The 278,015-nt window shown below is 38.8% G+C and overlaps 6 protein-coding genes and 1 long non-coding RNA gene across 25 annotated transcripts in view; 3 read left to right on the top strand and 4 right to left on the bottom strand.

Annotated features, from left to right (window-relative positions):
- Positions 1-9,366, bottom strand: part of OSGIN1 (oxidative stress induced growth inhibitor 1) — an 11,178-nt gene extending 1,812 nt beyond the window's left edge. The window contains exons 1-6 of one of the 4 annotated variants that reach the window (XM_021535240.3): positions 8,779-9,366; positions 4,633-4,738; positions 2,125-2,261; positions 1,611-1,802; positions 1,200-1,291; positions 1-545 (exon numbers count right to left, since the gene is read on the bottom strand). The exon at positions 1-545 is cut by the window's left edge and continues 1,812 nt beyond it. In XM_021535240.3, coding sequence (XP_021390915.3) covers positions 1-545; positions 1,200-1,291; positions 1,611-1,802; positions 2,125-2,261; positions 4,633-4,717 — 1,051 coding nt within the window. In that variant the 5' untranslated portion in view covers positions 4,718-4,738; positions 8,779-9,366. The remainder of the gene's footprint in view (positions 546-1,199; positions 1,292-1,610; positions 1,803-2,124; positions 2,262-4,632; positions 4,739-8,778) is intronic. The other 3 variants (XM_085589663.1, XM_021535241.3, XM_021535239.3) reach the window with 3 other exon arrangements.
- Positions 9,367-35,380: 26,014 nt separating this feature from the next.
- Positions 35,381-70,379, bottom strand: LOC146766429 (uncharacterized). Of its 2 annotated transcripts, XR_014957910.1 has the most exons (3): positions 70,241-70,379; positions 68,309-68,357; positions 35,381-66,021 (listed from the first exon to the last, which is right to left on the bottom strand). It is a non-coding gene; the product is annotated as an uncharacterized LOC146766429 (long non-coding RNA). The 2 variants fall into 2 exon arrangements; XR_014957909.1 differs by having other exon boundaries at positions 68,309-70,379.
- On the top strand, positions 44,936-58,682 carry LOC110473027 (receptor-interacting serine/threonine-protein kinase 2-like). 4 transcript variants are annotated; one of them, XM_085589648.1, is made up of 13 exons: positions 44,936-45,069; positions 47,218-47,383; positions 47,706-47,859; positions 48,076-48,231; positions 48,372-48,520; positions 50,242-50,291; positions 51,379-51,540; positions 51,885-51,970; positions 53,403-53,471; positions 53,759-53,921; positions 54,854-54,937; positions 56,259-56,559; positions 56,689-58,682. In XM_085589648.1, exons 1-13 carry the CDS (start codon positions 44,988-44,990, stop codon positions 56,720-56,722), a joined length of 1,656 nt encoding a protein of 551 aa, XP_085445774.1. In that variant the 5' UTR covers positions 44,936-44,987; the 3' UTR covers positions 56,723-58,682. The 4 variants fall into 4 exon arrangements, with proteins under 4 accessions (XP_085445774.1, XP_077642463.2, XP_085445771.1 ...); XM_077786337.2 differs by having other exon boundaries at positions 54,785-54,937; positions 56,896-58,682; XM_085589645.1 differs by having other exon boundaries at positions 54,785-54,937.
- Positions 70,380-70,476: 97 nt separating the features above from the next.
- SLC7A6 (solute carrier family 7 member 6) lies at positions 70,477-98,030 on the top strand. Of its 4 annotated transcripts, none has more exons than XM_085589655.1 (10): positions 70,477-70,650; positions 76,378-76,941; positions 80,721-80,846; positions 82,582-82,726; positions 85,215-85,338; positions 93,111-93,214; positions 94,244-94,340; positions 95,009-95,158; positions 95,849-96,032; positions 97,197-98,030. In XM_085589655.1, the coding sequence occupies exons 2-10, from the start codon at positions 76,419-76,421 to the stop codon at positions 97,289-97,291; spliced, it is 1,548 nt and encodes a 515-aa protein (XP_085445781.1). In that variant the 5' UTR covers positions 70,477-70,650; positions 76,378-76,418; the 3' UTR covers positions 97,292-98,030. The 4 variants fall into 4 exon arrangements, with proteins under 4 accessions (XP_085445781.1, XP_021390920.2, XP_085445780.1 ...); XM_021535245.4 differs by lacking the exon at positions 70,477-70,650 and adding an exon at positions 70,772-70,837; XM_021535243.4 differs by lacking the exon at positions 70,477-70,650 and adding an exon at positions 70,782-70,829.
- On the bottom strand, positions 97,056-102,770 carry SLC7A6OS (solute carrier family 7 member 6 opposite strand). Of its 2 annotated transcripts, none has more exons than XM_021535246.4 (5): positions 102,620-102,770; positions 101,552-101,917; positions 101,024-101,221; positions 100,034-100,157; positions 97,056-99,580 (listed from the first exon to the last, which is right to left on the bottom strand). In XM_021535246.4, the coding sequence occupies exons 1-5, from the start codon at positions 102,761-102,763 to the stop codon at positions 99,459-99,461; spliced, it is 954 nt and encodes a 317-aa protein (XP_021390921.3). In that variant the 5' UTR covers positions 102,764-102,770; the 3' UTR covers positions 97,056-99,458. The 2 variants fall into 2 exon arrangements, with proteins under 2 accessions (XP_021390921.3, XP_085445802.1); XM_085589676.1 differs by having other exon boundaries at positions 101,024-101,218.
- Positions 102,771-102,776: 6 nt separating this feature from the next.
- PRMT7 (protein arginine methyltransferase 7) lies at positions 102,777-119,510 on the top strand. 6 transcript variants are annotated; one of them, XM_085589641.1, is made up of 19 exons: positions 102,847-102,916; positions 103,404-103,578; positions 104,350-104,386; positions 105,191-105,290; positions 105,678-105,827; positions 106,368-106,476; positions 107,177-107,289; positions 108,463-108,704; positions 108,862-109,039; positions 110,125-110,252; positions 111,058-111,217; positions 111,631-111,714; positions 112,722-112,769; positions 113,612-113,701; positions 114,312-114,473; positions 116,795-116,869; positions 117,274-117,434; positions 118,645-118,741; positions 119,301-119,510. In XM_085589641.1, exons 5-19 carry the CDS (start codon positions 105,783-105,785, stop codon positions 119,454-119,456), a joined length of 1,848 nt encoding a protein of 615 aa, XP_085445767.1. In that variant the 5' UTR covers positions 102,847-102,916; positions 103,404-103,578; positions 104,350-104,386; positions 105,191-105,290; positions 105,678-105,782; the 3' UTR covers positions 119,457-119,510. The 6 variants fall into 6 exon arrangements, with proteins under 6 accessions (XP_021390923.3, XP_085445767.1, XP_031361675.3 ...); XM_021535248.4 differs by lacking the exon at positions 105,191-105,290 and having other exon boundaries at positions 102,777-102,916; XM_031505815.3 differs by lacking the exon at positions 105,191-105,290 and having other exon boundaries at positions 102,881-103,193.
- Positions 119,511-131,603: 12,093 nt separating this feature from the next.
- On the bottom strand, positions 131,604-233,862 carry SMPD3 (sphingomyelin phosphodiesterase 3). Of its 3 annotated transcripts, none has more exons than XM_021535247.3 (8): positions 233,641-233,862; positions 165,762-167,384; positions 153,927-154,002; positions 147,499-147,654; positions 143,341-143,430; positions 142,472-142,535; positions 136,963-137,125; positions 131,604-136,131 (listed from the first exon to the last, which is right to left on the bottom strand). In XM_021535247.3, the coding sequence occupies exons 2-8, from the start codon at positions 167,091-167,093 to the stop codon at positions 136,030-136,032; spliced, it is 1,983 nt and encodes a 660-aa protein (XP_021390922.1). In that variant the 5' UTR covers positions 167,094-167,384; positions 233,641-233,862; the 3' UTR covers positions 131,604-136,029. The 3 variants fall into 3 exon arrangements, with proteins under 3 accessions (XP_021390922.1, XP_085445768.1, XP_085445769.1); XM_085589642.1 differs by lacking the exon at positions 233,641-233,862 and adding an exon at positions 216,812-217,420; XM_085589643.1 differs by lacking the exon at positions 233,641-233,862 and adding an exon at positions 174,798-174,881.
- Positions 233,863-278,015: the final 44,153 nt, after the last annotated feature.

The following is a 278,015-nucleotide window of genomic DNA, read 5'->3' as shown; positions in this document are numbered from 1 at the left end:
GCTGGTTAAAAATAAGGCCCGGATCAGTGACTCGTCTCCGAAAAACGTGGATTACTGGAATATTGCAGTGGTGAGCAAAGAGAATCGCATCAGCAGCTGTCAGACCAGCACCTACAATCAAGACTGGATCTGTCATGATGCCAACACTGTTGTTCTTCACTGCTTCTTCTAGGGCAGACAGCTGGTGGTGGACATAGGAAAGGTTTTCTCCCTTGACCCCGAGCCAGGTAGGATTGTCGTAGGTTCCTGTAGCCAAGACCACATTCTCTGCATAGATGGAGAAGGGCTCTTTATCACCTTCCACACTTTTGAAAAATCCATCCACCTGAAAGACCTCTGCACTTCTTTCATTTGAGTTCCAGAGTGAGTCACTATCCTCCTGAAGATCTTTCTGGGTGTGGCTGGAGATGCTCTCTGCACTCACTTTCCTCACAGAGGTCACAACAGTGCCACATCTGAAATTCTTCTGCAGTCCTTTCTTCATCACATAGTGTTGGTAATATTGAGCAATGTCCTCTGCTGTGGCTCTATTGTTTTTGAGGCCTCTGTAATAAAGGACAAACAAAGGTCAAGCAGCAGTTAAGTAAGAGACTGGAATTTGTCCCTCTTGCACTGAATGTATCCTAGAGCCATCTATCCTGGCACTACCAGAGAAGACTGATCTAATTTCCCAGACTTTAGCAAAATTATTCCTGACATATAGAGCTAACAATCATGTCCAGAAGCTGTTGGACAGAGGCAGCTTTCTCTAGCATTAATCCCAACCCTAAGAACATGGTTGGTTGTTTAAGCCTTCCTCTAATATCTTGCTTCCATTCCATTTTTAACACCTGGACTTCCTAAGATTAATTGTGACACATGTCTAGAGAAGCAGCACCTCAGAGAATGCACAGTAACATGATACTTGTCATCAGGGGCAGCAGCAGTAGGAGCTAGGTGACCAAGCTTTCAAGCTTTACTCAGAACTCATGGGCATGGATTCATCTCCCCAGTGGGTGTGGAGAAGGACACATTCCAAGCAGCACTGCAACTTTATCTGAACCACTCAATATAGAATGGGCTGGTTTTGGGGTGCAGGAGGGTGTCCTTTCTCTCACTAAAATCATCCAATTACAGATGGGTAGCTACATTCAAGAACTCTATTCAGGTTCTCTAAAAATCTCCAGATGTTTGCAAATGATCACACATGTATCTCTTACCTTCTCTTTTGCTTTAACCATTCTTTGAAAGGGAGGTCTGGGAGTCCCATCCATTCCCCTCTGCTCAGGGTAACCATAGAGCCTTCTATAGACTGGAACAAGAAGCAGAGCAAAATTACTTTAATTTTTTAATGTAACAAGAGAAAGGCAACTTTTCCATGTTTCAATATGGCACAGATAATTAAATTAGTAATTTCCTCTGATCTGCTGTCATGGATGAAACCATCCATGTTCTGCATGTTCCCCAGAGATGGGGAATATAAAGGCTTGTTTTCCTTTTAAACTTTCATTTGTCTACGTGTATAAGATGTAACACAGCTGACTGGCATTTTAGAAGAGCTTTTCCCTCTCCAGTCAGCACATTTGGATATTACACAACACACAGACCCCAGCTGGCTCCAATTCACTTACGTGCCAGGCCCCTCCAGGAGCGTTTCTGCCAAGGACCAGGTGGGGGATGGCTCTGTCAGGCTCATGCCACCAGGTGAGCACAGATTCTGCTGTCCCACCAAAGTCTGTGTCTGGGCGCTGCAGAGTATCAAACAGGAGAGCCACAGGGCTGTGGGACCGTCCCTCCAAGCCTTCAGACAGATACTCCAGATCCTAGAGAGAGAAGGACCAGATGCTCAAAGTGCATGCAGTGCCAGGCAGCAGCCTGCTCGTTACTCCAGCATCTCTGATCAGTGGGCTCAGTGTGCTTGGGCAGCTCATTTACTGGCACACAGACCTGCTCTTGCCCAAGGGCTGCCTCGAGGATCTTAGCAGCAATGCTGGCATTTCATACAAGGGAGATCTGGATTACAAAGCAAAATTTGCTTAAGGCTCATTCTGTCTGTGTACTTTGAAAATCCAAACAAGGTAATTACTTATGATACACCCCTAGGATGCTTTACAAGGATGTCATACTGTTTATCTTTACACAAACCTGGTCCAAAACAGAGACTTCTGGTGCCTCTTCCAGTTTTCTCTGAAGAATGGGATTAGGATGAAGAGCGTGTCTTTTGAAGTAAGGGGTGTAACCTGACAGCAAGTATGAGAGACAGATTCCTGAAGGTCCATTCCCTGAAAAAACAATTAAGAAGAGTTTATACTTCTGGAGATAGAGAGGTTGTTTGAAAAGATGCAGACTAATTCAAGAGATATGACACTGCTATGTTCCAGCAGGGGCTTATTGGATGGAGCTGGGGAAGTCATTTTACCCTTCACCTCACTTGACCTTGCAATGCAAATAGGAGCCTTAGAACTTGCTGAAAAGACACGGGGTTCAATAAGTCAGAGGCTGCCCTCACCTGAAGCTTGAAGTCTTTAGCATGGTGATGAATGGAGTTATTGCTCTAAAATCAGTGGTCTAGAAGCTGATCATGGGCTGACCAGGGGCTTCAGCTCTCCTGGAAGCACATTTCACACCAGTGCAGAGTAGTTCACTGTGCACAGGATACAAGATCCAGAAAAGATGGTGACTACTGAAGTGAAGGGGAACCAATTCTTCTTAGTGAGAAATTCCCTCTTTTAAGGGATATTTGACAATACAGCTTTGACTAATGGGTCTTGAGGACACTTTCAAATGGGAACCAGCACTCCTGTGGTCCTGCAATGTGTTAAGGAAGAAGTCTCTCTGCCATGCCAAGACAAGCCCTCAGAACACAGCACTTTGAACAGGTTGCTGGATGGCTGAACTCCTTTGCTGACCCCCCAACAGCCGGTGGAAAAACTAGATAAATGTGACTCCAAAGCCCAGTGACAGTAGCCTCTGTAAAGTTTGAACATGGCTGTTCACTGTGTTTAATATTTTATAAATTACCTGTATAACTGTCAGCCTGTCTGGCTGCCCAGGCTTTGCTGCTGTGGGACCAAAAACCATGACAGTGCAGTGACAAAGAGGGGAGGAGAACCAGTGACAGCAGCCTGTTGACACAGTGCCAGTGCTCAAGGGTGACCAGAGCAAAGGCTGATCCTTGAGGATCCCAAAAAAGGGAGGTCCCTGGCTGTAAAGCCAGCAGGGAGCTATGTGAAGGGCAATCCATGTCACAGCTGGGGACAAAGGCTGCTGTGCTGAGCACGGACCAGCAGCTGCAGGTCACTGCTTGGAATATTCCACTTGCAGGAAAGGTAGCCAAAACCAACAGCAACAGACATTAAAAACAAACTAAACTGCAGCTATAGTAAAATATAACAAATTTCAGTTTACTACTTTGCTTTAGGAAGTACATGGAGGTACCTAAGCTAAACTTCACCACCTGAGTGCACAACACTCAGCTACTACACACAGAGGATTTATTCTGAACCATGTCTAAGTTTGATATGGATGGTCAGAAGAACATCTGGGGCTCAAGACATTTTAAAATGCAACTGCTTCCATGAGGCTGCCAGCACAGCTGAGGCAGCACACAGCCCTCCTGCTGGAGCCTTCATGCAGTGTTGTCCAGCTGCAGTGAACAGTGAAGCAGCTGGGCTGCTTTCAGTCCAACAGCCTCCTCAGCGTGCATCTCTTCACACTGCTGCTTCTGATGTGTGCTCTCCACACTTCTGGTGGCTTCTCCACCCTGGGTCCCTGTACAGGTGCACTAGGGAGGTACCAAAATACCCTCCTTCCCACCTAGAGACTTGTACAACTGAGCAGCACACAGTCATTCTCAGACAAGGACTTGCTGGTAGTAGTATCCTTGTCAAACTTGCTGTGAGCAAGGATTAGGGGTGATTTATGCAGTGCTCTGACTTTGGAGCAGCTCCCTCGGGTGCTTTGAATTCGATGCCAGATAAGGAGGGAAGCCAGATCTGCAAGGCATGAAACACATGCTCAGATGAGCAAGGTCCAACACCTCCACAGGCCATGGTTGGTCAGAGGGGAAGGCTCTGACATCATTACTTTGCTCCAAGAATCACCTTACACTGCAAGCTCCCTCTTGCAAGGAAGGCAAGACAGTTATGATATAACCTATTATTTTTAACTGGCAGAAAACTGCATTTTATAAGTCTATTAAATCTGTACTAAATCAGTGTAGCTCGCTCATGTTTTAAAAGAAATCCGTGAAACATTTCAAAAAACCTTAACAGCACCTGAAGTACTTTATAAACAGACAAAATGGTGAAAAAACTCACACAAACCTACCTTCAATTCAAGCACTACAGATAATCCCAACAAAATGTTTCAAATATTTCTAAATATCTAACAAAGAAAAAGCAGGCTCAGATGCTCAAAAGGTTACCAATTTCACCATTAAAAATAGGTATGTGTTTCAATTTGTAAAATAAAGTCCCTACTACTCAGGAGTCAGAGGTCTCATAGTATTATAGAAGTCTGTCTTTCTGGGAAAGTAGTCAGGCATTTCTGGTTTGAGTGAGAACATGTGGAAGTGGAACAGAAGTTAGAGATAGCAAGTCCAAAGCAACAACAGCCCAAGAGAACACTGCAGTGCTGGCAGGAGAAGCTCACCTATGATCACAACAGGCAGTGTCTTGAGCCCACTCCTGTTTGAGGGTCTGGTCACTAATGGATACATCTTCCCATCTGGAAGCATTTCTGCTCTGGAATCTACCTGCTGAAACAAATATGTTTTGAATTATTTTAATTTTTCTGACAAAAAAACACAAGCAAACAAACAAGAAAAACCACACAAGATTTTCTCCAGCCCACAAACTCAGGCTAATCTAAAGTATTATTAGTCTTGCATTGCAGACTGTCACATTACACTTCCACACTCAGGACAGATCTCCTTATCATTTTCTCCTCCTGACCCCAAAATCAAAGGATGATCCTCTGATTATGCACCACAAAAGGGGGATAGGACAGTTATCTTTCTTTTTTAGACATGAATTCCAGTTACTCCAGCTGGCAATTTTAGCAACCCTCTGACGACATTAAAGTGTTGCAGTTTGTTAATATAAACTTCACTTCTGACCACACTCTGTAGAAAACAGTATCATTATCACAAACACTTTTTAAAATAACTTTAAAGTAAAAGTGCATTTACTGATAAGTGAAGTAAACCCAATTCAAGACTTCTGCCCAAAGGCTGGGAATCTCCTGACTGCATTTTCAAATAGGTACCATTCTACCACTATAGGGTTTTTTGAGAAGTGCTAGTTTAGTTCTGGAACCTTCTTTCTTATTTCCCAGAAAGTGGAGAGTTCTAGGTCTGAACAAATAAATAACAAGTCTTTGAACAAAATATGCATCATAATTATCTTAGAGACTTAGGTGTCATTAGAGTGGAATCTACAAAACTAATCATTATACAAACATCCAATGAACAGAATGGTTTTGCTATTCCTGCAGGAATCCTACCACATCAAATTACTTTGTAATTCCATGGAAATTCCATGGAAAACTAAAGTCACTAACCTAGAGAAGTTATTTTTTACCACAATAAATGTGATATTTCTGAAATTCATCATGAGCTTTTAAGTATTCTACAGAAAATATCTTCTTTTATAGTCATTTTGGAAAGCTAAGCAAAAATCCATGGACTGGCACGACTTTGTCCAGTAGGGCACGCACTCCACACCCTTTCCAAGTGCAGAAAGATCTTTGGCAAGTGCACTACACCCTTCCACAAGGCCTGGCACATCACTGCCTTTGACACATGTATTGCAGCAAATGTCTTCCTAGCAGTGTAATGCCCTCTTTAAGGCTGACATTTACACCACAGCAGCTCCAGCAAAGTGCAGGATGCTAGTGACTGAATGGCAGCCAGGAAACCACCAGTGAATTTACAATTCACAAATTCCTGCCTTCAGCAGGCGTGTTGTGAGAGCGTTTGCTTGCAGGGATGTGGCAGTTCTCATACACAGCAATGTACAGCTATGGCTGGGCTCAACAGCTCAATTCCAAGGTGACTGGGTTCATCACATAAGATGCATTCAAAACTAGCAGCCTTGTCCAAATTTTTGGAACACAGTTAGTGTCACTTATTGGTTGCCTGTTACTACTTAACTAAGCATTAATCTAAGACTCTTATGCATTTTGCCTGACAGGGCATGAACCACTTAAAAGACATTTTAGTTGTGCTTTCTAATTTAAATAATCTGAAGCATCAAGCTTTGAAGATAGCTGGATCTCAACAAAACTTATGTTCCCAATTTAACTGAGACTCAAAGGTAGTTGTATTCACTACAGAAGATGAACTCCCCTTAAGGCCTCCCCACAGCCCTGGAGACTGAGGGAGCCACAGCCCAACCACCTAAGGATCTCCTTAGCCTTTTGGGTAGGTTCTGCCACATTAACCAAAACCTGCACCACCTTCAGCAGTCTGTGGTCTAAGTTTACCCCCAAATAATCCCTTCCCACAAATCTCCAGAGCTGCAATGAATAGGATTCAGCACCAGCAGCTGGGACTGCCAGAGACACCAAAGGAACAGGACACTGGTGTGAGCAGTGAAACCAGTGAACTGCAGTATCTGCCTGCAGGTCAGCAGCAGTTTCTTCTCCATGATAACAAATAACCCCCTCTCCACAACTGTATTACACAAGAAGAGAAGTGCTTATTAATTTTTCTTAACACAGAGTACACATCTTATTTCTCTGAAACTACTGGGAGCCTGGAAGAGGAAAGCAAGATCTCTGGAAGCAATCTTCCAGGTTTCTGCTCCCCAGCTCCCTGCAGCAGCATGCATGGGAAAACTGCATGCACATCTGCAGGATTTTTGCTGAAGCAGCCCAGCAGAGCCCATGGCAGCAGCTGCAGGGCAGCAGGGCCAGCGCTCACACAAGGAGCCTGCGAGCCTGTCTGTAAGGCGTGAGCACAGCGTCAGTGCTGGGTGCCAGCATTTTTCTAGGGGACTCTGAAGGGGACAAAAAAGGCACAAGCCAGGAGAAGACAGGCTGGCAGTGCTGTTTACTTTAGAGGAAGGTTGCCTTGGCTCCTGGCCACTGCAGCGTGCCACCCCTCTCACCCTGATAAAGCACAGAGCAGCGCCGCACGCTCACTGATAACTCCCTCTGCCACCCTCCCCCTCCTTTCTGCCCCTTCTCACACACGAAAGAGGAGCATTTTCTGCAATCAAACCAAACTGTAACAGCTAGAGGAGCACAGTTGTTAGTCTGATTAAATTACTGGATTTGTACACATGTGACCATTTTTAACCATGGAGTTATTCAGCACCTGGGTTCACAAAACCCCTAATGACATTTTAGTGCTACACATTTTGTTTCCTGAAGACTTGACCCTGAAAATTCTATCAACACAAGATTAACCATCCTTGCATTTCTCTACAAATGGAAGAAGTCCCTTTCATATCCTATAGCTGCCATCTCTATAATTCATAGCTATTGATTTTTATTTTTAAGTAGAAAGTGAATCAGGTGCTGAACCTGCTTATAGCTATTCCCATCCTGTAGGCTAAAGGTTTGACTTTTGGGGGTAAAATTCAGAGCTCAGAGCATCTCAGGCATTTTAGTTTCAGGCCAAACATTCACCTTTCCTGCCATTAGGCATTAAGATGGATTATTTTAATTTTTTTTTCTTTTTTTTTTTTTCAGCTTTAGACTCCAATACCTCAAAACCTGAGCAGCTCATACAGTGTAGCAGAGGAAATCCTGTTCCTGCAGAGGCCATTGGAAAGCTATAGGACATTGAAGTTCATTGTCAATCTATACTGAACTAGTTGGCACCAGGAAAAAAGCCTGAGACAGCAAGAAACTTAAGACTGCTCTTCTCACCCTCCTTTTATGTAGTGTAGGTTGCTGGGCACTCACACTTACTCAGCTTAGTGACACTGAGTTTGGCTCCTGCTTTGAGCTTCCTACTTTAAATGAATGTCCCTTTCCTTCTCCTCATTTGAGAGAATGCAAGTTTCACAACTTGGCTTCTTGCTGCTTCCAAAGCATTCCAGTGTCTGTGTGATGTTACATAATTGTTTCTGGCTGAAAAGCTCCCAGCTCACTCTGGGCCAAACTCTGCATACCTTCCTGACACAGCCTCGTGTCTAGAGGGACTATAACTCACAAACTCGGTCAGGGTGGCTCTTACTAGTTCCAGCCTGTAAGCCTGAAACAGGTTTTAAATGAGCAAATGAAAAAGCAAAGATACATTTAGCAAGACAAGGACACTCTGTGAGCCTTGGAGAAATAAAAAGCCAGGTTACATCAGCCACGTGCAGATAGCTCTGCCTGTGAGGTTTTGCTGAAGTAAGAATCACCAAGTGTGGCCAGAACAGCACATGGGGAGAGCTCAAGAGAGCAGTGCAGCTCGGGTATTAACACTGGGGGAGATTAAAAGAGGTACCACAACACTCAGTTTTAAAGAACAATTCCAACAGAGATGCAACAATAGTTTTCTTCAGCTTAATTTCCTCATCCACTCACTTGTTTCACTAGTTTAATATTTAATCAATTAGTGTTTTTTTTTAAAAAGCAGAGATCTTGACAGCTTTTACATGTTATACTTCCCTACAAGTTTCAGAAGCTGTTCTCTCCTTGCACCATCACTCTTACATGTCAGGCCAGTTACCTCCCCAAACACAATTAAACTATGTGGAAAAAATTCAGCTTTGTGGTATGTAATAACACCGTTCTAAAAACACCCCTGTGGTGCTCAGAAACTGATGTTAGGGTACACCAGACAGAGCTCTCTGTACTTACTTGGAGCCTTCTTACCTTCAGCAGCAGGTCTGATGGGAGATGGGATCTTTATGGGTGACTGTACAGTCAGGAGAGCAAACCAAACTACAAGCCTGGAATCCTCTCGCTGCTCTAAAACAGCTGTTTAAATATAGTAGGCAACTAGCAGCAAGAGAGGAGAGGAGGAGCCAAAATGACTGGAGGTGGAGCAAGGAAAATACCAATAAGCATGAGTCAGCAGGAATATTTCTCTTCCCGGCTCTTGAATGAATGTAGAGAAACTTCCTTAGTAATGTTCAGCTGACTAATGTGACTATAGCAAAAGCAGCTTACAGGAAGCCTGTCACAAGCTCTGCACTGAACAAATATTTCCATTTTTAACCCTCAGGACATCACAGATGTGTAGTGGGTCTGAAAAGATTGATTTCAGTTTGTATTTCTTTTTCTTCAGTGAGATAAAGTGTTTTAAGCCTTTTGCACAATAGCAGTAAAATGAGTCAAACTGCTTGCATAAAACTCAGAACCCACCAGGGGTTTCATCCAAGGTATCTTACTCAATACAGTAATTGATCTGGCTTGCTAAATTTAAAATGCCCTTCACAAATGAAATACCTTTTTCCCAAAGTGTTCAGTTCAAGCAGTAAATGAAGCTCATTTTTATCTCTGAGGCCATCTGTTTGGAAACCACAATTTCCAGGAAATCAGACTGCTGATACACAGTTAAAATGCATACTTTCATTCATGTGATCTAAAAGATAAAAGCATTTCATGAGAAGGATTTCTCTGCTCTTATGACTCCTATCAGAGCAGAATACTTAATATAAAAATCTGTTTTAACTCCACCAGAATAAGTTGTTTTAATAAATGTGAAGCAATCGTTTCACTAAAAGTTTAGTCACCAGTCAATCCTTTGAAAAATCTGACTCAGTAAATACTGTCAGACTGAAGTGGGGGAGTGGGGAGAGGGGTAAGGACTCTTTCAAATTTCCTGGGCCTTTATCCAAGGCAGCATTTGCACAGGGCTCTTAAATAACTCATACAGATTTTTTGACAGCAAAGACTTTTATATGCATTATTCAGATATTTATTGGCATGTAACCAATGTGTCCATGTCAGCCATGGAAAAATTAAGCTTTCAGAGAAAATAAGGCATTTGTTTGTTTAGGTGGTTTAAGACTGCCCTGTTACTAGGTTTTTCAAATCTGTCTTCAATATATTGCAGTCTTGCATGTCAAACATTGTAGAACAAAGATGTTCAAGTCCATACTTGCTGATACCATAGATACAAGACAAAACCATGTATAATGCTTTGGCTGGCTTTGTACTAAGAAAAATAAGGAATACTTCCTATGTGTGCAAATCTGCAGAAATAAAGTTGCCCTCTCTGTAAAAGATAGGATATCCTGTCCATTTCCTACTAGAATTTACAAAACTAGAATCTCTATTACCTTTGCAAATAAAGCCAGGGTGGCTTTCCAAAACCACAAGCTCCATCATAGTTTTGTGCACAGTACAATCCTTTACAGGAAAATGTTCGTGTACAATAACCCACTGCCCTTTATTTGCTTGTACAATAAGAACATTTAACATAGCAATTTGGGGACTTCTTTTTTATTGATATCCCAAGAAACACATCACACAGAACAGGCACTTGTCAAAGGAACCGTTTCTCCTTGTGTACCTTGACCGCACAAATGACTGAGCCCAACACTTTGGATAAACTTTCCAGAAGAAGAAGTAATTGAGCAATCTGTAGTTGGCCTTGCAGCCAGCCCTTGACCTACAAACTGATGCAATTCACTTCTATTTTTTTCCTGAAGTGACAAAGCAATTTTGCTGGTGCACAGATTTAAGGACAAAGCCATAACATTGTACTGGGGAATACTTTGCACCTGAACCAACTCCTATGTCCTTAGAAAGACATTTCCTTGTAACTTTTTGACTTTTTACCTCAGGTTATGTAAGTTCTACCTGTCCATCTCCTACTTATGAAATCTGTCAGATAGCCCTGATTCTGCTGTCTCCTGATTTGGGGGAGCTTAAGCTCTGGTGTCAGAATTCATTGCTGCTGACAGCTCATGGCAGAACCTTTCCTACAGCACCTCTCCAGCATCCACCCTTCCCTCTAGCCAGCTTTAAGGTGTACCAGACTGTGCTAAATTATCCTGACAAACTACATTGTTTCATTCATTAGAACTTCATGTTCTGTTGGTTTTTCATAATGAGAGGAACACTCCCAGTGTGATCCTCCGTGGGCCACAATAGTGCTTTGATGCTTTGGTGTTTCTCTCAATTATGGTAAAACAGAAATCTAAAATTCTGCCTAAGAGAATATTAAGTCTTCTCTTCATTCACTCACACACAGAATGCACATAATTTAATCTAAGACAAAATACAAAATCAAGTGTTGGAAAATCTGATCAAGTATTTTGGTTCCATATGGTCTTTGTGCAGAGCCTAAAACCCAGCTTCACTTTCTTGCTGCCTAAAGCATCTCCATCTTTATCACCCAGAAAAGCTTACACTTAGAGTTATATGTTAACTTAGATACCACAGCTAGGACCCACATATGTAATGATAATAAATGGTTTGACATCAATACTGTAACAGTTTACCTGGGGTTTTTTTGCTTCAGCTAAGAAAACCTACATTTGTCACCAATTCCACAACCCAGACCACATCAGCAAGATGTTCCTTGTAAATGCTGGGGCATCCCCCAGTCAGAAGCAGCAAGTTGTGGCCATACCACTCCTGAGAGCAGTTGGATGTCTGAGATATATGACTTTCTCTGCTGAATGACAGAGGTAAAAAAATCCCAGACAATTGCTAGGTCAGACAGAAAAAGCAGCTTAGGCAACTCTAGAAGTATGAGACCCAGTTCTGCTCTCAGTTAAACTTGTGACTTCCTACATGTGTTTGTGCTTTCACATGGCTTCCTCTAAAGAAAGATTTGGCCCAGACCACATATCCCAACTTTCCCATGTCCCTGCCAAGGCCATATCTCTTATGTGTTCATACCTCTTTTTGCACTGTTTAGGCAGCTGGGTCCAAAGGAAGAGAAGTAAAGGTTCACTGCACCCTTTTGTTGTTCACAGGAACATTGACCTCCCAGTCACATAAATGACTGAAACAGTTTTGTCTTAGTAACTTGCTAAATTGTTTGAGAAAAGTAAAAAGCAAAACCTTACATTTTGCTGGACCTAATGTAAGACAGTGATTTTTGCTTTTCCCTGCTTTCAATTCATTACCTTGAAATCACTCCCTGTCTGTTCAAAGAGGGTTGTCTTCCTAAGGCAATGAGATGAAACCAAAGAATTTCACCACCCTTCACTGGGCAGGGGCATCAGCCACTTCCACCACTTTGTCTTAAAAACAGCTGTTAAGAAATAAGCTTGGGGAGGTGAGAATCCATCACACTGCCCAGGAGGGCTGTGAAGATTTACTGTCTGCATTCAGTCATGCCCTTGGCTGCTCTGCAGCAAGGACCTGTGCACAGCACAGTGTGTGCCCCAGTGCCAGTGCCTCACTGGGACATTCCACACCTCCTGTCTGTCCAGGCTTAGGGAGCAAGTATGGAGAGTGCTGGCAGTGGTCAAGAGAGTCCCTGTAAGCACTCCCTGAAAGAGACATTCCCAGTACACTTGTGGAGACAACAGTGCATATTTTGCAGGAATAGTTTACATGTGAAGTACCCACGTAGAGAAGTAGTGGAGTGCCAAGTGGCTGTGCAGGCATTTCCTCAGAAAATGGCCCAGATGGCTGGATGATAGCCAGATCTAGGATGCTTTTTACTTCCCAGTACATGTGTTTCCTTTCAGAAATTAGTAGGATGCAAAGAGGTCCAGTCCTTAGGCTCCAGGGACTACAGCATGCTTGTTTCCCAGGAGTGGATCTCTGCAGAGTCTTCATTCCCAAATGCCACAGGCAGAGGAAAGCTCAGCTCATGTGCTCTGCCCTCAGTTCCATCATGAGCTCAGCATCGATGTTTTGGGGAAAAGTAAACACACACACTTTCATGTCAAACAAACAGCATCCATGACCTAGTCAAAGATTAAACTGCACATGAAACTGGTTGGGAATTTTCCTCTTATCTAAATGTCAATATATTAAAAATATTTACATGAATTCTGCATCATTTTTAAATATACAAAATATTTACATGAGTGCTGCATCATTTGAAGATACAGCCTTTAGCTTCTACAGTCAGTCATTGTTTAGTTAGATTCTTTTAGTCTATATGGGCATTTAGCAACTGATTAATTTAATAAACTGCTGTAGAATACTGTGGTGTGTGTATATGTCCCAGAGCACAAAATATCCTTCTCTGTTAGTTATTCCACCCAATAAACTCATAGTTTCTTGTGTGGCATAACTAACAGAGAATAAAATTGGAAGTAGTAGGTACAGCTGAACTATGAGCACTGAGCATCTTCTCTGTACATGCTTTCCCTTAGGGCAAAACTGTAGTTTCCAAAGACAAGTGAGTAATTCAAAGGTGGAAAAGGAGCATGTGATGCTATGAGCTCATTTAACTCAGTAACAAAAACTTTCATAAACAGGGTTGCAGCAAGACTTTGGAGTTTCTTCTATTAATTCCTTTGCCACAGCTTAAACCATTCTGCAGTTCTTTAACCCAACTTTTGTTTTCTCTACTTTACCAAGAATCACTTAACCAAGATAAATTATTTTGTAGCATTCCTTAAAGGCTTTGAAACATGTACAGCTAAGGGCACCCAGAGCTACCCAGCCAGCATGTTCAGTTTTATCAAAGAAAAATAAAATTTTCTGCAGGCAGAGCACAAGAGTTTTTAGCTGTGAAGGTATAGAAAAGGACTGGACTAGAGTTATCCTGCAGCTTCCTACCCTCAGGGTTTATTTTCATCTTCCTCTTAAGCACCTGATTCTATCAGAGATAACAGCTGCTTGGATCCAGATTAGCTAATCTGATATCCCTCATTTACAACATGTCCTTTCTGCCATAACTTTAAGAGTCTAAGTTCAAAGTGCTTTTTGCACACAAGTCCTTACTTCTTAAGAGTCTTTTCATGCATGATTAAAGGTCCATTGGAGGGATATTTTCTTAGACCCCAATTTCCCTTCACAGTAGCTCTAACACTGACTGCCAGGAGTGAAATTTAAAGTTCCCTGGGACTATTCTGCATAAACCTGTGTGAACCAGTATCTTCTATAAAGACAATCTTATCCCTTAGTCACAATATAACAGTAATGCATTGAAGTGTAACAAAATTATTTCAGAGGTCAGGGTTTCTCACCTGTAATTGTCAGGTCTTTCTAGACTAGCTTAAACTGGAAAATGGAATGAGCTGTTACTTCCTGTAAAACAGAATGTCCTATTTTGAAATGCATATATTCTGGGGTCATTTCTGTGTCTTAGGAACATTAAAAATTCACTATTAGGTCTGAAAAGATTTTTCACAGTGGAATTACAGGTAAGAAAGAGGCAGGATTTCTGCAGAAGAACAAAGATATTCAGTAACTAATTCCCCAAAGCATTTGGTTTAGAAATATATTACAATTTGTGTAATTCCACATTTAACTGATAGACACTCATTTTTGCACATGTCAAAGCTTAAAGCTGAACATAGGTCAGTGAAACAAGTGTGCAGTGCTGAATTATTTGTCAATAGACATACTCAACTTGTACCAGATTACAATCCAATTTCCCCAAGATCTTGTCCAAGTTGTACTTCTGTTTTTTGGAGAAATTTCACTAGAGATATCTTCCTTGTTTCTCATCCCCAGTTACTCTGCAAAAAACTTACTATTTCTGTTGCAGATGTATTTTTGCTTAGATTACTTTAGTTCATGTTCTATTGTTACTGTTCTGCTGGGTTTTTGGTTGGTTGGTTGGTTTGGGGTTTTTTTGTTGTCGTTGTTTTTTCTAGTGTGCTTTATTTTTTGTCTTTCAAGCTGCTTATTCTAGAGTAGAGTTGAGAGACTCTAGATTAGTCTTACACCCTTGTCAATAATTATTTTATCACGAGAAATAACTTCTTTTTAATCCGCTCAGATTTTTGGCAGCTGTCAGGGCAGCTGCAGGTTTTATTTTTTTCCGCCGAGGAGTTGTCCCAAGCACAGATGAAAAGGAGGAGGTGTTTCTCATTGCCTGGTCAATATTTATGTTGATTGTGAAAGCGCTACGTTTGAATCATCAAGCAAAAGCTCTGCCAAAGCAGCCTGGGGATCGGAGTGTGAGGTGACCTTTCCCCGCAGCATGCTGTGACAGAGCTTGTCAGGCCAGGCCGCTCGGCAGGGCACAGTGATGTGGCACCGAGGTGACCGAGGCGTGGGCTGTCTGTGGTGTCTGTCCTGGGAGCTCTGACCGTGGCACTATCTCCAGCCCTTTTTTGCCCTCCTGCCACCCTGAGGGGAGCGTTGAGGGCTGCCGGCAGTGACGGCTGCAGAGCAGAGCCACTCTGCGGTGTCACAGCAAACCTGTGCCCCTGGCCTGGCCTGAGCGCCTGCCTGAGCTGCCTCTGGGTAAGCAGAGCTCCGTGTCGCTGCTCTGCCTCTGGGGACGTGCACAGGGCAGGCCAGAAGGACCCAAAAAGTCCCCCCAGCCTCCTGTCCCACCCTCGGCAGTGGCCATCAGCAGTCGCCCACAGGAGAGAGCAGCACAGGTATGTGATGCTTGTCTTCTGTCTTCCCCTGCCTCCAGGTGTGTGCAGCTGAGCCAGCTGGCTCAAGTCTGATGAGGCTTGTTCTCTTGCTAGTTCCTTCCATCTATTTTCATCTGGTTCCCAGTAATTTCACATGTAGCCTCTAGTACTTGTACTAAAGAGAGATTACACAACTGATCCCTCTCCACAGCACCATATTTATACATTCCAATTATATTTCTCTCAGTCTTCTGAGTTATTCCAAATAAAGAAATTGTTCCATACCCTGTATCAACCTGTTTTCTCTTCTCCAGATGCTCATCTCATATGTTGAGATGAGAAAAACAGCATGTAATCCAGCCATCTAAGCACAGATGAACCATAGGTTTATGCATCAACGGTCTGGTTTGGCCTCCATCCTTTCCTAGCACTTAATTTACTTCACCACCAGCTAGCACTGAGCTGAGAGTTCCACAGGACTATTCCTTAGATTCAAGTTCAGGCTTGTCCTTACTCTGACTGAGCTTCCTTGCCTGGACATGTGCCAGAGGATGAGAAAACACAAAGGAATTGTGCAAAAGTGTGAAGTAACAGGACAGTACAGAAGCATTGCACAGATTTTTCTTCAAACCAATGAAATCAGCCACATGCCTGATAAAAAGCAAAGTGGCAAAGCCTGGAGACTTTCTGGATACTCCTTGTTCACAAAGAAACCTCAACAAAATAACTGAAGGGCATGCGTGTGGGAAAAAGCATGTTCTCACCTGGTACCTCAGGAGGGAGGTGACCTTAGGTAAACACAGTGGAGAAGATGAAAGAGCTCTCATTGCCCTCCATCCACTGGCCTGATCTAGATCTGCTCTTATCCTCTCACCTGAATAAAGCATTCATGAGGTGCTTATGCAAAGTCTCTCCTAGGTTTGCCTCAGGAGTGGTTGTTATTCAGAAAGAGACAAAGTACAGGCACCACCAGGGAGTGTAATGAACCTTTCCCTCACCTGGAATGGGGACAAAGCAGCACAAAGGTAACATCCAGGACTTCTAAAAGACTCCCTATGCTTATTGTGCCTGGGAAACATAGACAAGACTCTTGGGCCTGGGACAGAAAAGCTTCTCTATCTGCTACCCACACTGCAGTGCTAACCCCTCCTTGTGCTCTACCATTGTGCACCTGAGCACACATGCCACTTCATTCAACTCATCAGTTCAGCCTGTGAATAAAAATATCAACCATGATGTCAATTATTATGCTAGTTAATAATCTCAAGACAGAATGAGAAAAAAGTAACTTTAGAAAATCATTTTAGTTGTACTTATTTATAAAATTATGCAAGCTTGCCATACATACCTCCATTTTTTCTGAAATTTTACACCTTTGAATGTGCTATTAATACACACGATTACAATAGAACACCATTTTAGAAAATGCCTTTTTTTCTTTAGTTTCGCATAAAGCCTTGCTAGAGGACTTTGAGTCCCACTCAGCTTTGCAGTGCTTTCATATTTTGCAAGTGACGTTCATTCAATATGAAGCCTTGATGGCTTTCTCTTTGTTCTGGCATTTGGGAAAGTGTAAACAAACCTGTCCAGCTGTCACCAAACTGCTGTTAATCTTGGAACACAATAAAAGCTGGAGTGTCATTACTGAGCTGCATCCTGAGAGCACACTCAGCTTGTACCATTCCCCTCAAACACACAGAAGTGTAGCAAAAAAGAAGAACATCCAATAAATAACCAAGTGGCACACAAATGAACATGTAATAGCAGAAATCCTCTTACAAAATAATAAAAGAATTATATAATATAAGGAATAGCTCTAATCTTAAAAGGGTGTTGATCTGTCCCATCTGACTCACATTTAGGTGTGAGTGGTTATCAAATAGATACTTTTAATCATTTAAAGATACAGAAACAGTTCAGAGGTTAAAAGTCTGCTTATTAATTGCCATAGCAGAGGCAAGAAATGAATGCATATCTCCTAGCCTGGGCTTCAGCCACAGGGCTGCGCTAGGACAAAAATTATCTGGATTTCTTGCTGTGCTACAGGCAACCAACCTGTGTCACACCTTTCTGTGCCTGATCACAAGTACTGAGACCCTCATTAAAAAGTGCTAATCTTTCTAAGTCAATAGACTAAGTGATTTATAGTAGTTATTTACAATACAGATTCATTTTTAGTTTTAGCACATGATCCCCCAGGAATGAATTCACATTTGCAAGGTCTCAGTGGGTTCGTTTTGGGCCAAGATATCTGTCAGTCCCCTCAGCCATGGAACACCCTGGAGCACACCCAAGCTCTGTTCAGGCATGTTCTGTACATGGGCATCTCTTCTGCTGCAGTGGCTAAACCCTGCAGCATCACTAGGCTGGAGTGCACCTCAGAGCACTCAGCCCTTCTTGCCAAAACCCCTGTGCCTCTACAGGCACAGTCTGTGATACAGATATCCCTGCATCTTTATCATCGTTTCTCAGTTTCACATCTCTCCAAGATGTTGCAATTTCCTACAGAATTGCAGTTTCTACAGGAAATGTGCATATTTTCCAAGATACAAGCATTTATTTCATAGTATATATGGGAATAGCTTAAACAAGTAGTCTGTTTCAGCATATTTGTTGGGCTGTGTTAAAACCCTTTGTATGCTGCATATATTCTGGAGCCATGCTTGTCTCACAGCTTCTGATCTTATCTTCAGCCTGTACTGAGAAATTACTTCCATGAACTTTGGAAGGTCATCTTGTTAAACATCTATCCATTCTCCCCTACTCTTTCTAATCATCTAGAAATAATAATTAACTTAATTTTCTGAGATGGGCATGACTACTTCATTACCCAGTTCATGTTATGTGTTTCAGATGACTCATATAGAGCAACTTTGCTGCCTCCAAGGGTTTTTCCTTACAAAAGTTCCTCACTGAAACTAGCCAAATTTTTTTTTTTCTTGTTCCTTATTCCTTCATCCAAGAGGCAACATTCTTTTCTAAAACTTGCAAAAGATGGCTTTGTGCCATGGTACAGGTATAAGCTCGTCAAAAGTAACATGGCACAAAGCAGAGAGCTTGCATTTGGGACTGCTGGGAAATGAAACAACTGAGTCAGGCAAAACTCCATGTCAAACCTTTCCTGCCTGATATCAGCTCCAGTTTTCTATAGATTCTGCCAAAGTCTTTGGAAATCAGTTGCCCAATACCTCTTTGGGAATAATACTGGCACATTCACTGGTGCAGAGCGGATATTTCAGCAACTTGCTGAAGGAGTGTTTAGTGCATCACAAGAATGTGCCTGCACAGGAAGGCAATTTCACTGGGTACAGCTGGCAGAGGGAGAAAAGAGCCTGAGGGGAAACAAACCCATCTCTCCAGCTGATTAGGTGCAATAACTCCTTGGAGGAAACTTGCTGGTTTCAGCAGCAGCCAGCTTCCACCAGCAGACAGAAGTGCCACACAGCACATCCCGTTCCACAGGACACTGTTCTCCACAGTGACTCCAGACCTGGGAAATACAGATCAGGGTGTCTTGCACTTGAATGACACCACCCCATATCTGCAGAGATGCCTTCCTGTCTACTGAGGAAATCACCTGCTGGGAGACCACCTTCCTCTAACTTATACAAAACCTTGCTGGTTTATGTAGCCTTACAAACATGAGGTTGGTTTGAAAGAACTCCAAAACATACAAGAAGTGTCTGAGCAATACATGAAAGCAAGCCTGAATTTCAGCTTTACAGGGTTTCATTATACAATCTAGTATCAAGTATCACTAGGAGTGGAGTTAATTCTGGCTGAGTATCAGTGATGGACGAAAGGGAATTTGTTAGCTGAGATATCATAAGATAGTTGCCAGAATTGAACACAACCTTACTCAGTTAGTTCCTTACTTTTGTCACAAAAACTAGGATCATTTTCTTATAGGTTTCATTCAGTGTTGAGCAAGGCAGTCAGTCATTAAGGCATAAAACAACAAAGTTTTTCGCCTTGTAAATACAGCTCATACATGTTAATTATTCACTTCAATCTCCTCATCTGAAACGCTGACAAGAGGGAGGCTGTTGGTGGGTAAGGTGTCTGTCAACATCACCAACACCTTACTTTTGGAACGTCTTGTGGTTTTTTCTCTTAGAAGGGGTCTGAGCCAAATCACACCACCCTAAACAGACAGGCCTGTCGCAGCAAAGGTAAACATTCCAACCAGCTTCAAGGGCATTTGGATTAGCCTTCCTGTATAATTGGTATGTCATGAGGTTTTTGTAATATAGGAGGAGGCACAATGCTTTTCCATGCACCAAGGCAGTAATCTCACAGTTTTAGGAAGAAACCTGGTAAAGCAAAGATTAATCAAACTAGGATCAGATTGCTCCTTTTATAGTAGGATTTTACATTTTCCTAAATAACATTCTTGAGTTTCTAAGCATGGAAAAAAACCAAATTAATACTAAAAATGGGCATAAATCTTTTCTAGACTTTAAGCTAGAATAGCTTCTCTCCATCCTACATCTATCAAACTTTATCAGCCCATGTACAGAGTAAAACACAGTCACACTAACCAGTTTAAAAAGTACAACCTACACCTCTGTAGACTGCCAGTCCCTCTCCATTTCTTATGAATGTACTCTTAGCCTGTCCTGAAATAACCTCTTCAGACTCTTCTCAGAAACCAAGAAAACTATAACAAGGTGCATAACTGCTCACACAGTAAACACACAGCCCTACATGATGCAAGAGTATTAAATGTTTGTGCAAAACACTGAGTTAATAAATAAAACCAAACAGATTATAGAAACCTCAATGTGCTTGCAGCTGTATTTATGGTAGCAGCTTCTTTAAGTTATAGCTGCAAGTCTTTTCTTCCTCAGGCTCATAGCAGCAGCCTGCACAAATAATTCAGAGTTGATCTGAACAGTCTGCTTCAGCCCACCACATGCTGTGTCCATTTATGTGCAAACAGACATTCATAGATCCCTTTCTTGCTTTCAAAACATCTTCAGCTGCTCTTTAAATTCCCTAACTGCTGCTGACAACAGCACAGATGGACTCTAATTAACCACTCTATCATCTGCAAATTTTTAGCCCCTTACAAAAGAAGGGCAAGCAACTTCTGACATGCCAGTTTGAGACTGGCAGGTACATTTTTAATCTTTCAGCTCCAGGGTTCTATTCATGCTGACAAAACTGGGATGCTGCCCTCACCCATGCTGATAAGACCATACTGAACAGGTGTGTTCTGTCTGGCTTTTTCCTCCCTGACTCATTAAATGTCTGCCAGCAAACTCCATTTACCTTTACTCTTATTCTAACTGCCCTATTCAGGGTGTTTTATTAGCTAAAAAAAAAAAAAAATTAGTGTGCAAAAAGGTCTGGGAAAAACTTGTATAAGGCAACTCAGATAAGAAGCTCAGCTGCAAGTAGTGCTGAACTCAATAAAGACAACAGTATCCACAATTTTGCAATCACATTCCCCTCATTTCCAAGTTCAGTTTCACTACATAATCAAAGATGAAAAACTCCTATCCAAGAGTTCAAAAATGGAATGGGTCTGTTGCTGTGCAAAGGCATCCAGCTTTCCAAGAGAGCAAAAGTGTTAGAGCAGAAACATGTGCACCTGGTCTGCCCAGGGCTGTGGTTTCTCACTGACCTGTGCATCCTCAGTAAGATCAGCACTGAGCAATGAGAGGGATAAAAAGGCTTTTGTCCTTGTCAGGGGTTAGCTCAATTACACAGCTTGTAACAACTCCCTGGATATTTTCTGCTCACTGTTCAGCACTCAAACACTGCCACAGCCACCTTACAGCTGCAGAAGGAGTTTTGCTTCTGTCTGTCCTGTCTTCCAGAGCACTTCTCAGCTATACCTAGATATTAAATGTGTCAATTTAAACTCTGAATGTGATTTTAAAAGCAATGGGAAGAAAGATTTAGAGGTCTTATGTTTTGACAAAATCACTCTAGCATGAAGAGTTACTTCCTAATGTCACAACCAGTGGAAAGATGCAGAGAAGTAACAGAAGGCTATTGAATTTATGTGGAAGGAAGAGTTTACATTGTTTATTAACAAAAGCATTATCTGATAGATAAAAAACAACCTAGATGGTTATTTCCAGACTTGAATGACATTTTATAAGTCACTTGAAATCTCTGAATTTCCTGTCCTCTGATTGCAGTTCTATTGCATGGTCAGGGAGTATTTTTCAAAACGTATTTGTACAGCACTGAGAAAAATGAGATCACAGCTCTTTTTACAGCTTCAAGAGCTAACACAAACAGCTTAAACAGATCCTTTCCACAGACATATAATGAAGAGCATCTGATTTTTTTTACCATATAATTAGAGGCCTCTTTGAAAAATTACTCATGCCTCTGGTTGGGTAGTCTGAAAATCTCAGCACTTGGTATATATTAACACCACAAAAGAAACTGAGTATAATCCAGAATTATATATTCATGGTTTCTTGAGGGCTTTTAAAGTTATATACAGTTACATTGGTATTGCATCAATAAGATACATTACCCTCCATAAAAATACTGCCTCTCTTCCAGTTGTATTTTCATTGTCATTCCTCTAAACCCAGCATGGTCCTTGTGAACTCCAGCTGACACACTCAGAGGACTGATATGTGTGTTGAGTGGCCTGCAGCCAAACCTCCTGAAGCTTTCACCTCATACAGCTTCACAACAGGACTGACCAACCTTACCTAGATGCAATTTCCAAGAAAAACAGCATCAGAAGCATAAGAGCTGAGCAGGATGAGATTACACAGTGTGACTGCATGCACAGGGTTGGTACCTGGGGAAGCAGATGTCCATCCTGATTCCAGATTTAACATACTGAAATATCAAAGACAGTACATTACAAATTGAGCTGTAAAATGCATCTGGTTTTAAGTAGTGAAAAGGTTCCATGAGGATACTTGAAGTGGGAGGTCAGTCTGAGCTGCTGGGAGACACTGGCAACCAAAAGAACCAGTGAAGGCATTTCAAGTCCAGTTACAAGAAAAACTCAGATATAGCATCGTGGTCCAATTCAGATTTTGTCATTACAGCCTGAGGAATTAGCAAAATACAGCAACATTCAACAAGATGCTGGCTCTCACTCCAGTGGTGTTTGCATTATAGGTACATAAATATTGTGAAGATAGTTTACTGAGCCAGCTAATCAGAAGTCATTCCACTGCAGCAAAAGTAGCTAACTCCTCCCCTCAGAACAATACCTGGTGTGACAAGGGAGTCCTAGATTGCTATGGGGTACTTTCTGGTACTATGTAGGAGAGTTTGTATTTGAAATAATAGAAAAAATATAGCATCAGCTCCAGCAGACAGAACGAATCCTGTGCCCACACTACACCACAATGTTCCCAAGAAAGCACCAATGCAGGACCTGGCTCCATAACTACAGCACGAATGATACACTCATCTCCAGTCCATGCAGCATAAATGCAAGCAAGAAAAGCAATTAAATTTATGATTTAAAAAATATACAGAGACAACAGTAATGTTCAATTTTTTTTTTAACCACACCTGCTTTTCTGCACTACAGGACAAACACTTTGTAACATTCCAGTCCAATATCAGGAGTGCTCATTTCTAGGTGATATCATTGTTGTTTATGCACAGTAGTAATGCTGTTATGATTCCCAAATATAAATATATACACACCACTCCAAAGACAACTAACTAGTCTACCCCAGACACTAAGGCAATACTAGAAAGATCAGCATGTTTTACACTACAGCATCTTTGTATTATCTCGCATTTCACTTCTCAGCTACCAGAAATCCTTAGTTTTTTGTCATTACTGAGTGCATAAGGACATTACTAAAGATGTGATTTCAAGTCACCTGACTGGGAAAATCCTCAGCTAGTTCCAGAGATTACACATTGGCAGATGTTATGGATTTCAGTATAATCAGTGCTTTGAGAATCACAGAATAAATTGTTTTAAAAATAGCCCAAAAGCAAACTCAAGTGCTTTCATAAGGCTTTCTCAGTCAAAAACACAGGCAAGAGTTTCAAGTTGATATCACTTCACACTTCCAGGTTTTTGGCAGAATGGTACAATTAGAAAATCATAATTCTGTTCACAACAGCTGCCTAATATTGCTTTAATGATGATTAACTAGAGTGTTCACATAGGAGAGTTTGTTTCACGTATGTTAATAGTGCAACTGACAGCTGATTTATTGCAACTCTAACACTGCTATCTAAGGCTTGATTTCAGCTCCTGAGATCTAGAATAAAAAATTTATTTATAGAGAAGATCACTCAGCAGAAGATTCAGATCCAATTATGCTGACAGATTATGTCACTACTATACAATTCCAGAGGAGTTTCAAGAGCTATTTGACCTATATTTATTTGACCTATATTTGATCTTGTACTATAATGCTATTAAAAAACCCATTAAAGTAATTTGCTTTCAATTAATATTTATATTTAAAAATCATGTCATCATTGCAGTTAAAAGGAAGAAGCCTTGGCACTGAGAAGCAGCAACAACCTCCTTGTGCTCCTGCAGTGAATTTAATCTCACTGTACATCTCCATACCCAGTGTGAACAACCTTAAAATCTCAACCCAGAAATCATTTCTATAAACTGTGTTCCACTGTAACCTCCAAAGCCATGCTAAAATTAAGAAAAGGATTCTCAAAACATGATTTAATAATGCAAGCCATCAGCAACAGAAAAAGACATTGTTTTTGTTCACCTTTCCTGTCAGTGGTTTTTCCACCCTACCTACTCTCTGCCTTCAGTTGAGTCAACACACTGCTTCTTGTGACAGTCAATTGGAATCAGCAGCAAACATTTTTTAGAAAGAAAACCTTGTTTGCACCTTCTCTAAGGCAGTGAACAGCAACTAACTTTGTTCTGTGGCTGCAATGACAATATTGGTCATCATAGCACAAGCTGGGGTTTTACTCTGCCTTATTCCTCATGGTTAATATTCATTGACTCTAAATGAAAATCACTAGTTAGTTGTAAAACTGTTCTTAAAACTTTGCCTGAAGGCACCTCTGAGCAGGTCAAGGGAGGACAGGCAGGGCCATCTGAGAGCCCGGATCATGGGAAAGGCTCATGGTGAGGCCAGCCCGAGGTCAAGCCCAGAATTCAAAACGCAGCTTGGCTCTAGGGAGGGGTCAGGGCAGGCCAGTGACTGATGGACAGGACCACAGTGACAAGGTCAGAGTAAAAGAAATCACTGCCCAGGTCAGGAGCAGCAAGCACCAGTGGCAGATACAGAAAATAGCACATCCGCAGCTCAGGCAGGGACCAGAGGCCAGGACTGAGCTTAAATGGGTTCCTGGGGTTGTGGAGATCCCAGGTGAGGCTGCCCAGCCATTAAACCTGCCCTGAGGTTCTCACAGTTATAAAAATAAGCCCATTAAGACCCCTCTCAGTCTATCCAGGAAGGCAAAGAAATCAATCACTTTAGTAAGGCCACCCTAATACTCTGAAACTCATTTTTCCATACCAAAAATAATCCCATTCAGGAGAATGTGGCTAACTTTTCTTCATTTTGCTGTGTGCTGTATGGATAAACAGATTATTTCCATCTCCATGGTTATTAATGTACTGCCTAAGTTTTTTGTTTTATAAATGCACACACATATATGCATTTGGAAAGACTGGCATCTAACTCAAGCTCTCAGGCCCTAACTGAAGGGCCAAGAAAATCAGCAAAAATTCATTTATTCACTTCAGTCTGAATCATGCCTCAGAACTCTAAATGAAGCTAAAAGGAAGAACCTAAGAAAGGGAAGATATATTCTATAAGATTTTCCTGAGTAACAGTCCCTAAAAATTTTGTAGCATGAGACAAATAAAAAATTTGAAGTTCAGCAGTGTGGAATTGAATATTGATTGTTGTCCCTTGAAAGCAGCGCAGACACCATGGTTTCCAGGAGCAACAGAAGTTGTTGAAGGAATAATTGTGGCAGAGATGCTGGAAGTAAATTCAGGAGCAACTCAGGAATTTAATATTTATTTCAGCTCAAATATATTTGTCTCCAGAACAGTTCTAGATCTTACAGAAAAAAAATGGTTATAACAATATGCATGAAGATCAGCTTATCCCATGTAAGTCAAACATAAAGTCAATTTTCTTCTGCGTGAAATGAGATCTGTAGTCAGTCCTTTCTGCTGTCCTGCCAGTGCTCTGAACAATGTAATAACTGTAATTTTGGGCTTTAATTTAAACAGAAACTTGAGGTTCTGAAGTCTGGATTCTGGGACAGGTAAGACAGGTCCCTGAATTGCAGGAGCAGGTTAGCATTCATTACCTCATCACATCACTCTCCTAAAGCAGATGACAGAAAAGTAGAAAACTGGCCTGCTTGTTAAGCAGAACATGTTCTCATTCTCTGGGCAAGAGGAGACTGAATTTGGCTGGAGAGCTTCCTGCAATAAAACATACAGAGCTCAATTCTCACTGGTTTTCCACTGACATGGCCTCTGGGCAAAGCAGAGAGCACGTGATAAAGCCACCAAACACTAAGATTTCAATTATTCTCAAGAGACAGAAAATGCCTCAAGCCTCATGTGAGGATGAGCTGTTCCCTATCACCTTGTCTGACCTTCTAAACCTCTTCTGGCACTATGAATTCCTAAGACTCCTTCACTGGCACCTCCAATATTTTCCTTTATGTACAGCTGCTATACAGAGGGCAAAAATTAGGGGTAGCAGCAGCAGCAGTACCCAGGTGCCAAAAGAAGCTCTCTCTCTAGACAGCAACCTCCACAGCCTGGAGATCTAGACAAGTCTCACAAGCACTGAGTGTTAAACTCAAATGTTTCAAAGTGCCCCAGATGAATTCCTGTTCCTTCTGAGAATTTTCTGCCCATTTAAACCATCTTTTGCTCTTCTGAAGCCTTAAATAGGCTGTATATCTGTTGTTAAGAAATACTTTCTACTTTGATTTGCTGTGAAGGTTTCTCCTTCCAACCTCATAATTTGCTTCCATTCATAACAGCAAGGTATATGCAATTTCTTACTGTATTATTTGCATTTAATTTTACTGACATGGAAGAAAAAAAGCAAAACCTTTCTGACTGAAAGAACATTCAGCATCTAGGAACTTCACCCAACCCTACCTAGCTTCATCTTTGTTAGTGGGTTTGTAGCCTGTGTCTATCAGCTGCCAGAGTAAAAATTTGGACTCTGTGAAGACACAAGAGTGTAACAGGGGTTTGCAATTCTAAATCTGTCCTATTTTTGAAGACACACAGTGTAACAGGAGTTTGCAATTCTCTGCTCTCAGCTACACAAGGTACCCACAAGAACATTCCTCCAGATCCACCAGAACACCTGCAGAGAGCTTAGATCTCTGCTCACCTTCAGCAAGGAAATGGGAGACAATAAGGAAGTCCATATTCCTAGAAAGTCCAATGACTAGTAATAAAGTGAACTGTTAATCAAGATTTACAGATTCACTTTGTCTTACAATAAAGTCATTTTTATCTCAATGCCGGTGTTACCTGCAGAAGGGGCTGCAAGTAGACAACTTCTTTCCCCTGGACTTTTTAACCATGATTCATAGAACAATACTGCTGCCAGGCACATGTTTTAATAGATATTGAAAACAAATTAGCTTGAGAATGTCTGTGTTACTCTGTGTTCAAGTAAGTTTAAGTGGATTTTCTTCAGAGAGTTGTTTTGAAATTATCTCTGCCTTTTGTTTTGGGGAAATTGATAGCCAGCTTTAACTTCTAGTCTACTAACTTGAGCACAGCACTAAAAGGAGATGTGTTTGCACCTTCCAGTAACTAGTGAAATCATAGATTGTTTTATGTTGAAGAAGGTTCATATTCACTCTAAATGAGACAAGAGTATGCACAGATATTTTGAGAATTAATATTTGTTAGATCAAGGAACAGTTTTCCCACAAGACACAAACATTTAAATACCTAACATTCCTGTCTCAGCTCATATTGGATCCTTATTCTTCTGCATCCTCCTCATTGCAAGGATTTGTTTACTTAGAAATCTTATTTGCTATCCATTAGATACTTACTGTATTGGAAGATAAAAGACACCAGGATTAGTATACTGTGCTAATTAACAATAATTTTTTGCTTTCAAAGACCAGTGTCCAAGTAAAAGTGTTGTGGAGTAAAGCTGAAGACATAATTATAATAATGTAGATATATAGCAAAAAGGGAAATATAGATAAAAAAAACTCCCTGCAGAAATTTAGATACTGAAAAAGGTAATTTAAGTTTGCCTGTCCAAGATAGTGTTAGATAACTGGAGGGAAGGAAAGAAAGAAACCCTGCAAAACACAAAACCACCACACAGAAAAATAACTTCTTTTTCTTGTTCCAAAGCATTCCAAAACCATGTGTCCTTGGAACATTCCAAATTACAAATCCCCCTTGTACAAAACTTTTCTGGCACCATGGAGCAGATTTGGTTCTTAGCTAATGCTGCACCCACATTCCTTTAGATCACTGCTAAACACATTTAAAAAAGCAAAACCTCTTTTTGTGCAAGTTTTCTCTACCTGCTGGAATGGGTCAGGATCCTGAGAGCACCAACAGGTCCTAATTTCCCTCATCAATATCATCTGGGGAGTCCATCCAGGTGCTGTCTGTGCACTGGCCCAGGAACTGCATTTAAGCTCCAGCCCTTGCTGCCAGCCCTTGCCTGAGCTGTGCACAGCCTAATCCTCACTGCTCCTGCCCTGCTCTCTCCACCTTTCTGCCTGGGACTTTGGTCCAGAAACAGTTTAGGGTTATGTATTCTAGATGCCATAGGTTCAGTACTTGGGTTTGAAAAGTCCTTTTAGTCACTTGAAGTATGTAGCACTTTGTAGACAACAGGCAAACCAACATTAAACCTGTCCAGAGAAACTTAAATAAATCTGCCAATGGATGATTTGTTATTAGTGCTTATACCTCATGACATGAATTTGGCATTTAAATACACAAATGATATCACTCACATGCTAGTGCAAGATTTTTCCATCCAGTATGATATGCACAGGATACTACAAAGGATTAAGTATATGCTGGTTTCAAAGTAAAACACACAAACTTCCAGTAGGAATGAAAAGGTCAGTGCTGCTCTAGATATCATCAGTGATAATCTGGAATAGTTGGTGTGCTTAGTGCAGAACAAAGAATAATGAAAAGGTCTCCCAAACTTAGCCATAAGAACTTCCATTCTACACTTTCACATGGTTTCTTAAAGTTGCCTTCAGATCCTATCCAGTCTACCCAGAAAACATGAGACAAATCAGTGATTTATTCCCACTTTCAAGAGCCAAGCCACATGCTGTTCCTACAGAATAAATATACAGACAATAAAGTATAGTCCATGGAGAAGGGAAACTGAGAATGGTGTGACACTGGCAATGACTGGAAGAATTAGGATTGCTCATTCCAGAGAGGAAGGGGCTGAGGCATGATAATGAGTGTTAAAACATTAAAGGCTGTTGCAGAGCTCTGTGGAGACCAGATAGGACAATGCTGTGAAATGACAGCTTCTTTGATTTGGCTCTTTATTCTGCACTTTGCACTTTTACAGACAGACACAGGGTGGGAACTGCCAGAAAAGAGTAAGACTAAGCCAACGTAGCAGGCTGGGAAGACTTTAAAAGAAACACACTTCCATAAACCCTTCTGGATTGCCCAGCCTACTTTTATCAGGGAAAAGGATGAAAATATCTCAGTCAAAGAATCAGTTGGAGAAGGAGTCTTGGTGAAGACTTAGCTATGCTATTTGTCCTGCAGCAAGAATGAGTGAGAAAAAGAGACCAATCTAAACCCAAAGTGAGCTCTTTGACACACAGAACAACAATCTCCACAGGGATCTGAATAAAATTACTTGCAGAAGGTGGGAGAAAGTCGAGCCCTGCTTTTACAGTAAAGGTGGCTGAACACTGGGATGTGGTTTGTAGATATATTTAAAGCCTAACTGCTCATGGCCCTGCTCTAGCTGACCCTGCTTTAAGCAGGGGCTTGGACCAGGTGGTCTCCAGAGGGCCCTTTCAACCTCAGCCATTCTCTTCAGCCATGCTGAATTTCACACATTGTTAAATTATTCACAAGTATAACTTTTGGCTAAGGCTCTCTTCCAAATAGAAGGGAGAAATTAAAAGGTAGCTTTCTTAGTTCTCAACAGGTGATGGTGGATAATTTTGTATATGAATCACAGCAAAAAATAGAGCAGAATAGCATTTGGGCCTCCCACATAGAAAAAACTGGAGAGAGGATTTGGAAGAACTACTAAAGATACACCAAGGGAAATGATCAGAAGGAAGTTGAACAAGTAGGAAAACACCACAGTCAAGGAGAAGGAGGTTTTATAACTATTTCAGCCTGGTCAGGGATCATGAGGAAGAAGTACTGCTCTTGACTGAGTGCTGATAGTAGCCTTTGGCAAGAACAGCTGTTGACTCAGGAAATATCTCACATTTTTTGCTTTACTTAAGAGCTAACTGAAATATTAAAGCAATGGTTTTGTTTGTTTGTTTGTTTTTATATCACTAATCATCTTTTATAGCTCATTTCCTACACACAGAAGTTTCTGGGTAAGGTTTTGGAAAGTGCAAGAGTCCCTTGGATGCTCCTAGAAAAGCTCCTCAGGTGCTTTGCAGTGTCAGTGCTGCAGCCAGCTGAACACTTCATCTGCTCCAGACATTCCTGGCTAACTGGGAGTGTGATTGCAGCACATCTCCAGTGCAACTTGCTTAAATCACCAAGTGCAAGAAACATTCTTGCACTCATTCCCATTCTTGATTAAAGCTCTTACTCTGCTCTCCAGCTCTGCTGCTAATGGTTTGCTGCCTTTCACAGATGAAGGACAGTTATGTAAAGGTCTCCACAGCCCTTATAGCATCAGGTGGGAATTTATCCAAGGTGCTTTGTTTCTTAAATAATTAGGAACAGAATAGACTATAATGGAACAGTATAAAGGACTTTTAAGGCCAAGGACAAGTGCCAGAATCACTCTGGAACAGTGCTTATGTTATGATTTCCTGGGACATTTTGGTTTTATTTATTAACTGTAGGAATTTTTATCTCATGCCAACACTTATGTGTGATCCTAGTATGCAAAAATCTACTTTCTAAAATCTGGTGAAGTTCCAGGAAAGAGTTATACAAGCTCCATGTATAAACTGATGATGGAATCCTTATTCAATCCTGCTTTAACAATGTTCAGCTAGAACGGAATCCAGCAAGATCCATAACGACTGGAGGTCTATCCTCTGCATCCATTGCAGAACTACCAGTGGTATGGGCAGATCCACATTTGTTAGAGTTTCATGTTGATACTTTTTTCTGTTTTTTGCTGGTGGCTCATTTGATAAATGACTCAGACTGGCTTTTCTGAGAGCCTGAGGACTCACAGTACCAAACAGAGCTGTTCACTCACAGAGAAGAGAAATCTTGTGACTTGTATTGAAGAGCTAAGGATCCAATAATCCAGAACTTCCTGTTGAAAATAAGGCCTAAGGATATGGTTCTATTAACCAGTAGTTAAATAGAATCAGTCACAGGAATAAAGTCTTGCTTGGAGAACTGAGCATGGGATGCAGATTTAGTCATGCCCCTCTGGAGAGCTCAACTCTTAAGCTCACAATGCACCTCCTGAATTCTACCACCCTCCTCAGGGAGATTGGGGACACTAAAATAACCTCTCAGATTGGAGCCAGAATGTACAGACCTGTGTCATGAAGCCCAGAAATTGACTCTAATACTAACCTGGCTCAGCAGTGATTGGAAATGATCTCTGTGCAATTACTGTTCAGAAATGGTTTGGGCACTGCAGCTCTTGGTCAGAGATGAAACCCTTCAATCTCCACACCCCCTTTCATTTCAGTGAGGCTTTGTCTCTTAGGTTTGCTACAAGCCAAATTCTAGAGGCAAATCTTTGCTCTCTGGGAATAAAGGAGGTTAACAAAATTCTTTTTCCTCTTACCTGTGCTATGTTCTTATGTTTGGGAACAGAGAGATCTGATGCTGTGCTTGATTATTGTTCCTTTTAATGGAAAAAGGCCATTCATTCAATTTCTCTATTGAGGAAGTTCACATTTCCAAACACCCTCTAAATCCATGATCATGTTGGTAAATAAGCCCTGATAACAGTAAAAAAAAAATTAAAGTGCAACAGGCTCACTGTTTTTAGGATTGCCTAAAAATGTTTTTTTTACATACATGAATGTAAAGTTACAAAAAATCTTTCTGCTTAAATGAGGAAAATGTAAGTACTGGCATAATACCGCATTTTTTATCTTTCATCCAGGTTCTTTAGTCTGTGCAGGAAAAAATCTTGGGTGGAATTAATCTCATCAAGACAAGCATCCTGAAAAAAATGTTCAGGTGCCTGATGCTATTGAGTTAACATCAGATCTGACACTACAGCTTAAGACTCTTCTATCCGACCTCAATTCAGAATGCTGCTGAAGTGTTGCAGGGATATATAAGATGATCAATGAATAAGTATACTTAAATAACTATTATTAAGGTACAATGCATAAGGAGTAAATGAAATGCAAATGTATGGCAAATGAGCTGGTTTTTATTCATATGCCATTTGACAGTGTGTACATTGAGTAAAAGATCACAGAATGGTTTGTGTTGGAAGGGACCTTAAAGACCATCTAGTTCCAATCCCCCTTCCTCTAGACCAGGTTGCTCAGAGCCCCATCCAACCCAGCCTTGAACACTTAGAGGGATGGGGTCCTTTCACATTATTTATGATAATACTTATAATATTTTTCACATTCTGAATATTTTAATTTGAAAGAAAAAATATTGTGATGATAGTTTTATTTTTCTTTTTTTTTTTAATTGCTCAAAATAATTCACTCATCTGTCTTTTCCATTCTTTTCCTTCCCAGCTGCTCACTTCTGTGGTAGACTCCTAAATGTGCTCCAATTTATTGTCTCCAGAACAGACACAGAAACCTGGTCTGATTTTGCTAAAGCTGATTTTCTGTGTGTCAATTTTCTGTGTGTCAACAGTAAAAGACATAATGTGAAAATATCTGCCTGTGTTATATCTGTCTATGAGGATTCCTTATACATCTGTGGACTGCCCAGGGTTTTTCAAATAGCTGCAGAATAGCTCACCTGGTGCTCAAAGAAATAAAAATTTCAGGGAAATATTAATTTCATTGAAATCCAAATATTTCTTGCAAACTAGAAATCCTTTTGATCAAGCCTATCAGGCACATGGTAGAATTATTCAAGTAGTGCAGCAGTGACCTCTGCTGTACAGCTGATGCTATTTCATAGCTGAATTAAACCAGCTGTAGTTTTTCAGGTAAGTTAAAATTAATTTTTTTTTCAAAAAACAAGCATACTTGCCTCAAGTTAAAAACATTCCTCTTTTTCCTAATAAAGAGGAGGGCTTCAAACCCAAGAAGATTAATTTCAAGTTACTGGCATAAACATACCACAACTTATTTTGAATGTTTTCACTGGTTATCGAGGATAGTATTGGCATTAAATGAACCCTGAACTACCCTCATAAAAACATTTCTGTTAATTTTACTGGGAGGGAACCTGTGGCACAAACCACTGGGTGCTGTGCTCACAGTCACACCCAAAGTCTATGGCAGAGGCATCAGTTTCAGGGGACATCATAATTTCAAGCCCCATTCTTTAACCACAGGATGACACTTTCATGTTCCAGATCAGAATATCAACCAACTGCAAAAAGCAGAATGCCAGTACATTATGCTCCACACCATCCATGTGGCAAGGAAAAGCAATACAAACTGGGAAAACAGGAGGCTTGTTTCCAGCTTGATCATGTAAGAATACAAATGTCCTAAAGCATCTTCACGAAGCCCTGAGCAACCACAAATTATGTTAAGTCAGCAGAGGCAACAAGGAAAGGTTCCTTTTCCTTCCCTCCCATGCCTAAACCTTCTCTTTCCACTCAGTCCTCAAAGGGACCATGTATTTCATGATGAGGAATTTGAGCCTTGCCCCTGCCCTGGCCCAGCATTACTGCCCTCTGCTCAAAAACCCAGAGCTGGCACAGAGCAAAGCTGTGTGGTCTTACTCTGACCCTGTGTGGTGAAACCACGCTGCAGCAAGAGCCAACTTGCACTCAAACCACTCAAACCTCCAGCCACAAGCAACAAAATGAAACAGATTCATTGATTCATTCAATCAATCAATCAACCAATCAATCAATCAATCAATCACACAGTGTTAAAATGGTGTGTTCCTATTTCACAATGTGTTTCTGTCTCAGGCACTTGGTCATCACTGTGTTCTTATCTGTGAAAGCCCCATTTTCCTTTCTCATGGAAGTGTTTGACCCCCTAAACAAGCTATTGCTTGTTCTCTTTTTGATAAATGAAACTTAACATTCTCCAATGTCTTGTTGTGAACTGCTTTTGCTGAACCGGAACATTTCTGGCAAACCATTCTTTGCTTTATTCAGTTTTTTTTACAGTCTTTTCATAGATGTGCTGAAGCTGTGTATGGAGTTCCACCTTGCTGGTGCACTCTACAAAAACATCACGACCCTGTTTCTATCTCCTTTTCCTTCATTTCCGTTTTGGAGGTACTGACTTCCAGGATAAATCTTAGTGTCCAGGCAAGCTCACTTTTTTTTTTTTTTTTTTTTTTCCTACATGCTGGAGTAGCTTCAGCTTATTTGTTTACAACAAATGCCTTTTGCCAGAATGAGCTCAGCAAGCAAACAACTGAACTCTCTTCTGTATTGTTTTTTAATATTTCACCTCTTTTTTTGTATCAATCACAAAATTTTATCAGCTTTCACATTCACTCTCAGATTAGAGGACAGGGATATTAAGTCTTCTACAAACCACTGTGAAGCCCTACTAGTGACAAATCCAATAAATGGCAGTTCTCCCCAACACCTGCTTTCTTAGCTTTTCCTGCTTTTCCTTAGCTCATTCTCCACTTCTTGTCTGCCTAATGTTTGTAAAAGACCTCTTTACTTTTGTTAAACCTTTTACTTGACATGTCATGGTATAGTAAAACTTTTAACAAGGTTTATCTATGCAGCTACTCTGTGAATATATATTCTGACTGCTTCTCAACTGAATACTTCCTCACTTTCCTGTGATTTTTTTTTTAAGACTTACATCAACCAAACTCCTTTGTAGTCACATTTTCCCTTTAATCCTGTCAGTCAGGATTTACCTTTTGTAAAACTTGGCACCAACACTCTTCTGGTTTCACAAAATTCTGGAAGTTTTACAAAACATTTAATGCTTGCAACATATTTCATGGTTGAGCCAAATAATAATCTGGATTTATATGTTTAGAATGCTTTGTATTTCTGCCATACTGGCACTGTGTTTGCAACATTCCTTGGGGCTAAGTGTAAAAATAACCCAGAAATCTGGGATGAATATATTATTTTAAGAATACCAAGCATATACTCTGTAACAGTAAGTATATTCACATAGCATTCCTGAATGCTGTCCTCTAAATGAATTCCAAATGTGCCTGCTAAGCTTGCTAGATTCATGGTCTCCTTCATGCCTGTGTCAGCTGGTATTCATAGCAGCAATTGTCATACCATCCCTCTTGCAGGAGTAATAGGTAAATTGGTGGCTTTTCAGCTTATATCTTTAATCTAGGAACTCAGTAAATAGCTGCTTGACTTTTTGAAACAACAACAAAAAAATATACTAAATCTTTCTTAGACAACAAATGCATTATCACTATACTCCAAGATTTGGCAATATGAAGTATCTGGAGATTCAAGATCTCTTCAGCAGTTTTGTTGAGAACTTTCAGCTGCAAATGATTCATAGCCAAATGAAAAATGTTACTTACATCTGAGGTTGTTTATTAGTCTCTATGGTTACTTCAGGATTAATGTGTTCTTTCATCCTCAGCTTATACAGGCAATCAGATTCCTGCTTTTACCATCAATACACAATAATTGATTTGTACATAGGTTTTAGATTTCTGAATTACTAATAAGTTTACCACCACCACCTAAGAATAAGCCATTGCCATGACTAAAATGAGACAGGCCTGCTCTTTTCCTTTTTTTTTTTTTTTTTGGGGGGGGGGGTTTGTTGGGGTTTTTTTTGTTTTACCCTCTGGATCACACAAAGCACTGCACCATTTCACCATTTTCATCCTCAGTGCCCATCACAGCCACGGAGGCTGGGGCTGCCCCCAGCAGTCCTGTCCAGCCCACAGCACACGGAGAGGTTTCAGCAGCCTGAACGCCTCCTTTCAGCTCCAGCACGGCAGAGTCCTCAGGACAGCCAGCACCTCTCCTTGTGGGCACAGGGGATCACTTCCATCCTTACCCTGGGATGTGTGACCACAGGCAGAGGCTGTCTGAGCCCTGCCAGCCTGTTCTAACACTCACACAGTCTCTTCATAACCCTTCATGCCTACATTAATCTGGCAGTGCCTCAAGGCTCCTGCTGCTGTGCAGCCCTTTGCCCACACCCAGCACCCTCTCAGATGCCTGCTGGAACCCTCTAACCCTTCTGCCTCCAACAGTGTTAGAAAAATTATCTCTTCTGACCTTAGAAGTGTTGATTTCTGCTCCCTTCCTTAACAACCAGCTCTGCTGTGAGCTCAAAATCCAGTTCACGTATGCCTCCCTGCTTAGATGTCTCCTTAGATAATGTTAGAAAATACCATATTCATGTTTACCACGTCACCTCCACTCCCCTACAAGCCTCACTGTTGTTCCCATTATTGGTAGTGCCTTCCACTCGGTGTATCTGTCATTTCATTTTTAAGCTGCTTGTTCAGCACCGCTGCAGTGGCTCTCTGATCCCTATCACAAACTTCCTGTGCTAAGCACTGTCAATGCAGAGCAGCCTTGCTTCAGCTACAGTTTATAATCTTCCCAAGCAATGAGATAAAAACAGGGAAGAGAAAGCAAATTTGTGGAAAGCAAGAGAAAACAGCAGCTAGTCAGTACAGCCCAGAAAGGGAGACAGAATTCTCAACATGTGAACTGCTCCAGGGCCTAAAACAAACCAGCAGTTTCCCAACCTATCTTTTCAAACTGCTGTAGTCCTTCTTTCCCTCTTCACATGTACAACACTGCTAAGCATCTTGAGATTCAACTTGTAAGTGGAACTGGTAAAAAGGAAAAGCAGTTCTGTTCCCCTGTGCTGAAAGGGAGAGCTTTCCCTCTGAAGTGAAACTAAAATTAGCTCCCACATGCTCAGAGTGAAAGTGGATGTTTGCAAGCTAGGCTACAAAAATTCACCCAAAAACCCCACTTACGAAATAGCAGAAAAGAAACACAAACATATTTTTCCCAGTACTCAAAGGATAAGAGAAAAGTAGTAGTAATATGGCAGCGGGACAAAACTAAGTTATGTCAAGTTGCAAGAGATATAGAACAGGAAAATTAAGCAATTATTTTCTACACGCAAGCAAGAAAAAAAGAACCTACTTAGAGAAACTTGTTTTCTCTAATACTTTCCTCATAGTTTCCTACCAGCTGATGAAGTTCCTCTAAATAAATCATAACTGTTTTCTCTAGAAGGAAATTTCAGATGTAAAAATTCCAATGTCAGTGAAACACACCCTGTGCTAAAAGGAACAAAACTTATTCACTAGTGTATCACAACATGCATTTTTAGGTTTATCACCAAAAAGAGAATGAGAAGACAGAACACTAAAATCAGAGACTTTTTCAGAAAAGATAACAGAATTCAATTCTGTAGCTTTGGCCAACATATAATGAGAACTGCAAGAAAGCAGCATTATGGTTTACAATGCTATTAAAATTATTCTTTTCAAGATCAGTGTTAGACATTCAGAAACATACCTTACCAAAGCCTACTAAACAATTACAAATTCATTGCAGTAAATCTACATTAAACCTTTTAATACAAACATGGTACTTTCAAAGAGCCTACCTTTAAGTGAAGATGAGCTGTGACTACGGTGATTTATCTCCTCTCAGGGCCTGAGAGTACCAAAAATCCCCCAGTCCTTATCAGCCTCATCTGGGACCTTCACTCCTGTGCTCTGCCCACTTGCTTAGGAACTGCATTTAAGGTCAAACCCTCAGCTGCTTTCTTGGTCTGTCAGGACTTCATATTTCTGTCTATTCTTATCGCCACCACTTCTGATAGCTTTATTCCTTTTTATTCCACTGCAGAGAGAACCAACTGATTCTCTTTGAAAGTGTCAGGAACTGAGTTTCTGCAGTTACAGTAGCATAGCAAAGTCACCCGTTCCATTGCTAAGATCAGGTATAGCACAAGTCAAATAATTTTTGACCCTATTAGAGATATAGGACAGGAAAATTAAGCAATTGTTTTCTACAGGCAAGCAAGAAAAAGTAGTGATGAAACCAATGTGCCTCTGACCCCAATTTCCTAATAATGTCATGGGGAAGGAAAAAATATTTTTAAAGCTGTTAGATAAGCTTATTTTGGTTACATGATGGAGCCATATATAAGAACTCAAGTCAAATGAGGTTAACAGGTTAACAGTGAGAGGTTTTTTCCAATTGAGCAATGCTAAAAATAATGTTGGACAATTGAAAGTCTGATGTTACATCCTTTCTTAAAGCAACACTTCACAGTTTTGCAGAAACTTGTTTTTTAAAAAAACTGAAGAATTCAATCAATCTATGCTTATAGGACCATGTCAAGCTGAGTTTTAAACACCTCTGAAGACTTCCACCTCTCTGGACAAACAGTTTAACTGTTCGGTCACCTTTATGGTGTTTTCCTATATTTAAACAGTTTCCTGTACTTCCAATTTCTTCTTAATGTTTTTTGTGCATTCACTGGGCAACATCGAGTCTTGCTCCATCTTTGCTTCTCCCCATCAGGTGTTTACATATATCAGAAAGATCCCTCTGAGATTTATCATGAAGCTAAGCAATCTTTATTCTCCCAGCCTCTCCTCCCATGTTTGATAATCTAATTGTCTGATCCATTTCCTGACCCTTTGCTGGACTTACTCCATGTCCATCATGCACAGGGAAGCCCAGAGCAGGAGATGCCACTCCAGATGTGGTCTCAAGATCTCTCTTGACTTACTGGCAGTGTTTTTCTGAACACAGCCCAGGATGGTTGTCATTATCTGCCACACAGGCTCCTTGCTGCTCACATTCAGCTGCTTACCCATTAAGGACCCCAAAGTTCTCTCCTGCAGAGTTCTTTCCACCTGGTTGCTGCCAGCATGTGCTGGGGTTATTCCCACACCCTCTGGGCTGTGGCACTGGACATTCCCCTGTGAGCTTCATGTGACTTCTGTTTGTGCCTGCCTTCATCCTCCTGAGCTGCTTCGGAGGGGCAGCACACCCCTGACTATTAATCCAGGGAGCCTCCGAGTTTGGTGCACACACTGCCAAACGTCTGCCGCTGTATTTTGCTTTAAGAGGAAAACATGTCCTGGAGATGTGCAAATACACTTAATGCCAGTTGTTTCTCACAGTCATGGTCCTGAGCCTGCAGCTGGCATTTGTGCAAGCTGGGAAAACCACGGATTTTCCCCAAGCTTGCCTGTGTTAGGGGTTATCAGATTTTGCATGAATTAAAAAAGTTTCCTTTTCAATATTTGCCATAGAGCTGTCTGTTTAGATACCTGCTTTCATGTGCCACTGAAGCTGAGAGGAAATGGGAGTATTTGTCACTTGAGGACATGGATAAGCCTCGGGGGGGGGGGGGGGGTTTGTCTCTGGCAGTAAAATCGGGAAATTTACTATAGGTCATTTCTCTTTGCTGCCACTTCCTGGAAAGAACACAACAGAACAAAGTCCAACCAGTAGAAGCTATTCTGACTCATGCCACACTGCTATTTTCAGCTTTAAAATGCAAAAGTAAAAAAAGTGCAGCGATATTATTAGAACTGTTTACTTTTCAGTGAAGTTTGTTTGCCTGTATTAAAATAGATTAATCACTGACAAGTTAGAAGAGTCAAAATACCAATCCCAAAAGCTAATGCTGAATTACTGCAGCATTTTCTTCAACTGTAGGACTATTACTCTATTTTGGCTCCAGTGTCTTTGCTAAGGATGAAATGCTGCTTTCCAAAGCAAGCAGCACACGGGAGCACGGGGCACACAGCTCTGGGGATCTCCAGCCCCTGTGGGCACTGCCTGGGTGTCTCTTGCTCTGTGTGTCCCTGTCCTCTCATCACCCTCACAGGAAAAGTGATAGTGATCTCCATGGACTAAACCATGAAAAAATTTACTGGAAGTAGATGCCAAGCAGAAGTCAAGGAACTGTAATGTTCACCCTCCTCTGAGGAGCTTGTTTTCAATGTTACCAACTCAAACATTCAAAAACTCAGCCATTTAAACTAATATGCAGTAAATGAAACTATATGTAATAAATAATGTCTTGTGTTCTTTTCATTGTCTTCCAAAGTTTTGGGTCTGCAATGAATAGAATTTCAGATGGTTTTGATTTGGCAACCTCCAAACGAAAGCTGAAACTTAGCCCCTTGATTACTCCAAAATCTTTTAAAATTACTTTATTAACAATTTTTGTATTGAAGTTCCATAAGCAGATTTTTTTTTTCTTTTCATAAAAATACCTCCTTTCACTTTTTTAGGTGCTATCTCTTCACATCACTCATGCTGGATTCTACCCCAGGTAAAACTTTCAAGGTTGAGAAGGGCTCTTTTGGCATGCAAAGGGTTATCCAACTGGTGGTGGTAGAACTGTTGGGAAACCAAGGTAAATTCTCCACTTTTTACATCCTCTGTGTTAGTTGGCTGCTTTCCACAGAAGAGAAGGAAGTTCTCATCTCCAGCAGAGTTGGACTTTATTCTAGTTCAGTATGTTAATAACCAAATTCAAAGAATTTATGTCACCATAGGGAGAGTGCTTTCCTAGATGACTGCTGATGTTTACTGCAGCAATTCAGAAATCTTTCTTCCATGGCACTACATTTGAGTGGCCTCCAAGCAGGCTTGATTATAACAATACTTACAGGAAATCAGTAGCAATCTGTATGTTTCAGATGCTTTTAATCTACCTGTTGCTGCAACTTTAAAAAAAATCCAACCAAAAAAAAAAAATCTCAAAATTAACCCAAATCAGCCTTGAATGAAAGACAGCATTTGGTCGAGGTCGGACTTTTAAAAACATTGTTGTTGATGATTTGTACCCAGATGCATATTTTCACACTCCAGAACGGCCAGGTAGAGAAAAGGCAACATTCAGAATCAAGCCAATTAAAATGTTGCCCACTTTCTGCTGAAAAAATCCAGGAGACATTTCTAATGCCATGCATTTTCTAATGCAAGGCATCAGAAAATATATTCATGTTATGCTGTCCTAGAAGAAAGACTTCTTCTGGGGACTGGTGAATATGGCTGCAGTATTCCTCCCCCTGGGACAGACATCCTTAGGGAAGCAAACCTAAGGGAGTGCTCACCAAGTCTTTGCCTAGAAGAGCTTGGGTTTTGCTTGCTATGTGTGAAGGCTTTGAAAGGTGTTTATTAAAGCCTCACCTCTGCCACACATTCACAGCAAAGTCACACAATGCAGGCCTCTGACATTTCATCATTCACTTACTAGAACTACTTGTCTGCAGGTACATAATTGACAGACCTGGAGGTTTTGCATTCCTCCACCCTGTCTTAATACTGTTTAGGACACTGTGTTCCAAAACAGATCACAACTGCTTGGGATGAGGACTAGGGCACTTGTGACAAGTATGGTCCCCTAAGCTCTCTGCAGTCTGGGAGTTCTTCATCTTGTTCCAATTTACACAAATTATTATGTCACACCTGTTTAAGATTTCACTGTATAAATAATTGGGTAATGAATCAATACATTTCTGTGGTAGAATTTAACTAGCAGAGGTGCTTGATGCTACTCTTACAATGGAAATTGCCTAAGGCCAGAAGCTGTGGTAACTTTAGTCATCTCATTAATGACATTATGAAAGTTGTGAATATTTCCCAAAATCCCATGGTATGGGCATTTGAAGAAACAATTTTTTAACTAAACAAAACAAACAAACAAAATAGAAAAGGAAAGGTCAGTTCAACTGCAAAGCCATGAAATAGAAAAGGGACACCATAATTTTTTGTATCTTAAAGTATCCCATTACAGTGACTGAGTATTGTGCCTTTTTGGAGTTCTGTCTTCCAGAGCAAGATGATTAAATCATTGCCTGCACTCATGCACTGTAGCTCAGCTTTTATAAAACTGAACTATACAGAATTTGAATCTTGCAACTCTAAAACCTAGAGCATTTTAACATTATCTCCTTGTAAGTCCTCCTGAAATAGACAAGATGCCAAAGAAAACAGCACCTAAGAACCCACCTCTTTACCAAAAGTTATCCTGCCCGGATGCTCAACTGGAATAGCCAGATTGAGGAATGATGCTGGGAGCTCTTCTGAGATATCCAAGTGTAGTGTTTACTGAATATGCATGAGAGGCTTTGGTATTTGGGTCATCTCAATGCTTTAATCTTCTGGTCCTGTGTCATTATTTCACTATACACACTCACTCTATTTGTGCTTTGTCTTATGTCATGGTCCTTTAATGCTGCTGCTTGTAAAACCCTCATTTTGTTCTAAATTTGACTGTAACTGGGTCCACTCTTTGTGACTTTTATGAGGAGAAGACTTATAAATCACTTTTGTCTTAAACTGTTATTCTTTAGCTCTCATTATTATTCCTGCTTTCAGGATGCTAAGGTGTTGTTAAGAACACCTTTATATTCCCTATGAACTGTCTTAGCTTGTGAGTGAGTCACAAAAATAAGTTTGCATTAAGAAAGCAATTCTAGTTCTTCTTGTATTGTTGTGGTTGGGCTTTAAAAGACCTTATTTGGATACTTTGAAAGGTAAATAAATAAATATGATGGTTTTTAACTGCTCATTCTTTGACAACCTGAGGGTCAGTTTTGTTTGTCTTCTGAACAGAATAAAAACTGGTCTCTGGGTTTTTTTAGGTCCATGACTCTGCTAAAAGACTTGTGCTGCCATTTAGCATGAATGTACATGTAAGAAGTAACCTGCTGTCTCAGAATTCTTCCTGCAGTTATGGTCAGATGATCTCTGCCAAACCCTCTGTGATGGCTGGATTCACTCGCTAAAAAGAATCCTGCAAGCACTCACATAATGATCATTTTAAGTGCTGCTCTTCAGATTACCTCTCTGTTCACTGCTGTTTCCCCTTCCATATGGCTGGAAGTGCACTCGGTGGTATTTGCAGTGAAACTCATCTCTCCCTGTCCTTGAGAGCATCACTCAGCCCCTGGGCATCAGCAGCTGCTGGTTTTGGCAGGAGTGTCCCTCCTTCCCTACCCTCTGTATTGGGCTGCCTGTATGAATGAGTGCAATGCATGGGAGATGAGAATGATTCAATGTCTGTCTTACCCATTATTCTCTGCTGCAAGGTCCTATTCCAAGTATTTTACATCATTACAAGGAAAACCAACATCCAAACAAACACACCAATTGACAGTTAAACTAAACTTTTGTTTTCTTAACTGATTTCTGCACAAGACATGTCTGCCTTGTGGGAGCCTACAAATGATATCCTTGCCCATTGTTTTAAGCTTTCATGTTATGTGAGAAGCTTTAAATTTCTCTGGATAAATTAATTTTAGGTAAAATACTGATTTTTTTTATTAGCGTGTTTAGTTGATAATGATGTTTAATTAGGTGAGACCTGCACTGCAAATTGGCCTGTAAATTTCTGCTTTCTTCACATGTGGATTAAAATTAAGCTTTCTGGTTTTATACTGTGTTTTTTTTAAGCTGAAAACAATAGTCAAAAGGAGTAAACAAATGTGGTATTGTTCCAGTACTCTGTTTCCCTATCACATGATATTCTAAAAATACAGAAGTACCTAAAACTACTTGAAATGTCAAAGACTTTATGTAAAATGGAGTTCTTCAAATTTATCTACAAAGTTCCTCTGAAGAACTTTCTTTAATTAGCTGTATGGATTTTGAAGAGTTTGTGATTCTCTTGCAGCACAGTCTGAGCCAGACAGGCCAACACCTTATAAAAACATTTCTAATGTACTTTCCACAGAAGTATAGAACATGGACAAAAATTAATGCGGTGTTGATTAATCAAAGCCAAGGGAAGGCAGATCCTGTGGGGCCAGTAACACAACCTGACGTGCTTCCAGCCTTCTCTAGGATTGCCACAGGCCACTTTCCTCTCCTCTGCTGCTTCTGCTCCCCCATAGCAAATTTCCCTTTAGGAGGGGTGTGCTGGGCAGAGTTACTCTGTCAGCAGGACCCTGAATTCCCACTCGCAGTTGCTTCCTCTCAGGCCACACAGCCCTGGCCACATGATTTTGTGCCATAAGGGACTTTCCTGTGATCACAGGAGGATGAGCCAACAGCCTCACTCCCCTGCCCTCTCCCAGGGAGGGATTAGGGTTTGATCCAAAACCAACAGAAGTCTGTGGACAGAATCTCATTGGCCGACGCTGGTTTTAAGTCAGACTCTATAAATAGAGAATTGTACATGAATTTTGGTCAACTGAAACAACTGCTCTCTCTCCAAGTTTCCACCTTGCATCCAGCAGAACCATCAACCTTCAGTGGGAATGTGTATGCTATAGGCCTAGCAGGAGCACAATTGTGAGGTTTTCACACAATTAAAGGTATGCAGAGCTTTTGTCATTTTCTAGCCCAGCCTCCTGCTAAAGGCAGGACTGCTGGCAGTGCTGGGTCAGCTCAGCCATGGCTTTGTTTAGCTAAGTTAAAGGACCTTTAAAGGATGGAACCTCTGAAACCTGAGTGGCTCATAAAGAAATGCATTACTCACCTGGTGATTTTTTTTTCTACCATCTGGCTTCAACCTCTGAAGTTGAGACACCTGCCTATGCCAATGGTGGTTATCTGCCACTATGGAGAAGATTTTGTCTCTGCCCTCATAAGTGACTTTCCTTTCAAATAGCTGTAGGATTCTAACTGATCCCCCCCCCAGCCTGCTGCACCTGCAGGCAAGGCTGGCCCTCTCAGCCTCTCTTGTAAGGGTTGTGCCCCAGGGCCCATCTGTGTATTGTGTCCTCTCCAGTTTGTCAACATTTTCTTTGAACTGAGGGCCCTAAAGCTGACTCCAGTATTTCAGCAGCAGCCTCACCATTTCTGGGCACTGAGGCACCGTGACCTATCTCACTTTCCTGACTGCATTTCTAATGCAGCCCAGCATGTAATTTTCTCCTTTTGTAATAAGAGCACACTCCTGGCTCATGACCAGCTTGACTTTCACCCTAACCCCTACATCCTCTTTGGGAGGGCTGTCTGATAGCTCATTGAACCTGACTTCTCTGTAACACCATATCACCCTGTGCCTGCTCACCCTCCTACCAGAAACCCAGCATTTATTTCCTGCTTTAAGATCAACTTGGCTTAAAAAGTTTACAGGGTTTTTAACTTGTGCTGCCAGCTTGACCCACTGCAGAGATCAGCATCAGATGTGCAGTTTGATCACAGCTCCACATAATTCTGTACCTGAGCTGTATCCAATAATGGTATTTTACATTGTTGTACACTTTTCCCTCTTGGTATTCCTTGATGTGGAAGAAGTAGCTGTCCAACCTCTGTTTCTGTAATCGCTGTTATCTGCAGCCACTAAAGAGTTACAGTTCGTGTATGTGACCAGGAAATGTTAAGTGTTTGCAGGCGGCCAATAAAGAAGAGCTCAGCAGCCCGGCTGACTCACCGGCAGGAAATCTGGAGCCGCGTCTGAATGCGGCTCAGAGCCGACACACGCTTGGGACCGCGGCAGTTTCGCTCCATCACTCCATCGGTTCATGTTTCTGTTTCCAGAGGTAAGTTGATTTTTATTTCCAGTTTCTTTCCCTGAGACATCTGCATTTTCTTTCATAGTTAGGAAGTGTCTTTGGCATTAATTAATTTTTTTTAATTACCTTATAATTAGAAACTTGAAATAAATGGCTTTGTAGCAGTCTTCTTCGTGCCTCTGCCTGCACAGCTGGGCAAGGATGGCAAAGTTATCCGAGACTTTTAGTGTCTTACTAAAAAAAATAATGTAAACCGTTTCCTTGCATAGGTCACCTCTGGAATATTGACTTTGAGGGTTGATAATAAAATTTTTAATAGATATGGGAGAAAAAGTATTTAAAAGAGCAGAATTGAAAAAAAAAGTCTCGGTACCTTGCAATACGAAGATGTAGAAACTCAGACACAGGGAGAATGGTGCTTAGCATGTCATGACATGATTTGTAACAATAAAGATTGAAGTACTTTCTGTTTTGATTTTAAAAATCTCCAGTTTTATTAGATTTTGCAAATCCAAAATAGGAGCTGATGATAGCTTTAATTTTTGTCTAAGTAGTCAGTTAGCAAGAGTTAAAAAATGCTTATATTATTACTTGATTCAATTTTACATAAAAATAAATACTTCAAGGTGGTTTAGGTGGTAAAACCATTATTTGGTCTTCCTTGCACTATGGTTGGAGTTGAGTAATTTTTTTTTGCATATTTAAATTATTAATTATTGCTGTATAGAATAAAAATGAGACATAATTTTGCTTCTGCCAGCATTTTGATTACCTCCTTTGAATTCAGGATTAGTACATTTGTGAGTTCTGTCTTTGCAACTTTAAGGAATAAATCACTCATTTAGAAAATTACCTTCCTTCAGAGGAACCATTTCAAATTTTATGAAATTTTTAGCCTCCTCTCTTAAGGAAACTTCAGAGAAACACCCAAGGCAGTTATTGCTTTCAAACTACAATAATCTAACAAAAAAGCAAAAAGTTCAACTGTGCTTTCCTACCAGAATCATATATAGTTAAAGCTCAACTGGTAAATCAGCTGCTGCTTTTTGCATTTTGATTGTTGTTAGAGGCAAAACTGAGCTTATATTGTGAATGTGCCTGCAGGACAAGACTGAAATTAACCAACAATAAAATGTTCATTAACTAGAAGCAATATCACAAGCAAATTTATCTTCAGGCTTTTTTCAATTTTGCTTGTGGAGAAAAAGTTATCTGGGCTTTGAGGCCTTCTGCATGCAAGGAGTTCTTTTTGTAGAGCACACCTCAAAGGACACAATTCTCACTCAACAATCCTTCACAGTTACTTCATTCCCCTCGTTGGTTCCTTTTCCAGCCCTGGTCTGCTGGACCCCAGAGGGAATATTCCAGCTGAGGAGGTGGGACTCACTGTCTGCAGTAATCCGTACCAGTGCCAGCTGGTCAATGCCATCTGTTATCTTAGATTGCATGTTTTCCTCCTCTACCACTCACTTTTTGGCTCTCTCCAGTCCAATGGAGCTTCAGAGATGGAATTAGAAGTGTTACTCATGCAGTGATGCTTTGCAGAAGTTGTCTCCAATCCATGTGTGTGTTGCCATGCAAAGGGCCTGAGAAGTGCAGCTGGCCCCAGAGAGGTCTGGCACAGACACTGCACTGCCCAAATTACTGGCAGCTACAAAGACATAACTCAGAATTCTGACAGGTCACAACAGCAGGAAATGTTCCTTTTGCTTTTGTATTTACTTATGATGTATTAAAGATGATATGCAAGAATGATGCAGAATGTGCTGTCATCAGTTATTGAATAATTGCCTTTTTTATGAAAAGTGGAGAAATTATTTGCCTGATATGCAAATGTAAGATGCTAGTTTGTTGTCTACATAATTTATATAATGTTAATATCACTTTTCATATTATAAATACTGGTCTACTATTTTAAAGGCATCAGATAGAAATAATGATGAGCAATTAATTAGCACCTTGCAGCTTCAGATGGCAAATTATGGTCCAGACACTCCTTTGCAATCAGTGCATTTTTCTTCTTTTGGAAGGAAAGTCTGACACAGAGTGGTGAAAGGAAGGCTGTTGGATTAGTTATTTTGGAAGTAAGGGGCAGTGCAACTTCACTGTGCTTTGGTAATTGTGACAAAAAGACCTCTTAAATTTTTTTTTTTTCTGCCACATTTTTTCCCCAAGCCAGCCATCAAGAAATGGCCAATCCATTACCTGTGGTAGGCCAGGAAGATTTGGAAAGCTTTACCTTGACCAGGACAGGCTCAGGCTTTGCACTCAAAGCCTTTCATATTTCCTGGAACACTCCCATCTCTGTGAAGCTGCTGACCAGCCAGGACACTACAGACAGGTATGGGTCTTACCTGCCCAACCCATCACACAGGTGGGCAGCACAGACCTGCAGTGCTGGCACCAGAACAAATCCTGGCATCTCCAGGAGCACCTGATCCCTCAGAACATCTCCATTCCTGAAAGGGAGAAATTCTGACCAGCCAAGAGGCAGCCTGGAGGCAATTTTACTGACAAACAAGCTCAATAATTTGGATTTATTATTAAAATAATACTAGCTTGTGCTCAATCATAGGGTTCTCTCTCATTTCCACATCCTACACTCTCATCTCCTGCTGAAGTTCCCTTTAATCTAACCTGCCTTTGACTTCTTTTTTTTTCAGGGAGTGGAAGTTGCTACTTCAGGACATAGCAAGTGTCAGATGCTATGAGTCTGAACATCTCCTGCCTTTCCTTGGGATTTACCAGTGTCATGGACTTGTGGGGATAGTGACTGAATGGATGAACAATGGATCCCTCCACTCCCTCATCCATGAGGTAGATAAACAATGTCATCTTTGAGATGATAAAATTAATTACAAGATCAAAGAACAATGTAAATTATGGACAGTAGTCCCTATCTGTTCCATAACAGTTTCCAATCTGTTCTTCAGCTTCTGCATTGTGCTTCTGTATTGTGGTTGTTTGTTGTCAAATGAAAATGGGAATAGCAACAACTTCACAGTACCAAAACCTGTATTTTGTGTTACTCAGCATCAGCTGTACCCAGAGCTTCCCTTTCCCTTACTCATAAGGATCCTGTCGGATGTGGCTGAAGGGCTGCATCATCTTCACAGCCTTGAAGCTGCTCTCTGCCACTGCAGCCTGAAACCTTCCAACGTGCTTTTGGATGTGCAGTACAGAGCCAAGGTAGGAGCTGCTACTTTTAGTTCATTAACATGGAATCCAGTGATTGTCCTATTCTTGCATATATTGAGCTTAATAGACAACATTTCATACCAAGACTTGTTTTATTGTTACTAAAATTACTTTTGCTTGCATTTCTGTAGATATCAGATTATGGCCTGACCAACTGGAAGAAACAGCAACTGAGGTCAGACCTGCAGAATTGCCAGCATAGAAACTGCCAGGATTTAGTGTATCTTCCCCCTGAAATACTTGAAGGAGGCCTCCCTTCCCAGAAAGGTGATATTTACAGGTGAATGGAGTTTCTAAGGGCATGTCATACCTGGTCCATGCTGCACTCTACAATGCCACCAATATGCTTATAACACTTATCTTCAAAAACATTACAGTAAAAATGCCAGACATACATAATGCAGTAGGATAGTATGGCATGAGGCCAACTACAGCAGTAGTGAATTAGATTGTAAATTCCCATATTTGGTGAAGCAGATACCAAGATTAAGAACTGTTCTCAAAGTAAGTCATAAAAATGTTTATATAATGGACCTAAATGTTTTAAAAGTGTAACAGCTGCCAAAACTTTCAGCTATATTTAGAAGCCTCATAACTGCTTCACATAGTTTATAAGTGTGAGCTGTTGTCAGCTTTAGTTTCAGAAAAAATTGTTTATGCCTAGATCAGGCCAGGTAAAAATAAGACTTTTCCCTCAATAGTGTTCCATTAAGATCCTGTGGAATCACTGCTGGGATAGGTTGCTGTAATACTGAAGCATTTGTGATTTTTAGCAAGGAGGGAGATTACTCACTGCCACATGTCCCTTTTGGGTTTGTGACATGCACTGTGGCTGCCTCAATAAATGAGAGGACCTCAAGGTGCCACTGGTCTGGATGGACATACACTGTCATGGCCAGCACTCAGAGCTGTAGGCTAGTATTTTAGATAACTTCTAAGGAGACCAATCTTCTGATTTCTGAGCTTGTGTGAAACCTATAAATTTAAAATCCTGCTTTATTGTCATAGAGGCAGTCTCTAAGATGAGTCAAATAATGCATACACTTGAGGAGACCTATAAATGACTAGCCTCATGTTGTTCACAAATGCAAGTTTTGCACAGGAAGAGTGAAGCCTTGCTTTCAGATAGCATAAATAATTTTTGAAAATTGTATTCATATATATGATTTAATGTATACATTTATTATATAATACATTATATAGTAATATACTGGGATGTGACTGAGTTGCATGAGATACATCTAAACAGTGATGAAACAAAGCAAAAATTTGTTGTCATACATGAAGTACAAGTACATTTAAGTTACATGTATGTCCACATTACATTAATACTTTCCAGATTCTCATGTGAAAGTAAGGCAGAAGAGGAGGCTCTTTTAACCACTGTAAGCTGTAATCACTACAGCAAGATATATAAAAATGCAGATATGTTTATCCTATAACTGCCTCTTCCCCTTTTGATTGCTTTGCTTCTTATCTGTAGACTGTTTTTTCTCATCCAGCAGCCTCTTCTTTTCTGCCTCTGATTATTGATCTTTTTTATAGCACTGTATTTTATAGCATCTGAGTTGTGGGTTATATATATAGATCTATGATCCCAATGCAATTACTCCTAGCATGCTGGAAAAGGAAAAAGGTATTTGGAGTCCCATCAAAATTTGCTGAAGAAAATAGAAACATAGTACGTCAGAACCAAGTTTCTGTACATTAACTGATGTGCTTGTTGGTACCTGCTGAAAACTCCAGTTGATACAGAAATTAGCTGAAAACAAACCAGTAATGATAGAGAAAGGAGAACAGAACTTGATGATTTTATAAGAGCAACTCAACTGAAAACTGAAAAAAGGTCTCATCGAATTAGAAAAGACTTGGGTAGACTTCATAGTGAAAAATTTCTTTCTCTTAAAGCAATAAACTTGCATTTGAAACTGAGAACATAGATACAGATTGCAAACTAATGATGTTCTTTCACTGTTTTCTTGTTTCTTGTTTTTTTTTCAGTTTTGGAATCCTGTGTTGGGAGAGCCTCAGCAGACAGAAACCTTTCGAAGGTATTTATTTTAGATGTCAGACTTTGTGCTGTCCATATCTTGTCCACAAATTCCCTTTTTATAGTGAAATTATGATATAAACAGTCTTTCCAGATGTCCCTTTGCCTTCTCTTGCTGTTACAGCACAAAGCTTCACATTAGAGGATGTAAATACAATTCCTCACCAAATCCTAAATGTTTCCAAAGAAGCTGCTCTTTCTGAAGGGAAAAGGCAGAGCTTCTTTCCCCACTGGTATCATCAATCTGTGCTTGCTGAAGCACTGCCACTTAGTTGGGTTTTCCATGGACCATCAGTGGGAAGGAATATCATTTCATATTTGTCAGCTGGAATTTTAAAATCAGTGACAAGTATCTAACTGAATGAGCAGAATACTCATATTTACAGTTGCTGTGAGTTTCAAATACCAATCCAGAAATGTCAGTTCATGATGAATTATATCAAGGAATCAGGGAATCTTGCTTTCTTAGATGAAAGTGTGAGCAGTTTTAGAGAACTTAGTTTGCAAAGCATTGCATGATAATTGTCACTGTTTAGGAGCAATCCCTGTTTCATGGAAGTGGAGATCAGTAAGGGCTTCTTTGCTATGGGCTTCATTCTGCATGGCAAAACTTATTGAAGGACTCCTGTATTTTACAGGCTGAGGGCCTTCAAAAAATACTGTATGGAATAATATCTAAATGCCCATACAGCTTATGGCTGCCATCTTGAGGCTGCTCAAAGTAGATTTCTTTTTTTTACAATTCTTTTGTTCTGTTTTCCTAATACAAGTGTAAAGTTTTATATAAAACACTGCTTAAAATAATAGCATGTATTCCTGAGGGATCTGTGCATGTAGTTTACAGTACAAGTTTACATAACCATTTGTGACTCAGTTTTGGACAGAGTTCTTTATCCTGAAAGGTCATGTTGCAATAAGCAGCTATAGCTACTGTTAAAGGCTAGCATATCTACTTAAAAGAGTATTAATATATTTTTCCTTTTAAAAAAGCAGTCTTTGTTTTAAAATACACAATATGACTTACATTTGATGTAATTTTAAGAGGTCTCTAATATTTTTTGGCAGTGATATTTTCTTTTAAATTGTAGGTCAAACAACCCTGCTTGATGTTTTGAGAGGAATCTGCAGCAGTTTGCGGCCAGGCATTTCAGAAAAGTTCATACCAAGCAATTTGCCTGAGAGGAATAGACTGTTGAACCTCATTGCTCTGTGCTGGCATCAAGAACCAGATTATAGGCCACATACTGCAGGTAACATTCCGGATTTCTTTCCGTGCAAGATCTGTAATGGAGACAGTCTTTATAGGAACATTGCTTTAGCACTCTGAACAACTGAAGTGGAAATAGTCTTTATTTCACTGGACTACCTTTGATATTTCCTCCAAATGAAGCTTCCTACCAGAAATTGACTTATTTGTCTCCAAAATTTGGTTTACTATAAAGTAAAGTATGAGGTGGAAGTTGTAGTAAACTTATTTCCTCTATTTCTTCTTTTTTTCTTAATATAATAGTAAAGTTAGTGGCAATGATGATGCCTAAATGTATACATGCTTTCATACTCAATGTGGTACTAAAAATGCTTTATTACCCTGCAGAATGTGTACATCTTCTAAATGGAGTTTTGAGTAGTATAAATAAGGAAGTAATTTCTGCAGCAATCTACAATTTGATGGATGCAAAGGTCAGTGCAAAATGTCTTGTTCTCTTACAACATTATTTGATTCATTCAATTGCAATCTTTCTGATCCAAGAGTGAAGGTTTTGTCTTGATTGTTTTACTGGACATGCCAGAGAGCTGGAGAGTGCCCTTTGGCATTTCAGGTTCATTCAGAAATTGCAGAATATATATTGTGAGGTTCTCTAGAACATTAGTCAATTGGTACCTGCTATTTTAAAAATACAACTTCTTTCTAGTCCCCATCTGGAGTCAGACTGGCAAACCCATGTGAGTGAGAAAAAAAATCAGCTCAAGTACTGCAGATTAGAACTAGAACCAAGTAGTTTTTTTGTATTACTGGGTAGAAACCATTTAGTTCAAAACCTGAGCAGTGTTAGTACCTGTGGTAGCAATACCATTAGCAGCACTGCTCTGTACCCTTACCAGGCTTTCAGGCCAAGACACTGCTCATCCCAGGGTCCCGGGGCTCTCTAATACCACAGGAGGGAATGGAGCAGGTATGGAGCTTACACTGCTTACACTGCCATGGGAACTCTGGCACAAATGTGACACCACAACAGAGCTGCATCCTTGCTGGTAACGTAGGCACTGAGGGAAAACAATGACACAGGTTTTGGCCCTTGGACAAAGACTGATTCTAGCTGGAGTTACACAACCCATGCTGTGTTGTTGGTTTCATTAGTGTGTTGTGTATGGTGATGCATGTGGGACTATTTCTATATGTTGCAATCACATTCTGTGCTCATAGAACAGCCTTGATCAATGTTTCAATAGGTGGCATTTGGTCAAAGTAATTTTTACTACTGTTGAAGTTTATTTAAGATTGTGCTGCTAAATATTCCATAATTCAATGCTTCAAACTCCCTTGAGCAAGGTTTTATTTTTTAATTTGTTAGATTGTGAAGGTTTATTTTATTAGCGAGCATTTTTTATTGTTCAAACACTGATAAGTCAAAAATTACTCTGAAATTTAAACTGAAGTTTCTGGGAAATTGATTCACAACTGTTGAAGTATAAAATCTAAAAAAAAAGTTTGACAAATCCGCTGTGGATGTACAAATTGGAAGAAATATTGACACATCCTTACTGCAGACAGTTTGGCACACTGAACACAGGATGGCCATGGTGTTTGGCTACTTAAAGGCAAACGTGTTCTAGCTAGCCCAGGCTCTCTCAATACAAGCTTATTTTCACCTTCCCCCGCATGATTCAACACTCGGTTTTAAAACAAATGTAAAACACTGGAAAGAGTAACAGGGTAGAATTTTGTCAGATTCTGTGCCCCTTCACTCAGTGCTCTTCACTGAGTGTACTTTACAGTATAATATATGTTGCCAGTAGATGTTATATTACTATAAATTGTTGCTCCTGACAGCTGGGAGTGGCACAAACCACAGCTACACTTACTGCAATTCCTGTGGCTTTCTTCTTCCAGGAGAGAGCGCTTAATGCATGCAAAGGCTCGGAGACCTACACGCTGCAGAGAGGCACCTGCAATTCAGAGGTGAGTTCGTGGCACTGGAGTCTCCAGAGTACTTCATCAGCTGCTCATTCCTCCTGACAGCCCTTACACTCTGTAATGCAAACACTTGTGCAAAATGTTCCTAGCCAGGATAACTCCATCCAGCAAACCCCACTGCTTTATCTTGCTCCAAGCAGCTCACTCCGACGTTGCTCTTGCAAAACCAACCTCCTCCTCTTAGGGCTTGTTTTGAACCTCTCCTGTTTCAAAAAGGTTTTGGAACAAACGTTTCCAAGAAGATAACTCTTCTCTGTTTTGATCTCTTTCAGATCATCTGTCCCCAAAAAGACAACCGTTTAATCAGAAAGAAAATTCCTCTTCTAGTGCCAAGTTTGTCCACTGTTCTACTTGATAGCAGTGCAAATACAGCAGAAAGAGATAATATTGAGATGGGTGTGCCAAGTACTACCCCACAGAATGCAACAACCAAAGGTCACTGTCTTGAATTATATTCAGCTCCAGCTGTTACAAGAAAAGGACAAATATTAATAGTTGTTCCATACAGAAGTGTACTTTTGAATGTAAAATTGTCCCTTCTCAGAGTAAAGCTGTGTTCTCTACTGGCATCATCTGAAGCATGAGTACACTGCAGGAAACCAAAGACACCACAAAGCTTTCCACTTAAATGTATAGATCAAAAAAAAAATTTTTTTTTTACAGAACTGTAAATGTAGAGCTGCTTTTGTCTCACACATCAAATATTGCCTGTTGCTTTTGAGAGAACAAGTCCCTTCTGGGAATCACAATGCTTTATGCCACAAGGAATAACTGCTTTTTTTTTTTTTTTTTTTTTTTTTGTAATCTGCTAAGTAATGGAGATATATTTTAAAAAGGCAATGTTGCCAGGAACATATGATTAATTCCTGATAATCTCTGTTCCTATATAGATAACTTTCTTTACCTTTCCAATGTAGATTTGTCCTAAGTGTTTAAATTTGTGTCACAAAGAGACAGCCTGTATTTCTCGTGCCCTCAGGTACAAAAACTGAGACATCAGAAATCAATTCACCTGTAGCAACATCTGCATTTCCAAGCACTTCAGTTCTGATCAATAGCCATCAGACTTATGGACGGAATAAAATGTTCCATAACTTGAATAACAAATTCCTACAGACAGCTTGGAAAAGCCAGATGTGTGTAGTAATATATGCCAAAGTTTTCCTAGGAATAATGATGTATTAACAGGAGCCAAATTAATCTCAAGTCAGTCTTCAGTTCCTGTGTCCTGTAGTGGCTGACATATGTGTAGTGTTGTTCAATTCAAAGGTCTAATTTTGCTCATCTTAAACTTCTAGATCACCCAGGCTCTGAGAGAATAAAATCAAGCTCCTTTTGCACAAATCCTTCATCTGTTTCAACTGCAGGCAAAGAGAGCAGTCAACATAACTCCCCACTACTGGCTCTTCAGCACAGACCACAACCAATGCACCTTGGACAAGCAGTGACAGGTAAGGCACCGTTGCCACTTTGAGCTGGCACTACTTACCTTGGCCAGATCTTAGTGATTCAATTGTTTAAAACTTGGAGGAAACAGATATTTCTAAATTTTGTGCACATTTTCAGGTATTCAGAGTAATAACTGATTGTAACTTGATACAAATATCTATTTGTGTGTAGCTGCTCCTCTGTTCTCAGAAGTTCAGGCACTGACCACTGAGAACATTGGTTTCTTTTCTTTCAGGGCCACAGTGAGGCTGAGAACAGTTCTGAAAAGACCCTAATAAAATACAAAAAACATAGCACAAACTGAATATGAAATGCATTAGTTGTTTAGGTCTGGAATATTCTTTTGCAATCATAAGCTGTGCATTGCCTACATCTGCAAAAGTAGCTATTGACTACAGAAACAGGTGACAGGGAAGCCTTCATCCCCTCACATCTTCATTCCCTGTTCTTCATCCCCTCACATGCAGAACAGAGGCAGAAAGGGTCAGATTTTGATTTGTGAAGACTCTTTGACTGTGGGTGAAGCTTTGGGAGGTTTTTATGCTAACTTTTTGCAAACTGACCTATAACAATCCTCAACCTAGCTGGCTGTCCTTCTCCATGGCAATTTACTTGAGTGATGACATCATTTCTGGATAAATAACAGACCAGACCATGCAGGAAAAGTTCCTCCCAGAACTCTCCTGGCAACACTCAGAAATCAGAATGACAGAAGCATGCTCTCCAAAGCAACATGACTTTTGGTTATTAATTTTCTCTTGGTGTGTGCTATTTACTGTACACTAAAAACCCTAATGTCAGCACTAGATATTCTAATCACCTCATGGAGAGGCAGAGCCCAAAACTCTCAACCATTTTATCAAGAGTATCGCTTTTGGTATTAGTTTGACTTTGACCTATATTCATTTTCCCAGTTTCATGCTACATGTTTCAAACTCTCCTGCTACCCTGAAGTACCTGTTAGCTGTTCTTCCTTCGTAGGAGAAAGTTTTCTCATCTGTGTCCAGCCAAGATGCTTTGCATAAAGTCAAATACAGATGCTAGATGAATAGGGCAAGATCTGAAAATCTTCTCCTCTCACACAATCTGAGCACTCAGAGGTTTAGAAACACCTATTTGCTGTAATCTGGTCTTTGTGAGTTTCAAACATGAGGTGAAAATACTTTTGGACTAGTTTCAAACACAAAATGCCAACTAACTCCTCCTCCTTCCTTCCTTCCTCTACTGAGTTTATATTTCTGGTGTTGATGCTATCACTTGCTAACAATTTCTGGATGAATAAATCGCTTGGTTTATCTCATTTTGTTTTCCTTTTCACTCAAGGTCCTTGCAGCAAAGGAAACTGCTGTCAAATCCTTGCTTGCCAGAGGCAGAGCATCCTGAACTGCATGACAGAGGGACGCCTGAACCACATCCTGGACGTGCTGCGCTCGCGGCAGGCGCTGTCGCGGGTGGATTATGAGAGCATCACCTCCCGCCCCACGGTGACCGGCCGCGCTCGGGCGCTGCTGGACACCTGCCTCTGCCTCGGGGAGAGGGCAGCACAGGCTGTAGTGACTGCCCTGGCAGGGAGCAAATCCTGTCCTCTGGGACAAATCACTCGTGCCCACACTGTCCTTCCAAGGTAAACAGGCTGTTGTTACTGATTTTTTTTTTGCAGTCTGTTTATGCATCTGAACTGTAGTAATTTGTGATGGCAAAGATTCATGTTGGCATCTCACAACCCATTGACCAAAGGTAATTCTTCCTACAGCCCATTATTTGAGTACTGTAGTGAAAAAAGCTAACTGGATTAAAAGGTCAAGACAACTGCTGCCAACAGAAATTGCCAAGACTGCTATAACAAATCCTGATTTGGACCTCAGAGATGGGAAAAGTGCAATATGCACCAGAGCAAACAGGGCTCAAGTGCGATGACACCTTATTTCCTTGATTTTTTTTTTTTACTTCATTTTTTTAGAAGGGAGGAAAATGAATCGTGACGTTTTGGAGGTCACAGTATGGAAGAATGGCTATTTATAAATACTTCCAAATAAGGATAGTGAACAACAGAATACTGGATGAGGAGAAAAAATGTACTGCCTTTCACTGCACTCATATCTGAGCAAGCTGTTACAGTGAAAGGCTTCAGAGAATCAAGAACTATTTCTTCAGTAAGGCCTTAAGTAAGACTTGGAAGTTTTATATTATGCATATAAATTACTTCATTTTCCTCACAAATGGTCATATGAAAATACATCAGTACTTTGGAGATGTGGGACTTGGAGTACTCATTAAATGGAGAAACATCCCTGTATCCCTCTAAACAAGTCTGCAGCTCAAATGTAAAATGAAACCAGGCAGAAGAAGTGCCAAGCTGATAATTTTGAAGTGGTGGTTCTGCCGAACTGTTGTCATGGTTGTACTCTAATGGGAGACAGCCTGGGAATACTGGGAGGTTTTCTTGCTCTGGCCTGGACTCACCCACGGTCACAGATTCCTGCTGCTGCTTGAACTCATCCGAAGGGTCATGGACCCCTTTGACTTGAGTTCACATGGAGTTCCAGTCTGTCCAGTACAGCAGCACAGAAATACTGCTGTTATCAGAATGTTCCCAGGCACAGTGGAGGAAGATAAGTGGTACAACAGGCAGTGAAAACAACCCAGCCACTAACAAGGACCAGACAATTGCGTACAGAAGTCAAACAAGTCCCATGGCAAGCACGGGAGTCTGTCAACAGATCAACAGCAACAGCAGCTTCAAATGTGATCCAGCACATTCCAGTAAAATCTGTTGTTACCTTGAGTCCTTCAAGCCTCACAGTGGATGCTAAAAAGAACATTTGTCCCAGCAGACAACTGTGCTCCACAACAGTAAAGTGAGAAAACATGTTGGTTGAGAGCCAGACAATTTAACAGGTAAAGCAAAAGCTGCACACAAGCAAAGGAAAATGTGGAATTAATTCACCACTTGCCAAGTATAGGCAGGTGTCCAGCCGTCTTCAGGAAAGCTGGGCTCCATCTCACTAATGGTTACTTAAGAAGACATATGCCATCACTCCCCTGTCCTCCCCTTCCTCCTTCTCTAGCTGAGCTTGCTGCCACATGGTCTGGAGTATCCCTTTGGCCAGCTGTGGTCAGTTGTCCCAGCTCATCCTCCCCCAGCTCCTTGTGCACCCCCAGCCTCCTCCTTGGTGTGGTGAGGGGCAGAAAGGCCTTGGCTCTGCGTGAGCTCTGCCCAGCAATAACAAAACATCCCTGAATTGTCAATACTGTTTTCAGTACAAATTCAAAATACAGCCCCATACAAGCTCCTATGAATAAAATTAACTCTATCCCAGCAAAACCCAGCATAATTTGAAAGAGAAATAATAGGATTACTTTCTTCATAATGAAAAGAATGATATAAGGTGCTGGATTTTTAAAGGCCCAGTGAGGTTTCTTCAAGCTTCATAGCATCAAATTAACATGAGAACTTGTTACACCATCTACAGGTATTTCAAAACCATGTTATTTGTTTCATTATGTCGCTTTTGTTCTCTCTGCAGTTTCAAAGTTCTCATTGAATTCAGTTGTTTGGCTGATTGCAAATGCAGTAATGATGTGTTGTCTAGGCACAGTTAAGAAATAAGAAATGTGTTACATCAAAATTTCCAGCAACAATTCTGCTGGAACCATAAACTTTTTTTTTTTTAACATAACTCCATTGACCTTTGAGACTGCCTTGAATTAAAATATTGTTATAATTAAAAGCAATGTCTATCAGAATACGTTGACAATAGTTTTTTTTTTAATTAAAGGAGCTAAATATCTATTTCACAGATTAATTTTTTTCACTTTAAATAGGAAATTTCAACAGTCTCTGCTAAAAAAGGATGTCTTGCTTGTGAGGAAAACTGCTGCCATGGTGTTTTGCCTCTTTAGAAGCATAAGATACTCAGTAAAAGAGATAAACATTTGCCTTCGGGAAATAGTTACAGACATTTAAATGATAAATTAGCAACACTGTTGAAACCTAATAGCAGCTTTCAAAATCATTCCCTTTAGCTGTTCTGCTGGACGCTTTATACTCCTGTGAGAGATGTGCTGGCTGGCAGGCTATGCTGAATTTTTGTCATTGTGGTTTTGACACAGGAACAGTTTTGGCTCTTCTCAAGTAGGCAGCTGTTTCTAGAAAATATAATCTGATGCCAAACCTAAGCCCAGTCTTAACTGTTAATAGAAGAACTGGCATCAAAACAGTGGGAGCACAAGCTGTCTGCTTTTCCAGTGTGGTATTTTTGAAGGGATGGTACACGGTTGTTGAAATGAAACTGTTGTTGATATAAAAAGTTTTGCTACCAAATTAAAACACAAACTAGACCTGGAGTTAGCAGCCTTTTTTCTCACCAAAAATACATACTCTCTTAAGGCCTATAGTGTGAGCTGTTAAAAATGTCTCATGTTGATCAGTGGTGTGAAATATCAAACTGCTGAAAGCTTATGGTATTTTGCTCCTGCCCAAGCTTGTTTGTTAGGCAAGAGTCCTATGGCTCTCACCTCTGTTTTCTGCAGTTATCTTGATATTACAAAACAATGTGGAATAAATAGTACTGAATAGGAGTAAAGATAGAAGAATCAAACTGTTCTTTAATATCTATGGGAAGAAACAAGACTTGAATGTGAAGAACAACTGGAGTTACAGGAAGGAAATATGAAACCTGGGTATCTCTAGAAAACAGCAAGGAGAATAATAAAACTTCAGGATAAGTCACTTCAGGACTGATCATATAAACTGATTAGCAAAACTCTGTTGCAGTTACTCAGAAAAGAATTAATGGACATTAAAAATTACAAGCTATACAAATTTTATGAAGCTATTTAAATTTATTAAAGGAAAAATTATTAAAGGAATGGTGAGTAGAGTAGGCAGATGTGTATTTTTCTGATGTATTGAAATGTAATTTTATTCTTGATTGCAATTGGTTGCAGCTATCTTTTGCTGATTTGCAAAAAGATTTGCAAAGGGACAGTTGTCCCTTGCCCTTTGTCCTAACTATACCACGCTTTTATCTGAGATGGGATGGTTTCTGCAGTGTAAGAATGTCTGCACTAGAATTTGTTTGATTTGTGGAAAATTAATCTGAGGCACTGGAATTAAATGTTAAAGAGATTAAGTCCTTCCAGTAGAGAGCAAGGCAAACAAAGCTGTAAATACCACTCAAATGTTGTTACCAGTGCCTGTTAAAAACAGTTCCAGAGAACATCAGAGGAAGATAACAAATGCATATTCATAAAATACTAATCTACAAAATTTCAAAAAATGCATTAACGGACTGCTAACATATACAGATGAATTTTACACCACATAAGTGGTCTAAAATGCACAAAGCCTAAAGTACTAATGAAAACATACTTAACCTCAAGGGTTCTTATTTTATTGTTTCAAGTCTGAATCCTACATAACCTTGTAAAATTCTCATGCTTTTCCAGGCTTAGTCATTTGAGCATCACATGTGAAGGTTAAGTGCATAAATAAATCCTTGTGGGCCTGGTATGTTAGGGAAAGACCCAAACATCATCAAGACACGCACAGAAAATTTAGATTTCTTTATTGCTGTTTATTGTTTTCAGAGCTATACAACTATTAACTATGCTCTCCTCCAGTAATACATATTGTCTCCAGAATTGCTGGGGTCTTTTATGCCTCAGGAATCTTGCCTTGCACTGTATTCCCTTTAATTCTTTTCATCCACACAGCAGTGCCCGGCCCTCCCCCATTTTGCAAAAGACCCTAGCACAGTTGGATTTTGTTCCTTTCCTAGAGAAGCAATTCCTTCATTGCCTGCCTGGAACTACATTCCCTTAATGGAGCACATGGTTGACTTGACAGATGGTATGTCAGCTGAGTTAAACAAAACTCCTAGATTTTGAAGGTAAATCCACCATAAATTAAACTACTTGACAAGGCTGGAAAGAACATATTTAATGATTTAACTGGCTAAATTCAGCACAGCTACAAAAACATGTTAATTGTAGGAATTTTGCTTAACCCCACAAAAATGGTAGATCAGAAGCTTAGACTTAACTATTTCCAGGTCTTGTGCTGATGTGATTTGTGATCAGTATTTTATTTTCTGCCTTTATTTCTTTGCCAAGAATACATGTCAAGTAATACTACAGAATTCTGTAGCCTCAAACTGTCATTTTCCTTGGGCTTTAAGAATAACCTTTTTTTCAGAGAAGACATGCATCAGTTAAAGAATTTCTGGACTCCTTCAACCTGGATGAATTAAATGGCAGTAACTTAGAATAAGAACTTGCCCTTTAAAATGTGGTAACATGCCAAAGTATCTCAACACCTATTTCCAACTGCTGTACTTGAACTTTCCACAAAGCAAAAGCAATGTTCATACAAGCAGAAAGCGTGCCTGAATTTTACCCTTTCAGACGTAACCTGGCTGTACTTTAGAAAGTTCTGTACAGTTAGTTCTTTCTTTAGATACCAAGAAAAAAAGTGCCATATTAGTTAACAGAATGACTACTAACATTAAATTTATTGTCCTTTGGCCAAAAAGGGCTCAAAGGTTTTTTCCAGTTCATTAGAATGTTATCTGGTGGGGGGAAAAAAATGAGAGAAATTACTAAGGAATGCACCTGGTAAATATTAAAAAAAAAAACAAAAAAAAACAATTGTATGAGAATTTTGACCTTGTAACAGCTGCAAAATATGTTCCCAAGAAAGTTGTTTTTCTGCCACTTCCATGTGCTGTGATAAGCTTGTGTCACAGAAGAGCAGGGGAGTGGAAGGAGAGCACGGTGTGCTCACCTGTGTGTGCCAGGTGCCAGAGGAGCCCTTGTTTGCCATTCCCTGCAGGCAGTGCTGTGGCTGCCAGAGAACAACACTCAGCTCTGAGCACAGACTGAGGAGAATCCAGAAGAGAGGAAAGCTTGATCAGCAGTGAGGAAACCTCAGGTTAGGGACAAGCTGATAAAATTGTGTGTGTTTGGTCTAGCAAACAGGAGATGAAGGGCACACAAAAGAGTCTGGAATGGAGGCACTGAACATGCAGTGAGGAAACAGAATACCCGGTGTGTTCTTGTGCTTTGTCCTTCTGAACTGGCTTTCAAGCAGGGGCTTAAAAAAGTTTTAAAGGCCATCATAAAGACAGGCTCCTTCCCCATACCCAGAGAAATGAGCAATATTCATGGAACTTTCTTTTACCTGATTGAGAGTTCTTTAGTTGACAAAATTCATACAAACAACAGTGATTTACTAAACCTTTTCCTTCAGCCTGTTCAATTTATTTATGCAAGCTATAAAAGCTGAAGTGATTTAAGGGAACAAATAACGTGGTTTTGCTTGGAGCTAAATAACATAGATATTTATAGCTGCTCTGTAACTCAATCACTATTTATTCCACTAACACCCACCTGTGAAGGCATGGGCCTGTTATCAAGTCAGCTGTCAGGACAATGGAATAGAGATAACTTGAATTAAAGAGCCCTGGAAATTATTTCCACCCTTTACAGTGTTGCTATAAATTCTAAAAGAAAAGAAGGCTCTCCTTTACTTTTTCTTTTCAGCAGATCATGGTTGGTCATCTTCTCTCAAATACAATGAAAATGTTTCCATTTTTATTAAAATGCAGTCTTTATCCAGCAAGATTTCTGTCCAGTCCATTAAATGTTTGATGAGAGAGCTACGTCACATTCATGTATTTTCTTTCCTCTTTTCACATGAAGCCACAGGAACAAAAAAAGAACCCCTTATGACATACTATGTTAAAATGCAAATGTAGTAACAGGAAAAAAAATAGGTTGTTACTTATGCTGAACAGGTATGACCTCACACAGAAATTCAATTGTTTTTCTGATAGATTGCCTGTCTTGGACAGGTTTTATTAAACACTGTATGAGACTAAAAGAAGTACAGCCAAAGAATAGTTCAACTCAGGGAGGCTTTCTGCAAAACAAGGCATTGCTCTGCTCTCCTCCCTTCTGCTCTGACTCCTGCAGAGCTGGTTCAAATGCAGTCTGGCAACTGTGGTTAAAACCTGTTCTCTCCACTGCAATTGATCATGTACTGGTATTCAAACTCACAGATTTATTTGTTTACAGAAGACTCTCACTTACGTAGAGAATTCATGAAATGAACAAGAGAGGAGAGATTTGGATGCTTTATATTTGGATGTTTTATATTATGCCTTTCAAAACTCACATTTAATTTTCTGTAACATATATAATAGCATTTTAACTCCTCAGCTGTTGCATTTTGATGTGCTTAGTAAGAATGTTTTCCTGTATTCCATTTACTAGCATATCAATATAGCAATTTAATTAATTCTTAAAATCACAGAAGCATTTAGATTGAAAAGACCTTCAGGATCATTGAGTCTAACTGTAAACCTAACACTGCCAAGTCCACTACATTTTTAGGTGGTCTGAGACGATTTATTTTGGTTTAAATCTTATGGTAACTGTCAGCTTCTTCACCCAAATTAGACCCCATTAGTGAAAGCTGTCCTTTCTTGTTCAGTGTTCTGTCCATCCTCAGTAGCAAGAGAAGGAGCACCTGGCCTGTGGCCAGGCCTCTCCTGCTTGTAGCAGTGCCAATGAGCTGTACCAGTCACTGTGCACAGACACAGCTGCAGAGGCAAAGGTGCACTCTGCATTTGAGATTTCAAGATAAGCCCGGGCATGCAGACAGGATTTTTCTTATTTGTTTTTACAGCTGGCTATTTAATCACAGATGTTCTTCTTGGACAAAGGAAGCCTTATTAAGAAACAAAATAAAAGGCAATTTTCAGGATTTCACAGGTGTAATTTTACTGTATGCTAGACATTGGATTTAACTCCAGCAACATGCAATGTAGCTGCCTCCCAGTTGTTTCAGTACAACCACTTAATCTAAAGCTTTGGGTTTTGTTTTAATGACACAACGTCATGGTTATCTACAATGTATGTCATTCTAGCATAGAACAATCCAAAATAACACTTTCCCTAATTATACAACACTTCAGTAATAAATTAATAAATTTTGTCCTTTGTAGTAAGGACAAACACAGAGTTGTTTGTGTAGAGTGACACTGAGCAACCTTACATGACTGATGTGAGGGGTGAGGACACTTGCAGGACTCCAGCCATAAGGTTTGTTGCATGAGATGACACTGATGACACATCTTAACAAATAACTCACCATCTCCTATAGCTTCCACATAAACTGAGGTCTTCCACATTTTCCCATACTAGTGACAGTGAGGTAAAAATAACTCCCTGACCTCCAGAGTGTAATGTGACACACCAGGTTTAGTTTCCTTTATCCTCCTACCTAAGCTCTAACAGTAAAGCCCAAGTGTTTGCTCTCACTTCAGTCTTCCAGACTCATGTAAAAGTAGAGATACCAATGTCATCAGTGTCACCAATAAGCGATCATGTGTCATTAAATCAATGTTACTGGTATTCGGAATGTTCATAGCCTGTGGGATTTCAAATGAGAAAAAACAGTACTAAAAAACATAGCAGTAAACTTGGACAAAAGTAAATACTTTCTCCTGGAACTAAAGTATATCTGTTAAGTCTCTGAAGCACAGCTTTCAGTGTTTTCAAAAGTTTGATTTATGGCACTTCACAGTACGTGACTGGGAATCTGAAAAGGCTTTTCATAGTTCTGGGGATCTTGCATAACTTGAGAAACTCTTGGTAGCTCTTAATTAGTCCACTATGTTTTGCTCCGTGGGACACTGTACACACCAAGTAATCAAGAGACAAGTGGGGAACAAAGGAGCAAAGTGCAAAACACTCACAAATAGCCTGCTGAGAAATCATTTCCGAAAAGTTAGCAAAGTCAACCATAATTTTTATTTCAGGGTTGGATGCCTTCTAATAATAGCAAAGAATGGATTTGAAATTGGAACAACTATGTTGGCAGACAAAAGACTAATAAACCCATTAATAGGGCTATCCTATTTACTGCAAAGCCAAATGGACTGGCAATAAATCCCTACTCTTAAAGATTATTTTAGCATTAAGATATTTTACATCTCAGTTCTTAAGGTGCACTTTTAAATAGTGAGACATTCTGAAAATCTTGCTCATGAACATGGAGTCTTGGGCAAGAACTTGAGCGAAAACTTCCAAGGTATTCTAATATTATATTTGTGAAACAAGGTGGTTTTCTTTCTTTTACAGGGCATGCTAATTAGATCTTGTCATTCTTACCACAAGTACACTAGTCTGTTCCCCTTAGAGGCAAAAGAATGAGATCAACATGCATTGACATACTTGATTAGTACACACTGTGTAGAATCTATATAGAAAGGTCTTTGAGATTATTTTTTGGAAAACTTTACTTTTAAAGGCATCCTAAATTTGGATAAAATACAACTACAGAATCCCCCAGAAGTCTGAAAGTTTAGGGAATAAAGGCTGTCCTTACTTTTGTTCATCCAACAACTGTTCCTACACTGTAAAGTATTGCATTATTTTAAGTTCTCTAAATAAAATAGCAGAGAATTTTAATTAAAGGTCTGAGTTTATTTGTATTGTACAAACATTTCACGGTAATTCAGTAATTAAGAGAAAAGTAACAGGAGTGCACTAAAAACAAAGATGGAAGAGTGGGATCAGCACTGATGGGTTTGTACTGTAATATGCTGCATTCAAAGTGGCTCTGCTAAGGAACATCTGTCTGTATTTAAATGGCAAAGTTTGGACTCAGCATGATAATACAAACAAAATGATGACATTGGCTTCAGCCTCTAGTAACCTGCTGCTTGCAAACACAGTGTCAATGTAACTACTGCTGAGTATGATCAGGAACTCAGAACACTCCTGCTTTTAATCAGAGAGAGAGAGAGACAGGTACCACAAGTATATCAACAAAGGACTGACAATAATACAGGGGAATCTATAACAGAGAGGAACTTTACTGTTTTGAAGAAAGTCTGAGCAGTTGTATTAGAAGGCCAGAATTACTTAAGATAAAAGAACAACCCAACCCAACAGATGTCTTTAAAACTGTCTCATCCAGAAGAAATTTATTTAAATGCTGTTGAACTCTGTTACAAACATTATAACTAAGGACTTCATATTCTTCAATCATAGTACCCACATGCTAATTTGGGACCTGAAACAAGAAAGAAAAAAATATTTATCCTTAAGTTGCTATTTTTTACAGCTACAAGTTTGTTTTTATACATAATCACTTTTAATAGCCTTCCAATTAGACATGGACAAAGAGCATTATCTTTAAAAATCCCTGCAGTGTTATAAGAATTGTGAAACAATGATTCTAACTCCCATGTTATTTTCCAAGAAAACAAAGACTGTGATTCATTCACTCTTATTAATAAATAGCCAGATGCTCATGAAGTTAATTCAACAAAGATAAGACAATTTGTATAATCAAAGGGTAGAGTCTCAAAGCTGAATGATTTAGTTGTCTAAAGCATTAAGTCAAACCATCTGTTTTAAAACAAGTACATGTACAAGGGACTATTTTTTCCAAATAAACTCCCAAAATTGACTGGGGAAAACTTTACATATTGCACATTCTCCTTTTAATAGAGATTACATGAGCAAGAGAAATGTAAAATTAAAATACAAAGTTTGCGACATTAATCAAAATAGTGATAAAAAAGTCCTAGAGACCTTTAAAGTTTACCTGAAGATGGAGATATTTTTGCTGGTCTTTTGGTTTGTTTTTTTTTTGCCCTCCTAGCAAAGTTAACATTTGAAAACTGGTCCATGTTTTAGAAGATATCTATTCCCACTTCTGCTTTGCACTGAACAAAAACAGCTTGCAATAATATGCAACAAAGTTATGTGCAAGCAAATAATAAATTTTTATGAGAATAGATAAGGCAGTGAAAAGAAATAGGTACCTGAAAGGCAACAGAACTAGATAGGACAAATAAAATTAAAAGATGGGATGTCAAAGCTTATTTTACAGTCTGTTTTAAAAAACTTCAGTACAGAGAAGCTACGTTTTCCATAAAAGAAGGACTAATATTAATCTTCAGAGTATTAAACAAATGCAGTTGGACAAGACAGAGACATCTCACAGTTTCTGTTCCTTAAAGGGATATTTTCTACCACCTCAGCCTCTGCTTCTGGCTTACTCCATGTTTGTACTTCCGTGATTTTGATAGTAAAAACCCTACCTTCATAAAAGTACTGACAGCTTAGTGAGTTTACAGAGAGAGCTGGGCAAGTGCCAGCACCAGTCAAATGCTGAAGGCCACTGGAGTAGGAGGAGACATGCAGCTAGGAGCAGGGGAAGGTAAATACAGAAGCCTAAATTTAGACCTTTTCCTTTAAATGCACAGCACTTTGGTGTTTATAGTCACTTTCATCTGTAAATCAGACTTACCCTGCTTAAACCAGCTACTGAAGAAATTTGTGTGATAGAAAGATGAAGGTAAAAAGAAAGGGTAAATGATCAGTGAATTTGTTTTTGTAAACAAAGTCACTCAGCTTTAACCAAAGAAAAGAAACAGGTGCACTTACATTTCTTTTTTAACTGATTCTGTTTCCTGAAATACATGGTTGATATTGTGTTTGATTTTTTAAATCATTAAGGTTGAAAAACTAACCAAAAAATAATGTCTGCTTTTAAGTACTTAATAAAATTGTCATTTGCTGGGACCTGGCTAAACTCCCAGATTTACTGTCCTGAGTAATTTCATGACCCTTGTGAATAACTCTGTCCACAGAATATACATTTCAACATCAGAGTAGTCCCAGGAGTCACTCTGTATGGTAGAATTTCAAAAGGAGCCAGCATAAACCATCAAGCACATGGCTGGAAGCAATATTTCCACCATAAGCTCCAATGAGTACTACTTACATTTACACAGCACCCCTTCAGTGCTGACCCTTAAGGAGCTCAGGACACGCTCATTCTTCCATTGATTAAGTGCATGAGCAAAACATTCTTGGAGGACTTATGCTGTAAGAATATGCTTAAACTCACCAGAATAAACTTGTGAACAAGCACAATGCTGATGTATAAGGCTCCAAATTCACTCAGATTTAATAGCAATTTTTACTTTGGTTTTGTTTCATGTTCTAAAACCATTTAATGAATATTGTGTGGATTTGGTTTCCCATAATCTGATGCTATTTCAATTTGGTTTGTTCAGGGGTATTTAATTGGTTTATTCTTCAAGCTTTTTGAGTTGAATTAAATTTTCTAAGAGGCATCTAGTGACAATATTAGTCAGACACAAAAAAGCAGATAGGGCAAAACTTAACCAAAACTCAGTCTGACTTTGTTCTCATTAGCTGAAGGAGATAAGATCTTAACTTGATTAAATTAGTATCAGATAAAACCCTAGAAACCAAATGTTTTTTAGCTGTTTTTTGTCTGCTAGCACTTAGAGAATACACACTCCTGTATAAACATAACTTACCAGTGGCCATTTATGGAGCATCAGGGATGAGGCACGAAATTTATGTAATCTGCAACAAGAGAAGAAATAATGGAGTCCAGAGTTACATTTTGCTTCCATAGTAAAATGGGTAAAGTAATTTACAAAATGAGAACCTTACCAAATTGAACAAAAATATCTATCTGGATGATTATTCTGAGGTTTGCTTCTGCTCACATGCAAACATTTCAGAAACATTGTCTAGCCTTATGATGCTGTCCTAACTTGGATCTCTCATACCAACCTCTACAGAGTTGTAAGTTCTCATAATTGGTGAACTTCTATTTTTGAAACCCTCAAATGGGCACTTTTTCAAAGTTCTAAAGTAAAATGTCATTCTCTATACTTCCAGTATATGCCTAATAATTTGTTTCCTATGCCTTGTCAGTTCTCATCTATTTCTCATTTCTAAAGGCAATTTTATAATTAATATAATTTATAACTTAGTTGACATTTTATAAGTCCATTTTTTTGAGGAGTGAATGCTGTCTTACAATAGATTCAATCATGGGAACGCTTAAAATGCAGTCTAGCAACAACTGAAATCAGCTCTATCTTTTACATTCACACTCAATCCACCTTTTGATTAACGTGTGAGACGACTGCTGCAAATACCCATCTACCCAAAAATCCTGCACTACAGAACACAGGGCACTACATTTGTAGAATCACTAAGCACTATTACCATCAAATGATTGCTTTCTGGTTCGTATTATCTTTGTAACAACAATTGGTTTCATATTGTAAGGATTTGATTATATTCTGGAGATGTCATCTATGTTTTTATCTTCTGTAAGTGCTGTGTAAGTGGCTTAAAAACAAAGAAGTAACCTATCAGAGCTGTTAAGATCCCAGAAGGCAGCAGACTGGTTTTGTTTGCTGCTTCGCAACACTGTCAGCAGCTTTAGCAGGTAATAGATTTAGAATAGTTTGTATTTGACAAAAGCCAAACAAAGAGTTGAGACAAACATAATTAAAGACCTGAGAAGATCAGGCTCCTGCAAATGGGAGTTTGTTTTGCTATGGTGCTTTATGGTTTAGAAATAAAGTCTAATAATATTATCTTCTTTGTGTGCACTTAAAAAGCCAACTTTTAATACCCCCCCTCCCCCTTCCTAATTCATTTATATCCAAACACAGTGTAATGAATATCTGGAGATATAGATGAGTGCAGCAGTTGCTTGGTAGCCTGGTTGTCTCTGTGACAACGAAGGAAAACAACTCCTTGATGAAACTCAAAAACTTTTGAGAGAAGAAGCAGAATGGAAATCAGAAATGTAAGCCTTGTGGCAATAAAATTGGACTCCACTATTGCATTTACTAGCACATTCATGCATATTACAGTACACAGTTTTCCTTTCCCTCTTCTTTTACAGCCTTATAATTTTTATTTGCCCCCAAGATTTTTACTCTCTTGAAAAACTTCATGTCTTACTTATATGTGTCAGATGGTAGATAACAACTGTGGATCAGGGAAGGGAGGAGTAATTAAATTATTTAGAGTGAGACTACCCTGTCTCCTGAGCCCTGTTGTCTTTCCAGGCACTGACCATCCCTTTGCCTTGCAGGGAGCAGCAAACAGGTAACAACAGAACATGAAGAGGGGGCTGTGGCCTGGGGTTTACTGGCTTGGACAGGGTAAAACTATTAATCTGCTGGTGGAAGACAAAAAAGCTTTCATTACACCCCAGATAAATCTGCTGAATGGCCAGTTCCTTGCTAATCAGGCACTGTGGGTCACTTTATCATCATCCTGAGAAGCCCATTACTATTTTAACAAAGCCAAATTTTGGGTGTAGCTATGTGGAACACACCGGTGGTAGCGTTTTATTTTCATTTCCATATCCACTATGACTGGCGCATAGGACCTATGCAGTAGAAACCCAAAGTATCATCAGATTTTAGGGTTCCCACCCTCTCAGCCCCCTCAGCCTCCGGCGTGAGGGTCTCTCAGGAGGTGTAGCTCATGCGGCTGTAACTTCGTGCAGCGTCCGCCGGGGCTCCGCGTCCCCGAGGCCCTCAGGGGCCCCCGGCCGGGCTGGCAGCGGCGCCGTGCCGTACCGTCAGCGCTAGGGCTCCTCTCCATCCTGCCCCCGCGGGGAGCCGGGAGGCTGGTCCCCCGCTCCGGCGGCGGCGGGGGAGGCGGTGGCGGCTCTCCTCAGCCGCCGGTACCGGAGGGGCTGACGCGCACCCCGCGGGGCGGGGGGCAGCTCCGGCCCGGCGAACACTTCCCTGCGCACCAGCGGGTGCCGGGGGGTCCCGCGCAACCCCTGCGGAGCCGGCGGGCCCCTCGCGGCTTCTCCCTCGGGCAGACCGCGCGGAAGGTAGCGGATTTCTGCCGCGGAAGGGCGAGGAGGCGGTGACGGAGGCGGTGATGCCGGGCCGGCGCGGCGGGGAGGCGGCGACGGCGATGCCGGCGCGGGGGGGCGGGGTTGAGGGGCCGCCATCGCGTCTCGGGTGGCAACGGGCGGCAGCATCCCGAGGCGGCTCCGCGGGAGCGGAGGTAACGCGGTACGGCCGGCGCAGCCCGGGGGGGGGTTTCGGCTTCCTTCCCCGCTTTCCTTCGGCTCCCTGCACCTAGAGGGAAGGCGGGCAGGGAGCGGCCTCGGTGCAGAGGCTGCGGCGGCAGCAACTTGCCCTGCGGAGCATCTGGGGCGGCGGCTTTGGCGACCCGCGCTGCCGCAAGCGTGCGGTGGAAGATTAACGCCGTGTGCTTTTCTGTATTGTCTTTAAAGGGCGCCCCGGCTCTGACAGCCCCCGCCCGAGGCGGCTGCCTCCAGCTACTTCCTTGGCGGGGCGGTGTGAGCCTCGCTTATTCCGTGAGGAGAAGGAGGGTCACCGCCGCCCGCGGGGAGCGGAGCGGGCTGCGGGAGCGGCGGTGCCACCGTGGCCGCGCCCCTCGTGCGGCGGGACCCCGCGGCGCCCAGGCCGGCGGCCGCAGCCCCCCGGGCGCCTCATGGCGACCCGAGGGTGGCTTTGTGAAGCCACGTGTTCCTCCCGTGTGGAGGGTGCGGACCGTTCCTGTGCGGGTCATTCCCGTGCGGATCGTTCCTGCCCGCGGGCTGTGGCCGGGCACTGAAGGGGGCTCAGCGAGACCCTCGGGCCAGCGCACCTGTCTCGCTGGTCTGCTTTAGTAGTGATTTGATTGGTTTATGTGTTTTTAAATTAAGCGTATTATCTCCGATGTGATCAGGTGCAGCTGTAAGTGCCGCCTGAAGAGTACACATGGGTGTAGCATGTGCCATTTTAGCATTAATTTTCCTCCTTTGAAGAGGCTTCTGCTTTTCTTCCTCAGCATGAAAAATAAGATGATGAACTTTATGATTGTTGCTTCTGTCTTTACCTGTATACGTTTCACCAGATGTTCCTCTCACTGCAGCAACTCTGTGTGCTCCCAGCCTAAATCAAGACTGATCAAAGTCCCTGTTGTGAGCTTACTTCTATTTTTTAACTTGGAAATATGAAAATAACTAAAAATACAAAAAATATGAAAATGTTACTTACGACCATACTGATAAACTATTAAGTGAAGAAACGGTCATAGTTCTTTCATACTTTTTTTTCCATACTTCTCTTTCATACTTTTTTACATAATAAATGTACCTTGTCCTTTTTTTTTTTAACAGATGTTACAACCAATTCTATCTGATCAAAATGTTGTTGGTAGGATTTATTTTATGTTGTGCTAAAGATGGTGTATTTGTATGTGCAAACACAAAAGACTTGGTTGAGCAGATTAGATCTTTACAGTGGGAATTGCTTTTTTTTGCGCGGGGTTCCTGTCTGTTAAGCATATATATGGCAAGGCAATGATTCTTCTCTCATTAGAAAAACATATCCTAGACAAAATCTAAACCTTTCCTATGTAAATGTTCAAACTATGAGGTTCCTAAATATATACATTACAATGAATAAGCATTTCTGGACTTTGACCTGTTGGTGCTTAACTCCCTGAAGTGATGCTGTTTGCTTGTATAGAGCAATCTTAAATATTGCTCATAGCGCCAGTCGTGTTCAGAAATAGGAGTTCACACACACATCTGGTGTTTGTGAACAGCCAAAATGTGTATGTAAAGCTGTGCTGCTACAGTGAGAGTTGTTTTATGCAATCAAGAGCTAAGGAAGACAGAAGCAAGAGCATCAGAGACCTTTGCTAATGAGCAAGTATCGTATAAAAGCACAGCAAACACAGCTTTTAGCAGTTTGGTACTTCACCTTGGTCATTAAATAACTTGTAGGTTCATCCCAGGTCGAACAACTGACTCAGTGGGAGAAAGAGGATCTTGGCAGATGGTTCCTTTTTCCCTCCCGTTAAAGGAGGGCCGCCCTGTAATGCAGTGTTAGTACATTGCTAATTGCATGTTAACCTTCATCAGCTCCTCTGGTACCTAGCTGCAGTGTGATAGGCCTTACCAGAAGATACATTTTTACTGAAACACTGAAGTGAAGTTTCAGGTCACTCGGTCCTGGTTTCATATCATAGCTTTCTATACCAACAGCAGAATAATTTCAGTTAAAAAAAAAAAAAATCTACATATATCAGCAAAAAGATTCCTCACAGCTGCAGTGATCAGCAAAAAAAAAAAAAAAAAAAAAGAGTTGAAGACGATGTGTTGCACAAGGGTGAGCGATGAGGAAATCCACGTGTTGGTTAGCTTGTGTGGAGGCAGAAAGAACCCTGCATTAGCCATAGCACTCCTGTGGTCAGGTTTGGCAGCGTTAGAGATTGTTCTGAAAGTATTTTTAGCTCCAGTATATTAGGGTTATTGTATTTTAGAAAATGTATACTATTTGTCTCTGGTTCTCCTCCTCCAAGCCTCTTTTCTGTTTCCACTGAAATAATGATCTCATGACAGAATCATGGATTTTAATATATGGGTTTTTTTCTCTGACATAGCTTCAGTTTTCTCTAGTCTCTGCTTTCCCTCTTTCTTGATAAGTTTTTCCAGTTGGCCAAAGCTGCAGATTCTGATTCCACTTAAGATTAAGTGGAGTACTTGAGAGAAAAAAGCCTGCCAACAGTTTTGATTTTGTCAGAGGTGGTATAATGCATCACATCACTTGTCACTCGGGCAAATAAGAAATTCCTGCCCTGATGGCTTTAAAAGGCATATAAAACAAACAAGACTAGGGAAGAGACTGAAGTATCAAATCTTCATTGATCTGCTGTACACACCTTCAAGCAAATACTAGTTGTTGGCAGATACCCAAAGCTGGGAATAACAAAAGCAGGCTCGGAGGGGAAGAAGGAGAATTGGGGGACAAAAGAGTCTAGGTTGAGAGATAGTGTGATTGTTCTTTCTTGGGTGGAGATAGTAGGGCAAGAAGCAGTCAAGGTCATAGCTAACAAAACTGTATAGAACTGCAGTCACATGCTGCTATTTGACGTGACAGAGTTTGTAGTTGCGGGTAATTAAATGCACTTCTGAACTCCAGACCATGAGGTAAATAAATGATGGTTACTCTTTGTTCAAAACTGGCTCTGCGTTAAGACACCGGGTTTGATGTGATTTGAATTATTCAATTGACTTAAATCATCAAAATGCCCGTAGTCCAAGTAATGTGTAAGCTTCTGATACATGTGTGTGCTTTGGAAGGTGTTCAGGAAGAAATGGGAATAATGATTAGGATATGTAAGTAAGAAATCCTAAATCTGTGTAGTTACCACCAAAATGCCAAAATGGTGGTTTACATTCATGATCAGTTCTTAACTTATTTATATAGTTTTGCCATTTTGCTGTAAGGGCTGAAAATGAAGATGGCACGCTCTCAAATGGTAGTTGGATGTCATAATAATAGCTGTAGTATTCTTGTTTTTTCTGCTGACATTTGTTCAGGGTGAATTGCCTTCTAAAAAACATTTGCAACTAGTGTCCTATCCCAAGTTTTTTCATGGAAAAAAATAGTTTGGAGTTGAATTATATTTTTATGGGTCACAAGTGTTCTTTTAAATCCAGTTCTTACAGCCAAATTAGTTATGAAAACATCTGCTTTGTTTATTTTTTCTGCTCTTTTGCAGAGCTTTCTGATTATTGCATCATATCTATAATTGATTAAAAATTATATGCATTTACAGATAATAACTTCCTCTAGCATATCAGACAAATAATCATGTGAATTTATAGAGCACGTGTGTTTTTGAAAACTTTACTACACCACTAACGGAAAGTCAGGTGGTAACTGGTTGCAAATGAATTTGGCACAAGATAGATGGAAGAATAAATAACAAGAGAAACACAACTGGTGTGATCAATTTACTTTGGTTTTCCTTTGCAATTTTGCTGTACTTATCTGTTGAAACTGTGGGGATGCCTCTCTTGTAGTTAATTTTGTTGGAGGTGCCTCATTATAATACTCAAGCTTTTTAGTTCTGAAATGGCAGTGATTAGTGTCTGTGAGTTTAAAAATTTTCTGTTTGATTATAAATGTGGAATTTGATGTCTTCTGATGTATCTGTGATACTAGATGTTAATGTATAAATGATAAAATATATATTTAGTAATTAAGCATCTTTAAAGTGTTTATTTGGAATATTGAACCAGAAGACATCCAGCTAAACAGATTGAGGGTCTAACTTAGCATTATTTAAAAGAACACAGTCTCTAAAGATTCATGAGTTGAAGATGAATGATGTAGTATTTTTCAATTAAAAATTTGTAGTCCATTTCAGTAGAAGTTACTTCTTTAATTGATTGAAAATAATCTTTGTAATTTTCACATTTTCATTCTAGTTCAGGGATGTCAGGTCAGATTCTCTGTGCTTTAGTATACAAGGTGTTTGCTTTATGATAGAGGAGGAGTATTCTCTCCAGAAAGGTGTGCCTACAGGAGTTTGTATGTTGATATGTTACTAGATGTACATTTAGTTTGGGTGACTGCATGTTGACCTTTCAAAATTCCCATATTTAGGTTTTTTGTTGTCTCAGTTGACATGTTTATTGTTACCCCCCAAAAAACACAAAATCCACCCCACACTAGATTAGCTGCTTTATTCTAATTGACCCAGATTTTAATTTTTTTGTTATATTCTATATTAAATAGCTGAAGTGTACACTAAAGGTTGAATCAGGGGCAGGACAAATGAATAGTTATGAAAATAATTCGGGTAGATATGTAGGGCCTGTTTTTTTATGCAACTAATAAGCTAGTGATCTTAAACTTTTGTAAAATAGGTCTAATGGGTCTTATTCAGAATTATCAATGTCTTCTTGAACTGAGAGATTTTATTAGCAGTAACTTGCTTTTGGAAGGCATGGGAGCATTTTCTAGAGACTTCAGAAAAAGGTGGCTCTTTTCCAGTCAGTCAATTCTGAAGCAGAGGAAAAAGTTAATTTCTGTGTCCTTAGGTACTGTTAAATACAACTGCTAATGGAGGAATTTGGATTGCAACTACTGTGGGTTTTTATGTACAGGCTGTACTTTTAGATAACTGAGTACAGAGGCAGTGAGATGGGGATAGAGAGTTCTGGGGAGGGAGCGAAGAGCTGTGGTGTCAGAAGTCAAGGGTTGGGTCAAGGGCGGTGTGGAGTGAGTTCCTCTGCCTGTGGCCCTCAGCAAGAGCCCTCAGTGCATTGATAACACGAGGGCATATTGCTAGATAACCTGTTACTAGATAACTCATAAATTGCCTGTGTAAGCACAGTAATTGGATTGGGATTTTTAGTATTGCAGTACGTCTATGTTCATGCTTAGAACTTCCACCTCGGTCTCGTGGTGCTTCCTTATCTCTGACCTACTTTCTGGCTTTTCTTCTGGTCTTCTCAAGATAGGAGTCCTTTAATTCTGTCCTTCCTACAGTTTTGTTTGTTTTCCTGATGGTAGCAGTTCCTCTTTCATTGAAGGTTATATAGGAATTTGTCTCTTGGTTTGTAGGGGTTGCTGTTTAACTGTGCATGAATTTGACTTCGTGTAAAAAGAACCAAACTTGAAGCAGCAAAAGGAAATATCTTAATTTATATTTGTAAATCATAGGGTAAAAAGGTGGAAAGAAGATTTTGCAGGAAAGTCCTGGGATAATAAAAATGATTTCAGCTGTCTATATTTTGTTTTAGATTGTGATTTGGAATCGTGGAGAATTCACAGTCTTTCTACAATGGCAGAAAGGACAGATTATACAAAATCACAAATTTCACTGGCTGAATACAGCCCCGTCAATAAATCAGAAAGGACAGATACACTTAGAACAAAGGATGGAGACCAAAATACAATGCAACTGAAGAAAGAAATATCTTTAATAAATGGGATAAGCCTTATAGTAGGCAACATGATTGGTTCAGGTATCTTTGTCTCGCCCAAAGGAGTTCTCATCTACAGCAGATCTTACGGATTGTCTTTAATAATTTGGGCAATTGGAGGGATATTTTCAGTCTTTGGAGCTCTCTGCTATGCTGAACTTGGAACCACTATTACAAAGTCAGGAGCCAGCTATGCATATATCTTGGAGTCTTTTGGGAGCTTCATTGCTTTTATTCGTCTGTGGACATCACTCCTGATTGTTGAACCAACTAGTCAGGCAATCATTGCCATCACCTTTGCTAACTACATAATTCAGCCTTTCTTCCCTTCTTGCGACCCTCCGTATGTGGCTTGTCGTCTCATAGCAGCTACTTGTGAATGTAAGTATTTATTGAAATTTACTATGGTAAGTTTTTATCCAGGGTACGTTTTATTAAACATCTTACCCACGCTCACAGTTGGTGCATGCTGGATCTGCAATGGTTTGCATTACAGTGGGGGAAAGAACAATTACAGCACGTGAGAAACTTGAAGGTGTTCAGTCAGTGAATGACCATTTTCTCATTTGGAAGCAGAAACAAGTATTGAGCTCTTCCAAGCTTACTTACGTGGCAAAAATGGGTTAAAAATTGTTTTCCCTTGAGAGAGGTATTTTAAATCAAACCTCGGGATATTCTTAAGACCTATTGCAGAATGGCTCTTATTCTGTAAATTCTAATATACTTTGGTTTGCAATAGTTTCTCAATGGTTACATGCTTCAGTTACTACTCTGGTTTCAAAAAATTATTCATTCAAGATTATTCTTCATACTTGGGATTAACTGTAAGGTCAGTACAACAGTATGTGTGGTAAAGCTGTTTTGAAAAGTGGAAATTTTGCATGCACATAAAATATTGAAGTATTTGTATTCATATAGCCAGCTCTGTTAGTCAATACAGAGGAGCAGCTGCCCACACACTTCAAACTAGGACATCAAGAGAATGAAACTGTATGATTGAATTGTGTGTGTCTTATTTAATTTTAGGTGTTTCCTATTAAAAGTGTTTATAGACATATTTTACATTTCCAGAAAACAGTGAAAACTGTATTTCAGTAAGTCTGTAGGACAGTGCTTTGTGATGTACTGATCCATATCTGTGTGCTCTGGAGCCTGTCACTGTATTGACACGATTTTGTATCAAAAAGCTAGCATGGAACTTGGACTATTTTACTGCCAACAATATGCTGCAAGGATATGTGCTGCTTCTAGCTGGTTCCTTTTTGAGGCATCTGTTGGAAGAGCTCTAATGTTCCTTATTGGAGTTGTCTATAAAGGATAAGAAAAAGGAAATGACAGAGCAGTAGCAGGTACTTTGGATAGTTGACCTCTGTAACTGATTATGATGATTGCAGCTTCCTCTTCCATTCTGGTTATTTTTTTACTGTTATGGAAGCATTAACATCCTGGTTGAGGACCAGATAGGGGGAAAAAATAGTCACAAACTTCTTCCAGGAGATCTGTCAGTTTAATCAGTTCTGTTCCCTCCTTCTTCCAAATGAGTGAAGAGCCTGTAGTGTCATGTTCACATTCCTTAAACAGGTATTGTCCCAAGGTATCTTGGCACAGATTAAGGAGTGTGGGAGAATCTGCTCTTCCATTTAAAGTATCCCCTCACTCTGAGGACAGTTAGCCCTTATAAAAAGGAGCTTGTTAAAAAGCAAGAAATTAAGACAAAGTGATTAAATTAAAATTATATAGTAGGTATAGAAAAACACTGTGATGTCCTCTACATATGCTGCTAATAAAGAGGATTTAGCACCTCTTTTTTAGTAGAGACACATGACAGCGGGATCACTCTCAGGAAGGTGGAACAATTTACTTTACCAGACTGTTTTATGGTTTAAATTCTTGTTCTGCCCTGCTCTGAGTGTCAGTGCTAAGACTCATCCCTGCTCTACAGCTTAATTTAGCTGTTAAAGCTTAGACTTCTCCCCGTCTTGGCATGGCTGATGTTGTTTGTCAGATCCCTAGCTCTGGATATGATTAATCCCTTAATAATGAAGCTGCTGGGAGTGGAAGTCTGCACATTGGTTAGGTACAGATTGCATGTGAGACTGGGTGGGTTTGTTGTGGGGTTTACTTTTAGTTTTGTTTGTTGGGGTTTTTAAATTTTAGTAATAGCAATAATAAAGCTAGTGTGAGAACAGTCTTTTGTGTTATGCAGCATTACTTTGACAATCGTTTTGGCAGTGGGGTGTCATCTGGTGCTACAGAGCTAAACTTGAGAGTTCTCAAAAACTTTAAGTGGCTAAACAATAATTAAGTTGAAGAAAAGAGTATTTTTAGCAAAAGACAGAGAGATGTGGCTTATTCAGAATATTGATAATCTTTCTTTTTTTTCCCTTATAAGGTATCAGAGTATCATTTCATCTCAAGTAGAGACCAAGCCCTAACTCACTAATAATAATTAATCCAAATGAAAGTTGCTTTGAAAAATATGTCTGAAATAAACCCAGCAAGCAAATACTCCAGTCACTAATACTGAAGAGCAGAGTTGTTTTCTTTCCTGAAGGCTCTTTGGGAGCTGCAGCAGTCCTGACTTTTGAAATTTGATATGACTGGATTTTTTTTTTCCCCCTCTTCTTGCCACACTCAGTTGAACCTCATCCAGCTTGTCCAGACTGTGTAACATACCAGTGCTGTACTTATCCGATCATTACCTTTCTTTTGTTATATTTTAAAAGTTATTGCTTTCAATTTGGTAGCTGTGCTAAGATCATTTTTATTTCAATAGCATAATGGTATTCATGGATTATGGGAAAGGAAATAATATCTTTTTATTTAATTTTTATTTACTGCCACCTTCTGAAACAGTCAATTTTATGTTTTACTAATATGCATGTTTAAAAGATGTAGTGCAAAAAAACTTTATGGAGATAAAAAGTACAATAGTAAATAAACACTTTTTATCTAGCTAGAGAGAAAACAGAGATTTGGGAGAAGTACTGCTTCCAATACAGAAATTTCAATTATATAGCGATAATTTGGCTAAGAAAAATATGTACCAAATTATGATTTTGTTAAATAAAGAGTAATGAAGATACTGAATCCTATTTAGTATACAGCCCTTGAGTTCCAGCAAAGGTTGTCTGGCTCTCCACTTCAGAGAAAGGTAATGAATGCAAAAGCAAAATGCTGGGAGTCATGAGAACTGTCTTGGGGAAGTTGATCATGTGAGTAAGTTTGGTCAGCAACTGCAAAATATTTGTGAGATCTGGAAGTCTCAAGTTTCATTGCAATCTTGTGAAATAGGTCTGACTAATTTATTTTGGGATTGAGGACTAAAGATATTCAGAATACTCATTGCTTCCTACCAGTTTGTAAAAATCCAGACTACTGTTGTATTAGTAAGGCACATGCTCATTAGAACCACAGAATGGTTTAGATTGGAAGGGACCTTGAGGATCATCTCATGCCAACTCCCTGCCATGGGCAGGGACACATTCCACTATCACAGGTTGCTCCAAGCCCCATCTAACCTGGCCTTGAACACTTCCAGGAATGGGGCACCCCCAGCTTCTCTGGACAGCCTGTGCCAGTGCTTCATGACCCTCACATGGAAGAATTTCTTGATGACACCTAATCTAATCCAATGTAATCTACCTTCTTTCTGGTTAAAGCCATTACCCCTTGTCCTCTCGCTACATGCCCTTGTAAAATCAGTATGTTCTCTCTTCATAATACAGTTCAGTAGAACTGGAAAATAGCATTGTACTGTACCTGTAACCATACTTGGCATTGCAGCTACTCCATGGATGTTGAACTCATCCTCAACCTAATGAAGCATAAAGAAACCTTTTCATGTAGCAGTTTCTTTAGTTTCAAGGTAGTTGCAGAGTTCAGTTGATGAGGGGTGACATTAGGAAAATGGGCATGTAGTTAGAGAACAGGAAAGTATTTCCTTCTGTCTGTTGAAACAGTGTTTAAAGCATCTGTTTCCTGCTGGTGTGTTGAAACCAGTGTGTTTTCAGTACCTGTGTATTTGGCTTAGTTTGACCTAACTATTAGTATAACAAGTAAGTGCATATTTAGATGACAATTAAAAGCTTTGAAAAGTGAGTTAAACTGACCATTGTTCAAATAGTCTTTTAATTTTTCTTTTTTTCTTCCTTTTCTAGGTCTTTTGACATTTATAAATTGTGCCTATGTAAAGTGGGGCACACGTGTGCAGGATATATTTACTTATGCTAAAGTTGCTGCTCTTATTGCTATCATCATTGCTGGACTTGTTCAAATATGCCAGGGTAAGCTTGTAAAATTGAAGCAAAGGTTTGTGCTTATCAATTAAATTGAGTGATCTAAAGACTGTAAGCTACCTCTATATATTTTATGGAATGCCTCAGTGAAAAAAGTATAATACAGCCACCTTGAAAATACCAGTAATACTAATGCTAGGCATTATCATGATACTGTGTCATAAGATATCCATCTTATCTCAGTTGACTTTGAACATGGTAAAAGAAGATAATTGACTGTTCAGCAATGTTGTGTTATTTACAGCCTGCAGTACAGAATTAAAAAGGAAGTGAAAACAGCAATACACAGAGACAGCAAAATACCGTGAGAGTGATGAAAGTTACAAATTTCTCTAAGGAACATCTCTACAGTGAGATAAATTGAATTTATTTTACAAAAGGAATCTGTGGCCTGAAAGTGTCTGAACTTAAGGCACAAATGTGCTAAGAATATGTAGGTATATAAAACAGCTCTGTTTTTGCTCAAAGCCTGAGTTCTGTTATAGCTGTTGACAATTAGAAGTGTGTATGCTGGGCATTATGTCTTCAAGTTAAGAGAAATTCTGAACTTAGTTTTGTTCTTAGCCCTTTCTTTGGAAAGAATTTGTTGGTGTGTTAGCTTAAGAAAACTATCCTGTGTTCAAAGCTACCACAAAGGGCTGTCTTTCCCTGGCAATCTATCAATTTATGTGCTTTGTTCTTAACTGGTTATTGTTGAAAGTTCATGAGCAAGATAATTACTGTGAACCAATCAAGAATATGCATATGTGAGCACCAGGTTTAGTCCTTAACACATCTGCCCGTCCCTTGTTTTGTAGATACCAAGCTTGTTCACATATAATTTCGTTGACATTGTCTCCATTTTCTGTTCCTAACTCAGCAGTTACTCACCTGTGCCAAAGGAGTAGCAATGTTTGATTTGGATAAAAAGTAGAAAAGAGAAATAAGATATTTTAGAGGCTTCAAATATTACAGTTTTAATGGAGTCTAAACACTTCAGGATGCATAATATAGGGCATGTTTTGGAGTTACACAATAACTTGCCTTTCTGTTTTTGGTGGTTCTGTGTGTGTTTATGTATATAGAGTCTGAATATTAAACTATGATTGATGAACTTGTCTTGGCTTGCTTACAGTCAAAAGATTGCACAAGTTTTCATAAATACTGGTCCAAAAAACACACACTTTTAGCTTGGGAAAATTTTATCTTATCAGGAATACTTTATTCTTTTTAAATTTTTCTCAGTTTTCTATTATTAGTAGCAAAACCTTAAACATCCCTGTAAGTGTTTGTGTGGGGTTCTCTTGTCATAGTTATCTAAGTAACTTGTAATCTTTGTTTTCTGCATAGGTAAAATGTTTGAAAATTTAAAAGGATATAGAAGAATAGAGTGGGTTATTTTATATATATATTTTATAAACCCCCACATTTAACCTGAGTACTGTCATTGCCAATTGTTTATAGCTTAGTCTGAACTTAATGTTCCTGAACTTCTTGTGCTACTGTGGACAAACCAGGTGTTTAACTGTAGAACAATATCATACACAGCGAATAATTTTTAGTAGTTTTAAATGCCATGCTTATTCTCATGGCTAAAACATGAAGTAGTTTGGAAAAAATGTCTTAATAAGCAGATTTGAAGGAATTAGGGTTTCTGAGGTGTATTTGTAATTGCGTGGCACGTGGAAAAATATTACTTACTGTATAGTATTATCCTGTCCTTCATTGCATCTTTTCCACACAGGACACACAGGACACTTTAAGAACTCTTTTGAGGGATCCTCTTCTGATATTGGAGAAATCTCCCTTGCCTTATATTCTGCCTTGTTTTCTTACTCTGGCTGGGATACACTCAATTATGTAACAGAAGAAATCAAAAACCCAGAAAGGTAAATGATTTGAGCTTTCTAGATGTGGATGGTTCCCAAGTTGCTGGGTTTGTGGCTGTTATTCACTAATAATTTCAGAGCTTATGCAGAAATTAGTAGAACTGCTCTACTGGTGAGGCTGTGGGTGGCCACTAGCAGAGATTCACTAAACTCCATTTAAAGTTAAAAAGAAATTAAAACATAAGAACAATTAAGTGTAGATGATGGCAGGACGCTGTATTCAGTGCTAGATAAGCTCTCGGTTCCAGATGTTGTTACAATTTATTATAATAGGTGTCATTGTTGCATTGGTACCTAAATGTTGTTTGTGTTTACTGTGCAGTCATTCTGATTTCGTATTTAAGAATATTAATATTTTCCATGAAAGTGTGACTGGCTATTCTTGCCCAATTGTGAATCTGTAAGCAGACACTTTTATGTTAGAATAGAATCCCCTTTGATAATTTTTGCATCCTGTTACAATTAACAGCTTAGATTGCTGTAACTGAATGATGAAGAATAATGAGAAATTTTTTTTTAGTTCTCCAGACTGATTTTGACTTTTGCAGTTTATTCCCTTCTGTGTTGGATGTTGAATATTATACTGGGCATTTATCTAACCAGGAAAGCTCTCTATTAAAATAGTGGATAAGTACTTTTAAAACAACCTAGCTATTTTTAGTTAGATTGAATTCCAGATTGACAGTTTGGTTGTTTATATCCTCTTGCAAAGATTTGATACACATATTCAGAAGACACACATTTTGTATTTTCATCAGTCATTTGGTCCTTCAAATTGCGGCCTTTTTCTGCTGAAAAGCTTCTTTTTTGAGTATTGTTGCAGTGCCTTTTCTTTTTAAAGTTAGTGTAGTGTTCTCTGTTATCAGTTTGATAGCTCTTCTATTAAATGCATTGTTTTGAAAAAACAACTTTTTTCAAAGGATATTTAACTGATGAAAATTTCTTCACAGTCGTTTGCTGATAGGCATCAGTGCCTAATACAAGCTTCATTCTTGGTGGAATGGTAGCTGGTAAAGTGAACTTCAAGTTCTGCATTGACAGTTCTTGGGAATAATGAAGTATTCCAGACTTCTACAAAATTACTACAAGAATTACATATTTTTTGTGTTCACTTGATTGACAGTGCCTTCATGCTTGTCCACCCAAAAGCTGCAATCCACAAACTATGTTTGACATCATCCCTTGGCTTTAATCTTGGATGATGCAAAGTCTTTAAAATGCTATTTCAGATTTTCGTTATGTTGTGTAATATTTCTGAATTAAATTCACAGTTTTCTGCTTCTTTTTCTTCTCTGTGCTGGGATTCACGGGTCTATTACTATGAGTGTGCAACCTGAAAGAGGAGTCAGAACTCCCAGTTACTAATTTACTGATTTATATGGAGGATTGTGGAGTATGTTTGTTTTTCCGCTTCCATGGCAGCAGACAGAAACAGCTGGACTTCTGCAGCTCAGGAAGTTTTTGAGGAAAGTTTCAGTCAGACTGATCATTTTTATGCTTTGGAGTTTTGTTTTTTCCAGGATTTTTGTTGTTGTTATTGGAAACAATGTTCATGGCAAATGCACATCAGTGTCACCCTGCTGTGTTTGTATTCAAACTGGGCAAATGTGAGAGTAACGCTCTCAATTCTGCTTCCCCTTTTGAAACGTTTGAATATTCCTGTGAGGTTTGAGGAATGAATAAGACTGAGAAAAGCCAAAGCCTGACATTAAAAATCTATTTCTGCTCTGTAGTTTGTTTCTGTGGAGCTGCACACTCAGGGCTGTGAGTTTATCTCACAGTTAGCTCTTACCTGCTCACATCTAAAGGTTAGCAGTTTCCTGTTCCTCTTGTTTTTGTAAAGCGTTCTGGACCTGTGTTTGCTATTTAAGATACACCATGTGCTGGGGCTCGTGGCTGTTCAGCAATTTTGGATCTGCATCTCTGTTGTGCAGCCCACTTAGTTTGTTCTCTGCAGTGATTAGTGCAGATGAGAAGAGCAGGAGTTTGGTTTAATAAATCTCCCTGCATCAGTTCCAGAAGTAAGTGCTGAAAGGACAGCCCCATTCCCCAGGGAGAATGAATGCAGTACCTCAGAGCTCTGCCTCTTCGGGTTCTAAATGTGATAATTAACATGGACATTAGGAAATAATTTAAAGCATGCAAGTTTGAAGGCTGTTACTACAGATCTGGAAACCTTGAAGTTAGAGTGTTTGAAGAGCAGTCATTCTGATTCATTCAGAGAATCCCTTTTTACACATAATTTAGGTTTTAAGTTACTATAAAAACCATATTTTTTCCAGTCTTCTATATTAGAATTTCTAGTTATAAAAGCAAATAAACTCTGATTCCAGAGATAACTTTTGGGAGATCTTTATGCTAGCTTCATTACTTTTCTGTGTATTGTAAATGATACAAACAAAAAACTTCAATCTGTTACTAATGTAATTTGTCTTTTTCTGCAGTTGTGAGTTGTGGAGTTTTGGTTTTTTTTTTTTTTGTCTTACAGGAACTTGCCCCTGGCTATTGCAGTGTCTATGCCAATTGTGACTATTATCTATATTATGACCAATATAGCTTATTATACTGTGCTGGATGTTGATGCTGTTCTCTCTAGTGATGCTGTGGCAGTGGTAAGTTGACCAAGTGTTACAAATGAATGTTTGAGATTGCTTAAAAAATGATTGGTAAGGGTATGAGCAAAATCCAGATACTCTGGGTGGTGGAAGAGAGTTTTATCCTCAGTGGAATCTTTAAAGAAGACTTAGAGCATTGTATTCAGTGGATAAAAGAAGAAAAGAGGTGAGAATTAAGCTATTCAAAAAAATACGATGAAAATGAGGCACTTTAATCTGCTCGGATATTCTGCATGTGATACAAGATACAGATTGCTTATTGCCCTTTATGCAGTTGGTGAAAGTTGCTGTAGGCTGAAAATTACATAGATGAATTTTTAAAGAAATGTGGTTGTAATATTACTGCATTTTAGAGTCTCTGGTGCAATCAAGCAGCAGTTACATTTGAGCCTTCTTGTTGCTATTTTGGGAAGAAGTGGTTTTCTCCTATAAAGTGAAGAGGCTTTGAACTGTAAAGGGGTGAAGCTTATTCCGGTTTCAGAAGGTCAAAATATTCTGAGTAAAAGAAGTATGAATGTATCTTTCCAGATCACATTGTGGGCTGTTTTTCTTGGTGGCTGTGAGGCAAAAGAAATCATACCAAGTGATTATATGGGAAAAGAAGTGATAAAACATTCTCCTTTTACAACACAATTGGCTTCATGTGTTGTAGTCCCAGTGTTGGGGCTAAGAAACTGATTTTTAAAGATTTTTGTTGAAGTAATTTAAGTGATACAGCAACAATGAGCTTAAAAGTTCTGCAAATGCTCTTCAGATAGTTACTGATCATGTCAAACTCACTTTTTCAATGATTCCTGTCAGAGTTTCATAGTTGACTGCTGTTTTACCTTCTTATGGAAACCATCACAACCTTTGCTATTAAGTTTTATGCAAATGAAAATTACTCTGTAGCGCAAACACAAATAAAGAAGAGCAGACATTTTATCTCATCTTTAACTGTTACTGAATAACCTTTTTTTATGTTGTTTGAGACTACTGTTGTGTTTTTCTGTCTGTGAGAATGGCAGCTGGCTCCACAAGTACTTTCTGGGCTGTTTTGTCTCCTGACAGGAAACATACAGTGCACAGCTTGGTACCTGCTTCCTGTGTTTGGTCATGTCTGTGGGTCTTGATTGAGTTCCTACAATAGGGGATACTTGGCAGCTTACTTCTTTTACTTGGAAGAGCTAAAACTGGTTGAAGCAAACAGTTGGTTTTCATGCATAACCAGCTGTAATCTTTCTTGGAGCTGTACAACTTTGTCAGCAAACAGGGGATAAAGAGGATGACTTAGTTGCATCTTTGAATAGCATCCTGTGAGTCCAGTGTAGATCCATCAGTTCACTCTGGTGCTCTTGTATTCTAGAGCAGGCTTGCTTTGCTTTGCCATGCTTCCTCAATGAACTGGAATGTGGGAGGCTGTGTGTTTTAGCTGTTTTATTTTTATTTGGTGTAGTTTAATAAATGTTGAGAATCTTTTTTTCTAACTGAATTCAGACAGAAGTGTTTAAGTTCTTTTAGACTTTTGGTATTACTTCTCTTTCTTCATTGGCTTCACTAGCTTCTTTTCTGAAAAGGAAAATCTGCTTGTCCTTAGCCATCAGTGTCATGTTCATCTTCTTTGCTTGCACAGGCACTTCCCAGTAAGGTTTCTTGGGATGAAGAGCACATTCCATACCTTAAAACTGAAGAACTCTTCATTAGGGGCAGGCAGTTGCTTTTAGAGGGTGAGGTCAGTAAGTTATTTGCCTTCTTTCTTGGATCTAGCTGTAATTCACTGCGAGTGCAACACTCCCAATGGCAGCTACAAGGAAGTTCTCTGGCTTTGGAGTCCAAGCTGAAAAGCTGAGTTAAACTTGAGAGTGCTATATTATATTTTCAGTATGAGATGGGTAAGAGACTTGGGAAACACTGAACCCTTGTTCTACAGCTAGCTATTAGAGATGCTAAGAAGAGGATAAACACCTAAGAAGGCTTAGATCAAATATCTTCAGCACCTCCATGAAAATATAAATTGAACTATTTTACTATTGGAGCTGACATGGGAAATTTTGATGTGGGCTGTACAGAAGAGACATCTTACATGCAAGTAGGAATGCAGTGTATTAATGCAGCAGAGTAGTGCTGGTTCTCTTGCCATAGAATTGTATTTGGTGACCTAAAAATGAAGTGGAAATTTTATGCTGGACTTCTTACTGCATTGGTACTTTTTTCTCCCTGTAAAGGTGTTGCCAGTAATACAAGATAATTATGTCTGTTTGAGTAGAATTAATCAACATAATGGTAATTGAAATGAGAATTACAAGAGACACATTTTGCACCTTTACAGTTTTCTGGGTTTGGTTGATGGGCACTCTTTCTTTCTTTTAATATATGTGGCATTAAATCTAATTTGGTCAGTTGGGAGAGATGTCATACAGTATCCTGACAATGTAATCTATGGCAGTGGGAAAAAACTTCTGCTCTGGTGCTTGTTTTTTGGCATGTGAAACTTCCTGATTGCCATAAATCAAGAGTTTGTTTCTGTTAGGCAGTAGCACCTCAGAGTCCTCAGAAGCTCAAAATTAAGAAAACATGCTGCAGTTCTGACTGCCAGATCTTCCTGTAATGTGTGAATGTATTTATACTTCACCTCAAGAGACATGTTAAAGCAGAATTAATTGTGTTTCCAAAATATACCAGTCAGATCATTCATATACATATATACATATATGCATATATATCCCATTACTGCTCTGTATGATTTTCATGTAAGAATGTTAATAGCACTTGGTCTGGAAAAGCTTCTGGGCAGTAGGATCTTGAAATGAGTTACATGAAGAGGCTCTGTAGATGCCTTTTAAACTTTCCTAATAGAAACACCTCATAATTCTTGGGATTTTTTTTGGTATACATTGCTTTTTCATGTTAGGCTACATTCTCTTTCTATTTCTTCATTTGTCCCTCCAATCAATACTGTGTGTTGCTTTGCCAGCCTCACATGTGCTTGTGGCTCCATATGCTCTCAGTGTAGTCTTGACATTTCTTGTGTGCCTTCAAGTACATGTCCAATGTGCAGCTAAATGTGGTGAAACATTTCTCATCTTGTGATTTGCAATATGAATGTGGGTCTTGCTACTCATCTGTGTGCCTGAATTACTGAGTGTGAGGCAGTATCCTGTGTATTTTGTTGTGGCAGCTCTTGATGCTGGAATTTCTGCTGCTTTTAGTTCAGCCTGTTTGTATAGAACTGTTGTTTGGACCTTTAAAAGGACAAAAAAGTGTTCTTGCAAACCATTCATAACTTAATAGCTGATGACCATGAGATCAAACTAACCCAAGACAAAAATAAAATGTAGTTTATTCAGTCATTCATGCCTTGAAACAAAGCTCTAATTCAGTTTTTGACCATCCTTCTGGGAGTAAGGTGACATTTTAGTTATGATTAAATAAGTGCAGTTAAGCTGACAAGCACATGGCTGGAAAGCCTATTTCTTCATGATTATTCCCTGATGTTGGTTTGAATAAAAAAAATCAAAACTAAAGGGAACAATTCCAGCTGCATGTCCTACAGTGTGCGTGTAACTATGTATAGCTTACGTATTCAATGGATGGGAGGGCATAAAAGAAATGTATCTGTAATTGCAAGTGTTACATCAGCACTTCTCTGATTCTCTGTTTCCAAGCTGTTAGAGGCAATTATAATTCAAGTCTGGACTACAGGATTTGTCAGACTATAGCAGAGATGACAATTTAATCTCTTAATCCTTCTTGCTCTTTAGACTTTCTCAGAAGAATCCTGAGATGATATCCATTCCCATAGTGGTGGCTTTCTCCTGTTATGGTGGACTAAATGTTTCTGCTTATAGCTGCCTCCAGGTAGGCTCCTCTGTCATCCTCCACATATCTTTGTGAATGCTCTATTTTCTCCTCCATTGTCAGCCCATTTGTTTTTATAAATGCACTTCACAGCTCCCAGAAGTAGTGGTAGTTCAAGTAGAATTAGTGAGGAGCTCAGCTCAAAGCCCAGGTCTGGCTCATTTGTGGAGGATCCATGATTGTACAATTGTGGTTTTAGCAGAAAGCAACCACTAACTTCTACTTTTCCCTCCCCCTTTCCCTTCTTGGTGCAGTGCACTCAGAGTGCGTGCTTGATAACTTGATTTCATGTTGTACTTTTCTCTACCCTGCCTTCTCATGCAAAATAATCCTCTGATATGCATGCAGTGAATGTTTCTTGTGGCTGCTTTTACTTAGACTTCAGCAACTCTTTTAGCAAGAAACACTGTGGAGGTCTTTGGGTTTGTCTTTGTTCACAAGAGACTGTAGCTGAGCTTTAAAGAAGACATTTCTTGGCATCTGTTGAAAGGAGGGTATTGAAAGATTTATAAATTTGTACTCAAGTGTCTGAGTAGTAATAATGAACTTGGCTGATTTTTTTTATAAATTAAGGTGAAACACTGTCACAAAACACCTGCCTGAAAGCAGGTGGGTCTTTATGTTCATGTTAAGATGGTTAATATCAATAGATAGATTAGGCAAACTTCAGGTGCCTTTCAACTTTGTTTTGCTGAAAGATCATTTTGCAGGCAGATAGATCTACTTGGCAAACCAAGCTGAACTTTTTTTAGATGATTCTCAATTAAAATAGCCTTTTGTATTGCTTCACCTCAGGTTTAGCTCTTGAAGTTTCTCCACCCTTTGCTCTGTGAGGAATCCCAACTACAGCTAGAAAGTACATTGGAAATGACAGTGTTTGGTAGAGGCTGTCACCCCATTACACTCTTTCTTGAAGAATCTGACTTGTGCAGCTCTAGGGAAATCACTTATTTAGGCTTTGAGCTGATCAGCAGTTGATGTTGATATAGAACATAGCCTGCATCCAGAATACATTGTACCTGTAGCATTTTGGTCTGTATATAATTTGTGGGTTTTACTGTTCATATGAATGATTGTTGTTTTCCAAGATGTGTGGAACAGTATTAGCATCTCCTAGAGCAACTGGATATGCATTACAGGATGGAAATAGCCTTTGAGTTAGTCCTGCACCTGTCATTCACACTGGCCCATTACCAGATGTTTCAAAAGGAAATAGAAAACGTTTGCAAAGAACATCTTTGGGGGGAAGAAATTTATCCATATGATATATTAGCTAATTTGCATTCTTCAGCATAAAATTACATTAATAGGTTTTTTCTCTCTTCTTTAGCTTTAGATGTTAATATTACTTATCTAAATGCTTATCCTTTAGGCAATTTTACTAAACATCTTAATTCTCTAACATCTTGGTCTGTATCTTAACTTTATATATTAAAACAAAAAATCCTCCAGGAGTTTTTTGTCTGGTAATTTCACTTTGTTTGGCTTAAGAAATCAGCAGTTCAGGTTTAAATATTCCTTTAGAATATTACAACAATTGCTTACTAGAATTTTCATTTTGTCCTCATTCTTGTTCTGGAGGAATTGTCTTAATTCATTGACTGGATCATAATAAATTACATTCTGTTTCAGGGGGAGCTGCATTTAGATGCAATAGGGATCTGAGAGAAGCACTTCGGGTTCTAGGAATTATTTAGTCTTGTGCAGCAGAAATCTTTTCTATACAATAATGTAAATTACTAGTTGCAGTTTCAGTTGGCTGAAAATATAATCCATGGTAAACAGAACACATTTCTAATGGCATGGTCTTTTGCTAAGTTGATGTTCTGATTTCAGCATGAAATAGAATACATACATGGACTAGTTCTTATACTTTTCTTATGTTATTTTTTATAATATCTGTAGGAATCTGCATGCATTTTTCCACCCATGTTGAAGCTCCATTTTGAGGGAAGCTGTGCTAAGATGTATAGACTAAAATAGCTCAGGAAGAGAGGAGCCTTTCTGAGAACCTGGGTGACACAGTTGATGCATTGACTCTGAGCCTTTAGGCAAACTTCCCTTGAAGTGATTATGTGGTTTTACATTGTACTTTAGCAGCAGGAAATCCTGTCTGAAGCTCATTTAAATTGCACAAAAGGATGGAATATATCCTGCTTTTTAGTGTTAATGATGGAGCAAAACAGAGATGGATTCTGACCCATAACCTGGATAATGTGCTGGACAAAGCATTTTTTCCATGAAGACAAAGAACAGGAAACTATAACTGGCTAAGCCTTGGTTTATGTCAGTGAATTTCTCAGCATCTTGTGGCTTAAAGATTGACAACATTTATAAGTTTTTGTCTCATGAAAATCAAGCACTCATGTAACAAAAAAAAAAAAACAAACCCCAAATCAACTATATTAAGTCTTTTAGGCTTTTACCTACAAAAACATTAAGAAAACAGCTTGTAGTGCACTGCTATTGATGATCTTGTTCCTGGAGTAATTAAATCAAAATTTGACCACTATTAAATAGAGATAACTTCATATGGTACAGATAAAGGCCAGTTCTGAGTGTTTATCATTTTTGATTGAGCTCCTTAGCTCATAAATGTTATGATGAAGACCAGTGCATTGAAGGGGAGGTCAAGGGCAAGGTGTTTAAAAATGTTAAAATGCTAAAAACTGAAGATTTTTTTTTATAATAGACAGACCTGCAGAAAGTTGAATTACTGCCTATGCTTTTTATGTCTGAAGGCCTTGAAATGTATAAAGCAAGAGAGAGATGGGAAAGTGATTTAGAGAAAGGATCATAAAAGGTTTAGATTACTGCTACTTGCTAAGAAATGTTCAAATCTTTGTTTGAATACTACTTATACATGAGTATGTACCTTTCTGTTTCCTTAAATAGTGACTTCATGCTGTCTAATGTAGATATGATTCTTTTGCTGCTATGACTTAGTTTGCTTCTGTAAGAGAAATCACAGAAGTGATTTAGTCATGTGAGGTAAACTTGGGATGGGTAGGAAGGCTTCCACCCATGTCCTCTGAACACAGTGTCTGCCTAACTTCATGCTAATGTCCAGATATGTACAATGCTCAGACCAAGATGGGTGGTGGAATGCCTGTCAGTCTGCATTAATTAAATTTCTTCTATGTGTTGTCTGATACTTTAAGTACCTCTCCCTTTTTTCTTCATCAAGGAGGCTGAACAGAATAGACCAGGACAGTATATTGCAAATTGTTACCCATTTTTGTTTTAGAGCCAAGACTGCTGGCAGTCAGTGGCTCTTACCACTTCCTGTGAAACTTCGATGCTCCTGACTTCTTGGTTTCAGAGCTCTGCCATGGACAGTCATCACAGTTTCTTGCAGTATTGTCTCTGGCAACATCAAGTATTGAGCAAGTGATAAGATCACTTGCTCTGTTATTTGCCAGGTTGTGAGAGTAGAGTCCACAGGCCCTGCCAGTGGAGCTAAAGGAAAAGATATTGCTTAGGAAATCCATAAAAAGGAAATTAAAGTAGATTCCTTGAATAGAATCTATAAAGAGTAGCTGTGATGTTGGCAATGGTTATTCACTGCAATATGGCACTTCCCTGTTTGGTTAGATAATATTTTTAGTAATCCAAAGAATGTTCACTTGTGTTCTGTAGGTCAGTTAGATAATAAAACATACTAGGATTGGGAAGAAAATTCTCAAAACATTTTCTTTTCCTTTGAGAGCAGAAAATACGACTTCAAATGCTTGGCTAAAGAAGTTTGTGCTTATTTAAAATCCATAAATAAATAAGACAGCTGTGTGATTCTTTGTGCTGCATTATGGACTGTCCTTACTATGTTACTGTTTTTCCATACAAGTGTGTTACAAAAGCTGTGATGTCATTGTTTTACATATTCTTTTTTTTGCAGATGTTTTCATGTTTCCTTTTCTTTTCCCTTTCATCAGACATTTGCTGACAGGATATTTGGTATCTTCAGCTGGACAATTCCCATTGCTGTAGCCTTTTCTTGTTTTGGTGGACTTAATGCTTCAATTCTAGCATCATCAAGGTAGAGCATATCTCTTTCAGTTTGACAAATGTTTATAAATCTTTTACATGTTACTGTTATGCTGATCTATTATGAGAGAGGCAAAAATACTTTTTTAACTGAACCTATAATGAATAACCACAATAAAATCACAGATCTGAATAAACCTCTTTGTGTGTCTGTGTGTCTGTACATGCACCCTTAACACTGCCTTGTTTCCCCAAAGCATTCTTGGGGAGCAAAATTGTAATATCAAATGAATTTTGTCTGTGTGGTGAGTCCTCAGGCCTTCTGATTGTTTGCATTACCTTCCATTTTGCTTGATAGAATAATTCTAGCAAGTTTTTGTTTTCAAATGTATTTATGTAAAACTTACTGACCTTTTAAAATCAGTATTTTAAAACTTTGTGCTTAGAAAAACCCTAAAAAACTTGATACTGCTATGAAGCTGCAATCAGAAAGCTGAGGATAGATACTGTGTAGAACCTTTTCTTTGAGCACTGATTGTGGATGTAACTAGCAAAAGTTTGAAAAATATTTATTTGGGCATTTTAATATACTTCCAGTCCATTGAATTTGCAATGCCTCTATTGAGAAGCAATATAATCATTTGGTGAAGTAGTCAGTATAGAATAGTTGGGAATAAAATTGTGTGTGTTTTTTGAGCATGTGGTTGAGTGACATAATTTTAGAGACCTGGCAATCTCTTCTGATTGACATTGAAAGCTGTTCTTCCATAAGCTGGAATGTTTTAATTGCTAACTTTTAGAATTTTGTGAAACAATAGAAATTTATTTCAGTTACTGTAGATATTGCCTATTTTACCTGTAGGATGATTTTTTTTAAAAAATGGTTGTTACCAGCATGTTTCTAAAAGCTTGCCTGCCTTTCAATGGTTGTTGTATGGTACATCTTTATAAGAAGGTTCCAGTTTAAAGAACAGAAATTCAGTGTTGTATATATTTATTTTGACTGGTGTTATTCTTTGATTTTCTGTAATATATTCTCTCTTGCCTGTGGTCTCAATATGCGTTTTACTGCTTTTTTCAGGTTATTTTTTGTAGGATCTCGGGAAGGTCACCTTCCTGATCTGTTGTCTATGATCCACATAAAGAGGTTCACACCTGTGCCAGCACTGCTCTTCAATGCAAGTTATTGCTTTTCTTTTCAACTTAATTAGATGGGACACACAGCACAGCTTCCCTCAAAATGGAGCTTCAATACAGGGCTAGAAAATTGTACACAAATATATATGTATAAAAACATGAAAAAAGTATAAAAAAACTAGTCCATGTATGTATTCTATTCCATGCTGAAATCAGAACATCAGTTTAGCAGAAGGCCATGCCATTAGAAATGTGTTCTGTATACCATGGATTACAATAGACAATTGCATTTTCAGTCAATTGAAACTGCAACTAATAATTGAAATATTGTATAGAAAAGATTTCTGCTGCTCAAGACTAAATTATTCCTAGAACCTAAAGTGCTTCTCTCAGATCCTTATTGCATCTAAATGCATCTCTGAGAAACCCAGTCCCCTGAAGCAGAATGTTATTTATTATGATCCAGTTAATGAATTAAGACAACTTTTTCAGAACAAGAATGTGAATTATTGAACGGAAAATGAAAAAAAAATTACCAAGAGATAAAATATGCTTATCATCAACGTGATTGCTGAGAAAGTAATTTTTTGAGGCATAAAATTACACCAGACACTAAGGAGTATAAGGTGTTATTTAAAGGCAAAAATCAGGATAAACATTTGTTTCAAACTTTTGGGTTTAGATTCTTACTCTTGTTATTTTCTAACAGTGTTTTATGACCCTTATTTACCTGGCTGTAGAAGATGTCTTCAAGCTGATAAATTACTTCAGCTTCAGTTACTGGTTTTTTGTTGGTCTGTCTATTGCTGGGCAGTTATATCTACGTTGGAAAGAACCAGATCGACCAAGACCTCTTAAGGTAATACTTATTACACAATTATTTAAAATCCCTAACTTCCATATAATATAGAAGTACTGTCTAAAATCTGGACCATAGATGTTAAGTCTAAAGGTTACAGACTGATCAGAACATAAAACATGGTTTCCATTTGATGTTGTACCATGAAAGTTAGCTTGTCTGCTAGGTAAGAGCAAGAGATTGCTGTGTCAGTATACTTTATTATAATCTGGTTCAGTAAGTACCTCTTCTGTCTGCCCACTGGAGAATGTCTCAATAGCCTAACATAGTAGTTAGCCTTTTATCTATCAGTGCAATATCTGATTAGAAATTATCAAGTTAATAACTGTGTGGATCACCTTTAGCTCTGATGGTATCTGATCCTCGAATAACCTTCTACTTTGACACTCTACTGAAAAAAGTCAGTAATCCTTGTTTCCCAAGTTTTACTGGTTTTGTCTAAAAACACTTCATGCCACTCTGCACTTTCTTTCAGCACAGCAGTTACCATACATGATTACTTTTGCAATTTTTAGCAACAGTTCCATTAAGAATAATTTTGCAATTTGTTTATGGACCTAAATAGCCAGATACATGAGAGGAAGAACAGAGAATCACAAAGGGGGTTTCAGAGAGAAACATATCATAATGTTTGCAACAATAGACAGTGAATATTTCATTAACATTGTGTTGTCTTTTTTCTGTCTGCAGCTGAGTCTGGCTTTTCCAATAATATTCTGTATATGCACAGTATTTCTGGTGGTAGTGCCACTCTATAGTGACTTTATAAATTCAGTGATTGGAATTGCCATTGCTTTATCTGGAATTCCATTCTTTTTCTTGGGAGTCTATTTACCTGCATCAAGGAGACCTCAATTTATTAACAAGATTATGGGTAAGTTTCTTTGTTAGCTGGAGATGTTGTTAGGATATAAGAAAAGTAAGTAGGTGACTCTCGGTCTGTTGATGGAAAAGGTTGTGGTGGGCTGACTCAGCTGAGTATCCAGGGCTGGCTCACCAGCACCCCCAGCAGCACGAGGGACAGAACAGGAAGAACAAAAGTGGGAAGACCTGCTGGTCAAGTCAAAGAAAGTTTAGTAAGTGAAGAGGGGGAAAAACCCTGCTGCTGCAAGAGCAGTCAGTCTCTCATCTCACAGGCTGCCCAGTGTGCAGCCAGTCTCCAAGCAGCAGCAAGTTGCATGGGAAAACATTCCCACAGGCAAACACTTCTTGCTCAACCTGTTTCTATTGCTGAGCATGACACCAGATAGCATGAAATAGCCCTTTGCATAGTTTGGGTGAGCTGTTCTGGCCATCTTCCTGCCAGACTTCCTACCCTCTCCCATGCTGCTGGCTGCAGGAAGAGCTGAGTAAGAGGAAAGAAAAGAAGCCTTGATACTGTGCAAACACTGTTCAGCAATAGCCAAAACATCAGAAAAAAGTATTTGATCCAAGATTGATGACTGTAAAATGTGTGTACGTTCTTGGTAGCACGAACTGTCCAGCTTTACTGAATCCGGTATTTGAAAACAGATTTTATGTCAGTAAAGAATGGAATTTTGCCTTCTGTTGAGTTGCAGCAGTTAAATAACACAAATTTCAGCTTTTCTTCATTGGTGCACATTTGTTATTGATACTATATGAGACAGCCATGATGTGGTAAGGAAGGTTTGTAGCATAACCTTACCCTGAAAGCAGGATGTGGTGCTGCTTAGTAGAACCTATGTAAATACTCAGTAATCTTGTAGCTTTCCCTGTGTGCTATTAGTTTTACTTTCTTTATTCCACCAATTTTGCGCTCTTCATTATAGAGAAAAAAGATTTTACTTCAGCTACTTGGCAGGGTGCGTAAGAAGCAAAACACCCTAGGATATCAACAGAATAGTGCAAGATTCTGTTAAAAATGAATGGGACACAGTTATTGTACTAGCTTTTATTGTTTGTTTCCCTAAAAGGAAGTGAGACAGCATTCCTGACAGCTTTCATTAGTCAGATGTATTTTGTAATTAGAGTTGAGATAGGTGGCTATTGTTCTAATCTATTGCAAATTTCTCTGCAGGTGCAATCACACGAAACATGCAGATGCTCTGTTACTGTGTTTTAACAGAGATGGACCCAAATGAAGAAAAGAAACCAGAAATCAAATCAAAATAAAGTTTAAAGCCATTACAAGAAGCAGGAGGGAGCAGTTATACAAATGAAAGGAAAAAGCTGGAACTGGAAGACACAAAAAACCTGTTTTCGGTGGTCTTTCAGAAATGCTGAAAATGTTCTTAATTGCAGATGGATTCCAACGTTGGAATCATGCCCTTGTGTCATCCTCCTAGACTGTGGCATTTTTTCAGGGCAGGTTTTCATTGGATAGTGATTACAAATTCACACAGTCTGTGTGTCAATGCTGTTTCTTCTTCAGAATCGGTATGAAAATGGTAAGAGCTAATGGATCAAATTAGATTTCTGCAGAACCACATGGTGAAGTAATGTATTATTACGTTAGACTAAAACCCACTTCGACTTCAAAGACTAAGTCATTTCCAGCTTAATTCTGATGGATGTTTGCATGAAATTATTTGCTGTACTCAGTTCTTTTCCCAGAAGAAAACTGGTCACAACAAGCTACTTCATTTGTTTTTCTGCCCCTAATGAAAAATTAAGTTCTGCTCCATTATTTATAGACTGAACCGACCTTTTTCCCTTAAAGATTTTATTCTGTATGCTACATGGAAATGTATCTGACTGTGGCAAGATTTAATCAGGTAAGCATCTTGCCACTGAAGAATTGATTAATGATTGTTGATTTTTTTTTTTCTTGTTAACTTGTTAGTACTTTCTGAATTTCTGCTAGGTTTTATGAAAATTCCAAAATTAAAATGTTCAGTTTGAAGCCTGTAAACATTTGTTTGTGAACTTTTTCAGTGAAGACACAGTAGCTGAGTTACCTCAGCAATCAGAAAATTCCCTTTATAAATTTCAGTGCTGTTCACTAGAAAGTGACCATCTAAAACCTCCCAGAAACCACTTTTCCTTCTATAGCAGAATTTCTGTGGCAGATACTTGATTTTGACAACTAAGTAGCAGGGGAAAGAACTAGAAATAAAAACAGAAGTAAAAGGTGCTAGTCTATGTAATTCCAAAACTGTAAGCCTAAAATCAGGACAGCTTTGAGACTGAATTTTGGTTTAGCAAAAAGCAACAAGAAGCCAGACTGCTTTTCTGGCAAAGTGAGATGTACTTCAAAAACATACCTGAGATTTTTACCTTAGTTCAGAATGTCTGTCTCAGTTGACCTGAGTTTGGCCACATTTGGTTTTGTGCATTTAAGCTGAACTAAATCTTGTAATTACAAGATTATGGTTGAAGCACAATTACAAGATTATGGTTGAATACACACTTTAAAGGGTGCACCACAGTTGCATCAGTGACCTGAATAATAGTTGGGATATTTTGATTTTTGCACTGCCATGTTAACCTTCCTCTGAAGCAAACAAAACTACCTTGCCTCCACTACTTTGCCATTACCAGGCAAGACTGATTGGCCTAAGTACTGCTGTAGCTTCCAGTTCAATGAATGACACTGACCAGCTAAGAGCTAATTCTATCAGCTATTTTTACAGACTCAAGTAGGAGAGTGCTGAAATACTTTGTGTCCAAACAAGTACAGTGGAATTGTGGAATTGTTTAAAGATGTACAAATAAGGTTAAAATGGTGACCTGGGTTCAGCTGTACCAGCTTCTGTGATCTTTAAATGAGTAAAGAAAACTTGATTAAAAAAAAAATTTATTTACAATTTAAATGCACATTGTTCTACTCCAACAGTAAAACTACTGGGGAGAGCAATGGACAGGTCAAGGTATTTCATTTGCTCAAACACTTGTGAAGAAAGTCACTTGACACTCAGGAACAGATGAAGTAGAAAGCAGTAGGATAGGATGCCTTCCAGAACTTCCACTTGCCATCAGGGCAGACACAACGATCTTTTTGTGAAACCTGATGTATTAGTCATGACCAGAAGGGCTGCTGCCAACAATTCCTCCATGTCTGTACATTAGCTACAGGTACAAACTCTTGGGCATGCAGCTTTGGGAAAACAAAAATAAATAAAAGATCCCTTCAAAACCTCAACACATGCAATGGGTGGAAAATTCTATTTTAAAGCATAGAGCATCTTATGCTTGGAAAAAAAATTTGTGTTGTCAAGTGGCCATAGTCACACCCATCTGTTTAATAGCCACCAGCTGAAACTGGCTGCTCAGATAGTACATTCTTCTACAGCAGCAAATGTTCACCTTCAGTATGCATTTCATCTCCAAAACCAGGCTGTTAGTCAGAACCCAAATCTTCAGTCTCATCATATCCAAATTCCTGCAAAACTTCCTGTCGATATTTGTTCCATGTTCTTCTCCTGTAAAATTGGTCCTCATCACTGAAACTCTCTTCAGAGTCTGTAGAGAAAGCATCAGCACCTCTAGATTATCCCTTATTTTTACTTAAAAAATGAAGTGAATCAGACTAGTTTAAGCTTCTTGAGAAACTAACAAAGTCTGAACAACTTCTGTATGACCTCAGGTTTGAATTGTGCTTGAAGTACTCTGGGGTAGGGACTTCAGAAGGCAGAGGCAGTGTTTAACAAATATGTGGACCCAAGTCTAAGCAAGCAAACCTTTGCAATTCCAGCAGCCTCAATTTGACTTCTCAATTTTGTCTTTTCAAAACCACTAATTTCTCTTCTAGTTCGAAGAAAGATAATCCTCCTCTACACACATTTCACCACTGTAAGAGCAGAATGCTACCCCAGCAGTGCTCAGTTAAGTTGCTTTTTTTAGGGATAGCATGTAAAAAAGAGGGGATGTATACAAGCACAGCAGGAAAACAAACAGCATTTATGACAGGTGTACCTTTTTCTCCATCTTCCTCAGGTAAGAATTCATCTTCTTCAGGATAATCATTACGCCAGTTATTTTCATCATTTTCATCATCTTCATCTTCATATACTTCCTCTGGGCCAGGATCATCGTTTACCTGCATGTCAACAAAAAACATAACGCTGAGTGTCTGTGTTTGTAGTGAATGTTAAGTGGGTTTTCATCCACCTGTGCAATACTGTACAGATGAGAAAGAGCTAGGAAATACTTATTGATGGCAAGCAGAAGGAATTCTGCAGTGACACACTACAGAAGATTTTAAGTTGTCACTACATTCACTGTAACACTTCAAACACTTCTGCTTTAGGTGGAAAATCAGTGAAGTCACACATGTATATGTTCCACTCCAGCATTTCAATGTTATTGTCTAGTTGAATCCTACTCATGTCAGTAGTAGTGTAATAGATCAAGGAAGAGAGAAAGTAGTTTCAGGCTCCCAATATACAAGTCTGTTGATCACAGGAACTATACAACACAAGACTGAAGCATACATTAAACTTCCTAACTCCACAGTCACTGAAGAACAATTTATTATGAAAAAATATCTGAGATTATAGTCAAGTCCTCAAATACTGTAAAAGTTGTGTGTGTTCCCCCTTGCTCTTCTTTTCATTCAGTCATATTTACAATGACATTTTCATGGCTGCCTCCTAATTGCAAGCAAGACATAAAGTACTCAAGTTTCATGTTGCTAAATTTGTCAGTTTGAAACCAGACAGATTCTTCTTATTACACGAGCAACATCCCTTCCATTTTGTCATATGATATCCTGGGATCAACAGTAACCTGCAGGAATGTGGGACTGGCAGTTTCAAAAGGCCTAACACAGAAGTGACTGAGCATACATGTAGTGTCTATCTCAAAGCACCTTTCTTGGCATGGCACCTTTTAAGAGCAGGACTTTAAACATCTTTTATTTGTGATCTTTCTAGTTGAGAAAGATTGGTATTTCCACACCCTTACCCATTCATATTCTTCTCTATAGGGCTGTACAGAAAGGATATTTTCAATCCAATCAGGGGCTGATGTTTCCTTATAGTAGATGTCATAAACATACTCATCTTCTTTGTGACCATGTTCTTTTTTACCATCTTCAGAAACATTTAAACGCTCACGGATCATCTCTACTGCATTGCAGAGAATTGCATCTGGATCAGTCTTCTGATGAGAAAAAATAAAAAATTAGTATTTTCACTAAAGTATGCAAAGTCTTATTTACAGCCAACAGTTTTCAGATAGAGAGAGAACTTACACATGAGACCAGGGCAAAGAAAAAAGAGGGTGGTACAAGCCCTTCCTTAAGCAGCACCTTCGCACACTGTCTGTTTGAACATTAGTGCACTTAGGATCCTTCGCTTGCAATCTTGTAATCTGGCTCCTATTAAATAGTGGAATACTTACAGTGCAAGAAAACTCCCACAGCAGTCTGCCCACACGTACCACTCAACAGCCATACCAAAGTACTTCAAGTACACCAAATTCATAGCTGACCTGTGGGTTTGCAGTGGTTACACTGGGATCTCCCACCATCTCCTCTTCTTGTACAATATCAAACAGCTGGAATTCCCCGCAGCAGTCTGAACTGTTATGGACAGTGCCACTCTCCTCCGGGGCAGCATCCTGCTCCGGGCTGTCCCCGCGGGGCGCAGCCTGGCCGTGGGCAGCAGGTGCAGCTGTGCCGGGGCAGCCGGGCCGGTGGCTGGATATCACCCGGTACCGCTTCTCCTTCCTGTCCGCCTGCTTGGCGCAACGCAGCTCCCGAAGGATTCGCTGGGTGCTTCCCAGAGAGGGGCGCAGGCTTTGAGCCGCTTTGTCTCGCGTGATGGCATCTTTGACATACTTCTGAACTGGTTCGTGCTGGGGGAAAGGAACAAAACGGAGCGGGAATATAATGATAACATCAACATAGCAAGTCATACTCCTTCCTAGAAGGGATGAAGAACTGCAGTACCAATAATCCTAACAATGTTCAAGTAACTTCTACTATTGCTTTAAGCAACATAACAATTTTCTTGTTATGAGGGGAGGAAAGCAGAAGATGTAGAACAGAAGGCCTAAGACTGTTTCAATTTGATTTTCAAACAACTTCGTGGTACACAATACTCTCGAAACAAAAACATGCTTTTGGAAGACTGCAACAGACCAAAATTTAGGGATGATAGCCTTTACTTTATAGTAAGAAGACCATTTCCCAAGACGGACCAGTCTTATTCAACACAAAAGGCTGGATGGCGGATGGTGGTTGTTATCCTTGTAGAGCTGACCTTCGAGCATCTCACACAGCAGAAATTCAAGCTTCACTTATTGCCTGTTCTGCAGTTTCCCAGTGAGGAGCAGTCTCCAAGGGCAGAAAAGCGGGTGCTGCGCGCAGCGCGTCCCGGGGCCCGTACCCTGCTCCTGCCCTGCCCGCGCCGTGCCCGCGGTTACCGGCACCGGACGGCGCTGCCCGGGGCCGGGCTGCTCCCCGGACCCCGCATCCACCCGCGAGGAGCAGCCAGACAGAGCCGCTGCTCTCCAAACCCCTCCAGCAGCACCGCCCGGCCCAGCCCGCCCCGGTACCTTGGAGGACACGGTCGCCACCAGCTTGAAGAGGTTGTTCTGCACGGGCTCGGCCCGGCGCCGCTTGCAGGCCAGGAGCAGCGCCTCGGCCGGCTCGGGGCCGCCGCGCTTCCGCCGCACGCGCAGCACGGCCGCGCCCGCCATGGCGCCCGCGGGAAGGGGCGGGGCGCCGCGCAGCGCCGGGCGGCCGGGGCGGCCGGGGGGGGACGGCGGTGCCGGGGTGGGACCGGCGGTACCGGGGTGGGACGGCGGTGCCGGGGAGGGACGGCGTGCTCGAGCCGGGCACACGCGGCAAAGGTACACCGGCTTGCGGAGCTGCTGGCCCGGGGCTGCGAGGCGGGACGAGCCTCTCGGGCCCGCTGCGCTGGCTCCGGGCAGGGCGGCCGAGAACGTTCCGGCCGTGCCCCGGCGCGGCCCCTTCCTGAGGCGGGGAAGGTGCGGGCCTGTGCCGCTCCCGGGCAGGCTTTGGGGACTCCGGGAGAGGGCCGCCGCCAGCCCGATGTGCCCGATGCTCTTCCATGAGGATTTACTGCTCTCTTGGTTACTTTTCTGCGCTGTGTTACATCTGCAGGGGGTACATCTAGATGATCTTTAGGTCCCTTTTCGGTGTAGGACTAAATGACAGATTTTAGCTTAAAATGCCCTTATGAAAAAAGCATGAAGTAGTCACCAGTACTTTTGGCCAAGGCAGGTGGAAATTGGGGGTGGGGGGAAATGTACAACAGCTAAACTGATACTTCTGTTTGCTAAGTTTTATGGTGGTTTGGTTTTTTTTTTTCCACAGACTGTATTTGGTGTATTACATTGAAACAAAAGCAAAGCTGCACACATACATAAATAACACAATACGACTTGAGATTGATCATGAAGACCTTTTGTGGAAGAGCCAATCCAACCACTGGTTCGATGGAGTGGCTAGAAGAGGGTGAGGACTATGACTACCACCAGGAGATTGCAAGGTATGCTTGGAAAAGTAGCTTGTTCTGTTAAAGGACACCTAAAAATGAGCAAATCCAACATTTTAAAGGGCAGTTGGAGGTCTGTGTTTGTGGAAGTCCCAAGGGTGTGAGGTGAACAGACTGTAGAATAGTCTAAATGTCAGTAAACGTGCCCAGGGGTGTACAGGGCAGAGCTGTCAGTGTAGAATGTTGTAAACCATTCTCCAAGTGTTTTTCTTCCACCTTTTTAAGAATATTTTCTGTAGGGCTGATCTTGATACTGACAGTGACTGAGTTGAGACAAAATGCATTGACTAAATTGCTTTTAAATGCCAGTGCAACATGTAACTGCCAGTTGTCTGTTCCTGTCCTAGCTTTTTAAGAACTTAGCGTAATAGCCAGAGAAGGTGGGAAGATATATTTTGGGGTATTTCTGAGTAATGCAACCCATGAAGAAATGGGAACCAAAGAAGTTTAAGTCTTGGTAAAAAATAGGTCATTAGTAGTCTGTCGTTCATTGCTCTCTCTGTGTCTCAGGTGCTGCTTCACAGCTCTTTGTCCGTAGGTCTGTCTGTGCCTCGGGTCCATTGCTGTGCAGAGGATTTGTGCCAGTGGTTCATGAGTCGATTTGTATGCTGATGGCCAGACCACTGAAATTACATCATCCCTTGGATTTGGGAAACACTTTAGGTCCTCAAGGAGTGTGTCAGTTCTTTGTGCATTTTTGGGGCACAGGGCCCAGTTGCTTTGCAGAATGATGGAGTATTTTAACTGGAATATCTTTTGTTGCAGGTCACGCTATGCAGATATGCTTCATGATAAGGACAGGGTAAGTACGGAAGCAAAACTCTTTTGAATGGTGGGAAAAGAGCTGTTGCATTTCTCTTGAATAGCTGTCACTGTGTGATTTTATGGGTTTCTCTGTAAGATTAAATGATAACATTTTTGTACTCTCTAAGGTACCAGACCTGCTCTTAGATCAACAGATGCCTTCATCTGACTTTAGTGTTCTATTGTTTACTGCAGAACATTTTTATATTCAGTAGCCAATTTTGTTGTTCTGTGTTTGATGTTTTTGACAGAGAGCTCATTAGATGAAATTTCAAAAGCTGTAAAAGTGAAGCTGGGCTTCTTAATTTTTATCAAAGTGTAAATAAAGTCTGCTTTTCTGTGGTATTTCTACCATAAGTACAGGCATGATGAAGTCTGGAGTGAATAGTTCAAATGTTCATTTTTCTCTAGCCATTAAGTCAGCCTTCCATCAATAACATTTTGAAAAATTTTTGTGATGTCTCCACAATGAATTTTGAATTCATGTTGAATTAAAACACGTCAGTGGGATCAGGCATTAAATAAACTGTGTAGAGGCAGCACGTTATGTCTGAGTGATTAAAACAACTACTGGAATTATATGTATCAAAGTTGTTGACTAGAATTGGTCAGAAGGGGATCCAGCAGGCTTTCCAAATGTATAATGTTTAAAGGTTGTGTATTCCTTGGAAAGGCTTGATAAATCATTTGGAAAGGAATGTCTTAGAGTAGGTTGTTATAAAGAAAATAAAAGCATATATATCAATCTGTATCTTGTGGCTGACAGCATTTATTTTTTTTTCCTGTGTGCTGGTGTGCTTAGAGCTCCATTTAATGGCCTGTAACTACAAATGAGGATTTCCACTGGTTAATTCTCATGTAAGAACCTTTTTGAGTAGATGAAGAGAGGAATCTAAACCAAGGTACTTCAGCTCTTCTACTGCCATAGGGAGAATATGACTATTTGAGTGGTCCTGCAGGGGAAAATTAATCAGAAAACCTGTAGTATCTGCCATGAATCTGATTATTATTTGCTGAGGAAACTATATCGCATTTGGAAATCATACATATGTTTTGAATAGCTGATTGACCAATGGTAGTATGAACATTGTGACAAATATTGATGAACTTTAAATGAGCTGATTGTGCCAGTTGTTACTGCTGAAGGCTTTGGTGTGACCGTGGCATGAGGAGTATCTATAGGACTTTTTCTGATTATAAACTCACAGTCAAAGAGTGCAAGATATCTGCACAGAAATTAAAAACATAAATGGATAAAAGGTTGCTGATTTTTTTTTTCTTTTCCACAGAATGTGAAATACTATCAAGGTATTCGTGCTGCAGTGAGCAGAGTAAAAGAGAGAGGTGAGAAAGCAATTGTATTGGACATAGGGACTGGCACAGGACTCCTGTCCATGATGGCAGCTTCAGCAGGGGCAGATTTCTGCTATGCCATTGAGGTGAGCATTGGTTAGGGGTTGCGCATATTCAGCATGTTCTTTGTGATGCTCTTATTTTCAGGCTATGTACCATCTCTGTTATTTTTGTTCTGAATGAAACAGAAGTGCTCTTAACAATTACACTGTTAATACAAGCAGATTTTTGGCATACTTCAGTGAGTATTTCAGTACTGGGTGTTTTGGTTTCATTGACATAGTGTCTTGAGCACATGTAAGTCTTTAAGGGCTTCTGTTGATGCATGTATATCTATGTTTATTTTTACAAAGGAATGAGTTTGTTTAATGTAATACTAATGTGTATTCTTGTGTTTCAAAAGTTAAATTGGAGTAGTTTTTGGAGGCAGCTGGAAACTCTCTGATAGTGGAGCTCTGAATTTCTCAAGTGAGGCTTGTTTCCTTGTTTCATGATAGTGAACTTCAAACATAGGAAAAGATAAAAAGGTGTTAATTTTTTTCAGAACTATATATACTGCATTTTGTATTGGTGCCCTTCCATTTTTGAAAGCTGACTTGAGTGGTACCATTTTGTTACACTCACAGGTGTTCAAGCCCATGGCTAATGCTGCTGTAAAGATAGTGGAGAAAAATGGTTTTTCTGACAAGATCAAAGTAATCAACAAGCATTCCACTGAAGTCACAGTTGGCCCAGGTGAGAAAAGGCTTAAAAAAATGGGCAAGTACCTGAAAACCACAAAGGAATAGTTCTTACTTTTATTTCTTATACATTTTCTGATTAAAACAAGTGCATTGAGTACACTGAGGGAGCTGGGATGAGTTCAGGTTGGAGAAGAGGAGGCTCAGGGGATTCCTCATCTCTACAACTGCCTGAAAGGAGGTTGTAGCCAGGTGAGGGTTTGCCTCTTCTCCTTGGTGACAAGTGACAGGATTACAGGAAATGGCCTCAAGTTGTGCCAGGGAAGGTTTAGACTGGAGATTAGGAAACTTTTTTTCACAGGAAGGATTGTAAAGCATTGAAAAGACTGTCTAGGGAGAGGGTAGAGTCAGCATCCCTGGAAGTGTTCAGAAACGTGTGGATATGGCACATGAGGACATGGATTAGTGGTGAACATGGTGATGGTGCTGGCTTAGTGGTTGGACTTGATCTTCTCCAACCTTAAGGATTCTGTGATACTTTACATTCTAGAAAGTAACACTGGAAATCTACTTTGGAAGAAAGTGTTCTGGTGATATCTCAGTAGCCATTTGTATTTCAAATGGAAAATAATTTCCAGTCTTCAGCAGACTCTCTAACAGGAATAGTTTTTAAATTACTTGTGTATTCAGGATAGCATCTTCCTGAAAGACTTACATAAAGATTTAACATTACAGTATTAATTTGTGTATTTTAGATGGAGATATGCAGTGTCGGGCAAACATCCTGGTAACAGAATTATTTGATACAGAGCTGATTGGAGAAGGAGCTTTACCAACCTATGAGCATGCACACAAATACCTTGTACAGGTAAGAAAATAGGAAGTGTATTACATCTATTAGAAGAGAGAAATTCTTCTGCCTATTTTTGAAGTAGGATAGAGATTAAACAGTACTTAGGCTTCTGTATCCCTTGGTAAATACACCATCAGCTCTGCTGGTTTCTTATTCAATAATTTACTACATATTGTAAGTCACAGGCTCTGAAATTACATCTCGTTCCTTTGTGTTGAAACCAATAACTTGCTGGTTAACAAATGTCTTTCAGAAAGGCATCCAGTTCTGACTTGAAGTTCTCCTTAATAACAACTTTGTCTCATGATATATAAAAAAATTCTCCTAAATTTGATGAGCTTCACGTCCCAGGCATTGGTTCATTTTTGGTTGGTTTTTTTATTGTTGTGCTCTTACTACTCCTTATGCATTTTGCATGTGAAAATATTTTCAGCACTGTATTTATATAATGTCCCTTTTTTGGACTTATAATATATGGGTATAATTTTGGGACTTTCTCTTTTACATTTTCTAATATTTTCCATTCATTAAAATGTGGATGGAGGAACTTTTTTTAGGTTTCCAGATTTCCATTCACCAGTTTAAAAGACACCATATACAGACAACTCCATACTCCATAACTTTGTATTGCTCTCCATATAGAACTCTAAATTGCAATTAGTCTTTGCTATAAAAGCATTGTTTTTGGGCTTCATGGTTGGCTCTCAGTTCATAGTGGGATTTTGAGGATAACTTGGATGTTTTCCACTCCTTAAACATGGATACAAAGTTGTCCTTGCATAAATATTTGAGCCATTATTTTTCATATTTCCTTATTGCAATCAACAGCTCTCTTGTATTATTGATAGCTTAGTAATTTTCTACCCTGAGAAGCTCAGGCTAGATCTCTTATTTCAGAATGATAATGGAAATGCAAGTTAATTGAGGCTAGTAAACTGATAATGGTGCATGGTTAATGAAGTAAACTGGCCTTGCTGAGCCACAGTGAACAGGATAGATATGTGTATTCTATTTCACAGAGAGACAAATTGCTCTGATGTTAAAAAAGACTCTAAAATGTATTTTAGATTTCAAAGCTCTCGGTCCAACTTTTCTTTAAATGGGTTTGCATTTCAATTGATTTAATTCTCACTCATGTTAATAAGTCAAACTTGTTGAATGTGTTTACCCTCTGTTTTGAACACTCAGGAAGGATGTGAGGCAGTGCCTCACAGGGCAACAGTGTATGTCCAGTTAGTGGAATCCAGAAGAATGTGGTCCTGGAAGAAACTGTTTCCTGTTCATATTGAAGCAGAAGATGGTGAAAAAATACTTGTTCCACCTTCAGAAATGGAGAACTGTCCAGGTCTTCCTTCTGTTTGTGATATCCAGCTGAACCAGATGCCTTCAAGTGACTTCAGTACCCTTAGTGATGTGGTGAAAATGTTCAGGTAAGGGAGACATTGTTTTGTTGAAAACAAAGTTATCTGTTATGCCTTTGATATAAACTGTGTACTGAGCTTAAGAATGTGGTGAGAATTTCTGAAGAATTCTTTTTACAATTTCCTTTCTAGTATTTCTTTTTACAATTTTCCTGCTTCCCTGCAGTGTGGATTTCAGTAAGCCAGTACAGAGTGCTTCTACCTACTATAGAGTGCAGCTGGAGCCTGTGAAATCTGGCAAGGCACAAATTGTACTTTCCTGGTGGGATATTGACATGGACCCCTCTGGGATGATAAATTGCTCAATGGCTCCCTACTGGGTAAAACCCACTTCTGCTTTGCAGGTAAAATACTGAGCCTTCAGATACCATTGTGAGATGACTGAGAAACTCTTTGGAGTACTGGGGGGTTTAAGCAGCTCTGCCTTAAATTGCTTAGGAGCTTTGATAATATTTAATGTATTAGAAGATGCTAAATAAGCAAACTGTAGAAATTTTACCTATGGTGTGTACCCATTTTAGGTTTTCTTTAATATTAAATGTTAAGATTAATCTTTTATGTAAAGCTTAAAGACTGAAGCTGTCTTCCAGATATTATAATTTATTTTATGTTCAAGAAATAAAGATCTTTTTCTTTCCCTGGTTAAAATATTAGCCTATGGTTTGCTTCCTTATAGTCCTTATAGTTCTTCTATTAAATTTCCATAACTAAGCATTATGTTTATATTTAACATAAGTAAGTGTTATGTTTATGGTAGTATATTTATACTCTTATAAAAAAAAAAGGAGACTGGTGTAGGAAGGTGCTGGATTGATATGGATAATTACAGAAATACTATTACTATTAAGTCAAATTCCTGTGGTTTTGTGTGAATGTATTTATCAGTAGAATCAGTTTAGTCAAAAGGAAGTTAAAAAATTATTGTCTACACTTAGCATGTTTGAGAATAAAATTTGAAATTATCAATTTGGAGGTGTTCAATCAGCTTAGAATGACTGATCAGCATAGGATATTTGCAGTGCAAAAACCAGCTTTTTGAAACACGAAGTAGTTGTGCTGTGGTGACATAATTCTAGGTGCATGAGGCTGTCAGCAGTTCAATACAGTTTCTAATACGAGAGAAGTGTGGAGGGTAAACAGCATTAATAAATGCAAAACAGTTTTGGGTTGTTTTTCATTTGGTTGCTATAGAAGCATGGCCAGTGAGCAAGCCAGTGGTCTAAGGTTTATTCTGTTGCAAGAAATCAATATTATTAAATATGTGATATTGGCCTTTATTCAGCCTTGCTAACTTGAACAAGATTCTTTAAATTAATCATGCATTTTCAAAGTTGTGCCCCTTCTTCCTAATTGATTTCCTGCTATTTGCTTACTTTCCATTTGCTATTTATGAGTGAGTTCCTGAGGTTTATGTATCAACCTTTTTCAGTGGAGGGATCACTGGATGCAGTGTGTTTATTTTCTTCCACGTGAGGAGCCAGTTCTGCAGGGTGAGAAGTTGTACCTGACTGCCTGTCGTGATGAGTACTCTGTGTGGTACAACCTGCAGAAAGCCAGGTAACAATCTGTGTGGGGGAAAAAGGCTGCTCTCTTACTCCAAGCTGGAGTATTTGCTACTCTTAGAGTATCTCCTTTTGTAGAAGAGCAAGATAAGAACCTAAAGGGTTGAAAAATATTAAAGGCTGCTTCATGTGCAATGCACAGGTGAAAAATACACATTATGCATAAAAACTCAGTTGGACTGCAAGCCAACTTGTATTTGGTTGCATTCTATGAAAAGGAAGCATAAAATAATCCAGGTTGATTTCCAGGTTGATTCCTGGAAATCCTAAAATACAGCACAGCTGAAGTGGCATACAGGTAAAGAAGTTAAATAATTGCCATTCTGTTTCCATTTTCTGTTTTCCTAGTCAGCACTGTCTTTTTGAGACTACTGCCTTTTGCTCAGATTAAAAAGAGCTTAATCATGTTGGTTGTAATGACTATAGCAGCAAACATTTTTAAAACCAGTGCTGGCTTTAAAATGTCTGAATCTGCTGCACCTTTTTTACTTAGGAGCCCAAAATCCAAACAAGTAACTGCTGAAGGGCCAAAGCCTAAAGTACCTAACCATCACAGTTGGTGGTAAGGTGGGGTATGGCTCTTGGTTTTGTCTTTTAAAGAAGGTGAAAATTCTTTTTTACCTCTCTGCATTTGGAAAAGCAGAGTTACAGAAATGTCTCTGGAGAACCAGTAACTTCAAAAAAGTGACAGCAGAGTTCGTATTCCTTACTGTGCCTATCAGCCAAAATGCATAAATGTGCCTGTTAGCAAAAGCATCTTACTGATGCTGTAGTTGATGCTACATTGACATTTTTCACAGAGAAGGGGAGAATGGAGAAGATGAAGAGGAGCATAAAGCAGGTGTTGGTGTGGAGAGTCCTGTCTGTAGGTGTCGTGCCCATCTGCTGTGGAACAGGCCCCGCTTTGGGGAGCTGAACGATCAGAACCGAACACGCCAATACATCAAGTCCTTGAGGAAAGTGAGTGCTTGCTGCCTGCAGGTTTTGTTGGCTTCTCTGATGTATGCTCATACTGGTTATTTATGGAATTATTTATGGAATTTGTTTGTCCCCTGCAAAGGACTTTGCTCACAAAGTGTATTTTTCTTCCATCAGCAGATGGAAATTATAGTTTTGTCTTGAAAAATTTAGTATTAAATGTTTTAGTGGTAATAGCTATTTTTGCATAGAATTTGTAGTAGCTCTGTGTGTTTGTTAGACATGGCATTGGTAGTTGAATAAAGACATCCATTACATTTTTGAGCAAACTTTTTCAGACCTAAGCTAAGGGCATTACATGATCATTTTTTTAGTTATTTGATGTGAAAGTGTATAAAGGGTGGAAAACTTTGCCTTCTGGAATAAGAATAACAATGACTATTTGTTCTCTGTAGGTTCTGAAAACAGATAGTGTTTGCCTTTGTATCAGTGATGGCAGTCTGCTGCCTGTGCTGGCTCATTATCTTGGGGCAAAGCAGGTACAGTACTTTGTCCTGTTTTTTAAATCTTTGTATTTTAGCTTGGTATTTTTCTCTCATGTAGTTAATTTCCAGCTCATTATTTAACTATTTGCAGTGCCTCTTCAGGGACAAGTGAGGAATAGGCTCCCATTGTGTTGAAGGGGAGGTTAAATTCATCTCTGGTCAAGCTGAAGTCTGGGAAGATAATAATTACCAGATTTGACATTTACCAATGTGTAGTTTTAAGGGAAAGTGCTGTTCCTCATTCCCCACTGCTTCCTGTTTGCCATCTTTATCTTGTTTTTTTGAAAAAACTCTGTGGTCCTAAATGTCTGGGAGGGTATTTTTCTTCTATGTTTGCAATTCCATAATTACATAATTACATTTACCTGGTCTGGAGTGAAAGATTGGTAAGAGCCAAGTAGGAAGCAGTAAGAATACTGAGTCTGTGTGTAACTGAGAGCTGCCTGGCTGTTCACACACATAGTTTAAAGAGCCCTGCTTGATGGAGGGCTCTTTAAACTAAAATCTGTTAGAGTTTAACTGAATATCTGGGAATGTGTAATTTAATCCTGAAGAATGTTGCATATTGCCTAACAATTCATCAATTTTGGATAGAAACAATTTTTTTTTCTTACTGCAAAAGGCTTCTGAGCAGATAGTTAGATCCTGTTAAGCATTATTCACAATTTGGCACACTGGTGATATGGTTTCATTTGTTCATGAGTAAATATGTGCTTAGGACAAATGTTAATATGCTGTGTGCAACTTAAAAATGGAAAATAAGTATTTGCATTCAGTTGAGGTTTTTTTCTTGTATAGCTGTGAAAACAGAAGTATTTAACCTGTAGTTTTGAGGGGTGTTTTGTTGTTAAAAAAGTTCCTTATAGTGGGCCCTGGAATATATGCATGATTCTTATGAACTGTGCTCACTAGGGTATCAAAATGTTGTCTCATTCTTCAGTTACATATGCTTTTAATTAAAAACTATAAAGCTAGTTTGACTAACTGTGTATTTTCATTAGGTGTTTACATTAGAAAACTCTGGAGTGTCCTGTTCTGTCATGGAAAAAGTGAGTATTCCATTTTCTGCTAAAACAGGATCTCTTCTTTGCAGATGCCTCTTGGCTTGTCTGCTTGAGCTGCTGCTCTGCTGCTGCCATTGCCTTGGTGATAAAAGCCAGGCTGTTTGTTTCTGGGGATTAGTGAGAGCATCCCAAAGCTTGCACCAGTCTTACCTGGCAAGCAGCATCCAGCAGTCTGTCTTCCAGCTGGGACAGGTTGGGAATGCCTGCTCTGCTGTTTGCTCTGCCTTGGGAAGGGCAAGAAAGCTCTCCCAGGGGTGTGGAGGCTGTTCAGGAGAGGCAGCTGGTGCCTAAGAAGTAACTGGAAGCAGCTTCCTGGAGCTATCACTTGGCTGTGACTCCTTTAGTTGACACAGTGTATTTGATCTGGCTCAGCCTGAGGTTCAGAAGTGCAAAACCAGGAATGGTGGGCAAGGGAGGACTGGAACCTGGTCTCAAAGAAAAAACAAATATGCAGTGTGAAATATTAAATAAAGCCAAGTATTCATAGGTGAAGTGATTCTCACCTTTCTTGATAACTCTTCTCATATGCTTCAAAGTACAGCTTAACACAAAAGGTGCCCCACCTTCATTATCTGCCATTTTATATGGATAATTTAAAGAATACTGAGGGCATGTGCTTTAGTTCCCTAGATGTGACATGTTGGCTCTAGGTGCATGCAGCCTTCAAGAATAGACTTGTATCATCCTCATGAGGTATGGCAGGCAATTTCATTAAAATTTCTTTTGGCTGCTGGGTTGTTTTTTTTTTAATATCTCTTCAATAAAATTGTCATTTTGATCTCAACTGTGGCTTTACATAAAGACAGTGTGTTATTTTTTGATTTTAGTTTTTTAAAGCAAATCATCTTGAAGATAAAATTAAAATAATAGAAGCTCGTCCTGAGTTGCTGAAGCCTTCTCATTTGGAAGATAAAAAGGTATGTTACAGTTGTCCATTATACTGAATTTCAGGGGTTGTTAGGGAACAGAAGGTAAAAATGAATTGTAACCACAATGAATTCTGTTATATCCCAATTAATCTCAAATGTAATGAGTAAATGGTTCACACCATGCACCACTAAAATTAAAGGAGCCTAAAGACTGTGGGAGGGTTGTTGCTTTGTTTTTGAAGGGTCTGACTTCCCCTGCTGCATAATTGCCCCAGTAGTTAGGGGAGTTTAACTGGTTCTACAAGGCTGTAACTCTTTCACAGGCCACTCAAGAAGACTGCAATCTATTTGGAAGTAATAACATACTTCAGAACTTCAGAATTCTGTGACTCATTACAAAACCTTCCAAACTCAAACTGCAGTATTTTCTCACAAACTTTGTTGCAGGAAAATTCAGTTTAAAATGTGGTAGCTAAACCCACAGAACAATGTCCAAAGTGCTGTACACGCAGTGTACAGTAATTAAATCCCTATGGAGCAATCTAGATGATTTCACATAATGTATTGCACTGGCAGCTATTGGAAGATCTAAACAGCCTGTGTTGTGATTTGTTTTTCTTTATTATAATGGTTTTTTTCTCTTCTCTCCCTTGCCAAGATTTCTGTCCTTGTGGGAGAGCCGTTTTTCACGACAAGTTTGTTGCCATGGCATAATCTATATTTCTGGTATGCCAGGACAGCTGTGAGCACTCACCTTGCCAGCAATGTCACTGTCCTACCTCAGTCTGCTTCTTTGCACATGATGGTTGTGGAGTTCCAGGTGAGATTGTTCAGATATTTACACAAATCCACTTAAAACTGAGTACTATACATCTTACTGCATCTTAATACTGTCCAGTATGTTCTGTACTTAGCACCTGAGAAAAGAATATTTGATATCTTGAAGGGTAAATTGTGCTATTTCAGCCATCTCTTGTCAGCAAATTAACTCAAGTAATTTTGCCATTCAAAATAAAAGGGCTGCATGTTTTAAGATAGTTGTTTAGATTAGAGATAAGTGAAGCATGTGACAGTTGTGGTTATTTATAAAACTAGTTATTTTATTATGTATATTATATAAAAATATATGTATAAATAGATATTCTGCAACATATCAGGTTTGGAAATGAGGCTTTTTAAGACTGTAGGCAGGATTCCCAATTGCATGTGGATTTTTTTAACTGCCTGAGGCTGGGCACAGTTCTAAATATGAGCACATCTTAAAAATAATTTGAAAAGTAATTTTTCAGATATTTTACAAAGTTATAAATGTAGTTTTTTCATTTATTGAGCACTTTCTAACAAAAGATTGTGAAGTGTTTACCTGCCATGAAAATGGAAATTAAGTACTTTCATCATTAATATGCAAAGTCCAGTATCTTAAGTGAATGAACTCTGTGTAAATATATGTACATACTTTAAATAAAAACACCTATAATTAATAAATTTTCACATAAACACAGACTTCAGTTTATCTATTAAAAATGCCAGGTCTTTTTTGTAGTTTATTCTTCCCTCTGTCTCACCAGCTGTGTAGTTGTTGTGTCTGAACCTTCTCTCCCTTAAGTTTCTCTATTTGAATGCTTTTTAACCTTGTTCTCTTACTTCTGCCTTTGATTTGTACATGTGAAAATGGGTTTGTTCTTTTTCCCCTCTGGGGCTAATCAACTGTTCTGCACATTTTTTTAGTTTCCTGCAAAAATATACAGAGTTTAAGTATATACTGAGTAAATAATGTAAATCTAAATCCTGTAATAGGGAGCAGATACTTAGAGTAATCAGCAGTAATCAGGATGAAATAAGCAGGAAATTATAATTCCATGCTCTCTGATCTAGAAGATTTACTTCCCTAGAACTCTCAGCATTTTGTAAGGAAGTAAGCATTATTCTCTTCATGTTCTGGATGAGGAAACCAAAGCATGCAGAATGATGACTGAAGATTATTCAGCAATCAGCAGAATGTGGAGTAACATTCATGTCCCCTAAGCCTCAGTTTTACGCTTTCATGAGCAGGGTTTGTTCAGAGATGATTCCACATAAAATTTTTGGTAGAACATTTAACTTTTATTTTGTTGCAGTAGTCCACCCCAAAGCCAGTGCTTTAATTTTACATTATCTTCTTTCTGTCGTGAATCTAGACTCAAAGACTTGGATCTGTGGGATTTTAAAAATAACCTCTGCATTTACCAGTTCTTGTTTAGACAGAGGGAGCAGACAACAGTGTTGCAAGGTCTCCTGCAGAGCCTGTTCTGTAGGCTGTTCTGTCCTCTCAGAATGGATATGTCATTGTGGTTAAGCAATTAGCAAAACCTGGATCCAGGAGAAAAAAATTGATGGAATTACTTCAGTCATAAAGTTAAGAAACTTATTTAATCCGTAATTGCATTTAAGGAGTAGAGTGCTGCCTGTCTGTTTTGGTAATTCTGCTGGGTGTAGCACTCGGAGACTCTTGATAAATCCCTCTAGTTCATGCTGTAGTCAGGCAGAAATTGTAACAGTATTTCTTTAAATGTAGAGTGGTCCTGCTGCCAGCTTGTAAAGCAGTAACATTTGAGATTAAGTGCAACAATGAACAGGTAAAAAAATGTGTATATCCACAGCTGATGAATGTTTGTGTTCTATTAAGAGACCATTAATGGGGTCTAAGAAAAGGTAAATGTTGAACTGAGTCAGTCTGTCCAGTGGGTTGCTAAAATCAATGACAGGCATGGTATGAAGTGGCTAAAATGATCTTACTCCACTTTGTGGGGCTAAAGGGAAATGTGGATCTCTGGTAGGCTGTGAGATGTTTGATACTACTGGGAGCACTTACCTGTGCTGGATAGTGAAAGTTGAGGGGCTGTAAGGGTTAGATCTTGGCAAATCTATAGCTGCTAAGAAATTGTGAGAAATGTTCTTTAGAGGAGCTGAAAGCAGTGATTAAAGAATTAACCAAGTAAAAAATACCTTTTCCTAGAATTATCTTCTGATTCTTGCAGTAGTTGTAATGGTTTAGCAATATGTATGTGGCTTGCTATTGAATGACTAAGCTACACCTAAAATTATTTCAAGATTTCGTATTTCCTTTGATAAAGCCAAACAAAATCATGTTGTTTCTTACAGGACTTATGGAGAATCCGGAGTCCATGTGGCATCTGTGAAGGTTTTGATGTCGGGACTATGGATGATATGATTAAAGTAAGAAAATTAGTTTCACCACAAGTCTTAGAAAAATAAAAACTCAGTTTGGCTTAATAAAGCATTTAGTAACTGTTGAAAAAGTTATGTATTAGGCAGAACACCACAGTTTGAGATTCATTTGTATCAGTTTCTAGAGCTTTGCTCTAGATTAATATGGAGGCAGTTGTAGAGTGGAATTAATGTTGAGGGAAAAGAAAATTTCAATGCATTGTATTTTTAGAGTGCCCATTTCTGTTTCAGGGCTGAGGGCCCCAGTCACAGCATTTGGTTTCATGCATGTAGGATATTTTCTTCCTTGTGCCTAAGAAGTGCAGTCCTGCCCTCTTGCAGCTTTATTGCTTGAATACTCTGGGTTTTCATTTCTGTTATTTTCAGTTAAATTTATTCCTTCCTTTTTTCAGGATTCTCTGAATTTTAGGGAATCCAAGGAAGCAGAACCTCACCCGCTGTGGGAATATCCCTGCAAGTCACTCTCAGAGCCCCAGGAAGTCTTGACATTTGACTTCACAAAGACTGTGCCACAGCACTGTCTCAGCACAGAGGGCTCTGCAAAGCTCTTACGGTCAGTTTTCTCACTGCAATCAATACTCTTGGTCATCATCCATTTCTTTACCTCCTAGTCAAGCACTTTAGAGGAGTTGAGTTTTGAGCTTCTTTAAGTGTATTACACTTAACTGGTGCAAATGTAGTTGGCATTTTTTAATAATGTGACTTAAGATTGTGGAAGTTGCTCTGACACAAGCTTCCTGTGGATATTCACAGTAGGCTATAACAATAATACAATAATGTTTGACATTATTAGATTACATAATATGCCTCTGTTTAAAAAAATAAGATTTTAACAGCTTTCATCGTGATTTAAAATTTAAATAGATTAATTTATAGTTTAGAGGAAATAAAATATTACCTGGATGTTTTTCGTGTTTCTATTTGTTGCCTACTGTTGGAGTTCTTTCAGAAAAAGCTTCTACTTAGCTCGTCAAATTATTGTGTTTAATAATTAATAACTTATTATATTTAATAGCTTTAAAATTATATGCTATTAGCATATAATTGTTGTATATATGTTAATAGCTTTTAATGTATATGCTATTCTTCCTTCTAACTGTAATCCTGGCAGTCTTTATATTTTGCCACATCTTCTGAGATACTTTCCACTATAACTGTGGATTGTACTTAATTCTGTTCAAACTTGAAATGCTGTTACAAATTTAAAAATGAAAAAGTTTAATTTTTTTAACTATCTAGAGCTTACATAGCTCAAACACTGCTGTGTTTCTCATTAAACAAAACTCAAGCTTTCAAAGACTGCAGAGCCATCTGTGTGGGGTCTCTGTGCCTTTGCAGCAGTTGTGTTTGCAGGCAGCACAGTGGTATGACCTCTGCTTCTTGTGGAGCAGGCACTTGAAGTGACACGGTGTGTGTGGTAAATATTTCCTCTCAATTCAGAGTCAGTAGGAACTGGGGTCTCTAAAGGAAGTTCTCAGCGTATGCTGTGTAATTCATGCCATGTTATTCAGTGCTGGCTAAGTGGCTGTGCTGCTGAGCAGATGTAGTTATGACATGTTCTCTTCCTTGCCTTTTTTTGGATTTCATATCTGTAAATACTTTAAAGTTTCTGCCCCCAATTACCAGCTCAGTCAGCTGTTCAGCTTTATTTCAAGGAAGGAAGTTGTTCATGCTTTTGCAGCTCTCACTTAAACACTAGTGCTGGGTTTAAGCTGCCAGGATTGTGTGTCAAGTGACAGGTTTTATCCTGCATCTCTCCCCAGGAAAGGAAAGAGCCATGGAGCAGTTCTGTGGATGGAATATCATCTTGCTGCCGATATCTCTGTTAGTACAGGACTCATGCAACTGTCCAATGAAAAGGTATCTCTTAATTTTAATTCATTATGTCACAGTCTGTAGGATTGCAGAGGGTCTCTGCTGGCCATGCTTGGGTTGTGTAGCACCCCTTCTCACACTGTTTGAACACTGTGTCATCAGAATTACTAAAAATACCTGTTCGTGTTTAGGCGGGGAGCAGGAGATGTACCTTAAAATGGGAGAGTCTGATTTCCCTACAAATGCTCCCTAGATTGGAATCAAAATCAGAATTTAAATGAGATGCTAGGTCAAAGCAGAGTTTTTTCATACAAATAACCTCAGTTTTACAAAAGCAAAAATTTGGAGGGGAAGGAGTAAGTATTTTTAGTATTCTATCTCAGTATTCTTTGACCAAATCCATTTCTAAGTCTGTGACTTCAGTGTGTGATGTAGCAGATGGTATTTCAAGCTATGTGTTCCTTAGTGGAGTGGATGGCAGTGTAAATGATAACTTGATCATTGTGTGCTCAGCTGGGAACAAGAACTCTTATTGCATTATTACTGTATAATAATAATAATATTGTAGATTTTGACTGCTTTCACTCTTAACTCTCTCCTGTAGGGAAACTGTGAATGGAATCCCCACTGCAAGCAAGCTGTTTATTTCTTCAGCTCTGTTATTGAATCAGAAATTCTGTCAGACCCTACTGCTGTCACATATACTATAAATTTTGACACAAAGACAGGAGAGATTACCATGGATTTTAAGCTCTTATAAAAATGCCTTCCTCCTGCTCATATTCCTAAATTATAATAAACATAAAGTATTTCCTTTTTTTTTTTTTTTGTACACCAGAGGGTTTCTTTCATTGTGTTCAGAGAGCAAACTTTTCTTTAATATACTTCTAGCCTTTTTGGGTTTGTTTTCAAAATACAGTTAGTGAGGTAGAGAGGAACCATTTTTTAGGGACAGGTATTCTTGTCAGGGTTTATGTACCTATATACATACATGCTTTTCATCATCTCTTTCAGGGTTTTACATAGTGCTAGGGAGGTACAAAACAATTGATTTGACAGTAGCAGCTGGTTATTGCATGGCATATCACTGGATGAGGACACCAGGCCTTACCCTGACATTAGAGAAAAGTGAGTTAAATACATCAATTTCTAGGCTGTGCTTGCTCTTGTCACTGTAAAATGGGAAATAATCTCCAGACTGCACAAAAAGAAATCCCAAGTCAACCTACATATGTATATTAGTACATTTAACAGGGAGAAGGAAACAGCTTAGCTGCTCTCAGACTTGTCTAAGTTGTGGCTGGTTCTAAGCTGAAATGGCCAGGGTATCAAGCTGTGGTGCACTGATGTTCTGCTGCAGCTGATTATCTGAGATGCTACGTTTCTGAAGAATCCTGTGCCAAAAAGTGACCAAAATCTGGAAAGCTGTGACTGGAAATTAGAAAATATATATTCAAATTATTGGAAGTGACAAACTGATGGTAGTCTGACTAGAAAGAAAAGAATTGTGGGCACAAAGCAAATCTTTATGAGATACGTAATATTCAATATATGATTAAGATTGTGGCCTTAAACTCATTCCATCAGAGATGTAAATAAAACCTGCCAGTTTGGCTAATTTGTAAGGTGCTCTGCAGTAGCACATGTCCACTACTGAGGTTTCCTTAGTTGCTCTCCAGATCACATTGGCTGCAGTGGCATTGTGTGAAATGACGTTTGCTTTAGATGAGCAATCAATTGGTATATCTGTTTTGCATGTGTGACCTATTGAAGTTTTGATAGAAAATCAATGTCCTGCCAGTCTCAAATTATGTCAGCCATCCACAGGGATAACAGGAATACCAAAGGTACTCTTATTTCCTCTGAGCAGCAGCTTTAGCAAAGTGAAAGGACTATCATAAAGAGGCAGCAGGAGCCTCCCCTACTCTGCTTTCCTGGTCACCATCATACATCATTCTTGTGAGTTAAAAGTCTTCCTTTTTTTTTTTTTTTTTTTTTCCTAATGATGTGATCATGTTTATAGACCCACAAGCCATCTGAAATATTCCAACATTTTTAGATCCATTTTCCTAATGAGCAGAAACCCTGAAGCACCTGATGAGGTCTGTGAATTTCACTTTTCAAAACTGCAATTTTAAGATGCTTAACTTTAATCTGTCATCTCTTTCAGACTTCTCTGGAATATATAGGTTGCTGTTCATGAAACAATTGTTTTCGTTTTGATACAGTGTGCTTAGCCCACAGAAAGTATGGTAGCAAATCTGTTATGTGCTGTACATAATGCAGTTGTAAAGGGAACAGTAACATGGCCTAGCCTTTAAAAATAGTAGAGGCTTTATGTTTTTTTAAAAGGGCACAGGCACAGTTGTGCAAGGCTGAAAAAGGCTGGCATTGTACAGCTGCTCTTCTGGCTATGTCCTGTAACTCCTGTGTCTGACCTGACACAGAAAGCATGAGCTTTCCCATGTTCTTGTTCTGCAACAGGAATAGCTTCTGAAAGGGCATTTAACTGCACAAGTCATTCTGGATCCAGCAAAAGAGTACAGTGTTACATCAGAAACACAAAACTAATTGGAATATATTGGAATTTATATGTTTGAAAAAATAAGATAGGAAAAAACCACAACTAAATTCACAGTATTTTACTGTGTAGTATTAGCGTTCACAAAGATAACTCTTTATGGATGTGCCCGAGTTGTACTTCCTAAGAAAAAATACAACATAAATTTGTTAAAATGTCAAAGGGAAGAAATCCACACTGATGGGAATGTATTTTGATATCAGTGTTACATACATGTTGAAATTACATGGTCCCTGCAGTGGCTATTAGGGATGGTGACTGAGGGGCATCCTTGTTAAACCCTTTTTGTTTTACGAGACCTGGGGTAGAGGTTCTCAGGGGTGGCTGCAGTGAAAGGGAAGGGCAGAGGCTGGATGCAGTAGCAGCCATCTGCAGAATTGTGTTCCCAGGGCTGTGCTGTGTGCATATAAGGAAGAACATCTTAAATTTCAGTGTACCTGGAGCAGAAATTACATTGCTGCTACCAAAAAAAAAAAAAAAAATTGAAAACCCAGCACTGGAAGGATGGAATGCTGAGCATATTTTAGCACCTGTGGGTTTTTTAGAAGAGCAAAATCTGATGGATATGCTCTAGAAACCTTGTGCATGTTCTAATTCACTGTGAATGTTACCAACATCACTAATGCTTGCTGGTTTGGCTTGTACATTGAGACAGGCACTGCAAGTGTTTTAAGGATTTAAAATTAAAATTGTTAAAAGTGTTGGGAGCTATTGAGGCAAACCCTTACCACAAGTGTGTGTAGTGAGGACTATTTATTGTATTTATCAGTCTTTCTTGACTTAGGTGAATTCTTCAGGTTGGGCTTAAAAACTTGATGTGATCAGTAAATTGTGTGGAAAACAGCTGCTTACAGAGGGACACTGGCCATTTCTTATATATATGTGCAAGAACAAAATATGAGACTGCTTCTATCTCTGTCCTCTTCCATGGGGCATTTTACTGCAGGCATGCACCTGGGGGAGGAAAGCCACTTTATCAAACAAACACATTGCCCAGGAGCAGCAGTCAGCCTCCCATTTGTTCCCAGACCTGACAGAAGCATTGCAGTGATGTTCAGAATTGGAAGAGCTGCTGGCTATGGGCATCTTAATAAGCAGAGCAAAAATCCTATTTTGTCTTGGAAGGAATTTATTTAGTGCTGCCACCACAGGCAATTTTTTTTCTAAATGACAATGGCTGTGATCCTGACTAGGCCTGCAGGCAGAGATGCACGTTCTGATAGAAACAGGATCTTGTGCTAGCACTGAACTGACTATTACAGTTCAGATATTGCAATAGAGCCACTGTGTAGCTGGACAGCTTTTTGAATGCAAGACACAAGTTTTAGTCAGGTGTTAAAAATCATAATAAACCACAAAGTGTTGCCACTCACATTTAACTTCACAATTCTGGCTTTACTGCAGAACTAACTGTTCTGTAGTAATGAATTGCAATGAAATTTTGCCTAAGGTGTGGTGGTTTCCACAGCACAGCTCCACAAGAGGGTGCTGAGAACCCACTTCTAAATTTCTAGCACATTATAAATCAGGAAAATGCAGAGACTTGCAATGCAGCTGTCTCATGCAAATCACACTTGTGGTGTTATGAGATACACTGTACATACATGCATGGAAGTGGAAAACCAGTGCAAAAAGTGGCAGCTGCTATTAAATATAACCCAGACCTGCATCTACTGTTAAAGCAGGCAGGCAACGAGATGTTTTATGCTGAATACAGAGTGAATAGTATTCCTTGGACAGTGAGGTTGTCATGGCTCTAATGAAGGACAAGTCTTGCATTTTAAAGGGTGTTTTCTAAATCATAGCAGGTGGAAGATTTGTTCCTTTATTTGCAGAACTGGTACCTTTTGTCTGAAAGCTAGGCAGTTCAAGGCCTGAGATCCTGGAGCTTGCTTTTCTCCTTCATTAGTCCCTTTGAAATTGCTCTGTGTGGGCTTCCTGCATTTAACAAGATAGAGGATGCAGTTCAGGACTAATTCATTTAGTCACTCATCTTTTGTATTCTATTTGTAGTTACAGCTGGTTGTTAGGGGGGGAAGAGACTATTAGAGCTTCCTAGAGTTTGGATTTTTCCAGTGATGATTGTGAGCTGAATACAATGGGTGCTTGTGTTGTCATTCTACCTTATTGACTCTGATAGCATTGCAAAATGTTAATTTGGCTTGCTACTTAATCATTATAATACTTCACATTTCCAAGCATTTAATGCAGATTAGTGATTAAGATGCTTCTCAGGGAGGTATGTATTGTCATCTATTTTTTGGATGAGAAAAAAACTAAGTGTGTTTTGTGTGGGTGTGTGTGTGTGTTTCATCTGCCCCAGGCTCACTATAAGATTAGAGCCTCAGAGCTAAAAATGACTTGCTCAAGGCCATGCAGAATAGACTAATCCCCTGACTCCCTAGCTCTGCTTTAATCATTTGTTTTCTTAGCACAGTGTGATTTCAGATGCAGCCTTATGAGGTTTGACCAAGATGCAGCAGATAAAGACTCAGAGGCAGTAAATCCTTGGATAGCTCAGTAATTAAAACCACCTGGGTTTTAACGCATGTGTAAAATATATTTATATTCTAAAGAAGTTACGTATTTAATATAAATAAGTAAATATATATATATATATATATATATGTATTTACAAAGCTATAGAACATTGGTTTTGTTTTCAAAAGCTGTCATGAAGATGACCCACTTTTTTTCCCCCCCAGCAGGATTCTGTCTAGGATCTGAGAGCCCTGAAGATGCCTCTTTTGTGGACAAGGGCACTAAGGAATGAATGAGAGCTGATGATCTTCCTGTGTGCCAAGGGAAAGCCCTGCAGTTGCAGGTCTGGCTGCTCTTCACAGAGGTGTGGGCACAGTCCCAGGGTATCTTGGCCTTAAGTTACACAAGGCTGGCTGTGTGCCCTCTGGTTCTTTCTCAGGGTTTTGCTGAAGTGCAGCTGCACGATGAGCTGCAGCAGCCCCTTTGCTGTGGATTGTGCCTCTCACCCCTGTCATTTTCCACAGCCTCTGCTCTCTCTTGCCTTGCACACCACTCCCTTGGGGAAGTGATGTACTCGTGCTTTGGGAGAAGGAGTGGGTGCTGCAGGTTACTGAGTGTGCTGCTGCTTCTGCTGTAGCTGTTCTCCCATAAGGCACCTTCTGGCTGCCTGTTAGGGTAGCTAAGAAACCAATTACTCACATTCCTGACAATCAGCAAATAAATCAAGCTGCGGTGATGAATGAGGTGGGAGGGAGAGACAAGCAGCCTTCACAGCAGCACTCCAAAATGCCCTGTCCCTGCTGCTGCAGTGTTTCTAGGAATGCTGGAGGCACTGTACAGTGCATCTGCCTGTCTCATCTCGTGCCTGCCTGACAGGCAGCAGCAAAGTCACTTGTGCCCAGGGGCTGATGATGGAGGAAGAGGCACCCTCGGGGTGGAAGCTCCACAGGACTGGCACTCGGGGGACTCTGGGCCAGGGATGTCCCCAAGCTGCCATCGTGCCCCAAGGCCCCTTCCCACTGGGTCCTGAGGGGCTGAGCTGCAGGGGGGATGGACACCTCTCCTTACCCCTTCCTGTGCATCCCTGGGCTGTCTCCTACCCAAAATATGATGTGACAGCTCCTGCTGCCAGCCCACAGGGAGAGTGCAGCTGGCCAAGAGGCTTGCTGTGTTTTGTGAGCAACTGTGGCACTTGAGAAACCAAAGTTTTGTGTGCTAAGTGTGTATCTGTGTGACTTCCAGCCTGAGGGAACCAAGAACACACAGGGGTAATGAACTGGTGTGAAGAGAATATTCAGACCATGTAATTTTGCTGGCTGTTTTGCCACGTGTGTGTCCTGGCATGCTGGGACATGCTACTGAGGGCCAAGGCAGTGGCTTTAATTTTGGCTGCTCATGTTCCTGCTCATTTACATCAGCCCTGGTCTTTTGTGTCTCTTACCTCCTGAGTTGAAGCTGTTTAAGGGTTTCCCATAATGCTTCTCATTGCTTGTTTCTACTGAGTAGCAATCATCTTTGGACTCCAGCTCAAGTAGTTTCATTCTGTCAGTGGAGTTTAGGTGATGGGCCCGTGAGTGACCTGTGGGCATTGCTTCTCCTTGAGCCTTGGCCTTGCTTGAAATCAGTGCCCACCTCTGCTTCCTGCAGCTCCTGTGTCCCTGTTGCCAGGCTGGTCCTGAGAGCAGAGCAGAGCCGTCAATGGGAAAACATGCCAGGAAATCTCCCAGAATTAGGGACTTGAACCTCTCTTGAGCAAAAGCTCTTTCTGCCTAGAAGTACATTTCATCTAAAGTTTATGCTTCTGGAAATGATGCACAAACTCAAAGCTTTATCTGAATGCACTGAAGAGGCTTTAGCTGTGGGAAGGTGTGGTACAGCAGTTACAGCAGCTCTCTGATGCAGCCTGTGTGTCACTGGAGTGCACTAATGCTGAGTGTCCAGGACAGCGTGCCAGAGGAGGGAGGGTTTGCTCGAGGCAGTGTGTTAATACCTTATGGTCCTGTGTTGAAAACTGTGCTGGCATATTGCATTATGATGGTTTAGTATGTGTTTCTGTTTTGTATGAAACTTAGGGAAGCTGCATCTCTTCTCCTTCATGCATTAAATAAATTTCTTTTTAGATTTCAGGGGCTTACATTCCTGCCTTGCCATAGCCCCTCATTTTTTTGCTAATACTGACTAGTGCTCAACAAAAACTAGCAGTTCCTTCTGTGTTGCACAGCAAAATAAATGAAGTCAACTTCTATGTTAAATGTTAGGTTTTTATCTTTTCTTGCATTATCTTGACATGTACCCTGCAATATACATGAAAAAAAAAAGTCTTCAAAAAGGGAAGAAGGAAGAGAAATATCTAGGAAAGACTGTGTCTTCATATTTCAATACAAAACAGTCTTTATGTCTGTTGTAGCAGGGTGCTCTGTCTGTGGAGACAGGTTTCATGGGTCTGTAGTGACAAAACATTTAATTTTTGTGTTTTCTTTTGTGCTTGTCACAGATACAAGGCACTTCAAGGCCAGTCTCCTCCATGTGTGGGGTTGCCAGGCTGAGGGGTTTTTTTTATGCTCACAGCTGACATAAATGTAGCAGCAGGGTAGAGGCATAAGCAGCATTTCCTTTCCAAGAGAGGCACCAGCACCTCAGACCATCCCAGCAGTGCTTCCCAAACCAGGTTAGTGCCCAGGCTGGGGTCCTGGTGCCCCTTTGTGGGTGTGTTAATGTACAGAAATGGTTGTCAGTGTGTTCCTTGTTCCAGAGCAGCAGTGGGAGGTTTTGGTGAGGATGTGATGTGGCCCTTTCAGGTGCTGTTTATCCCACTCTCTTTGAGGCACCCTCGATGGCAGATGTGTCCTCATTTAGAATGGTGCCATTTTTGTTGTATCCCTGTGCCAGTCAGGCAGGCCCTGAATAAATACTGGGATTTTCTCACAGGAGATCATCTGTTCAGATCAATGCAGTGCTTTACATCCAGTGCCAGCTTCCTGCTGCTTTCTTGGATGCTGCTGCCCATATCCTTTTGCTTGCAGGGAGAATATTCCATTTGTGTCCCTGCCTCTAGCTGGGAATGAGATACACTGCTCCATTGTTTACCTCCCCTAGAAGCTGAGAGCTGTGACTCTCCTTTTGAGACAGTCTGTATTTGCATTCCCTGGGTTGGCTGGGCAACAGCTAATCAAATAATTACATTTAAAATAAGATTTAACAAAAAAACCACGTCTAAAAATAAAGGCAAGGTGTAGTCATGCTTGTCACCAACAGAACTAGTCAGCAGTGTGTGTTCTGGGGAATGTTTCCTGAGCAATTAAGGGCCATTTAATCTTTCTTAATGTACTTAACTTTATTTGTTGCATTTTAAAAATATTTTTAGATGTTCTATCTTTGCAGTATGTCTGCAGATCCATTATCATCTTCCATTCCTTTTCTTTCCGTTCTCCCCTGCCCCCTTTGCTTTCAGTACAGTCTTCTCACACAGAGCCTTGACAGGCAGCTATTCATACTTCAAGAGTTTCTGCTTGTAAGCTCCAGTTCTGTCCATGTTTAAAACATGAGTAAAAATAGCAATTTTGGGGTTTTTTGAATAATAAACTGATGGTCCCAAACAGATAATTATGCTTCCTTTATAAATAAGCATAACCCAGAAGCAGAAGAAATACTGTACTTTCCCCGTCCTCAAACCAAAGCTGGGATGTTCTGGGTTGTTCTGTATCATCCTTTTCTGCAGCTCTGATCAAGCATAGGCTCTCTGTAAATATACATTCAGCTATGTTTTAAAAGCATTGGGGTTTCAGACAGGAATTTTTTTTTTGTTTATTTTGCATTCCATTGTGGTGATTTGGAAGCTAGTTTTGAACTTTCCTGGTCTTGTGGTCAGAAACCTTCTAATTGTCAGCCCAGGAATCCAGGCATGGACAAGGACCTGTTATACTGGGTGTGGAGCCACTGCCCAGCCCTTGACCAGACCCAGTGTTTCTTTCTGCCAGTGCATAATAAATGCAGAATTTACAGCTTCTAATTTGTTCTGACTTTGGAACAGAGCTGCAGCATGGTGAGGTTTCTGCAGTGAGGTGAAAGGACACTTGAGGTCAGCTGTGGGCGAAAGGATCTCGCTGTGAGTTCAAAAGTGGCACAGAGTTTCAGGAACATTTATAATGAAGTGGCTGCAGCACGAAGTCCTTCTTATGTGTTTATTGTGGAACACAAAACAAGTTTGGTTAAAAGTCTTGAGTTTGCTGTGGCTATAAAAAACTCCATTGGCAAATGTGGAGGAGAGGAATTAAATGTAAGCAAGGAATAAGAGAAAATGGAATTTTAAATACCTGTTTCATAACAGTCTGATTTTGGGGCTGAGATAATAGACCACGTTACATACTGAGAATTAGTTTGTCTTGTGTGATATACCTTTCATTAGAAATATATTTAGCATAATGCTTAGCACCATGCTAGGCCTATGATTTTTGTTTGGTTGGTGCCCTGCTGACCTTGCAGCTGCCTTCTGTTCCTTGACACCCTGATGTCCTTACTAAGTAATATAAAACATTCTGTGTTGGCTTTGCTGGAGCTGGTGGTAGTGTGACAGTTGACCTCAGGAGAAGTGTTTTAAATATAAAGATCCAGCTGGATTTTGTTGGATATTCAAAATTATGAATTGGCATTTAGAAGGTATTTAAGAACCTGATACAAAGAAGGTAACAATAGTAGGTCTGAAAAGGTAGTGAGGACATTACCCAAAGTGTAGTGGGGCTGGGTGTTCAAACTCAGAATCCTCTGCTCATTTAGAAGTTCACAAACCTCTTTAATGAGAAGAAAGGTACCTTGTTACTTTTGATGTGGAAAGATGTCATCTTCCCTACATCATGCTCATCTCTTTCTGTTCACTGTGGTGTAATTAAATACACTGCAGAGTTTTAGGTTCTAAACTCCCACATCACACTACCAAGGTGTTCAGAGGCTTCTGAGCAGACACTGCACTGTGTGATGCTGTGGCAGCACTGGAAACAACTTCAGTTGTTTGAATCCACAGAATCCCAGAAGTGGAATTTGGTTGGAATGTGAGACCTTAAAGACCATGAAGTTCCAGCCCCTCTGTCATGGGCAGACTGTCATTTCCTGGATCAGGTTGAACACTTCCAGGGATGGGACATCCCTGAATCCAGAATCTTAAAATTGCAGTAGTATTGTTGTGGAATAAAGCAGTTCTTAACACAGCTGCATCCTGAACTCTGTGTGAATCATCCTGCTCAGCATCTGTGGGTCCCAGGTCACATCTGTGGGGTCTGTCCCCCCTGTCCTGCAGACTCTGTCCTTTGCAGGCAGCTCTGGCTCCCTGGGCTGACGCCGCAGTGTCTTGGTCACCATCCTCCGTTTGGTCTCATTAGGCAGAAGGATTTCTCAGTAGCTAATACAGTGTTTAATGTGTGTCTCTGTGAGGCAAATTCCATTTCAGGGCGGGCAGGGATATCAATATTCCGTGGCCTAAAGGCAGCCCAGCGTTCGGGAGCACATCAAGGTCCCTGTTGAGCTCAGCACGCTGATGCTGACGCATCTTGTTGCTGGGATTGGAAAGGGTCAAATCATTTGCAAATAGGAATGGGACTTTTAAGGCTTTTGGTTGCTTTGGACACAAATTGCTGTGGCTTGAGGAGCTTCAGCAGAGCTTGGCACAAACGCTGCTGTATCAGTTGTAGTGTAACACTGAAAGCTCTATGGAGATTTAGGCTTTTGTTACAGTGTTTACAGAGGATATTCGGACACACCTGACTACCGAATACCATGATATTGGTAGCACTTTGAAGTTGTTCTGCTTGGTTTGGCTTTGGAGACATCAAAGGTTTACTTGCAAAAGGGGAAAAGAGGGTTTGGCCTGGTGGGCACTCTGTGAATTGGTGAGATGCTCCTCTGGGAGCAGCAGAAGGTGAAGCATCAGCTTACAGACACTTCCAGAAGGGCAGAGTAAGCAGGTGCTGTTTTCTAGGAATTCCACCATTTACAGACAGGGGAGCCAGCTGAAAGCTGGTGTGTTAATAGGAACATGTGGAAAATGCACCTTTATTTTGTGGTTATATTCAATTATCTTATCCTTTAAAGCACACAGGAAAGCTGTAGCATTTTTCTACTATAGTTAATCTCTTTTTCTGATTAGTTGTCCATTCAGATATGATTCTTGGTACCACAGGGGAGGTATCAGTGGCTGAGCACAACCTCAGGAGCTCATGTGATCTACAATGGTATTAAATATTTATCAAACTCAGGAAGGAGTTTTGAGAGTGTTTGGGAAGGAGGAATAGACAGCCTGAGTTGAATGTTGATGGAGATTTCATCTTTTTGTGTAACTTTTCTCAGATTTTTTTTTTCTCCTCACATTTTCTTCTAATATTTTCTTCAATTAATGCATATTTCTTCCTGTCCACATTTAATGGTTGTAAGGAGCAGTGGTTAAATCTACCATTATGTAGAATATGAAAAATGGGATTGTTGTTCTCCTGCCTGTCGTTCTAGCAAGCCCCACACATTGATTTCACAAGTGGCTTCTTGGAGGCTTCCCTAAATATCAGGGAAAGTATGGAAGAAAATGGGCATACAGGTTTAGGAGTGATAGATGGGAAATCTAGAATAATCTTCTGAAAGGTCATGAAAATGTAGATAAGCCACTTCAATATGATACAATAAGGAGAATTGCTACACCAAAGTATTAAAAATAGTCAAAGAAAAGGGCTACAAGAATAATGGTTTTAGCAGCATTCTGAGCAGGAATTTCAGTGGGATAGGGAGGTTTGTGTTTCAGTAATTGTGCTTGGCCAAGAGAGTCTGTAAAATGGCCAAGGGGGCAGATGGCAGTGCTGTTCCAGTGCTGATCCACAGGCAGATGTGGGCACGAGTTCATCACTGCAATTCCTGCCACAGGGAGAGGAAGGAGCTGCAGCTTTCTGTACTTGTTCTTGTAACTGTCTGCAATATGCAAATATCCAAGAAATTACTGTGTTTTTAACTTGTAGTTCCTTAGCACTTCATAGAAGGGAACCCACTCATGAGGTGCTCACATAATAACCTACTGCAGCAATGGGAAAATAGGTCAGGTATTGCAAGAGAGGCAGTCTAGGAATCTACCACTGGAAAATCAAGTCTGTCAAAGTATTATGCAGTGGTAGCATCAGAATGCAGACAAAAATCATCTGTGCAGCAATGGAGAAAGCTGCAGAAAACCATCTCTAATGTCCTGTCTCACAGGATGGGGTGGTGCCTTCCTGAGGCAATGACAAGAAACTTGTGCACTCCCCTTTTCCTTCCTCATTTGCATGAAATCCACTGATTTCATCCTGTCTGCTTGTGGAAAAAATAAATTCTTCAGGGAGGGGTTCCCTACTGGCTTTTATGGGACTGTTAGGGAAGACTAAACCGGTTAAATGGATTGTTTTCTCTTGACAATGTTCTGTTAAATCAACAATTGTACACGGGGTGTGATGTGTGGCTTTTATCTTTGGGCAGCACAGAGATTAAAACCTGCTCTCCCTGAGCTCAGGGGCCTGATCACTGTTGTGGTGTCCAGCCTGCCCTGTTCTGCAGCCAGGCCCCTGAAGCAGGGACATGGTGGGAGATGCACGGGGAATGCTCTGCAGCAAGGCTGCACCCCTGGAAAACTGCTCAGGGTGTCCGTGCAGGGGCTGTTGGGGCAGTGAAGGGGGAGTTTAAAGGACTAATTTCTTTCATCCTGTGTTTTCTGCAAGTTTACTACAACAGGAGTACCACAGTGAGCTGGACTTCACCCACCCACCAGCCTGTGATTTGGAGTCAGATCTGTGTTGGTGACATCAGACTCCACATCACAAAACCAGAGAAACCAGAAGCACAGAATCATTTGAGCCTTGAAATTTTATTACCTTGTTTGCATCAACCAGTTATTCCTTTCAGCACCAATAAAAGACAAAAACCCCTCCATATTGTTTAAAATACCTTGTTTTTATCAGGTCTGTGATTGTGGTTTTCTTCCAGGTAAAGAAACCAATGAAAATATTTAAATTTTTCCTTTTTTTTAATACATTTATAACAAAATGTCAGAAGGTGTGTGCTTACCATATAAAAACATTAGGTTCCAGAAGGATACAATACCGAAAAATCATTGAAATAAAAAAAGGTTATTCTTATTACAGGACTTCTAAACCTCAGCAATAATACAAGTCTTTAAAAGCATCAAGATTATATTTAAAACAAAATGGCATGGAAAAGTGAGACCTTCAGTAACAATTTGACCCTCGTAATGGATAAAATTGGGAGGTTTTCAAAGTGCTTGAATTGTATTTCTGTCCTCAACCTGTAGTGCCAGGAGGAGACAAAACTGTTTATTTCTGAGCTGATGATATGTGCTGACACTGCTGTGCTGCTGTGTGATCCAGGGCAGCTCACACACCAAACTGGGGACAGTCAGATTGACTTCATCTGACCACCAAACAAAGGCCATTTAAAAAAATCCTTACTGGATTTCTGTGTTCCTTAAATCTTACTGTCTTACCCACAAGTAGGCCTGAGGGTCTGGCCAGACTAACTGAGAGTGTTTCTGGGATAAAACTTTGTCTGGTACTGGCACAAGGCAGGTGAACTCCTTCTGCAGCCAGCAGGACACATCTCGGGCTGCAGGCTTCTCCTGGAGCCAGGCTCTGGTAGTTCCTGTTTGGGTGTTTTAGGCAGCTTCTGCCAAGTGTCCAGGCTGGGATGGAGTAAAACTGAGCACCCCTGAATGAGTCAAGTGCCTTTTCCCCCAGCATGAGGCTGGGGGTACCTCCCTGGGCTCAGTTGCTCCATCTCTAGGGTGCGTTTTTCAAGTGATCTAAAATTACCGACTTTGTCAGGGCCTGACATCTTCAAAACTCCTGGAATGCTTGGTTTTCAACTGCCCTCTTTGGGCCTTTTGTTCACTTGTTCTACAAGTGCTGTTGGAAAATGCAAACAGAACATGAGAAACAGATGTTTTATCTAGCTTTTATAAGAAGATGACACTTGTCTGTAGTATCCCTGGTGAGGGGCGGGTAATAAACCAAGCATAGTCTTATCAGTTCTTGAAGATGCCTGAAATCCCAGTACAAAGTGGAATAAGCATAGTAGACTAAGCTTAACTTGATTTCTTATAATATTCTACTTATAAATTGTGTCATGCTATCCATAAGCAAAGTAGGATTGACATCTGAAAAAGCTTTCCAGGGTTTGTTCTCCTGGGCATGGTCTCTTTACCCCAAGCCCTGCACCCCCCCTTTTTCTTAATGCAAATATTTTATTCTATAGTGGCTGCCTAAGGCCTGTGATGGTTGATATTGTGCCAGAACAGGCATTGTCTGAGTGGATTCTCTGTGGGGTGTTGGATGGAACTGTGGTGGCTGGAGTGGTTTAGGCAAAACTCATTTTTCTCCTGGAGGTCACTGTCGTGGAAGGGGAAGCCTGTTCATTCCAGCTCACTGCTACAGACACTCTCTGACCCCTGCAAGCTTTGCTGAGGCAGCAGAAGGCACAGGATCAATGCAAAAACCAAGGAGCATCTGTACAGTGATGCCACAATGCTGCACCTCCCAGCATCACTCCCTTGCAAAGCCACATCCCTAAAACAGTACATTAGAACTACTTACACTGGTTAAATGTGTGTGTATTGTATAAGAGAACATTTTACAACTAGCCAGTTCTTTAGCACTGAGGAACTAGGAACATTGAAATCTAAAACAGTTTACTTCAGATTTGAAGAAACATTTCTCAGCATATCTCAAAAGCTGATGAAAGTGGCTGATTTTTTGGTCAGCACAAAGCCACAGAAAGAATTTTAAAGTAATTTAGACCATGGTACTTTTACTGTAAATAATGTAACATTGTTTGGCAGTAGTTTTATGTCTGTATCCCACACAGTGTCAAATTCAGCTCCTGCAACTGATACTTGGTGAAATTGATATCAAATTTTAATTTACATTGTTAGGAAAACTATTAAAAATACCATACTTTGTAGTTAGTCTTACTACTGAGAAATATCTGCTGGACAGCACACAAATTGCTACTGGTACTGTTTGGGTTTTTTAAAAAAGATTAATAAAATACAAGCAAGGTAGAAAACAGGATTAAAAAGCATTGGTTTGGATACAAGTTTTTCTGAATTGACTGGAGCAATAAGAAACCCGAAAAACACACTGCACATATGTGCACCCTCTGTATAAAGACAGACATACAAAGTGGGAAACTGGTGGTGCACAGGGTTAGTACACTAAAGTCTTTGATTCTGTAAACTTGAATTCCTAATTTTATAAAAAGGGGAACTGAGTCTGGTTCAATTTTTGAGTCCGCATGGGTTACACTTCAGACTAGCCCACGGTTTGGCACAGTACACTTTTAAGAGGCAGTCTCTGCTGAAGGAACCCCAGGACTGGAAAACGAGGCATAATGTGTCAAGACCAGGTACAGAGGGAGAGTGTGAGCAGTGGCCTTGCTGCCTCCTTGGAATTAGCCAATACTGTTAGTCCTGTACTCTCATGACTACTACGAGTTTCACTATTTGCAAAATCAGATCTAAGTACAAGTTCTGTTGTTTACTGTAGCTAACTAAGCAAGTTCCAAAAGCTGTGCAGACTGAGATTTCTAATTTAGATCTATTCTGATTTAGCTCAAGCTGATTCACAGCAAGTGTAAACTAAACCAAAACAAGAGCGTCCTCAGGAGTTTGTGGGCAGCGTAACTAAAACAGGTTACTTAATGGAGTACATCTAATATTGGGTTAACTCTTCTTAACGCAGGGTATTTGTAATGCAAGAGGAAATAAAACTAAACTAGAACAGGAAGTCGGCAGAATAAACTAAGTGAGGGTTAAAACAGAAGGGGTCTCATTGTTCTCCCAACAACACAAACCCTCTGAACTTAAATCCCTAAAAAAATGCCGAGTCTCGTTATGGACCTGATTCTCAGGTTTTCATTACTTTTGTTAAGGTTACAGAGGCTGGGTCATGGGGACAAGATGGCAGAGGAGAGCCCTACATTTGAAGAGCTTTAATGGAAAGAACCGTGATTCAGATGGCAAGACCCCCATTCAAGTCTGTGGGTGCATAACAAATGGAGAATCATGTCTCACAGACATCAAAACAGCCTCTGTTCCTGGGAAGCAGTTACCTAAGGCCAAGAGTCACAATTCTGTTCTCTACTCTCCTTCTGGCCACGTTCCACTTCCCCTTTAAGTGTACTGATTCCTTTAGAAAATTGTCAGGTTATTCTGCCTTATCAATCATAATCTGTTCTACACCTTTCCCCCCCCAAATGTTTATTTTTCCTCTATATCTAACATGCATTTTACAATTCATTTCCCATTTACCCTTTCTAGCTAAGGCAGAATGTTGGCCCTGGTGTTACCAATGGTACTACAGGAATCTATTCACTCTACAGTAACATACATATTCCATACCATAATTCAGAACCGTCCCACACATGGGAAAGAAAAAACATTACAGGGAAACTATTTCATCTTAAGGGAATAAGTTGCATTTAGAAAGCTGAAGGCCTGATTCTGGAGTCATCATTCAGACAAAACAGTCCATAATTTCAGTGGGAACACAGCTGGAATGAGGGTGGGACTGTGTTCTTGAAGTCTCAATTCCAAATCTTTTAGTTATCCTTAAATCAGACAGGAAGATACTGGTCTGCAAATTGAAGAGAGTTGTTTGGTTTAAGGTCTACCTGTACTGACAGAAGGGTTCCAGTCCCAGGAGGCTTTGGCTGGGGCTGGTCTGTCCCTCCCTTCCCTGCTGCCCGGTTCCTCTGCCCGGTTCTCTCCGGTGCATGCAGTGCGGGCGCATGCGGCTGCTGCAAGCACGAGCTACGACTGTCACAGGCTAAAGAAAGAGAAAAAGCTGCGGCTTCGTAGTTAGACAAAGAAATGATGCAAAAAACCATTGAGCGGCACTAACTCACAGACTAAGTACAAACTAAATTGTGCTATATATTAGTATAAAAACATGTTTTAGTAAGAATGGCACTGGTTCAGAAGGAATTGGGACTTCCATCTTGGTTCCGTTCGGTCCACAGTGAGAGCATTGTAGTACAGGCCTGCCCTGTTGCCTGAGCCACTTGTGACAGTGGCTTTTGGCCACAGCCCCTTCCATTTCTTCCCTTTTTAGATCCACATTGTTGGTACTTTCTGGGAGTAGCCCAGGTCAGGTCTGGTCATCTTTCCTAACGTGGCACCAGAATAGTTCATTCTTATCCTCTGACATTTTTGGAATATCATTCATGTTTCCCTCTTTTAATCTCTCAGAGCTGGTCAGTTTTAGGGGTCATCCTCTCCCGTAGACACCATGAGACGCATTGCTACTGGAAGGTGGTCTGTCAGGCCTGCCAGCTGGGTAATAAAGCTGAACTCTTCCACTTCCTGCAGAAGGAGAACAAAAGAAAGATAAGAAGCTGAAAAATCTGTCTGTCATTCCACACATCAGAACTCAGCCTCTTTGAACTCCCTTAGTGTATTATAGAGGTGTGGGCCAGCCTGGTTTGGCTGGGCTAATGGAGAACTGCCACTCTGGGCATGGAGTGTGCTGCAGAGGATGAGGTGAGGCACTGGTAGCATGCAGCTGAGCTGGTCTGGATGAAATCTGTTACACCTTCCCTTTCCATTTACAGTAACATCACTGTTGTTCCAGACAGACTCATCTGCAGTGCTGCAGCAGGTGATCCATGTGCAGGGATGGTACATAGAGATGTGAATGAGCTCCTTGTTTTCATCATGGAGCTCTGTACAAGGCAAGGCCCTACATTAGGAAGCAGACTGCACCCTACAAGTTTTCTCTCTAGGTACTCCCTCATGTTAGCTTCTGCCTACATACTGCAGAGTTGTAACTTCAGTAGGTTTATACAGACATTAAAGAATGTCCAGACACTTGAAAACATTAAAAAATATTCAGACTGCAGGCACAGGAAAAGCATCAGGCAAAACAGCTAGGCAAAAGTTTAAAAGGAGTGAAATCAAGGTTGGTTGGTTGTTTTAGAAGAGCAGTACATCTATTAGTGCTGCTGCTGGAATCTTCAAAGCCAACTTTGTTATGTAGTAGCTTTACAAACATGATACCTGCATGCAGAAGTGGAAAATAGCAAAGCAACAGGTCCTCCCAGGAGTATGTGTGTTAAGCCAAGCAGAACAGGCTGCAGTGCCATTCAGAGAGTGTGTTGTGCAAGTTACAGCCTTTTTGGCTACTCTGAAACTCACCACTTTCCATTCCAGGTAGAGACCTTCTTCTGTATAGAGCATATAGTCAATCCTCCTCCCGTTTCCCTTCAGTGATGCCTTCCTCCCCTTCTGACTGGAACCATGGTTCTTGCTGGTGGGATAGACTAAGTATCCTTTCCTTCCTTCTTCACTTTCCAGCACCCTATTTCATTAAAAAAAAAAAAAAAAAAACAAACAAAGCAAGTTTTAATGTTTAAATATTTGCTCATCCTGGCTATTTGTGCATTACCCAGGGGTCTCTCCAAATCCCTGGTGAGGATAATCGTAGTCCCAAAGGACTGTTAAACCTGTAAAGCACATATTTTCCCAAATGTGATTTCCAGTGTGAGGCTGCTCTAACTGCTGACAGTGCTCTTAAAGCCTCATGGCAGGCTTGGTATCACTGGTGCTGTCCTGGAGCTCCACTGAAGCAGGAGAACAAACACTGAGAGGGGAACCTGCTGTCAGTGCTGTCAGGCAGCTCAGAGCCCCTCTGCTGATTTCCAGCACTGCTGAAACTGGAAGTTGTTTCCTGGATTGCATTAGTACAAACCTGAGCATTTTGACACAAACCTCTCCTTTCTGATCAGACCAACTCCTGAAATTACAACATCCAGCCTTACAGACAGGGTATGGCTGAGGACTGGTTTGCAGGAACACACCTCTGGGTACGTGGTGGGTGGTTTTAATCAGCATCAGATTACTGTGTCTTAGACCCCAAGCTCTTCCTTCACTAGAAATGACAGCCTAATTTACTTGATTCCGGTCTGTGACACTGCACACTCCTCCACATGGAGGAGTTACTCAGCAGGTGTGTTAGCACTGCCCCCACCTTGCAAGGAGATTACCTAGCCCAAGGCCACAAACAGAAGCACTCAAAAGTGAGAATTAGTTTTCTAGGTACCAATCCTGTGTTCAAGGAAATAAGATGCTGCTCTCCCATTAAAATACTTATTTTGGGTGCTTAAACATTACCTGTAGGTTTTAAGCAGAAGACTATTAAGGCCCAGAGCAATTCAATCTAACTTTGAACTGAGCCCAGCTTTGAATGTGACCTTGGACCGGGTACCCCACAAGGGTCCCTGTCACTCTGTTCTTACAGTAATCCTGTGCTGTTCTGTGCTGTTTTGCTGTTGTGTTGGATTTTGGGGGAAACTTGTTTTACCCTCCTGTGTCCTATTTAAAAGCTCTGCCAAAGCAGCACCGAGGGGAGCAGCCCCAGCAGTGTGAGCCAGAGCCGGGCTGGGACCCGCCCATGCCCAGGGTGGCAGCAAGTCCAGCACAGGTGGGTGGCACAGCTGTATCTGCCTTAAAATGCAAACTTTCAAAACCACCTCCTCAAAAATCTCCTTCCTTTACTCACCTGCCAAAACCTGAGCCCACGGTTCTGTGGTTTCCCTTGCAAGAGTTGATTATGCCATTAAGGTGCATCAGCTGTTGCAGGAGAAACACTGAGCCGTGAACTTGGGCCCTAGCAGGCACAAAGTCTTTAATTTCACCTTGGGAAAAAAAAAAAATCTTTTTGATCACCTGGTTGTTAAGACTAGACTTGGATGGGTTTTATGGAGCTGGGTTCAAAAATTTTTTTAATGCATACAAGTGAGAGTACAGAAAGGAGGAAAAACAAGGGGCAAGCACTCATGATATGTTTTAATGTGTGAGACTTAGATGGTTGCTTTGTCAGGTTTTGGGATTTCGGAAGGACCTGAGTGGTGGCAGAGGGGACTCAGCATTGGCTGCAGCTGATTAGGTCTCAGTAGTGTTATAATCTCTATGTTTGGGCCAATTGGTATGTTTGAGGTGCACTTGATGTGCTGCAGCAGATAACAATGACAAAACTGACTGTGTAGTCATTTGATCAGAACTTTTCTTAAACCCCCTTTGGATTTAGGGAGGTATTGAAAGTTCGTAGAGCTTATTGTAATCAGTTTATGAAAGTAAACTTTCTTTTATGTGTTGAAAGTAAACTTTCTTTTATGTGTTGCTTTGTTTTAATAAATAACTCATATAAAATTAACTTATTGTCTGCACTCCATTTTGATTCTCCAAAGAGCTCTTGCAAATTATTCACTTCCTTAGATTAATTTTCTAGGTTCAAGGAAGCAAGTTCTTTGATGATACTGACCTCTTTCAAAAATTGTATTTATATTTGGCAAAGCTAATTAAGTAACAAAATAGAAGAAACTGCTGATTAGCTCTGCAGCACTACTGCAAAAAAAAAAAAAGCAAACTTATTTGCATTAATTTAAGGCATGAATTTGTTTCAATTTCAGTTATGTCTTTTAGAAAGTCTGTGAGTGCTGCTATTCACTTAACTAATTGAAGGGAAATATTAATTTCAAATACATGAGGGAAGCAAATTGTAAATGTGTATGCATGTGCTGCTGCTGAGAACTTGCACCTCTCTGTGCACAGGGGTTTGCTCTTTGTCTCTCCAGGAAGTCACACAAGAACAGGACAGGTGGCTCAGCCATGCTGGCAGCTAAACCCTGACAATTTGAGGGAACATTTCTAATCATGACTGAGCACAGCTAAACCAATTTTATCCGAATAACTGTCTTGATTCATAGGATACAAAGAAAAGGAGAATTAAATAACTGGAACTTTGTTTTTCTTGACAGGGTTTCAGTCCCAAATGCCCCAGAACTGGAGTGTGAAAGCCCCGTCCCTGTGTTGGTGGCTTGTGTGCTGCTGACCCAGCTGCAGTGAAGGAGCACCAAGAGCAGTGACTGCAAAGGAGCCATAAAACAAAACTCCTTCATCCCAAACCTCGAGGGACCAGCTCTCATTCTGGCCAGGAGCACCTGAGCTAAGGAAGACTTTTCTCACTGGTATTGAAGCTTTTAGCCCAGAACTGTGAGCCCCTGTCCAGCAGAGGAGACTGGAAAAAAAAATCACATTTAAATTTTTTCTTAGATATGCTGGAATGTGCTGTCCTAGGCCTGCCTCTGGTCAGGATTCAGAGATAAAACTGGCTTTATTCCAGTGCTTAACTTAAAGATGACAGTCATCTCTGTGAGATGGGATTATTTGTGTGCAATTCTTGAAGCCTTTCTGAGCAGAATCTTGTGTGGATTCCAGGACTCTGGCAGGGCCCAGGTTGTTACATCTAGCTAATTAATTGTTTGATAATTGTAAATGACTTGCTCATTATTTGTACCAAGTCTATTGTTCTAGTTTGATGGTTTATGTACACTGTGCTTAACACAAAATACAGAGTTAAGAACGAGATGTTCTGCTGCTTTTATGGCCTATTTATTTTAGTAGTGTGAAATACTTAATTTTATTTATAAACCAAAGAAGAGTGCTGATGAAGAAATACTTCTCAGGATAGCTGACATTGCCAATTTAAATGTCTGTAAAGCTTTATCAAAGTTTATTATGAAAAAATTTGAGAATGGATCAATTCTAGGCAGTACTTTGCTTTGCTGTGTATATGAACAATATTTGTTAGCTAGATAGTGCCCCACAGCCACTGTGCTATTTAACATTTAAAGGTCTTTAAAGCCCAGATTCCATTAATTGCTTTAAATTTCCTGGAATTTCCTTGCAAATTCCCTGTTTGCCAGTCCTTTGCAGAGACAGCAGGACAGGCTCCCTCGGCCTCCCATGGAAACCATGGCTCTCCAGTACAGAATGCACATGCAGAGCCCTGTCTGCCTGCAGAGCTGCAGAAAGAGCCAGGGGAAATTACATTCTCATATAGGTTATTTCATCAGTGCAAAAGAACTATAACACATTGCAGAAAATTGAAAGCCACCTTAGCAGGCAAGAAGTTTTATGTATATTCTGTTCCCAGCACTCAAGGCTATTTTTCAGTTGTGACAGCCAGAGGTGCTGTGCATGCCTAGAGGTAGCAGAAGTAATATTCTTAATTTGTTATTGATTATTTGATGGCTCCCTATTTAATCAGTCATGTATTTGTCAGTGGAACGTAATTGCTGAACACAAATAACTCTTCAGGGAAAAAAACATAATACCCCAAAAGGAATTTTGTGACACATTGTTTGAAGAGGCCACTTTAAAACACAGGGTTTGTTTGGGGTTTGGTTTGGCTTGGTTTGGTTTTCTTAGGGAATGAAGGGGGCTAGGTTTTGGGATTTTTTTTAATTCTCCAAACCTGCTCTTGGAGGCATAAAATAAAATGTTACACCTGCATACAGGTTTGCATTAGCAAACTTGATTGTAGAGTCAAATTACCTTATTTTTGCTTTCCAGAAATCCCTTTCACATGTACTGAAGTATTGGTTTTAATATATGAATAGAAATGTCTGGAAAATTTGTAATCTCTGAAATGTGCAAAGCAGGATTCACTGCAAAAAATTTTTATTTTGGATGTAAACTAAAGCCAAACTTGATGCCTAGAATTCAATTTCTTTGTTCAAAACTGAAAGAAATTTTCAGGGTGTGGCCTCACTTAATACATTCAGCCAAGTGTCCATCTCTGCCATGAAGTGTACTGTGCTTGGTGAATAATTACATCAACTTCCTATATGTACCATTTCCATTATGTGTGTCAACAGAAACATCTGGACTGACTTCTTAATTTAAACACCTTTACCTCTGTAGTATATATTTTGGTAATGCATAGTTGAACATCTTTTTTATATATATATATATATATATATAACTAACATCTGTTAGTCATGATGCTGAGGTATTTATTTAGCACAGTAAACTTGTCTTCATGCTAGAGAAGGTGACAAAAAGATTGCCACATTCATTAAGTGCTGCTCTAAAAAGTACAAAGCTTATTAATTTCTCTCCACTGGCATATTATTTAACAAATTGTTATTTAAGAAATTTATCTTAAGACTTCTGCTATTTAAGATTTTTTTGTATTTCTCATAACTCCCTAGCTCAAGCCACAGACACCTGTTTCTCAGTATCAAACACTCTAAATTTAGAGTTGATGCTGCACTAGGATCACTGGGAGATGCTGAGCCATAATTTTAGTTCTGTCTGCTGTGCAGTTTAGTTCCTGTCTGTGTTTGTGGGCTGGTGTTCTCAGGTGTATTGAACCCTGCAGTGAATGGGTAACTCAGTAGTTGTTGGGCTGGGGCTGGTGTTTTAAACTTTGTGGGGTTTTTATTTAAGAAAAACTACATTTCCTTTTGGCTGCCCTTTGCAGTGCTGTGACCTCAGAACTGACTGCCTGCAGAGACTTTCAGACAAGCTGTCCATGTACTGTTTTTGGGAGTGCTTGGATCTTCATGTGCTGTGGGGCTGCCCAGACAGGACCAGCTCTGGAGACAAAGAGACACTGCCTGCAGCTCTCTCATCCTTCCACCCACTGAAGCCAACCCTATTTGACTTAGAGAAAGTCTCTTTTCCTGCCCCTTTTATCCTCTTCCCCAAACACTCCTGGGTAAAAAATTTGATTATTTGTTTTGTTTTCAGTCCATAAAATACCTCTCAGTCCGAACATCTGAAATGTTAAACAGCAAGCAATGAACTTGCTTTTTTACAGAACTGTCTAAAATGTGTGGAAAGGTTAGGAATTGCATACTTCTGTAGGTTATCTGGGGTGCACACTTCTTCATCATATAATCCTTCAGGATCCAACAGGGTACCTGTGAACAGAAAGGGAGATGTGAATGTCCCAGCATAACTCCTGGGATGTGCCTCTTGGGAAGCTTGCAGAGGCACAGGTGTGGGAGGGAGGGGTCTGCAGTGTGTTCACTCCTCTCTCCAGACCTGCCTCCTACCTGACACCTTGCAAATGTCTCCACACTTCCACTTTCTCAGCCCCCATGACTCTAATTTGTTTTTCTCCTGCCACAGAGTAAAGCCTGGTTATTTCAAAATTCTACTTAACTTTAGTATCTTCAGTTATTAAAGCTCCTCTGGAGAAAGTATTAATTCCTTTTCTAAAACTTCAGTGAGTTCAACTGAGTGTCAAGAGGTATTAATATCTCAGAGTTGCTATAAATCTTTTATAATACAAACCTTACAAACTCGTGGAGTTGATTTGCTTTGTTACATTCTCACTGACAGTATTTATTGAGAACCAAAGGGAAGACTCTGAGCAGAAGCTGCAGACTTTCACTGCATGCACAAAGTACAGAAACAATAAATTGGCTACCTTCCCCTCCAAGTAATCTAGAGATAATTTTAAAGAGACTATTTGGGGAGGGCATTCAAGTAGCATGATGCATGACTTCTAGAATGTGGAATGCAGTTCAAGGTCTCTGGTTCTTAATTATCATTCTACAAGATATTGTTAAAGTCTGTGAAATTTATGGTCTAGAAATACCCCTTATAAATATTTGTCCTCCACCAAACTTCCTGCAGGTCAGCTGAAGCAGCTGCTGCTTGGAGCAGGCTGGGGGTGCCAGAAGGGAGGTGTCCCCACCCCGGGAGCTGGAGAAGTCTTACCGATTGCCCAAGGCTTGTCCTCCCCAGGACCAACTCGACACGGGTCTTTGTAGTGTGTAAACAGAGAATGCTGCTGCTCCAGCTTGTCCTCTGCAGGGAAAGAACAACCCCAGGAAAAGGCACATCAGCTCCTGGTTGTGAACATGTGCACAGCTCTGTGTTCTGCCACAGGAGCAGCACCAAACCCTCGTTTCTCCTCAGTAGAATCCGAAATACACGGGTTTGATTTGAGTCACTTCAGCCACAGCGTTCCTGCACAGCAGGATCTTGCCTCTGTCAGAAATTGCAGCAAATGCTTGCTATTAACAGTGCTTTCCTATGCTTTCTTACAAAGTCTTTTCAGCGGAAGATACTTTTGGTAGTTTTCAGCTCTAAGCTGAAGTGGAAGTGTTTCGGTGTGCCTCCTCCCTCTGCCACTGCCATTGTTTGCTTACACAGTACAAAACTCTTGTTGAGACAGAACACCCCGAGGAGAGCTGGGCTGGCTTCCCAATGGCAAAGGAAATGCCTGCTTGTGGGCTTAGTTACACATCTCAAGTCTGAAGAGAAAACATCAGGCTTTCTTTGCTCTAGAAGAATTCACTGACTGAATGTTTTCCAAGTTATAACAGATCAGAGAAAGGACAGGGGATTGATAATTTGCTTGGGATGTTATCTACAGCATTAAAGCCATTCTAAATATAATCAGCATGACTATCAAATTTTAAATTGAATTCTTCCTAGTTGCTACAGTGCTCCTTGCATTGAAAGCATACAGCCCATCAAGCTCCTAGGATCACTTGGTAAGAAATCCACAAAATTGCACACACCAGCATTTCAAACCCTGAGCAAACCAGCAGGTTCCAGTTCTGTGTGTGCTGCTTATCAACACAATAACCATAGCAGAAAGGCAGTTTGCCTTTGCTGAATGGCAAAAAACCTGCAAAAGCTCCTGAAAACTTCCTCACGGCACTTACAGCTTTTACAAGGCTAAAACACCTTAGCAGCACTTGAAGGCTCTCTCTTGGTAGAATATTCACCTCAGTTTGGAGCTGCTGCTGTTGTGTATTTGCCCCTGTCTATGCCAAGAGCACGTGTGAAAATGGGAAATAAAGTCCAAAACAAAACTCTGAACTGTGAGCTGAGTCTCTCAGAGCCCAGCTCACACACCAAGGATCACAACAAATCTCCTGTAAAAGGCTGGTCTTGCCAAGGAAGGAGCTGCTGCTCTCCCTGCTGAACAAAAAGGTGGAGTGAAGCAGTGCTGTGCTCACAGCTGTCAGCTCGTTTGCCATTTTGTTATTCAGAGTTTTTGTGCAGCTGACTGACAGTTCATCTGGCTCATTACATCTTTCCACCTAGCTCTCAGTCTTGAGAACATGCTCAGAACTGCAAGGAGATTGAAAAACTAATTTTTCAGGGAATCATGGAGTTGTAGCAGATGACTGGAAGTCTGACCCTCCCTAAATTCTGTGTTGCCATGTGGGCAACACAGAGAATTGCTCTTTCTGTCTGAGCAGCCAATTGGTTTGTTTAATGTTTATGGAAAAGTAGAAGATGAAATCTGCCATTTTTCATTTATCCAAGTTTTCCCTTGTTGTATCATACGTCTACAGAATCTCCCTCAAAACCAAGATAGATTAAAAAATATTATTCTACAACAGTGGGACCATGACAAGTCAGAGCTGATGACACAAAACTTTGCCCATCTGATTGGAAGGCTTTTTTTCTTATGCTAAAACATTTAAAACCATAATAGACTTTTACATAAGTCAGTCCAAAGCAACATGACAGTAAGGAACTTTCTGATAACATTCCCACTAAGTGTGAATTCCCTGTACAAATGTTGCCATAATGTTCTGTAAAGCTGGAGGGGAAAACTGAGTTCCAGAAAATTTGTCATAAGCATAAGGTCATTCATAGACCTAAAGATCTTTGAAAACTGTACTGCCAATATAACTAAGAATAGAAGCTTGATATTCATTGAAACATTAATTAGCTGTTGCATCAGTTTGTGGGAAAGGATACAGAAAATCACAAAGAGAATTACAGGAAGCTGATTATTGTTTTAAAAAAACTTAAGATACTCAATTAACCTATAATGCTAGCAAATGTCCCTAAAACAATGAGTAATGTAAAAAGGGAGGAGAGAACTTTAAAATATTGCATTAATCTTGCTTAGTACATATGGAAAGAAAGCAATCCAAAAATAAAGAAAAATAAATAGCCAGCTTAATTCCAGTTTCCAGGCTGGGTGCATTTTAAAGGGGAGGGTGATATAAATGTCAAACATAGCAAAGATGAAAATTAATTTTTATAACCTATTTTTCAGTCCTCTTTAGCAGTAGTTGCAATGTTTACAACTATTATTTCCAAAAGCAAATTGTTATTTTTGCTTTTTCATTAAAAAGACAGCTCAGAATTGCATTAATTATGGTCTGTGCTTCTTGTGAAAGATCTTGGGTAGAGTGCCAACACTTCTCAGGTGGAGAGTCCTGACCATATGTTCTGCCTCACAGCTTCACTCCCATCTCTCTCTCCTGGTGCTGCAGAGCCCATTCATTCTCCATTTGTGATCTGACTGGGCAGTCTCCCATTTCTTTGCAGCAGCTTGTTTATTTCCTGGATGGACACCTTTGCCTCCAGGCCACTCCATCCAGCCAACAACAGTGCAAGAGAAATGGTGAAATCACAGCAGATGTGGCTCTTGTGTCCCCAGCCTGCCTTGCCCAGCACTGCTGCAGCTCCTGTGGGGCAGCTTGGGCAGATTCAGATCTCTCCTTGACCATTTCCTTCCTCTATTCCCTCAAAACCTCACCACCACTGCTGCATTATTCTTCACCCTAAGAAGGGTTTGTCTGACTCCAGCATTCTGTAGCCATCCCTGCTCCCCTCACCAGTGTGAGCACGGGCCAGCACTGGGACCATTCTGAGTTTACTTTGGAGCCTAAGTTGTCATGGATTTACTGTTTGTACATGAGACCTGGAAACGAGTGACAGAAGGGCTGGGGTTTGAGCTGGTGGTCTTTTCTACCAAATTTTGCTAAAATCCTCCATTTCAAGTGTCTGATACAAGTAATGAGATTAGAGGTAACAGTCTGGGGGTGGGGGGTTTAGCTCAGACAATGCTGTTATTTAAATTGCTTCTGGTACAGTTGTTGCTCTCTATCTCAGTTACCTGAGACTTATAAAAACTACAGAATCCCCTGGGTGCTGTTGCCCAATCCACCTGTTCATCCACAAACCCTGATCTGAATTGCTGGATCCCACTTGGGATGCAGCCTGAGCTGCCCTGGGCAGTGTCCCTGGGATGAGCCCCTCCCTGTGCCTGCCCCGTGCTCTGTGTGCAGCATCTCAGTGGTGGCCCCTCAGCCCAGCCTCTGAGCCACTGCCAGGACCAGAGGCTCAGGGTGTCCCCCAGCCCCTCTGAGCCATGTGCCAGCCCCAGCCCAGCAGGGAGCTCTGCTGGGCTGCACAGAGCAGGGAGGCACAAAGGATGCACCGACACAATGCTCTGCGCTCCACACTGGCAATTTAACTGTTACACAGCATAATATTCATGTTTGGAAAAAGCTCCCATCTGTGTGAGTTCACCACCCATTAATTATGGTTTTGTGGATTTCTTTTTCTAGTACCCTCAGCATCCAATTAAAAGAAAAAAACAAATTTCTTAAAAAAACTCAAAAGTACATAGCATCAGTTAATTTTTTTTTCCAAGGCTGATTCAGCAAAGTTGAATTCTCTCTACAGCATTAGTCTTCTATGTCTGCATATAAGTACTGCATCAATTTACTACTTTTTCTCTGCAAAAATCCCATACATGTCTCTCATCAGTAACTAGAACTGTTGAGCAGTAAATGTCTACCTAATTCAAGTAAAGCTAAACCCCTGGATCTGTCCTCGTTATTGCTACCACAAGTCACGAATTATTGCTCTTTGTGCCTTAAAACCCATCATGCTTATTAATTCCACAGAGCTCATGGGATGAGCCAAAGGGAGTAGCTCACACTTAAAGCTCATACCTATTTTAGAAGTGTCTGCAGCAATTAAGTTTTTCCTAGCAAAAGCCAGTCACAATTTAGTATATAGTCACATACTGCTATAATCCACAGGGATCAAGAACATTCCTATTCCTTTTCAGGACTGGTAGACACCAGGAAAACTCAAACCTTATCTTACCAGAGGAGCAGTTATCAAAGTTGAGATCTCCACAGAGTACATCAAAAGCCACCAGCTCCTCTGGATTGGCTGTACTGGAGGAGGAGGTAGATTTTCTGAATTCTGACAGCCAATCTTGAAGCATATCCAGTTGCTCACATCGAACAGTTGTGTCTCCTGTAGCAAACAAGCAAACAACCAGAACAAGGAGTAAGGCCTCCTGTTAGAATGTTACTCAGCCACATATGAGCTATTGGCAGACATCCTGAGGAAAAGGCTGCAAGATAAGAAATGGTGTGGCCAGAAGAGCACTCATAGTGCTGAGCCTGTTAGGAGCTCCATCAGGACTCACACTTTCTGGTGATTTTAAGTATCTCCTTCTGCAACCAGGCACGTCTGAAGAAATGAGAGGACAAGTTCCCTGTGCTGCAGACAACCACCCAAAACAATGATGCTTCTTGTCATAGGAGAATCTACTGCACTACATCTGTAATCAGGAATTCAGAGTTAAAATCCTACTTCAGACAGAACTAGACAGTATGTTCTGGGGTAATTCACTTGATCTTGCTTTTCTTTCTAATTTTTAAAAAGGAATAGCCTTCAAGTGTAAATAGTAAACACACATCAATGGTACATTTAGCTTACTTGTAATGTAGTAGTCCATCTGAGGAAGGGTTCTATTTATGGTCAAGAGGAGAATGCCTAAACTGGAAGTATTTTTTCATCTTTTTAAAGGAACATGTTGGAAACAGGTTTAGGTAGGTGGAAATCCAGAAATAAAGAACAGGATTCTTTTCATCAGTTCTGGGGATTTATGCCAGGATGTGCCTTGTTCTGCATGGAAGGGTTGAGATTGATTGGTTGCCAAATGGAACCATCTGACACACAAACCAGCTCTTTAATCACAGCAACTAACCACACAACTTCAAGCATGTCAGGTGGCATGAAGTCTAACAAGAAATTATTATTGTCTCTCTCTTACAATGATTACAGCAAATCATTTTGATACGGACAAAGGAGCAGAAAGATACATTCTAGAAACAATTCTTTACCATATCATCTTTCCTTTTTTTTTAATTGTCTCTAGGGTTAACAGCTACAGTTTTGCTTGTTTCAGACTTTTAAAGATACATCTAGTAAGAAAAACATTACTTTTCTTCAAAATAAAAGATTTGTTTTCAAATGGCAGAACCAGAAGGAAAAGCAGCAAGCCCAAAATTACTTAGTCTGAGTAGAATTTTACTTTGACATCATTTACTACTTTGTAAAACCTGTTTAGTTATGTCCAGAGCTTCTTTCAGAGGCCACTGTGGAGATGGTGAATATTTAAGCCTGCACCCTCACAGTTTATTAATCACTCATCTCAACTGCATCTGTCACCAGGACTCTTTAGAGACTCTTAAATAGTGAGCTCTGCAACATTAGCACTGTCACTGCATTAGCACACACAGGCTGCAGCCACTAGGGCTTCACCTTCCTACCACTATTACCCTGTGAAAGGTTGGAATTTCAACATCATCTCGGGGCAGGGGTGAGCAGGCAGGTGTTAAAGCAACAACAAAGAATCAGAAATGTTCAACCAAGGATTATTTGATACAATGCTAAATAATTAAAAGATATATTGAAAAAGCCATGACTGGGTAAAGAAGGTTTTAAATAGATTCTGACACTGACTCATCTCTTCAGGCTGGTAATTCCAACAGCAGAGAAACTATTTTTTTTTTCTTCTGTTTATGTTATTCGTAACAAACCTTTACTAGCTGGGCTGTAATATAAAGGCAGATGTGTTTCCTAGATCTATTCCCTAACCTACAGTTTCTAATTACTTGTACCTCAGATTCCCATTGTGCCCTACTCACACAGCCTGGGAAAGCCCCTGCAAGGACAGCACAAGAAAGCCCCACAGTGAAGATGGAGCTGAACAAAAGCACTGGAAATAGGTCATGTGGAATAAATGGAGCCTGGAGCAGGTGACACTCACTACAAAAGGTGTGCGTGACTAACAGATCCTCCCTGCTTAGCTAAAGACAGGGGAGAAATTACAGATTCATGGCATGTGTGAGCTTGTGAAAGGGTCCTCATCCAGCCCAACCCTTCTGCCCAAGCAGGGATCCCCCGCAGCAGGTTGTTCAGGGCCATGTCCAGCCAGGTTTTGAAAATCTCTATAGTTGGAGGCCCCATAACCGCAGGGTAGCCTGTTGTAGAGCTTTGTCATCCTTGCAATAAAAACCATTTTCCTGTGTTTAAATGGCATTTCAGTTTGTGCCCAGTGCCTCTTGTCCCATTACTGGACCCCAGTGAGGAGAGGCTGCCTCCATGCTCCTTGCACCCTCCCATCAGGTATTTACACTTGGACAAGAGCTTTCTCCTCCTGAAGCTGTCCCAGCTTTCTCTTTCCTGGTGAAGCTCATTCAAATTCATGGACTGTCCTCCTTTCGCAACATCTGAATCTTCCTCTCCTGTCTCCTCTCCCTAGGCTGTACTTTTTCTGATCTGCCATTTTTTCCTCACAAGGAACTTTTAAGCATGGTGCTTGTTGACAAGAATGCAGTAAAATCTCATTCCCCACCAAGTCCCAATTACATAAATTGCTTCATTTTCTAAGATGCACTTTTACATTCCTGAATGGCCAGGGATGTTTCACTCATTTTCTGTGTGTTATCCATCTGGCATGGCTTTACCAAATGAGAAATAAAATAATAGGCCCATTACCACATGGGCATAAAACTCAGGCAGCAACCTGTCCCAGATCAGCATGAAAAATACAGCAAGCCCACTTGACTGAAACACAAAAAGGTAAAATTTTCCAACAGAAAAATCTTGAGAATGACAAGAGACACACAGGCAGAATGATGTTGAGTCTGGTAAGATGCATTATTGTTATAGAGAAGCACTAACTGCATAGTGAATACACCTCTCTCTGAGGATGCTGAGCCTTTGTACCAGCCCTGTACAGCTTTTAACCTCAGGGCTCACAGGTAAACCTTGGAGCTCTGGGAACATGACTTCCATCTGTCTTTAGCCAAGAGTGGACTTGTGACAGCCCAGCATCCCTGACTATCCCCACTGGGGGTCACAGGAGTAATTGCCCTTCAGGGCACCACTGGGAGCAGGGGCATACAGCCAGCCACACTTCCAGGACACAAGATGGGATCTCTCTACTGAATCTCTCTAATGAATGGTTTGAATGTAATTGTTTTCTGAGCTTTATATTATCCAGCTCACTGCAGCTCTCAGCAGGTACTGCCTGTATCCACATGCAAAAGTCACTACTCAGGCCCCAATCTCAGCAGCTCCCAATGATCAATAACTTTGGAGATGAAGATAAGTGAACTCATCAAGGCACCCAAGTAGAAGAGAAGCCAAAGTTGCATCCAGCACAGTCAGGGAAACAAACAGTTCAGTAAATACTAACAGAGGAGAACTGGGTAGTAACTCCCAGCAAAGGTTCAACATCTTAAACATTCAGATAGAATCAGTGATCTGACTGCCACCAGAGATTAGCCAAAGAATACAGATTTGTGCTAATTGCTCTGCACTCTTTTCTTCAGTAACTGGCCTGGAAAAATGCACATAATTGTGTCGTGATTGGTTCCTGCAGCCAGCATTTCTGAATTCTCTGAAAGCTCCTTTCAGCTTCAAATTTTGTAGAAGGATGAAAGGGTAATATGGGAAACTTCAGCCAGCATAAATAAATACTTCACCTTTGTTCACTGTAGAATAATCATACTTGCCCTTTCCATTCACTTTGGAAACCCTTGAGTGAAACCCTGGCTTTAGTTAGAACTCAGGAAAGAATTATACACTGACTGCTCTATCCTATTCTGAAAGACATTGGAAGGAGCATTATGGCTGTGGGACAAAGCACATACAGGCCTAGTCACAGGAAATTAAAAGATCTATTGGAGGCAGTGCAGCATGGGATATATTGGCAGGGAACCTGGGGAAGAAGAGCAAAAAAACCTTGCAAAGTGTAGGATGTAAAGCCTAATCACAAGGAAAAATAGTCTCCAAGCCACAAACCAAGGGTTTCCATTCACTGCACTGTCACACCTGACTGTGTGCAGACACCTGCACTTGTAACACTTGTAACCCAATCCAGGGTAGACTGAGGAAATAAAATAAACCAAAGTAAGAACAAAACCCAAAGTCCCCTTTTATTCTACTGGGCTCCTTCTCAGTTGGGTCAGGTCCCCAGCTGAGCACAGCACAGCCAACAACAGCTGAGAGCTGAGAGAGGGCAAGGAGAGAGGAGGGCAAGGACAGGCTGCCCTGCTGGGCACACACAGGCTCTGATACTGCAGCTACAGCTGTAGGATCACTGCCTAAGGATGCTCAGCACTGGAGCTACTCCTAATTGCACCACCACGGTTTCAAGCACTGAGAGAGCTTTCTCAGCTCTGTTTCAGCTCTGTGTAGGCTTGGGAGCCTGAAACAGGGGCCAGAGAAGTCTGGGCTCCCAGCAGCTGGGCTGCCAATGGCTACATTCACACTGAACACAGAACAGGGATGTGAGCAGGTCATGAGACAGCATCCAGCAGGCTGCATCACTTCAATTGGGGTGGAGTAGCTCGAGGCTAACTCTGTCCTGATGGCTTGGTGGGGTGTCTGAGAACCGTGACTCAACAGGCCTCGGGATGTGGGTGGATTCAAGGCAGCAAAACCTGTCCAGAACATTAATCACTGACTAATCAACAGACATAAAAGAGCCATGTAAAATTAACAGCCCTGCAAAATAATTACATCGAATCTCATTAAAGGATCCTTTCATTTGTCACTGAAATGCAACTATTTCCACAATGGAAATAAAGAGCTTCTTCATAGCAGCAACGAGTACCAGGCAGAGACCTGAGAAGAAAAGCTACATCTAATTCTAAATTTTCTTGAAAAAGTTGAGGGCCAGGTCTGAGCAAATATTAATTGCTCAGAGCAGAGTTGAGCCAGCACATACCTTGAGAAAAGCATTAGTAGCTGGCCCCTGATCATAAGCAGTTGGATCATTTCACTTTATACTTATGTAAATATCAGAACTGTCAAGTGTAAGTTTACGTATCCTAGAAGGGAAACCAGGCTGCACTCAGCCACGTGTGACAAGATGATTTAAATGGCTGACCTTTTAAACACTGCTTGTTTTTATAGATACACATCTTTACATCGTTAAACTGGGGGTTTGTATAATTTGTTTAATGCATGAATGTTGTGAATCAAATGATGCAAATCAGAAAGCTCAGCTCTGCCAAACTTACGAACTTTAGTTTTCCATTTCATTACATAAACAAATACGATATATCTAGGGACAGACTCTTAAATCATTGTCTGCTCTAGCTGAATGTAGTTTGAACCAGATAAGCCTAAAAATACAAAGCAGGAAAATAAAATGTTTTGTTTTACCCTTGAACAAACTTTAGGCTGACTTTGAAAGTCGAACATTACTTCCCCTTTTGTCTTCCTTCCCCTCTCTTCCTCTTTAATATTTTAGGGATTTCATAATGTTGTTATCAAGGACTAACTGAGAATACAGGACTAGATAGTAAAAAGGAACAGGACTGAAAACTAGAAACAAAACCCAAAAAACTAAACTAAACTGGAACAGCAATAAATCTCAGCAATCTCACAGTACATTACCGTAAGTTAAAAATAGAAAAGCAGAGAAGGATGTTACATTGTTAAAAAGTAGCTGAAAAATTCATTAATCTTTTTTAGGACCATGCAGTGTCTCTAATGGACTCGAGGGACTGTCAGTTTTGTTCCGTGTGGCTGAGGCAGGGATGGAGGCAGAGCAGCCCCAGAACTCAGGGGTTCTCATGGGTTTGCAGCCCTGGCTGGCAGCAGCCCCCCTGGCAGAGCTGTCCTGCTCCCTGCAGCACAAGGATCACAGCATGGTCAATGAAGGAAGGGTATCCAACACTCTGGCTAAATAAAATGCTGATCATACTCAAAGTAAAGGTCTGTAGATTTGGTTTTTATAACTACACCTACTGTTCAGAGCTGCTTTTAAACATACGACCAAGAGAATTTTCCAGTGAGTATAATAACTTGCTAGTCACTTATGGATGGAGTTTGCAGGTCAAAAGCCAGAGAATGTTGGCTTTTTCCACCAGAAATCAGCAGCTAGAATTGCTGTCCCAACATGTAACTTCTGATTATCCCCCAGTTATGTACAAAGCAATTTTTGTTTGTATGCTGATCTTCACAGTATGGGTTGTTAAATGCTGTTGAGTAACAACGATAGTAATGTATTTCTAAAATAGCAGTATTTGGTTAAGAGGGAGCAAAGAGAAGTTCCCAAGGGATAGTTTTTGTTTGTGCCTCGTAATAATTACTCTGAGACTGTAGATGTGATGGGCTGGGGATACTTGTCTACACTTCTTTGCACTATTGCTCTTGTGCACAAAATTACCACCACAGGCCTGAAAATAGTGACAAAAATATGAATCTTAGGACAGTACCTGCAATAGCTTGCAAGTGAGTGCAGGAAATGTATCCCACAATTCTTTGGTCCTGAGGTGTACTTCCCACTTGCACCTGGAAGGGAAGAAATAAAAAGGTGATTAATGGAAGAGCTCATACAACTCTACTTCCAAGCCCATCTGTGCAGCCTTTTTTACCATTCTTTCCAGACAAGTCTAATTTGAAACCAGAAAAAACTGCCAAACACTGAGGCTTACTGATCTTAGTGGGGCTTGTGGCCAGGGAGCACACTGACCCTTTGCACATCACCATGTTCAGTGTTTTGATTTTGTTTTGCAACACATCAAAAAATGTTACTTTCTCCTGTTTTTGCAGTCCCACTGTTCCCTGTCCCAGCTTTCATTCCTGTGTACAATTCAGGCCCACCACTCAAGTGCCTTTTAAGCCAGCCTTACCAGCAGCCTGGTTCTTGCTGCCTGAGTATGACTAGAATGTAAAAGGAAAAATGCCAAGGAAAAGGATGAAATATTAAATAAATATTGGGTTTGATCATGTTTTCTCCATTCCACAGTAAGTTTTGGATTTTGATGGATTTTTTACATTCTTCTGCAAAGGTGTTGGAGGCCTTGGTGTGCCTCAGCAGTGCTTGCATCCTCCAGCTCACAGCAGCAGCCCCCATGCCTGTCAAGCAGACAAAAAACGCTGCGTGGACTCCTGTTCTTACACACAGAAGGGGAAGGGCTTCCAGGGAAGCTGGAATGTAATATAATTCCTCATCTATATCTTAAGCTACAATCCTTTAAAAATGTACTTCCAGGTAGACACACAAGCAAATTAAAATCAAGTTCTGGTTTAGGTTTTCAACTACGTTGAGAATTTTGGCAGTTTAAGACTTAGCTTCAAATCAGAATTCCCAGTCAGAAGTGGATAAGTTTTGGATTGTAGCAAGAAACTAGTTTGAGTCTATGGTTTTCTTGTTGACAGTTTATGTGGCAACACTGCATGAATAAAAGAAAATGCCCACAGAGGAAAGTTGTACCCAGGGCTCAGAAAACACCACCACAGGTGACTCTACTTCACAAAGCTAGGCTCAGATTTTATCTGACACTTCTAAATAACAAGCATAGCTCCATTTCATATGGACACAATTTTGTCAGCTTGATTGGTTTTCTCATTTTTCAACTATTCAAGAACTAGCTGATATATTTTATAACTGAAAAGGCAGCTTTGCAGTAAGTGAATTTAGAAGTCATTTGTACTTAACAATGCCTTGTTAGCTTTGAGGGTTTGTGCCAGTTAGGGGAGTAGGTAATAAACAACTGGTATTATTCTGTCCTCAGTCTGTTCAGTCCTTTTTTAGACAGTTTTACAAATGGATACTGAGGGTGTTCTTATTGCTGTTCCCATTCAGCTGAGCTGCTTCAGGGAGGCAGAGGCAGCCAAGGCAAACACAGGAGCCACCACCCCCAGAGGAGGAGATTCTCCTGAGCCCCCAAGATTGCAGAGTGTCAGAGGATGGGCAGGGACTGGTGCAGGAGCTGCACTGCACACACCTCTCCCTCCTGCCTGAACAGCTCAATGTCACTGCTGAAGCACAAGGAGCTTTCCAACTTTTCATGCAACATAAGCCATTCCAGTAGAAAACTGAAAAACAGTTTATTTCCTCTGCTGTCTAGGACAGGCATGCGAATGAACCATATCTTCCAAACTTAGTAATTCAAAATCAGGATTTCTCTTCAACGCTATTAAAAACCCCCTAAACTATAAAAAGTCTCCACTTGTTTGCAAATGTGCAGCGTTTCTTGCAGCAGAGCACTTCAAGTGTGGGTGTCACACAACTTTCAACATCACCACTCTGGAATGAGAATACTGCATAAAGTGTTCTGCCTTAGAGCAGGAATGTGCTCCTTCTAATCAATCCCGTTACTGACTAAAAATCATTCCAGTGTTTCTATTCAAGAAGTAGAAAAAATTTAATTGTAAAAGCTGAACCTCCAAACATAAATTATAGCCTAATTGATAGAAAGAGTCAGCTCAAACTGGCTTTAGAATTTCCTGTGCAGACTTAATGGAGTGTCTGACAAGGCCCTGTACACAACCAACTTGTGCATTGGATCATACTAATTTCCATTAATCATGAATAAATGTGTATTGCTCAGTGTGCCTGTGTGCTCAGATCTGTGCTGAGATGGACTCAGGATCTTTTGCTCTCAAAGGATTGTAAGAAATGGCCCAGGATGAAGCCTGGCTGTGTTGTGGGGAGGGGCTGAGCACAGCAAATGCCCCAGGGCTCTGCTGACCACACATGGGGAAAGCAGAGGGGCTTTCATAAACACCCTGCTAATGAAAAAATAAAGCTCAAAAGCAAGAGCTGAAGACATTAACATAATTAGAATTTCCTTGGAAAGTGCCAGCATGGAAGTGCATCCAAAGCAGCTCGTCTCCCAGATTTCACATTTCCTCCAGCTTTTTTAACTTTCAGGGGCTTGTAGTTTCTTTTGAGAGACAGTAGTGACGGCAACCACTAAAATGAGTATATTTGGTGTATAATCATAATGGAGGCAAATATTTGTGACAGCTATTAGAAGAGTAAATAAATACCCTTGCATCCTCCCAGTCAGTTCCCAGCTACAGTAGAGGCATTACTGTATTAAATACAATCTGAAATAAAATAGTAAGAAAAGTCTATGTATTCAGTCTAATTTGGTATTTCACAGATGGACAAGGAGTGTGGGTTTTGCAGACAGGAAACCTACTTGACCTCTGAAATAGTACCAGCCCTATAATTCTACATGAAAACATTCTTTTGTGTGGCCAAGGAGCTATTTCAGCTGCTGCATTTTCCAGGCTGTGTTGGATGGTGCTGACGGCCGGGGCAGCGACGTGGCAGGAGGACAAGGCTGAGCCTTCAGCTCAGCCTCCAACGTGGACCTTGGCAGAAGGCTCTGCTTCCACCACACCAGGTCAGCACTTCACAAATATCATTTTAGCTGCTTGACACAGAAGAAACATCTACAGTCACATTTACAAAGAAAATATATGGAAACAAATAAGCCAGAGTGGCTCTGTCACCATAAGCCTGACTTAAGCTCACCTCAGCTGCTCTGCATTGGTAGCTGTGTGTCAATAACACATTTATTGAATCATTCTTCTGCAGTGCCCTACTTCAGGCACCTCTTTCTAAAATCCATCATACAGTCTTGGCTGTGCCATGAACCATTCCTGTTTGTGTGTGGAAATGTACAGGAAGAAAATGTCTAAATATAAAGCCCCAATGTTTTAAAATATTTATTTTAAAATTATCACAGGAGAAAAAATGTATGTGATAAAATCTAGAAGTAAAATTAAAACTGACAGAACCTGTTTGTGGTTTAATAAAGTGTCCAGTTATATAATTTCCATATAAAACATTAGCCTTTTTCACAATTATGCTGGTATATGCCAAATTTATTCAAATTCTCACTAGATTTGCAATAAGCAAATTAGTCAAACATTGAGAAGCTAAGAGTGGATTCAGATCCCTATTACACCACTGACCATTACATTTTTCTTGCTCTTTGGAGGGGGATATAAAAAGCTCATTATAGATGGGAAAGAGAATTTTTCCCATAAGGGAGAAATCCTACTAAGGGTGTGTTTGGAATCCAAATGCCATTTTCTGCTGCTGCATATTTATATTTGTCCCCTACCTGCAAATGAAATAAGTAAGTGCAAAACTGACCACTCTGAATTTTTGTTTTCCAAGTATTGGCTGTGTCAAGCACTCAAAAGTACTTGACATCAAGTACATTTTATTAAAAGATTTCATCTCAATGCCACAGCACATTAGTACAATCTGTTGGAGACACCACGCTGGGACTGTGCTCTGCAAGACTGGGGATGTTCCTAGAATTGTTTTGCAAATTCTTGTCCTACGTGACTGAGGAGTGGTCTGCCCTCCACTGAGACTGGTATCAGGTAATAAATGGCTCATGAAAGAAATCAAGGCAACAAGGTTATGGCAGAAAGATTCTTGTTGACGGGGGAAAAACCTAATGAGTAGCAAGAACTGAAATTTTAGAGCTACAGCAAGGGAAAATAACTTTAAATTTAATCACACTGCTTACTATCATGGGAATTTCCTAGGCTAACTGGAAAATCTTGTATATCTCATGTTTCCCATATGCTAGCACAGTAAGTATACAAAGCTGCAAACTTGATAAATACCTTGTCTCTTAAGAGTTTATATTTACACACATCTGTTCCAGGAGTGCAAAACAATTCCATCACATCTGGATGTCAAGAAAAGCATCAACAAATACTTAAACAAAACCCATGAGAATGCTACTTCAGTACTGGGACTTTTCTTTACCACCTTGAAAAACAGCTTCAGACAGGTCATTGCTGTGTTGGTAAAGCATCAAATGTTTTGAAGGAAATGCTCTTTAATTAAAAATTTGAATTGTGCATGAGAAATCTCACTTGATGAAAGAACCAATCTCGAGTCTCAAATACTGACCGATAATATGTACATAAATCCAAAACATTTGTTATGAGGAGAATTGAATCTTTAGTGACATTTTCTAGAAGTTTCACATTGCCAGGAGGGAGCCATTCAAAAAATAAAATAGTTTCTTAAATGTGTACCCTCCAAAACAAATGAGTTATTTACATACGAGTCCAAGCATATGTGATTGCCTCTCCCTTCAGGGGGAGCAAATCCTGGTATGCAAGCCAGACAAGAGTTAAATTTTGGCATACTCATGGCAAAAGTTCTTCACAAAGTCTGTCAGCCCAGAATCTCCATGAGGCCAATAAAGCCAGAGCTGGGACAGGTAAATAACCTGCCTGTAGCACTGAGACTTCTTCAGGTAAATTGGGATCTCCACAGCCCAGCTCCAGCCTCAACCAGTGTAGTTTAGTCACATCTTGGGCTGTAAATGAGCAAAACCTTCCATTTCATCCACTTAGGTGACCATGGAGGTGTCAATTTTGCTACTGAAATAAATGTAGCCATAGCACTGCTCCCTGCATTGCTCTTCTGAAGAGGATAAGTCACCAAAGTACAGAACTCTACAGGAAATGAATTCACAGTCATGGCAGGAATCACACTAATGATGGACATATTATGAAGAAAAACTAACCAGGCTGAAAGAACCTGCAGGCTCTGGGGAGTTAAAAAACCTCTCTCCCTAAAAACATAAGTATGAACATGGCATTTGTAAAGAAACATCTGCACAGGGGCCTTGAGTATCTCTTTGTGTTGGAAATAAAACACCTCAGAGAGTAAGTGCAGGGAATAGAAACAGGATTTACAGTCGATGTGACAGTGACTTACACAGAAATATTCATTTTACCATATGTAGCCAATATTGTTTAAGTTCAAGGGAAGCTCCCTTAAAAAGAGCCTGGGATTCAGCAGAATTGCTATGATAAAGCAGGTGTACATGCACAGGGAGTGGCATTTCCACACACACTGCTGGGCTGGTGCCCTGGGATGTGCTCGGTGCCTCCCTGTTCCTCTGCACTGGGGATGTCATTATGTAATCCAGTGCAATTATAATGAGCTAACAGTGAGGAAGGGAAAAGAAAGAAATGGAAAACACAATTTGTTTTCCCTCCAGTACAACATTTCTGTAATCTTCCGAATCATATCAACCACTCCTGGACTTTTTTCCCATTTCAGCAAATTTCCAATACAAGCAGGAGACGCAGCATTAAGAATCTAACTAGAACAGCAAAACTGTCCCAGTCCTCATTCCTGTTACTGTTAAGAGAAGATGCCAAGGAGAAATTGCAGCTACTCCCATTCCCACTTCAAACACTCCTGTCCCACAGAGATGACTTAGATTAGTCATAGCTCCCAAGAAAGATGTATTTTTGGTTGGCTTAGACATGGTGCAAAAATATCTATCTTATTTTCCATCCTTTAACAGCTCTGCCTTTTGCCTTGAGAAATATGTAGCAGCTTTTAAAGAAGAAAAATAAGTTAAATCCCTAATTTATTATAATAAACATGTTTTAAAAGTATATTAAAGAAGTTTAATATGTTATAGAAGTCAGCTCAAAATTGTGTGGTGCTCTGCAATTCTTTCTAGCTACATTTACACTTGATTATTTCAGAATCCTATATTTCCCACCTACCATGTGCAACAATTACTGTTCCATGGACTCAGAGAGTTTGTTATTTGGCAAAGCTTCATTAAGCATACATATGAGGGAAAGTGGCTGTAAATTGGTGCCACAAATGAAGGGCTCTTCCTCTTCTGAAGAGGAGAAAGCTCACAACTCACATTTTCTCAAATGGGTATTTCATTCTGCACAACAGTTTTTATTTATCCCCATTAATGAAGGGGGAAAGGACCATGGTTAATAACATTAATTATATCAAAGTAAAGGAACATGGTACAGTACTATGGTATAGTCTTTTTTTTGTTCTTTTTTTTTTAAAGTCTCAGTTTATTGGACTCCATCCAATTCCTGCATTAACATTTTACAGCAGAAACTCAGCATGTGGAAAATGTTTAGGTTACCCTCCTGCCTTAAATGGCACAGCTTTAGAGTCATCTAAACAAATTCATGAGCAGCACTAGACATCTCTTTTATGCATCTTGGGATAACTGTAGGTACTGGACAACTGATCAAGGGCAAGAAAATCTAACCACTGGAAACTCTAGGTGTTCTTTTACTGGGGTCAGAAAGGAGCCATTTCCATTTTCTGTGCAATCCTGAGGTCCAAAATCTTCCCCTCAACCCAGCGTGGAGCTGCAGCAGCTGCCCCTTTGCTCCAGGCACAGCTCACAGGGGCTGGCTCGGGACAGCAAAGGCAGCTTAAATGACCCAGGTGAAATCTGTATCAGAAACATTAAAAACAAGAATCACAGAGGTGAGTTTAGGGAACCCTCATTTTCTCACACAAAGCAGGCTCCTTGAGAGGAGAAAAGAGTAAAAAATGTACTTCAAAACAGTTTTGCAATCAGAGCTGCTGCTCCTTATACCATCTGTTACCACCATATCAGCTTTTTTCAAAACAAGTTAAGCTTTGCACACAGAGCAAAGGTTGCTAGGTTTCCTTTAAGCAATGAATAATAACATGTTCTCTGCACAATTACTGTACTCCCTGAGAACAGCCTTCATTTTCAGAGAATTTGAAAAGTAAATCTGTTAATAACCTTAGGAATTAATATTAATTAAGCACAACTTCTTCCAGAAATCTAGCAAAATCCACAAGACATTATTTTTCCTTTTCATTTTGAAGAATACTATTAACTGTTCAAACTTCCCACATCAGACTGCAGTTTTGCATTATGCTCACATACTCTGTTTTAACTTAAAATTCTTATTTTTGCTAAATTTTACTCTTTTGGCAGATGCCAAAACCCAGAATAGTTTCCTACTAGGAACAGTAGGAAGCACAGCCTTCTACACACCATAATTCTGTATCTCCCAGCCCCATTGGGAGGAAGAAGCCTCCAAAACCTCTCTCTCAGTCAACAGCCATTTTAAAAATGATGCCCCTTTCACTCACCTCCCTCCTCTGACTGGGCATCTACATCTCTTGGATGGCTTAGATTTACATTACTGGTACAACTTTTACAATTTAAGGATAAGAGAGGTGAAATTTGTCAGAAAAAGTGAGTTTTTATTAGATTGCTACACTGGAAAAACATGGACAAACTCACCAGATCAAGTTTAGGATGCTTTCCAGTTTTATTGCACTACTGTCCAAAACTTACACAGCGTCCCTGGCACAGGGTAACCAAAGCTCCACACTAAATCCTCTGGCTAAAGAGGGATGTTGACATTTTTAAACCATCTAGTAAATTACAGACAGGTGATGCATTACACAATTTCCACTCAGCACTCATTGACACCTTTTAAACCTGATTTGACAATGCTGATTTGTAAAATCAACTCCCAGTTTCTGAAAAGGATGCATATTTTATAACTCCCTTTAAATCCATCAAAACCACAGTACATTGGCATCATGTGTGTGCCAAAGCTGCAGCTGCAGAGGAGCTGAGACCCCTGCAGTCTGCACCACGCTCAGACAGACCTGCCCAAGCTTTTCAGTGCCAGTCACCAGCACAGGGGCTGTGCCAGGCCCACTGCCCACCTCTGTCTGCAGCTGAGCAGCAGCAGAGACAATGGAAGTTATAAAACTTACAAAGAGACTCCAGGGCTCTTCTCTTTGGCATTTTAAATTAATGTGAAATGCCATGCTAGAACGGAGAGTCTCGGCAGAGTCTCCCAAGGGCCCAGGCTGTCAAAGTATGAAAATGGATTGGCTGATTTATGTATTTGCTAACTTCTCTGAGTCTTTAGTGGCAACTAGGAACAATGGTTTAACAATTCAGACATGAAACTGTCATTTGGGTGTGACATTTCCCCCTTCCTATATGCTATTTTTTTCTGTGATCGTGTTTTTCTTACATCCCAATAAGACTCTCAGATTGGAGACAAAAAGCACTGGTAGAGTTTGAAGAGTTCCAAGTGCCAAATGCAAATTATTCCTCTTTGCAGAAAATGGACTTCACACAATGGCTCCTCACAACTACGTCATCCTCATGTCTTCATCTGACCCGGAAAGAACCAGCCTCTACAAATGGAAAAACCAGCCTGATCTCTGTCAGGAAAATGCCAGCAGTATGTTGATGTCTACCCTTTGTGGCAGACATCCTTAGGAGAACAGAGGCAGACTTCCTTTGCATGAGTCTCCAGATAGCTGCTAGGTAGCATGAAACTGTTCTAAAAGCCTCTGTAATTTACTTCCAACTTGGCTCCTTTGTTATGACACCCTAGGTGTTAAGCCACAATCAAATCACTTTACCTTTCTGTACTTTAGTTTCTCCTTCTATTAAGCAGATATTGACCTTTCTTCATTATGCACCCTGAGATGTAAGAATGAAAAGCAGTGGTAAGAGCTGATTGTTATTACAGCTACTAATAATAATCCTTGAGCTCTGTAAGTCTCTCAGGTAAAATAATTTTGTATGACTAAGCAAATCTCTCAAATCCTTCCAAATCACTACCTGAACTTTACAATCTAGATAGTGAAGACAGGGCAGGGAAGACAAGGGCAATGGAAAATAATGTCTTATTCATTGGAAACAGAGCCCGTTCTAAAATGAAAAAATGTGCAAAACACTTGTACCAGGGCAGTAGGGACCTGTTTTGTGTCAGAGTCCCCCAAAGCAGTTTTGTAATTTTCGAATTATTTCAACTTTCTTTAAATATTTAGTTCTGAGACCTTTATTTTATCTCCCTAACAGTTCTATTTGTAGTAAGGAGACAATTGTACTTACTAAAAAATAATTAGATTCTCTCTCTGAACATTCTTCTGAATTTAGATGTTGAGTGTTTCTTAGGGTTCAGAATAATTGGAATAAAGGTTTTATCCTCCCCATGAGTGGAAACATTAACTGGCTTTATCCATATTTTCAAAACATATGAGCCTTCCTCCCTCAATTCCTTTACACAACTTTTGGCTTTCAACCAGCACAGAGAGCAACTGCTCCTTTACTCAGAGATGGAAGCTGTGCAAGAGGAACAGTCTTCACAAGTATCTTTCCAAAACAAAACTCAATTGATGCCTTTTCTACTTCAGAAATGGGAACACAGCATTCCACAGGAGTCAGGAACTTAAATCCCAGGGTTTGCATAGGACAGAGGCTCAACTCCATGCCCCTATGGGGTGAGAAGCAGCTGGGACACTCCTGTTCTGCAAGGCTCTCTTTCTTTACAACCAGAGAAACTCTGTGTAGGACTGGCTGGTATTATGGACATTGAAAATTCTGTAAGGGCCAGTAAAAGGCCCACATGGTAGCAGGGAGATGAGCTGTCCCTTGGGATGGCAGAGTGCTGGCCAGAACAACACCTGCCCCCAGAGCTCCGACACCCCCTGGCAGGAACAGCTCGAGGCTCCTGAAGTTACTGCACTGATCCCTGCTGGCTTCAAAAACAGCCAGGCTTTTACTTTCTGCATGTAGTTTTTGTCTCTGGAGTCCACACCCACCCAGTTGCTGACTAAGCACCACATCAAGAAAAACAGCCTCTAAACCTACTTTATTTCAAAGACAAAATTAAATAATTATTCCTACTCTATGTTGTTGCTGTCATCAAAGAAATGACCTATGTACAATTGGTCATTTAATGTACAATTAAGATAGAAAGTAAATAATGTTAAGATAGACTTAACTCAGAATGGAAAATATTTTAGGTATGAAAAAGGTATATCAGAATGACACGGACAGGAGGAAAATCAGTCTTATGGCTGGGCAGAACTCTGTCATATTCAAAAGAATGGAGTCATCTTTGGAACGTTATCATAATTGGCCTCTATTCCCTGCTCAACTGTAACGTTATTTAACAACTTGGATCCATAATTAAGTTCATCTTCCCAGTGGAATCTTGAAAAGAGGCTTAATTTTCTGCAAAAGAAATGGAGACATTGCAGCCTGCCTAGCAGGGTGGCAAATCAATGACTCAGCAATGGGCAGTTAAAAACAGATTGGTTTTAATCTCTTAATCCCCAATATATGCATATGTTCAAGGGTAGTCTTTGTGACCCCAGAAATATTTACACTGCACAAGATCTATGTTTCTTTTTTGCTTGCAGCAATTTGTGATGAAAAATAAATTGTTGCTGTTTATAAACACATAGGAGTGCAGCATAGAGAGCTTGGACCCAGTTTTTGGAAACCTGTATTCAGATAGAAATTGGCTTTTGTTTATATCAATGTACATGAAATACTGAACTATTATCAGAACCAAAATTCTAATATTTGGGGGTTTTCTTACACAAGTTATAGTAGCAAAAAGTTTTGCTTGGGTTAAAAACTACAAATGGAGTACAAAGCCTCCCACTGATCCTTATTCACAGTCTATATTCTTAATGGTTGTTAATGGCTTCTGTTGAGGTTTTGTGACTAGAAGTACATATAATTTGAGCATCTGATGTACTTTGCCAATGTTAGAAAAGAAGTTCAGGATTTAGTTAGTGAAACCCATTCCAAACTGTGACTAAATCATAAAATCTGAAATTCAGCATTCCAGACATTTTCAGATCTTTCTAGGTTTGAATTTACAGACTTGGATCTCTAGAAAAAAATGTTTGGTTCTTGATTAATCACAATTTAGAAAAGCCCACTTTCCAGGTTAGAAACAGCACAGCCAGATACTCTCAAGAGTTAAGCACGAACAGCCATTAGGTCTTGGAAAAGCAAATGCAGACTATCTGCTTTTCATGATTTACAGACATACAACCCCAGGCTTCCTGTTCTCTCTACCATTAGTTAATTTATGTAAACTGTGTTAATAACGCAAAAAAGCTCTGTGCTCCCCAGTGTCCCAGGCATGTTTGTCTTGTTAATTCTTCTTCATATCTCTCCTAACTAATTCTTTTGCAAGCAAGACAGCAGAGTAGCCATACATTTCACTGCAATTCCTTCAGCTTTATTATACTGACATTTAGACATTTGATTATCTTTTGATTGCCAAGCAAACACACAATGAGCACAAGCTGGTTTCCAACAGTGATGCTCATTGTACTGTACTCATGTTATGAGGCTTAGAATTTATGCATTTTCTTGCAGCGATTTCTGTAAAGAAAAAAATTAAAATATCATGAAAATAATTTCAAATTTTGAGTCTTGAAATTATGCTTGAGTTCTATCTTCAAAAGTCCCTCATTGTTTCAGACAAATTCATCATTTTAACACAGTATTCAGGTTATAAATCCCATAAAAATGATATCTATCACCCATTAGGTTATATCAGGAAATCTAAATCTTAATATTGCCTCTGTTGAGGTCTAAAGAAATGAGAAAATAATGTAACTTTGTAATTTGCCACATATACAGAGTCAATATTTACAGCTTCACAAAGGCTCTTACCTTGAGAAACAAGGCTCCCTTGGAAGCCAAGGAGTCCATTCCTCTTCCATTGGGGTAACAGTGATAGGCAGCATCCATAACAGGATAGCGGCTGGCAAAAAGTAGACCACTGTTCACAAACTTAAAGCTACAGCAGCCATGGCAGCTGTAGACCCCAACATCATAGACAATGTATTCAAAATAGTGATGGAGCTGCTCTTTCAATTTCTCCGCAGCTCTTTTGTCAAACACTTCCTGCAAGCACAGAAAGTCCAGGTTGGCAGGGAAGAAAGCAGAGATCTCATGATCAAAGGTCTCGTCTGTGTGTTTCTTTTTCCGCACTGAAGTCTTCTTCATGATTGAGGCTTTGTAGAGGAGCTTGTTGTTGACAGTGCTTTGGTCCACTGTACCGTCTCCAACACGGACCTTGACTAGGGACTCTCGTGAGGCAGAGCAACTGTCTAAACTCCCAGAATCTCCTTCCTTCTGTTTGTGGTTTGGTGTTTTTGACACCTCTGCATCACCTTCCAGTGAGGGCTCTGCTGGGCCACTGGCACGAGCCTGACCATTGACGGTGTCTGCTTCCGTGTCTGACATGTGGCCGCTCTCCTCTCCATTGATGCGGACAATGCAAGTGTTTTCTTCTCCCTCGTGTGGCTCTCCACTTCCACCTTTATCTTCTCTGTTCTCCTCTCCATTGTTTGAGCCACAATTGTCTCCTTTGTACTCCATTGATGTTGTCCTTTTGATGCCAGCATTAACAGTACGGTTATCTCCAGCCTGGGGGGAGACCAGGCTGCTGAAACTCGCTGCACTGATGGATGTGTTGGTAGGAGAATCTATGTATATTTTAATCTGTGGCCTGCTCGCCCCATTTCGGATCCTCCTGCCAATCTCTTTAGCCCTGGCCTGTGTATTGAAAACGTTATTGAATCTCGCCAGAGAGTCGGGCAGCAGGCAAACGTTGGCACTGCCAAAGCAGAAGCTTTTCCCACTCCCTGCAGCCTTCCATTCGGTGAGCAGTGTGGCTCCATTGCTGTGGTTCTTGTCTTTCAGCCTGGAGTAGATATAGGGCCTTCTGGCTGACTGCAGCGGCGACCAGAGCAAGAAGCCAATCAGAGCGAAAGGAAGAGAGGCCACCAAGAGTGCCAGGTAGATGGGAGTGGTAATAATGATGCAGAGTGCATGAAAATAGCATGGGTCATCTGCTCTTTGACGTTTTTCATAGGTGGTTGGAACAAAAGAGCCCACGAGCCTGTCTGCTAGCCAGTAACATGGGAAAATCAGGCCCCAGGAGAAGGAATGCAGAACTGACAGAAAGCTGTTGGGAAATGGAGAAGTGTATAAAACCATTGCAACTCAGTTATGACAACACTTCAGGGCCTACTACATGATGTCACTGTGTCAAGCATCCACAAGAACACTGGGAGAGGGCTGGGGGGAAAAAAGGTCTGGTCAGGAGATTGATTTTTTTTCCAGTGAGAGTCAATAACAAAACTTTAAGAGCACCATTTCACTGTGTTGGAGTAAAAATGAAACAAGGCCACTGTTTTCGTCTGGCTTTTTGGCATCTGTATTTGTCAAAGGTTGTCATTGTTCACTGGGAGCTGCCATAATGAAACTCTCCAGAGGCAAAACAGAAACCTGCAGAAACAAAAGACAAAAAATATTGGAAGTTTAAGTAACATTTATTGGAAGTTTAAAACAGATTGAGTTTTTCTCACAACAATTAAGGACTTATTGCATATAGTGTATTTAGATGGAAATTGGAAAGGTTGGATCAAGGGAGGATTTGGGGGGCTTTTTGTTTTGTTTCAATTATTGTCGCAGCATAACTTCACCAATCTTATGCAATATGTTTGAGTTCAAAGAAATAAGGGACAAGTCAAGTGCCAAATAACAAATGCTTGGCATTTACTCAGTGCCAAAGGCATTTTGGAATGTTGATAATAGGGGGGAGCCTGGCAGATTTGTTTTCCTGGATGATTTTTAGGATCCTTCAGTAAAAATGCTCAAAAACTGACTCTAGCACCTACACATCAGATAGGAAAAAATAACCTAAAACCCATCCAATTATGTAATTACCATTAGAAAAGAAAGAACTCTAAAGAAGTTATTCTGTTCTACTGGGTACTTAAAATGCTTTGTAAAAGCCCTATTTACATAATCACTCAAGAGACCAGAAAGATTCTTGTTTACAGCAGTGCCAAGGGTAGACAGAACGTGTTTGGGATCTGTGAAGTGAGGACAAACTGCAAGCCTTCTATTCCAACCTCCAGGCTGACAGCCTTCCTGGTGAAAGGTGTAGCAGTGTTGCAGAATATAAGGTCAATTTGACTTTTACTATTTTAAAATAACAGACCAGAAGAAAATGCAAAAGCACAATGGATCCATAAAAAAATGTCTAATTAGGTCTTCAATAGGTGTTTCCTTGAGCATATGATGACATGATGTTACAGCTCCCTGGGGAACACGAAACTAAGGGACAGTTTTGTAGATAGAGCAGTCAATGCCTGCTTGGTGATGTGCTGAAGTTAAAAAAAAGAATCAATTCAATACAACTCTTGCTGGTTCGATTATGGACTGCAGTATCAATAATCTACAAAATAAATCTACAAGATGAAGCTGTCCAGCAAACTATGAAACACCCAACTAAAACAGCTTCACAAAAGCAATTATCCAGATTGTGAAGACATACTATGTAAAAGGAATTCATGCTTACTGCAGATCCAACATACTATTGTGTATTTGTAAAAACTGAAGAAAAATTAATGCAATCACAAATCTTTCCATGGGATAAGATTGCACAGCACATGTCATGAAGCAAATTGGTTTGTTTTAAAAACTTTCAGCAAGAACATGATTCTTTGTAAACACTAAAAGCTGTATGATGGTTCAAGGCCACATTGGTGACTCCTACACTTCCTCTGCCTTAAAAAGGGAGAGTATCTTTCAAAATCAGAAGGGTTTTTGACCAGGTGCCAACTGCATTTCTCACTGACAGCCTGCTGAAGTGAGGAGGCAATAACTGTATTCCATGCATTTTATTCCATGAATTCTAATAGAATTCCCACTGCTCATGACACAGAAGTACAAAAGCCCTGGTACCACAGCAAGCTTTAAAATATAATAGCTGGAAAAAAGTGAAGAGGGTATCATTAGCTGGATGTCCTTTAAATTTTTGCATATTGCAGACAGAAGACACGGACACGTCAAAGTCCTAATTAAAAACCCCCTTCTTGCAAGGAAATTATTATCGTGACTTACTAAACTTCCAGATGAAAGCGATCACGAAGCTCTGGCACAGACTCGCTGGCACACACACAAACAGGAACTAAGTTTCCTACTCCTTGCTAGAAAATCCTGTGCATGCTAGTGCCTCAAAGCCACCCCAAAAAAAGAGAATTAAGAGGGTCATGAGAGACAGATTTTATCTCAACAAGATCTTAAGGGGTGAGGGAAGGCACCATGTGAGTCAACGGGAACTTGGAAAACATGACGTCAGTCACATCTCTCCTAATGCAATGGTTTAGATGGAGCCTAAAGCTAAAGTGCCTAATTCCTTGTGATGAAGGGTATTACTTGGTAATCCAATGCTTTATTCATAGGGGTTTGGGAGATTAAGGGAGAATTTAAGATATTGCAATGAAACAGATATTTTTGTATGCTACAAAGACGTAAACGGTGGTGTTGTTTGGTGGGTTTTATTACTCTGTGAGTGTCTGAAGGCTAAAAATAGACTTTATTTAATTTTTTTTATGGTGGCAGTATAGAACATCTCAACTTTAGTGATAACAAGACATCAGGCAGAATGGTTTCAAAGATTTTTATGATTATAATTATGCCCAGAAGTATGATGGAGGCATCATAGATCAAAAGAGATGTTTCTACCTCCAGCATTGCTTGCAAACTAAATAAAGGACAATAGAAGTCAACAAGTGATAGGAGAAACAGAAGAAAAACAACAAATCTTGCAATAATAGTGTTATGAGGACAGTCTAGAAATGGTCAGAAAAGTTTTAACTTCCTTTTGTTTAGAAACGAAAATACACTTTCAAATTCAGACAACTAAAATTTCTTCAAAGATTATAGTAATATCAGCTGTATTTTTAAAACTATAAGTAAATCATTGGCAGAACAGTTATTATTTAAAAACAGGATAAAAATGCCGATCAGTGGCTGATTTGGAAGGTTACCCTATGGGTAACTTCACATCATTATTTACAAATATTCATTAGAATTAGTGTTTCTTGAATCCTGACAGCTGGTTTCCAGCAAAAATTGTAGCAATATTTACATAAAAATGAATTCTAGAAAAGCAGTTTATTTAGCCTGTGGCTTTTTGTTACCTGATTTATTTATTGTCATTGTAATTTGAATCAGAGAAAACAATCTTACAAAAATGGTCTCACTACACCATGTGAAACAGCAAAAATTAGTGTTTGTAACTGAGCACAGGTGAAATGAAGATCTGAGGTAACAGGGAATTCTCACTCAGGCTCTCACGTCATTCAGGCTTATTAGACAAACCACAACTTAATTTTTGCTTTCCTCATTGTTCTCATCTGTTTTCTCCCCAGACACCCTTCATAAAATCTTCCTTCCTTTATTCAGTGTTGTTCCCCTGATTATTCTTATACATGCTTTTAATTAGAGTCTAGTTCAACAGCTAACTAACCTTCTGGAAAAAAAACCTACTCCAAAAGGCCAAAACCACATGAACTGCTTTCCATGCTTGATTACATGGCTGTAATTACAGAGATGCAGCCTTCTCAAGGGGTCAGTGGTTCTAATGAAGATGTTTTCTTGCTCCCCTGTGACCATTTCACAGCCTGATGTTTTAAATGAAATCCAGTCATCCTGGCTGGGACTCATTCCATGAAGGAGTTCACAATGCAGGCTAAGGGAATTTAAGTAGAACTTACTGGCTCAGCTTAACTTCCATTTAAACCAGTAACAATTTACAGCTTAGGAAAATCTTTGTAAAAACTTAGTAAAAACATGGATTCTTTTTGTATGAGAAGCTGAATTTGGTGAATCACTGGTACTGATGAATAAAGCAGAACCCATTCAAACTAAGGATTTGGCAGGAGGAGAAGGGAAGGAGGACGGTGTTTTCGCAGACTTGCCATTGCAATATTCATTTACCAATTTCTGCCTGAACTCTGCAGCTTGTCTCTGTCCATAGGCAGCCAACAGGCAAGAATCAGTACAAACAAGATGTCTAACTTAATTGACCTAACCTGTAAAAACTAAAAGACTAAGAAGTGTGAATTCACAAGTCTCCCTGAATAGCAGAGATGTCAGCAGTTAAGCACATGTCTGCAGAAAACAACCCCAAGCACCCCTACAAGTCCAGGGAGCTGCTCAGGTCTCTGGCATATTTAGGGAGTAGACTTGTGATGATACAATCTGTGTTCTGCACAAGGGGGGATCAAGCACTTGGGCTAAATTTTCTTAAGGAGTCCTTGGAAAGTCAGTGATGCCTCTCTCTGTGTGGCTCTAAAAGCTGTACGTTGAAGGAGATTTGGTGCTGTTATTAACCACAGGTTAAGGGAGCTGAACCAGGGCTAGGAGCCCACTGGTCACTCAGTGGATCAGCAGTGACCAAGGTACCTGTGGTAACAAAGGACAGTGTGAGTGGGAGTCATCCCCTTCATCTGACAAAAGATTGGCTGCAGGTGCAGAGAAACTGGCCTGCATACCTCCTCACCCCAAATGGGAGCTTTTTCTCTCAAAGTGCTGAAAAGTTGATTGTGATCACACAGTAAAACTTTCTCTGAGCTTTACAGTTATGTGGGCCATGGCAACAGATTCTCGTTTCCAAAAGCAACTCGTCTGAATTTGGTAGTCCCAGATCATATTCCTAGGCCAAAAACAATACCCACACACCTTCTGTTAACTAAATAAATCACATTATGTTTTAAACTTAATTTTAAAAAGTATAAATTCAATTATCCTAATGTGTGGAAACATAGGTTAAAAAAAGATCTTAACAATTATAACCCATTGAAAAGTGTTAAAAACATGTCAGTTTTGTCCCCTTTTTCTTTCAAAATGGATGAAAAATTGAAGCTGACTGCATTATTGCAGAAAACAATCAGATTTCATATTCCTGCAAGCAACACTGGGTTTACCCTGACACAAGAGATTATACTTGCTCAAACTTTACATCCAAAGTCAAAATGCAGAAGGGCCACATCACATCTCTCAAGCCTAGGAGAGGTTTATTCTTTACTCCACACACACAAACTGCACTCCCAACAGTGAATGCTGTGTTTACACACCAGCTGTACTAATTGCTCCCTGGAGACCCAACCCAAACCCAAAAAACTTCACCAGTACAGCTCCAAATTCTGAAATACACCTCCAAAGCTTTGTGCATTCTGTGAGTGCACCAGTGCCAGCCTGTGAACAGCAGCTAACTAATCAAAGACAAGCCATGTGGGAACTTTCTACAAGGGCATTTAGTTCTACTTCACTGGAGGGCAAGAAGACTCATCTAAAAATCTGGACTCCATAAACTTTCTTCAATTATTTTTATTTCAGTGGAAATAGAAGCACACTGACAGTTTCTGTTGTATTTTAGAGGGCCAATGCCACAAATGCCTCTAAAAATATCATGGTTATGCAAACTAAGTAACAGCAACCAATGTCACTTCTGATCTGCAAGGACATTAAAACATAAATTTGAATGCATTTTTAAAGTAAATACTTCAGAATTCATACAAAAAAATTCCTAATCAGCAGAACTGTCTCTTCTTGTACAGGGAACAATCACATATTTCCAAATTATCAATTCTTATTTATGACCTTGGGAACTGGTAAGAAGTAGAATCAATAGCATATTGATAGATGAAAATAACTGCAAATACAGAGAGCTCTAAGTTTTCAGAAACGCTTTGCTATCAGGCAAGATTTAGACAAAAAAAAGTTCATCTGACCACTTGGTGATCTCACTCAGCACCTGGAAAGCTAAACACTCTGTTTTGAGACCTTATTTGGTGAACTTCAGTAGTGAGACAACTGCAGCCTAAAAAAATATGAATCTGTGACACTAAGCTCTGTTTATACAATAGAAACAGAATGGGCTCTATTTACAAAATCACCTTTTAGTGTGCTTTAGCCTTGTATTTTACAGGAGCTGGAGTAATTCAATAATGGCTAAATAAATCTGATCCTTGTAGATGGTTTGTTTAACAAAACCTAGTGAGATGGAACAATATTGGCTTTAGGTGCACAAGACAGAAGTGGAGATAAAATTTTCCCTACTCATCTTTCACCATCTAAATCCTACAGAGGTCTGACTGCAGCCATGCCTTGCTCATAAATTATCAGGGGCACAGACTCCCTGTAAAATGAAAAGCTGTACTTTCTCAAGCAACACTTTGAGCCTCCAGGCTTCTGGTTACTCCATGACAGCTCAATAGAAGTATAAAGTAATCATTTTTCCCTAGAGTGGATATTTTTTCAACATTGAAATTGTTCTTAAAGGTGCCAAAGAAAAGTTACCTTAACCTACAGTAAATCCAAGACAAATTCCTGCCAATAAATATCTGTTCCTCTATAAAAAATGCTTACCTACAATTCTCCAAATACTTTATAAAGGAAATTAAAATACAATGTGCCTGAATTAAAACACAGCTACCCTTATAAAGAAAATTGAAATACATTTATTCATGTTTTACTTATGGAAATTTGGAGAAGCAGAGCCTTTGTAACTTGGCTAAATTTTTATGGAAACCCCAAAACTAGACTCCTTAACTCACAGTTTCCAGCTCTACTGACAAAGGCATATTTCCCCAGGACCCAGAGATCCAACTGTATGGTGGTAATCATAAAAAACACAGTATTGCTCAAAACTTAACACATAAATACCAAGTCCTGCCCCCAAAACTTGCTTCTATGTCAAGCCACTCTGACCAAAATGCAAGAATCCAAACTCGCTTTTTACAATTGCTCCAAGATAGGCTGAGTGCTTTTGTTGCATATTTTCATACAGCTAAACACACAACTATTAAAATTCTCATTACAAAAATAAAAAAACCAAACAAACAAACAAACAAAAACCCCAAAAATATCACCAACATAAAAACTAACCCAGAGCACTTGACACTTGCAGCTTTTCAAATGTGATAGGAAATTCAAGCAAAAATATTTTACTTATATATAAATTCATGTCACTGCAATACACTGGCAGACTAAAGTGTGCAATCCTCTCATATTTTCTTTTTACAGAGTAGCACATAAAAGAAGACAGAAAGCAATATGTGATTTTTTTTAATTATCCCATCCAATCACTTAGCACTCTAAAAGAACACTTGTTGCCATCTTCACATAAAGCATAGCTAAATTTATCTCAGATATTACAAAGCTACCAATCTCTCAAATACTCAAGAATGAATTATTTAAAACCACAAGATCTATGGGGTGACTTGTCTTAAAACCACGCCTAAGAAAGGGGAGAGAAGGTTTTTTCCAGGTTTATTCCAGGAAGCCTCATGGCTGTTCTAACTATGAGGCTTCATTGGCTACTTCACAGAAACACATTCCTCCTTGTTAGGCTGAGCAGCTCTGGGAGAACAGGGACACCTAAAAAGACCCATGACAAGAATCTAGTGACAATCACTCGACGTTCTGCTGCTACACATCTGTACAGAGAGCCCTGCAGAGGGCTGGGGGCAAGGGGCTGACTGCAGGTCTCCAACACCGACAGCCATGGAGCCAACAAGGATTTCTGGCAAGGACATGCTGAGAGAAACAATGGGATGGGATGGAGAAGGGGCCACAAGGGAGGTAGGGCAGTACTTCTCTGGGATATATGTCCTTGTTCTGGGTCCTGGGAATAAGCACAGCATAGCACAGCCATGGGATTGAGGTCAAGAAGCAGACATGGACCAAAGGCTGGCTCAGCAGAGGGAAACAAGACCACCCCAGACACAAAAAGTGCTCTGACCCATTTCCAGACATGCCCAGGAGAATGAACATTGTAACAGCTCGCACAGAAAGTGAGAAAGTTACCTCCATAGTAGGGAAAACTTAGCTGTAAAAACCTACCTCCACAAAGCCCTGGTGAGCACATCCCAGGGTGCTGGAGCCAGCACTGGTGATCTTTCTGTCTCTCCCTCTTTCTTTCACTCTACCCTTTATTCAAAATCCACCCCTATGTTTACATGAGAAGATAAGGGACTAACATACCAATTTCCATGCCAAGTGTATAATTTACCAATAAAACTGTCTTTTTAAAATCCTCAAATATTTGTGGTTCCTTTTCAACCACGGGCATATACAAATCTTGGGTGCTTCCCTTCCCTTCAGGGTGGAACACCACAATCCTGCAATGGCTTTTGAAATGTGCTTGCCACCAAAATGGCATTCTTGAAAAAAATCTTTTTGACTTTCACAAGTACACAAAACAGAGGGACTGCAATATGTTTCCCACTTGTCCTAAAATTTCCTTCACTTTTTATTAGCCATTGCATTATGCAGAAAATGCTGATCCTTCCTCTCTACCTTCCAAGACATCCTGACAAACTGAGAATACACTCAGCCTGTTCTGGATGCCTCGCTGCTACAGCACAGGGAGCAATGTTCAGCCACAAAGCAACCTTTGAAGTCTTCTGACATCTCCTGATAAGAACCAGGTTTCTGGCATTCTACATTAAATTGCCCAAGAGTCTCCCATATTTTCTGCTGGCAGTACAGATCCTGGCTCATGCCTTGACACTTTCAACATTTCAGGTTCCAGGTTTCAGAGATTGCTAGTCTTCAGACATCACTGCTTTTTTGCATGAGCTGGGAAAGGACTTGATAGTAAAAAGTGAACACAAAATTTGAGGTGGGATAGGGAGAGGGGAATCTTATTTCTGAGCCAGAAGCTTTTATATCTCTGTGGAAAAACAAGAATAAAGGGTACTCTCATTTTTTGTAGTATATAAATGTATGTTTAATCCATAACATACCTGAAATATCAAAATTGTACTGCTGTTAATCAAAGTGGTCCATATTTAGAAAAGAAACAAGAGAAGCTATGCTAAATACCCAGCATTCTACCACTTCTAAATCAAGAGAGTAACATAACCCAGTAACAGAATCTGGCAAAAATCTAAAAGAATAAAAACAAGGAATAAGTGCAAATGAGCTGCTACTTTAGTGAGGTATGCATATAGGGATACAAAGTTCACCTCACTATTCTGTGGACTTTTATTTCCTTAAAAATACAGCAAATGTTTGTTGTTTTTTTCTGTTATTAAATGCATTTTAAAGGTCAGAGCAATATACAGATATTTCATTTTACACCCCATTTTTTTATTTACTCTTGGAACTAGAATGAAATCAGAAAGTTTCCTATATCCAGAAGAAGCAATTTGGACAGAGTGTTTGCTTGCATCTAAAAATACCTTCTGCAGTGTTCTTATGTGATCACCAACAAATGAAGTAACTAGACATTTCTCTTAGCCATCAGCAGGAAAAAAAATGTTTAAATATTTAATATGCTTTTAAAAATGTCTACTGAGTCAAACTATTACTAGTTTTTTATTGTGACCAAAAGTAAAATGTTTAATTGAAACAACTGCTCCCTAATAAACAACCAGAAGCTGTGTGCACAAACGTGTGGCGTTTCCAGATTAGATTTTCATGCATGGCATTCCATGCATGATCTTTTCATAAAGTTGAATATAAGACAAGTTAAATAAGATCTCAGTCCAAATAACAAAACTGTAGAGAATCAGAAGTGATGATTCCAAAATAGACCTGGGCCTGCCTCCAGTGTAAACAACTTAGTATTAGTTTTAGGATGCAAAGCAAACATCCTAGATCTTATTGCTTCTTTTACTCACTCAGGTAAGCTTTACTGTTAAAATGGTTTTTAAAAAATTCTAAAATACTAGGGAGCAAAAAAATACTAGGGAGATATACTGCTATTCTAGGGGGATAAAAAATGAAGTACAATAAAATTTGGTCCAAATATGGTCAGAAATTTTTTTTATTGCCTTTTTTTTTTTTTTTAACCATACCTCTGATGCATATTCACAGTACAAGCAACAAACTATTTTTAAAAGGTTGGTTTAAGTAAACTCTCCCCAACCAATTCTACCACAGTGAGTTAAACAGGGATTTGGTTTTACAAGACCTGCATTGATGTATTTGTCAAGTTTGTTTAATTTTTTTGGACTAACTCTGCAGTCCATTATTTACAAAGAGCATCCTCAGGCATGTAAAATATCTGTGTAAATTATCAGGTTCATGCAACTGCTAAACAGTACAACATCCACAGAGAACTGTCAATAGCAATGCCTAAACTGTAGAGACTTTTGCTACATTTTCTAAACCAACATAGTCTTGTCCTGCTATTAAATAAACTCATTTTGCCCTATGATTCACTTCAGAATTCAATTTTTAAGAGTCATTTTGCAGAGCAGAAATAATTTCTAAAAATTCAATTGTCTTTAATAGAAAAGCAGGCTTTCATATATTGAATGCTGTTCTTGGAAGTGAAGCTCTTCAGCACTGAAATGAAAATCATATTTCAGTTTAAGTTTGCATTATCTCCTGCATGTCACAGAACAGTTGCCAAAGAAATGCCAAGGAAAAAGTGTAAATTGTGAAAAGCAACACTTCTGACAGTGGTAATCTCTGTGGCTGTGGGTTAACTGATCCCCACTGCACAGCTGAAGTTGTCCCATACCAAGAGCCAAGAGTACATGTCTTGAATGGTACAGCTTCACTGATAAAACTGATAAATGTTTGGGGATTGAGGTTTTTGCAATTATCCTTATTAGCTATTAGTTGCATTTCTATTTCTGCTGGCTGCCCCTAGCCTGTGCTACACTTGAGCATTGCAGGCAGAGATACCCTTTTTTTATTAGCCACAGCTTTTACTTTTATATTGCCTGTAGTAGGACTGCTCCCAGAGATAAATTTGTATTAGTGAAGCAAATGCATACTGGGAAAGTGTGAGAGAACTGTTAGACAGAATAATATTATTTGTAAAATTCTGAGTATTATGCACCCCAAAGTTTTTAGGATTCGAAGTGATGTAGAAGGAATGTACTTCTAATATCTTACATAATTCATCCTGATAATTTAAATAGTTTCTTAAAACAGCATTCCCTGGATGCCAGCTTTTGAAGTGTTTAACAAGATATACATAAAGAGGGTAATAATTATAATGGGGGTGTAATGAGCTTCACTATCAACTAGAGTCAAAGTACAGTCGATTTTTATCTCAGGTAATTATTGTTATGTGCAGTAAATGCACCAGCAAAACTGAAGAAATAAAGCCTTTGGATTACCTCTAGTGAAGAGAATTCACAAAAGAGAACATTGATTTTTATTCTGACTTCATTCTATGAATCTGACAGGTGTTAAGCTGCTAAATCAGAAGATCTGAGGCCTTGTGTGAGTGACATAAAACTATATTGTACAGAAAACACAGCACAACTTCAAATTCCACTGTGCCTTGGCTACAGGTGAGAAGAAATCACTTAGGTCTATGCAATTAAACAGCAAACCTTTCACACAAAAGGACAAAAACTCCATCTGATCAGCAGCCATAGCTGCCTTAGGTGTGAGTGGCAGAGTGCTGCCCCAGAGCCACAGCAGCACAGCCACTCTGAAATCCATCCCTTCTCCTAGGGAACAGAAGCTTTCATTTACAGGCCACATTCATTCATCCTACAGCCAAAACCACCACACAGTTCCTAAATATTGCTGCTGCATTTTGTGGTAAGGGTTATCAGGCTGGTCAGGGCCTGGGCTGAGGTCACTGAGCTGGCACAGAGCACTGGCACTACCAGCTGGTTATTCTGTTTACTCTGCTTAAAAGGATTATTGGCCTGTTGGGATGGACTGGACTACTGGCCAAAAGCTGTAAGGTCATTACATGCAAGATCCAGTCATTTCAGTCTTCCAAAGACAAAAATTTCTTCTACTAAATTTTAAAAAGTTTTTGTTCTTGTTTGTTTTTTTTTTTCCTATGTATGAATAATTTCTCCTTTGTATCTCCAACTGTCTTAAGCATTTAAACAAGCAATTTTGTAGCTGAGATCAAAATTGCTCTCTGAATTTATTATCCTTAAACTAATTGAAAATTATGACTGGCTCACTAAGGCAAAGAAGCCCAACTGGTAAGCACTGAAGATGGTAACACTTTGCTGCTCACTCAGCTGGTAACAATTTCATTTTCAGCATTATGAGAGACTGAGTAAACAACTCACGTCAGGCAGCTGGAGAGCTCCAACCTAATCTTGTAAAACCAGTGTTGGTAAACCACAAACCTGTCAAGGTGCCTTCATGTGCTGCTTGGCATAGTAATTATGTCATTAACATACCATGTTTTTATATACACCGCTGGTAGATACACCAATTAAATTATAAGCAACTAACAGAAGAAAGGTAGGCATGAATAGAAGTAAATTCAAAGCAAATTCACTTCCGTTCCAAACCCACTCCTACAGAATCAGAGGTGTTCTTTGAAGTCAACTGTAGCTTAAATGCAGGTTTATTTTAAATAATTTTCCATTTTCTACATAAAATAAAATCTTAAATGATTTTCCACTTTCTACAACCCAGTATTTTCTGTTCTGCAACATTATCTGAAAACAAAGCAGAAGAACAACAAATAAAAGCACTAATTCTATGTTTGTGAATATTTCTTGGAAACCAAATAGCTGCCTTGTTTTATCACATTCATCCCTCTTTTCAATTGTGAGAACTCTGACAAACACATTTTGATGTAACAACTGCTTTTGTAATTGCCACTGATCTCTCCAGGCAGGCTGTGGGCTGCTGCCTGTCCTGGGCCCCTCAGAACTCCATTACAGCTGCTTGCTGTGGTTATGTAACACATATTTATACATGACTTTTTATGTAAAATACTTCACAGTTCTCAGTGTATGTTAAGTTAGGAGCCTATTTTGAAAGTTCTTCACCAAGTCCACCTACAGTGGCTCATACCCACCAATCCACACAACAGATTTGCAACAAGCAATTCAGCCAGGTCCAACCCTTTCTCAGATTGTAGCTGTGGCTTTTCAAGAATGCCAAACTCAGCTACAATCAGTCAGTCTCTGAAGAATCTCATACTATTTGTGGCAACAGCCATGTGAAAGAAGTACTTCAAAGGAAAACTTGACTTGGTAGAGGAAAAAAGATCAGGAACTTCAAACTCCAAAATACTCCAGGCAGCACAGACAGTGGTTATTTTACAGGAGTTCAACCCAAGCCATTTCTCCAGTATGCTGGGCTTAGTAAAATATTTGAAAAGTTGAAATAACTCAAAGGTTTATTTGCTTTCTGAGGGGAAGTTTCTAAAAGTAATTTTTATTTTTTCTAACTTTTTTTTCTTTTTTCTACCCCTGCATGGATGTTCTGAGCAACCTCCCCACTGGGGCGCAGAAGAAAACCTTGTTTTGTAATCTTGAGATAGGTTTTGAAAAATATTTGAAAAAGCAGATTAACACTCATCAGTACCATTGCTATATTTTAAGATAAATCTCAGAGTAAAGAACTTGAGTAATACTGAATGAGGAACAGTTGAGGATTATTTGATCCTGTGCCTCATACAAGGAGGCTGGAAGCTGATGAGGGTTATCTACTATCTATCAGTTTCATATGGTGTGGCTAGGATAGACATTACAGATGTTTTTTACAATGAAAAAAAAATTATTTTTAAATAGATAATCTAAGAAACTTTCCCATCAAATACTAAAAGTAATCACAACACAAGATGTGTGACTCAATTGGTTTGCTTTGTGATACAAACCTATTGGTCCTATTTTTAGAGATTTACTAGGCATTGAGCATATTTGTCCCCTTTCTTTATCCCTGTGTGCTGTGACCACATCCTTTTTTCATTATAAAAATCCTTTAAAATTATTTATTTCTTCATATTCTGGGAGTATAACTGAATTATTATTATTATTAATAATAATAATATTACTTTAAGGAAATTCCCCCAACAGGAACAGGTAAGGTATACCTACAGAAGTAAAAACTAATCACCAACAAAATACTTTGCCATTCACACAGAAGGAAGCCCAAATATTACAACATGCCTTTCTTTTTAACTCTGCTTAACATTTTCTGTTTCATGGTTTTCTTTTAATGCACCAAACATATGAGTGCTGCTAATACACCTTGTTTCTACTTATTTGTCTTTATACAGCATATGTCTGCTTTCAACATAGTACTTCTACCTGCTTTTAGGCTTAAAACCCTACCTTCAAGATATGCTAAATTAAAGAGAAATATTACAAGAAGGACCCAGAGATGTGTCTCATCACTAGCTTTCATCTTGAAGAGCCAGTTAATTCCATCATTGCTATTAATTGGACTGCCAGGCCAGAACAAAGGGTGACCTCTCCACAGTAACCCAACACTGTAACTTTACAGAATTTGCATTATTTTCTTCTATTGTATCAGGAGGATAAACATCATGGCCAGAGTAATGACCAGGTTATGGCAGGCAGCACAGGACAAAGCACTGATTCAGAAACCTTGAGGTGTTATCCTGGCTTATAAGATAAGCATGTATTCTATTGCCATCTGTTGGAGGTTGGACAGTTTTCTTATCTCTTCCAAGAACAATGTCTCCCTCCGGGGAGATATCTTCTGTTAATTCTTAAATGACTCACTGCATAACTAGTAAAGTTACATCATCCCATTGTGAGATTCTCCACCCAAAGAGAAGAGCCAAACATTCCTACTACATAAAATCAGCACTTTTTGAGACACCAGAACAGCCCTTCGCTGGATTCCCAGAGGAGCAGCTTTCTTCTCTGGTAAAGTCCCAGAAGAAGACCAAGCCCAACTACTCCACCACCAAACCTTCAGAGAAAACTACACCCTTCAACAGATCACTGCTTCAGCAGCATTTCATCTGCCAATCCAAGAAGAACAGCCACCATTTAACTGGACTACTACCAACATCCTGACTCCTCAGGGTGTCAAGTTTCTGACTCTATCACTATTTTTATTTATACTAATTACTTTTTTTTTTAATTTTTATTTCGTTTTTTCCTAGTAAAGAACTGTTATTCCCAATCCTGTATCTTTTCCTGAGAGCCTTTTAATTTTGAAACTGTAGTAATTCAGAGAGAGGGAGTTTACCTTCTCCATTTCACAAGAGGGTTGCCTTCCTTCCCAGACTCCTGTCTTTTCAAACCAAGACAGGTGTGCTTCACCATTTCTGACATCTGTGCCACCACGGTCCCAGCTCAGACCCTGCCTTTGCCTCCTTGCCCACTGCACGACACAAGCACACACAGTGATCCAGAAACCCCCCAGCAGCAGGAGCAAAGGCACAGAGTGAAGATCTGCTCCTGCATCTGCCACCTGCCCCTCCAGGAGCCTTGGAGCCTCTGGGTGCCCCTGCTGGTTCTCTGCCAGTCCTGCCCGAGCTCTGTGCTGCAACAGCCTCGGACTTGAGGCACAGTTTGCTTGGGAGGCACCTCCCTGGCCAGGACCCATGAGCTCAGCTTGTCAGCATATCAGAAGAGAAGCTGTCCTCTGAAAATAGGCAATTTTATTTCATGAGGCAACAGTCAGCTGTGCAGTGCTACTCAAGGAACTCTCCCCACTGAGATCAGTCAATTTCTTGCCCTGTGTCTCACCCCTTCACTATAAGCTTTTATGAGTGCAGTAACTGTCTATTTTGGTGCCTTTGATGAAAAAATTATTATTCATTGTGTAAGATTTCCCATCATATATATAAAACCATATATTTCATACTCATCACGTTAAAAATGGATGCATTTTCATCAACATAATTAATGTTTGTTGTATTATCACTCAAATAATTGCATACAGTTGTAGCTGGAGAACACCATAGCTCTGAAATAACACTCTTCATCTGTAGATCAATGCAAATGCAGCTGGTAATTCAGCTTTTGTGAACAGGTCATTAGCATGACTAGCATATTAACATCTCAGCCAAGGAGCAACACTTAGAGGCATTCTTCTAGGGGTTAATGAAAGGGCTTAATATGTACTTCAGCAGTGATTATTTCCAAGAAATTCATTAAAGGCAAATGGCTATCACTTGGATTTTAATTCAAATTCTAATTTTAATCTGAACAGTTATTGTAGGTGTTGCCTGACTGTTAAGAATATATTCTTGCTCCTGATCCCATTGTACCTTGCTGAGATTTGTTCAAATTAATTGTGTATGGTGCTACTGATTAAATTCCCTGGGAAAAAACCACAGTACTCATATATAATGACTAATTCTCTCAGCTTATTGATCCTAAGTTCAGAATCATTATGTCAGTGCAAATGCAGGATATAGGGAAGATGATATGCTTGGATCATAGAGAAGAGCATTGCTTGAGCATAGTGCATAGCATTGATATGCTCGGATCATATCAAGAGTAGCAGCTCACAGCAGCCATAACTATTTCACAATAAAGACATATACTGTTATCTACTTTATTTTGCATTCATTTCAGCTTCCCACTCCCACCCCCAAATCAAATTCTGACAAAGCAAATAAATACACATACTCCAAAGAACTACTTGGAAGCGTTCAGCATATTCATATTTTTCACTGTAAGGACCCACACTGGAATCCTCCAGTGAATTGTCACTAGAAACAAATTGAAGAGCATCACTTGCAATGACCTAAGGGCTAAGGGCAAGATAGATTCATGCAGCAGCTACCTGCTGCTGTGTAAGGGCTACAATAATTTCTCATATTCCTTCAGCTAGGCTTTGTTTCTTGTAGGGCAATCTTCACCCTTCAGTCTGAATTTTTTGAGGGCTTCTTAGAAATGCATGCCCAGAAAGATCAGACCCTTCAGGTAGAATTGCATCATCCCTTGATTCATAATGCCCCTGGTAAGTGAGCCCTCATTCACCAGCTTCTCAGCTGACAGTTCAGCTACCAAAAGAGCAGAGACCATTGTGCAAATGCAGAGATCCAGAAATACTCTTTCAAAATTAATTCTATCTAATTGCACGTGGGAATACAGTAAATAGAAGAAGGAATAAAAATAAATTAATTATTCGAAATTCTTTCTCTGTCTTACTGAGGGAAAACAGAAATGTTAGATTCAACTTATCCCAGCCTCGTTATCTCTCGTTATCTCCTAGGGGCAGGGCTCGGCTCGAAGCTGCTTCTCAGTCACTTCTGGAGTTTTCATTTTTAACCAGAGGTTTGTTCAGTCTGAGTGTGCTGAAACTCTTCAGCTCATATTTAGTATCACACCCGGAGATACTGAAGATAAAATTTAAAACATCATTAGCACTCAGCACAATCTACTAAATGATGCCAAAGGGATTCTTGTAAGCTGCTCCTTGTCTCCTGCAGACAGAAGAGGAGAACTTAGCAAGAGATAACCTTTTGCATGCAAATAGCAAAGCAACAGAAACAATGAGAAACAACAAAAAAGAAGCAAGCAATATTATATTCATAAAAATAATGCAAGAAGCTCCCAACAAAGCAGTAATGCTGCTTATTTAACCAGCAGGATACTGCTGCCTTGCACAGGGACAATGCTGTTACAATATCACTCAGAAATTCTGTGTTAAATGCTCTTCAGCATTTTTTTAAATGTTCAGGAGTGTGTATTGTTTATCAGCTTTTTTTTTTTTTATGTTCTTGCACTGGAAATACTAACCAGAATTTTTTATCCAACAGGGCACTTTTTAAACCAGATGTAGATACTAACAGGCAAAAAACCCCTACCAGTATTGAAGTTACACAGTGCATGAGAGACAAAACAGAATCTGAATCTATTTATTTGTATGGGTTTGGAAAGAACCTGCCTTGACAGAAACATTTTGCATTAAGAAGAAAAGAAAGTCAGAACTCCACAAACACTGGAGACATACACAGGGATATTTTTTTTTTTTTACTTTTTTTATTTATTATGCGCTTTTTTTTTTTTAATTTCTCCCTCTTAACATTCTAGAATGTATTATCTAGTGTTTTGTACTTCCTATATTGTGCACTGGTTTTATGCAAACATGAGGTAACCCTAATTATTTTAATTTCAATTTCTGTTTCCATCTACGAAGTTATTAAATAACTTTCCTTCCTGCTGTTCTAATTGTATATTAATATGTTTAAAGGGAATTTCTTACATTTTTAGGTAATTTGCTAATATTGTAAATTGAAGAAGTATTGGTACTATATAAATTAATTGTGACACATAGAAACAAATCTTTCAATCTCTGCTAGGCAAAATAAAATCAGAAAAGTTTTACCTAAACTAATTCTAAATAAGATCTAGAGGAGTTGATCACAGGCAGGAGCTGGGACACCTGTCAAAAACCCTCAGGAGCACTGGAAACTTCATCCTCAAGAGGGAATTTACTCTGTACCATGCTGACCACACTCCTGACTTTGCTCACCCAAGACTTCTTCTCTAAGAACTGATGAGCATGCAGGTCTGCACCAACCTTCCTGGATGTATTTGCATATATTCATATTGATAAGCAGAACTGTTGAGCTATTTTATCACCACTTATGTAAAAGCTGTAGGAAAAAACTGGTGGACTCACTGCTGTGTATATTTAACACTCTCAGTTCACACTTCTTCATAGTAATAAATTATATTTATTTTATTATACTAAACCTTCCTAAAAGCAAAGAAAAAAAAATTAATCACAGATAATATGCAAAGAATAAAAAATACTTAATCCTTAATATCTCTCTCTTCTGCATACAGAGAAGAAGAAAGGGCCAGGGAAGAGGAATTTCTCTTGTGTAATTCTCTTCTGGAGATTAATTCGATATAGTACATGCCCCTGTGGATTAAGAAATTTCAGATACATTAAGTATACATACACCTGTTCACTGTCTCACAGATATGGAAAAAAGGATATCTCTTCCAAGAGACACTAGATACTTCCAAGACAGAAAACAGAATTGTACTCAAGAAGGAACTAAACAACTGCCTGTCCCCTCACAGCAGAAAAACATCCTTCTATTAAAATAAATGCTACTGTAATGGCAGCTGATCTGCATAATGTTATGGTAACATGCAGTTCCTTTCTCTGAACAAAAGATGCTGTTTTTCAAAATTAACTTTAAATCAAACCACCAAGAATTGCTTACAATAAATAGCTGCATTACTAGACTATATATTCATAATTGTTAGTTTATATTTCTCTGAAGATAAAGATAATTTATCCCATAAAATGAAATGTTCCTTGTATCTCAGAATCATAGTTGGTTGTGCTTTGGACAAACATTCTTCAATATCTTTGGTGTCCCTTCCAAATTGGTAAGAGATTTATACACAACCTGTGTGCCAAGTAGTGCTCATTTTTGCTTTTAGAAATGCAGTTGGCAATAAGTAAACTGGAAAAATTTGCAACTCTTCTGAATTCTGTTCTCAGTTAATTGTAAGTGCTCTTTCTTTTCTCTCAACTTGTATGCAACTCATTACACTTCAGCTTTTCTTCTTGGCCTTGATAAAACCTGACACAGTAGTTTTCTTTCTTCTTAATTAAAAATATTTTTTACTTTGTTGTAAGGGTTTGGGAATGACATTATTGTATTTGACAAGGGAGGATACTTGAAAGAAAACTACTTTGTGGGCCTTTCTGCACCAGGTCTGTTTTTTCCTGCCTGAAATTGTGAGGCTTTGTATTTGGTAACCCAGATGGTCCCTTCTAGTCTTGCATTCCTTAAAAAGGACACTGAGTACTGTAAACTGATGCCACATGGCACACAAAAATCACAAAATTCTTTAAAATGTCATGCAGCTACCAAGCAAGTTTTAGCCCCATTAACGCTGTTTCACTAAAGGAAAATTACCATTTTCAAATGCAGTTTGTGTTAACAAGCTCTGAAATCAGAAGATTAAGCTAGATTTGTCATTAAGCATTATCATAAATGCAGCATATCTCCCCCAGATCTGCAGCAGCAGAAGTAGGATTATTGAAAATAAATGAAATACATAAAAATCTGGCATTTTATTGGACGTGATGTACCTAAAAATAGTCACTAAGATGTGGAGATGGGTATTTGATGAGTACTAGGAAACCAGTTTGTACCCCAGGAGCAGCAATTGTTCATAATCCATGGAATAACCTTCATAGAGTTATGTGGTGATGTGCAGCTCAAGACTGGTAAGAACTTTCAACCTAATAGGCAACCCTGACTACACAAAACCACACTAAGATGTGATGCCAAGGAAACAAATTACTTCAGCCAGGATCCAAGGCAGCAGGATCTAGAAGGTAGGAATAAACTTGGAAGGAAACATTAAGGAAAGCATCAGCAGCAAATCCAGTTTGGAATAAATATGGAGATGAATTCTGGAAGATTTATTACACATTTGTGTAACAGTCAACAAGGATCTGAATCATTGCTCTTTGTGCACATCCCTGTCAGGGTACACTGCTCCAACTCATCCTTTTCAAGGATCCACATCAGGTATCCAAACATTCACTGTGGCCTTCTCTTCACTAAGAATGCATTTGAGAGAGCAGGAGTGAGTTTGTAAGCAGGTTGCCATTAAGAATTAATTAAGATTGTTTCTTCTAAAATTGTGAAATCCGTATGAGGCATTATCAAAAGTTTTCCAAATGATAAGCCTTTCTAAATCACCCTTGCTTTCACACAAAGGATTTTTCAAAGGCACAAAGAACATTTTGGTGCTCAAATGCCTTTAAAAATGTCTTTGATAGAAAGTCACCAGGGAAGTGAGTTAGTGTTACACCTCTGGCTTTTCCAACACTACAAGTCAGTCTTTTGTTTCTCCTCTACAGAAAGAGCAACAAGTTTCTTGTTATTAAGAATTCCCCCCACACAAAGCATTGAAGGTGGGATTTTCTCATCTCCTTAGAAGTCAGTATCTTAAATAAGTCTCCATCTTTGCTTTGCAGGGTTCACAGAGCTTCCATAATTTTCTTTTCAAACAATCTCTAAGCATCTCTTATTTAAATCCTCTTGTATCAGCCCACAACAGTAATTTATTTAATGATTTGTTTGCTTTCCCTGCTTTCCCCACTGATCTATCAACATGGTCAGTTAGCTTTTTGTCCTTTATGGGATTAAGGAAATTTTAACCCAAACCTCTCCAGTATACAGCACTGTTCAGAGAATATTAGTGTAAACAATTCCAAAATGCAGCAGAAGACAGTAAAATCACTCAGAGAAATAGGCAAGGAGGAAGCAAAATCCCCCATTTTGGATAGAGGTGAGAGTTTACTAAAGCAGTGGCACTTAAAGAGATAGGAGGTCCCTGCTTCCTATCCCCAAACTATAGAAAACTGAGCAAAGGTATTAATAACAAAGTTCCCCAAAATACACATGCCACAGGTTTTCTCTAATATTTTTTCTTTGTTCATATTTGGGCTGATCCTTATTTAAGGCTGCTAGCAGGCTTTTGCTGTCATTTACCCAAGTACTCTTACCCTATTAGGCTGGGACAGGATAAATATCAGAGAACCAGCAATCTCCCAGTTCTCCTTAAAAGGATTGCAAAGTAATGACTCCAACTGCAAAGGGTCTTTGTTAATGCATATATAAACTAAATAACACTTGAATTGTTAGGGTGTGTGTTAGTGAAGTCCAAGCTTTTGCTGTCAGACACACAGATAAGCACCAGCTGCAAAGTATGGAACAGTCACATTGCAACTCTAGATTTAAACTAGGATCTCACACCATGTACTAATAGCCTTTCACATTTTGGAAATTTCAAAAATTCACTGACTATTCCTATCATATTTGTTCTCCTATAATATTTTATATTATGGTGATGGTGTAAGTAGAATTAAGCACATGGTTATATATGAAAAAAATGTGCTATTACACACACATTTAAAATACACACTCTTAAAATACAAAGAAATAAACAACCTGTGACTTGCATAGTACAAGCCTCCTATCCTTACACAAGTTTAAAAATTGAGCAAGTGCAGGGCATACAGCATAGGAAGTTCTCCAGAAAATAAAAAATATACTTTTAGTTACTGACTGCAAGGACAGTACACAGTGTCCTATTGAGATCTTTATATTATTAATCTAATTTTACAAACAAATATTGCAGAAAGAGGAAATTTCTCTTACATATATATTCCTGATTCTCTAGTTCAATAAAAATCATGAAACATTTATTGATTCACTTACCTCTACTTACAGATTGAATCAAACTGCTAAAAAATTCACTTGATGACTTGATGACAGCCAAGTATGGGAAAAACTTTGGGAAAAGCTCTGCACTTTCCAAGATCAATTGATTAAATGCTTTTAGAATCCAGCAGCCAAAACCAGGAATCTTGACAAGAGCACTGCAATCAGAGTGCTAATGGAATACATGTTGCTATCACAGTACAGACAAAAGAGGTCAAATGCTATTATTCTTTGTTATTACTGAACCCTGCATGCCTGACTGCCCATCTGTGCAAACACTTGCATGGCATAAGCTTCAAGGAAAATAAAATATGAGAAAAGAACTGTAACATAAAGTAGAAAAACCCCACAGCAGAAGCTCTCCTTGGTAGTTCACACCATAACAGACACTGATACAGAACCTTCTGAGGAGAGTTTTCAGATCAAATGTTGTTGCTCTTTTTTTTTTTTTTTTGCAAAGGTCACTTTCGGTTTCTGTGCATTCATGATGAAGTGTTTTAGAAAATCTCTAAACAAAGCAGAAAATGTCTAATAACATCTCTTATGTATTTGTTATTCTTTTTATGGCAGAGACACTGTATGTGATTGTACTTGAACTGCTCCTCTCCTTACTTGATCACTTTGTGTTCTGCATTAATTCATCACCTCTCCCATTCAAATTTAACATTACTTTTACTGTCACTATTTTTTCATTATTTATTTTCTTCTCTCTTTCTCCACTACAATAATTCATATTTAATTTAGCTATTGATGTGTATTTTGATAGATTGCTATATGAAATTCCAGTTTAATAAATCTACATTATAAACAATTCTATCACGATCAAACACACTGAAATACTTGTATGCTAGGACCAAACCTACCCAGTGTGTCAATGGGTTATGTTGAGACTGTTGTATATCACCTTTTCTCAGGATGAGTTGCATTACCATTATTCTAATTTTTTAATACAGTCACTATGCTCTTCACACCTAAACATGTTCAACAGCATTAAAGACTGATAATTATATAAAATTTCCTAGTACTCTGACAACCAACATTAACAAAATGAAATTTTAAGCACTGGCATTAAGATAATTCCTCTCAAAAGGAAAAAATAAATAACTTGAAGAACTGGTTGCTTCATTAAGTACAGCTACTTCTTTACCAGTATAACAACATCAGCATAAGATATTCAGTTTGGGGATTTTTAATTTTGTCAAGATCTGCTAGGAGGGATGACCCAACCAGCTTTCCTAATATCAAAAGCAAGGAAGCAAGCAGCACTGAGCCCCGTCAGGCAGCATCATAGCAAAACTCAGAATTACTTCCCCATGATAATTACAAGCATATTATAGAAGTCTTAATTAATATTTTTTTCCTCAGATATACAGTTCAACTCTAGCTTTTTTGCTTGGCCAGTAATTAAGCAAGGCCAATTTTATTCTCAGATTTTAGAATTGCATGGGGATACTCAACAGACTTCACTATCATCTTGGGAAGTCCTAATGACACAACTCTGCTGCACTGACTAAATATTCAAAGAGATTCCTGGGAGAGACCCCCACTGCCAGCGTCGTACAGCTGGTAATATTTTATATAATCCTTGCTGCCAGCCCTGGATTAGGATCAACTGTGCCCAGCTCCTTTTTAGCCCCCTCTTTGTGATTTTCCCTTTCACCCTGCAAACCAAGGCTTATTTGGGAATGCACAGTCTCCCTTTGCAGTCCCTCTTGCAGGACTGGAGCCTGCAGAAGCTCAGCAGATGAAGATCAGCACACGAGCACACAGCACGACCCAGCTGCAAACCCCAGGCTTCTGCTCTTCGTGTGACAAACGAATCCACTGCAGGAGAAGTCAAGTGCCAATCCTGTGAAAACATCCTGAAAAAATGGGAGTGGATAAGGGGTAACACATGCTAAAGAGAAGGCATCTGTTTATTAACTAGATGTTGTAATCTGCTCTGTATTTTCCCAGTGCAGTGGGAGTTAATATTCATGAGGAACTCTTTCAGTCAGGAGGGTAACTTCTTCATTCAGACAGGCTGATGGGTTTAATCCAGAGGCATGGCCTCACTTATGCATCAGCATCCTAAACTCATTCCCTGTGCAGTGCAAGGCAGGTAGATGCCATACTTAGAATTACCACTTAAATAATGTTTCCAGGTGCTCTGCCTGACAATGCATGATTAAAGTACCCTCTGTGAGCTAATTTTGTGTGATTCACAATCAAAAACCTTTGCTTTAACCACTAGTTAGGGTTAAAATTTCAGTTTAATTTCAGGACTCATGTAGCTGCCATGTCCCATTGTTTCCTGGCTCTTCCCATTAACATAGCTTCAAAAGTGACATTACTCTCTGCAGAAAGTAAATTTATACAAATTGTTTCACAAATGTGTTACATTTGAGGCCTCCTTAGTTCATTAACTAACATGAGCAAATGAAAGTTTTTTTGAAAAGCAGTTTTCCTCCAAACTGGGTCACAAACATAATAACAGTTATTTTTAATATGGTATCAGCAGGCATTCAAGAATAATGTCAAGTGGTCATTCTGTGTGGCAACAGAAGTTTCACTCCAGTTCCAACTGGAGAATTAGGCATTGTGCAATTCAGTTGCTAAAAGACCAAGAGAAATCCAAAACTGAGGATGTAAGACCAGAGATAAAGGCTTTTTTGCTTACAAGAAAAATTCTGCTAAGTTTATACATGATTATGGATATTTTCAAGGGAAAATTTAATCACTGTTATACATTGATCAATATATAACCCCTACAGGCTACAATCTGAAAAATATAATCTGTTCAAGGGAATTTTTTAAAAACATGAAAAGAGTAAGTTTTAGTAACTTATAACTCCAGACACTTCTCTTCAGCATGAATTAACCCATAAGGTCTTACAGGAAAGGATTGAGGCTATGAAAATCTTTGTTAAGTCAGAATTACAACTCCCATGGTTTTCACAGTCAAATTTTGCAGACAAATGAGGAGCTAGCCTCAATTGCTCAAGGAATTCCTTCTTCATAGGAGTGACAGGGAAGCCGTTTACTGTGCAAATGAGGCAGTCCAAGACAGACTGTATCAGACATATATCCAAGACAGGCTATTATGTGCATCACACACAAAATATACATTTATTATACTAAATTAGTGTCCCTCATCTGTGTATTTTCCCTGTATCTATGCTATGTTTTGATGTAACAGCTGTTGTGCAGCAGCTCCTAATTAGATTTTCTGCTCTCATCCACCTTTCTATACTTTAGCCTCATGAACATGATGCTTGCAGATGTCCAGAACAGCTTCATTGAGCCTGGTTCAATAGAAAGGTTTCAATATGTGCTGCTTTAGCTGCCACCTCAAAAAAACCCTCCCAGAAGGAGCCACTGATTGACAGAACTCAGATGCATTAGTATCTCAGTTACTTTTTAATTTTAATTTCTAAGTCCCCAGTATACATAGCTGCACCCCGTAGATCTAAACCACAAACCACATATTTTGATTTGGTAAGTTTCTATTCAGTAGCAGACCAGCTTTTAAAATGTCATTGCAACATATATTAATCCCTTTTATACTTCCACATAACTAACAGTAATATATTTAGTTACCTTTCTGGCTGAGTTCTTGTTTCAGCTGCTTTTTGAATGTTAATTATTAACACTGACAAAGTGCACTTGCAGCTGTGCTGAACATTTCTTGTGTAGCTGCGGCCTGGAAGGAAGGAAACCTCATTGGGACATTATATAAGTGCAGTTACCATGAATAACACTTTGTTGCTTTGTGACCTCAGCAAAAACCAGTATGCAAAAACATTGCAATTTAAATATTTTTAATTAGCTGCTATTGAGTTAAAGACTGTAATCTTTATTATGACCCACAAAAAATCTAAACAGACTTTAAATTTAGGAGCTGAGGAGCTTTCTGCTGCTTTTGGTCTCAGTCTTCAAGACTGGCATTTCTAGTGCACAAAGTAACCTCTGAGACTTGAAAAAGTGTCAGTAAAATATCCCACAGAATTTCTGCTTACATAACCAATCCACAATCTTCAAAAAAATTTCAAGTAAACCAACCTGGCAAGCTCACCATGTTATAAACAGCTCTGCCTCTGCTTTGCATGTATTGGTGAGTGAAGGATGGAGAAATAAATAAAGCAGCAGGAAAAAAACCAAGAAAATTGAGGTGTTTAACTCAGAAAGGTTTTGCTTCAAGAAGAGTAGTGTGAAGGTATAAAAAAAGGGTTTTCAAAGCAGTCACTAAATCAAAACATTCAAATGGGACAATATTGTAGAATTGTAACATACAATTCTAATTAAAGTCCTATTGATTTATGACCATCTTAAATATTGACTAAGAATTATACTCCCTAATCCCTTGTCATCCCATCAACCTACAAAGCACAGAGTGGGAGAGAGAATATGGATCAGAACCCTTTTCTTGAATCTAAGGAAGGAGTACTTATGCAGTGAGGAACAAGCTGTAACTTCATAGAATCACACAGCCCTAGGTAAACACATCAAGTACATTAAGAAAAATGAGGTTTGTCTTTGATAATTAACAAATACCTAAAGAACAGATGTAAGCAGATATGGAAAAATCACATAAAAGCAGAGAAATACAAAGTAAATTTTGTCTTGCACCAGTCTCATGTGTGAGTTTTGTTAGTGGATCTTCTGTGAAGCATTTTGCTTATCCCCATATTGCCCCCACAAACAGTGTGCACATGTGAGGGGAGAGTAGAGTAGCACTCCAACTGCTTTACAGAAACAATTAAATTCTAGATAGAATTCAAGCCAGAAGCCATTCTTTCTTCATCAAATCTTACCCATTTTATTATTCATTTTTCATGAAACTTACTATATACACTATGTTTTGAAAGACCAAATTCTCTCATTCCACAAAAATAGGAAACTGCAATGTGCATACAGAGAGTGAAGGGAACAATATAAAGACCAGATTAGTGCATACCATTGAAAATACAAATGGTAAAATACAATGTACATGAAAGCTCCAAGCAGTGCACAGTCACATGCACAGGTACCTCCTACCTATCACAGATCTTAATTTCACAGCATCCATCTCTGTGTTGCTGCACCCCAGGGAACAGTGTTGGCATGGTAACTGCAGGCTCTATGTCTTTCTTTTTTTTCCTATTAGCAGTCATATGAGTTTTTTGTTAGCTTCAGGATCAGGTAAATTTAGACTGATAGCACTAGTGATTTGGGGGAAAAAAAAGAAGAGGGGGTTTGTCTGAAAATACAACAATCCTACATGGGGAAAGAGCAGAAGCACAACTTGGACTGAAAACAAACAAACAACAACAAAAAACAACAAAACCAACTACAATAAACAAAAAAACAAACCCAAAAGCCTCATAAAGAAAAGTTATACATGTCTATACTCCTCAAAACAATTTCACGAAAAAATATACATCAACAACATTTTCAATCTGACTAGAGTCATGTTAAGGACAGAACAGGCTAAATTTAATTTTCACTCTGATATCTTCATTATCATTTTCAGTAGAAAAGCAGAATGTTCAGAACTGGGAAAAGTGTTTAAATAGTCATCATAATAACAGTCATGATCTTAGTAGATCAAATTTTATATACAGGAAAAATGGCAGTTTAAATTTTAAAGCAAAGAAAAGAATGCCTCATACTTCCATTTTTTAATCTCAGAAGAATAACTTGCAGAGAAACAAAACACTAGCTATTAGAAGACTATCAGAAAAACAATCAAAATCACAATGCATGCAGATTAACCTTGTCTGTATGTGTCACGTGGTGCATAACAAATAACTTACGAATTCATTAGACACTGCTTGTAGTGGACATGCTAAGGGGATGCCCAGGGACTATGATATATCCCATGACAAATACTGAGTGAATTAAGTAGTCTTGGCAATGTAAAGGTTTATGTAACTTTCTCTTTTATATATGCAGGAGTTTACTTAGTGCTCAGGAAATGTTTATTTTTGAACAGAATGACACTCCAGGCACTGCAGGCACCCATAGGATATGATGCCTCTCTACACATGTAGGAGTGGTGTGACCTCTTCTTGCAGAAACAAACAGGGAACGTGATTCTGATGAAACTTCTGGAAGTTTCTGTGATTGTGAATTAGTTGTGCTGTCACATTGGTATCTCAGCTATGTTTCGTTCTTTCAAAGTGTATCTCATTTGCCAGATGATGATGTAAGAAATAAAGCAATAACAGATTATCTTTCTTTTTTAAAAGTCAAATCTATTTCCAAAGTACTCTATCAATTTCTTTCAAACTGCAGTCTAGGCAACCATTAATCAAATCTCAACTTCATTCTTTTCCAGTTCCTTAGAGCTTTTAGAAAAAAAAATTAAAAAGCAATATAATTAACAGAAGTGTCTTGGCTGCTTGTAAGATCCTCCCACGTCTCAGTTCTTCCACTTCACCTCCCCTAACATTAGATCTCTAAAACCACTGCCCTTTCTTGATTCTCACCAACAAAGCTGACCTTTCACAAAAGCATTCAAAATGCTTTGACCATCATCAGTGGGACTACTGGATGTGGAAATCCTTCTGTATTCATGTCCACATAACCTAACAGTTGCTACCTGACAAAAGAAGCCAGAAAGCCTTGTCACTCAGAGAGCTTGTGCCTGATGTTTGCAAAAATGGAATTTCTAATGGCTGCAGGTGTGAGAGGGGTGATCTGGGCCTTTCATGTTATGCTGTTTCTTCACCATTACATTTTGTAGAATCCAAAGTACAACCAACTGCAAGTCAATTCTGCAGCTGAGCATTACAGAGCCTCTCTATTAGAAAGGTAAATACTTTAAATCAGTCATCTCTTTCCCTCTCAGAGAAAATCCCTTTATTAAAACAAGCTAGAAGAGAGAGGAATTATCTATGTTTCAAAGAAATGTTTGCAAGATGAAGAACTGAAGCAGCTTTGTGCATTTACATTTTTACTATCAGGGAAAAAAAATGCAAACCTGCTCTGATTAGCACCTACAATCCCTACTTTTCTGGAGAGCCCAGTTTTCACTAATAAAGGTTATTGGCAGCAAAATGATTAAGCAGGTATGGCCAAAAACCAATCAGGATCTCAAATAAGTATTTAAGAGCTTTTCCTCTTGATTGAACATCTTGCCTGCACTTCAGCTCAGTTCAGCTTCATAAGCCTCACTCTGCAGGGCTGTTATTTCTTGTAGTGTGAGAATCCAGGCTTGACAGCCTGGGCTAACCAGCATTTCTGGCTGACTGACACAGAGTTCTGTACAGCAGCTTTGGAATGAACTTGCCATCTAAGCATATCATGTCTTATGTGACAGTGAGAGTTTAAAAAAATTGGATTTTTTTTTTCCCATAAAGTTTGAGTGTTACCACTCATTTCCATAATGTTCCCCTTGGCCAGAAACAGTTTTAAAATTTTAATTTATTAAATTCTATTTAAATTAAATTCACAGGATCACCTACTTCCTTTTGTAACTTAGAATTTTTAAGGATTCTCACACCCCTCTGTGTGAGAGAGGACACCTTTAGTGCCCAAAACAGAAGTGCAAGATTAATTTCAAAATACCTCATAGTGAAAGAGATGCTCATTTGCAACAGTAATAACTTTACTCATTTTTAAGACAAAACAACCATGAACAATTTTTAAACTAAATGCTAAAAGAGCTAATATTTAAACAGCACCAAAATGACATAAAACCTGATGCATAGAATATACTGAATAGAAGACCTAGTTATGTCTGGAAGTTCTTATCCAAATTACTGTTAGACCAGATTGTCACCCTGAGATGTAACTGCAAATGAGTGCACATAATTATGTAATGCTACAAGCTATTTGTTCTGAGTTTCATATGTAAAGATTTCTTTTCAAATACATTCCAGTCATCACTGCTCAAATTATTATGACCAAAGTCATTCACATGTTATTTCATAGCATGGCCTAATCATAAGCTATATCAAAATAAGATTTGGTAAAGGCATTACAGGAAATAAAGGAAATAGGATTACACTAATTCAGACACCAAATAAAGAATGGAATGACTGTCTTAATTCAGGCAATTTGAATTATTAATGAACTGTTTGCATCTGTAAAGATTCTGTAGAGACTTATTCTATTTCCTCAACCATCTGGATCAGGAAATTGGAATCTCAGCTTCTGAAAGGTCAGGTGCAAGATGCTGGAAAGGGCTTCTCTTTTCCAGAATTTACTGACTCAAATAGAATTCCCAGGACGTCCATCCCCGAGAATGGACAACAAAGTGCCACAGTAAATACTGTGGGATCCTGAGATAGCAAGGCAAACACACAACTCCAAAATTATTCTCAAACACTTCTAGATAGTATTTCTACTATTGAAATGCCACAGCAGGAGAGCAACAGGTGCAATGGCAGTTTTGTATCTGAGTTTCTGTGTCTGTCATCATTCATTACTTAACAGTCACAGAAAGAAGAGAAGCCCTATTTTCTCCTGCACCTGGTGTTTTCTCCTTTCTGCTTCAAAGAAGAATATTTGTTGTGGGAGTTGATAGCCCATACCAGTTTAATCAGCCACTTGGAGAACAGAGAGAGTGATTTTCACTCAGGAACAAATGCTGACTTTATTCGTTCATTCTTCACACTGGAGAATTTGAACACTTCACAGAATCTTAGATGTGAAATCACTCAGAATATGTATAGTGAGTTAGATATTAGTAAACCTCTAAGCTTACAGAAATAATCTAATTTGTTCTCTGTACCCAGCAAATTCTGCCTAAAGAACAGCAGTATATGTCAATGTCTAAAACTAACCAAGACTTCCCATAAGAAATTTGTTATTACTGCCAGAATGACTAAAAGAAATCACCAGTCCTTTGCATTAGATATTTTATTGCTTTAATCTTGTTTAAGTACTTATTTTATTAAGTCTGTTATTTATTATTTTTGACCTCTCTGCAAGCCATTCTTTTGGAAATTCGACAGTCTTTTTACAGACAGTTATTTAGACTTCAAAAATTCCCTCCTCCCTTCTATTATTGCTCTTCCCTTTTAAACTGAAACCAATATCCAAACCTTAATGTATTTTAGAATTGCAATGAGAGAATTCCCTCCTAGAAAACCAACAAAAATTACATAGGTTTAAGTAAAGAAAAAGAGGTGACCTTTTAGTGGTGGCTGTTAATATTCAGGCTCCTGAGCAGCATCTTCATAATAGTGTATCAGATGCTGTTAGAAAAAACACAGGTAACTGCCATGCACACTATACAGTGTGCTGTAAGAACAAGCAACAATGTTTGAAAAAAATCTAGTATCAAGCCTCAGAGTTTTCCATATAAAAGTTAATAAATATCCCCTGCATATATGTCTCACCAGTTGATCAAACATCACATGCTTTGTAATCGTAAAGCCTTCAGAAGGGATCCATATAAGCAGAAGATTCTGTCATTGATTTAGGCACACCTGTTGATAAATACATATCAAATGTTCCACAAGACAGTTCTACTACTATCAGCACTAAAAAAAATAGTAATAACCACATTTTATCATGCTGTACAGTCAGGTGACAAATGGTACATGAATAATTTCCCCACCCATATTGTAGAACACTGTTATAGCTACAAGACCCTGCACATTCAAGCACTAAAACTACACAAACAGAAATCTTGCAAATAAGACAGTCAGAAGACAAAGGGGCAGATGGTATTAGCATTCTAGCATCACTGGAGTTTACAGTAACCACTTCCTTAATAGAGATCCCTCACATCTCATCCAAGCTCACTGCATGTTTTAAGCATCTATTAAATGACAAAGCAATTTTCATTATGCTCTTGGCAAATCTTGCCCAACAAATCAAGTACAGTATTCCCTGTAGTAATTAAAAGTTATGTTTCCAAGCCTGGCTTCACCGGCACATTTGTCACACATAATAGACATCTCAGATTTTCCTGAGAAGTGCAAGTCACCAAAGCCAAATAAATTGCATTACATTTGTTTTGTACTTCCAGCTGCATCACTCAGCCCTGCCACTAATTTCTGCCAAAATGGAGAAATTCCACACTTCAGCATTTTCCAGTTACAATAGACTTAAAACTAGCATACAAAATAACAAAATAACAATAACAATAATAAATAAATAATAAACCTCACCCAAAAAATAAATTTTTACCACCAGTATGCTTGCCTTGCTATCATTCACATGAGACATATTTACTATTCTCTCATAAATTTCAGCAATGCCTGTTGAAGAGAAAACTTCAAGGGAAACACAGCAGATTTCTGCTGAAAAAGAATTGTGCAACAATGGCATTTTCAGAGTGTACATATTTACCTTTGCTAAGCAAAGCATGAGAAAGGTATGTGCCAAAACATGGCTATTAGAGCTGGTTTTGGTAATCAGGTAATGACAGGTTTTACTTTATATCAGTGCCTCATTCCTGACATTTAGCTCTATGGTTTTGTTCTACCATCAGGTTCCAGAAAAACCATTTGGAATTTCTCAGAAATTCCAAATTCATGCACTGCAGTAACCAAGGCTTTACAATCAACATTTCTGAAGCAAAATATGCTCCAATCATTTTTGAAATTTCTTGCAAAAAAGTGGCAAAAGCAACATGAAATGTATAACTGAGTTCCAAGTTCAACAGTTACTACAAACACCTGTCAGAAACCCTTTACACAGTTCCAGACAATCCTGTAGAGAAGACTGGATATTCTTATACAGTCACCATTTCAGCTGAGTAAATGAACATATGGCACAAAAGTGATAAGACAAAACAATGACTCCTTTTCATTGTGCTTCTGAACTGCCTCTTTCTGAATCAGCCAGACAGAAAGACATATTCTCCAAATCAGTTTTCAGAGGCACTTACTGATTCAACATTTTGTATAACAGAAAAAAGTTAACAGCAGATGTGCAGATGTGTTTTAAATCCACAGATATCTGAACACATTGACTTCCCAAAGGCTTAAAATCTTCATTTTTTTACAATATTTATATCTCACAAATAAACACACTCTATTCAATATGCATATTCCTAAACAATGTTTAATGTCAGGAGTTTCAGGACCCTTTTTTTTTTTTTTTAAACTACATCCATTTCCCTTTCCCCCATTCAGCAGCCAAATATGGATATTTCCAGCACTGTGCTCAGCACCCTCTTCTCTCAGCAGAAGACTGCAGCACATCCCCTCATCCTAGTGGCAGAGAATTACTTCAGATTTGCAGACCCTGACTGCAGCCACATCCTGCTGTCCTCATGGAGAGCCCCTGTGACTCCACCAGTGCTGGCCACATCAGAAGGCAGCACCTTCCCAGACCTGTCTGTCAGGAACACATGTTCCTCACTTCCCTGAAGATCTGGGCCCTAAAAAAGTTTGCTCTGTTATTCTGTTAACATCAACAGGAATCACACAGGTGAATATTCACACCAGGTCCTGGTGTGCAATACCAGCACAACAAAGGTGAGAAAATAGTTCTGTACTCAGCTATTAAGGGAAGATTAAATATAAACACATAATAATAATGTGACTATATAAGACTTTAAAGAAGGAAAAGCTTCTGCAATGCTACTAACACACATTTTATTCTATAAATTTCTCTGCTTCCACAAGTCAATTTTTATGCACTAATCTTTCTAGATTCAAGAGTTATAAACAGCTTTCTTGAAAAGAAGAAACATCCTCCCAGCAACATACTTTTATCAAGATTACACAGCTACTTGGTGTAAACATTCCAGAATGCATTCCATTACCAAATTCTTGCAAAGATTTGTAAAATAAAACAAATCCAAGTGACTTTCCCAACTCCAACAGTTTAGTGTTTCCTCAGAAAAACATGAGTAAGCTAATGGTTCTTGAACATAATTTCTGCCTGAAGACTACTGCAGCATGAAAAACTAATGTTGCACAAAATATTTCTAATGCAAACCTCTCAAATATTAGAAGAACAACAAGAACAACTTTGTATAATTTCCCAATAAAAATATTGCTTTCTAATTTTAAAGAACTATTTGGAAATCATTATGCAGCAACCTTTTCTCCTCAGTGGGATTCAGCAACAGATTAGCAGCAGTTAAAAACCTGAGATTTGTACCCTGTGGTTAAGCAAAGGAAAAAGCCATGCTGGTTGCTAATATTTTGGTCAAATCTGACTTTAAAGAAAATAGAAAGCTTGGGACTACCAGCCATGATTTAAGGACATTTCTACATGGGACAAGTTCAACCTTTGCAATAATAAGGCAAATTTTGATGATGGGTTCTAGATTCATTCTAAGACTTTCTTCAGGGGAGCAGTTGGACATACAAGAGTCCTGCTGCTCATCACTGCAGTCAGTCTGAACTTGGTACATGTGCAAGTGAATTCCATTTCCTGCTGACTTCTCTAGTAATTACATTTGGCTTTATGCAAGCAACACCTGAAAATATAATTTTAACATTTTACTGTGAGTATGGCTGAGCTGATTATTGATAACCCAGGCCCACAATGTCTGTGAACTTTTGAGAGATGAAATGATCCCCTATACACAAACATTAGGGTTCCCAAATACAAAAAATAGTTTAGAATCGTGAGCCTATTGTAAAGATCTTTGGAAAACTTCAACAGCAAAATTGAGCAAAACAAACAGGAAGAAAAGAAATTAGGCCAAAATACAAAAAAAAAAGAAAAAAAAAGAAAAAAAAAAAGAAACGAGTACCCAATATAGAATGAAGAAAGCTGTAGGAGAAATTAAATGCAAAAAATAATTACAATTTTGTAAAAATACAGTATTTCTCAAAGAAAGCAAACACACATATTCTTCCCCCAAAAAACCACACCCCACTGTAGATTTCAGAAGACAGCATGCAGTGAAAAAAGCACCAAGAAAGTGATTCAACAATTCTGGCCAAAATTATTAGTGCCTATAAGATCTAACTACTAATAAATTGTCCACAATCAGAAGTTAGATATGTTCAGCAGACATTGATCTCACCTTTGTCATGGCTACACAGTCATCTGGAAATACAGTTGGGTGTAGGTTTTAAAAGAAGTCCAAAATACGCAAGATTCTATTCTGTGACCTCATGTAAAAATCTCTCTATGGAATTATTTTATCAGGACAGCCAAAGGTCTAAAATACTTAAGTATTTCCTCAGAAGTGGAAAATTTTCAAATCTCTGTCCCTTCTGTCTTAATTTGATTTCAAAGTCAGTAACTTTGAATAATTCTGTTTTGATTTTAGAACTTTTCTTCAGAAATTAACTGAAAAAAAAAATTTAATGAAAGCCCTAAATATTTAATTCTGAGAATATTAAAGTATGATGTTTCAATAATTTGGTTTAAAATTGTTTTTTCTTAAAGCAGGAGATAAACAGAAAGAAATCCTATTCAGCAAATGATTTTGCTTTCAGTTAATCTATATTTTCTACATAACCCATGTATGTAAAAAAATCATCAAGAAGGTCTCTTTCCTTTTCTACAATGTTCTTCAGCAGGAACTGGATTGAGGTGGGAAATGGCAACTGCTGCTTTTCTCAGCTGTGCAGAGGCTGGGAAGACACAGCCATAAAGCACCTGCTCACATCAGCTGGTGAACAGTCAAACATTTGGAGCAGTAAACTTTGTTTTAATTTATACTTCCCATGTGCAATCAGGCACACAATTCCATTCTTCTATTACATGGAATTAGTGATATGGTTACAAATGTAATCATACAGTTTGTTTTACTGCATATGAGTTCCCTGCACATTAAATTTACTAAGCAGTGACAAATTTCTGGTCCCCAACTAGGAAACATGGATAGAACTTGGGTGTTTGGAACTCTTCCTTTAAATATTAGCTAGGTCTGATGTGCTAATCCATTATTTTCACATTTATGAATAAAACAAAAGTACAGTTTCCTCAGGAAAAAGACCCAATTAACTCAGCCTGTTTCTTGGGCCTGCTTCTTCATGCACTGTTGCACAAGACCTTGAAAAGGAGTGAAAAAACCTTGCTTAAACAGGATGTAAGATTGGTGCTTGATGTTTCAAGGTTTCTTTCAGTCCTCTCTTGTTTCTGCATAAGTAAGACTATTGTTAGAAATTAGATTTATATAACTCAAAGTCATTGAGGCATAAGTCAACATAATTTTAATCAAATAGAAGTTATTACAAGAATTACAATAACCTAGTACTTAAAACATTTTCAGAACAGACTGTGTGTAAAATATCTAAGCGTATAACTTTTTTCTCCCAACAAGTCAAAAGAAATTAGATTCCTAATATCTAATTTCAGAAGTAAAGTTCTGATGTGGAGTAACAAATAATAATTATGTTGATAATCAGTAGGATGTACAAGAATTTGCTGGTAGAGAAAAATTTCAATGGCTAAAGTAGCAGCAGAGGCAGAGTAGAGACATCTTCAAGCTTCTTTTTGCAGTTCTAAAGATCAAAATTTAAACAACCCAGAGTGAGAATGAGCAAACTTTTTATTCAAATATTTCTAGCTGTTCAAATTTAGTCTCCTGTAAAAGCTCTATTAAGGACCTTTCAGAAGCAAACAATGGGCTTTTCAAAAATGAGACAGCAAATCTCTAATAAAAAGAACCACCTCTGAGTCAAACAAATGAAGATTATTAAACTTCTTTTTTAATAAATGAAAGCCTGAAAGAATTTTTCCCCTTAAAAATATAAGTATTCACACATAGCTATCAGTCAATAAATATCAACAGACTCAATGAAAAGTACTTATTAGTTTTCTATTTTAAATTGGTTCACATGTGTCTGAAATAATCCAATTGTGTATTTCATAGTTAAAATAACAAAATGCTTTGTATGTAATTTTTAAGGTGACTACCAATTTTGAGAAATGATTACATTTCACATAGATAGAAGACTTATTTTATAAGTTACATAATGAAACATTTTATATAGAGAAGGTCCTTCCTGCATCTATTAAGTCTGAACAAAGCTTCCAGCTAATACAGTAAAATAAGAGAATACACCAAACTTGGGCTCAGAAACTACAGCTAAGGAACTGCTCCAGTGCAGGTACTTCATCCTGCTGGCTGGAAAATGACCAAGCTTCTGAGCCTTCCCTGCAGCATTGTAAAGCCAGGGGCAGAAGAGGAAAGAAACAGCAAAGATTCAGAGCATCAGCTGCCCAACAGGGACTTCCATTTCAGATTGATTTTTAGAGGCAATATCTCTACACATGCTGTCACTACAAGCTAAAAAGTTGTTAGCAGAATGTATCAGTTGATCTGGTTTAGATTGAAGGGAACTGTGAACTTCCCTCAGTGCTGAGAGCCACAGGGACAGCAGCTGCTGCTGCATCTCAGTTCTCAGACTGCTCCTCAGAAGGAGCCATGGAAGAAAATGATGCAGTTCCTGCTCAAATTTAGTGCCACACTGGCTTCTAACCAATTACCAACCAGACAGATATCTGGGGCCTATGAACAATTTTCCACTGTTGTGACCCATTTTACCAATTTGCCAGCTGCAGTCTAAGAGAATAGAATGTCATCCATGAAAGGCTCACATAAGTTGATTTAAAAAATCAACTCTTGGTCTGCAACATATTTATAAACATGGGAAAATTATAGGGAGGAATGAAGATGGAACAAATATCCAACTATTAGTCCTATTTTTTGTAAGGAAAAGCCTTTGTGATTAGATTGCAAAACAGCAGTATTTTCAATACAGTAATGTAGCTCACAACCATTTTTCAATTTACATTTCTATAGTCAATATGATCACTTTATATCAAGAAGGTAGACTCTGCAAGAAAAAATGTCAGCAGGTATATAGTATACACAGACATGCCTGTAGAGCATGTGTTATATGATCTTACAAACCAAGCAAAAAACTGAAAAAAATTCAGTCTGAGTAACCAGACTTCTGACACTTCCCAGGTCCTTCAGCAGGATGTGTGCCAGACAATAATATTAAGATTTGTATACTCTAGGAGAAATTGTTCCTCCCCAACAGAGGTCTTCAAGTAAAATAGTGTGTTATACACATGAAGCTAAGTAGTGGAGGATGTGCTATATTTTCCATGAGCAAAATCTTAAATATCTTCTTTACTTGCAACTTCAAATGTAGTTTTCTATATGCAATAAATTTTTAACTGTAGATTTTTTTTCTTCTCTTAGAAGTAGTAACACTAAAATCACTTTCTTTGGCATACAAAAATGTCCTCAATTCCCCACTTAGTTTCTTTGAATTCTAATAGATATAAAAAATTAATGAAAAAAATCCCATGGTTAGAATGCAAATTTTGAAATAAAGTAATTTTTAACAAAACCTGTATTTAATGGTACTCTCCCAGCTTTAAGTGTACCAGGTGAAATTAGCCTACAACTAGAAATTAAGAGAGTGAAAACAGTCTGGAACTACAGAGCCCATTCCTCTCCCAGCAGCATTTTCAGATGCAGCTCACAGAAGAGTTGGGGTCACGTTGCCAGCACAGGGCAGAGGAAGCACAGCCTCTGTAATGGAGGCATTCCTGTCCCTGTGGTTCTATTTTGTCACCCATTTTGTGGCTCCTTTATGAGGCCATGCCCCTCCCACAGTCAAGCAATGGAAGAACATTAGTTGAAATATCAACTGAACATGCAATTAAGAGTCACAGGAAAATGGCTCCTCTATAGCCTCATGTTAATTCCCTTTAGTTCAGCAAGACCAAGTTCTGCACTAGCTTGCATATAATTATTATTATTATTACTATTTATTGTATTAGTACATCAAATCACATATACACACAACATCCATTGTTCAGACCCCAATTATTCAGACTCTGTACAGAAATCAAGTCTACCACAGGCATTTATTACTGTGACTAAAAGATTTCAAGTGCTGTAAGCTTATATAAAATGGTCAAAACCACTCAAATCACCCCACAAACAAAAAGAAGCACAAATTTTCTGGAAGATGACAGCAATCACACAAAATGTTTGCATTTCATTTGTAGAAATGGAAAGTAAAGAAGGAGCTCTCTCAGTAACTAACATCACAGAATCTTTAGATGCAATTAGTTGCAGAATTAGCTCCATTCAAAACAAGCCTGTAAAGTCTTAAAACCTAATACAAAATTTGCTCAACCCACAAAAAGCCTTTAAAGTTTTAAAACCTAACACAAATCTTTATATTCTGTGTTTTATCCTCCTGAAAAGGCTACATTAACACAAACTGGGACTGGAGTCTCAATTAAAAGGCACAATAAACATTAAAAGACAGCTGCCTCTGCAATAGAAGAGGTGTATTTTTGCTAAGTAACTCACTGAACTGGAGTAAAAAAAAAAGATTTACAGCAGTAAGGAGAGGAGTTTTGAATTCACAATAGACTTTGGAAGAGAAGAGGTTGGTTTCTGCTAAATAGCTTACTAGTGCTGATGAAAACCTACAATACAAAATCTTTTCAAGGTCATGCATTTGGAGCCCATGAAAATTGGTTAAACTCAAACTATCTGTTTATTACCAACTTAATTCCAAACAACTCCATTTTTTTATCTGAAAGCTCAAACTTAGGCTTCAAAACTATTTAAAGGAAAATAAATGTACCTCCAACTACTAAGTGAATTTGTAATGCTGAGAGTCTGATTTTCTTAAAATCAACTCCAGATTTGATTATTCATATACTAATACTTGAACTACAGTAGCAGAACGAAAAACAGACACTACCAAATCTACAAAAAATGTAGGCTAGATTTCAATAAAATCACAAATACCATAAAATCACACTAAAGGTTCTGGAAATCTCAGGTACCATGGGTCAATAACAGGAATTAAATGGTGTTACAGCCTTTTAAATGAGACAGAACACAAAAAGCCTTCTCTGCATCTTGGTTGTCTGCAAAAAGCTCTCAACATCTCAGCCAAAGAAAGCATTCTTGAAAACACAGCCAGTCCTACAATGATAGAAAATCAATGTAAAACAAAGAGCTAAGGAACTACTGCAGTAAATTATTATTTTCTTGAATAGACTCATGCTGGAAATCAGAAGGAGCTACAGAGGCAAGTGGCTGAGCTGCAGGAGGATTCTTAGAGTCTTGCATTGCTGTAAAACCTGCAGGAGAGTTCCTGCAGGTGTTATTCCAGAAGGTTCTTTGTGCAGCACCCTAGTTAACATTGCTCCCTATCAAGCATCCTCATGGTACCTCAAAGACAATAAAGCCCCAGAAACACTCTGGCCAGAGTGAGCAATTGTCTTACTAACTGACATGGCCCAAACCCCAAACAGCCTGTAGATAACTTAGGAAAAAAATAATTAATAACCTAAAGTCTTTCCCATGGAAAATACAACCAGGGAGAGAGCATCACCAGGAACAAAAATACAGGAGATGTCTGTATGTGACCAGCAGTGACTGTAAAAAAATATTCTACTAAAGAAAATGTCTTTTCCACTGTGCTGCCTGGCAACTTGCCTAATTACTGTGGCAAAGAAGAAAAATGGATGAAAAATGATCCTGCACAGCTTGTAACTCTCTATAAGCTCTTTCTAACTTGAAATTTTATTTGCTCTAAACAAATGTTAATTTCACTGGTTAAAAAATGTCTGGGATTGTTGAGAGGTTAACAAGGTATATTTTAAGAAATATTTTAATATATTTTATTATAGCATGACAGTAATTACATTATTTAAAAAGCAGTAAATCTAAAGTTTTTATGGACTTATTCCCCTATAGATCCACAGTAACTTTGTAATAATTATCCCAAACTCTCTATCCAAATAAAATTCCAAGTGGAAATTGTTTCATACCCATCTTCCAAAGTGTTTGGTTCTGGTCCCAGAAAAATTGATTTAGTGGTAAGGCACTAACTAACGTGAGCTTATTTAATTTTCCACTCTTTCTATTATGGTTTTGGGAGGAGGATTTTTAATTAAAAGACAGACTCTCAAAAGCATCTAACTCTCTACTGCACTTCTTCCTTCTTGGTCTGAATATGCTGCTATGTCATTCAAAACATTTTCTGACGATTTGAGCATCCAGTCAGTTCCAAAATTTAATATTAAATCTATTTAACAGATGGTTCAAACTATGTTCCTAAATGTTTTAACCATCATAGAGCAAAGCAGTGAGCAGAAGAAAAATTAGAGTATAACCCTACAAGCACCTCCACAGAATTTAACAGCCCTTTAAAGTTCCCAGTTACATTTAACAGCAGGCAGGCAACCAAGTATGCAAGTCCCTGAAGTGGAACAGGTAATTGTGACATCAATCTAGCAACTCTGCCATCAGACTCTTTTTCCTTTCCTTCTCCTTAAAGTGAGAGAACAGATAACAGAAGCTACATATGTTTCCATTAGAACTTCTGATATTAACTTGAGATGTAATGATGAAATCGACAGCTTTACTTAAAGGAATTCACCTCAAGGGCTGTTGAAGGATATCAAGTTGAACTCGTCTCTTCCATTGCTGGGGAAGAATAATGCATAACAGCAGTGCTGTTTTTAGAAATTATACTTGCTCTGTATCCTGTCTACTTCTATTTTATTAATTCTGTCAATGAGAAACAGATGCTATGTTTGATTTTCTCCTGACAGCAGATCAGTGGGCGAAAGCAACAAGCTTGAAGACAGTTGAAGAAATGTTTTACAAAATGGGACACTAAAGGACTCAACCTGAGCACAGTTGCAGATAAACAAAATATCCATCAATTTCAATAAATTTAGGGCTGTTCCTTAAACCATATTCCTATTACAGTGCACAGTGACAATACAGCGACACTCTACAGACATGAGAAGCTTTACTGCCACAGTGCCCACCTCCCAAAAGTCAGCTATAAAATCAGAAGGTACCTGCTGAGTTATCCACTGAGTGCACCGTGCTGACATTGGCAAGTACCATCCACAGCTAATCAACAATGGGGTGGGTTTCTCCTTGCTCCCAGGTTTCAGGAGCATGCCTCCCCCCATTTTTAGTTGCTGTCTATAATAGGTTTATACAGATTAGCTGCATTAGTGCTGTGTCCCTGATAAGATGTGATGCTGGCTGGATAATCATCTTCTCTCTCCTTTCCATGACCCTTCTTCAATATGAATTGCTCCTGGGTTTGTCTGGTTTTTTTAAACTGCCCCACTCCCTGACCCTTTTCATGCCTATTGATCTCTTCACATTTTAGGAAACAGCTGTAGAATGTGTAGCAGGCCATTAGTTATCTTGTTGCATCTGGAGAAATTGATGAGTCTGTTACTGACTAAATCAAGGCTAATCAGGTATATAATTCTCATCTTGTAGCTTTCAGTGACCATTACCAGATTTTAAAAGCTACATATCACTTGCTCAGCTTATCATATCCAGAACTAGTGTTGAATTAGAAGAAAACAACAAAATAAAATTACTCTGGTCACTGTGGGTAGATTTCCTTACCTTGCTCTTCCTCAACATTCAAGTCAAACATGGTTTAACTAGCCAGTACAAGTCAATTTGAGGAAATGAACAGATGACATGAAAAATTTTCCCACCATTCATAACTGTAAATTACTAAGGAAAACTAATTGACTTGTGGAGTAATTACCTTCTATACCAGATAATGGCTGTGAATTTTAGAAAGCCCAACAGTAGGACAGAAAGCAGAATCAAGCAGACATCCTGCTGTTCTTCCTATCTTATCAGTAATTTCTAAGGTGAAGAACACAAAGAACCAACTATTGAAAGGAGCTACATCACTACTACAAACCATAGTGAAAGAACCCTAGTGTGAACTACACATATTTCATTGCAGAGATAAAATCATTCTGTGTAGCTGTTGGGAGGGTTCAGTGTCATCTAGGAGATATGAGCACTCTCTGTTCTTGCCGAATATAATTTTGTACAAAATAGCAATGGAAAGGATTTTCCTCAGTAACGAGCCATGATGGGGGGAAGAATGAAACTTAAGCCAGCTAATTTTTCCAGGATCATAATGTTCTTCATTTTTAGGTCATTTGACTTCCATATTAATTCTAGAAAGATGGAGACTTTGCAATCCCCCTGCTCACTCTCTCATTACATATGTAATTGTAAAAGCTACCCTACTGTAATAAAACATTAATCTCTGTACTTCCTATTATGGGATCACATACTCATAGCGATGGATGACCATGTGTCAGAGCACATTTCCACAGTACACCAAAATATCACCATATCATCATTTGGAATATGAAAGCACAAGTCCAAACCCTTAGCTAGACTACACATTTTTGTTTGTTTTTAACCTACATTGAAGTAACTTCTGAGCCATATCATTGACAGAAATACCTGACACTTTATTTAGGCTTAGTCATACCTAATTGAGTAATTCTGCATAAATACAGTAAATGTCTTCTGAAATGTGCCTTCCTTCCAATGCTAAAGGCAAAATTTATTATATCCAGGAACAGTGGTACAAGACGTGGGCATAAACACTATGCAGATTTAAACAAAAAAGGCTGGAGAGAAACTAGTTCATTGCAGTAGATATGACAGGATTTGCTTTGTAGTGCAGTAATAACAGAAATTAGTAAACTACTCTGAAAATTTATCAATGCAGTTCATTTCAACTGCAGGCCTGCTGAGAAAAACCTGCCACCTATCTTCTGATGGTGCTTAAAATATAAATTTCTAATGTGCATTTTTACTTCTTTTTCATGTTTTGTTCAAAGCACAGGGTAGCCACAGTCTACCAACACATCTGGAAGATGCATTTACCTATTGACAAGAGCTACTTACAACTGGTTTTAGAGTATAACAAAAAATAAAATAAAAACCTAAACAAAAAAATCTAAAATCTATGTTATGTATTTAATTGCATATGCCCAATCCATATAACTATGCATAAATCAGTCTTTCACACACACCATGACAGAATGTGCAAATCTCCCACAACTCTGAAAAGAGAAAACAAATTGCAAAACCACAGCATCTTACTTATTGATTCTTACAAAAAAGGATGGTTTACAGAGGGAAATCCCCAGCTTTACATCAAACAGTCACAATCAACACCATATTAGTATCAACGGGCTGGTGCTGCTTTGCCAGGCTATGAAACTAGATTACACATGGATACCCTTTACAGTTTGTTTTCCCTTTATCTTATCCAATGTGAAACATTGAGTTTCACTTACCCTTCAGTGTATCCTCTGTTATAAAGCAACACTAATATTAGTTAAATTTTTTAAAATATTGGAATTTCTAAGTATGTAACATTTTCAGTGCCTATCCAGACTGGGTTATATATGAAGTTGCTTTACTTTCTCTTGGATTAAGGCTAAAGAAATACATGATAAGACATTTACCATATACTTATAAATAGGACACAGGAATAGCAAACTAATTATTCCTTACCATAATTCCACGAAAGCTTGGTATTCATAATTCTAATGGTCTTTAAGGATTAAACAAACATTGATTTCTATAATATTTCACACTTCCTATTCAGTTCACCTGAGAAAACAAGGCAGAAAACAAGAGTAACCTTTTGTAAACTGCAAATTTTAGTCTTATCAGATGACCTTTAGTTTTTAAGCAACACTACAATGCTCTCTTTCCCTGAATATGTTGGTTCTTCCTATTTTGAGTTCTGATTCTTTAAATTAATTGTTGCCTTTAGAACAAGCATCAGAGTTAACAACACATCAACATCCACCTGACATCAAGTAGGTGTAAATATAAACAGCAAATACAGACTGCTCCACTTTTCAAAGGAAAGTAATATAAAGTGCTTGTGATAAATTCAGCATGTCTTTCTGGTGCCACAAGTCCCTGTAAGGAGCTGGCAGTCATTTAGCTGTGCTGTGAATTAGCAACTGCATCTCTTAAAAGCAATTAGGTGTGGACAAAACCTAATCCAAACAAAACTGTTCTACATTTGAACATACCGAATTCAAACATTATCTGAAGTGATAAAAGACACAGCCAAAGTGTTGTGCTCTTTTTTGCTTTCAAATATATCCAAGAAATATTCTGGGCATAGCAGGGCAGACTGCTCTGACCTCTGTAAAGCAACTATTTTTACTCCGACTTACAAAGTTGAAATACACTTCTCACAGAAGCACCCACGTCTGAAAATGGAAAAAAGCCCTGAAAAAGTGCAGAGGATTAGCTGAGATTCTGTGCACACAACAGTTTTATGCTGTAGTTGCATAAAGCCACACAAGCTGACTACGCCTCACAGAAGTGTAACCTTAATGTTTCCCTTGGCCTTTGAAACTACTTTGAATTATTCTATTTTGAACTTTCTGCCACAACACCTGTTTCTTTGTCCTTGTTCTCCTGAAGATACCAGCAGAAAAGGTCACTGGTATTGATAAATCCATGCCAGTTTAAAAATTCAGCTCTAATTAAACTGTAGAAAAACACAATCATGAACAGAAAAACACCTGTGTATCTAAAGAGTGTTCTTATATTTTCAGAAAAGACTGGCAGTTAAGAATATTGAAAAACAACAGTTTTCCTATAGGGGGACAGCACAAGGCCTCACAGAACACAAAAACCTAAATCCAAAGGTAAACATTCAGTGCAGTATCATCTATAAGTCAGCACATTTTTCAGGCATAATTTCTAAGGATTTCTAAAGGCAGAAGGAAGCAAGATTTCAACTCGATGCACAGAGAAAACATGAAGGAACATCAGGGAAAGAATCCAGATCTCCCAGTCCCTAAATCTTACTAACAGTATATTAAGCCTCTTCAGTGCTTTTGAACAACCACAGTTTAACACAAAGGCATCTAAATTAAATAAATTTCACTCCCCTAAAACTTAATTAAAATCAAATCTCACCATTTTTATAAGAAGGAGTAATAGTATGAATGATGTTCCATGCACAAAATTATATTATTTTGCCTTTGTCTGAAAAACAACAGATTTTTTCAGAAGTCAGATTTACAGCAAATGAAAATGAAGAATTGTGAAGTTAACAATGCAGCAGAACTAATTTCTGAAGCCAGTAAAATCTTTTAAACAGGATTTACTAAGGAAAAGAAAGCATGCTACACAGAATTCTATCTCAAATGGGGATTAGAAATAGGAAACTCGTGTAAATTCTACTTTTCTATAGAGATTGAACAGTAAATATAAATCTGTCAGTTCTATGAGATGTAACTATTAAAGTGAGAAATGGTATAACATGTTAAGGAAAAATGTTCCTCTGGTGATGTGACACATAAAAAACCCTTGCATTTCTGACTATAAAAAAAACCACTGAAGATATTTGAATCAATACGGACCATTTAACATTGTCTATTTATCTTTCTCAGTGTCTAGCAGTAAAGAATTAAGAATAAATTGGTGATTATTAGTAGGAAAAAATTCAGGAATGTGAAATATTGGTAGATTTTGATATAGTTATAAGTGGTTTTCTAAACTGAACATGTGTAATTTTCCCATGTATTCTCTTCCCCCTCTCTAGAGTGTTTGCTGTTCTCTCACAATGTTTCTAAGAAAAACATAAAAGATTTGTCATACAAAGAGCAGTTCCACAGGTATTTCAAAGAAGAACAAAATCTTTGGAGTCCACATATACAGTCTAGCACTTTTATATTTGCAACCTTTAACCTTTTGCAAATTCCTCTGGTTCTGAAAGTTGGAGTGCAATACCAGCTTATTTGCAGGTTTTTACTGGCTGACCACTTGATTTCAAAAGCAGAAGGCAGATTTAGGTCAGACATTAATTTATTGTTTCCTTTATTTAAAACTTTTTATTAAAAAATCATCAAAATAGTCCAGGAGAGTAAAACCTAGTTAAAATAAACTATTTTGGAATCCAGATCTGTAATAAACAAGTTGCATATGGCAAAGCAAATAATGCCTTCACACTCAAGTAACTCAGAACCAGCTGCTCATCTTATCCACCAGGTGCACTTCCTCCAGTTTCAGACATGCATTAAACCTTGAAATCAGAGTCTTCTTAGTTCTAAATCAGACTGTAATAGTCATTCCCTGGAGATGTGCTTTGCAAGGAGGAGGAATAACAACAAACAAGAACAACCAAATGCAGCCAACCATTTATTCCTGCTTTACTAAAAAGAAGTATTAAGAATAGCATTTTGCAACAGTCAAATTTGGAAAAACTTGTACAAACAGTAAAAAACTTTCTTGGTCCAAAAACTTCAGAACTCAACTTGTATATGTGCTTGTGAAATTTCCAAGAAGTGTCAAAACTCATTTCAATCACATGTGGCAGTGGAATCTCAGCACAGTTGCATTTTCCTGATCACACATTCTGTGGGCAGAGTTTGGGATGGATGTGGCATGAAGACGGACAATTAAAACAGTGATCAATTTGCTGTGCAATACAAGAAAAAAAAGTCTAACATTCTTTTTATTTTAATGTTGATCTAATTGACTTTTGATTAACAACTCCTAACATAAAGGTTCCAGTAAATTACAGGGATCTTAATTCTCTTAAAATAAAATATAGTCAGGGAGTTTACTCCCCATTGTTAAAGAGATGAACTGGAAATTTGCACTGTGTAGGCCCTAAAAATAATCACAGATGATACAAAGCGAAAAACTAAGAGAAAAATTTTCAAAATCTAAGTGACTTACTTGGGGCTTTAAAGTATGACTGTTCTTTAAAAATTCATTAGGTCAACAATGCTGGAGAAATATATTTCCTTACAAATTTTGATCTACTTACGTGTAGTACTCTTCTCTAATATCAGTAGGAATTGCTCTCTGCTAATCACAGTTTATCCAAGTCACCCATTAGGAACTTAAGCTTTTGAAGTTATAAATAATATTTCTGTACAGTCTCAAAGAGTTAGTAGTAATTTTGGCCTAAGGAATATTTCATATTTTATAAGGAACATAACACAAATAAAAATAAATAGCACCTTCCATGTCTTGAATTACTAACAGCTACAAGGATTCACATACTATTTTTCAAAATAATAGAGCAAAAGACTGATGCTCATAGCTCCATTAGAAACATTTATATGCAAAACACTTCTTTTTCTGATCATGAATTTCTTTTAAGATTCATTATTGCCCTGTAGCACATTTGTCTGAAAAGCGACTCTAGGGAGATGACACTTTCTTTGGTTAGCATTGTTGTAGCTGACAGAATGCATAAAAGGCAAACTTCTTTTTCTCCAGCTTTCAGCCTGAGCCCATCAAGTGCAGAAATTCTCAACCTCTTCTCATCTTGAATTCTCAATTTTGAAGTTTACAGAATAATTGTAGGTTTCCAGTGGAATAATTTTGGCACAAAGACCATTTGAGCTCACAGAAATGCTACTGGTGCCCTAAATACCATTAATAAAAAAATCTTGATCTTTCCATTGTAGATATGTCAGCCTGATAAAAAATCATTACATATTCTTGGAATTAATGCACATTTCCTTATGAAAAAATGATCCCTGAAAGCACCTTCCTATGAAAAAATAATTCATACCTGGAAACATTTTTTTTCTTCTCTCTCAAGGTGGTATTATAGACCCTTGCCTGGATTTCTGGGCCCTGCTGTGTTAAACACTTGTACAAAAAGCCAGTCTCTGTTCTGAAGAGCTTACAGAATATTTCATTTTATTTTTAGACAACTGAACAGAGTCACTGGAAAATCCAAGTGAACATCACAATAAGCACTGTTTAACCACTGTAAAGTCTTTATAGGTATCACAGCAAATAAGAGTTTCAAAGGATTTCAAAGGAAGAAAGGTGACCCCAAGAAATATTTAGAAGCAACTTCTTCTACACACAAGGTAAAACAAAAGAGGCTTGTTAGAAAGCCGGATAAGTAAACCACCAAGACTCTTTGCTCATCCATACTTCAAAATAAAAACTAAAATCAAGTGACACAGTAGATAAGCCAGAGCAGACCACAGTTAATCAGCTGACAAAGGCCCATCACTCATGTGCTGAAGAGGCAAGCAGGAGAATCACACAGCATAGCTGACTCCAGAGCCAAGCCAATGACCTCAGCAGCAGACTTCTACACTGATGTCAACTGCACAAAATTGGATTCAAGGTTCACAGAGGAGGAGGTTCTTCTCAGAGTGTGGGAGAAGTCTGAAATTTGGAAAGCTTTTTTGGTGGTACCATTTCTGGTTTTGCTCCAATTAAATGCAAGATACTGTGCTAAGTTTTTAAGACAACAGCATTTAACATTACCCAAAAGTTCAATACTTTTAAAAACCCAAGAATGTATTTTATTAACAGAGGCACTTCAAGCTACACCTATACTGTCTCTTCACCCCTGGGTCATCAGGTCCCATGAGTTGTGAAGTCACCTAGAAAATAAGGGTCTATAAAGGTCAGGACAACATAAGTACCAGAAATACACTTCATCATTTCCTGGGACAGAAAAAAACCCAGAGTTGAACAAACAGTGTAATCTGGCCCAGGCCTGCAAATGAGAGGCACCTGAGCTGGCATGAATTGAAGGCAGCACAGCCATGTGGTGTGGCTGTGCTCGTGGGGACACCATGGGGCACAATGTGACTGCAGCAGCAGGGGAAAGCTCCCAGGTTCTGCAGGCTCTCCCACCTTGCTGCCAGTGTGAGTCACCATCCAGAGCCAGCTCAGCAATTCTGCTCTGCTCTCCACTGCTGGGTTAGGCACCAACAGCCAGCCATGCTCACCAGCAACTGCAGCCATCTGCTTCCCTTTTCCAGGCCCCCACTGAAAGCATTTCTGACATCAGCACTGTCTCCATAGCACCTAGAAAACTTCAGTGATTTTTTCCAGAAAGCAAACCAGAACAGAAAGCTGGACAAATTCAAATGCAAGATGACATTTCATAATTTAATAATATTCTAAATGGCAAGAAGTAACTAAACTATGTGCAGGACCATTTTTCATCTGTTCACGGAACTTTTGACTTGGCCACTGTGAACCTTTACCAGAAAGGATTGGTGTGCACTTTTGTTATATGTGTTTTCACGGTATTTTTTGTCACTGGCACCTCATGCAGCCCTGAACAGTTAACTAAACCAAGGCATTGATGCAGTTAAAACTGTGTAGCAGCACTGATTTTAATAATCTTGAAATTGAGCATGGGTCTGCATCCCCAAAATGCTACACAGCACCACAGCACACCACACTGCAGCTGACTACTTTGGTATCTTTGCATGTCTACTTGTAGATAAACTGATAAAAGGGAAAAAAGAGAACCTAAATGAAACTCACTATTACTTGATGCTCTGCCAGTTGACAGCTTTACTATTTATATTCCACTGGATCCCTTCCTCTGTCAGAAGACCTCAGTTTTCAGATACATTCTGTGAAAAGAATGTGCAGTTTTTGCCTCTGCTTTTATCAGTTTTCTTAGATTTCACTTTTTGCTGTACCAGAAGTTGTTTCCCTGCTGCTCAGGTTTATTCTGTTTTCTCTGGGTCTGTTCTTCCCCGAGAATGAAAATACACATCCCTGTGAAGTAGCATGAAACAATTCAATACAATGTAACTTACATGGACTCTGCCTGCTATTGACACTTATTATCCTGCTGCTTCTTCTCAAGCCTTCAGCTCACTGCAGCATATTCACAACTGCCTCAATAAAGTGTTCCTACAGCAGGTGCAGTTTCTCTCAAAATGTATCCTGTAGGATCTCATAACAGTTACTGTCACAAACTTCTACTCACACAAGAGAAAGGATATTTTGGAAAGGCAAACAAAGTTAGTTTTTAATATCTTAAACCACAGAATACAATTAAATAACAATGCTAGTGAATATCTGTGTTTTCTAGAGTACATTTGATACCAAGTATTTTTTTTCAAAACTGAAAGAACATTAAGCACTAAGGCAGAAAATTTCAGTCAATGTTATTTTAAACTGTAGCTTAGACATTACACTCACAAGTTAAATAAATATTAAGGTCCCAAACTGCTTGACCTTGTTTCTGTACAAGTACTGTGCAGTACATAAAACTGTAGACATTAGAAAAAACTATAGAAATATAGAAAGATGTACCTGAGACACATCCTAGCAAGAGTACAGCAATGCTCAGCACAAGCCCTTCTGGGGACTCTTTCAAAGTCACTTATGACAAACAGCTTTTTGGCAGATATCAATGTGGTAGATTTTTTACCTTTTGCCTCCTGTAAAATTCTCACTACACCTTTCTGGGTGTGCACCCTTCATTACTAGGTCACTTCTCACCTTCATGCCTGTAATTGAAGAGTAATAATGCCATAATGGGCTCACAAAGTCAGTAAGGAGCAAGCTGAATCAAATCAGTGTACTAAACTCACCAAATCAAATTTTCATTTTGAGAAGGACATTCAAGGGATACAGGTGTAAAACAGACCTAAGTTATCCACCCACTCCAAAAATGTGACAAAAGGATGCTCAGTCTTATCATAAGCACATCAAATAGTCTTTGTCCAAAATGAGGCTTGTGAGTGTTGTGAGACTTCTTTAGCCTTGAGATTTTTTTCAACACAGACTAAACACACTAAATAATTAGTAAATTTTTTTTTAAAACATACTCTTTCCCAAGCTATTTATTTACACTGTGACCACAATGTACATGCCATAAGGGACTGAGTGAAAGCACAGTGACCAAGCCATGTGCCTGGGAAAATAGCCTTGGGAAATGCAGAGTAGGACAGGCTCTGTTTTGCCATTTCAGTGCACAAGTTCTACTTCTAAAAAATATACCAACCAGAAGATGAAATATTAGCAGCTGCTATGTGGAACTGATATCAGTAAATATAGACTCTATATGGCACACTGACTTCAGAAGACCCGTTACATGTGTTTATTAGTGTGTGCATATGCAACAGTACAGGGACAACAAACTCCAGAACTTTGTGGCTATGGCTAACAAGGAACACAAGAACACTTCTCAAAACCTGGTCAAAACCTTTAACATTAAACTTACTTGCAATTGACACCAAAGCAGAATAATGACACAACATGACAGTTAAGTAACAAATAAAATACAACCTCCATTCAACCACACAGACAAAATGGAAACAAAATAGGATTGTACCTGGAACTCACAGAGCAGTGACTGTTTATGGGCAGTTCCCTTCATGCAAGTTTTCTCAATCTCTAATAAATTAGAATAAGATGGTGATTATAATGCTTCTAAAGTCTAGAATTCACTCCAGCTAGCACTGGCAAGCTAGAAATAGCATGATGCCTTAATCTGCAGTTCAATTTTATGAAAGGTCTGCAAAGCAGGTATCTCAACAACAGCTCATCTCTTTTCCCTTATCTGCGAATCTCCCTCTATGCGAATGTCTCTGACTCTTACTGCTCTGAGAGTTATCAACTCAAGTGTAGTCATTTTCAGTTTATTTTCATTTGTTTGTCAGAGGTTCACTCAACTATTCTATAAATGCAACCCTAGCACATAGACAGGGATCCCATACTCCCTACATGAAAATTGCAGTATTATTGTTTGCTTATCCTGGATTATTTAAGATCCATATCCCAACTGTGCAAGTACAGAACAAAAGTAGTACAGTGCGTGCAAAAATAAAGCTCTGTTTTTGTTGGGTTTTTTTTGTCTTTTCCCCTCAAAAGGACACAGAAAATTATTGCTGTGTTTCTTCAGCTGCAACAATTAATAATTCATTCTTCAGACAGTGATTAAGAGACCAAAGACAAGGCCAAAGCATTGCAGAAATTGACATTAAATTAATTTCAAATAAAATGAATTATTTGAAAACAGAAATAGTAATCCTCTGCAGTAATCTGTAATAGTAAGTGATATAACTAGCCAAAAAGACCACATAAATCAATATTATCACCCTGTAACAGCTCTGCCAGTAAAAAAATGGCCCATGGCTGATTTAAATAACATTTTTTCCAACACAAAATATTCATTTTGTCCATACTGCTACTATTTTGACATAGGACTCAACAGTGCTAAATCAAATTCAGTAGGATTTTCAGCATTGATTACACTGATGGACAATCAAAATGTTTATCCCTGGCCCCAGGTCAGAAGGCAACACAACTCTAGAAGCAGTGCTGTTATCTCAGAACTCACAAAATTATTATCAACAGCTACAGTGCATTTTAATTAAAGCATTTTCCTCTTGTGGCTTCCCAAACACATAGGACATTTTTGCATTCTTATAACTAGCATTTATAGCTTCCTTTCACAGCAGCTTTTACTTTAAATAAACACATCTAGAACAGAAGTAGCAAAACCATACTTGTTTTCACTGTGAAATCCTAGAAAACTGTTTGGCAACACATGCCAGCTTACAACCCTGCCTTACTCATATTCTGTGCTTTGGGTGGCAGTTTTGGGGTACTGAACTGAGTGGGGGATGCTGTACAGCTTTTTTTTTTTTATCTTGGAAGTGTTATTACTGCCCTCACAGCATTCTAAGAATGTCATGCTTAGCCACAGAGACCAGATTTTCAACAAATCAGTTCAGTTAGGCACAAAATCAAAAAGGACAAACCTTCACAAGAGCCCAGAACAGTCAGTGCTAACCTCATTTGAAAACCTGCCCCAATTATAGATGCCAAGTACTTGAAAAATTGGCTCCCAGCTCTTAAAAATCCATTTTCATATATTCTAAACCAACACTGCAGTCACTAAAGGGAGTCCTGACAGTGTTTTTCTACCAGGCGAGGAACAAAGTAAGAGGCAACCTAGAACATACAGAGTAAATCTACTGAGTAAGTCTATTTGTAATCACAAAGCTTACTACTACTACTACATTTACTGGCACCATCCACTTTTGGATTTAGCCTCTTTTATTTATATATTAGTCTTTCTGAGCCAGCACATCTTCCTTTTGCCAATTCCTCCCTGATATCAGCCTGAGGTATTGCTAGAGACAATAGACAACAGCCAGAACAATGAGCTGGCCTGGCCTGAATGAAAATATAGCAATCCCTCACACCTTACTCTTTCTGTGACCAAATCAGGTTCAATGTCTGTAAGTTATCCCAGTTTACACACCATAGGAAAAAAAAAAAAAAAAAAAAAAAAAAAAAAAAAAAGACAAAACCAGAATATTCATCCAACTGTAAATTTATACAGTTGTGAAAGACAACATAACCATTTGCTATTTATGTGGGCTGGAATGGTATCACTTAGCTTTAACATATACCCCACAATTCACTTCCTAAAATAAAGTGTTCTGCAAAATGAGCCTGAATTACACATTTTAAATGTTTCCCAGCTTTGAACTTTGATATAAAATATGAAATACCAAGGCAACAACTCTGCCTTCAGCACAATGCTTTGTCCCAAAGACACAAATAAAAGTTATTCTGTTACTGGAGTTTATTTGAGGATATTAGAATTTAGCAGTATAGTAGTTGTTTATGCTTCTGTGTTCAAATGTAAAACTGAAGTGACAGGTTTGACCAATTCATATAGTTGTTACAACAGAAAGTCACTTTCCATTAGTTCTCTGAACTGCCACATAGAAAAAGTACCATCATTTTTGTGCAGTGATTTGAGCTATAAGGAGAAGTCTCAATGCACCTGTTAAAGAACTCTCACCTTTAAAACATATGCATGAAGTGCTTGGCTTTTTACTTCTGCCACCTGCCCTGATAATTTAAACATGTTACTTTCCTAACAAAAACTATTTTTACTGTCATCACAAATACAGACTTTTCAAAGAGGCAATGCTAATTCTAGCTTATCTAAACATAGATGATTCTTAAGAGAAAACAAAAACATATGGGATTAAATGTAAAACCCTTCTAATACCCTGGTGTATAATTACATTATTCATTAGCAAGTAACCTCAGATGGGTGTAATTTAATGTTTCCTTCCTATCCCTTGAGCAAACACAGCACAGAATAGCTAATCAATTTGATCCCAAGATCCTAAAGCCTCAATAAAACCTGATGGAGGCTTACAGAAGAGCCACCCCAGGCTAGCCTGGAGGATTAAGAGTGTTTACCCAATTTACAGGTTCACTCACTTAAGAGGGAGAGGATGGCAGATCCATGTGCTTCCATCATTCTCAGTAATTTCAGAGGAAAGACATTGTCCTGCAAGATTTACTTATCATGTGGTGCTGTTTTTGTCTAACTCCCTGTTTCGTGTGCTGGGCTGGTCCCTCGTGGGATGCCCTGAAAATGGGCACATCTGCCCTGAGCTCACCTCACGTTCCCCTTGAAGAGGAACTGTAACCAGGCTTTGATTGCAGCTCGGGACAGCCTGGGTGAGGATCTGCACACCGACAGACCAAAAAAAGTCTATTAAAACAATGCTTATTTAACAACAAATTACTTAGTAAAACATTTCATTGCTTAATAAAGCTATTGCCATTGAAACACTTTTTGCTTCAGACTGCTTAGCAGCGTTTATTTCCACGACGACAACGCTGAAGAAAGCGAACCAAGGAGGAGACGACCCACGACATCACCCGGACACGGCGGCCGCGCCTCCCGCGAACCGGCCTCTCTCAGCTGCTGTCCCTGCGCTCCCCCAGGCTTTTCCCTCATTCTCCCTCCTCCTGCAAGGTACCGCGGCACGCCCGAGCGGGGGAGCGCCAGGGCGGCAGCCGCCGCTGGCCCCGGAGGCGCCGCGCCCGCCATGAGGGAAACGCTGACCGCGCGCCCCTCCGCCCGCACGCGCTGCCGCGCGGGGCCCGCTTTCCCGCCGCGCGCGCTCTCATTGGCTGCCCGGCGGCGCGGGCGGAGATGAGCGCGCTCTGATTGGTTGTCCTCGGCATGAGGGCGGGGCCTCGCTGTGAGGGCGGGAGCGCGGTGTGAGGGTGGGAGCGCCCTCACCGGGTGGGTGACCGGGTTTGGTCATGGAGTCCCCTTTCCCCCGGATCCAGGTGCTCTGGTGAAGGGTGAAACCTCCGCCCGTGTTCTCCTCTAGATCAAGTGTAATCTGTGTGTTCTTCATCTCAATGTTGTATTTGTTCGAAGATAATGATGGCCTCAGAATAAAGTGTCAGTGCCCTCTTGAGGAATAGCCTCGCTTTACCTTACCTGTATCTTTCTGATGCTATGCAACAAACTTTCAGCAACACAGTTCTTAAACCAGGGAAAAGGTGCCTTTCCTGATAATAATGAATAAGCCCTACTACCTTTATTGATGCCTGACTTGAGTTCTTTATAATTATGTTGGCTTTTTGAATTAATGTGTGATCTATAATGTTTTGGAGCCATCCCATACTGTTTATTTAATTAGTTTGCCTGGCCTCTATATTAAAATCTTTCTGCATCTTGAAAAGTAATCTAATTTCCCAAATACCAGAAAGATAATCACATTCTGTATGAAATTTGGCATGCTTTTTAATATTCTACTTGTCTATGCTATAGTCATTTTTCTACTATAGTAGTGGTAATAGACTCATCAGTGCTTAAAGAATTTCTGGAGATCTCTCTTCAGCAATGAGCTGTTTTTCTTGAACTGTACAGCTAAAACACTTATTATACAGTGCACGATTAATGAAAACAACATGTACTTCAGTGTATGTCTGTGTGGTAATGCTAAATACAGAAGCACCATCACAGAATTCAAAAGAAGGATGCACTTTTCTTCTTGTTCTCAATGATTTGCAGCAGTAATGGGCTGGAAAATAATAAGGAAAAGTAATAGGAAAGGGCAACTTGGCTAACTGAAAGTTAACACTGAAACTTTTTTTTTAATAAGGTGCTCATTTGGGAGGTTTAGAAAACCTCCTTTTTTGTCAGAACTATTTCTCCTCATGATAGTATCAAAATTTAAGGTCAGTTTTCATGAGACCTCACAACACCTCCTTGTGCATGCAAAGCTGTTCAGTTCTCAGACTTGTTCTTCCTATGACCCCTAAACCCTGTGCATTGAATTCCCTCAATTTTCAACAATATGTTATGGGCAGATTTTTCAGGTTTTCTGCTCTTTTTTTTTTTTTTTTTTTTTTTTTTTTTTTTTTTTTGTGTCTGTGTGTGTGTAAAAAGAAGTGGATTGTACTAAAAATATTTGAAAGTATATGGAAACTTGACTGCAAATATTTAGTGGGTTTCAAGATGCAGGTGTTGGAGTTGACTATTATGAATGTCTGGAATGTCACTGATAGTAAATCTGTAGCTGTGAGAAATGCAAGCTTTGTGGAAACTATTTTATTTCTAGTAGACAGATTTAAACTGGGGAGGATGGGTGAGGTGATGTCATAATCCTTAGCTTCTGACACTGTTTTTCATATTGAGTACAAGAGGTAGTTCTTGCAAATGAATGCTAGGTGATATATTTATCTCTTAAATGCTTATGCCTATTGGGCATTTCCTCACTTGTAAAATCTCTTTTTACTCACTTGTGTATTTTCACATCTCTAAGCTATTTGCTGCTGTTTTTTCAGGTAATGACCTTTTAATTCTTCCTTTGTCTATTTGCTTCTCTGCTGATGCAGAACTGTCAGCTTGGGGCACTATACATTGCCTGCAGTTCAGCACATCATCGACATTTTTATAGAAACAGTTGAAATTGTGTGATTCTGCTCACTTCACTTACGTGCTTGGCAGCAGTCCCTTCATGGGTATAGCTGTTGTTTTTCCTCCCTACTGAATGTTCCAGCTCTTGCAGTGTCAGTTCCTTCACCAGCCATCTGTCTTGCTGGCTCACTCACTATCTTAACATCTCTCCTTCTCAGACTAGATGTAAGTCCTAGTGAGTATGCCATCAGCTCTTAATTTTTTATTCAGAAACTTTTAAAACTGGTGCTGCACATGAATATCCTACATTTCAATCCTCTTGATCCCATCATTGGCTCTTAATGGTTGCTTTCTTCTGCATTCTCCTTTTTACAGGTTCCTTTGCAAGTTGTTTGTGTACCACTCCATCTTTTTCCTGAAAGTTTTAGAGTAATTTTGTTCAATTTGACAACTTGTCCCTGAATTCTGTCTGGGGGATTGCATGTCTGAATGCAAGGAAGGCCTAATCCAGTTCTGTTTGTTGTGGCACAGTAAATCTACAATCACTGCAAGAAGCATCTAAACACTTTCAGATATTACACGAGTCAGGTAGTAGCTCCTGAGAAGTGTAAGATTGTTACCTTTTGTCAATAAGTTAGATAATAACTTCTCTGTGCTGGTATCAGTGTTACAGATAGGATAGATTGTCTCGTAGCTCAAGGGCTGGCATATTGCTAAACAAGCTAGCAATCTTTTTGATGAAAAGTTCTATTTGCTTGTAAGCCAGTCAGGTCTAGATGCAAAATTACTTTATGAAGCCCTGAGAGTATAGTATTCCTTATTATAGTAGCAGTTTATTTTTGTACACTATACTTGCTTTATAATCTTCCAATAGCTAAGATTTGGTTAGATAGTGTTGAGAGCTTTATAAACAACTACTTGGGTTTAGAGCAATTTTCAGTTGTAGAAATGAACCACACAGATAGTAATTTCAATAGAGACATAGCAGCTTTTCTTCTTTTTAATGTATATTGATAATCCTTTCTCAGACCTTCTGCTCCTTTCCTGGACAAACTCAAATATTGTTTATTGCTAGTGCCAATTAGTCAGCCAAGCATCTGCAGCTGGCAGCTATCCACAATGAAGAAGCCCCAGAAAATTAAAACTCCCAGTTGATTTGCATGTTAGATGTCATTGTTTGTAATCTTCTAGATTTCTTCCACACATAATGTTTCTTAGCAATAAAGAAATGTGAGTGTGCTTACAGTAGTAACTCATAATTAGTGAGATGGATTTATTTCCCCACTGTACTTATGACCTCCAGGATAAATTTAGACCTGTCATTTAATGCCTGTCATGAGGGGCTATCCATCTGAGAAAGATCTGCTTCCAAACTAAACATTGCCACTGAAACAGGTCTTCTCATAGTGTGATGCTCTTATGTTGGTAGAAATGTGTTCATAATACATTCATCTCTTCTGGGCTTAACAGAAAGTAAAAGCTGCACTACTACATTGATAACAGAATTTATGGCAGTGTAATAAGTAATTCCAGTGGTACAGAAAAATTTTACCGAGTTATGCAGTGTTTTTCTGCCATTGCTCAGGCCTTTTTTTCCTTTGTGCACAGAAAGTGAAAACATTCTAGACAGCAGCATACAAGACAGTGAGAGTAAATTAATGTTTTTCTGTCTTTGTCCCAGGCAAATCATCTCCCTAACTCCAGAACGTGACTTCCAGTAGGAAAGTGACAGCAGAGATTGTCTCCAAAACCTTATTATGTGAGGTACTCAGGTGTGATCATGGTAAGTCATATGATTAAATATAACCAGCAGAGGCAAAGAAATTTGCAACTGTCCAGAAATCTTCAACAGTGAACTGGTAACGAATACACTTTTTCTCTCATTATGTGAAGCTACAGATGTCTTAGGCTAAGAAGAGGAAGTATCCAAATCCAAGGAAGCTGCAGAGGAAACTGGTGAGCTACAATGTAACTTCACTTCTTGTTACCAGGATATGCTCTGTAGTCTGGGCTCAAACCATGAACATTAAGGAATGTCATTGTTGTTAGGTGAACACACTGCCTATGATCATTTACTCTGCTTGAAATAACTTGTAAACTAGTTTCAGAAGAATAAAACTATTCACCAGAATGTGATTGGAAGGGTATTTTAAGAGCAAACAAAATCTACTTACATGCTAGGCTAGAAGGAGCTAGCTACTACTTAGCATGCTATTAACTAAAAGGAATCTCAATTAATTCCCTCTTAAAAAAAAAAGTTAGGCCTCACAAGATTTCAAGATTTCATGCTTTAAATAATCTCAGTTACCAAAGAGAATTCCTAAGACACCAGCTAACACACCAGCTGAAATTTCCACCAATATAGTTAAAGAAGTGAGAAGTGAATAAAACCTCAATTTTTATATTAGACTAATAAAATCTCTCTGTTGTGGCTTTAGTTTTATTATAGTTTTTACATTGTATTGTAATTAAATTATTTACATTTTATCAAAACTTTGTGAGCAAGTCACACCCAGCTGGCAAGAAAAGCTCATTGCAACATCCTAAAGTAATAGGAACATCACTGTGTAGACTTTAGTATTATTTTTCATACTTTTAAAAATAGGGTATCGCATGCTGTTCCATTCACCTATGTAAGTAAGAAGCTGCAGTAAGACACTAAATGAAGTGACTTTATATATGCTGTAAAAACAGCTGTGGCACAGATGTAAAGACTCTATAGGTAAGTTCTGAGTGGAGAAATCTGGAGCTGGGCCTTGCAGTGTTGTCAGAAGTAGCTCTTCAGAGGCAGATTATGAAATCAGAGCTGTAATCTCTTCCTGACATAGAGTTAATATGAAGCCATTCCAGGACTGAAGCTGTTTACTGGTTCTTCCATCTGTCAGGATTTTCCTAGCTTCTATGGGAAGTATACATGCATTTGAAACTGAGATTGCATGAAGGAAAACTTTGTGGCTGTGTTATGGAGCCCTTTTGAAGAGTTGTAGGTAGATGCTGGCAGACCACCAGGTGAAGGAGTGAATGGGCATAATGGATGTATTTATCTACAGTAACTAAACAAACTAAAAATCCTTTTCCTCCTCTTAGGTGTGACATTTGAAACTTGTTTGTGCAATAAAAAACAGTGTGAGAAGTAATAGTTAAAAGCATTAAGTCATGAGGAGAATGAGAGTCCTGAATGAAAAAGGGGTTGTATGTGCATCCTCTGGGACTAGCAAGGATCTCCATCTCCAGCCTGTGCCAGCAGTGTCTGTATCCACCTGCTCAGGAATTCATATTGTCAGGGTCTTTTCTTCCCTCTCTCTCAAAGAGGCACTAAGGAATTCCAAGAGGGATTTTATCCTTCTTTTCTCTGACTCATGGCAACAAGAGAACACCAACTGCTCTCTATCCTCTTACTAGATCTGCTAACACATACTACTTCACAAAGAAATAATAAAATTAACAAGATTCTTATCTTTCTTTAATTTTTGCTGCCAGTTCCTTAGCTTGGATAAGAGACTACTGTCCATGTAGGGTTTTCTAGGCTCTCCCTGTCTTTTCTTTCTGCAAGTAGGGTCATCAATGGAGTCAGCTTCAAGCTCAATGAAGAATTCCTAGAGGAAAAGCTATAAATCTTTGATCTCTCATCTGTATGGCAGTGCTGATTTCCCAGAATTAACTGTAATGAGGGAGTCAGGAACTGAGTATTTTTTCTTCTAGTCTGTGAGATTAGAAGTGTTTCAGGGCACACTTATAATTCTGATGTATTTTCATTTGTCATTTCTCACTGAGACAGAATTTCTCATTGTTTTCAATGACAGTTCTGCTTAGCAATATGGGAGGTATAGAGTAGCCTGTACAGAAAACTACAGCCTTTCAACAGATAACTACTTACTTTCCTTAGGTATTATCTCTTCCCAGAAAGGGTTAAACTCTACTTTTTCTCTAGGCAGTAATTCCTTAGTAAAGTAAGAAAACAAAGTTTCACAGCTTGCTGATCATGAATTTTCCTGCTAGCCTCTTTGCAATGCAGTTACCCAAAAGAAATCTATGGAATTTTACCCCTTTTTCCAACATGGCTGTATCAATGTTTGGAGTAAGTGAAAGGAATAAAATGATCATTTAACTCTTCTTTTGGCAGAGAAAAGATTGAAGCAAGACATCCTGCTTAAAACTGAAAAGCTCCTACTGTGCTTGAAGCACAGTATAGGTAGGAAAGAGCTAAAAAAATCACCAAAACCCTGCGTTAAAGCAAAACTGTTAATCAATGTTAACTCATTTAGAAATAGTCAAGAGGGACAGATGGAATCCAGTTATTATCTCTCTTTTACTTGAGTCAGTTTTAAAATATATTGAAGCTGGTGTACTTTTGAGTGGCAGATATGGCTTGTCATTTTAAAAGTATTTTTGCTATTCTTAATACTGAAATAGATGAGGAACAGCAGTTAACAGAAATCTTAAGTACCTCAGAGAAAACACTTGTCTTGCATTTATTATCTCAGCTTTCAGATTTAAGCAGCTATATGTGGTTAAACTTTGAAATTATGTAACAGTAATAGAATGCTGTTCAAGTTGATGCCTTTTAGAAGACAAGGGAGTGGGGGTGGGGGTGGGAGTGTGATTGTACAGTAAACCCACATTAAACTTTTTTCCTTAACTGTACTCCTTGAGACAGCCATCAGCTACCCAGAACAGAGCCCAGAACGTGCTCTCTGCAGTTTCCTCTGACCTCATAGTGCATCTTGTGTTTTTTTCCCCACAAGACAGTGATAGAAGTCTAAGCATTGATGTAATTCATTTTTAAATCTGAATTTCTATGTTGTTTAATTGTAACCTCTTCCCTGGTAACATATTTCTAGAGTAAACATCCTCTTATTATATGAAGAATATGCATTTTTAATTACCTGAAAACTGAACTAAATTGTTAAATCTTGTTTTTATTTTGTAGTTGAGCTGTGTCATAGGTCACACACTACTTTCCAAAGTGCGAGTTTCAACAGATGCTGTGTGAATCATGTTAACAAAGAGCACTTTTAAAAATAATTTCCCATACTTTTAGGATGCCAGTTTAATGTTTTTCTGCTTTATATTAGTGATGCTGAAGTTTTAATGCATTTCCAAAGCAAAGATATCAAAGCATGTCACCAGAGAAACTCTCTACTGCAAATGTAGCAAGAATAATCATTTTATGCTGGCACAAAGATAAATAGACAGGCAGAGGATAAACTTCTTTTGAGTGGAATATTGGTTGTATATAGATTACTCTTCTTTTATAATTTCTGAGACATCTTGGTTCTAAACTTAAAGAAGACTGTATAACCATCTTAAATGGAAACTAATGGATATTCTGTTTGTTTCAGAAATTTTCAATAATTGGGTCCTGTGTGCTTCATGTGAAATACCTCAGATGTCTGTATTTGCAAATTTTGTCAAGTTGCATTTTTTGAGGACAAGTAGCATGAGATCTAAAATACCCCAAGTGTAATTTTTTGATAGCAGACGCAGCCCCAGACACATCCCAAAAAAAGCAAAAGAAGAAATCTGAAAAATAACAGAACAAATAGTTTTGTGCAGTTCTTGCAAACAGGTGCTAGTCCAGGCCTATCACCTCTGCTCTGTAAAACAGCAGGTGAGTGAAGAATGCAAACTATCGAGTATTAGGTCAGAGAGAATAATCATCACTGACAGAGAAGCAGGCATTCTGCCCAGGCACTTACTCCCACTGAGGAGACAGGGGTCAGCTCACACAGAGTGAGCTTTCTGTTCTTTAAATATGCTTGTTAAACCTCAAACTTGCAGCACAAGATTCAAGACTAAGAGATTTCTCAGTTTCCCTCATATTCACTGAAATTTTCTATAATCATGAAATTACTTACTCCTGCTTTGACTCAAGAGGCTGTTTGCTGGTCACTTCTTTAAGGTATGACAGCATTCTGACTCCTTTTAGAGTAAAAGCTGAGTGGCTGACAGCAGAGTCCTCAAAGGACAGTATGTGCACAACCAAGTAAAGGATCACCAAAATCTGGTGACTTCCAAGTGGATAAGTACAGCTGTATGGGCAGAGCTTGCCCTCTGTCCCATAGTTTTCCTCTTCTTGCCCCCATCCCAAGCACCAGAAACAAAGCTGAGTAGAATTTATACAAGGAGGAAAATCTTGTATTCATTGCAATTCTATGTAAATACTGTCTCCAAACTGCCCATTCCACAGAAACTACTTGTTCAAGACAAAATAAAATGGAAGTGAGTATTTCTGCAAATCTTGTCAGCATTGTGCTGTCAGCTCAAACTACAGATTATGCCTTTTACAGCAATGTCACAATTCAATCATAGTCTAACATTTTCCCAGATTTTAGACTGGCTTTGACCTATGAGATATAAAAGTACCTGATTATAGCAATAATGCCTGGAGTGCAACTACAATTTTCTTTGTTATGGAGTGTTGTGGAGAACTTAAAACAAATGCTTAAACACTACAGTCAAATACTTAGAAGCTATACCTTCAAAAATCACTGAAAGCATTACTTGATACTTGAAGCAAGTCACTGGGATTGCTCCTTTTTAGTTAGCAGGCCCTTTCTTCTAAAATGAAGCAGTACATAATTGCTTATTGCAGTATGCATTTAAATGCCTCTTTTAAAGAGTAGACTTGGGAGTATCATATAACAATTTACAGGCATTTATGGGGATAAGTAAAATCTAGTTATGTTTAACACCAAGAATCGCTAGAATTCAAGTAGAAAATTGGCATTACACAATACATAAAATTATTTTTTCTGTTTTTAGAATAGTAGAAAATATATAAGCATGTCAGCCATACCTAGGGGACAATATTAAAAAGATGTTTTGGTAATACAAAGTACTTTGATTCTTCATACCATATAAAGGTATGTGTCCTGCTGTATTCTCCCTCATACAGCAATTAAAAAGTCTCTGCTTTTCTATAGCACATGTTGATTATTAACTATAGCATTTTTGTACAGATTGTCCTTATAAGAATTTTTTTAATCCCTAAAAAACCCTACTCTTAATGTATTACTGTATGTGTTGCTCCACAGTGTGATCATAACAGTGTCTCTGACAGTAAAAAATACATCCAGGTCAGCTTTCTGCGCAAGACCTTTTGAAAAACAGACTTTTACTGAAGTGTAATGGAAACATTTCCATGACTTCAGCAGTCCCCTTTGGAAGTTAAAATAAACATTTCCACAAAGAAATTGCAACTTGAGATTTAATTTACTGCGCTGAATGCATAATAACTGGACACAGAAAGTTGCAGTGGATCCTACATCAGTAAAATATTGATTGTTTATTGCCCAAGCTGACATACAAGTAATTAGCAGAAATATTCTATTTGCAATAGCCTTTAGCATAAACAATGTTAGGAAACACAAGAGTCCTTTTTAATATATTTTGGGAAGCCCAGATTGTTTGCTCTATTAAAAGCATGCTGCACTGGCTTCATTAGGACAAAGCAGCTTTGTCTTTGTCCTAACTGACCAGGTAGAAATATGAATGTGGCAGCAAGCATAGTCTTGGTTTATGAATTATGGCAATGTAGGGGTGTGGTCAGGGCATGCTGCTTAGCTTTTCTCATATTTTAGTGGCTTCTTGAGGGCTGTTGCAGCAGCAGCAACTGCAAATATAGAGCTGAAATATCTACAACATCCTTCTGTTATAAAGTCACTTATTCCTACCCAAAAATGAGAATCTATGTTAAGGTTTAATAGTGTCCTTTTAAATTAGAAGCAAACTGCTACAGTGAGAAAATCAGACAGGGTTAGGCAGAGTATGCTATGGTTACCATCACTAAACAGAGCTGGATCTGTTAAGATCAAAATGGTTGACTTGTCACTCTATAGTAATTGTTCCCTGTGGAAAAAATTCAATAGCATCGCTTAAATCACACATAGTGATCACGTGCTCTGAGGCTTCGATGGCTCTTAGACTAAAAGGCAGAGGTAGGGAGGAGCTGTGTCAGGAAATCTAATTCTGCTGGTGTGAGGGGAAGTTTGCCTTGCACACAGTCATGTGCATAAATTGATTTTTAATTTTACAGTAAAGCACTATTTTAATTATTAACTCAATTGATCCCTAAAAGGCTACTGTTAAAAGCCAGATGTTATGCCCCTGCATGTCCAAGGTGCATATTGGAAGGAGAGCTTTTGGATGAGATGATTGTCAGACTGCATTCAATCTTTTCAACTTCTTTTTATTACAGTAAAGCACAAAATCTGTCAATCTGCAGCCTCTATAAGACAAATTGAATGCACACTATCTTAGAAATGAATTACATATCTGAATACTAATAATTAGTACAAAAATTAAAAAAAAAAAAAAAAAGCCAAGTCAATGAAAATGAGAAGGACTGTGTTTCTGTCCAGACTGAAGAACTTTTAATATTATGGGAATTTATGTGAGTCCCACGATTTTGCTTTTAAACACTTACCTTACTGCTGCCTGCAATTGTTTTTCTGGCTCTTTTCTTCTGACAATGATACAGTAACATGGGGAGCAGGAGATGATTATACACAAAGAAATTCTAGATACAGGGCAAAAGTAAGTTAAGGCAAAGTGCTAAGAGTATTCTAATTAGACTGCATTTGATTTTCTAAAGGAATCAATTCTTTAATCTTAGTTTGGTTATTCAGTTTCTATTGAAAATCAGCACAGAAACAGTACAAGTTTCTGTTCTAACTCTATGCAGTCTCCTGGGTTAAACTTTTCTCACCATCTACACCTGAGAAAAGTGCTGAGTTTCTGTTTTGCCAGGATTCCCCTTCCCCTGCCACTCTCAGAAGGGTAAGTTAACCTGTTTTACCAACAACTCACAAAGGATGCAGTTGCATCCTACTCAGTTTAGGGTGAAACAGTCTTTTGATAGCTCAGGAATACTCACTGATCCTGTGACAGAAGGTACTACACATACAAGCAGTGGAGAACACTTGCTGCTTGATTATGCATGGTTAATTCGCTTGCTCAATTCCCTATTCATCACCCAGCACTAAGAGGAAGCCTGAAGCATCAGGCATAACAGCACAACGCTTGGATCTAAATGACTTCATGTAGGATGCAACTTGCCATTTGGCCTTAAATACAGTGGATTTTTTTCCTCTCTTTTTCTGACACCTTGTCACAGAAACACTCTGGCTGCTACACTGCCCTTCTGCTGCTTGTCCTAGCTCTTCAGTGGGGCTGGTAATCCACACGGAAAGAAGTAAGAAATCATTGCAGTGCAAAATCTATACAAGCATTACAGTTAAGGAGGGTACTCAAGGAAACCATTTTGCAGTCTTGACTATAGCACTATCTTACCTGTATGACAAACAAATCTTTTCCCCTGCTGAACCATGAGAACAGGAATGTGATTCCAGGAGCAAATTAATATACCTAGGGGTATTTCCCCCCTACATCTAAGTACAGATATTTGCAGTTAATCAGCCATCCCGCTCTTCCCTTCCCCACTCCCCGGAAACTAAAATAGCGAAACTACTCAAAAGGCATCTGGACCGCACCGCTTTGTTCCCCGCGGTCCTCCTCCGGAGCTCGCTCCCTGCACACAACTCGCGCCTCCGGCAGCCTCTGGCTCTCGGCTCGGCAAGAGCCCCCCGAGCCGGCAGCTCCGAGCGGCGGGCGGGCGGAGATGTAATGCGGATGGGCGGGGAGGGAAAAGCTTTACCTGCCGCCTTCCCCCGCGGAGCCAGGGACGCCTGGAGCTGCTGCATCCACGCCGGGGCGCGGCGGGCGGGCGGGCGCTCAGAACGCCTGGCGGAGGCGGCTGAGCGCCGGGGCCATGGCCGCGCCGGGGAGCGGTGAGCAGGGAACGCCGCCGGAGCCTCCGTAAGCCGCGGGGAGACTCAGCACCTGGGCGCTGAACAGCTCCACGAAGCGCCACGGGCGGGGCCGGCGCCGCGCTCCCGCCCCTGGGCGCGGGGGGGCCGCGCTCCGCCCGCCGCGCTGCGGCCGCCCCGCCCCGCCCCGCTGCGCTCCGCGGGGCCCCGGCCCGGGCGGCGCCCGGCGGAACGGGCGGCAGTGACCACGCCGAGAGGAGGCGGCTTCGCTCCGGGGGCAGCCGGGAGCTGTAGTCCTGGCGCTCGTTGAGCGCGGAGAGCGCCGGCTCGCTTGGGCGGTGCCGGGGCCCGCGCGGCCGCAGCGCCGCTGCCCGGACCGGAGCCCCCCGGGAGAGCGCCTGGAGCCGCCGCCCCCCGAGCGGGAGCTCCGCCCGCCCGGAGCCCGCGGGGCCGCGGCTGCCCCGCGCCGGGGTGTTGGCACTGCGGCGCTGCGCTTTGTGTGGAGACTTTCCAAAATGTTTGGTTCTGTCCTTTTTTTGGGCTTTTTTTGGTGAGGGCAGAAAAAACTTCTTTTTATTACAGGAAAGCACAAAATCTGCTATTCTGAAGCCTATATAAAACAAATTGAATGTATGCTGTCTTGGAAATTAATTACATATCTGAACCTTAAGCATTAGTTTAAAAACAAAAAAAAAAAAAAAAAGAAAAAGAAAAAAGAAAAAAGCCAAGTTGCTGAATATAAGAAGTACAATATTTCTGCTCAGACTGGAGAACCTCTAATAGCATCAGAGCTGTTACAAGTCATATTAACTTGATTTTTGAACTTGACTTACTGCTCCCAGCAATTGTCCTTCTGGATCTTCTTCTTTAACATAGGGAGTGTTTTGCATAACATTTGACTGCCTTTTTTTTTTTTTTTTTTTTTTGGTCGGGTTTTTTTGGGGAAGAAAAAAACGTTGATAGTATAGTTCTTACGGTCTTTGAGAGAATCCTGAAAGCTGTACTGTCTCCCTTCCTCCCGCCAAGATTCAGAAGTTAGAAGATACATGTTGTATATGGAATGATACATGTGTAGCTGTTCAGAGCAGCTAAACAGAGTCAGGACTGTGCCTCATCAAAAGCAAAACACTGCAGAAAATGTAGCAAGAAAGCCTGTAATCCAGTTGCAGATGGCTCATAGAAAGGTATCTCTGATATCTATGTTTATACAGGGCTTTTCATGTCCTTATTAAGAATTTTTTGAAGCAGGATGTGTTTTTAGTTAACTTACAAATTAAATGATACAGTATTTCCAAGCATTTTCTATATACCTGGTCATCAAAAGAAAAAGCCATTATTTAGTGTAGTTTTAAATTAGAAGTTCATTTACTCTTTTGCCAATGACTACAATAAAATAATCTTTCAAGTATTATTAAAAAAATAGTTAACAAGTAAATGTAGAAGTTTGGGCTCCCATCTCACCGTGAATTATGTGGCACTGAAAGATGCTGAAGGCTTGTGTGGGGGATCCAGTATGTTTGAGCTGCGTGAAGGTTCCTGCTTTTGATGCTGTAAAATCCTGTTTTCCAAGCATTGCCCTCATCTAGGAGAAAGTTTTAGCTACTGTACTGCCATATTTCAAGAAATATGACAGAAATCTGGGGCAGCCAAATAAACGGAGTGATGTTTTATTTATACTGTCTTAGCAAAACCTCATCCCTATTGGATTGTCTTCATCCCTATGTGGTTTATTCTAAATCAGTGATGCAGGAGTTAGTTTAATGCTTCTTTTTATTCAATGGGTAGATATTACAATGATTTCTTGCCCACTTTTGGATGCTTTCTTGGATAGTTCTTAAATGTAATAGATTTCCCAGACAGCAACTGGATCACACAGTCACACCCTACTGAACAAGATCTCTTCTGCAGCCATCCTGAAAGGCTGAGAAGTTGACACTGATGTCACATTTTGCACAGTGGTTCATGGATTTAAAGTACTGCCAAATCTGTTGTAATGGATGCCTGATATGATACGACATTCTATGCCACCAGCATGCTAACTTGATCACAGCATAAGTCTTTGGAATATATACAGCTGTTTGATAATTATTCTCATCTTTGCTACATGCTGACTGCTAAATTGCTTCCTGAAGTACCTTCCCCAGTGTTTCCACAAGACTCACTCTGCTCAGAATTACGTATTCTGTTCCCTACCTTACTGAACTTTTCAGCATTAGAAAATTGTAGCAAAGTATAGTAGATAAGTTTAAAACAGCATTTACTTTATTACAGCTTTTGTTTGACTGAAACACATTTGTAAATGTGGAAAGTATTTATGAAAATATTATGGCAAATGCTTCAATTCGAATAATGACTCTTGAGATTATTCAAGATGTGGGTTTGATATAGTAAAGAACAAATTACAGAAAACAATTTCTTCCACTTGGCATCTCCTTCACATTCACATAATAATAGAATGTACTTCCTCCAGGCTGGGGCTTTAGTGTGCAACTGGGGCTCCCTCTCCAGAAGACTGCCTGAGATGGAGGCAGTAGAAACCTGCCCTGCCCTGCTAAAGGACCTGGCTGAGGCAAACATGAGGCATGAGGAAAACCTTCAAGCGTTTATGCAGCTCTAGGGCACTCCCAAATTAGAAGACCACAAGTTAGCAAACCTTTTAGCGCTAATGTGGAGGACAGCTACGACTACTCCCTGCTCTTTGTTTTCCCACCCCATTAATCTTAATGATGCCAAGTTTGTTCTTTTGTTAGTTGAAAGGGTCCTGCTGAGCTACTAACCATGTTCTGCTTTGTAAAGAAGAAAAATAGAAATATAGACATATTAAAACCACTTTTTAAATGGTTGTGAATAATCTAAATACATTAGTTCAAACCATAACACAGTTCAAATTATCTTTAATCAAAAGATTTAGTGCCTAAAAGAATTTAATACAAGTTACTTTAATACATATTAACTTAGTTAATCAAAAGCTCACATCATTCCTACTGTCCTCTTTCATACCCCCTATTCTGAACTGTAAGTTTCTGGGCACCAAAATAGAGGAACAAACATTGCTTTGCTGCCAAGGTCTCATAGAAATTCCTGAGAACTACCTTCAAATCTGGAATTAGGTCTGGCTAGGTTAAGGTTTTTGCACTTACACTTGACTCTAGATGGAAATAAAATTGGAACATCTTTATCAAATCAAATATGAAAAGTTCTTTGAGATCTTATACAAGAAGCCATCAGCTATTCAAGTACAGCTGAATCACTGGATTCATGGATTCTGGTTTCTGCTAACAGCAGCTGTAGTGTGCTGTTGTCAGCAGCAACCAAGCTGCTTACCCTGGAGACAGTGACTCCCATTTTCCTGCACACATAAGATAGATTCAGGGAAACCCAGATAAAAGATTAAATTTCTTCCCAATTTCAATGAAATCCCTGCATTTATCTCAGTAGGTCATCTATCTTATGAAGGAAAGCAAGAAAAAATTACTGTTATTTTCAACAAATACCACAATGTGTTTCTTCTTTTAAGGTTTTGTACATCCAAATTCTTATTGATGGGCTTAGTAAACATTTAATTAGACATACTGAAGGATCACTGATCATTCTGTCTAAGGACTGCCCAATTATGCTTTCGAAGGTTTGTTCTTATTAAATGAAAGTACAGCAGATGTGATGATTCAGCCTCACTACCTCCATTTTCTCATCCTCAGTAAATTATAACCATACAGGGCCAGCATTTTCTTTGCCTTGCAAAGAAATAAGTTGACAGAATAAAGTAAGAATATTTCTCTTAAGTTGTTAACAGAATAGAAAAGCTGAGATTGTGCCAAATGGTATAACTAAAATAAATGGCACAACCATATACAGTTAGAGTCTCATAAAATTGAAAGGATATATAAAAGAAGAAATTCAAGGTATTTGCAAAAAAATACAACTGGTTTTAAATATTCATAGATACAGCTTTGATCAGGTCTTAAATAGTCACTATCTAAATAGGGCTTTGAAATTATTTTTAGACCTTCCAATTCACATAGAGAGTACTGCAAACTGGTTTGATGTGTCTTGCGTAAGTCTTTCATGATTTTGCCATTGGAGGTTCAATGTTTTATCAGTAAGAGATACCAAGGCACAGGATTCTATGTGTGGAGTTGTAATGGTTTGTTTATCTCTGATTGAGCATAGATGTCAAATGCACAGAGAGAATAGACTGAACTGAGAAAGCAGTTGATTTTAGAGCATCAGCCAACAAACCAGGAGGGAAAAAAAAGTTGTGAATGTGCAAGACTTCAGAATTATGACAGGGAACTGTCAGACAATAATGCTAAAAAGCTTTAATTAGACAGTCCAATCTTTTGCTGTAGTTCTCTCAGATTTGGAGAATCCAAGAAGGTGATAAAGTGGGCTTCACAGAAGGTGACAACAGTTGTCATGTTTGCAGAAATGAAATGGAGCACAATGCAGTATCTCTAATTGAGCTGTGTTGTTGGGAAGCATGTCAGGTAAAGGAATCAAAGTAGAGAATGAAAAAAGCAGAGAAAGCAAGGTGCAGTGAATAGTAAGGTATTGGGGTAGTTATTGGAATTGTTGCCAGCAAATTTTATTCTGTTACTGCTATGAAGAGACATTTTTTAGATATTATATGATTTAATTGCATACTTCCATTTATTAGTATCCACAGTGGAAAAATAATTTTCCCAGTCTGACTTTATGCTGTGGCTTCTGACACCCTCACTGTGAAGCCTACCTGAACAGAAAGAAACTTGAAGCAGGAACATTTTTTCTATGAGGAAAAAAAATCTATGTCTTGTTCATCATAAGGCAGCTGTAAAGAAAAGAGAATGGATTATTTTGACTGTCCTGCTGCCACCAAGGAAGGATAAGGGGTCTCATAATGACTAAACTGCATCTGAAGGTAGTAGAAGGTAAAACTTGATCCAGAGAGTAAAGTTAGGTAGGTTTTTCATTAATAGTGTTGTATTGATAACGAAAAATATTTTACTGACATGGTCCCCAAAAGCAAGTTTGCTTTATCTCCAGCTGTACTTTTAAACTTCTCTAGCAGAGTAGCATTTCAAGTGTCAGTTTCCAAGAGGCAGGCAAACATTGCATGTCCCTACAACTTAGTTTAGTAAAACAAGTGTGCTAATTAAACACTGAATCCTTAAAAGTAAAATTATTTCATTCATCTTCCTAAATACCATGAGAATAATTCCAATAAACCCTGGCTTTCAAAATTACTTGGATTTGCTTTACAAGAGAGTAGCAATTACTTCTAAATTCAGCTTCCCATCAAGAGCTGAAGTAATGTAGTGTACAAAACCACTATTGCAGCCTTACAAAATGTATTTTAACTCACCTGTTGGACCACACAACCAGAAGGCAACTTACCATAGATTAAGACATTAAGACATCTGGTAGTTGACAGTGAGTATTCTCTTTTGGTATTTATGGTACTATAGCTTGAGGCTGCCTATTATTTATGGATGGAATTTTTTATGGGTATGGGTGAGAATTATCTTTCCCTAACAAGGAAAAAAAAAATTGCAATACTCTTGATCTGAGATATTTTTTAACCATGACAGGTTATTTCTATTTCTGTGCAGGGGTAAAAAAAAAGCATCACAACCCCTCTCAGTTACTGGGCGCAACCCAACAAAACTTTCTTCAGAATACCACCAAAACCTTCATTTTAATCAGTGTTGTGCTCATAACTACAAGCTTTTTATTGCAAAGCAGTGTGCTCTTGAAATGTTTCATTACTATAAATTGTGGTGAAATCAACTCCATAGAGCAGATTGCATTTAGAAAATGTTGAGAGTTAAAAATAGCATAATTAAAACAACTTTCTTGTACTTTTTTCACCTCATATTTCTTTCAACTCTCAGAGTTTAAATTCAAAACAGAAATATTACACTTAACTTAGTTAGCTATCATCACAGATCTGGTGCCAAAAAAATGTATTGAGTTCAAAATTGTAAGAGGTTTTGTTACCTCTTATAAGGTAATGAGAGTGAATGATTTATCCAGTATCTGGATATCTTCAGGGAACAAGATGTTCTGAAGTTTGTAGGTAAGTTGTTTTTACCTCATCAGAAAGCAGTCTGAAATTTTTCTTTTTTTTTTTTCTCTCTCTTGACCTGTATTTCTCTTATTTTTACATTAGAAGTCTAAGAAATCTCATCTTAAGGCTCATCTGACAGATATCTTGAGATCTAGAAAGATCCCAATGGAAGAAAATGTAAAAGTGAATTTAGACAGTCACTCAGAAAAACACATAAGCTTAGGCTGAAGACACACAATCCATTCTTATGTTCCTAGGTTGAATGTACAAAAGACAGCAAAGCAGGAGCCAAATGTTTATTCCCACCTTCAGATCTTTTTGTTGCTCAGCAAATTGAATAATTAGGGTTGGATCTGCAATTTAAGCAGTGTAATTATCCAGACTAGTAGACTATGCTTCAGATTTCTGGGAGAATGGGTATCCTTTTTCAAGTCCTACTGGCCAGGGTAATTGTAGCTTCCAATTGAGCAATAGAGGATGATGATTGCTTTTAGTCTTGTCTTAATAACCAGAAACATCAGGACATCTCAACCCTTGTCGTGTGAACAGTTTTAATAACATGTAATAAACACTACAGACCAGATTTATCTGGGCAAATAAAAATGTCTCTGATTTTTGATCTTTCTGTATGGAGTTGTGCACTCATCTGTATTCCTTCTTGTTCACTGCCCATCCTTGGGAATGCAGACACATTCCTTCATTACTGGAGTTGTATAATATATAAAGGTCCCCAGTAAAGAGGAACCTTGATTTAAAAAACAGAAGCAAGCCAGAATCAGCACAGTGCACAAAATACTCTTACATCTCAGTTACTAAATTTAAGGATTTTTCTGATTAGTCCTTTGTACTTTGAGTGATTCTAGTTTATGTTGATTTTTTTGAACTGCTTGTCCTTTCTTGATTTTTGGGTTTGCCACTTAATCAGAATTGAAAGTAATACCAAGTAGTATGTGCAATCTCCTAACTTGATTTTTGGCAGTTCTCCCCCCTTGCAAAGCATTACCAAGTTTTGAAGATTACAGACAACAACTAATAGACTACATTCTCCTTAAAACTCACATTGTATTGATTATTTTCCTTCAGTTCTTAGTGTCTGAATTTCCCTTGTGGAGACAAGGGGCTTGCAGAGCTTTTGTTCAAAGCTTGAAAAAATAACATTAAAGCAACAATTTTTCAGTGAATCTAAGAATTTGTTCTTATATTTGACTTGAAATCTCTCCAAATCATGCTTAATGTTTGCTTTTCTGGATGGCCCAGTAGTGGGAAAACTTAAATGTGCCTACAGATCTATCACTCAACACTTGGGATGAATATTTTAATAACTTAGACATTTAAGTGACTCTAGAGGAAACAGATAATTCTTTTGAATGCTTTTGAATGCTTCATTCCTTGGGAGTGCCTGATGCAGCTATTTTATGGTGGACCATTCTAATAATTCTCTGAAAATGTTATCATTTTAATGAGTGAGGCTGGATCACTTATAGAAGAGTAGCTCTCTAGGCCTGACTTCAAGAGCACAAACTGGAAAATACTGCTGACATTATAGTTAAATTCAGAGGTTCAGTTAAGTTTCTTTGCATAACTGGATTTTTTCATGTTGACCTGAAATGGGTTCTTTCTTGCAGTGTGCAAGACGACAATCCACACAGAGCATTGGGGTTTTTGATATTGTCTGAGAACAGTTAAAATAGTTAAAATGTGCAACCTCTTGTACACTTGATTCCACTTGGCTCTGCTTCTTGCTGTCCCTAGGAAGAATGTGTGTGCCTTTCATCAGACAAAATGTTTTGTTGCTTTTTCTCCAAGTTCAAATTGTGTCAATAAGGTCCAGCCAGTCAGACAAAGCTTTAGAAGATTTGGACATCGTCCTTTGCAAGGAAAAGTCAGTAAGCAAAATGAGAGATGCTGGGTTTGAGTTGCTTTCTGCTTAAAACAACAGCAACAGCAACAAAACTGAAATGAATTTAATTTCTGGCCGACTACTTTTGGCAATGTCTCCTGTATCTCACACTAAGCTTCTAAGAGGATTATTGATTGTGTATGGTAGCAGCTTCCAGTTTCCACATTAGCCTTAGGAGGAAATTAGATGATCTATAAGTAAATACTGTAAGCGTAAAAACTGTGCTGAAGCCTTTCATTATTCATTTGAATTGGATGTTTTGGTTTTTAGAAGACAACTCCATTGATGTTATGGATAGTTTTACTGTTTTGTTTAATATTTTATTTATGTTGGAATAGAAAGCCACTTATCATGGCACTTTTTAGTATAAAAACATTAAAATACCATTATTAATTTTGTAAGCTATTTGTGAAATGAAAACCAAGTATTTTCCCCTTTCATAATCCTTAAAAAATACTAAATTTGGGCTAGATTTAATTAGTTAAGCCTTATTAGAGGGAAAAAAAAATTGCTTAGCATTTTTGAAAAGCCAGACCATTAATTTGGATTCCTAAGTGTAGATCAAGCTGCCTACATTTGGACATCCAAGTTGGGAAATTTCAGAATACTTTGTAATTCAAATTAGTTTAATATTGAATAATTGCCATAAACAGTTTGCCTTATTAGGTTCTAGTAAAAAAATTGACTTTGATTCTCAGATTAACATTGAATAACAGATTATTTCAAGAATATTTGATCTGAATATAGATTATTAAGTAGTACAGGACGAGGGAAAGATTAAGCTGATTAAAACAAGATTTATTAAGTATTAGTCCATACTGAAGGCATATACTGCCTATCTATTGAAAAAAATTACTGCAATAAATAGGAGAAATTTTAATGAGCTTTATGAAACAAATTCAATGTCTGCTAAAACAGAAACCTCTGAGAAAAAATATTAAAAAGATGAAACAAAATGAACACATTGTGAAATAAAACAAATCAAAAAGATCAGAACAAATTCTAGAATTGAACAGCTTCTCTATTTCCTTCTAATTTTCTTGGTGGAAAACAACAAACAGAAAACCAAAGCAAAAAAATCCACAAGCAAGAATTTGAAGATATTTGTGGCTACTTGGGGTGATCTTTCTAGTTGGCTCTATTGTGTGATTCTTTCAGGATTTGAAGGAAATATTTTAGTGTTTAGAGCTACATGTTTTATGATTTTTTATTTAAGATATTCCCACTAGGTAGTTGGTTTTAAAAACTTACTGATTATTTAAATCCTTAATTCCTCTAAGGACAATGCAACAAGTGAATCAGGAGCAAGAGTGAACCTGAACACATTAATTTGGTAGACATCTCAGTGACTTGCTGACTCAGAATTTAAGAGAGTTTTTTCATTTTTTTTTTTCTGATATGACATAGTATTCACCTCCAGTGAAATATTTTTGGTTTCTACTATCCGAGAGATTTCTTTTTCACCTGATGGACTGCCAAGCTCCTTGCTCTTATCTCCTGCAGGCACTTGAGTGCATTTTTTGAAAGTGCTCACTGTGATAGGTGCAGAAGTACCTCAAACTGTACAATAGGTGCAAGATCATCTCACCCTCAGACCACTGCTCAGGTTGAAGGCTGAAGACTTGCTTCAGACTGGATTTCTGTGCTAAATACTTCCTTTCTCCAATGCTAACTAAAAGAATATGAAGATGACACTTAACACCCTAATTTATTTCTCAGAGTTCTTTTTCTGTGTGGCTTTGTCCTTGAATTTCCAGTTTTAGCATTTTAGCAGTTTCACACCCTGTGACATAAAAAATTGATTGTGCCAACCAAACAATATAATTGGTTCTTATGATTTTATGATACTTTCCAAAATGTCTTCAGTTAACCAAAAAATAAAATGAATTTAAGCAGCAGGGAAATTGTTATTAAAAGGATTATGACCTTTTATCTATGCCGAGCATTTGCCACAAGCTATTTAGATGTGAAATTGAGAATGAACAGAAATGTGGTTTTGTTTAAAGCCATTTAAATCACTTTTCATTTCTCCTCAATGATTTTTTCATTTTAAAAATTGTATCTTCACTGAAATAGGAATCAAGAATGGAATTGAGGGACTAAGGAGGGTGAGGGGAAAGAGGAATGGGGCACAATTTCCTCCAAGGAAACTTTTGTCCCATCCTTCACTAATGGTTTCCATAAAGACATGTGCTCTGGGAAAGTAGCAAGTTAACAGTTCAAGGGATATGATGGCAGAAGTGCCAGAAATTTTAAGCCATTTAATCACCATTGCTATTGGAATATTTCCTGCTAAAATCAAGCTTTACAATGTCAAATTGTATACTTAAAATGTAGACATTTCATTATACAATATTTCAATTTTAGAAAAAAATTTTACTCATAGAATAGTTTGGGTTGGAAGGGGTATTTAAAGGTTGTCTAGTCCAACTCCCCTGCCATGGGCAGTGACATGGGCAGTGTTGAATTTCCTCATGTTGATGAGGTGCTAGGAACCTCTTCTGCTAATTACTGTATACCATCTGGGGCTGAGCACTTTTGTAAAAGCAATTTGTCAATTTGTTGTAACTGGCCTGCCTAATTTATGTTGTGCATCCCCCTAGATCATTGGTGTCAAAGGTTCTGTCACCTATTTTGGCAGATGAGTGAAATATCTTTCATTTTCAAATGCTTAGAGTGCCCAAGTAAGCAAGGGAATTCTGCAACTTATGCAGAAATAAATAATATATACAATTTAGATCATGCTTATGCATATTTGTTGAATGCAGTATGAAGATAATTTCTCCTGGGAGAGGGAATGAGAACTGATAAAAAGCATTAGCTCATATAATAGGGCTTTAAAACTTTTAGTGTAGGGTTTACTTTAAAAGTTTGTTCTTAATGACAGCAGGCTCACTATTAGCCAAAAGAGGTGGACTGACCATTGGGATATTCATTGTTTATTCTTGTACATTGTGTCCATAAGATTTTTGTCAAGATATATAGGATTTTTTCATTAAGCTTATTTACCACCTGGCAGTTCTGCTTTTGTTAATGCTATGTGCTTTGCATCTTTATTTCCCAAATCTTGCAAGTTCATTCTTTCCAGGTCACTTCCTCAGGGGCTGAACAAAGCAGAAGTTCAGAGCCAAGACAGGCAGCACGAAACCTTTGCATTCTACAAACAGACCTTTGCACAAAGCCCAGACACACCCACAGGCTTTGCTCTAGACCATCACTTCACATTTGTGCTCAGTACTCACTCACCCAGGAGAGAAGCCTGAGCCCTCAAGAGCTCATCTAAACAAAAGGTTACAGTGGGTAAATGCTCCAGCTGGATTAAGTTGTATCACCTCTTACTGGAACAGTACATTTCAGTCTTCCTTGCATCCCAGCAAGGCTCAACAAATAAAAGACATAACATTATCTTCTGGTTTGGGAGTTCACAGGTGGGCTCTGGAGCAGAAGATCCTCATCTGTTTGCTGTGGAGCTCCTGTAAGCAGGTGCTTTGCAGAGTCATGGCAGGAGAGGGGAAATGCAATTTCTAACTATGAGAATCTTAACTTTGAATTATCTGACTTTCATTTCAAACCTAAACTAGCTTAACACTATTGATTCTCCTTTCCACATTTATTTCCTCATTAAAAAACCCCCAAACATTTCTTTGTACCTGATCCTCTTCCTTTTGGCATGAGCTGTGCTCTTCTGAGGTAAGCTACCAAGAGGCGACAGTGGTTCTTGCAAGTCAGCTGGGACACTGCATACAACCTTAACCATTTCTCTATTTTATGAATCTGATAAAATGGATTTATTTTATGTAACTGTTCATGATAATAATCACCATTCTCAAAAGCTGTATGCTGTGACACTGGATCATTATTTGCTTAGTTGGTTAACATTTGTTGCATTTATTTATGCACAATCCAGTGTCACTTGATATTAAAACTTGTCAAGAAATATATTTACTTGCCATTTAATATAATGGTAATATAGAAGAGGTGCAGAACCAATCATAAGTCATGAAATAAGATAGCTGTTCTTTTTGTTGTTATTAAAACACCAGAATGTTGTCATTAGGCATCATCTGCTAATAAGAGGCCCAAGAGGAATTTAATTTTCAGTCAGGAGACTAAAATAAAAAGTGTTGAAATACACTTCACTTGGAGTCCTCTGGAAACCCTTCTTAGTCACAGGTAGTGAACAGCATTGAAGTTTGGTGGTGGTTTTTTTTCCTTCACTCTCATTTAAAATTATTTGGTATGGAATGTATTTAAGAATGAATTAGCAAGTACAAGGACTTGATATTTGGTACATTGTTTCAGGCAGAAAATTTAAAAAGCATGTGTGTTTTTATATGCTCTCCACATATGTAAAGGAGCCCTGCACAGTTGTCAAGTCCTTTTATTCATATTTATTAACAAAGGGAATGTGGAGACATATAGCTTGTCTTGCAATTCAGAGGACAAATATCTTTCTGCCAAATATCCTTCTTTTCATTCCTTCTTACTGTGTGAATCTTGACAACATTGTATTTTCATGGCTTCTGGGTGCAGAAGATGTGCTGGAACACAACAAATTCTCATTATTTCTTGAAAATTACTAGCTGTGAGCCAAAAATTAAGAACAGCCATTGTCAACAACACATGGAAAAATATAATCTCTTTTCTGAATTTGCTAGTTTGCATTTGAGCTCTCATCTCTAAATGGTTTGCTTTCAGGGTGCAGCTCTTAGTATTTGTTTCTTTGCTGATCTGTTCAGGTATGAAATCATCAAGGAAGTGCTGAGGCAAACCTGCTGTCTGGATGGATGGGCAGTAGCTTGGATGTTATCAGCAGGTTTGAATCAGCTAAGACAAGGATTTGGATCTGAATTTAACAGTGAATACCTGAGAAAAGAGCTCCCTCTTATACTTCCATGAACACATACAAAACCTCTATTTCATTGTGATCTGCAATGGATTTGTTTTTCTTGTCAAAGCACTGATGAATAGGAAAAACAATACTCTGCCAGCTTCACTTTTGATAGCAACTCCTCTTTTTATTCTGACTAATTTAGAGTGTTCCTGCTGTCAGTAGATTTTTATGGGATTGTTCTAGAATTATGTATATGCTTTGTTAAATAAGAATTACTTTGGTATTTGAAGTATGCTGGTTGTCTTGCTCACTTCAGCTTGCAGGTTAAGTTTCTTTTAAAAGGCATAGCATTGAAACTAATCTTCCAGTAAATTAATTAAATGGTTTAATGCCATGAACAGTGCTGAAGTTTTAATAAAATAAAAATGCAACCTCTGTGCAAAATGTTCCCATCTTCTTTTGCTGGGACAAGCTATGCCTGATTTTGTTTACTCTTCTTGTACTGTCATGCATGACCTGCAGCAAGGATCTTAGCAGCTGCTACAAGAATTCACAAGAAACACCTAATTTCAAATACATAAGTGGCTATATTACTTGTAGAACCAGAAACCTTCACAAATTATTAAGATGTTCACCTTGATGTTCACCCTCCCTTTGCTCATATGCACTCTGAATTTACTTGGTATAACAAACTAATACATTTCTCCAATCCTGGGGTCTTCTGGGGTCTTCCTAGGGTCTTGTTTGATCAAGATGAAAGACTGAGTTATAGAGCATGGTAAATGTATTCAAATATAGCTTATACAATGTAATAGGAAATCTAGCCTACCTCTTACTATCAGTGAAAGTAGGAAACTGAAATTAATTGAGTTTCTCCGGTGTCTTAAAATGAGGTCATACGTTTGGGAAATTCATATGCAGAAAATGGGAATAATTTATAAACATCATGAAAAAAGAGGTTTGAGGTCTGAAGTCTTCACAGAAATTAGCACTTAGAGCAGTTCTTTTAGAAGTTCATTATTTAAGCTCCTAGTGTTGTCTTCACCGAGACAATAATGTAGGTATCTTTCACATAATATGGATCTGAGAACTTGGTGCTGTTGTATTACAATGATTATAGCCTAAGGAGGATCAAAATCATGCCCAGAACCTCAGACTTTGTTTTACATCCTCACTTTTCAATTTCAAAAGGACTGCCTTTTCTATATACTTCCTGTGAAACCTTCCTTGTTATTTTGCAGCTGTGACTGTTCTGTGTTCATTCAGACTGAGCTCTGCAGGGCTTGTTAAACATGCCATGGAGTTGTCTCCCACCACAAATCCAATAGAGCACTTTACCTCCTCCCTTCAGTAGGGTCCCAGGCCATCTTGTGATCTGTAAAATATTGCTCCCAGCATCTAGAAGCAGAATTGCTAAATAGTTGAGAATACTTGAGACTTCAGTGCCCTCTAGAAGAGAGTCACTTCTAAGCTGACATAGAATTTTTTCTAGTTTTAACACAGAACGGAATTTTGCCTTTTTGTACACTTTAGTATGATTTTAACTGCATTAATGTTGTGGGGTTTTAAGAATTATTAGAAAGCTTTCGCCTCCACAACAAGCTGGAAGCCTAACATAATAACTTCCTAGTTTGCCTACAAAGTGGATTCCAAATTGTTATACTTTTGCAATCAGTGTCTGATATTGGCCAGCACTGGAGACAAGACTGAGCTAATCATAGGCATAATTGAGCTAATATAACAATTTTTGTCTTTCTAGCTTCTTGCTCAGTAGAGTAAAAATATCATCAGAAAGCACTAATTCTGAAGTCTTTGCTCAAGTAGGTAACAATCTTCTGTGTATAAAATATCTGTTAAACAGTATTTAAGTACTAAAAGATGTAAAATAAAAGTTGCTGCAACATCAGACACCCTGAATAGATTAAGATAACATAAGAGAAAAGTCCAGTGGAAAGTCACAATTAATCATCTTATTTCTTTTTTCAGTTCTGAACTACATAAATAAATTTATTAGGCATAGTTGGTATGGGTCTGGATGAGATCAAAATCACTTTTCTTACATCATTTGGACTAATTCTTATCTCTGCCACTATATTATGGAAACTAGAAAAAACCACAGAAGATAACAAGAATATTTTAATTTCATTGGTTTTACCAACTGTAACTCACAACTGTCTGCACAAGGGAATGAAAAACCGTTGCAATTTTTTAGCTTGATTAATTTATAGGTGGAAGACAAATGTGTCTTCCATATAGTATCTGACATGAGGATTACATATAGTAGCAAAGAACAGACCTAAGGATGAAATCTTCCTTGACAAACAGATAAAAGATTTGTTCAACAAGAGGCTGAAAATAAAGCATAAATTAAATTCTTACTTTCATCATTCACATGAAATGTTTTAATCTTTATGTGCTGGCTCTTTCTGAGAGGACACTAAACAATACGGAACTGAGTTTTGGCTTCTTTTATTTGGTTTTGTGGGTGAGAGTAATTTCCAGAAGTTTTGTAATGACTCAGCAGTAAGTGATTTCTTGGCATGTAAGTATGTGTAGACAAGAACCTGTGCTAGCAAGAATTCTGATTAAATGAACTGCAGTAACAATTTGCTTGAGGTTAATGGTAAAGGGTTTTTGTAGACTGTTGCAAAGTATTCAGTAGCCAAAGAAAGCTCAGTTATGTTTCATAGTAGCATTTTGCTTAATCTGTCCACTTAGCAAATAGGTAGCATATAATTTCAAATGTAGTAAACATGACCTTATAAAATATTTCTCTTTTTTCCCCCCTCTGGCAGAATCACTGATCTCCTGCCAGAGAATCTCTGGAATACACTAATACATTTTAAAACCATGGAGAGCATTACATAGAAATGGGTTTTAGTTTTATTGACGTACAAGTGGACTATAAAATACACAAACCAGTAAGAACTTAGGCTATAGTTCCTAGGAGACTGAAGACAAGCATAGCCATCTGTGATCAGAAATTTGCAGAAATCTGCTGCTGGTCTGACACTGCTGCATATGTGATGCTGTGATTTTGCTTTTCAGAAAGTCAGTCTTTGGTGAAAATACAGTTTTCCACTCCCAGATCTGTTGACTGTACATGTCTGTCCTGGTGAAGGGAAGGGGGCTGAAATAAATATCCCTTACAATAGTGAAAGAGCAGGAATGCAGCAGCCCATGAGTAACTCACTTTGAGGGTGCATTTCCATGTCAGGTCAGGGATGATGCATTTGTCCTCTGTTCAACTCGACATGAGAGGGGGCTTTCCTTGGGTCCTGGTGCTAGCTCTGTTTGACTGGCTGGATACTGACAGCTGTTGAGCTGCATTACCATGGAATTCTCCTTCAGAATCCCTAAAACATCTCTGTCTGAAATAACTGGGATAGATGACATGTTTTAGGATTATACTGCCTTGGTTTATGTAGCTATAATGCTCTTTAAATTCTAGAGGATGTCAGAAATCAAGTGTCATGGATAACCTTGCTAGGGGGACACTTTCTTGATGAGCTACTCTGTTCAGGTGGAATAGATTTATATATTGTTTTTTATAAAGCCAAGTATTTCAGCAAGAAGTTTATGTCCTTGTCTGCTGTGGCAGCATCACAGGGCTGGCTGCTACAGTTTGCCAACCTTGCTCATTCCCAGGATTTTGCTAGCTCTCATAGCAGCTGTGATGCACCAACATCTTTCTTCTTGTGATGTGTGGTCCATTACTGATTAAAGTACAAGGGCCAAAGCTCTGCTTTGGTTATGATATTGAATAAAATTCCTGCTTGTAAAATTACTTTAACAGTGATGTTGGATAGTTTGAGTAGCAATTGCAGTGGCTGAGTTGCACCCAAAATTTGACTTGAAGCAGTAGTTAACTGTGGTTAACTACTGCTGAGGAAGACATTTCTACATTATAATTATATTGCAATATGCAAAAGTAGCTTTACTGCCTTACTTTTCCTGTGCTCATGAGAATTTTCATCATCTTTGCAGTTATGTTGAGTTTTTTCACAAAGAAACAAGTTTAAAATTTTCCCAAACCATGGAATTTAAAATCTAGTGACCATAAAGTGGACAACCACTAGTTTAGGCCAGTTGAGGTTTTTGGGTTGTGGCATCTAGCAGCTACCTAGAATCTTTCATTTCATGCTGTTGCTTAAGCTTTATTTTTCTGTTTCTAAATTTACAGCCTGTCTGTATACTAATAATTACTTCTTCTCATAGCAAAACACTAATTCCCCTGTCATTTTTTAAAGCAAAAATGCTTACTTTTACTTTAACAAATTGCAGGACTAATTTCATAGATGAATGTGGTCAAAATCATCTTTACTAACCACTGTATTTTGATCTTCTAAAATAAGCAATAAAGAGTGAAACTGAGACCACAGAGGAGTCTACCATTAGTTTAAGAAGAAGTAAGCCTTGCAATTGAAGCCTTCTGCTATGGATAGACCCGTTATTCAGATCAGTTATGAGATCTTTAATTTGGACTCTGTAGTGACTTTTACATAATAATGTCTTCTAACTGCATTGATGTGGGTCACTAGCGAGCATTAAAAACAAAACTGAAATCTGAGATGCTGTAGTCAGAAAGAAATTGCTGAGAGCTGTGGTCATGACAGTGTAATTTCTGTCTCTCTTGATCTCCTGGGATATCACAACAAATGAACAGAGAGCTTTCAGCTTCTGAAGCAAGGAGAAAGAGGAATCATCATCCTTCAGAGAGTGATGAGAAATAAGGCAACTACATTCCGTTTTACGACATTAAACTCTCAGTTGATACTTGGTCAACTTCTAAGTTTTTGTGGTTTAGAAGCAGGACTTTCAATACTGAGACCAGCAGGGGAAAGACTGCATATATGACTCTTGTTACAATGATGAAAAACCAGCATATTTAGGTTTATGTGCCCTTTGTTCTGTCTTTCCAGCAGTATTCATTTATTGATGAGCTTCCAATAGGTTTATTTCTCAGAAATCTCAAGAAGATGCTTACTTCTTGACAGTCATTCCAGTTATCTTTCCAGAAAACATAACTGTTTAATGCACTGTTAATTCTCAGATCTGTTTCTTTGATGTGATCATTTCAGATTTGGTCCCAGGTTAATGAATTATTTCCCTTTTAGCTGAAGGTGTTTAAAAGTCATGTGAAGACACCTTTTTGTTGTAGGTCCTGTGTTTTGCCTTTCTGGCAATAACCAGAAGAGCTGTTATCAAAGTTCAAGTCTCCCCCTGCAGAGGCTGCTGCAAATGTAGGAGATAATGAAGGTGGTGTTAGCAGAACCAAGTGTGCGAGTCCTTATTTGCTTAAGTATTTATTTGTATACTTCTAGAACAGCAAAATGTCTGCCTTCTGTCTTCTGGAGGCACTACAGAGAGCTTGGCTGGAATGTGATATGTAACAATCCCTGGAAGGGCACTTTTAGTTTTCTGTGATCAGTATCTGTGTTTGTGTCAGTAACCAGAAGCTCAGGAAGTGGTCCTAGAAGGTTCTTTTTCTTACAGTGAAGGATAGATCTCATCTAGTATTGTGTGTTTGCATGTTTTGTCTCTGTCTGGATAATACACAGTTAAATTAAACGTCCTATGGTTTTTCTTGTCTCTATGACCTTGGCCATCAGCAGGGCATGTTCTTTGTGCAGGTACAGGGAAAGGAGCAAATGAAGGAGTTCTTGTAATGTTAGCTCAGTAATTTGCTGAAATAGAGTCTAAAATATCTTTCAGCATTTAAACAATCTCTAACGGAAAAAAATATCAAAGAGCAAAAGTTTGTGCACGTTTGCTTCTTACAGTAAACAATAGAAGAAATATAGATAATCTTCCCACCAGCATAAGTTAGCAAAATTCACTCAGTACAGAAGAGACTGGAGTAAGGGTTGCCAATTCTACAGCATTGCACACAGTTTTACAAAGGTCTTTGTTTTACTGTTGTAAAGCAAATGAGGATTAGTTCAGTAATTTGGTAATTGGCGAGGAGATGAATTGTTTGAGATGCAGAAATTACTATGCAGTGAAAAGTGCCTTAATTGATCAGAATTACAGGTTATAGGGATTACACAAATTACATCTTAAATAGTATGGGTTTCTTAGTAAAAAAATAATTACTTTTTTCCTCCTCACAAAAGTTTCTCAGAATTCCAGGTGTAAATTGCTAAAAGTTTTTGAGGGATATTAAAGGTTTAGACATTTGCCTTGAAGCACAGGAGAATAATGGAGACTTTTTCTAGATAATTCCAGTCACAAGAAAGATATTTTTCCACATAAATTTTGTCCTTCATCAGCTCTCTAATTGGTCTAGAATTTCTGTTCTTTTTTAAAATGGCTTTTAAATTTCACTAGGCTCTGGAAGACTGGTCAAGTACCCAAAGAAATGGAATGAGTAGCATACGTTATATTCATGGACTTAAGGACACTTTTTCTTTGAGACAGATGTGTGCAGTGATGGAATAAAATTACAAAAATATGTTTTCAGGCACTTCAGAGACTTAAATTGGAACAAGTTGTAAATTCTGATTAGCTGAGGTAGAATGATCTTAGAGCTACATTTGGCTCAACTATAACAGCCCAGTTCTAAACTAGGATGACATTTTTACATCTTCCTCTTACATTCTATTTATATCATTCTCATTTTCTGTGACTGGATATTTGACACTGTACAAGATACTATTGTAGGTAAAATATTTGCTGGCTCCTTCCCTTCCCTGTCACCTCAAGGTGGTGAAGGCCATAAGTTTTATGGTATATCTTAAATAGCCCTTCAGCTGCTTTCTTTTCATTATACTTTTTCAAAGTTACTGGAATGATGAATTCAGTCTGAGAAGCATGGTTAATGTGTACTCCTCTTCAAAATTTATATTTGAGTTTTTTGTGAACTTTGTGCAAAGATTTAATGTGAGGTAAAACAAAAGAAGATTGGGGGGCAGGGTGTTAGGATAGAGTTGCTAACATTTCCCCAGTAGTAAATCACATTTAGTTAGAATTCTGAGGCATATACCTCAATGTGTCTTCCAATGTATCCATCATTTGGATTTGGAACATTGAGAACATAAGGTTATTAAAATTCTCTACATCAGTAACTGATTTCTATTATACAAATAATGGATCTCCTGTGTAGGAAAAAATAATTTATTGCCTTAATTTTATTTTATTTTTTAATCTTTCTGCATCCTACCAGAAAGAGTATGCTGTGAAGAGCTGTGAATTTAGTTTCAGTACTTGACTGATTGATTCTAGCTGAAAACTGAGCTGGATGCTCAGAATTAATTTATGCTGGAATCTCACTTCTTCCCAAGTACAATTATTCAGAAGTGGAGATTTCATTACTTTGCTGTTTTCTTCACAGACTGCTGCTGATTAACCAGAACATTAAGATTTTCTTACAGTGTCTGATGAAGCTATTTTTGCTTCTTCAAAGTAAAACCTGCTGAGATAAAGTGGCAAAGCCACTGATGATATAAATGGCACACTGTGTCAACTCTTACCCAATCAGCTTTAAATAAACATTTGTTTCAAATGGTGAAACAATTAATGTAAACACAAAGTGCCAAATGCAGCTCTGGAATGAGACAGTGCCCATCTACTGACTCCGGCTGGTTTACATCAGTGGCCAATCTGAGCACAATTATGTCTCTCATAACTATTGAGGTTTTCAAATGACCCTCCCTTCAGACACCCATTGGTAGAAGATGATCTTCCAATAGGAGAAGAAATAAAATAACAGAAGCTGGAAAATGGATCATGAGCTTAGAACTGGGCAGGGACTGTTGGAAACAGATAATTTTAGTGTGCTGACACCTGTTTCTTAGAGTGATGAAAAGAGGAGATTTCTGTGAACATGTGGGTTTAGATAATATGAAATCTTCATAGAAGACATTTTGAGATGAATTCTGCAAAGGCAGCAGAGGTGAGGGATTATGCTCTCAATTCTACATACTATAATGTATTGAAAGTTTCCACAAGTTCAAAGGTTTTTTTTAAATAAAATGTGTAGCACTTGATGAAACATAGGCTAGTCTGACCCTCTGTAATCAAACTGGCTTTGAGTGATACTGTGCTCTTCTTGACTTCTTAGATCTTTAAAATTTAGTTATCTTTCATCTGCAGAGACAATTATTTAAAGGCTGCCTTCAATTTCCTCTTTGAGCTGTGAACAATTTCAAAATTTCAAACAGGGACAAAGAAGTACCCAGAAATAGAACTATGGGTTCAAAATGTTTAAACATTGTGCAATAATGGATGCTGCTTCAGTGTTACTTAATGATTCTTACTTCACAAAAATGAACATTACACTTTAATATGGAGTTTTAACCCATATAGTTATTTTTCATCAGCAGAAAGATGTTGAGCTCCAATGTTTTTTCCTTCTATGCAATAGGCAAAACTGGAGTTCTGAATTTTTTTTGGCAGAGCCCTTAAATGCAGTCTCTGCTAAGTGGCAGTGTTTATTCTGTGAAAACTCTAGCCAGAGCTGTGTCCACTAAGAACTTTTCCAGTCTCTCAGTTGATTAGTGTTTCAGATGTCTGCCATGCCATTTTGCTAAAAGAGCTAGTTCTGGAAAAAAACAAAACAAAAAAACAAACCAGACCAAATCACACACAAAATTATACTATTTTGGGGGGAAGATAAATAATTTTTTTTTTTTAATGCAAGACTTTTATCACCTCACTGGCTGTCTAGTCTGATATTCCTCCTGTATTGGAAGTTAAGGTGTTAGTTCTGTTTTTCCTGTTAAAAACTACTGATTTATGTAACCAGAGTAGAAAAATGTGCACAAAGAGTAGGAAGTTGATTATTTTCCTTTTTCTTTGCCCTTTGGTTTTAATATATGTCATTAAGGTGTGCCAAGAAAAGGATTTTAGATTCTAAATTAAAGAAAGTTTTCAGATTAACTCAGTAAATTTGGATTCTGGAATAGTCAAAGAAGCATTTTCACAGGAAAGCCTTGCTACTTCCATTGAAGGTAACACGAATGTTACGAGCCATTCTTTGGAACACCTTCATTTTCCCCATCTATGCACTCTGCTCCAGACAGAAAAGATTGGCTACATGAATCTTGCAATAAATTGGATAAATTGGGGGTAATATTTTAAAATATAGTATTTAATGTTTTTTCTCTCTGTCTGCTGCTAAACTGTTCAGTGGGTAGTCAAACAATTTTCCCAGTATTCCTTCCCTGCAGCCACTTCAGTGCTCACTGCAGCTGCAGTTTATCCCACTTAACTCTTGGCATTTGGGTGGTCAGCTGCACAGAGAGGATTGACTGGTTTGCTTGATTTGTACTTCTGTATTAAAAGCAGATGTATTTCTAAAAAATATAAATGTTATCCGTGACAAAAGAAGATATCCTGAAACCTCAATGGAAATCCAACATATTTGTAATTATAGCAGGAAAACTCCAACTTGTTGACTGTACCAGTACAGTGAAAACGTAGTTGAAAGATCAGCTCAGCATACTATTTATAATACAGTTGTATTTGGAATCCTTCATCACAATGGGACTGTTTTGTTTTGCAAGACTAGCCAAGGGAGCTGAAGTATTATGTATTAAGTACAAACATCACAGAGTTTTAGAATTTTTTTAAATTGAAAATAGTTATATTTTCTCTATGTCCCAAGACATGACTATGTAACTGGAGGTTGCAGGGCTTGAATCTCATTTTGTATAGAGAACATTTTAAAATAAGACCCTTTAAATTCAAGAATGGTTCAGACATGGAATTGGAGCAAGAATATATTTATAAATTATTAATATTAAATCACATACATCAGAAATATTATCTTCATTGTTCTGCCTCATATGATGAATATATACCTTAGCTTTTTCTATACTGTATTATCTACAGTACATCATATAACTTCATTGCCACACTTCTTTTTTATTCAGTGACAATTTTCCTATTTTTATTCCATTTCATCTCTAGTCATAAAAAGTAATCTATGTTTAATATGGCTGTATCCAGCCAGGGGATTAAAAATCTAAAAATATTTTTACTCCAGCATGTGCCTACAGGCTTTTATTTCATGGCATTCAGTGTCAGAGCAGAGAAGGATGTGGTCAGGAGGAAATTGATTAGTCTTTTGATCAGGAAGAATATTACCTGAATCATTTTAAGAGCTGATGGGGGAAGGTTTCTTCCAATACAAAATTTGCTTTGCTGAACAAGGCAGTCTACATTAAAATGTTGTTAATAAGTAATTTCCCATCTCAATCCCATCTGTAATAGCTGTAAAGTGAGTGTGGCCTGGAAGTATTCCACACTTGTGTCTAAAAAATTCTATTAAGTGAACTGTGAGCTCTGGATTTTGGTACATGTGAAGATGTTTCTGTTTGTTGTGGTGTTGCCCATCATGCCAAGTATAGGGAAATACAATGAAAGCACAAAAGCTATCAAGAAGATTAACAGCTGCATACAAAAGACACCTGTAAGAAAGCAAGCTGATTTTATTCTGTGTGCAAAATCTGTCTGGATTTCAACAATACCTGGATCACAGACATAGATTTTCTCCCCAGCTTTCCCTGAGGAAGAGATGCAATCTCATCTAAGTAGCTCACAAACGAGCTGTGCATGTGCTTTGCAGGGATCTTTTTTTCAGCTGTTTTGTCTTTGAGTTCATTCAGCCTTGTATGACTGTACTGTCATCATAAAAGATGCTGCACTTGCGTCAGTGATTTGTCTTGAAATGTGACAGGCTTTTTACATGCTTCAGTTTTGCTTACAAGGTACAGATCTCATTATCTGATATTTGGAATATGAAAAGAATGCCACTTTTGCTGGACAATTGCTCTCCAAATTTTAATTGTATTGCTGTTCTTTGTACCACACTATGTAATTTGTTCTTACGTAATTTTCATTGGTCGTTTTGCCACTCATTGCATTCTGGCTCATTTCAGGTTAAAAAACATGATCATGTGATACACTGCAGTATCATTAATGAAGGTGAAGTATTTAATACTGTAGCAAAGTATTATGGGAGTCAAGTTGGCTACTGAAATATGCCTAATTACTCTCTTCCTATTATGGTTATTTATTTTAGCTATACTTGGTCAAAGAAAACACTTGTCAAAAAAAAAGTCAACAGAACTTCACTGGTCACACTTTGTTTCTGTTCCAAGTCCCAGCCCAATGCCTGTCCTGAGCAAATGAGCCAGGCTGTGGGCAAATATGCCAGGGCCTGAAGGGCAGGAATCATGGCCACAGCCATTTGCAGCTTTCTGTAGCAAGCCACATTGGCAGAGAACACTGCTGGTTTTCTTTCCTCTGGGCTCTTGTCAAAGTGGGGAGAATTAGAACCTTGTTTCTTCTCTCACATAGTTTTATATATGCTTGCTAGGAAGCAAGATATTGCCAAATATGGATTATAGGGCTCCAGCAGAATCTTTTCAGCCTGGCTGTCTGCCAAAAAAGTAAAATCTTCAGAAAACACAAGGCTATCATATTTGCCTGACATTTGTGGGGAAGTTGTATGTGTATGTGCACTTTGGAGCACTCATGCAGTAACCCTGATGTTCCTCTAAAAGACTGAGTTTACTGTGTAGCTGATATACTGCCAAATTTCTAACTGTGGTTACCATTTTTCTGAACAAATGTATGTGCTCACTGTAGTAAATTGAATGTATTTCGGAATGCACATACATAACAAATACATGTAGAATTTTTGGACATATGGTGACCTGTTTGGTACTGCTGTGTGTGCATAGCTGATGTGACCTAAATACAAAATAAGTAGGGTATGTATGTACATATGTATGAATAACAGAGAGATGACTCCCAGGGGAATTAGGAAAACCTCAGGAGTCAGAGACATGCAGGGATACACTGCATAAAATCTCATGAGTGAGCATCTGTGAGTTACAATTCTTAGGATCTAAGGAGAAATAATTAATAAAAGAACTCTACAGGAGCTGTATGGCTTGGTGGTTTTATCTGTCCAGCAACAGCTAGTGTCATTATGGGTACTCACAAATTATACCGCCGTCAACATTTTGTCTGTTGTAGTTTTCTGTATTCACAGATGGGACCTCTAAACAGACCTTTCCAAGTATAATTCCAGACATAATTTAGTTTTCATAGTACTTTGCATAAATGTCTATTTTTGATTATACACTGCTCTAATTAATTGCAGCATTTTTGTCAGTTTTAGACTGGGAAAATTAACAAGAAAAACCAATTGCTTTTCATGTAGTATTGGTTTCTGAAAGAGTTTCAGAACCAAATTGCACCAATATGTCAGAGGGAAATACGATCCTGCGTACAATTTATGTATTTCATGGTGTTGAGTGAGGAAGGCTAAGTACAGAAAACAGTTTTATAGTTAACCTGTAACCCTATTGATTTGAAGCATGTCAATTTTAAGAAAAGCATCTGTATGCTTGACTAATCTATATTAAGCATTGCAGTTATCCTTATAAAGAATAAGCTCATTAATATTTAAACTACACATTAACTGCATCTCATATAAGGAGATAATATTCCCTACAACTTCCATTAATTATCACCAAATTAACATGAACTGAGAATAACTGATTTGGAATAAATATTTTATGTTTTAAGCTGAACCTGAGTAAAAGTGATAACAATAGTTTTAGTGACCCATTATCTGCTCATTTTGGAGTGCATCTGTTTTAAAACAGATGCAGCTAAGTTTTGGATTGAGACTGGACAATGTTAGAATTTGCACAGTTGTTCTCTTATCCCATGTTGCTTTCACTTTGCATGTTCTAAATGAGCCTAAATTTGAGCATCTGTGGAATAACTGTGATCTCCAAGAACTGCAGTATTTGCATTTCTGTAGTACTGTTTACAATCTCAAGGTTAAAATACGCAGTTGCACAGAGATGTATGTTGTAAGCTCGTGGTGTCTGGCTGTCCCAGTGAAAGCTTGCTCTATAGATAGGATGTCAACTGAAGCTTTTCTCAACACAATGCAAATTTTATAACTACCACTCAGAAAACAGTTTTTGTGCAATGACGTGAAAGGACAATCTGAAGAAGCACTCTGTGTTGTGTCATATTTATTTAGTTTTCATTTGAGAACATAATTCCTGCAGGGAATTCTGTTTCAGCCACAGAATGGAGGCCTGTGAACAGCTCTTCATTCTGCCTGAATGTTCCCCTATGAATTGCTGATGTTTAGGAAAGCTCACAGTGACAGAACAGGAGACAGCAGCTTTGTGCTTAGATGACAATAGTCTGTGGCTGTGCTAACAGCAACTGGCACCATTAACTACCTACCCATAGACTGAAAGCAGAACAATTATCACTGCATGTATTAGAATGATGAAATCCACTCTGTTTCTATAGTAACAGGAGTGACAATTTATATTATGACCTTAAGAAAGTACAACGTGACCATTTCTTTTTCTATTTTTTTTTGCAGTTTTAGGAGGAGCAGCAATTCTCAGAGAAAATAATGTTTAAGATGATGTACATAGTTGGCAAACATAAAGGTAAGACGTACTTTTCCAGTAACAAAGAGATGCACAACATATGTTCAAGTTGGAATGCTGATTTTGACTATTGTTATGTAGAGACATACCCAATTTAGTGCTGTTTGAAGGGGATTATTCTTTTATGTTTATTACAAATAATTTTAAGTGGAAGCTTTAGAAAAAATAGAGAGTAAGAGAAAATATAATGAGGACCTTAGCGAGTAAAAATTTTGTAATTGTTTGGCCACATGGTCTGACATAAACTATCATATGAAAAACAGTTGTATATTCTGAGCTTTCTTCCTCAGAAGCACATCAAAGCATCAACTCTCTGTAAGAGATTAGTTCATTGATATGTTTATTATACTGCAGCATTTTTAAGCCTATCCAAGCTAGCCTTTGTTTAATTAGTTTTTTTGTTATAAGCAGAATGCTGTGGCTGTCTCACTAGATTTTGAAAAATCTATCTTTATAGATATTTTATGAATATTATGGTATAAATCTGTCAAGAGAGAACAGTTCTTGAATTCTTTAAACTGATTTCAGCATTCTGTTTTAGTGTTGCTTTGTTTCATAATCACCTCCCTTTACAAACTATATAGCATGTGTAACTCTGCAGTCATTTAGTAACAGTTGTAATTCTTGAAACATTTAATAATTTACAACCTTCCCTTTTCCTACATACTTGTCTTGCCCAAAGCCTCGCTCCTCATTATGTGTTAGATATAACACATGCCCCTACAAGCCCCTCTGGAGCTCTGCTAGGAGTGAAGGATTTGGAATATCTCTCCAAGTTGCCTACAGCTTCAGGAGTGTGACACTAATCCGTGTCTGGTGGCATTTCCTTGCATGTTACAGAGACAATCAGATAAAAAAAGAAGAACTTAATTGCAACTCTGTGCTAAAACATCCTGGTCACTTGGTGCTGTTTCTTTTGGTGCAGTAATTAATTGCAATCTTGAATTTATAATATTTCTTTTAACTAAGATAAATTACTAACCTTTACCATAATTCCAGGAGTGTCTATAGCCATGTGTTTTAGAAAAGTTTTTAACCTTCAGCACATTTATAAGTTTCATTTCACGGCCGTAGAGCAGAAAATACAACATATTGTATCCTAATGCCCCCTTTCTAAGCCCTGGCTTAGATTGCTGATTTAAACTGCATTTTTGTAGTGTATGTGGATGTTTTAAGTGATGGTATTTTTTTTATTATTATGCCTCCCAGTTTTGAAACATTCTCTCTACATGGGCAATTATAGTGATAAACACAGAAATTTTTCTTTAAAAATACAAATAATTTCATTTCAGAAGATAAGTAAGCCTTCTGTTCAAAGTCTGAAATATTCAACTAATATTATCTCAATTTCTAAGGGGATTCAACTTAGCAAATAATAAAAGTTAAGTGAGAGTTAAGATGCTAAATATTTCTAGTCTAGATTTGCACATTATATATGTAGTCAGTTATATGAAAATAAATCTTGCAACTCATTAGCCAGATTTTACATCACGTGTGAGTTAGGAGATTATGTGATTGTCATCAGAGCCATCACGGAAGCTACTTAAATAGAACAGGAAGAATGAAGAAGATTGGTTTTGTTCATGTAAAAAGAGCAAAGCTCAAAACCACCTAACACAGTTCCTCTTCTGAAGCACAAATGGAATAAAAATCTCTGTTTAAGGCACATAATGACACTTTGTTTTCTGACTTCATGAGATCAAGAATGGTCTGAAAAATAAAGAAATCTGGTTAGTCTGTTCATTCTTCATTTTGATTTTGATGATTCTTATATATGTATAGATGTATGTATGTATGTATGTATTTTGTCTACTCCTTTGACAGTTCATCTCTGGGTGGAAGGAAGATTATCAAGAGACTTTTCATGGAATGGAGAAAAAAAGGAATGTAGGTTATCTATGCTGTTCTTGGAATTTCAATGATAGGATTATTTTTTCTTAGTTACATAGTTACTTCACTTATTTTAGCTTGCATTTTCAAGGAAAATATGTAGAACTGTTCATTTGTACTTTCTTGGGTTCTTTTATAATTACAAAAGCTGTTTTATGCTACTCAAACCCTATAGAATTTCCCAATTATTCTTATGTTAAACATCTGAGATGACCATCTAAAAAAAGCCATGTGGCACCAAGAAGAGAATTTTGTGAATTAAGAGTTAATGTTACACTTGAAGTGCAAGTACCATATAAATCTTCTAAATGTCAATTAAATTTAGAATTAACAAATCAAACTCCAGCTAATAAAAAGATCCTTAGAAGAATAAAGGAGATTAAATAGTTAGGCTGTGAATGCTTGTGAGTACACATTCCTTATTAAACCATAAAAAGTTGAAGGATCGTAACAATGGTTAACAGTAAAATCGGTTCCATACACAGACATGCATCAATAAAACATTACTGTACTAATGTTAATATTACATTAAAACAGTGCTTTGTAATAGGAAGCAAACTGAAAAAGAGCTGTGATAAGGATAGATAATCACTGTGTTTTATAAGGCAAAATTAACAGCTAAATATGTCTGATTTTAGTTAGCATGTACCAGATTGACTTTATATTTTAGTGACTATTTTCTACTTGCTGAGCTTCTGTTTGTTCATGCAGTTTTTAGACTATAAAATCACTTTTTCTTAATCCCTACAGCAGTACAGCTCTATCATTGTTAAGAAATATTCCATTTTTTCCCTCCACATTGTTAGATGTGCAAATACATGTTGTTGTTCACTCACTGATCCTTCAAAACTAAACACAAGTGAAAAAATTAAACTACTCTTCTCTTCATTAAAACACCTCAAACAACTTTTCTAGTTTTGGCAAATCATAGAGAAGATCAGGGAACAGAATTCTTTCCAAACTAGGTGCTCATATGGAAATGAAAATGAAAAAAAATAGAAGTGAATGAATTACAGCTCATTTTCTTCTTCTGCATATGTTCTTCTAGGACTAATGTACACAGTATTTGCAGCTCATTCTTGTTTGCCTTCTTGTTTGCCTAAAGAATTCTGCTCAAGATCCTGAATGTTAATACATGCCTTGAATTCTTATTAGTATCCCTATTTCACCTCTGCTGCTACAAAGGTTCATAAATAGTTCTGCTTTTTGGCCTGGAACTATGCAGAGAGTCTGTAATGACAGACTTCAGTGATGACCAAGTACAGAGAAAGTTCAGTAAATAAAGAGCAAGGCTGTGGTTCCAGTTTCCAAAAGGGAAAGGCTATATGCAGAACATGTCTTTCAATATAACTGGAAGTTTCCATTCTGTGGTTTTAAACATATGAATTTCAAATTAAACCTAGGGTGGCTTTGATCTGGTAAGATTTTATTAAATGGAATCTATTTCTGATTTTTCCTTATATCTTGGCTTCTATTTTTTAAAGAATTGTTATTATATTTTACAGACCAATACGAAAGTATTTTTTAAAGTTAAATAATGAGAATGCCAAAGTCTAATCTACCTATATAATCTGATTTTTGCCTTTATTCCACCATTTCGGTAATATCCTTTAAAATATTAATTTGATAGAGAAGCAAAATGTCACATAACTTGTATATGGATATGAATGTAAGTCATGTCTCCATGGCATATGGTATTCAGCTGAGCCTGGTACAGTTGACATATGTTTAAGTACAGTCTCTTTCTGGTATTAGGTATTTAAATTTCTTCCTTTGCATTTGCTGTAGCTAAGATGACATGGGGCATTTATAACAGTCATAGAAATACCATTTTTCTTGAACAAATTGTTCCTGTTTACTTGAACCTTTCCAGAGAGTTACTAGAAAAATGTGCTATGCAGAGTGAAAACAGCAAATCTCTACTGCTGGCAATAAACTCAATTTGCAATAAACTGCAGTCCATCTCACTAACTCTGTTGTCCATAAATTTGTGACATTTCAAGGACTGGAAGGCTTTACTCTTCTGCTGTCATTGCTTGCTGTCCTGTACTGGGGGAATGTAATGACATTTTTTGTATAAAATGTTGATAGTCTGGTCATTGTAGTCTTTACCTTTGATTTCCAGGTTATTTCTAGGCCACTGTTAAATCTGTGAGCAGCTGCAGTGTTCAGCAGAGGGTCCTGCTTAGCTCTTTTAATCCCCCATTCTTGAGTGTGGTAAGATACACTGGGTCCCAGAGTGGAACCACTGTCTTGTCTTACTGTAACAAATCTAGATAGCAAATCTTTCTAAAAATTGGATTCACTCCTCTAACGTTGCCATAGCAATATCAACTGCACATTCTGAAGTGAAAGTTTTTAATTTTATGTGAATAACTGAATTAGGGAAGGAGCACTTAAAAGCTTTAGATATGTTCTACTTTCCTAGACATGCATAATAATAATGTACCTTTACTTGTATTTATTTTAGGAAAAGGAATGAGAACAAAGAATTCTTTAGTGGCAGAGTATGATGTCTTTTAATTATGTAGTTTACAATGAGTGCAAAAAATGGAGAACACCATTTGTAAAGTTAAATTGAAACACTATAAGAAAGTACTTAGTAATTTTGTAGCTTCATGAACTATACTTCGCAAACTACTATCCTGAGTGATAGTCGTCTTCTCTTAGATTTATTTCCTATAAATTCAGATACAGTATAGGAGATGTGTACAAATTATCTACCACTGCAAACAGATTCCTGATCCAAGCATGTACACTGTCTTCTTTTATTCCCTCCTTAATCAGCTTTGTACTGTGATCAACTTTCCAACTTTTGCTTTCTGCTGATATATAGACTTGGAATGCTAAAAATATATATACCTTTGCAAAGAAAGAAATCAGAAATATCAGGATAAATTTACCAGATATTTAACTACCTAGTGTTTATCAAGGATGCAAATCTAAGGAATGCACCCAGCTGGCATGCCACAAAACTCTGCTTTTATGATGGCAGATCTGTAGGGCTTTTATTGCTGCAAATAAGGTGGCATTGCAGTACAGTCATTGCAACACTGTGGCTACAGTAAGAGACTGGATTACAATTTACTTGGGGTGGTTCTGATTTTTTAAAACTATGTTTTAAAGGAAAAGGTTTTTCAAATACCTCTTCTCCACACTGCATCAAAGATCCTGTTTAACAGGATTCATATTAACAGGATTCATATTCATATTCTGTTTAACAGATTCATATTTAGACCTCAAAATTCAATAGTGACAAGCTAAAATACATTAACTGATTGGAACTTATTGGTTAATCAGGAGTTTAGGAGACATATTTCTTTCATTTCTATCCTAAATGGAAACTGCTGATGTTTTTAAAGAATCTCTCCCTTTAATTGTAAACTTTGACTGCTAACACCAGGCTGTAAGTCTGGGCTTGAAATGGTAAAGTACAAAGCACACAGTTCCAGTGATTTTTGAAAGAGTCGCCTTTTAATCTAGTTATTTGGTTTCATGTTCTTTGTTCTTTGCTATTTAAAGTTTGTGCTCTTGCATGATCCTAGAGTGGCTTTAAAACTGTTAGTGGTTGTTATCCTCAAAGCCTAAACTGCTCTCCTTAGAGTACAGGAGTATCTCATTAATTCAGGGCTGTGTTATTATCTCTAAATCTTGCTGCATCCTTGGATTTTCAACTTCTAATTATAGCACTATCACTAACTAAAATAACACAAATAAAATGAAGTCTTCCCAAAGCCACCAATAGTTGTCAGTTTATGTAGCCATATGTATGTGGATGCTGGCTGATATTAGATACAGATCTTCCCAATGTTTATTGTTTGTAGTTAATTTGTCCATCCTAGGATGGAATGCTACATAATGCTGCAAATAAAACCTTATTTCTATATAAAATATGTTAAAAGCACCCTCATGCTGTAATGACGTAACAGCAAATACAGTTCTTTCATTAATAATTTTTTAGCATTGGTTGCTCATGAAGAAGCTGAACAGTCCTTCAACTTCCATTTTTCCCCTTAAGTTACAGGGGAAAACATGGCATATTCTAAAGTGTCTGAATTAGATTGTAATTCTGTTGGTAACAGAGCCTCATTGATGGGTGGTACAAGCCAGGATCTTTCTTCAAAAATAATGGAATTCAAAGGATTATGGTTTAGTCACAGCATTATGACAGGAGAGAGTTTATCTTTGGATTACATTATCCCAGCTACTATTTTGTCATTTCAAAGTCCAAAGTCACTTTATTAAAAGATTGTTTTATTTTGAAGACAGAGGAAACTTCCTTCTATCTAATGGACAGCATGAATCAGCATGTGGGTATTGGGAAGGGAAAAAAAAAACCTATATTTTTGGTTTGCCATAAAGTTGTTTGCAATGGAAAAATGCCTGTAATTTCAGCATACAAATACGAGCCTGATTACTGCATTTGAGGGAAAGCTATTTTTACAATTTAACCTCTTTGAGTGATGCAGTTTTAACCACATTATCTTTATGGAGCCCACTTTGTAAGGTGCTGCTGCTACCAAAATAGCTGTGGTTGGTGTGCTGGTTGCCTAGCTGTACTTAGAGCACCATGGGCTCTTTTTCCTATGTAAGTGGAGCAAATAATGTTATACAGCTAGAGAATCCTATTCTAGGCTGGGTACCTGCCCAGAGACAAGAAAAATCATGGTGAGAAAGTAAAAAAAGCTGTAACTGTTAAACCACAGTTATCTTTGCATAGCAGAGGAGCTAGATATTGAAGTATCCTTTTCCAGTCTTGTTTCTAACATGTAAAATGTTGAACTGAAATGTTGAACTGGGAGATTTACTGTCCCAAAGTTGTCTGGCATTACCAGTAAAATATATCAAGCAGTGGAATAGACTTATTAAGAAAAATGGCTGATATGTCAGTAAAAGGCAAATATTCAGAGTTAGTTCAGAGTTAGGATTAAAAATAAAGACAGGAAAGCTTATCAAAGCATTTGGAGGCAGCCATGGCAACCGTTTAACTTCTTTTTCTTTCAATTACATTGTCATTTAAAACATTCTAGGCTTTTAATTCAGTTTATATAAAATAGAGTCCTTAAAATTACTTTTTTTTTCCAGAAAAAATTACATTTTGTTTTATGGTCTCACTTCCTTGCTTTCATATGAAGGCAAATATAAGCACTGTTTTCCACTGACTGAATTATTCCTTTATGAGATCTTCCCTTATTTCTCTTTTGAAAAGAGAAACTCTCTTTTTTTATTCATGGAGCTTAAAAGATAGGTATGCCAATTCTTACTTGCAGATTATTTCACATTTTGTTACAGGATTCATGCATCAAACATCAGTGTAGCTTAAGAATACTCTGCCTGCTAAATTCCTACTTAAATGTTTCCAATGTTACAAGGCATGTGAAATACAGATCTAATTTAAAGGGTTTTGTGCAACCATGCATCACAAATATAATACCTATGTGAATCATAGATATTTATTTACAGGCCTAAAAATGCACTTATACTTGCCTTATGAATAAACTATACTGGCTGCCTGGAGAGCCCCAGACCTTGAGCTGCACATCTTTGACCACAGGATCCATTGTGATTTGTGATACGACCTCACTTTATGAAAGAATGAAGTCTGGAGGACTACAGCTAAACTTTATAGGCTTAGTAATTTCTAATATGCAAAAAATCACTGAGCTCTGTGTACTGAGGACTGCTATCAGTTCTGAGTTCCACGTTTGGCAGTTCCACTCAAAGCTATGTGAATTAAAATCATGGTTTGTTCAGTAACCCATCACTAGTTAAACTAAACCATGCTGGTATTATTTTCCAAATGGTTTTAAAAGAAAAGCATAACTTAATACATATTACTCTCATTCATTGTGGGTATTAAATTGTATTTCAGCATCAGCTAATGTAATAGAAGTTTAATATATAATACAGCCTGTTAAGATTAATTTAATAGTAAATTAAACATCTACATATGAATGCTGTATGAAATTTATTCTTCAAGGACCTTTTTCAGAAGTAGACCTCGAGTTTGATATAGAAGTGTTACTGTATTGATTTAAGGAGCTTTTTAAATGAATAATGTGCTCTAGTGGAAGCAGCATTTTCTTACATTTCATTACACATTTCATGGTGTGATGTGCCATCTAGTGTCACATTCCCCAAAAGAGGAAAACGCTGCAAAATCCTTCACCAACAGTACATTTGGAGAGTTAGGGGATTTTCTGAAATGTTGGGTGTTCAGGAATAAACTGAGCATAAACAGTAAAAAACTAATGTTTACATCTGTTTTTACTGACTGTTTAATATTTGCCATGTAGTGTTCTGTTCAATAACTCTTGTTGTCCGTGGATACAAATTTATTAAAAAACTCTTTTCCCAGCTACAGCCATGCATGTTGGTGTTTATGCCTAAGGAGCTGTTGATACCTGTAGCATCCTGTTTGAGAGTGCTTGCTTCATGCTGTACTTACAAAGTACTCACAAGGAGAAACAATTTTCTAAAGGCTTCTAAATGCATATAACAGGGCAGGGAAAACTATAGCCCCAGAGATTTTTTAAGGATTACTCACACAATATATTTTGTAGTGCAGTGGTATATTCTTTTAATAAGCTTGATTGGTCAATATTAACTTACTCTGCTTCTATCCTACAAACAGATGGAATTTCATACAGACAGTATTTATTATTATGTATGCCTAAAGACTTTTTACAAAGCTATTCATACCTGGTTTTTTCCCCACCTCACACAATAACTCACACAATGATATGTCATTCTTTTTCATCAAAACAAGAGGGAGAAATGGAGAAATACACTATATTCAAGCTCTTTGAGTTTCTGACATTTATTTTCTGCATTGTGTCAGTTTTCTGAATTAGCCTCATTTTTAACAGCTTCAGGCAAAGCAGTGTAGAAGCAGCTTGTTTTGTGGTCTGGTAGCCATCTCATCTGCAATGGGAACTATTTAAAGTACTTACCAGACAAATACAACTTTATTTGCATTGTAGTTGAAGAAGGGAAGTGGTTTGTAGTGACTAATTTTACTATGATGGTGAACTTCAGAATCACTGTATTTCTGAGTTAGCAGCAGGTGTAGTAGTAGACTATAAATGGAAAAGATTAAATGGTACATCTTACAAAAATGCAACACACTTTTATTTGACAATTCATATCAGTTAAAATACAGTAGAAAACTGCATATCTTGGTGTTTTTAATGAATTGAATACATTAAGTGTAAAGAGGGTAACTGAAATATCTTCTAGTTTTGTAGGTGTAAGCCAATTCTACCAGTACTACGTTAAGTTTTGTAAAAGCTTACATTGAGACTTCTGTTAAGGTAAAAGAAAGAAGTAAAACAAACAAACAAACAAACAAAAAAAAGCAACCAAACAAAAAACCAAAACAAAACAAAACAAAAAAAAACAACCCAAAGTGATTCATACAATACACAGAGAGAGTTCACTATCACTCAAGGAAATTGGTGCTATACATCTTTCAGTGCATGTTCATATAGACATGCCACTCATACTCACAGTTTTTAGAACTTTATTAAGTATGCACAGGAATTTAGGGTTATGTGACTAATATTTGATTGACTGGGATATAAAAATTTTACCTCACAAAATTAGTTTTTATGGGAATCATAATTAGAATCATAGTAAGAGTGTGAAAGAGCAAATTGTTCCGTTCATTAGAAAGTCTGCCTGCAGAATTCTAATTTCACAATATTTATTGGCAGTGGTGGTGTAAGTATTGTGTGTAGCAGAAGGAGCCCAGCTTGACTGTTCAAACCCCAGATGGAGCTTGGGCTGCTGGTGGTTGAAAAATTCTATATTTGAATTACAAATTCCTGCAAATGTTGATGCAGAAGAATAATCATGGAACAGGAAGAAATCAGAAAGCTGGAAAAGTAGAACTGATCTGAATATATTACCTTCCACTTGGGATGACGTTTTCCTGACACTGCTGGTGTCTGACTAACAGCTCAAAATGCCACATGAAGCACGATACGGCTCCTATACCCCAGGACAGGATGCTTGTCAGGCAAGTTATTAGTCTAGAGAGTTCTTCAGTGCATATTAAGTCAAATTAAGACATGAAATAACATTTTTTATGTCAAGACCTACAAAAATCTTTAATAATATTTTCATGAGCATTTAAGAAGAAGGAATTGATGCAACAGATTTCTGGAATGCTGCTACACTTGCATGGTCTTTAGCTGTTCTTCAGCTGGCTGCTGTGTTACCTTCCATTTTTTAAACTTTGGGGATGTAAGCTTTTGAAACTCTCTACTAGGATATAAAGCTTATATCATGAGTTTACAGAAAACATCATACCTGCTACACTGCACAGCAGGAAATAAACTCTGAAAAATGGATTTATTGACAGATTTTGAAAGAACAAATGAAAGTGTATGTAATTTTGCCATAGTTCTGTTAATGTATAAAACAAAACTCAGAAGTGACTCTTCCTCTTATGTTATCTCTTGAGGAGGCAGAAGGAAGAAATACATATTCCATTTTGTTGAATGAAAAAATGCCACTCTAAATATTGTGACAGTGGCTCTGGGTGTCTGCTGCTCTTCCTGTCAGGGTAAATGCTGAGTGTTTTGTCTGGGGTTAATGCTATGAGTAAAGGGAGACTGCAAAATACACAAAAGAGGGTTCAGAATCCGGGGGGAAATATACACTATATAGAAAGAGTGAAAAAAGTATATAATGGGCAGGAAGAATGAATGAGTAAATGAGCATTATGAATGTATTTAGGGAAAAACAAAATAAAAGGGGAGGACCCGAGAGGAAGATAGGAAATTTCAAATTAAATATAAAGTATATAGAGATGAGGGAAAAGAATTGTTATACACCGGGAACCAAGCAGTGCTTTGTAGAATCCTTAAAAAAATATAATGCAAAATGATCAATGGAATCTCACTGTAGATCAGGGCATATAAGACTTTAAGTTAGCCTTTACTTTGATATGCTTGCTATCCACCCTGGCATAATACATACAAAAAACATCCAAAAATGTGCTGCCTGTCATGTGTGATCTACTTATTTGAAAATCTGTTCCCATAGCAACATTGCTATTGCATGGTAGCCTAGGTAAGTATAGCAAATTAAACTTAAAATTTTGTGTTTGCACATGCTTTTTCTTGCCTGAATAAACACACACACATTGTGTGGGTACTCAGATGGTATAGTGCATATTTTGGAGCCCAGGACACTTGGCTGGGATCTTTTCTCACCCAGACACAAATGTATAGTAGAACTCAATTATTTCAATTATTCCACAGACCCTGAGGTTAGAAAACCTATAACTATAGATTAAGTTCATAATTATCTCTATATTTTTAGAGGTCTCAAGACATGTTTTTGAAAAGAAGAAATATTCTGTGGATGTAGATTATTAACTGCAAACCTGAATTTCTGTCTGTTCTAAAGATAAACATTTAAATTGTGTATTTATGTTAGATCTTGAATTAGGAATGTTGTGATAAGCCAGTTGGAGCTTGATTGATTAAAAATGTACCAAGGCTCTAAGTCACAGCATACTGGAGTGAAACCAGGCCTAGCAAGCTATGTGTGAATTCCCAGAACCAGATGAAACATGCAACATTAGCTGAGAGATTTTATTATTGCTTTTTTGCTTTTAATCAGGTAATGATGAAAATATAAATGGTAATACATGTAATAATGATAAATGCAGTAATAACTCATCTGGAGCTGCAAAACAGTATTTCTCATGCCAGCTTTATATGTAAACTTGCACAAGTCACTTATCTCTGCACCCCTACCTTGCTGAATCCAGCTGTGCATGATGACAATGGAACTTGAGCATCTTATGAGTGACTGTAGGGGAAAAGTGAACAAACAATTTTCTAAAAAGAATAAAAGGGGGAAGGACTTTCTGCTGACTCCAAAGGGAAAAGGATGAGATCCAGTGTTTGTGTCCTATTATTTAAATGGTAAATAAGGGGAAGCCATACGAGGAGCGGCCGAGGGCACTTGGCTTGTTCCCCCGGAGAGGAGATTGAGGGCAGAGCTCATCGTGGGCTGCAGCTTCCTCGGGAGGGGCCGTGCAGGGACAGCACCGATCTCTTCTTGCTGTGACAGGAGCCGAGGGAGCGGCTGGAGTCATGCCGGGTGGGGAATTAGGTTGGATATTAGGGAAAGGTTCTTACCCAGAGCGAGCTTGAGCACTGGAACTCCCCAGGGCAGTGATCACAGCACTAAGCCTCACAACTCGAGGAGTATCTGGATGATGCTCTCAGGCACAGGGTGGGATTTTTGGGGTGTTCCTGTGCAGGGCCAGGAGTTGGATTCGATGATCCTTGTGGGTCCCTTCCAACTCAGCATGATCTATGACTCTACTTCCATTTACAATTTACATGAAAATCTGTCCCCTGAATAATGGACTTCTGTTTCTAGCTATATCAAGCACTTCAAAACTCTGGTTTATTAGAAAGCAAATCACACAGATTCAGACCAGATGGGTTGAGATGTTTATCTTGTATTGTATAACAATGTTACCTTTCTAAAAGTAAAAAGCAATTCTAGTGAATTCTAGAGTTGCATACCTAAGGATTAGCAGATTTCTGCACGGAGGCTCCTGCATCAATTCAGCCCTGATCTGACAAGCATGTGTTGCTATGGCAATGGAGATTATTGAGTGTGAACATGCTGCTGCAACTGGGTGACAAAGATGAAGCCTAATTTTTTAATTAATTTTTATTTTAAAAATAAGGAAAAAATTCTGTCAGTCAGCCTTAGGAACCCTATGTAAAATTCTAGATTAAATTAGAATGTTACTAACAACTTTATAACTTTGCTTTCTGTGCTTGAGGAGCATGTTCACTCTAACAGAGAAAATGGAACATACAGCTTTCCTGTTTTAATTTTCAGCTGCAGAAGACAATAGTAGCAGTTAACTATAGAAAATAATTTTTAAAGCAAATATCAGTTTGTGTAAATACATTATTGACTGCATATTCTAGCCATCTTTATCAATGCATTAGCTCTGCCAGATCATCTTCTGGCAGTTATGCAAGGAAAATTAGTCAGTTTGAAAAGGAATACCATAATTTCCATGAAGCTCCTCTAGTTTTCATGGGCATGTTTTTATGTTAGAACTTTGCTGTAGATAGAAAAAGCACTGAAATAAATGGAGCACAGAAAAGCAATGTAAAATGATATTGAAGATGAAAGAAATTACACAGTAAAAAATAATTAACATTAGGCACTACACAGGTAGGTACTTCTACAAGTTATCAGTTCACCCTGACAGGTACATAAGTACTTTTCTGTTCTTAACATCTCTAGATTTCAAAGAGCAAAGACATTGCTTATTATTGGCAGCATAGAAATGAACACTAGGAATTGCTGTAATGTCTGGTTTGCAGATTTGTAATTAGTTAGTGCTGTGTTCTGCCCCATTATTTCTGGACTGGCCACCAGGTGTAGGTTAAAAAAGTTTCCATAAGATGGTGGACTTGTATGTGTTGTTCTAAGAATTCTGACTTCAAGGAGCAAATAAAATTAATCTTAAAATTTGATTTAAACCTACTGTCTTTCAGTCAGAAACCAGTCCACCTTGTCCTTGGGCTAAGTATTTCAGTGAATGAGACAGCACTTCCTCCCCTACCCCACACCAAATCCCAAATATCCACAAATACAGTAGAGCTCAGCAGGACCACAGACGAAAGTCAGCTTGATTAAAAAATAAAAATCAAAAATCTTTCCTCCAGCAGAGATTCACCATTTTTATTGTGGGATATGCAAAGCAGCAGCATTTTCATTAGCTTTGCAGATTGCAGGGTACCAGTGCTCAGTGCTCTTTGTCAAAAGGCAATTGTGTCTGACTGGACTTTCCAGTGGATTGACTGTCTCAGCCAGCATGATGCACCCAGCTGTGTTTGAACTGATTGAGTGTCCTCTGTAAATCTAATTATAAATATAAACAATATCTTCAAGGGCTCATTAAGAGGGTAATTACTAGTTTTGGAAACATCTCTAATGAAACCCTGCTAGTCTAGAACTGGATTTAAAAGTCACAAGCTAATTTTAAAGCATGATATCATAAGTCTCTGGACTAAATATAGGTTTTTTTCAGGCAGAAGATTTGCAAATTACCAGAAATAGAGAATTCAGTAATGAATTAGAAGATGTGCTTTCTTCTGTAGTTGACTTTCCAGTGCAAGTCTAACTTTAACCAATGAACATTCTGTTTGCCAGTTCTGGGGTAGTTCTAACACCTGGATGGACCAAAAAGAAAAGTTGCATTTCTTGACCCAACCAATGAAAGTTTGTATTACAATATGTGCCATATATCTCTTCTGTTTTATGTAAACAGTAACACAACAGGACTTGTTTGTCTACAAAATATGAATGTCTTTAAATTCAAGGGTAACAGAATCGTGGTACATCTTTGGGAATCCTGGATAATAACTGACAACTGCAAGCTAGGTTGGGAACTTGCATTGGGAGTTGGTTCATCATGTTTCAGTAAAATTTTGCATCTCAAATTTAAAGAGGAAGTGGGAGTAAAGACAGGTTTGCATCAAGAATGTGGCACTTCTATTCAGCCTTGAAATAACCATGTAAAATAAGAGTGCTTAGGAGGTAAAAACTGGGACAAGTAATTGAATACATAAATAAAGAGTAAGGAGAAATTTTCAAGTTATTCACTACCTTCTTCTGTTCTGAAGTTTGCCCACCCACTCTTATATACCACCTCCTGTGGTGCAGGACGTTTTACTGTAAAGTGGGAGTTTAGCATACAAATTCCTACTGACTGCATTTGTGCATAGCTTCCCACACACCTTTTGAAATAGGGTGCCTTATTTAGAAAAGAAAATGAGTCTTATAGCTATGTCCCAAACTACAAGTGCAGTGGGTTGGAAATTACCCATTACATCCATTTTGAATTAATAAGCATTTCATCATTTTTTACTTTGCTACAGAGACAGGTTTGTGCACCAACTCTGGGCAATTGGTAATGCAGAGAAGAGTGGTCCTGTGTTGAGGACTGGAGAGCTCCAGATGCAGCATCTTGAAAGAAGGACCTTGCAGAGGGTTAAACCACAATAGCACTGAAATCAAATTCGCTCTGATGTTGACTCACTGTTCGCCTTGATGACACACACACAGAGCTTGGGAGAAAATTAGTTCTTTCTCTGCAACCAATTCATAACAGAATTATAGTAAGGATGACATGACAACAGCAAAGGAGTAATTAATAGCTTATCAGTAAAAGTTTGTGACAAGTCTCAGGAGCTTTCAAGATGTGCTCTGAGCTGCTTCAGTCAGTTTTGTGTCTTACAGGAATCACCACACCTGCTCCTATTTGCTGAAGGCAGCCAGAGCTTCCCAGTCTGTTTTGGTGTTGGTTCCTGGTTGCAACTGGAACTCAGAGCTGTTGTAGTAAAACAGATGGAATGTAAGGTACTGCTCCTATTTATCACAACTTGATTAATTTCAGCAAAGAAAAATATGACATTTCCTGTTTTCAACCTGCCACTTCTTTGTAAATGAAAGTATTTTTATGGATCATATGTTTGTACTTTTCTGAAAACTCAGTCTGAACCTGACCTTTCTATTCACTTTCTATTCATTAGTGAAACCAGACAAATCAGTTTAATTTCTCAATTTACTAATTGGAGTATAGGAAACAGATACTAGCAACAAACAATAACAAATTAAGTTGTTTACTCTTTTGACCTGGAAAATTCAGGAAAAAATACTGACTGAGCATACATTTAGCATTTACAAAAGCCTTTCTGAAAGGAGTAAGTGCACAGTATCTTACATTAATGGAATAGAGTATCTTGCTCCTTAAGGTCCTGATGCTAAGTATTTATTCCCAAAACCAGCCTTTCACTAAGTATAAGATGACTTTTTAATGTAGGTTTGATTCCAAATCCTGGCTGCTTCATTATACAGAAATAGGGTGATATTAAGCCTTTAGTGTTATAGAAACTGTATTTGGCTGAAAAACTAAATAAAACTTTGACAATGTAAATATTTAACAGAGGCTACAAGCAGAGAATCATAGCAGCAGTATTTCTTCTTGTGCACCTCACTGTTTCATGCTTCTGAAAGAAACACTTGCTAGTAGTAGGTCACACTTGGGCATACATCACACAGATCATGATTACATTGACAAAATTGATTTAATTTATGGATTAACAAAATCTTGCAATTTTAAAATATAAATTTGGTAAAGCTCTCTCTAACTTTTGCTATGGACACAACTATTTCCTTACCTAAATCCTATGAGATGTTTGTTATCATCACAAAAGGTATAAATTTTACTTTACAAATGGAATCCTTCTAGACTGATCATAAACATATGAATTAGGTAATAAAACTTGTCTTGTTCTACTGTTAAGCTCCAACAGAGACAAATTCTTGTGTACATTAGGTGATACTTCTGTTTTAGAGATGTATAGTACTGTTCTTGTGTGTTTATGACCTTGTCTCAGTGGTAATAAATAAGTAATCCTCCTCAGAAAGTTAATAACAAAAACAGCTGGAAAAGGAATAACACAATGACCTTGAATTTATTGCACAGGTTGGTCTGAATAGGGAGATGAAGTAAACTATGGTCTGTATTCTTAAAATGGAACACATGAAAAAATGGCAAAATACAGTGAAACTTGTGGTCCTTAGGTGAGTCTCAACTCCTCAGCTGGGAACTGAGACATCTTCAGAGCTGAAGCACAGGCCAGAGCTGGGCATGTCACTCACCATGAATAGTTGAGGTCTCTGAAATCTGCAGTGCTAAATGACTTCTAAGTGGAATTAGAGAAAAAGAGACAAAGTTTTCTATCTGCACATGTAAATCCAGATCCTTTGCTACTTCTCACAGGAAACATTCTCTTAAGACACATGATCTATACACGGATCTGTGAAAATATTTGATAACTTCAGAATTCCCAGACAGCTGCAATCTTTAGGAAACCAACATCACACTCTTCTAGCCAGGGAGCCTTAAGTTAATTCTTGCTATGTAGATTTGGATGTAGATTTTTGATGTAGTAACTGCAGTCCAGCTAGCTACATGGGTTTTCCTTCTCTCTCATGGAGTCAGAACTTTGCTTTTACTTTGATGAAGATTTTAAAAACAAACACAAATACATCATAGCCCCACAGACACCATTCTACCAGCCCAGCCTCTCACTTCTTCCTGCTGCCTGACATTTCTATTCTCTTTTCTGATTTCCTGACACCCTTAAGCTCTGAGCTAAATGCTGTCTTTGTATAGGCATCCCTGCTAAGAAAACTGGGGTTTCTTTAAGGTAATTTGTCATTATTGAAGTATTTGTTCTTTCTCCAAAAAGAGAATCAACATAAGATTTGATTGTCAACAATTTGCTTCTGTCTGTGTGGAAGATTTTAATGTTGTGTTTGGCTTTGGAAGGTTTATTTTTTTAGGTGCTAAGCATCATTTAAGCAAGAAAAAAACCTCAGGCTCAATGAAAAAAGCCTGGTTGGAAAGGTTTGAATTGAAGGCAAGGAGGAGAGGGCTCATGTCACTGGATTAGGAGCCAAAACTAGACTGAGGAACTTTTTAATGGACTATTTGGTGTTTTTTTCTAATATTTCATGTTCACAGAAAGGTTTGGGTTGAAAGGAGCCTTAAAGATCATTTTGGGCCAACTCCCCTGCAATGGACAGAGACACTTTACACTAATCCAGGTCACTCAAAGCCCCATCCAAGCTGGCCTTGAACACTTCCAGGGACAGGGTATCCACAGCTTCCCTGGCAACCTGTACCAGTGCCTCAGTAAAGAATTTCTTTCTAATATTCAACATTAACCTACTGTCTTTCCATTTGAAGGCATTCCCCCTTGTCATGTCCTATTTTAGCTCTGTTTTTGTTCATCATATCATAGCCTGGCATAAAAGAAGTAATGAACATAATAGAAACATGGAAAATGTGAAGCAATATATACTTACCAGTAGATGAAAAAACAAGGATTCACCTTCATAGGGGACAAATGACTTTGGAACCCTGAGTTAGTTCAACAAGATGAAATTACTAACAAGAGTAGCATGGCTGCTTTGCCCTTACTTGCAAATGATCTGCAGACCGAAGATGGTTTAATGACAAGAGAACAACTTTGGAGTTAAAGGCACATGATTAGATTCCACCTAGAGGAATTTGAACAAGTTAC

The sequence above is a fragment of the Lonchura striata genome, chromosome 11 (assembly GCF_050655825.1).
Source record: "Lonchura striata isolate lonStrDom1 chromosome 11, ASM5065582v1, whole genome shotgun sequence".
Classification (NCBI taxonomy): Eukaryota; Metazoa; Chordata; class Aves; order Passeriformes; family Estrildidae; genus Lonchura; species Lonchura striata.
The sequence above is the reverse complement of the archived record's forward strand: the minus strand, read 5'-3'. Positions and strand labels throughout refer to the sequence as shown.

Coding starts and splice junctions, on each gene's coding strand:
- LOC110473027 (XM_085589645.1), top strand. CDS start 44,988: ATGCGGCTCAGAGCCGACACACGCTTGGGACCGCGGCAGTTTCGCTCC. Junction 45,070..47,217: donor TCATGTTTCTGTTTCCAGAG/GTAAGTTGATTT, acceptor TTTTTCCCCAAG/CCAGCCATCAAGAAATGGCC. Junction 53,922..54,784: donor ACAGAATGCAACAACCAAAG/GTCACTGTCTTG, acceptor TTAAACTTCTAG/ATCACCCAGGCTCTGAGAGA.
- SLC7A6 (XM_085589655.1), top strand. CDS start 76,419: ATGGCAGAAAGGACAGATTATACAAAATCACAAATTTCACTGGCTGAA. Junction 85,339..93,110: donor CTAGTGATGCTGTGGCAGTG/GTAAGTTGACCA, acceptor CCCTTTCATCAG/ACATTTGCTGACAGGATATT. Junction 94,341..95,008: donor TGCCAGCACTGCTCTTCAAT/GCAAGTTATTGC, acceptor ATTTTCTAACAG/TGTTTTATGACCCTTATTTA.
- SLC7A6OS (XM_021535246.4), bottom strand. CDS start 102,763: ATGGCGGGCGCGGCCGTGCTGCGCGTGCGGCGGAAGCGCGGCGGCCCC. Junction 101,918..102,619: donor TGGCGACCGTGTCCTCCAAG/GTACCGGGGCGG, acceptor CCTTTCCCCCAG/CACGAACCAGTTCAGAAGTA. Junction 99,581..100,033: donor TGAGGAAGATGGAGAAAAAG/GTACACCTGTCA, acceptor CTTTCTCTACAG/ACTCTGAAGAGAGTTTCAGT.
- PRMT7 (XM_021535248.4), top strand. CDS start 103,484: ATGAAGACCTTTTGTGGAAGAGCCAATCCAACCACTGGTTCGATGGAG. Junction 109,040..110,124: donor AACCCACTTCTGCTTTGCAG/GTAAAATACTGA, acceptor AACCTTTTTCAG/TGGAGGGATCACTGGATGCA. Junction 116,870..117,273: donor CTATGGATGATATGATTAAA/GTAAGAAAATTA, acceptor TCCTTTTTTCAG/GATTCTCTGAATTTTAGGGA.
- SMPD3 (XM_021535247.3), bottom strand. CDS start 167,093: ATGGTTTTATACACTTCTCCATTTCCCAACAGCTTTCTGTCAGTTCTG. Junction 147,655..153,926: donor TCACTTGCAAGCTATTGCAG/GTACTGTCCTAA, acceptor TGTTTGCTACAG/GAGACACAACTGTTCGATGT. Junction 143,431..147,498: donor CTTTGATAACTGCTCCTCTG/GTAAGATAAGGT, acceptor CTTTCCCTGCAG/AGGACAAGCTGGAGCAGCAG.